The sequence below is a fragment of the Dermacentor andersoni genome, chromosome 1, assembly GCF_023375885.2.
Source record: "Dermacentor andersoni chromosome 1, qqDerAnde1_hic_scaffold, whole genome shotgun sequence".
Lineage (NCBI taxonomy): Eukaryota > Metazoa > Arthropoda > Arachnida > Ixodida > Ixodidae > Dermacentor > Dermacentor andersoni.
This window is the reverse complement of record NC_092814.1, coordinates 305,050,960-305,339,317: the sequence shown is the minus strand read 5'-3', so window position 1 is coordinate 305,339,317 and position 288,358 is coordinate 305,050,960. Positions and strand designations below refer to the sequence as shown.

Genomic DNA, 288,358 nt, shown 5'->3' with positions numbered 1-288,358 from the left:
TGCGGACTTCGAGCATGTCCTGTGGGGCTGCGCCTCTGCCGGTCCCACTTTCACCCAAAAGGAAATGGGAAATGATGAAGCTCATTAGGGCCCAGGACCAGACCTATCAAATCCTGACAGTCCAGAGGGCTCGCGAGAGGGCCGTCAGGTTTCACCTGACGGTCCCTGAGTGGGCCCTAGCCAGGTGACGTTAAGTTTGCTCGCGTCTATTGTGGACCAAATAAAGCTGTTTCACTCAGTCATACTGAAAGACCTAGCACAGAAGCACATGAAAGCGAGCGCAGAATGACAGACTTGATGGCACCCTGATGGCACTACTCTAAGCCATTCATTCTTCAGTGTGATGCCAGCGACAGGGGTATGAGGGTGGTGCTTTGTCAAAAGAGAGATGACGAGAACGAACACCCCGTACTGTACGCCAGTAGAAAGCTTTCAGTTCGTGAGGAAGCATACAGCCCTTCAGAAAAGGAATGCGACTGCGTAGTATGGGCAGTACGTGCAGAAGCTAGCATGCTATATCACTGGTTCAAGGTTCACCATAGAGACTGACCACTGTCCCCTCACATGGCTGCAGTTCTTGTCTACGAAAAAAGGTCGTGTGTTGCGCTGGAGCTTCGCTCTTCAACAGTGCACCTTCGATATTCGCTACAAGAAGGGTAAGCTTAACGACAATGCCGACGGTCTGAGTCGTTGCCCCTAGAGTAACGAAAGCGTCATGCTCACTCGGGTTTCCGTGGCATTTTTACGTTGGTATTTTTTTCCGTACATTTTTTTGTCGCGAAGTTGTAGTTGATTGTTAGCTGATTTTAGTAACCACGTCTTTAAGCTTTCAAGAAATGGCTGTTTTTAGTGTTTAGCGCGAAAGGAATGGGAACGCAGTAGCGGGCTTTCTTTTTTTTTCTTTGTAAAGCCTGGTGTATATTGTGGGAGGGTGGCCTTGTGATCGATGCTTTGTGGTTGTGGGTCCGCCACTAATCTGGATAGATTGCTTGCGCAAACAGGAGACGAAAAGTTGCGAGACCTGTTTGCAAGTCCCGTGTCACCGGACCGAACCAGGAAGCAAAGACACAAGAGCGCCACAAGGACTGATGAACGCCTCCGAGGAATCTACCAGCTACGAACCAAGGGTTCGTTACCCCTGAGGGAAATTCTGCTGCTGAAACGCCGATCCCTCGCCCAGTGGCTGCTGTCCCCTACGTGTCGGGATCTCGCCCCCCCCCCCCCCCCCCCCCCCGCCGGAGATGCTGTTACGGTTGGCATGTAACACCCCGGGGAAAAAGACGCTCGAAGGACTCTGCTCAACCGGAACGAAGGAGGGATGCCCAATTTGCCATGGTTGTCTAGAGTGGATGACCGGTCTGGCAGGTGCCCCACAGTGTTCACAGGCCCCTTTGTGTGTGTGCGTGAAAACCCTTTCCGCAAACTGTGCGACTCTAGAAGGGACCCTTTCCGCGAATCAGCATCGCCTAGAAGAAAGGACCAGCCGCACCTCGCTGACCCGCGGGTTGCCACCAGCGGAGGCAAGCTCGTAAAAGGTCACCAGGGGAAAAGGTATCCGCCGCCCAACCACAATGTCGCCTAGAAGAAAGGTCACCAGGGGGAAAGGTAACCGCCTCCCATCCCCAACCAGACTCGGTGTCTGTCACGTGTCGTTGACGTGAGCAAGAACCCGCCCACGATTTTAGTAAGCCGATCTAAAGGGGCTCCGCAATGTACTTTTATACTTCATTCTCTTCTCATCTTTCACCAACTATTGAATAAACGGTGCAAGTTTCGCACTAGATATCGTCTCGTCCTTGCTTGGTCGCCGTGGTCTACCGGACGCCTGCCGCCTGCCGACAATGCCACGCTACCCAATAGTAACGCCGGTCGAGGTTGAAGAACCAGGCGTCGCAACAACTGATCGGCAGCGGTGGGGTACGCTACCCTGGAGAACCCAAACAACCCACCAATGATTACCACTAATTAGATACGGTTTGTGGCCCGGGTAAATGTTGTCCGCGCACAGTAATTCGCAGGTACGACAGGGATAAATGAGGAGAGACGCGCCCTCCTTCCCAAGCGCGCGTTTGATCACGTGACCTCCAACTAACCCGAATATTACGCGCGTGGGAATGCCCATCAAGCCGCCATCCTTTTCTGCTCCCTGTTAGGTGCTTTTTCTCGCATCCACGATGTATGGGTCGCTCATTCATATGGTTTTTGGACTTTATCTGGAATGTCACGGCGACGAGGAGAAATAAAAAACATACGTCGAGCTGGCTTCTACCGAGGTTGCGGACGTCATCGCCGACTCCCAGATTTATCAAAATAAAGTGTTTTCTCATTAAAATTTGCTTTTTTCGACTCCCCGATAATTCGGAAAATTTTGCGGCCTCTTTCCGAGTAACCACAAAAAATATAACCACCAAAACCCTCCGTAAGATGGTTAACCAGCGAAGCTGACACGTACTCATCACTGGGTTGATCCCGACGGTTCATTAAACTACGGCTTGGTAGGCTGCCGGATCCTCGGTACTGTTACGATTGGCGTGTAACACCCCGGGCAAAAAGGATGCTCAAAGGCCACGCCTAATCGAAACGGAGGATGGATTCCTAATTTGCTATGGTTGTCTCGAGTGGTTGCCGGTCTGGCAGGCGCCCCGCAGTGATTACAGACCCCTTTGTGTGTGTGTGACTCTAGGGGAGAACCCTTTTCACAAACTGTGCGACTCTAGGGGAGCACCCTTTCTGCGAACTGTCCGACTGTAGGGGAGACCCTTTCCGCGAACCAAACAGGACCCGCGAGTTGCCGCCAGGGAAGGCAAGCATGTACAACCAGGAGAAAGGATCAGCCGCCCATGCCCGACCAGACTCAGTGCATGTCCCGTGACGTTGGCGTGAGCAAGATCCCACCTACGATTTTAGCGGGCCTATTTAAGCGGCACCGCAATGCACTTTTTTGTCCATTCATTCTGTTCTATAGCCTTCACCAGCCATTGAATAAACAGTGCAAGTTTCGCACTAGAAATCGTCTCGTCCCTGCCTGGTCGCCATGGTCTACCGGACGCCTGAAGCCTGCCGACAACGCCACGTTACCCAATAGTAACGCCGGTCGAGGTTCGAGAAACAGGCGTCGCAACTCCAAGAGATCGTCTCCTCTTCGTCCTGGTGACAACGTTCGGTAGGAAGGTGTCAGGATTCATGACTGCATATGGTGAGTGCACGGCTTTTCTTCACTAAGATATAACTTGGCTTTACGTATTTTGGGGGAAAGTACAAAGCAGTGATTTTTCTTTAATCATTGACAGAAGTTTTGAGCACGTCGAAGTTGTTATAGAGTGAAGAGTTAGCAGCAGTAAGGGCAGCCATGAACTTGAAAGCGCTAAAGAAGCCGGAGTTGTTTAACTTCGCCAGAAAGTTGGGCCTCCAAATTGCCGAATCGAAGAGAAAGCCGGTGATCATTGAGGCGATCGAAGCGATTGGGGCAGACGACGATGAACTGAGGGAATTCCTAGAGAGCATTGCGGATAAGGAGGAAGAGCGTAAGCGCCTAGAAGAAGAAGAGCGCGACCGTGTTGCACGCGACGCACTCGAAATGAGGCGCCTAGATATTGAGTTTCTGAAGGCTCAAAATACCAGACCTAGCACAGAGGCACGAGAAAGCGAGCGCAGAATGACAGAATTGATGGCACGTACCCTACGCAGTAAGAGGGGACATAGGTCTTTTTCTGGTGCAGTTTGAGCGCGCGTGTGAGAAGGCGAAAACCTCGAGAAACACGTGGCCGCAACGCTTGCTTACGTTGCTGCCACGTGGGGTAGCTGATATCATGGCCCGCGTGGAGAAATAAGAAGCAGAGGACTTCGATACAGTCAAAGCGAATCTGCTTAAAAAGTATAGATTATCAGCAGAAGCATTCAGGCGAAAATTCAGGGAGATCGAGAAGACCAAAAGTGAGTCATACTCAGATTTCGCATACACCTTGGAGGTAAACCTGAAGGAATGGCTCAGAGAAGAGGGTGCACTCGGCAACGCCGAAAAGACAATGCAGTGCGTTGCTTTAGAACAGTTCTACCGCCGGCTGCCAGAAAATATCAAGTATTGGGTTCAGGATAGGCCAGGCGTGGACACTATCACGAGAGCGGCCGATCTCGCTGAGGAGTACGTAACTCGCCGTAAGTTAGAAGGCAAAGAAGCTCCTCAGAAGGAGATGAATAAATACAGACCCGGCAAGCCAGAGCGATGGTCAAAGTCGAGTCAGTATAAATCAAAGGAAAGGTCAGATTCGGAGAAAAATAGTGACGAGGACAGCAAGGGAAAGGAGGAGTCACCCGAACGGAGGGGTGAAAGGCAAAAGAAAAAAGCTTTCTAGGCAAAGAAATCAGTAATTTGCTAAAACTGCCAGCAAACGGAGCATATCTCTGTGGGGTGCAGAAATCCCAAACTAGTGTTGATGTCACTAAGTACTGACGAGGACAATCTGAACTTGCTAGAACCGTATACATTCGAGACCTCATGGTAAACAGCAAACCGTGTCGGGTGCTTCGCGACTCGGCAGCCACAATGGAAGTGGTGCACCCGTCGTACGTGGAGGAAGGCCAGTTCACGGGAGAATGTGCTTGGATAAGGCAAGCCGTAGAGGCCTCCAGTGTTTGTATCCCTGTGGCAAAGATTCGCATCGAAGGCCCTTTTGGAGTACTGGACACTGAAGCCGCCGTCTCGGCAAATCTCCCGCCACAGTATCCATATTTGTTTTCTAACAAATTAGAGGATTTGCTGCGACGCAGGGGAATCGGGTTTAGTGACGGAATAGTACAAGCCCTAACTCGTTCCAAGCGAAGGGAGCTCGCGGCCAAGGCAGTGTACGAATGTCCAGTGGGGGAGGAAACAGGTTTGACGGAGGATTCTTCAACCAGCACCAAACAGGACAGCCCTATAGGGGATATTGCGGAAAGTACACTAGCTAATGAAGACGTCAGGAAAGCACCGGAGCCTGAAATGTCTCGAGAGGCAGAATGCAGAAGAAAGTTATTGAATGTAAGCCTTGCCACATTGATTGCTGAACAGGACAAAGATTCCACCCTGAGCAACCTAAGGCCAGACGCGAAAGAAGGTGAGGCCAAGCAGAACGTAAAGTTCCTGAAGAGGGCAGGCGTCCTCTATAGAAAGTACGCCAGTCGAAAGGGAGTGCAATTCGACCAACTCGTGGTACCGCATCCCTATCGTGAGCAGCTCCGGCACCTGGTCCACGGGGTCTTTTGAACAGGGCATCTGGGCATTCGGAAAACAAAGGACCGCTTACTGCAGGAATTTTACTGGCCCGGCTGCTTTCGGGAAGTGGAAGCATTAATTCGTACGAAGCTGCGACACATGTCAACGCATAGGCAAGCCCGGAGATAAGACTAAAGCGCCAATGAAACTTGTTCCCATTATCACGGAGCCGTTTCGCAGGCTCATAATAGACACAGTGGGACCACTTCCTGCAACGCAGTCTGGCTATGGGAATATTCTCACTGTACTATGCCCCGCAACGAAATTCCCTGAGGCGGTGCCCTTCAAAGAACTAAGCTCGGTGGAGATCGTCAACGCGCTTTTGTCTATCTTGGCGCGAGTGGAGTTTCTCGCAGAAATCCAGTCAGATCAAGGATCCGTCTTTACGAGCGCACTGACGTCGACGTTTCTGGAAACGTGCGGTATTAAAATTATTCATAGCTCAGTGTACCACCTGCAGTCAAACGTGGTAGAGAAAGTCCACTCTGTCATGAAACGGCTTTTGCGAGCCCTTTGTTAGGAGCACAAAGCGGATTGGGAGTTGCTTGCCTGCAGCAATGCTCGCGCTTCGAACTGCACCGCACGAATCAACAGGTTTTTCACCTTCAAAGAGCTCGTTTACGGTCCCTGCCTTCGGTCCCCTTTTCGCATTGTTCGAGAATCCTCGGAAGGCCGGGCGGACGACCCTTCGGTTGTGGCATACGCGCCAGAGCTGTTGGACCGACTGCACACATCTCAAGAATTAGCACGACAGGAAATGCGTAAGGCACAAAGCAATGCTAAGCATTACTATGACAGGACGGCTCGCACGCGACGCTTTGAAGTGGGGGAAAAGGTAATGATCCTGAAACCCTCGTTGAAAAACAAACTAGAGGTTCAATGGGAAGGACCAGTTGACACAATTCAGGAATTATCTGAAACAAACTACGTAATCACGGTACCGTGAAAACGAAGGACACCACAAGTGTGCCACAGCAATCTGCTTAAACCCTATCGGCAGAGGAAGGCCATTGTGAACATGTCGCTTAACCAACCTGAGGAGATGCCTGTCGACTTACCGGAGTTAACATCAATAACGGGGGCAAAAGACATTCACGAGACCATTGACAAGCTAGTAGAGCAGGCGGAGTTGAATTCCAATCAAAGGGCCGAACTGAGGGAACTCGTGTTTGAATTCAAAGACAGATTTTCGGACACACCGGGCAGGACCACTACAATCGTTCACGATACCGAGTTAACCTCATCGGACCCAGTTCGTTCGAAAGCTTATCGCGTTTCACCTCGTCAACGTCAAGTCATGGCCGCTGAAATAAACAAGATGTTAGAGCTATAAGCTATTATAGGTGTAATCGAGCCAGGAGAGAGTGATTAAACCTCTCCTCTTACCTCGGTTGAGGTCCCAGGAAAAGAGCCGCGACCGTGTATCGACTACCGCAGGCTCAACTTAATCACGAAGGACCAGACCTACCCAATACCGCATATCGAGGAAAGGCTTGAGAGAGTTGGTAGTGCTAATTTCATCTCTACGCTCGATTTAGTCAGAGGGTACTGACAGGTTCCGTTGACCGAGAGGGCAAGCAGGCTTGCGGCGTTTATTTCCCCGATGGGAACCTTTCGGTCGAAAGTCCTGAGCTTTGGATTGAAAAATGGACCAGGTGCTACAGGGAATGGAGGACTTTGCACTTCCGTATCTCCATGTATGACAGAGCAATCTTATCTTCATCATGGGCGGGCCATATGTATCACTTGCGAACCGTGTTGTGTCGTCTACGAGAGGCCAACTTAACTGTCGAGGCGCGCGGAGGTAGCTTATCTAGGTCATGTAATAGGGCAATGCCATCGTCGGCCTTCCGAGGTTAAACTGGCCGCAATAGACAACTTCCCGCAACCACGCACCAAGCGGGACATCAGGTCCTTCCTTGATTTGGCAGGTTATTCCCAAAGATATATCCCACGTTATTCCGCGATTGCAAGTTCTTTAACAGATGCTCTCAGAAAAACAGAACCGCAAACGGTAAAGTGGGATGACGCAAAAGCAGAGGCTTTTAGTATATTGAAGAAAGCACTAACGAGTCAGCCAGTGTTGAACGTGCCCGACTACTCTAAGCAATTCATTCTTCAGTGTGATGCCTGCCACCGGGCTATGCGGGTGGTGCTTTGTCAAAAGAGGGATGACGAAAATGAGCACCCTGTACTGTACGCCAGTAGAAAGCTTTCAGTTCGTGAGGAAGCATACAGTGCATCAGAAAATGAATGCGCCTGCGTGGTATGGGCGGCGCAGAAGCTAGCTTGCTATATCGCTGGATCAAGGTTCACCATAGAGACTGACCACCGTCCCCTCACACGACTGCAGTCCAAGTCTACGAAAAACGGCCGTCTTTTGCGCTGGAGCTTGGCTCTTCAACAGTACACCTTCGATATTCGCTACAAGAACGGTAAACTTAGCGGCAATGCCGACGGTCTGAGTCGTTGCCCCTAGAGATAGCGAAACCCTCATGCTCACTCTGGTTTTCGTGGCATTTTTACGTTGGTATTTTTTTTTCATACGTTTTTTTATTGTCGCGAAGTTGTAGTTGATTGTTAGCTGATTTTAGTAATCACGTTTTAATGCTTTCAAGAAATGGCTGTTCTTAGTGTTCAGGGGAGGGGGGGTGGAGGACGCACGAAAGGGATGGGAATGCCATCACTAGGGATCAGCTGTTCCCGATACCCAACATTGAGGAACGAATCGAAAGAGTTAGCGCTGCTAAATACATTTCAACTATAGATCTCGTGCGGGGATACTGGCAAATTCCCCTTTCAGAAAGTGCCCCTTTTAGAAAATTCCAGCCGCTATGCCGCATTTATCTCACCTGTAGGCACTTTTCGCTCTCTCGCCCTGAGCTTCGGGCTGAAGAACGCGCCGTTTAGTTTCTCTAAGTTGATAGATATTGTCCTAAAAGACTTGCAGGAGTTCGCCTTGCCATATCTTGATGATGTGGCAATTTTTTCGGACAGCTGAAAACAGCAGGTATCGCACCTCAAACAGGTGTTCTCACGGTTGAGGGACGCAGGCTTAACGATGAAGGCGGAAAAGTGTAGGTTTGGCTGCTCAAATGCAGGTTACTTATTTGGGCCATGTTGTCGGCCATGGCACGAAACGGCTGGCAGAGCTGAAAATTGCTACGATTGGAGATTTTTCACAGCCGTGCACGAAAACAGACATTCGTTCATTTTTGGGACTCGTTGGGTACTATGAACGGTACATTCCGAATTACTCGCATATAGCAAGTCCTTTAACGGACGCCCTCCAAAAGGGAGCGCCGAGTAGCGTGCACTGGGATAAGGACAAAGAGAACGCTTTCCAAGGTTTGAAAACGCTATTGGTTTCTCGTCCTGTGCTTCGCGTGCCACACTACACAAAATAATTCATAGTTCAGTGTGACGCAAGAGAGGGCGTGGTACTTAGTCAGGTCGGCGACTATAATGACGAACATCCTATTCTCTATGCCAGCCGTAAACTAACTACAAGAGAGGAAGCATACAGCGCTTCAGAGAATGAATGTGCTTGTTTAGTTTGCTTGTTTAGTTGCAGCCCAGAAGTTGTCGTTTATTTGTACGGAGCGAGGTTCATCTTCGAGACCGACCACTGTCCTCTGACGCGGCTCAATCAAATGTCACACAAAAATGGCCGCTTGCTCCAATGGAGCCTTACTCTCCATGAGTACATCTTCTCCGTTAGATATAAGAAGGAAGAGTTGCATAGCAATGCGGATGGTTTGAGCAGACTAATTTGAATTCTGCGTTTAGGGATCCCGCCTAAATTGTGGGGTTGTTATTATCAATTTTGTTAAGCGAAGAAGATCCCCTCTCATTTAGCAGGACTCCATCCATGATTGCTGAATTGGTCAGCATGAAATTCCTTCAAAATTGGCGTAGCGAAATGCAGCATTTGTTGTTTCTGCACTTATGTTTTCTTTGAAGCCTAGCGGGTCTAAAGTGAGATCCAAGATACGGCATCTCGCGCAGAGCCGTGTTGCGGGGTTCGCTTTGCAGTTGCCTGTCTTTGTTAAGATGTTTTGGGGCGGTGTCAACATTTAGCAACTGGTCGCTGCAAGCCAAGGCATCCCCCATCCCCTTGCCACCAGCCATTCTCTTCCTGCCCAGCGGTTATCAGCACTGGCCAGTCGAGATTTGCAGGGCCATGGAGGAGCTGTTACGATCGGCCTGCAGGGGTACTGTTTAGTTTGCAAGAATTTCCCAGCCCGCTGCAGCTGTTTCGATAGACCTGCGGGGGTAGCGACCTTCGAATCCTTCCCGGCCCGCTGCGACGAGTCGCTTTAGAGAGCCAACAATGCGCCTCCTTCGGACAGCCAACGGCGCCAGCAAGTCTAGCCACGTTCGGCGGACCGAGTATTGTTAATTGATTCGCTGTCGCCTTCACGGTCTACTTGGAGCAAGATAACTCCTGGAAAAGGGTATTTTGCGATGCTTTCTCACGGGCACCAGAAATCGTCACAGTCGATTGACAGACGCGGCGTCTAACTACGAAGTCAGCTCTGTAATCAAGAGGCGCCAACTGGGGTCAAGCGTGACAACCCATGTCTACGAGGACCTTCTCCACTCGGTGTGTTCGGTGAAACCAAAGTGCCGAAGTGAGTGTGTGAACTCTCCCCCTCAAAGGCGGGTCAACTACGACCACGACGACTTTGGACGCTCCCATTGGACGAAGGTTGAACTGCAGTTTTCGCTCACGTAGGGATCTAGGGAGGACAGAGGGTTCTTAAGCAGCCGTTTCCGGCTGCTCGGTGTACTTCGTTTTCAGTCATGCTAGACTGATGAAATGTAACGTTCTCCACCATTCATGTAAATATTGTAAATAAATCCCGTATTCCTCGTTCTCGATGAGAACAAGTCCCTGCCTTCAACAACGTCTTTAGCGTGGATGACGGCATGACGGCATGGGCCAGCTACCACTTATTTCATGCCCGACCCCAACTCTTATAACGGTCATCTTCGGATTTCCTTACTTCTAGCGTTATCTTTTTAGGTGCTAACGCACCGTTCTGCATTGCAAAGCGGTGTGATACGAGCAGTGGTAAACCGTTTGAAGCTTTTGTGTGTGTATGTGTGTGTGTCCCCGAGGCTTCTTCCCGGCGATCAGCGCGCCACGCTCTTATGCGTGCATGTTATCTGCATCGTGTTCCACGCAAGTTGTAGACGCTCATTCATACATATTGTGGTACATTTTCGGTTCGTCTTTCTCTGGTTCTGTTCCTTTTCACATATCTCACATATGTATGCGGAGATATCTCCTTTTTCTGCAGTTAGCGAAGCCGTTGCAGCTAGCCCGTGTTCGCTCCGTCTCCGTCGTATGCTTGGGTGGCAGCTCGAAACCAATATGTGTCCCAACTGCAGGCCGTTGATGTAAGAATGCACTGGTTGAGTAAGAGGCACACGTACATTAGACACACGTACATTGGCTTATTGCTCTCGTGATCGCGACCAATGTTGTTTTTCGTGTGAAACTTTTCGCTAGTCACAAGCGGCGTGCATTTTCACGCGCCAGCCGCGTCCCCAGCTCTTTAGGGTCAAAATGAGAAGCACCATCAGCCACTACAAACTTTCTGAAATCGAAGCCCAAGCAGGTCGGCACGAAATTTTATGCGTATAAGACGTACCCGATATCCTGCTTTTTCATGTCTTCTGAAGTGATGACACAACGCCAACTCATCAATGTCGCCGGTGGGCGACGTGATCGCTGCGAGCAGGGATCCTCGAGCTATCGCTTTCGAGGATATAATCACTTACGCATGATTTCGCGTCTTGTCACCGGACGCGTCGGAGGCCATCTGTTGCGGTTACACAAGGTGAGGTTGGCCCAGTGCGCGTCCTGTGCCGAGTCGCGCGAAATCGCGCGAAAGTGATCGTGTACATGAATGCAACTATATATTTTCAGCTGGCAACGCTGTTACGATCGGCCTGCAGGGGTACTGAACTGCAAACCCTTCCCAGCACGCTGCAGTTGTTTCAATCGACCTGCAGGGGTGGCGATATTCGGAGAAGCGACCTTCGAACCCTTCCCGGCCCGCTGCGACGAGTTCCTTTCTAAAGCCAACAATGCGCCTCCTCGGACAGCCCAACGGCGCCAGCAAATGTAGCCACGTTCAGCGGAGCGAGTATTCTTAGTTCGCTGTCGCCTTCACGGTCTACTTAGAGCAAGGGAACTCCTGGAAAAGGGTGTTTTGTGGTACTTTCTTTTTCAGTCATGCTAGACTGAGAAATGTAACGTTTCTACCCTTCATGTAGATATTGTAAATAAATCCCATATTCCTCATTCTCGATGAGAACAAGTCCCTAACTTCAACAACGTCCTCGGCGTGGATGGGTCGGACGACGGCATGGGCCAGCTACCCCTTATTTCAGGCCCGACCCCAACTCTTACAACGCCTAAATGGGCTGACTACGCCGAGCGCGCGCCGCCTCGCTGAGCGCTGCCATGCTGGTAGCATGTTTACATTCGGCCAGCTGTCCCGGCGTTCGATTTTGCAAACTTCGGGCAGGTTCGGGTTGTCTTGGGATCCCAGCCCACGTGACTTCCTATCAGGACCGGAACTAGCGGGCTGCCATCTGGCTGCCAGTGGGCTGCCAGAACTCCGAAAATCGAAGAGCCCCAGTGTCGGTCTCAGTCTTCTCGCGAGCACCATGATTCGCCCTTGTTGCGTTGTGGGCTGCAAACGTATACCGACTGGCAATATGTCAAGCTGCGACATCGTGTCTCTCTGCAAGGCAGCAGACGAGTGGAATGGCTCCAGCGCATAGGACTGTTGCTATCCGATCGGCGCCAGGATTTGTGCGTTTGCGGCCGTCACTTTACAGCGAAGGATTACCACAATAGCGTTTCGCGAGTCCGGTATTCGGGTAAACACAAGAAGCGCAAGGAAACAGGGCCTGGCCATTTGACCGTGCTGTTTCACGGAATGAGCAGAAGCGCAAACGTGAATGGTCTGCACGGTGCAGCCACGTGTACCTGGTGACACAGTGCTCAACCAAACACAGTAGCAGTAGCGAAGTGTACTCTTCTTTGCTGATGGCGTAAATATTTCGCAGGATCGCAATCGATAACACGTTTTTGTAAATGTTTAAAATGTTTTACACTTGGTTAGAGGAATATTAGCTTTGTTTTGCTGGTTAAGCTCTGCGCCACCAGGTGGCTGGACCGTGTAGACCGATCAGGCCGCTCACGTAGGTCTACGCTAAAGTTCCTTCATTAGCTTGAGTTTATGCCTCCACCGGCCCAGCTCGCCTGTGGTTACCAGAATGCCAGACACGTTCGGCGCTGCGCCAGAATTCTCGCAACGCACACTGCTTCGATGGAACTCGCTTGGGGTCGACTGCCAAGCAGCTGGCGAAGAGTTTGGTGAGGCTTTGCGCGCTCGCTCCTAGAGAACCGGAAGTCGACGACATGACGTGCCATCATGACGCAGAGCCAGTGAAGGCGGAGCTTAGCCCCGATCACTCGGCGAACGAGTTGAGGAGAAAGAAAATACATGACTCTGGAGGAGGGTAACTTGCAATCGTCCGTAGCTCTCTTAATTGGGGGCTAGGACTTACGGAGTCGCCATCTGTCGGAAGCACCGCCCTTGCGTAGTATGAGGGATCACGCGGCGCGCTCCTCATAGGTTTCGCTTACGGCGCTCAATAAAAACACCACACGGCGGCCCACCTGCATATTTACGTAAGTATTCTCAAAACGAGGGAAGTTTTTGACTGTCGATATAATAATCTTGGGCAAATTGAAAGCACAGAATCGTTTACAAACGCTATCGCTTTACCGAATACGTACAGTGAACGCCACTGCGCGCGGTCGCCTTCGGAGTCTCCCGAACCGGCTTGTTGCGTGAAGGGTAGGCAAACGCCGAGAACAAACTATGTAAAATTGGTTCTTCTAGTGGGCTGTCTGCATAACCAAGTGGAGCATAACAGAATGAAGCCTCAATGCAGCGACTGACTACGCGTCTGCATGCAGGTCCGCGCACAATGTTTTGCTTTCGCTGTGAGCGCGTTTTCGCACCGTGCCGTAAGCTTTAGGCCGCAGCATATGAGCCTTTGACAGTACACGAGCCACCATTGCAGCGTGGACGCTATCAGAACTGTTCAAAAATAATTTCGTTATAGAGACTTCGACGCCTACGGCGACTGTGATGTGACGTCGCGACGATTCAATCTTTTTTTGTCTTCTAAATTCTTGGGCATTTCAATATTATTTCTCAAGTTGCGTCGCACTCTATGTTTATCGGTCTTCTCAGTGTGCGATTTCCCTTCGCTTCTTTTTCGTAATCCAGTGCATTAATTCATAACACAAACATGACCATATGTCATGCCTTTCTTTAATGTGCGTCTTACCGCTCCCTTTCCGTTCCAGTGAACTTGGAAGTATCTAGCCCCCAATATGAGACGTTCCACACAAATTGTGGTGCGAATGATTAATTTTAGCTGTACCCTACGCGTTTACAAAATTTGTCCGCACCATTTTAGGGGCCCTTTAAGTTAAAGGTTACGGTACAGTACGTTGCTGCTATTTCTGAAAAATAAACGCCATGCAGATATGTCAAGCGAGCAACATGCGCAGGGCGTGCAGAAGCAGAGTCGCATTAATTAAAGCGCACCGCAGGGTCCAGGAGACACTGCAGAAGCGGTCGACTGTCAAATCAACACTTCTGCGCCCGCCGCGTCAGCTTTACGGCAATGGCATTGCTAGAGGTCGCGGATTTGATCCCAATCGCGGCAGCCGCATTTCGACGGGGGCGAAATAGAAAACGCGCGTGCACTTAGATTTTGGGACACGTTAAAGACCATCACGGTGTCAAAATTAATCCGCAGTCCGCCACTACGGCTTGCCTCATGATCAGAGTGTGGTTTTGGCACGCACAGCCCCGTAATCCAATTCCAATTTAACACTTCTGCCACAATGCGATGTGCCATGTGAGGAAATGACAACGCTCAACACTCTCAGAGGTCATAAAATATCGCCTCAACGCCTCACAACGCCTTAGAACAACGCCTCAAGCAAACACCTCTCCCTGTGTGTTCTGTGTACTACGCCGACAAACAGAAGAGGTGCACGCAACGTAACGTTTAACATCAACTCACCCCTCTCGTGCTAGCCTAAACGTTGAAGAAATTAAGCTTTAGCCGTGAACATCACCGCTAATTATCGTCAATCATGCAAAGCATCCAGCACGGTAAGCTTCGCTTACATCGATTCCCACAGTCCGTGGGATCTGCATTTTGTCGACGCGCAGAATCGAGCACCAACTCGAATCGCATTGGCGCGCCAGGCCGCCCGTAAGAAATGTGTCGCGAATTATCACTTTGCATAGCTAGTGAAATCTAATCTACGTCGACCGAGGAAATGGGCGCAAAGTAGTGAGATCTGAAGAGTCTCTCACCAAGGTGGTCGAACGAGCCATCCCGCACCGACGGTCCCCCAGCACAACCCGCTGACATCCGCATGAAACCGGCGGCCCGTCAAGGTAGGCCTACTTGCCTCGGCCTTGTCGGGTTCATTAGGACAACATAAGACCGCGCTATAGCGCACAGCGAACTCTGTCCCACGTGACGCGCCGCACAACGAACGAAAAGCGCGCGCGAGAGAGAGAGGCGTGAGATATGGCTGCGATGCGGCCATTAACTACCGGGGAACTATACAACAGAGGATATTTGCTTAGGGGACGCAAGAGGCTTGCGTTCCGCTTCAGTCCCGTCAAGCAGAACACAAGAAATAATTAGTTATTTGACTTTAAGATGAAGGAAATGAAAGTAAGTTACTGTTTACTACTGACGCCTGAACGGCCGTCAGCAGTGCAGGTGGGGTTACGGAAAGGAGAAAGGGCACATGGAGAGGCGATAAAGTAGGAAGGAGCAAACTAGTTATGTATTGTTCAACGGGATATAGCTTTAAATAAATAAATTAATAATGCCGGCCGGCCGGCTGCAATACTGCCCATTCTTAGTAAAGTTATTGGAAAAGCTATACTGGTGGCGCATGAACTCCGTATCAGTTTGGATTCGAGAGGTGACTCAACAACTACAGCGATTTCCACTTTTGTAGATTACCGTTGCAGAGGTTTGCTTGTAGCAGGATTATTCAATGACATTTCGAAGGCGTTTGATTCAATAAATAATCTAATTCCCCATAGGCTGCGTCTGAAACTTCCGGTTTTATTATCGGAAGGCCTCCATATTATCTCCAAAACTGAGAAATGCGTGCTTAATGCACGCACACAAGAGTACAACGCGACGATCAAGAACTGGACCTTTTCTTCACCCGGCACCAGCTGGAACATCGTATTCCCGGAATTGTGCCCCCCCCCCCCCCCCCCCATCATTGGAGAACTTATTTACAAAGAAAGCTGCCTCTACAGAAGCCAGCAAGCACAAGGCATCGCAAGAAAAGAAACTCAGCAGTCTGGTTCGCCACCAAAAGTCACGGTAAATCCTCCAAACACCTTCGTGACGAACCTATTCCGGCGTCTTTCAAAGATGGAAGTATATTCGTAATGAACAAGCGACATGGGTTCAACGTTTCAATCACCCCACATCTCCCCAACATTATCGCAACAGTCGAGGACGGCATACAACATGTGTAAATTGACGTTCGTCAAGAGACAAGGCTAAAAGTAACAGGAATTCTGTCCAAGACATCAACCCGCCAAAACAAAAACCTAATAGACGACGAGGTGAAGGGCCTACAAGACTTGAAGAGGGACAAAAGCATCGTTGTCCTTCCAGCCGACAAAGGCAACGTACTCTGTTGTCATGGATCGAGCTCACTACAAGAAGAAAGCAGAGGATCCTCTCAACGGAGAAGCATACGACAAGATCAAGAAACATGCAACGTCGCAAACCCAAGCCCAGATGAACAATATTCTCTCTGCAATTTTACAGTAACATCCAGAATTCAAAACCTTTTACTCGAGGTTGATATTCAGAAACGGCTCCGCCCCAAGCTTCTACGGCCTCCCAAAGATTCATAAAACAGGAATTCCTTTAAGGCCCATAGCATATTTTACGTGTTCCCCCCTACGAGCGATGTCAACCTATCTTCATGAGATACTATTCTTCCCATCGGAAAAACGGAAACCTAAATTCGCCACTCAGGACACTTTGTGGAAATGGCGTCCAATGTGAGTCCTGACGACCACGACTGCATGGTGGCCTTTGATGTGGTTTCTCTGCTCACTATAGTGTGTCTGTGCCCCTCGCGCTTTCTGTGACGCGTTCTGCACTCGAACATGAACTGAAAGACCGCACTCCCCATTTTATCAATCCCATCTGTCGGTTATTGCAATTCTGACTTTCAAGCACTTAATTCTCTTTCAAAGCCCAGTTCTACAAACAGACTAATGGAGCTGCTATGGGTGCCGCAATCTCGATCACAGTCGCTGCACTCACCATGGGGGACATCGAAAAGCGCGCGCGCTTTGCACTTTACCCCCCAGGCCAAAAAATGTTTTTGCGCTACGTGGACGATTCTTTTTTGAGATGGTGAAGTCATGTGAGGTGGACAATGTGCTCGCGCATTTGAATTCACAAGTTCTGTAGACTGTCACGCCATCCCGCGGCCAAAGGCAATTTTTTTTTCAAAGAGTATCGGAGTAACAGCAGGCGGCGCGGCGGTAGCACAGAACACCTGCGGTAGCGCATTGCTTTCTTCGTGGCGGCCAGTAGGCTTTATTATCTGTTTTTACGCATCGTTTGTGCGAGATGAAATTCAAAAGCAGTCATATGTGCTGCGTGCCCCAATGCACCAACAGAGCTGTGGCAAGTGAAGTGAGCCTCCACTTGTTCCCCAAAGATGCGGCAAAGAAGGAATAGGTTGTTAAGTTGCAGTTTGCCAAGCCGGTCACACCACCGATGAAAGTGTGCAGTGCGCATTTCATCGGCAGTGACTTTTACTGGAGCAAGATAGTTAAGAAAACGAAAGATCTTTGCTTATGGGCATTCTTTTATTTCTTTTTCTACGGAGAATTGATGCGTTACTTAGAAAAATAGAGCTTGCAACAGTGTAGCAGCGCGAATAACGGTATGGCTTTGATACCGAGTGTATGTAGTACGTGGGCGAGCGTCGGAAGTATTTGCTCAGGTTTTGCCTGCATCAACTCGTACTGTGTTTGCCGCGGTGTCTCGTTTCGCTAGAAACGCATGTTTTCTTAGAACGACAGAAAGCTGAGCTAGTTGGTAAGTATTTATAATGCAAAAAAAATGGGTAAGGCGTGCAGACACGGACACAAGAGAAGAGAAGTGGACAACACGAACTCCGACGAACTCCGAATCGAACCAGGGTCTTCGGAGTGTGAGACGGAGACGCTACCACTCAGCCACGAGTTCGAACGTTCACAGCCGGATAAAATCGCCTCTAGTGAATGCGGTGTTGCCTTAGAAACGTGCCGTAGAAAGTTACTCTGCGGTGTATATCGGTAATTATGACCATGTAAATTACAGAAGTCGCAGTTTCACGAGTAGCGAAGTACGTTTCCGCTACATTTCTTCTGCGCTCGGCGCACACGCAGATCAGTCTTGCGACAAACACAGAAGACCCCCCCCCTCTCCTCCTCGCAATGTACGGCGCTGCCCCGACACGTGGCGCGCCACTCGTCCCATATTCGCGTCCGCCTTCATGGCGCGTCGCGGCCCGGCTGTCCATGTGACGTTTGGCTCGCGTAGATCGTTTGAGTAGGCGGTGCGAACGGGGTGCGATAACGCTATCGCGTTCCACTCTTGAAGGCGAAGCTTAAGCGTCTTCCAATTTTTGTGTCGCATTTACCAATGCCTATTCATTCCTAATAGGGATGACCAACAGTGCGGCGTGCAATTTGTGCGGGTGTGCTGAGACTCTAGAGCACCTTCTGTGTCACTGCCCATCTTTTGACACTCAACGACGTACTCTACAAGCTAAACTCAACTAGATAACATAGCGCTCTCGGAAGAAAAGATCCTTGGACCATGGCCTATGCATTGCGTGCAAAATGTCACAAGAGCGCTTCTGTACTTCGTGAAGGATACTGGATTGTATGAACGCTTGTGACAGTGGATTTCCTCTGCGACTGACTGTGAATGACTGACTATTATTCTTTTCTCTCCTTATCTGTCCTTCCCCTTACCCCCTCCCCAAGTGTAAGGTAGACACCGGGCACGTTCTTGGTTAACCTCCCCACCTTTCCCTCTTCATTTCTCTCTCTCTCTCACTATTCGCTCGTCCAAGAGACCGCGTTCCTGTTGAAAAGGCGCAGGACATTGTGTACAAGATTACCTGCACCGAATTCCCCGTGTGGTATATTGGCGAGATTAACTAATTCCTGGAAACTATTCGCCAACACAAGAATTGCCTTCCCCACCTGAACAGGCACGCAGTGCTGTGACAGAGCACTGCGAGCTTTTATTTCGACATCAATTATATGGACACTCCTAGTGCATTTATTCCGTCGCCGTGATGTTCCGTATAAAGTCAAAACACGATAACATCGTCGCCGTGCGCCGTACGCTGCATGTGCGAGTGAAAGCTTGCGAGGGTCAGCCGACGATCGCGGCTCAATCTCGCGCGCACTCTTCTGTCGCGCGCGAGGCGAGGGACGGGGCGTTCTACTCCGGCGGCTGCTGCTTACGGCACGGCCGCGCGGGTGCCATATCATGAAAGCGATCTGCGACTTTAGAGTGCCTCGATGCGCGAGCGAGCGCACCTAGGCATCCTATGCGACGTGGGCAAAGTGCACGCCCGCGCGGGCCTCATCTTCAACGCGATCTGCGATGTCGGCAAAGTGCGCCTAGTGCCGGTAGCTTCGTACGCGCTTTGCTTTCGACGTTTCGTTCGCGTTAGAACGGGAGACAGCACGAAGGTCAATTCGCTCGCTGCTGCTGCTGCCGCCATTTCTCACTCCAGCGTTTTGACAGCGAGTTTCCGCGGTCATCGAGCGAGATGTGCACATGTTCATGTTTACTTGTGCCCGCGTGATACCGCGCTTGTTAATTTAGTTAGCAAGCGAATGTTTACAAGTTTGTACGGCCGATAAAACTACTATCCTTGGTATACATGTTTACTAATTTGCTATCGCAATCGATTCTTCGCCTTTCGGGCGAAACTGCGATATTTTTTTTATCACCAAATTTTTATTACGGCGCTGTGGTGTTGGAGACGGAAAACAAGCAGCGGTGGTGCCACCTTTCGAAATACTGGCACAGCCAGAAGACGCCGGATAACATAAATCGTTCTTCAGGAACACTTCCCGCCGTTTTCTCTCAAGGTCTACGAAAAGTGATTGCGCGCCTTTCAAAGCGCCAAAAACGTATGTAAGCACTGCTACGCCTCACGCCATCTCACCCTGCAGAAGGAGCCGGTCGCGCTCCCAAACGTCGGATTTTAAAATTCATTTTGGTTGAACTTTTCATGCTCTTTAATTCAGTTATCCTCAACCAAGCAGATATCTGCCGAATGTTTACCCTTGATATCTTGGATGGTATGCCGAAAGACATTACGATAAAAGTGCAGTGACAATAAAACAATGGAATAATTTTTTTCAGCAGAACAGTTAGTGCACCACAGCTAGCATGAAAAAGCCGAAAAAAGCAAAGGCTGGGTTAAAAAAAGTTTTGGCAAGGCATTTTATTTGGCCTCCTGCGCGCGCGGTGGGTGGCGGCACATGATGTTAAACACATTATTAAGACTCAGTATACGCATTTGTCGAAGTGGTTTCTGATCAACACAAATACTTCTTGCAAGATTATATTAGGCGCACAGCAGGCAAAAGCAGCTGAAATTTCAAACGCTTAGCCTTATATTAATATTGTATAAATTATTTTGGTTCTGGGGTCCTGCCTGTATGAAAACAGGATGTTAGATATCTGCAAAAAATAACAAAGGTTAGATTTCTTGATTGGTTGGTTTCCAGTGTTTCCAACTTCTTACTTCAGCTTCGCACATAATGCCTTGAGTCTATGCAGAACGCGCACGCGTACGCTCCAAGACCCTATCTAGGCAGATTAGCTAGTGAACGGGCCCGCGCATGGCCTGGGTAGAGCTTAAACCAGGCAGCGGCTTCAAAACTGACATGGCATGTACTAAAACTGATGGGTATAATTCTAGCGAGTAGAGTTTAAAAAAATCCGAGGACACCTAAGCACTTATGAGTTGTGAATGCGAAAGCACTAATGCATAATTGAACGCGCAAAACTCGAAGCGCAAAACTCCTTCGAGTTTTGCGCTGCGAGTGATGTACCATAGCGGTGCATGCTGCCTGAGCCAGCAAGCAGCAGCCTGCGGTGCAAACGCCGACATCCTGAGCGACGAGACCGAGGAAGCAGTAGCGGCCACCAAGGCCGGCTGGAGCGCGCAGCAGATGAGTACAGTTGTGGTGGGAGAGATACGGACCTCGCGCCGGCTTCCGAGAGCGAGGGTGACGTGGCGTCGCGGCGATGCCCTCTCTCCTCACGCAACACTTGGCGCGTTATCAGGGCAGCAGGTGTTCTCTTCAGCCTGCCCTGCTCCGTCGAGGCGCGCTCGTGATGTGTGCTCGTGACGTGGCACCGCAGCCAATGGAGAATTTAGGTACCGTTTCGCTGCTACAGGCTTTCTCGCTCAGTGGGCCAGTTGATGTTTTCGCATCAATAATGGTTCCGCCCCAGGTGGCCACGGTGTACTTAAACAAGTGTTCAAGGACAAGAAAGGAAAGCGATCGTGCGCCAATAATCGGCCGCCGCTAGACAATGTATCCTACAGCCTTTGTAGCGGTAAACGGCGCCAGAGAACACTATGGACAAGAAAAGCAGGCGGGGACGATCATAAGCCGCCTTGACCCAACCATAGTGATCAAATCATCGTCCATGATCTCTGCGCAACTTCTAAATAAACCTGTGCACTCGTAAGTTGATCTCCCTAAATACAAAGTGCTGCCGGACGGTGACGAAGACAATTCGAGGCATCGTCTGCCTCGAAAACAAACATTAAATTCTACTCTTTGCAACGCTTTCAGTAGAGTTACGTTCCTAACGCCGTCCGTGCGTACTAAAGACCGCACAACAAATAAAAAATTTTAGGCGTACGTATTTAGAAGACAGCCGTGTGGAATGGAGAGAAAACGGGGGTAGCCGATGTCCTAGTTGAGATTAAAGAGGCCCTGAATTACTATTTGAACATGGTAAAAAAAACGTTGCCGATTTGTCGTAGAGGCTGCTATGAACATGTGAGCCAAATATTGCTGCACTTCATGCAGCAGGGAATCTACAATCTCGTGTCAATCACAGCGAAAAATCGATTGCCCTTGCTACCGCAATACCATGGCATCGAAAGCAGCTGGCCATAGAAAAAGAAATTCAACGCCTTGCTCTATGAGCTGGCTGACTAAAGCTTTTGGCTGATTTCGTAATCATGAGAGCAATCTCAGTCCGCCTACAGTAATACATATAATTGGTGATCTATAGTTTAAAAAGTTGCAGTTTCGTAGGCGAAGCATCGATTGAGATAGCAAATTAGTGGACAGCTAGGTATAAGAAGCAAGGATAGTAGCTTTATCGGCCGTATAAACCTGTAAACGTAGCCATACTCCCTAAATTAACAATCATGGTGTCACACGCACACACGCAAACATGAACACATCTCACTCGATGACCGTGGAAACTCGCTGTCCAAACGCTGAAGTGAGGAAGCGCAGCAACAGCAGCGAGCGATTGACCTTTGTGGTGCGCTCGCATCAACGTGAACTAAGCAGCGAAAACACAACGCGCAGCGGACTCTGTCCCCCGTCGCAGATGTCTCAAGACGCAGCGGCCCGGGCATGCGCGCGCGGCCGCCCGGAGTAGAACACTGGGCCAAACAACAGTTGTCAAGCATCGGATTCACACCGGTGACGCCAAACCCATACACCGACGTCCCTATCATGTCTCTTCCACTGAGCGCCAAGTTATACAGAATGAAGACGACAAAATGCTTGCCCATGATATCATCGAACCTTCTTCAAGCCCATGGGCATCTCCAGTCGTGCTTGTTAGAAAGGACAACAGCTGGCGCTTCTGTATCGACTACCGGAATCTTAACCAAGTAACAAAAAATGATCTGTACCCCTTACCTCGGATAGATGACGCCCTTCATGTCTCAGTGGTTCGAAGTATTTTTCTTCGATAGACCTACGTTTCGGGTATTGGCAGTGTAGCTGATATAGATTGTGAAAAGACAGCATTTATTACACCTGATGGGCTTTATCAGTTTAAGGTGATGCCGTTCGGGCTCATGCAATGCTCCCGCCACATCCGAATGAATGACGGATGCCCTCCTTTACAGCTTAATATGGTCATCTGCTTGTGCTACCTCGATGATGTCATTGTATTTTCGACGACTTTTGACACACACCTCGAGCGTCTCTCAACAGTTCTTTCAGTGTTCTGCAAGGCGAGACTCCAGCTCAATTCGACGAAATGTCACTTCAGCCGCCGGCAACTTACTGTGCTAAGACACCTCGTCGACTCTTCCGGTGTTCGTTCCAATTCGAAGAAAGTTCGCGCGGTCAAGAGTTTCCCTGTGCCCACCAGCACAACCGATGTCCGCAGCTCTGCTCCTACTTCCGCAGATTCGTGCGAAATATTGCTGACATCGCACGCCTTCTAATGGAACTTAAGAAAGACACGACTTTTGTCTGGGGTCCCGACCAAGCTAGTGCATTCGCCGAGCTAACAACGCGACTCACGTCGCGACCGATTCTTGGCCACTTTGACGTGTCCGCCCCTACGGAAGTTCACACCGACGCCAGCGGCCACGGTATCAGTGCTGTTTTGGCACAACGACAGCATAGTTGCAACCGTGTCCTTGCGAACGTTATCTGTCTTCTGTCACCAGCCAAACGCAATTACTCACTCACCGAATGTGAATGCCTCACCCTTGTTTGGGCAGTAGGTAAATTTCGCCCCTACCTCTACGGATGGCCTTTCACGGTTATCACCAATAACCACGCCCTATGCTGGCTTTCATCTTTAAAAGATTCAGCTGGACGTCTCGGTCAGTGGGCTCTACGGCTCCAAGAGTACTCTTACACAGTGGTGTATAAGACAAGCCGCCTCCATGAGGACACTGATTTGGTTGTCACGTCATCCAGTAGATCCACCAGACCAGCCCGAGACTGACATGTCAACTTGCGTCCTCGCGCTTACTGCATTTGGCGACATCGCCGATTAGCAACGACGCGACCTTTACCGAAGAGTCATTCTCTGCCTGACGGACCTGCCAACTTCACCCTCTTCGTGTATGTTTGTGCTGCAAGATTGCATATTGTACCGTTACAACATGCGCCCTGATGGCTCTGAACTGCTCCTGGTCATTCCCTAGCATATGTGTGAGACTGCGCTCGCGCAGCCCTACCAGCTGGCCATCTCAGCCCATTGAAATGCCACCTTCGTCTTTCTTTCGAATTGGTCTCGATCTCCTGGCCCTTTTCCTCTATCGCTTAGTGGGAACAAGTGCATAGCAGTTGCCTACTGACTACACCACCCGGTACACAATCATGTGGGCTTTCCCTACCAGTTGTGCAACCGACGCCGCTGACTTCCTCCTCGACGCAGTGATACTTCAACACCAGCGCTCCCTGACAACTCCTTACCAACAGGGGCTGCTACTTTCTCTCACAGGTTGCCCAGGACACCTTGCACACCTGTGCTATAAAGCACAAGTTTACAATGGCGTATCACCCTCAGACCAACGGCCTCATAGAGTGTCACAATAGATCACAGAAATGCTCGCCATGTACGTCTCCACCGACCACGACTGGGATGCCGCTCTGCCGTTCGTCACATTCTCCTACAATACGTCCCGCCATTACTCTGCTGGTTTCTCTCCATTTTTTCTCTTGTATGGACGAGACCCTATACTACCGTTTGACACGATCCTCCCAGCCGTTCTTGATACGTCAGAATATGTCCGAGATGCCATATCTAGAGCGACCGAGGCACGTGAGATTGCACGCCTGCGTCTGACCACTTCCCAAGAAAAGCAACGACGCCTATATGACACTGGTCAACGCGATGCCCACTTTAAGCCTGGTGACATTGTGCTTCTTTGGAAACCAGCAGGGCGAGTTGGTCTTTGTGAGAAGCTGATTTCACCCTACTCAGGCCCATAACGTGTCTTGCGTCAAGTGACAGACGTGACCTACGAGTTACAACCTCTGCATACCTCCACACCACGATCCTCCTCTGATATCGTTCACATCGCTCGACTGAAGCGATATCACTCAAACCTACCAAGCACCAGGACAGCTCCTTCGCCGCCGGGGGCCATGCTACGAGGCACTGCAGGAGCGAACGCTGACGAGAGGACCAAGAGGACTGACGAAGACGACGATCGCCGATAGTCATGTGCACGGGCTCCATCTTGTATGCCCGTCTCCTGCCCGTTGTATATATCTTGTAAATATATTGTGAAGCGTCTCTTTTCCCCGTAACAATATAATTGCTATCGCAATAAAACGAAAAATATGCCTGCGATCTCAAAAAGACAGGAAAATGTCATCTTTGCACTCCGCATAGCTGCCTCAGCTGCACTTGACCTCCGAGGTGGCAGCGGCGTGCTGCGTATAGTTATGGTGGCTAGCTAGCCACCAAAGTATAGTGTAGTCTATCGCAGCTGCTACGCGGTGCCGTGAAGAGTCCGTTCGCCGTAAATATTGTAGAGTGACTGTTTCTTTGCCGACTGCAGTGGTTACTTCGCCGCCCCAACACTGAACGTTTGGCCGGGAGTTTGCTCTCTTGGCTTCCGTAGTGTAGCTTTCAGAGTACTAGCAAAGACGAAAAGAGAGAGAATGCCGGGTATCGGTGCGATAACTCCACTTATACTTGACTCAACTTGAAAGATTCGAAAAATTTTTGCGGCATGAGATTCGCAAGACGACGTCCTCCAATAGTGAAGCCATGCTATGATTAGTTAGAATAGTTTCAGGGCCCTTTTACGAGGAAAAAGACGGTGTTGGACAGGCTATATAATATATAGAACATATATTTGATGGTCTATTAGAGTTGCAGAATGGGTGCATGCCAAGAGAAGTGTAGTTCAGGAAGGCAGAGAACTCTAAAGGTGCTGCAAGGATATATATACAGGGTGTCCCAGCAAACTTGGACCAAAATTTTAAAAAACCTATGCGTTTTTCAGAACAGAAATCCTGTGGATGTTTGTTGTTAGCATTTATCTAAACTTACAGCACCATTTTTGTGCTCGTCTTTTTTTGAGTAATTAGCAGAGATAAATAAATTTTTTAATATAGCTTGAAACGTTCAGGTGTCAATAGGAAAGTTGTGGAGCTTCACAAATATTGCCCAAACCAGATACTTCTAACGAGTTAGACTTAGCGTGGCTGTTTTTATTTGGGAAAAGCGAAAGCCCGCAGAGTTTAAAAAATACCATGTGACAGCGCGCTCTGTGCACCCGAGTGCCCCGCGATTACAGCGCTCTCATGAGTGATTTGTAAAAACAACGCCAGCGCCGCGCCTTCCCTTCACTTATGAGAAAGGGCTTCAACCTTTGCTCGGCTCTGACATTACCGGCAGCGGCTGGCGACGGCGCTCCGAAAAAGCGCTTCGTCAGCAGCTGTTTATTCTGATATGACGAGAAGAGCAATTTTTTTTCCAGCGTTCAAGCCGATGCGGAATTGAAAAAAATACACACAAAACATGCATCATACATCTGGAACCTGTGCGAGAGAGAGCATCACTTGTTACAACGCCGCTTTTCTTCCAAGCTGTGCCAGCGGCTAGATGCATGTGAGCTCGACTGTCTATTACTGTCGTGCCGCGCAACTGTTTCGAAGAATTTGTTTGCAGTGCCTAAAGCATGCCGTACTCAAGCGAGCAGAAGGCGAACATGGTCTTAGCCTTGGGAGCGGCACGGGGCAACAAGAGGAAAGCTGCCAAGGTATACCGAAATTGGCAATCGGGGGGAAGACCTAGCACGAACACAATTATGAGGAGTTAGTTGATGCTGAAAGAAACAGGTAGCTTCAAGAGGACGCGGCACAGAAAGGGGACTATCAGTGAAGAGGATGAAGGAGACATTTTGGCTTTCGTGACTGCAAACCCTCATTCCAGCGTGCGTGATGTGAGTGGCCAGGTCGGCATTTCAAAGTCTTCAGTGCCAAGAGTTCTTAGGAAGGCTGAAATGCATCCGGTATCACCTATAACTGCATGAAAAGCTGCAAGAGACTTTCAATGGTGGCTTGATTTCTCAAATTGGATCCTTGTGAACAGTGACGAAATACCGGATTTTGTTGAGATGAGGCAACCTTCTCCAGAAATTCTCAAGTCAACATCCATAATGCGCATTACTGGAGCGATACGAAGCCGCATTGGGCGGTGCAGACCAGACACCAGTACCAATGGTCATTCATTGTGTGGTGCGGTACCTTTAACGGAAGAATAATTGGCCCCATAGTTTTTGACCACATGCTCACTGCTCAGCAATAGTGAACGACATCTTGGAAGGCCCCAGTCGAAGATTTTCGCTGTGATCTTCCCCTTGCGTTTTTAAAGCGAACTTGGTATCAGCACGATGGTGCACCAGCTCACAGTAGCAGCCTTGCCCGAGCCTGGCTTGACGAAGCCTTCAAACGCCAGTGGGTCGGGCAGCATGGACCAGTGGCATGGCCTGCAAGGTCACTGGACTTGACGCCTCTTGACTTCTTGTGGGGACATGTGAAAGACCGAGTGTACTGCAAACACCTACAACTACACCAGAAGCGCTAAAGGCAGAGATTGCTGAGGCCTGCAGCGAGATACCGTCTTGTGTCATCAAAATAGCTACATCAGACATGCTTAAAAGGTGCCAATACTGCATTATGGCAGAGGGCGACTTGTTTGAACACATTTTTTAGACAGACATCACAGCGAATAAATCTCTACAACCGTTATCCATGAAAAGAGCCCCCCCATCTGTGTGAAACTTTTGTACGACGTGGAAAAGGCACGTAAGTAATATGAAATTACAAATTCTCTGCCTACAAGGAATGGACAGGAAGCTAAAACGCAACCTTCTGTGTCAGTTTACAATTCTTCCTTTTGTGACAACCAGCGTAATTCACACGACGTTATCAAGCTTGTTTTAATGCGCGCTTGCTTGTTGGGATCTTGCTCCCAAATTTGAACTCATGAGCTTGCCATTTTTCCTCCGCATGCATTCTGCTAGTATGAGAGTTCAATTATCGCCGCAGAAACGGGAGCAGCGCTGTATTTCAACTGCGGCCCGAACCCACTGGCGTTTATCTTGGAACCAAGCACAACGCGAAGCTCTGTCAGGGGCAGCACGAAAGGCGCGAAGTGAGCGATGTTTTTTACAAAGCACGGTGGAGAGCGCTGTAATCATGGCGCATTCGGGCGCACAGAGCGCACTGTCAGTGGTATTTTTTAAACTCCGCGGGCTTTCGTTTTCCCCGAATAAAAACGGCCATGCTAAGTCTATCTCATTAAAGGGGCCTGGGTTGGGCAATATTTGTGGAGCTCCACAACTTTCCTATTGACGCCTGAACGTTTCAAGCTATATTCAAAAAGTTAATTAATTTATCTCGGCTAATTACTCAAAAAAATGGACGAGAAAAAAAATGGTACTGTAAATTTAGATAAATGCTAACATCCACGCGATTTCTGTTCTGAAGAACGCATAGGTTTTTTTCAAAATCTTGGTCCAAGTTAGCTGGGACACCCTGTGTGTGTGTGTGTGTGTGTGTGTGTGTGTATATATATACACACACACATATACACACAGACAGAGCGAGAGAGTCAGCTGACACATGACAGAAAGATCACTGGGAGAGGCCTTTGTCCTGCAGTGGACCTAATGGGCTGATCTTGAGATGTGCGTGCTTATTGTTCCCACATACAATGCACGTCTTAGCTGTTCCCGCATGTCAAGCCTTGAACTGTGAGCAGATTCAGAAATTAGTTGACCAAGGGTCGACCCCTCTCAGAAGTCAATAAAGACCGAAGTTCTCACGACTTTCAGGTCTCTTCACTAACAGCCCGTGGACATAATCTGAGAATATGGTGTGACAGCCAAGGGATATCTGAGCTATAGTATTGCAGCCTTGTCAACTATATTATTACTGAACATAGTTGGGAACTTGTTTTAAAGCAGTAAGAGTAACAAGCTGGGCTAGTTGGTTTTTGTTTAAAGCATGTTTAAGCTCAGACCTTGGTAGCACAGCAGGTGCTTCCATTAATGGATCTGCACGCGGCATCACATGCACTTCCACTAATGAGAGGAGAGTTCGGCTAGGTGACCCAAAGCTCAGTTCCTTGCAACATCACCAGATGGTGTTGCCTTCCGCATCACTACTCTATGCATCATGGGTGGCAGAACCCAGATTGCACCTGCAGTATCGTTACTGTAATATTGTGGAAGCACGGTCATGCCATGAACTGTCATCGAGAAAGCAGGACCTCCAGACACTCCCCCCGCAATTCGGCAATGCTTAAATATTCGTGTTACACACTTGTGACCGTCGTGATCTTCTTTTTCTATAAAGCCTGCATTCGACTGCCGCAACTTGATGTCAATTATTTCTGCGCTTTCTTTTATGCATTAGCTGAAGACGGGCGTTTCAAGGCCTAATGGGGCTGTCTGTTACTTTGCCATGTGGGCAGCTGTACCAGTATGTTTAAAGACATTCATATTTTTAAGGAATAACCCTACAGCTTACGTTCACTTTCCACTTTTGCTGACAAACACATGTTCTCCTGGACACATTTACAAGTTTAGTCTTCAAATATTTTTTGAAGCTATCACAACTATGCCCACTGCAACTTGTTGTCGAATAGGGAGCCAAAGATAACAAGTATTAATTCCAGGATGATACGATGAACAAGAATTTGTCACTGCATTCTTAAAATCAAGGACTCTACCTTACTTAATCAGACAAATGATTCTCACAAAGCATGAAGTTGCATACAGAATGAAAGTCACAGAGCATGCAGATGGGCTGTTATCTAGTAGGCTTTGGCAGTATGGTTTCGAAAGCATCACTTCCTGTTCGATTGATTCCAGGTTATTCAAAGCACCTGCTCGTTACAATTCTACAAAACTGTGTCGCCTCCAATAATGATAATCTCAAACTTCAACTTTAATCCGTCAAACAAGATGATCAGGAAAATGTTTCCAGGTGTTCCTCAACATGCCCTACTTACATAGCTGTTATATATTAGTCAGGAGTAAACTTTAATTAGCACAATGGAGAAACATTGAACACTAGGATCGCCAAGCTGTAGGAACAGAAAGCTAGTTATGCTCACGCAGTGCCCTCCATTTCTTTTCCTATCATCGTTTAGCTAAGAAGGCTGGTGATGAGGCATGCTAGAGTATATCCTCAGAAATAGTATTTTGGGTATGCCACAGGTGGTCACGAAAATTGCAGAGACACAAGTCCACTCTCCGTACAGGCTCAACTTTATGTTAAAAAAAGCTCTTGCTCATGAAGAGAATGTAAAGTGCGAATGATTGCTGTTCCACAGTGCTGTGGGCCAGCAAAGGTACAATGGAAGGCACATCCTCTTTAACAAGGTGATTGTCGTTTCAATGACCACAAGTGCAGTGAATGGAGGAAAATAACCATGTGCAGGCATTCTTGAAGAAATGAGTGGTGAAAATAGTATAACATGCTGCGTGCACACCAGGGCTGGGCAAAAGAAAACTGTTCAATGCTATAAAAAGTTTGCTCTGTTGATCTTGTAAAATGATACAGAGCTTGCCGTACGGCACTTGCCATAGCTACTCACTTTTGCATAGTATTAGTGTTCAATACTTTACAGAAGTCGTACCTAGAAGGTTCTATAAACTAAGGTTTCATTCATGTTGATAAACTTTCATTAGATAGCGCGTATCATAGTTTACAGCTTGCACTGGTCCCAAAGTGTGGAGAAAAAAACGGCACTATATTTTTCACAACACATCTGGCATTGTTAAAAACATCGGCACCATGAAACATTTTTTGCACTGACAAACGCAGCAGGGGGAAACACTTTCCTCAAACGAGTCCACCTCTGGACTCGTGAGCCCTGCCCTTCTGATGGCAAATGGCAACGAGTTCTCACAAGAAAATTCCACCAAAATGTCCTGAATAGTGCTATGTACAAATTGCAAAGTGCTCACTCAAAAGATGCAGCTGCGCCCTGCGGTGTACCCAAGTGAAATGTGAAATTTATGATGCATGTCACATTCAGTGTTGCTGTTCAGGGCAAGTTTTGCACCAATTAACTCATGTGATATATTAAACATAGGGCCCTTTGTTTCCAATATATAGGTTTTATAAAATTGAGATATACCGCCAACATTTATATTGAGCTGGCAACCAGAAACATTTTTTCCTCAATGCCACCCTAGAGTTTCGTTTCTGCATATATCCATCAATAAATATACACTTCAGAAATAACCAACCCTTGCCTTTTTCAGAACAATACTATTTTGACAAGCCAATAACAAGAGGTAGCTCTGAGGAAGTGTCTCACAACTCGCATCTTTTCCAGTGTTATTCATTTGTAACAAAACTGCCCACAGCTCAGCCATACACTTGACTTATTCTTTTTTTCACCCAACTTTAACTGGGGAAAATAATGCTCAAATGTAAGAGCGCCAATTTTGATTGCTCAAGAAGGCTACAGCAGAGTTTTCCCAGTGTTGAGTAGTGCACAGTTGAGGGTAGTATGCATGTTCTGGCAGCTATCGTCAGACAGGGAAGTGCTCTTTGAAGTCAACCAAAAGTAAAGCTACTTATATGAAACTAAGAGGAAGAATTATGATCATTCAAAGCCTGCCTTAGATCTGTCTCGAGTAGGTAGAGGAAAGCTCACAATTTCACAAACCAAATTTATATTCTACTTTCTGTTATACCACACCGTCCAATTTGTAGCCCACATTATAGCAAATGTTTTCAAAGCAACCTTTAACAATAATGTTGTGATGCTGCTTGGTATAGCAGCACTTCTCCATTATGGTTGAGATCCCATAGATTGTTCACTGCAGATATGAGCCTTTTGAACGGTTTCCGGCACATGTAAAGAGGCTCAAGCACATATGCGATCAATGTCTCCCGATTTGGGGCTTGCAATGCCTTCTTGTTGAAACTTGGCCATCTGACAACAATGTTTTCCAAAGGCCACTTTTCCGGTAGAAATCAGGTTTGAACCAGCTTATAAAGCCCAATAAGTGTGCAAAAATCTTTTTAACTGAAAATGAAGGGCCTTATTCATATGATGGCTGCTTCACAGAGAAAAAACAAAAACAAAGAATGATACACTGAACACTGAAAGAGCTTTAACATGACAATTTTTACAACTCTACCACCAGCCTGCTCACCTGAAGAAGTTTAAAAAACAGACCAACAATAAGCACAGCGGTGGTTATGGGCGAACACCTCCATCGATATTCCATCATTATGCAATTCCCTGTAGCACTGTGGAAGCTGCAGACAGCTTCAGCCAATAAATAGCATGGACACTTGTTTGGGTGAATTCATCTGTACACAGCCTGTGCAACATCTCATGGCACCCACTAATGCTTCAATGCACAAATGATCATCACTTCCCTGGTATCAATCGTCACTTACAGCGCATACATAGATGAGGGACAAAAAGGACGACTTGTCTATGTATGCGCTGTAAGTGACGATTGATACCATGGAATACCAACTAGCCCGTACCCAAACCTTGCATCACTTCCCCACAGATATCACATCCTTATACAGGCCTATCATAAGAAGCCAACAAACACTGACACCAAGGAGATGACAAAATAGGGGAAATTACTTGTGCTTAATAAATTAAATAAAGAAACGATAAATTGATGGAAATTAAAGTGGATGAAAAAACAACTTGCCGCAAGTGGGAACCGAACCCACAACCTTCGCATCGCGAAATGCCTAATAAAACTCGGGCCCCTCGGTTAACCCCCTTTCTTCTCATCCTTATACAGGGTGTTTCACGTAACTTGAACCAAGGATTTGAAAAAAAAACAGTTGTTAGCCACAGCTGAATGAAACCAACGGCATATGGTTTGCCGTCATGTGGTACTCCTTGAGTATTTTTTATATTTCGCTTAGTTAATTAACTAAGATGAATTAAGCAAAATTTGTAATGTTCACTTTAGGGCCAAGTGTGTTTCGTTGTGTTGTCAAAGGGATTCAGAAACAACCAACCTGCTTGGCGATTTTTTTTTGGCGTTTAAAGAAAGCCCGCGAAGTAAGAAATAAAATCATGTGACTGTGCTCATACGCTATCTTATTACAGCGCTCTCAACCGTGCTTCGTGCACAAGAACCGTATGCGCAGGCTGTGGCGAAGTTGGCGGCCGTGGCTCTAGTCATCGGTTTCACTGGGTGCCAGCATCTTTGGTGGTGCCACATGGAATAGAAGCGTCGTCATTCCTGATAAGTGATAGGCTCGATGCACGGTTGAGAGCACTGCAATACGATAGTGCAGTCACATGGTTAGCCACAGGCACAATCTGAGCAGATGTACAGCTTTTTCATGAAATGCACACCCCGTAAACTTTTGGCGCCAACTGTACATGTCTTTGTGCAGTTGCAGAATCACTTGTGCATCTGTTTGATACCTAACCACTTTGGTAGCGTCGAAGGGAAATGCCTACATGGAACACAGGAACACGAGTCTCTCCGGCACAAAATAGGGCCTGAAGCTGGTGTCCGAAACACTTGTCTTTGTACATCTACACATTTTTGAGCAAGTAAACATTTTTTTCACAGCTTTTGACCGCATCTCCTCAAATGCTTCCACAATGTGAAATGGAGAACAGTTAAACTGTTGACTGAAGAAAAGGTCTGTATTTAAACGTGTTAAGTCGGAGCTTATGCCAGCGGAGAGAAAATGCAGGAGCTTTAGGTGTAACATGTTCTTGTTTACGTATATAGACTACTTCAACCTAACAAAAACTAGATTGATTAGATGTAGCAACCTAACTTGCTGTTGTAACAAAGTGCATCAGTAACCATACCCCTAGTCAATACTGAATTTTGTTGGCAACAAGGTAACAGAGCAGCAGCAAAGTGACTGACGGTCAAAGTCCGGGGAAAAAAAATAAAAGTAGACAAAACTGCAATGCAGCATTTTGTTTCACAAAAAATCATCAGTACTATGTGAAATCATAACCTTTAGCTGTTTGTAATAGCCGGATTAAAATTCAGTTTATGCATGCCATATTCAGTGCATGCCATATTCAGCAAGAAAAGCACACGAACAACATTTCCCCACTGTAATTACGGTAGAAATAAAGAACACCGTAATGAGGATGGCTTCGCAGAGCATGACACATGCAAAGTTGTCATAATGAAATGACAGCGCTTGTATATGGTAGTGCAGTCCCAACAAGAGGGCCAAAGAATGTTGTATACTTGGTAGTTTTATCGTGCTCATTGCAAACAAACTGGAACCCTTTCAAGGCATTTGTTTTGAATATGCTCACAACTAAGCCCAAAGTGCAAATCAGTTGATACAGAATTGCACTGCTTTTCAGAAAGAAAATAAATAAAAGGCAGAACTCAAGATAGTGCTGTAGATACCATTTCGGGAAACATTCAACAGGTGGGCAGAGCCAGCCTCCAAATTCTCTGGGGGTCAATGCCAATGTGCACCCTTTTGTGTTCGCAAGCTTTTGCAGTGGAAGTGGATGGTTCAAACTAGCATAATTCGAAGAGATTATTGAGTACCGTCACAGCATCATGCATGTGAACAGGTAAAAGCCTGGCAATTCAAGCACCAGGAAAATGCATCGCAGCCAATTCGTACAATACTGCTAGTCCACGCCTGCTGTTCATCTTCAGAACCAGTTATTTAAATGCAATGCTATGTCATGCTATTGGATGCTCCAGTGCACCACAGTAGCATGCGTTTTCTCTGTGCCACCAATTCAGCAGAAAACAAAAAACAGTGCAACATTCTCCACAATTGCCAGTAACATGCATTTGGTCGCCTCTGCTTAGAAAGTTTCCAGATATTTTTAAACATTGACTAAAGTTAGCTGGGAACCCTGAATATGAGCGAATTGCAAACGTCATGCAGAGGTTATGGGTTCAGCTCCGAACGGCAGCAAAGCTGCCTTCTCTTTCACTTACATTTTCCCTTATATGAATGTTATGGTAAATTTTAACCTATATATGTATTTAATTACCCAATTTAACGATAAGCTAGATTTCCCAGTGATTTATATGTCATTTGTCTTGTCAGCACATGGTTATCTTAATACGTATATACTATATTGTATTTACTTGCATAGCTCACCCCCCCCCCCCCCCCCCCCCCCCTCCTCCCCATTGGCCATGAAAAACATCTTTTTCCCCCTCGAGTAATCATCGCACCCTTGAAAATTGCTGTAGCAACATTCATCTGCTTGTTCCGGCATCAGTGTTGACGCAGACTCTGAATCGGTCAGGCCAGAGGCATTTTATTTATCCGTTTAGCGACTCTAGGTTCAGCTAGTGTAGAACCTGTGATCTTATGAGTGCGGTTTGGAAGTAATATTTAGTTTGAATTTACAGTGGCAGGCATGAGAAATTTGATTTACAGCCACTTTTCATTTTTCTATTTACCACCTAGAACATTCCATTGGAAAATTTTCTCTGCATAATTATTGCACGCCCCAACTTCGCATCAATTTCCTCCAAAAGAATGTCTGAGCATTAAGCTAGTAAATATGGTACATGGGGAGAGAGATAGAGATGAGCAAAAGAGGAATGGTGATTGTAGTGATAGCGGTGGTGGTGGGGGCGGGATTGTGATGGGTGAATACAACCCCTCCTACACCGAAGTAATTCGGGTATAATGCCACTCAAGTAGATACTCCCCCTTTGTTTCAAATTCTTACATTGGAAAGTAGTTTGTAAGAAAAGTGACAATTCTGGGCTGTTTCAACAAGGCCAAGTGATTACAGTCCGAGCACACTTGTATTACAAACGCTCGGTTATTTTGAATGAAGATAGCATGACAGCTATAATTTTCATGCAGTCTATGGCAGCACACGTGTAAGCTAAAACGAACATGAGCCCTTGCCTGTTTTGAACAATCTGGAAACACCAATCATTGGATCGGCATTGAAGAAGCAATGCAAGCTTAATATTATTCTGGAAAACATTAAATGTTTTTGCTATTTCATTGGCTTACTGCTGCGTTTCCACTTGTTACAAACGCTGAGCTATTACAAATGCATTCTTGTGACAGTTCGTACGCAGAATGAAGTTCTTACAAGGGGCACAGGTTCTTGCACCATTTTTCTGTTACTGTTGAGCTCTCCTTTCTCGTTAACACAGCCCTTCTTGGACTTTGCTAACCCATTTGGCATGAGGCAAAAGACATCCAAGCCATTCTGCATTCACACAGTTGGCTGAGCAACCAATGCTTAATTTAACTATACTATGTTTCAGTAGTGCCATGCAGCGCTGTGGAAGCTACAGGCTTCTTCGACCAATCAGCAGGGCGAACACATCTTAAAGATGTGTTTCCACGCACTGCCTGCTAGCGGCGAGCGCTGCAGCGCAGGTGGAAGCGGCATCTACAAATACAGCGCAACTGCGCAGCGAGATCAGCTGCTGTGATAGCAGTAGAAAATTCCCTCCATATTTGCTCCGACATTGAAAAGGCCCGCGTTTTTAAGATATTTTAGGATACAGAGGAAAAAGGGGGCTGTAGAGACGGCAAGAGGAACATTCAGAAGGAGCACTGTGTAAGTGCGTCGTACAATATGGTGGCACCGTCTCTTTATCCCTCTTCTAACATCCGCTTGCACACAGCGCATTCCCTGACATTTGTAAGTGCAGCCCCTATTCTTAATTAGACTTCCTGCACGTTTACCGCACTCCAACTGCACTGTTCCGAGCATGCTCGACACTAACTTATTCATTCCTTTCGTGTATAAGAGCAGCTTGGAACGTTGCCACACAAGCAAGACTGCGGACGTCATTTTTGCCAAGGGCGAAGCACTACTCAGGAACGAGTCCTCTGCAGTGTTGTGGCAGTGCTGACTACACGTATTAAATTAGCCACTGTCAAAGCAATTGATTGTTTGTACATTTTAAGTGCAAATTAATGCTGTTAGATACGGGACCGTTTCCTGAGACTACTTCGAGTTCACCAGACCAAATCGAATCACGCCACAGCTAATTAAGGAGCGCAGAAGCGCGTATACCACATTCCCTAGGCGCGGCACGTGCAAACGAGTTGGCGTCCCCCACCTCATATGCCGCATCTGGAGCTATTCACTGCCCGACTCTTCCCGAAAGTGTAGCGAGAGCCTGGCACTGTTCCAGGTAAAGTGGGTCCCGAAGCAAGACGGCTGTAATGCATCGTGAAACCCTGGCAGCGTCGCCCCCTTCCGCCAATTTGTGACGGCGCTTGCAAGTCAGCAAGGCAATACTGCAGGGAGAAAGCCCTCGGACAATTGGGGCCCAAGGAGCGATCCTCTCCCCCTTGGTGACGGTAGTTGCAGACTGGGACGGCAAGAACGCAGAGAGAAGTGAGCACTCGGACAATTGGGGATCAAGGAGCAACCAACGTTACTAGACTAGCTTCAGTTTTACAACTCGGCGCCATTGCGCGGAACTGCCACCCGCCCGCGCCTTCGTGGCGCTGCAGTCGCGCCCGGCTTCACTTCCTCACTAGCCGGCTACGCGGGCGGGCCGGACAAAGCACGCGGTGCAGCGTTGGTGTATTCTGTGCTTCGTTGTTGACAGCGAATTTCAGCAAAGAATTTCATCTGTGGAACTGTAGCCTTCGCCGAGTTTCTTAAGAATATCAGCAGACGATGCCGACGTGCTGCGTACCTGGCTGCATAGGCCACTATCGAAACGATGTCAACAGTTCGGCGCACCACTTTTTCTGTGCTCCCAGCGGCGTGAAACAGAGCAATTCCTTGTGCCGACCGGGAACTCTCTGCGAAATCAACGGCACGCGCTCGTGCCACTGCTCCCGCGTTCGTCGTCGTCTTCCACAGCTGGCTGCGTGGCCGTTCATCTTTCCAGCGTAGAATTTCACTTCACTTATGTCGTTGTAATGGGGAGGCCGCGTTTACGGGGGTATGAGCCATTGCTTAAGGGAGTATGAGGCACTCATGGTCTTACGTAACAGAAAGATTTAATTTTAAAGAAATTTAATTTCGAAGAATCACAAGCGGCAAATTGCAGGTGAAGGCTGCTAACCACGCCGCTGAGCAAACTCGAGACATCGAACGCAAGCGACAACTGCGGACTGCGGGCATACCGTCAGACGCCATTCTCTCCGTCGCAGCCGATTGTGTGTGTAACCTCATAACTGAAAAATATTTTAATGAACCCTCGGGATTAACCCAGTGATAAACACGTTTCAGCTTCGCTGATTAAGCATCTTCACGGAACGAAAAATCCGACTTCTTTCTTTCTCTCTCTCTCTCTTTTTTTTTTTGCGGCTTGTGTGTACAAAGACCGACCTCATCATTCTTTTTGTAGCGCTTCTTTGGCGTGGTGAGAAGCTTCGGTGGGGATGAAGATCATCCTACAATCACGCACTTTGGCCAGATATTCAGGCTCGTGAGCCTAAACTGCGCGAAACGTGAAGACGACAGGAAGAAATACATGAAATTTAGAAATGTAGCTTCTGCGCTTCGCTGTATGCGTTTCTTCCTTTCGTGCAGTTTGCCCTTCTTTCAGTATTAACGAACTGGCGCGATAAATCTTATTGCTGTAGGTGGATACCGCTTTTTCGTGGTATCACTAATTCAGACAAGGAAGAACGCCAGCGAGCGTGAAACACGCGCAAACTGCCCGTCTGCACGAGCTCAAGGCTGTGACGAGGCGTCTGCAGTGGAGCCCGATGGAACAGCGTTGCCCTCTGGCGGCTGTCACAGAAGTGGCGACAGCGGTTGTAAGCGCGCGGGCGGGGAGTTTTACAACTGAAGCTAGTCTAGTAACGTTGGGAGCGACCCTCTCTGCCGGGTATGACACAATCGCACGGGCACGTACCATTGGCCGAAAATGGTGTCACCTGAGCGGGCTCGCCGATTGGCCGAACGTGACGTGTCTTCGAGACACCGAAGGGCTTAAAAGCCAGAGACCGGGAGCAGCAAAGAGGATTCCTAAAGAATTCCTTGATTCATCTCTTTCGAGCTTCTTGCCACGGGCCGCAGCGCCCGAGTTGCTGCCGGCCCGTAATGACTTTAAGACTGTTAATTGACTCTCACTGTAAATAACGTAAATAAACCTCCAAGTTTTCATCCCAAAGTCCTCCTCAACTCTTACAATGCCTACATGGCAGCATTGCATTAAAGGGGCCCCCAACCATTTCTAATTTGTATTGAAGTGGAGAAATGCATTTTGAAGTTAAAATCGGCTACTTCAGAAATACTTTGCTGCAAAAAATACTTCAATGCGTTCAGCAGAAGCGGAGTTATTGGCACTCAAAACCCTTCGCGGTGCTTATGCTCCTACGCCTCGCACTGCAAAGGCTACGGCAGCAGAGTGGGGTGCGCCCACAACGCACTGCCTACTGAATGTCACTGTGGTGCGCACTTAAAATTTGATTTTGGATGTTCACGTAGATGCCATTACTTTCGATTTCGGTGCCTACGACGCACCAAGCACCACGCAAGTGCGGCTGTCCTCAGTAAGCCGCTGTGCGCTCAGCTACGAACTTGTCGCAGCACCCCGTCATATCTACGCTATGTAGTAGTCCACAGCTATGTGCCAGTGAAGTGCGTATGCGCAGCATTTGCTTAGTGCATGACAGGGCTTAAGTGCATGCTTGCGCTCATATGCCCCAGTCTGGCCGTGCTACAGACCAGCTTTGTCCTGCACAAACTTGACCGATGGATAGTCATCATCATCAGCCTGGCTACGCCCACTGCAGGGCAAAGGCCTCTCCCATACTTCTCCAACTACCCCGGTCATGTGCCAATTGTGGCCATGTTGTCCCTGCAAACTTCTTAATGTCATCCGCCCACCTAACTTTCTGCCGCCCCCTGCTACGCTTCCCTTCCCTTGGAATCCAGTCCGTAACCCTTAATGAGCATCGGTTATCTTCCCTCCTCATTACATCTCCTGCCCATGCCCATTTCTTTTTCTTGATTTGGATGATGGATAGTAGCCACATCGAACTGGCACATTTTGAAGCATGAAGTCTGCCAAGGCATCTAACCAGGAGCAGCTAGGAGTGAGCGCGTGCTGGGGTGTGTGCAGCCTTAAGTTTCGCGTGGTTCAAGGCTAGTTGAGTGTTCAGAATTAGTTGAAATTAGCAAGACCCGACAACCATGACATCGATAGGCAGGATGGCCAAAGTACAATTCCTACGCGGGCGGCTGCGGCCAAGCGTGAGCAAACGATAGTTGGCTTCTTGCAGAAGTATGTAATAATCGAAATTGGAAAGCAGATTTTCATTTACATCAGCCAGTTATAATTCATCGATAAATATACACAGTAACAGTACGAAAAAGCACATTGATCCAAACACACTTCTTGACTGATGTCAGCCATTGGCCAATAGCAGCAGCGCATGGGAATCTGCTATATTACAAAATAAAGCGTCCAGAAAAGAGTAAGGAGCAGACTTCTGTTGAAAAGAGAGCATCTGAGAAAAAGACGGCGTCACGCACTGCTTTGCGAGCTCCACGCACCACGCACGACTGCAAAATTTGGTTGAGATGCTCACAGCAGCGTATGCTATCCGTGGAGTATGTTTTCTCACCAAGCCTGAGGGGTGGTTCAGGACTCCTTCAATATTTTTGTTTGCATGTCTTTATTTAAAGAAGTGGAGAACTCTATTTTCAATATCCTAGAGCAGCAATAAATGTATTATTAAAAACGAAGCCGCACAATAAACCGCAGCTGTGACCTGCAGAGAAGCTTCCAAGCAAACACCTGCTGATAAGATCACTTGTCAAGGTCATTTAGTCAAGCAACGGGTTCTGAACTATGGCACTACCTCTTGCTGCACAAGAATCTGCGCTCGCAGGTCTCATAGCCTTGGCTCTGCTGCGAGGAACTACTGAAACAGAGTACAGTCTCAATTTGAGCACTGCAGCCTGGATGAACAAATTTACATGGTGTCGATGTCAGGCACACAATGAGTTTGGCAAGAGGTTTTACAGACAGTTCTTTACTTTCAATGTTGCACACACCAAACAGCAGAATTTATATTGTCATAACAATACACATTGTCTACACATATGAATCAAAAGAAAAGAAAAAAAAAATGAGGCCACAAGGCTTTGGGAACACTCACTTGAGATCAACTGGCAGGTTTATAACTGTACAAATATGATGCTCCCTGTACACATTGTTTCGCCCTATTCAATGCAATGGGTAACTTGCTAAGCTCTACATGAGAAATTTCACCAAAAACAGTTAAAACACAAGGGCAGGTGTCTTGCTTAACTACCTGCAAGACCTTGACCCACCCTATTTGGCCAAAGGTTTCATATAAAACACTCAGATGAATTCCCAGTAGCTATAAAAGAGCATAAAGAGGCTATTGTCTTAAAACCGATAAGTTTAAACGATATGTCCACTCGACATTGCAAAAGCTGTTAACTACAACGTGAAAGTGAAATATGGCTCTCAACAACACACACCTAAAAGGATGCTCTGAGCATGTCACACGTGGAAGACCGTTGTTATCTGTGAGATGTGTGGTTAGGTCTACTGACACCAGTTATATAATAGTCTGGCCATATGGTATCCATTCTGGCAACACGCACAGTAATATGATGACATCCATCAATGTGGCACAAATCAGATTTGTACGGTCTTTTTGGGCATCCTAGATGCAACAAAAGCTTCAGAAGAGCAGAAAACGCTACCCCACCCTACTAGCCAATATTATTTTTCACATGTTCTATGGAATACCACTAGCTCCATATGTGTATGAAAAACATGCTCATAGTCTTGATTCCTTGCCTTTGTGCCACTCGATTCAATTTACATTACCAATTCTCCACTTTCAAGTCAAACAGCTTACCATTCTCAAAGGAGTCACTTACAATCTTTAAAAGCAGTTTCCAGAGCAAGAAAAGCTTAAAAGAAACTAAATGAGTTCAAAGGTTGGAGTTCTGGACACATTAAAATGACTGCACTTCAACATTGAGCCCAGGAAACATACCTGTACCTTTTCCCACTTAAATGTGCGTTTGCTGGCAAACAAAATGGTATGAAGCAGCAATCCAGGTCAGTGCCAATATGATAATGGTAAATGTACAGAAGGAAAAATGCCAAAAGCTGTGTGATGAGAAAGTAATAGTGCTAAACATGAAACAAGAATTCTCTAGAAGGCAAAACTTCTCTCTCTGTTGCATCGTTGTAAAGTAAGAGTCTTGCCTGGTGTCGAGGTGTTCTCCACTGCGTGTGGTTGGAAACTGGCGTACTAGAGCTTGTGCACTGGTAACGCCCAGTGCCGAGAACAAGAACAATGTGGCAGCTGCAAAGCAAGCTTGACACTTTTCAGAAGGACCCGTTGCGTATAATGTAGCGTTGCGGTGGCCCACCTTCATGTTAAGAGAGAAAACAGTGGAAAAGAAAGAATAAGGAAAAGAAACATGTGGACAGAACTCCCAATACCTGGCTATTTCTCTGGCACTGCTTTCCACCTTGTGTGAAATCAACACACCGGCTACACAGCAACTAACAAAAAAAAAGAAAAAAAAAAGGAAGAAGTCATTAATAGCTCAAAAGAGGGGTTTAGCTGCACAGGTGATAAAAAGTGCTCATCTTGTGCATTAAATCATGCTGCTTAATGCAGTTTCATCTTCCCTTATTCGTTCAGCAGATATACTGAAGCTGTGTTATAGCAGATAAATTACGTTCAGCTTTGAAGTCTGCAGGTACCGCCAAAGATTTCGAAAAGCACAGGCACCTGGTCAGAGAACACATGTTTAGCTTGCCTAAAAGTTGGTGTTTTTGTACAGAAACCCTACATTTTCTCTTCACCAGAAATGTCATGACTGGGCAGCCCGTGCCCGCTAGTGCAGGTGGTGAGATACCTCTCCTCAAATGTTCCGTCCTCCGTGGCGCAAAAGCACATCTGACCGGAGGGGGGGGGGGGGGGAGGGGGGGGGGGGCTCAGAGGTGAACCTCCACTCGTAACAATTCCACACCAGAAGAAAACCCACATGGCAGTTCATAACTATGAACTGCCCTTCGCACTTCCGCAAATTCACACAGACATTTCCTCACATCGATACGCCAATGGCCCAGTCTGCTCGAGGAGCGCCTCAGAGGTCATCATCTGCGATGGATTTCAGCTCGACAGGGTGCTCCACCGACTCCTGAAGCTCAAGCAGATGAAGCAGATGCTTCTCCATGATTGGCTGGTTCTTGTTTATCACTGTCTGAATTATCTGCTCAGTGTCCAGGTCGAGCTGAAGCTTCTCTCCCGCAAGAATCTGCATGGAAGAAGCCGAAGATCAACAGTTGTTTTAGCTAAAAGCCGCACTCACCGTTTATGGTTGAAATGCAAGAACACGGAAGAAAGCATGCCAGATTAATATTCTAAATTTGGCTTTCACCTGTGAATAGCCTGTATCCATTGCACCTTATGACATCAGAGAAAAGAACTGTGCAAGCAACTGTGCTGAGGAATCTTTAAATGTTGTCACATGGATGGATAGATTACATGGATGCAGCACAGGTTTATATAACGAGAAAACAGCATAAACTGACGAGGAAGAAACAAAAAGATATTTTTTTCTTTCTCGACGTGAAAATTAAAGAGACATTAATGAGAAATATAGGTAGAGCCGTATTAGTAAATTAACCATCTACAATATACCAAAAACGCCACCCTTACCGTGACAGGATGCTTGATAAGTCAGAGGAGGCGCGCAAACAAATGACAGAGTAGGGATCGCACCTTGAAGTTTTCACATTAGCTAGATGTGACATCATGCATCTTGATGACAACTGCTTGAGCCTAGTTCAATTTGTTACTGGCGAAAAAAATAAGGGGGGGTGGGGGGGCACTACACTGAATTTTAAGAAAGCCAAAGCATGAACTTGGCAAGGTCCAGGAACTTTTACCGAGACACAATGACCCAAATATGTGAAAATACTTTGGAATCCGTGATGTTGCACTGAAATACTAGTATTGGGGCTTCAGGGCAAAATTATACCCATGCCACACGAGTGCACAAAATTACATTCATTTGCTAATGCTGTTGCCTAACGGCATTTTTTTTTTCACCGCAGCTGACACATGTACAAATTTAATGACACTTGACATGATAATGATAGCGTACTTTAAAGTGAGCACTTTTAGGGTAGTAATTAAAAATTAACTATGTATTTGCAAGTTTAATAGTGATATATGAAAATAGCTGCACGATAATGCCATTAGCTTGAGTTCGTTGCTGTATGTTACAAGGTTGAAACTGACCGTAGCAACTTCGGCCATTGTACGTCAAATCCAAAATCCAAAATAAAAAATGGCGCCTGCCACTTCGAAGCCGTTGCAACGCCGACCCAAGAAAGTTCACCAAGTACAACTCCTGGCAAACGCAATGTAGTTGAAAATTATGTATAAATGATTTTTTTACATGATAGAGGCTGTTTCAAGTAGTACTTCAACTGTGCTGCAGTGTACAAACTATGGTGACGAAATTACGCATTTCTCAGTTCTGGCGAATGCATTAAAGTTTGCCCGTATGGCATCATGCAAACTGCAGTAAAATTTAAGGCGTTAGCAAGTTAATGTCACTTTCTGTATGCCTGTGACAAAAGTATTATTCGCAGAAAGAAAGTCAGCCTATTACAATGAAATTCAAAAAAAATATTTTTGACATAATACTTTATCAGCCTGAAGGAATTTAGTGTTTGTCTTTAGTGTCCCTTTGACTGGTGGTGACCATAATTAAAATGATGGCGTACTTGAATGCTTCCGAAATGACTGAATGATTGATCTTTTTTTAAATTTGCAATAAACACTGTACAAAATGCATAGTCAAGGCTATGAGAGTTACTGTCAATATCCAAGTTTGCTTTGCACTTATTCTTCGTTAAATAACACAGTGAAACAAACTCCTTTCTGTAACAAGATAACTACTGTTTGCATGATGCTTCGGCCCACCTTTTTGGGTATATAGCGCACTGCTTGTATGATAATGACGATTGGATGCACCTCAAGATCAACACCGCCAGTGTAGTGGTAAAAAATTCAGCTGTTTCCCTGGATAGGAACAAGCCAAACGAATGTCATAACATGACTACAGATCGAGAGTATGACCAGTAAAGCTTGTAAATGTCATGGGAGTGACATTAAATAGATTTAAAAAGCTTACACGTGAAAAAGACATCAACAAACTACAAAGTGCCCCTCTGAACCAAACTAGTACTCGCCGACACTGAATCCTGCATGAAAAAAATCTAACTAGTGAGTCAGTGTGTCATCCTTCATGGATTACATACAGCTTCATAATTGGTCTTCCATGGAACAGACAAGTTGTGTGAGTAACCTTTATGGAATCTAAGAGAATACAAAGGGACGCAAAAGTGGAGCAGTAAATGAGCTTCTTCCTTCTGCCACCAATGTATGCATGCGATACACTTAAAGTCCTGGCCTCAGCAAAATTTAAGATTAAAGGCATCCTGCAATACCACTTGAACACAGCAAACATGCTTAGCTACCAGGCAATGCTGCCATAAACATCTGAGCTAATTATTACACTCTCTGTGTATGGAGTAGGGAGCCTATTATAATTTTGTTCCAAGAGACTGCCTGTTCTTATCAACTTCTTGGAATCCCTGCCATTTTTCATGCATTCCTAAAAAACACAACAGTGATTGATAGGATTTCTTTAGTTGCCATTATTAAAGAATGCTTTTGGTAGATGCAAAAAACAGAAATGCCATCACTGATGAGGCAGTGGCGCCCCATCCAGCGGCAGAGGACTATGCCACTTGGCCAATGAGGCACCAGCCAACCTGGGAGGCCATGCCAGGTGAAAGCTCAGTGCTATGATGGACAGAGCGTAGCATCGCTAAGTGTGACATACTAGAGTGTGAGAGGAACAACGAAAAGGCCATGAGGGTAAGGCAGGGGCAGAACTTCATTGACCACAATTCCACTCATGCAAGATGCATCCAAAATCTTTTTATAGTGAAACACTTGTGAAGAATTGCACTTTAAAGGGGCCCTGAAACACTTTTTTAACTAATCATAGAATGAATTAATTAAGGGAAAATGAGACATGCACCCAATCGTAGCAATTGCATAAAGGAAACCGTTCCTCGAAAGAAAAGCCTCGCAGTTGAAGAAACATTTATCCTGGTCCTATCCTCATTTACCCTTAATTACTTGCTTCTCTCCACCTTGCGGGTTTCCGCAGAACGATTATTTCAATCGCAGAATGACCTGGCTTTTAAAGTATGTTGACCTATAAATCTCATACCGCAAATTTTTTAAAAATCCAACTACAAATGGAGTTACCGCACCAATATTTCGCTTTCTCTCTTTTTTCGCCACCGCTATTATTGCGCTGGAAGCTACACAGCAGAGAAGTCAAGAGGGCAAAGCCCCGGCCAAAAGTCGAGTGTCGCAGGAGCGAAAGGGTTCGCCTCGGCACCCCGTGGTATGCGCTGCTGCCCTCTCGGAGGCCATGTGCAGCAGACGCAGCTACGCGTACAAAGATGAAATTATTTTTGTGTCTTTTTGAGATTGCAGACATATATTTTTCTTTTATTTAACGCAAAATTAGCAATTATGTGTTAGTGAGAATGTTCTTGCGATCATGAAGTCAGCCAATAGCGTTGGTGGACTAAGTGCTTTCGACATGATTGTAAACTCCCTGCTGCAAGCAGTGCAATAATATTTGGCTCACATGTTCACAGGAGCCTCTACCACAGATTGGCAACGTTTCTTTACTATGTTCAAAAAGTTTACAGAGCCCCTTTACAGGGACACTAAAAAGCAAATACTAAGTCAACGTAGATTGTTTAAATACCTTTCCAGAAACCTCACAACGCTTGTTTCGTGTCAAGAAAATACTTAGTTTACGAAAAAATTGTGTCTGAAGGGTCCGAATACCTTTTCCGAAATTCAAATCTCCCGCCACCCAACCCGGGGAGTGGCGACGTAGCATATGCCATCACCACTCTTTGCTGCCGTCAGGGAGTAAAACGGCGGCCGACAGATGGTGGCACCGAGCCAAGACAGAGCGGCAGATACGCCGCTGCAGCTGCTTTTCGGTGAAGTGGCGCAGATCTTTCAGGCATCCCGCGACGTGACATGGAAGTTGAATTCTTTGCTACTTGCAGTTTGTGCAAGTTTTACGAGGCAGCAAAACCACTGCAGCACTACGCGATCAGGAAAGTACCGAAATGCGAAAGTGTGGGCGGCGCAGAGTCGAATGAAAACGAAACCTTTCGACCGCCTGCGTCGTTGTCAACGGTAATTTCAATGAGTTCTTTTTTATAAACATGAAATGGAACTGGACAAGTAGCATTTGATATGGTCTTATAATACAATACGAGGATGTTTTTTGCAATGAGTGGTTGAGTACTAGTGACAGAATTTAACTGACGTGTGCTTTTGTCATCAGCAAGTGCTTTAATATCCTGGGAGAGCCCCTAATCATGTGCTGCATTTACCTTGATTTCTCGATTATTAAGGCTCTGTTCATGATAACATTGACGCCTCAGAGATTCTCGAACACTAATCTATCACTTTACCTTTACTTAGTATTTGCCTTTAGTGTCCCTTTAACATGAATTCTGGGGTTTTATGTGCCAGAACCACAATTTAATTATGAGGAACGCCATAGTGGGAATCCACATTATTTTTGACTGCCAGTGGATTTTCATAATGTACTCCAATGCACGGGACCAGGAACGTTTTTCCATTTCACCCCCACTGGAATGCGGCCGCTGCTACCGGGATTCGATCCCGCAACCTCGTACTAAGCAGTGCAACACCGTAGCCGCTAAGCCACCATGGCAGGTGCCCCCTTTAACATCAAATGACGTACCCTCACAAACGCTGTCAATTTAATTTTCTCGCCGTCACATGACATCACCAGAATCGCAAAGACTCCATACTAGCTTCAAATGCAGTAAGATGAGTGAGTGCTGATACTCACTTTTCACGCTTCCACAGCCATGTTCTGCTGTGCAAGTGACTACCGTGCGAATGTGCAACTGTGGTGGCCCTTTGCTGAGGCCATTTCAAGGCCAATGCTGTGCGACTGTTGTTAGTAAATGTGTGCACTCAGACCACCTTCCATACAACTCACTGTTGCCAGTAAAAGAAACACCTCCTTTCAAGAAATTTCCTTTCAGCATATTCCTCATGCCATGTGGCGCTGCTGTAGAGAAGTGTAGAGCAACAGACAACCTTCAGGGCTATATCAACAGTCGAAGCTTCTCTGAGGAGCTGAGCTAATTTTTCCTACAGAAAGGGTTAAAGTAACAGCTAATCTGTGTCCACCAGCCCAAAGTGTCATTAGCTATGCCTGCTTAAAAGAAACTTGACACACTCTTTTCCACAATATCTTTGCCATTTTAGTCCTTACTCCTGTGGAAGAAACATCGCCAGACCATCTCAATGAAAGAATGTGGGTGTTCATTATTTATTTGATTAATTAATTATGCATTTTACATGCCATAACCACAATATGATTATGAGGCACGACGTAGTGGGGGACTCCGGAATAATTTTGGACCCCTTGGGGTTCTTTAACATGCACCTAAATCTAAGTACACGGGTGTTTTCGCATTTCACCCCCATCGAAATATGGCTGCTGTGGCCGGGATTCGATCACATGACCTTGTGTTTAGCAGCCCAACAGCATAGCCACTAAGCAACCACTGCATGTGTGGGTGTTCATTAAGAGCTGTCCATCTGTGCTTCTTGTTCGACCATAGGTCAACAAGCTTGGAAACTCTTGGTCTAGTTAAGACAATGCACAGCACAGGACAAATTGCAACGAAGTGGAAAGGCCATGCACTACACTTTGCCCTGTTCATTTAAACATTTGCTTTCCTTGTTGTGCTTGAGCTACATTCTAGATCCATGCAGTGGCACAACAAAGGCGAGGATTGCTACATAGAGTTAACTAAAGTGACCTACAACACAAAGAAAAGCACTGTGGAGCCACAGCCTAAGCCATCCTAACGATTTGTAGCAATGTTAAGAGCAGAAAATGTACCATTTCCAGACCAACTGATGCGCCCTTTGAACGGCATGTGATAATTTGTTACACTTACCTTATTTTTTCCTATGTCAGTAAAATAAAGCTCTTAGGCAGCACATAACTAAACCCCGTAAATGACTTCAGCAGAAGGAACAGCGGGTGGCCCGTTTTTGTAAATCCAGGCTAGTCATAACCCATTGTTTATGTTTCATGAATAAGGGGGCCTAGAAGGCACTGAAAGCAGTTAGTTCTATTAGTAACGAAGGTAAAAACACCGCCAACATTTGCTGTACTTAGTTCTAACGTGCACTTTCTTTTTACTGGAAAAATTCACTAAAATATGACATGCGCATTAGAAAAGAGTGCAAAACCAAAACAACAATAGGTGACGTCAGAGCCCTCCCTCTTCCTCTAAGTCAAATCCAACGTTGGAAGCGTCAAAAGGTGACAAGTGAAGCCCTCTCCACCTTCCCTTCAATGTCGCTGACATCACGTCATTCCGAATTTTCAGAAACTGTTCAAACTTGTATTTCATCGTGACACCTGCCTTTTTGTGTATACATGCTAACCACCCCTTATGTAATACCCCGAATGGGGTCTTTAACCCTTTCAGGGTCAATGACGTAAATATACGGCGCCGCGACCAAGTTCAAAATGGTCGATGCCGTATATTTACGGCGCCGTCTGTAGCGTTAAAAAGCACGCCAATTTCCTAACTTTTGCTTTTCTGTCACGTGCTACCACTATGTGGGAATACAGGGAATTGTTTTCGCGTGCCTCCCTCTCTCGGTTTTCGTTGCATGGTTTGTTTTAGCACTAGTTCGCTCCCACGAGTCTATATACTACCGCTTGCGCATTGGCGGGCGGGTGGCAGTTTGGGTTTTGTTCCGCAAGCGGTTTCGGCTTCTTGCGCTTGCAAAACTGATCGCTATCTCATTACTAATCGCTCAAAGGGCGACCGCTTGTTTCTCACTCGTTTAGTGCTCACAGGGATGCGTATAGGAAGGATGCCGCCATGCATGCTTTCCGTTGCTTTTTTTTTGAGACTCACGAAAACTAATTGCCTCTGTTTGGCAATAAGATGATTAGCGGAAGTTTGTCACACGTTTTGCTTTTTTGACGGCCACACAAACAGACAGTTTTCTTGATTGAGTGCACCTACGCAGTTCGATTACGCTATGGATGTACATATTTGTGTAAGAGCAAGAACATTTGAGTCTTGCAAAATATTCTCGTGTGTGCATCTTCAAAGCCTTGAACTATGTGTATAACAATGCATCAAATTTTTTATTCTTATAAGTTTATTTCCTTTTTTATTGTTGTTATTCATGAATGAAAAGTACATATATACCAACGCAAAATATTCTTTTCTCACTTTACGGTCACCCTAGAAAAATTACGGTAATTTTTTTTCAGAATAAGTCCTTAAGAAGAATTGGAATCTGCAATAAAAAAATATTGACCCTGGGCGGTCGCATATAGTGAAAAAAATCGACCCCCAAAAGTTTAAGGTAACAAAATGAAATGAAATGAAATGCAATAAACTTTCTTCTACTTGTGTTCAATGGCTACGGCATTGGGCTACTGAGCACGAAGCCACATTTTTCTATTTCTATCCATGATGACTGCATTCCAATGGAGGTAGAATGCAAAAACATTTGTGTGCTGTGCTGTGGGTGTGCATAAATTAACCCCAGGTGGTCAATATTCATCGAGAACCCTCCACTACAGCATTCCTCATATCCCGTTGAGCAGTTTTGGGACACTAAACCACACAATTTATACAGTAGAATCTCGTTGATACGTTCCCGTTACATACGTTTTCCTGGCACCAACATTCGCAATCGAGAACATCAAAAATGACCCAATAGATTTAAGTCATAAGAAGCCAACAAACACTGACACCAAGGACAACATAGGGGAAATTACTTGTGCTTAATAAATGAAATAAAGAAACGATAAATTAATGGAAATGAAAGTGGATAAAAAAACAACATGCCGCAGGTGGGGAATGATCCCACAACCTTCGCATTTCGCGCTCATTTTTACAGCTTCATACGTTGCCGGAAAACAGGATTTTTCGTCGCCAACGTTCAAGTATGTCGCCAAACTGCGATCATGTAATATGTTTTCCGGCCGCTAGATCCCATGTAAACAAGAAAATGTGTGAAGTGCGCGCTATCGAGAACAGTATATAGCTGCCCCCACCCCCCGTAAGCTTCACCACAATACTCGCTCGCCAATCTCACGTGAATTCACCGGGGTGCACTCGCAGTTTCTCATTTCAGTACCAGCAAATTTTCGAAGCCGCCGCACGTGGCATTCACAGCTACCACCACCAATCCTATTGCGATAAGCACCTTCGCCTATCTGTTTCACAGCGCGTGGTGCCATCGGAAGCATAGAGCACGCTTTCAATAGGTGGTAACCGAAGCACGCCGCTGTTCCCTGCTCCAGACTGCGATTGTATAGTATACGTTTTCCGGCGGCTAGATCTCATGTGAACAAGAAAAGGTGCGAGGCGCGCACAACCAAGAACAGCATATAGCCGCCCGTCTCACGTGAAACTGAAGGCGAGCACACTTTCTTATTCCGGTACCAGCAAATCTCTGACTGGGTCGTCGCACACCGCATTCACAGCTATCGCCACCAAAGCTATTGCGATAAGCACCTTCACCTATCTGTTTTACAGCGCGTGGTGTGTAGTGCCATTGGTAGCGTACTGCATGCTTTTAGTAGGTGATAATCCAAACACAGCGCCGTTCCCTGCTGCAGGCGGCGCAATGTCGGCCCCACATTTCGCTACAGCGGCATCCGGCGTCACCCAGCAGCTCCATTTCATTTCGGTTTCGCATCGCCCTCTTAAAACACTACGCAATAGGAAAGCAACAAAACGAGTCTTTGGCCATTGGAGTACCACCAGCTTGGAGTGCGTCAGTGTCTCGTGCCGCAAAGATCCGCGCGATGCTTCGTATTACGTAGATGTCAACAATAGTTAAGTTGTCAAATGTTTTTAGTTACTTCGGATCGTACGTTTTCCCAGTTGGTACGTTTTTTCTCGCGGCTTTTTCCAAAACGTACGAATGAGGTTCTACTGTATTTAATTTTAAAATTTGTTTTCTAAGTGAGAACAAATCACCATTTCTCTCTCTTACCACAAAAATCTGGTGAGGAAGTCAAGAGTGTTGCATTTTGCATTTCGTGGATTATGAAAATTGGGATGGAGTGCATTACAACTGAGAGCACATTAGAATCGAGTAGATACAGCACTTTAAGTACACGTAGCTGCACAAATCTGTCTATTATAGACAAAATGCCTTGTATTAGCTTGACTAAGTTTTTGAATCTGCAAAGATAGTTTCTAAGTCCTGGCACATTACACGCACGCACATTACACACACACACACACACACTAATGATTTCGTAACAAGCAAAATAATAATTAACCACTAATATGCGGGGAAGGTTGTGCCTGCTAAGCAAGGTTTCACTATTTTCTGCATGCACTGTTGCATGTTCAAATGCTCTTGCCAAGCATAAGCAAGCAGCTCTCAAGCAATATCGACTACAGTAGCTTTAGTGGCTATGGCATTGCGCTACTGAGCTTGAAGCTGCAGGTTCGATCCTGGACACAACAGCGGCATTCCAACGGGGGTCAAATGCAAAAACACTCGTGTATCATGCATTGGGTACACATTAAAGAACCCCAGATGGCAAAAATTAATAAGGTGGTGCCTCATAATAAGATCGCAGTTTTGGCACTTAAAACCATGGAATTTCATTTTTTTCTAACTCTCAAGCAAAATGCGCTGTGTTATCTATAGTGTGTCATTTTGGCACAGGTTTTGGCATAGTCAAATAGCTTATTTGTCACAGAAACAAGCGCCTTTTGCACAATGTCCAATGTGCACCTATAATCCATATCTGTCTCGAATTTCAACAAAACAAATATAGTGGAGCTGGTGTTATGTGCATTAATAAGGCATTTGGGATAAAAAATTAAAAAGATTTCATTAATTTTAATATAATTTCTTTGTCAGTGCACATACTGCATTACAAAGCTGCTTCTATCATTTCCACTCGCAACAGGTGTGTGTTTAATGTGCTGCAAGCTAGCAAGACAAACAAGATCCCGGAAACAGGGCACATCAAGAAGATTGCCCCCTGGTATGTGAGCAACCAAACCCAAGTACTAACAGAGAGGACGTCCACAGGTTTTATTTTACTTCTAATGTGCACAATCTCTCCTGCATCTGCTCAAACATGCGAATTGGCAAAAGCTTATGTGTTACTAGTGGAATGACCAGAGATTTCTCCAGCTATCATGTCAGCCCCCCTGGCACTGTCTCCAAAAAAATATGACAAATTGCTCTCTTTCAAGTCATGTACCTTTTCCAGGCCGGTTCGTGGGATGGTTGTAGAGAGGTCAGCAGCAATCTGGTCAACAAGGCGCTTGACAGTCACCACAAATCCTTCAAGGTCACGTGAGTCACTGTCCAAGCGTTTTTTCTTCATCACCAGGTTCATCACGTACTGGCGAGATTTCTTGCAAGTATCCAGGAGCCACGACATGGACTTACCCTGTGCAAAGCAGCAGTGGTAGCTGTTTCAGTGCCATGTAGTGATTTGATACTTAGCAGACATGATTGTAATCACATTATCTACATTCCTCGCTTATTGGTTTGCAATGCTCAAATCTGATCAGGGGCCCCTTACGAGCTGAGTGTAATTTACATAACTCAACTGCCATAAAGATGCAAAAAGTTATTCATTTCCTGGAGAAAAACTGAGAAGCAAAACTTCCTAAGCAATACAGGATTGCAACGAAGTACAGTGTGGTCCATTATTAAACTGAAATCCTCATTGGTATTCAAGACAACACAACATAAATTTCTTCAGCTTCAGAGGGCAAAAAGTATTCGATGTTATTCAAAAGACGTTCTCAGGGTAAAAAAATTCTCCAGCCCTTCGTGTAAGAACTGAGCTGTAATCGGTGCTGGCATACTAATTTGGTGTATGTGTCGACTACTAAGTACCAATGTTACAGACAGCTAGCAAGATTCTTGTGACGCTATGAGGGCAGACTTCCAGGCATGTGGAGCAGCTTGTTTCTTTTGTACAAAATTAGCAAGCACTAAAAACCTCCCTAAATTTTCCGATTTCAATTCGATATTCAGCTTTTCTTTTTCTTCATTTGATTCAATATTCAATTTCATTTGAAATTTACTATTCCGTATTCACACATCCCTAAAAACAGGTCTGTTACTGAAAACAGCACGCATGTGAGTTTTATTTATGACCAGGTACAAAATATTCAGGCTGCATCCATCTTTTCCAAAACTGTGAACCCAGCTGGTGCTTTCCAGACACACGGCATGTGCTGTCAATAATTCAATGCGTGTTGTGCGAACTGTGTTAATCTTCAACACCTCCATCATTATATGAAGCACTGCGAGCCACGGTGCTCGGCTGCGTGAGCAACTGTGTTCACCGACTACACTACAATAAGAGTCGCTGACCGATAATTCGGACTCTGCAGACTGTGTAAAGGTCCAAATAATCGGGTAATCAAAATAACGAATTCGCCACAAGATAAGTGCCGTAAGTTCACAAGTGACTAAACAAAGCTTGCCAACCACCTTGCTACACACATGTATGCAGATCTGCTACATAATAGGCGTCCTTATTTCGCAGGTGTCTAAAGAAGTTCTTATTCATGGCTGCATGCACATCCACTGCATGCAACCTGTATTTTGACCATTGTCCTGCTGCCCCTACATATGGACGAAAGTATGGTACATGAACCAAATATCCAGCCCCGGTCAACAGACGTTGACCGTGTTTCAACAGCTGAATGATTGCAGATTTGAATGATCCCAGTCATTGTCTGGCACTTCTCGCTTCATCGCTAACCTCGTCGGTAGTGTTGGTGCCATGTGTAGCTACTTGATGACTAAAAAGTTCACAACAGCAACCATAGTTTTTCACAATACTGCCTAGAGGGAAAAGTGGCACCGTAACGCTATTTTATGCACAGGAATGGTTGGATGTGGTGGCTTCAAATCGGCATCGTTCTCGGACAGCCAGGACAACTTGAAGGTGCACCTCACTATTTAATTAATTAATTTATTTAAAATGTCCTTCCAGGCCTTGTACGAGGCATTGGGTAAGGGGGGCATTACAGAAGGATTAAGAGAGTATACAGGGCATATAACAAAACATAATACACACACATTATTAATAGACAGTGGAAAAATGTATACACATCTTATACAAGCATTAAAGTATTGTACAAAGATAACAGGGTCGGTAATATACATATTAGAAAAAAAACAAAGCACCATTCTGTCTGTCACAATGGCTCATTTTCTATTAAAACAGCAAGTAAAAGGCAGTTTTAACCCTTTCGCTGTCACGGACGTACCGGTAAGTCATCGCGCTTCCCCCCCACGGTGTCACTGACGTACCGGTACGTTCTCTATCGTGCGTTCAAAATTTCGCGCCTGAGCGCAAAGCTGGCGCTCCTGAATTGGCCACGCCATCTGCTGACTCTTTCTACAAGTTCGTATATTCTCCCTGACCTGTGTCAACCCATGTATTGAAGAGTACGGTGCGACTGCCACTCCCCACTTTCTCTTTGCTGAGTGGCGCGGTGGCTCCGCGTTCGCTGGATCATGCGTTGCGCGTGTGTGGTTATGGGTTCAAGGTTTGTTCTGCCATCTCCGCTGGTTTGAAGGTTTTTATTTTTCTGCTCTTGGTGTGTCTGCTACGCCGCGCCAAGTTCAGGCGCACGTGCCGTTGCCTTTCCGAAAAGAGTGACTCGATTGCTGCTTTCGCTCTCTCGCCGAACCCTCGCTTCCGACTTGCAGCAGTAAACGTAAAGCCCTTCGAACTTTGTTTAGCCTTTTTCCATCTCCCTCTGTCTTCTTGATCACGCAACGTCCCATTTCTCTCCGTTGTGCGGGCGACTGAAAGCGCAGCCTCCCAGCGCGCGGTTACTTTCGGATGGCTGAGCGCGCGGGACCTTCGTCTGCTCATTGGTGCGGTGGCTCAATTTCGATTTAGAATACGAGCCGAGCTCGGATTCGGACTCGGACAGAGTCGCATGCGAGGAAGAGGGTTCCGCATCGTCAGATTCGGATGTTGAACGGATTTTATAGTCAGCATGATGATGATGATGATGTTTACTAACAGCAGCTGCAGAACACTGAAATGTGCATATAGCATTGACTACGTTATTTGTATACCAATCATAATCAAAAATAAATTGCTATGTTCATTCCCTGTTGTGCTCGTTCCCTGAAACCAAGCCGACACTGGGGGTGCGTCACGGCCAGAAAGGTCCGACAGCGAAAGGGTTAACTTAAATATTACACAAAAATGTGTTTTATTTTAATATGAAAACTTGAGCTTGGATGTAGAATTATATGAAACGTAAAAAGTACCAGCAGGTTGCTAAGGTTGAAGGCCAGACGACAAAGTCCATGGTCGCTTTGCGACAGTTTGTCGTCTGTTCTTGCTTTTGTTCGCTTGATTATGCGCTGCAGGTAGACGTGTACACAACAAATTACATGTAATTAATTACTTGTAATTTATTACATTTTTTGGTAGTTTTGTATTCTAACAATTAAATTTTTTTACTTTTTTTTCAGCAAGCAATTACATGTTATTAGTTACTTTATTGGAGGGACAAGCTGCAACAGATGACGCAATTTTGAGAACCTGAATTTGGCGAGAACTACAGTAGAATGTTAACATGGCTTCCTCATGTTAACAGCACCACCAGATGTTGGCCAACCCATAGAGTTTCCTAAAATATACTAGCGGAAACTCTGGCGCTGCAATTCTTGAGCCACCATGGGAATGATGGGAAGTACATGGATTTGTCTGATCTTCAAGCTTGTGGATTCAGACGTTCTTGTGCATTCATTCATTATGCTTTGCATGCTTTCACTGTTGTAAATTTCAGAGCCATCTATACGTTTATAAGTGCAGAAGATGCTGCAAACATGCATAATCGCTACTAATTGCAACGGTTCAGCTTGTCGAGCTGGCCAAATAGACACGCACCAAGCATCTAAAGGCACCGACTTGTCTGCGATAAATCCATAAGAGCGTTATATGCTGCTTGTCCATGCATGCGTCCACGGGGTAATGGTTTCAGTATCGGGCTTCTGTGTTAGAGGTTCTGTGTTCGAATCCTGCCATTGGATAATGTTCATAATGTTTATTTAATTACTTATGATGCAGTACATTTCATTTCATTACCTTAAAGACCTGCGAAGGGTGTTACATAAGGGGTGGCAACAAACATTAAGATGACTTACAGTGTTCAATACAATGAAAAGTGATTTGTAATAATTTCCATGAAAGTGGATGAGTACGTAACGACAGCAATGTCGTTGGATAGGTCATTCCAGTCTGCTGCAACATGGGAAAAAAATGAGACTGCAAAAGCGACAGTGCAGGCACATGGCCAGGAAACTTGAAATGGATGACGTGCGCGGTAAGATATGCGGGCTGGCGGGACAAAGTAGAGGTGCAGCATAGTGAACTGTGGAAAAACTTGTAAAATAAACAAAGACTGGCAATACGGAGATGGAGTAAAAATTGTAATAAACCCAATTCCGCTTTCAAGGATGATACACTAATGTCGTATGAATATGAAGAGTGAATAAATCTGGCTGCTCCGTTTTGAAGCGATTCCAGCGCAATAATAAGGTAGGCGTGATGCGGGTTCCAAATGGGTGATGCGCATTCTAACTTCGATACGAGAACAGTTTTGTATGCTAGTAATTTTATGTGCTGAGGGGCAAGGCGGAGATAACGCAAGAATCCAAGCGTCTTATTAGCAGACGAAATTAGATTAGTAATATGCGGGGCCCAGGACAAATCGTTACACAGGGTGACACCTAAGTATTTACAGTCGCCAACAGATTTTTCGGACTCCAAAAATTCGGACATGCTCGATTATTCGGTCTGCTTCGCGGCACCGCCATTCTCCCCATAGACCGTAATGTATAACAACTGGCGAAAGTTCGGACACCTTGCTACCTCTCGTCTGATTTTTTGGACACTCCTTGAGCCAACTCAATCGAGAGCACCATGCACCGACTCTGACCGGTGCATGGTTCGACTTGCTGAACGCCATTTTTGTTTTGAACAGAGCCTCCTTTCTGCCCCACGAAGTGCCGCTACTGCAAATCGCCGCTCATCATCATCGTTTCTGCCTGGTTTGTGGCCACAGCAGTTACGGTCTCAGCTTAGTAAGCCATGTCAAGACAATCCAGCAGCTGATTTGTTTCTTCGTGCACGACGCTGCAAGTAGGCCACGTTTTTTGTTTGTGCGACTGGTGTCGGCGTGACGGCGTGGTGGTGTTTGCATTGTGTGCTGTGTCGAGGTTGCGGTGATCCAACGCGGCATACGGAAACATAGCGTCAAGTGTCCAATGGCGCCGACAGTGCCCGCGCAGACTGCGCTGGGGAATGCCGGCAAGCGGGTGCCAGGAGGCCTAGGATTTGTTGCCTTCCGATGTGCTTCCTACTGACGCCGAAATTGTTCTGCCGAGACCTGCGCAGTGCGATTTCGGACACCGTCTCATTTGACAGTTTCACAGGTGCTGACTGACACTGCTGTACTGACATGCGCAGAACTCGACAACGGCGAGATCATTCGTCAGGCTTCTGCTGCACCGCCGGACGATGAGTCCGAGTCGGAAGATGACGCACCATGTGCTACGCTGCCGTCGCATGCGGAGCGTGTACAAGCAGTGACTGTGCTTTCAGCCGCCTATAATGACCGTACGACCCTCTCCAAGATTCAGGCTTATCTGATTGCGCGCAAAGGAACAGCGTGCAACGGCACATTCACATTTCTTCAAGCCAACTGCCGAGCCCGAATAAGCGCGTGAAAATAAAGGATTTCTTTTTTTTTTCCTAATCTGCTTTTTCGGACATTTCCGCAGTCCCCGTGAGGTCCGAATAAACGGTCGGCGACTGTATATGATAGGACAGACTGTACGGGGATATTGGCTATTGCGTATGGGAAATCAAGCGAATGATGGCGGTGGTAGAAAGACAGGCGTTTACATTTATCAGGATTAAGTTCCATGAACCAATCGTCGCACCATTTCTTAATGCTGTTAAAGTCGTCCTGAAGCATTTCTTGGTCAACGGTATTAGTAACAGTGCGATAAATCACGCAGTCGTCGGCAAAGATGTGTATATTAGAAGATACTTTGGTCAGTAAATCATTAATGAAAATTAAAAATAGGAGCGGACATGGTACTGACCCCTGGGGAACGTCGGATGTTACAGGTAGGGTAGGGGAATTGCGATTGTTAATAGCAACAAACTGTGAGCGATAGTCAAGAATTCTTCGATCCATTTTAAGATATCGGGCGAGATGTTCAAATAGGAAAGATTTAGTAGCAAACATTTATGCGGAACCTTGTCGAACACTTTTACAAAATCTAAGAAAGTGGTGTCGGTCTGTTGGTTAGAATCGAGATTAGTATGCAAATCATGAACAAAGATAGGCAGTTGTGTTTGACATGAGAAAGCTTTTCGAAAACAGTGTTGTGAAGAATGGAAAAAGTTGCTCGAGTCGAGGAAGCTCATATATGTGTGTAGATGATGCGTTCCATGAGCTTGCAGGGCACGCTAGTAGGAGAAATGGGACGGTAATTAAGGGCTGAATCTTTGTTACCTGATTTGAACACTCAAATGACCTTTCCAGTAATCCAGTAGTCCGGTAATTTTCCAGATGGAAGCAACTGTGTGAAAAGTAGACATAGAAATTCGGCACAAATATCGCTAGTGTTCTTAAGAACTTTCGAGTTGATATTATCAATGCCAGAAGTGGATGAAAGTTTTAGGTTTTGGATTAGTAATAATATACCCGATAATTAGAATGCGAGTGGTATCATTGCATGCTCGATCCCTGAAGATGGCGTAGGAAGTGACATTTCTGTTTCATTAGTAAAAACGTATGAAAAAGTGGCGTTGAATAAGGCGCCACACTCAGCGTCAGTGATGACTGCACCTGTTTCATCTGTCAGGGTTAACTCTGGTGTGTGATGCGGGTTTACAATTTGCCAGAATTTCTTGGGGTTACTGGTAAGCATATTAGGTAAGTCTGAATAAAAGAAGTACACTTGGCGTCTCGAATTACAATCGGATGTTTCTTCAGCCTCCCGGTATTTCGCCCATGCGTCCCCCGTTACCAGAGTCCTGGCCGAACGGTAAAGATATTTCTTCTTGTTTTCCAAACGTTTCAGTGTGTTATTAAACCAGGGCTTTTATGTAACGCGAAAACTGAACTCGGGAATACATTTATTAATTAGACTGTCAAGTTTATTTTTGAACAATGACCAATTTTTGCAAATGCTTTGAGAATAGAAACTAGGAGCAAAAACGTCATAAAATGCACTAAGTTCATTATTTCAGATAATTTCCTTTGTCATAAAGACGAATAGTTTTGTTATATTTTGGGCGCCGCATCAGTGTGAGCTCAAAGCTAGCATTAATGACTTTGTGGTCGCTAATCTCAGGGAGGTATGTAATGGGCTGAACGCTATCTGGTAGATTAGTTAGGAGGAGGTCTAAAATGTTTGCGCAGTTTTGTGTAATTGTAGAAAATGACAAGTTTACAAAGTCATGAAGCTGTTTGAAGCCAGAAGGACGAAGTTTAGGCAAATCCATGCCCTTCCCATAATTCCCATGCTGGCTCAACCACTCCCATTTCAGCTACCGTAGACACTAGCACCAGAGTTCCCTCTAGTGAATGTATAGGGGGTTCCAGCAAGTACAGACGCATGCACAAGTAAAAGAAACGGACAGGTTGATGCTGGACTTACAATTGAAGTTTACTGCGAATACATTCCACAAATCGCCGCCACGCATGTGCATAAAACTAAGAACAATAACAAGGTTTATAGTCAAAGATCGACATAAAAAAACACAAAAAAAGCCTGACCACACCCGCTCCCAGCAAGGCCTACAACACTTGGATTAACGTGACAAATTTAAAAACTGAAGTTCCTTATCTGTGAGATGAATGGAAGGTTCGCTCACACATATATGCGCGCCCAAATTTCTGGTGTGGAATGCTTCGCTTATTTTTTCCAGTTTACTGCACTCTCTCCCCAGAATTGATACACTATCAAAGACTGGTCGGCATTCGTGTTTTTTGCAATGCAAGGTCAAGTTCCCTCCTGTACCAGTAGGAAGCAAATAGCGATGCTCACCTATGCGATCCCCTCTATTAATTATTGCATGAAACTCTACAGACCAACCAATTGAACCAGTGCTGGCATATCTGCATAGCGAAGGCCACTTAGGACGTTTATGCAAGATATTACCTACGGTTGATTTTTACAACTTTCCCTTGGCCTGTCCGGGAGGGTCTTCAAGTTCCAGCAACAAAGACAAGCTGTGTGTCATACAGGAACCAGATGCTGAGTAACGACAATCTTGTGAGCAAGATGTCTGTACGTTACAACACTGTCCTGCCTCTCAGCCCACACATCCAGCAAGCTTTTGGTGTCACTGCTGCTGTCTTCATGACAAAAACAAAGGAATATGACAGATCTGTCAAAATAAGAAATGTATAAAGGGCTGTAGAGGAACGCACTGAATGTGCCAGGCCAGCTCATTCTGTTTATGGTATCTTTGCAATGTGATTAAAAGTTCGGTGGAAAGTAACGTAGAACTAATCGATTGCTTTTCAGTAATTCCTCAATTACTTTCATGGGGCAGTAATTGGTAACTTATCTATTGCATTTTTGATTGAATTGTAATCGTAATCGGTTACGTTTTTCTGTAATAAGCAAAAGACTGACTATTGCTGTGTAAACGTCATCGAAAGATGTAATACGGGTGAACGAAAACCTTTTACAAAGATTTTATTTTAAGAATGCATTGTCTGTGCAGCCACATTCGTGTTTTAAGCCACAAGCCTCACTCAACACCGGCCAACACAAGCCTCACACACCCATTTACCATCATTTCCATAACAGCACAGAGCTCACTAGGAAACTCCCACAGACGGTGGCACCAGATTTCCCTCCAGGTAATATTGTGAGAAACTATGAAAGCAACCAAAGGAATTGTCCATGAATATCTCCCTAATTGAGCAAATGCTGGACATGCAAGACACAAACAAACACACACACGCAGTCTTGATAGCCTTGACAACTTAGCGGCTTGGCTTGGCCTGTCCTGCGGATTAAGGGGCCCATCTCCAGGCTTCATAGCAAATTTTCATTATACGCTGGAAGTTACGTGCCCTCTAAGGAGCATTCAATCGCAAGAAATTGGTTCATTTATTGCCGAGACAGAAATATTTCAGTGCCGTGAACCCATGATTTCAGGAGGCGAGCGCCACTGCCAAGAAACACTAGAGACATTTAGCCTGTCCGCTATTCCGGCAAACGAGGGTGGTTTGGGTGGATTGCTGGATTTGCGGGGGCGTAAACGTGAGCAGTCGGAGCGGTGCAGCCGCCTGGTGGCATAGAGTTCAACCAGACAAACACAGAGCTAAAATTGCAGTAACCCACTATATCCTGCTTCGCTGCTGGTGCAAATTTTCGGCAGCTGCGTATTTGTGAACACGATTACGCCGCTGTCGGAAATTTCCACCAGCAGCTAAGCAGAATATAGTAATTGGCTTTGTGTTTGTGTGGTTGAGCTTCGCACCCCCAGCTGGCGCCACCAATCTGGCCACTCACGTTTATGCCCCCGCTCAACCGGCAAACCGCCAGCACTTGCCGGAATACCGAACGCACTAAAATTCTCTACTCTCTCCACTTGCCCTGTTTAGCCTTCGCAAGCGAAATTCCTTCCCTGCATTCTCCCATACGGGACCACGAGGATCGCGTGACGCATACGTCACGGGCCCCGCCTTCATTTTCTTTTCTCTTGCTTTTTTGCTGCGTGAGAGTTGTTGTGCTTGTCTCGTTTTGCACAGCGCATGATTGTGCGGGCTGTGCATGAGAACACCTAGCTAGCGGTACAAGTCAGTGCTACATGAACACTGAGGTTTACACAAGCAGATCACACAGCATGATCGCGCGCTGGAACACGGTAGGAAATGGCATAGTTTCAGTGTCAGTGTGTGCGACTGCACGACGTGGGAACAAGCAGACGAAACGGAAGTACATTTCTCTTGCTGCAGTGTGAAGTGAAACAAAGACATGCAGACATATGGTTTGTGTGTTTTATTATTTCTCGAAACTTTGATTTGTCTATCGATGCAACAGATTACACAAATAACAGATGTTGCCTTGAATAATTCACGAAATCACGAGTCGCTAAGAGCGACATCACAGCAGGGACACTACGTCTACTAGTGTGTACGTAGGCACACTAGCACGTATCCCTCTCGCTTGGAGCTCTGGTGAGTGTGAACACCCATGAGGAGTGTTCGGTTTCAAATTTCAGCTCTTCCCGTGGTACGTAGTGATGTAATACTCAGCAGACTAGATCCTTAGTGCACATTGTATGCACGGCGCTTGTCAGCTCAAAATGACCAGAGCTGGTGAGGGGCCCTTTAAGCTTGATGGGTAGCATACTTCCCTACTTTTTTTTCGCTGTAACACATACGAAATACCGGTTGTCCTTGTACAGCTAAACCTCGATAATTCGTTCTCAGCTTATATAGAAAATCGGTTAATTTGTTGAATTTTTGCAGCACTGTAATTTGCAGTGCGAATTATACCAGGTAACTTGAATAGCCTGGGCGCATTCAGCTGGATGATATGCAGTTTCCATGTGGCCTCCGAGACCGGCAAGCTGCAACACACTTCCCACTTCGCAAATCTTGGCAGTAATGCACAAAATATGGTGGCCATGACGTGCCTCTATCTCTTGCTGGCGTATACAGTACATAAAAGGTCTATTCGATATGGCTGCACTTTCTGAACCAGTTCTTGAGAATGCAATGTGAAATGCTGCGAGAGTTCAGGTTGTGCAACTGCAGCACGGCTTTTGCACGCCTCATGACCCTTGCAAACAGAGGAGAAAAGTGCAGCCATCTGTTGCAAGCGGTTAAACCTTTCTGACAAATACATATGTGGCAAAAGGGAGGGTATTTTTCATTATTGCAATAATAGCTATCGTGTTAGTAGTACTAAATGTTGTGGGAAAAGAATGGCGGCGACGGATGCTTTTTGTCACAAAACTCATTACAAGAAAAAAAACATGATAAAAGGTAGGTCAACACATTAGAAGCATGTACAAATGTGCTCTGAGAACCAATCAGGCATTGAACTTGTACATTACAGTCTTATATCAACTACAGTAACCGTTGTAACCAAAGCGGGAGATATTTACATCCGCACACCAACATGTGCACCAAGAACCAACTACTGTATTTACTCGCATAATGATTCCACTTTTTTTGTCAAACAAATTGACTCAAATTCAGGAATGCAATCATTACGCAGGTTAAATTTCCCGCGAAAAGAAACATTTCTTTTTTCATCCCGCGTTTGCTGCGGGATGACAATGGGTCAAACAAGCAGGCGGCTGCCGCTGTCAGTGCGGGACACCAAAACAAAAATGGTGGCCGGCAGAGCAAGCCGAACGTGCCGAACGCAATTATTTTTCTTCTCGTGAGTACATTACACGCATTAAAACAGTTTCTTTCGTATCAGTAATGAATAATATCGTTAATATCGGCAAGTTTGCGACAATAACGGAGCCATGTCCACTTTGAGGGGACAGATACAGCGATGGGTGCGCTTAGCTGCCAATGACGTAGAAAGATATGGCGGGCATGCTGCTGAAACTGTGGCATTTGTCTTCACTGCTATCCTAATACGGCACGTTTCCGCTAAGGGTGGGCGAATATCTTAGCTGTGTTACAAGCGTCGGCGTATGAGTAGGGTACACTTCTAACATATCAGTGTAAACGTGGCCACTATCATTGCCGCTCGCGATTTGTTGCGTGCCCACAAGTGCAGACAAGAAGAGTCGAAAGGCGCCTTTTATGTTGTTGTTGACCAAAACCATTATGAAGCCTACAAATAATAAAGCCGGGGCAAGTTTGGTTGTAGCTTTTTTTTTTTTCATGGAAGTGCGGAAAGTGATGAAAGGAATAAATGGGGCATCTGCTTAAAAATGTTTGGTGCATGCAGACCACTTGGTATGTCTTCAAGAGTCATTCGCGTAGCATTTGACAGGTGGTAAGCGCGATCATCATTAGCTAGACTTGGCACGTGACATATCGCTGCAACAAGTTCACGGTGCGATCATTACACGGGAAAGAAAAAAAATCAAATTTTGACAACAAAATTCAGGGGTGCGATCATTACGCGAGTGCGATCATTATGCGAGTAAATACAGTAGTGCTGTGCCATGTCGTCTACTACTGAAAGCTTGTACGACGCCTGCATTTCCAAAATACACTCGACGACCAATAATTCGGACTCCGCGGGGGAATGTAAATAAGTCCGACCTCTTGAATGTCCGAAAACAGCTAATGTATCCAAAAAGATCGTTTTATTTACGTTTTAAGGCCCCTGTTCAAGGAATAAGTGGTCGATTAGTTGCTGCACACACTTCTGCTAACGTGCAACCAAGTACGCCTGTATTTCTGCCAGTTTTGGGCTGTTGCTGTATGCCAATGCAAGGACTGCAAAGACTGAAGTCTGCATGTGAAGGCTCCAGAGCACACAGCACATCATCATCATCTGAGTTTGAGTCGCTGTTTGATGGTGGGAGAACTTGCGTACAGGAGACTCCGAAACCACGATGTTAGAACCATTGAGAAATACTACGCCATGCCACCTGCCGCGATCATTAAACCTGTATACCGCGGATAATTCAAGCATGTTTTCAGGCATTTGAGATATACTAAATGGACTTAAACTGACTCTACCGACATGCCTCGCACTGACTTTCTAGTTAGAGTACGCCCCCTTTCCTCCCCAAAATTGTGGCGCTAAAGGAAGGGAAAAAGTGATGAGAAGGTTTGCAGTATCACGCAAACAATATAAAAGAAATAACTTAACGACAACAGTTGCAAAGTTCACATAGATTTTCATCAAGTAAAAAAAAAAAAAGTCGTAGTTTGCGTCCAGTTATTTCTTCTACATTAGCACTTATATTCATTTTCACGGGTTTCCGTTTGTACTCCTGTAAATCACGAGCATGTATTCGCAACTGTGAACGGTCGTCGGTACGCCCGTAGGGTTTGCCCAGCCGAGTTCACGGCTGCCTGCGCACGTCAGATTCCGGAACTACAAGGTCTACATCTATTGCGGATAAATCAAGTTTTTAGGCACGTAGGGCCCTCTGGGCTATACTTGTCGGCGATAAGGTGGCCTCACCGCCTGCGGGATTATCCGACTGAGCTATGTCGAATGCTCGATTGCCACAGCCGAAGTTTTTTTTTTTTTTTTATTTGACGATGGTGAGCTTGAAAATTCACATCCTCCAGTGCACTACATCTGCAGGCTTGGAGAGACGCCTGACACCGGCAAAAGATGCAGAGAGTGAGTGGAGCTATACTAATCCAGGTACAACCAAATTAGGAAGGCCCATTAAGCTTCAACTAAGACACTCCCTCACCAGAACAGGAACTGGCCTCCCTGGCGCAGTATTCAGCCACTACCTCCCAAATGATTCCTACAATAAACCCACGGCCCTCAGTCCCCAGCAGCTGCGGAGCACCTGACCAAAGCGGCGGTCAGACCTGTAACGCAGCAGAGGGTGCTAAGAATCTCTGGGTCTGGACAGGCCGCCAATGGAAACTGACCCTGTCAACTTTTAATTGCTGAACTCTGTCGAGTGAAGCTATTAGCAGGACTCTTTGAAGAACTATCAGACATTGTTTGGAATTTACCAAAATAATCTCCATTAGAATAAGGGCAACACTGGACTTTAGTCAACCAAGGGAACAGGCTGGCTTCAGGAAGGGATACTCTACACCACATCCATGTCATTAATCAGGTTATCGAGAAATCCTCAGAGTACAATAAGCCTCTCTATATGGCTTTCATAGATTACAAAAAGGCATTTGATTCAGTAGAGATACCAGCAGTCATAGAGGCATTATGTAATGAAGGAGTACAGAACGCTTACGTAAATACCTTGGAAAATATCTACAGAGGCTCGGCTTAGGAGTAAGGATCGACGGAGAATATCTCAGCAACCTTCGGTTTGCTGATGACATTGTTCTATTCAGCAACAATGCAGACGAGTTACAACAAATGATTGAGGACCTTAACAGAGAGAGTGTAAGAGTGGGGGTCGAAGATCAATATGCAGAAGACAAAGATAATGATGAATAGCCGGGCAAGGGAACAAGAGTTCAAGATTGCCAGTCAGCCTCTAGAGGTTGACTAGCAATCTCCTGGCAATGTCCTGGCCCTTCCTGGCACGTGCTTGGCACTGTGCCAGGAAGGGCGTCGCTAGCATAAAAAAATTAAATTATGGGGTTTAACGTGCCAAAACCACTTTCTGATTACGAGGCACGCAGTAGTGGAGGACTCCGGAAATTTAGACCCCCTGGGGTTCTTTAACGTGCACCTAAATCTAAGTACCTACGGGTGTTGTCACATTTCGCCCCCATCGAAATGCGTCCGCTGCGGCCGGGATTCGATCCCGCGACCTCGTGCTCAGCAGCCCGACACCATAGCCACTGAGCAACCACGGCGGGTATTCGCTCGCATAGATGAGTCTTGTGCTCGTCATGTGAAATTAAAGGTAACCCCGAAAGTGACAATCCGAGAATGCGGCACACCTTTCTTGGCCATTTGTGGACTAAAGTCAATTTTTGGGCAGTCCCTGTTGAGTCCTAATTACTGGTCGACAACGGTAGTGCAGAAAGTGCAGCCAAATCAGAGACTTAAAACCATGGCCTTCAAAATTGAACTCTGAGAAATCCATCACTAGAGCTGCCATTCGGACACCACTGATTGAGCAGACACTAGATTCGATAATGTAGGTACTTATAGACCATGCAGCTGTACGAAGTGCCACTGATGTGTGGTGGTGCATATTATACTTATCCCTTTATTTTTTACCTGGCTAGCAGACTACCTGCCCACTATACGCCTCGTGCACCGCCTATAGAGGCGCCACTGATAGCCACCTGGCGGGCGCTTCCAACACTATACGCGGGAGCAGTAGCAGACGACAACCCTTTGCAGCAAGAATGGCTGAAGTTCGCGGCTGCGATTTCTCCTTTGTTCGGGCGCCAGACTGCTTCTTCTGCGGTAACAGCTCTAGGGAAGACGCTGACCACTGTGGGAGCGGGTATGAACACGATGTTACCGGTGTTTGGGGCAACATGGTCCACATACGTGCCAGGTGCGTCCCGCAGACAAACGCCATGAACACCATTTACATGAAGTGGAGCTCATGTGAACTAGCCGACAAATTTTGTCGACTCATGGGATGTCTCGATCGTATTATTTTTTTAAATTCTACCCTTGCCGTAATGCTGCTTCTGTACCTCAATAATAAGCACCTGTCGTTAGTGCAGACTTATATAAGACAAATCTGCACGGTGCGATGTCTACATATTCCGTTGCGATTTTTCTGCCAATGAATACATGTGGCATCGCCGAATAAGTGTAGTCAAAGTCGCCCGAAGAAGAGTAATTGCGAATTTATTGATGGAAACACGTACACTAGTCAATGAAGTCACCAAACGCACGGGTTATTAAAAGCGTGTGTTAGCGCTGTATACTGCCGATGAACTGCCGTTCGCACTGCAGTTTTTGAAATTTTAAATTCCCCAAGGGAGCTGCTTGGAAACGTACAAAGCTAAAGTCTGACTAACTTTTCAGTACTTTTTTTAATGTTACTAGAGAGAGGTGCCACATGATATACTTAAAGGCAGAGCAGCGCCAGTCAAAGTAGATGAGCGCTGGCGGTAAGGCCGGGTTTAGTCCTCTGCGGCGTAAGCACAATAAGAAATAATTCAGTTGAGTACAAAATTCACATGCAAGAAGCGACTACATTGTGAAACAAACCAATCACTTGGCGTGTTAAGTCTGCTCAGACACCATCGAGGTGTGATGACTTCCCAAACGTGACACGAACTTTTCAGCGAAAATGGAACAAAAATACCATATGCAGCAACTATTAGCAATTCTAGCCCTGAACTACCTATTTTCTAAACACATTTCGCAAAAGAACACAATATCTAAGATGCCCTCAAGCGAAAAGGATAAAGCTGTTAAAGAAGCATTTGCTTGGTGTCATTCCGATAAGACACAGTGTGATTTATACCCTGTACAAACGAGGCAGGGTGAAAACCTCGCAGCTCAAAAGAATCAACAAGAGTTATGCATGAAGCAACTAGCAACAGTTAAACATGTGCGAAGCCACGCATAAAATAGATGTAAAAACATGAAGTGCGCGACAGCTGGTGCGAGGATTTACCGGACCACATAAAACTAACAATTTCAGTTCTTGCAAACGTCTGTAGCTTTAACATACAACACAATGCGCTCGTGCAGTTGTGGTGCCTAGCTATCCCAACGCGGTAAAGAAGCAGAAAACAAGATAAGCGGCAAACGGCATTCCGAACTTTAGCGAAATCCCTTTAAACCGCATGGTGCACTGCAGACGGACTTTGTCGCTTACGCATCTAACTACGATCGAGTGAAAAAAAAAAAACACCGAAGCGACAAAGGAAAGGACGAGAACAAGAAATTTCCCGCTGAAGCGACGATCCATTGCTACCGTTGCTCCCGCTGATAAGGCATTGCGGGGAATGATTAGAACCGTATCGCCAGCATGTTTTTGCCGGTATTTGAGCCCCCCACCCTACAACGATTCTTCGACATTCCTTGAAGCTTTGGCCACCCCACACACGCGAAGGGTGTTGCCTATTTTGCTCTGAAAACGTGAATAAGACAGAGAAGCACTATCAAAGACACAACAAACTATGGCGCGCGGCTGGCTCCTCTCCCGTGTGTTCTGCGCAAGGCCGCCACCTGTGGCGTGTCCATCGGCGCGCACTACGCGTATAAGAAGAAAGTCAGAGCATCAACATCATCATCAATAAGCGTGGCACGCTTGCTTTTCCATTTCAGGTTTTTTCCATGTGACATGTGTATACTTGTTTATCCTTTTTCTGGGGACCACTTTTCGCCTGCTAACAACTGTTAAAATTTTTGCTTGGTGCAAGATGAGTCTTCAGGTATTGCAACTTTCTCAAATGCTGTCGCCAATCTTGTCTGTAATCAAATTGCATGTGCTATGTGGATAGTGGTGGCAATTCTAGAATGTGCGTGAGCACCAGCAATTATACTGGAATGAGCGATGTAAAAATAGCTGATGCACTTGACCCGTGGATCAGATTTTGACGATCATGCTTGCCACTTCGCTGTGCTCAGTGTATTATAGACGACTCTTCCAGTCAAGACGAGGAAAAAGCGATGTGCAGCCGCATCACGAACTTCAGCAAAGAGAGTAACAGGAGTCAGGGGCGAGGCTTTGCGAGCTACTTAAAGGGACACTAAAGGAAAATACTAACTCGACATGGACGTGGGCTACTAACTCGACGTGGACTGTTGGGCGATTTGTTGCGTGCCCACGAGTGCAAACAAGAAGAGTCGAAAGGCGCCTTTTATGTTGTTGTTGTTGACCAAAACCATTATGAAGCCTACAAATAATAAAGCCGAGGCAAGTTTGGTTGTAGCTTTTTTTTTTTCATGGAAGTGCGGAAAGTGATGAAAGGAATGAAATGGGGCATCTGCTTAAGAATGTTGGGTGTGTGCAGACTGCTTGGTATGTTTTGAAGAGTCGTCCGGGTAGCATTCGACAGATGGTAAGCGCGGTCATCATTAGCCAGACTTGGCACGTGCATATCGCTGTGACAAGTTCACGGTGCGATCATTACACGGGAAAGAAAAAAAAATCAAATTTTGACGACAAAATTCAGGGGTGCGGTCATTGCGCGAGTGCGATCATTATGCAGTCCTCCATAAAGAAAGCAACAAAATCCCAATAAAGAAAGGCGTCAGGCAGGGAGATACGATCTCTCCAATGCTATTCACAGCGTGTTTACAGGAGGTATTCAGAGACCTGGATTGGGAAGAATTGGGGATAAAAGTTAATGGAGAATACCTTAGTAATTTGCGATTCGCTGATAATATTGCCTTGCTTAATAATTCAGGGGACCAATTGCAATGCATGCCCACTGACCTGGAGAGGCAAAGCAGAAGAGTGGGTGTAAAAATTAATCTGCAGAAAACTAAAGTAATGTTTAACAGTCTCGGAAGAGAACAGCAATTTACAATAGGTAGCGAGGCACTGGAAGTGGTAAGGGAATACGTCTACTTAGGGCAGGTAGTGACGGCGGATCCGGATCATGAGACGGAAATAATCAGAAGAATAAGAATTGGCTGGGGTGCGTTTGGCAGACATTCTCAGATCATGAACAGCAGGTTGCCATTATCCCTCAAAAGAAAAGTCTATAATAGCTGTGTCTTACCAGTACTCATCTACGGGGCAGAAACCTGGAGGCTTACGAAAAGGGTTCTACTTAAATTGAGGACGACGCAACGAGCTATGGAAAGAAGAATGATGGGTGTAACGTTAGGGATAAGAAAAGAGCAGATTGGGTGAGGGAACAAACGCGAGTTAAGGACATCTTAGTTGAAATCAAGAAAAAGAAATGGGCATGGGCAGGACATGTAGTGAGGAGGGAGGATAACCGATGGTCATTAAGGGTTACGGAATGGATTCCAAGGGAAGGGAAGTGTAGCAGGGGGCGGCAGAAAGTTAGGTGGGCGGATGAGATTAAGAAGTTTGCAGGGACAAAATGGCCACAATTGGCACATGACCGGGGTTGTTGGAGAAGTATGAGAGAGGCCTTTGCCCTGCAGTGGGCGTAACCAGGCTGATGATGATGATGATGAAAGTGGACATGGCTACGTTATTGCCGCAAACTTGCGATATTAACGATATTATTCATTACTGATACGGAAGAAACTGTTTCAATGCACATAATGTACTCACGAGAAGAAAAAAAAAATCGCGTTCGGCGCGTTCGGCTTGCTCCGCCGGCCGCCATTTTTGTTTTGGTGTGCCGCAGCAAATGCGGGACGAAAAAAAATGTTTTTCTCTTTTCGGGCCAAATTTAACCCGCATAATGATTGCACCCCTGATTTTGCGTCAATTTTTCTGACAGAAAAGTGCGATCATTATGCGAGTAAATACGGTATTCATGAATAAACAGTACATATATACCAATGCAAAATATTTTTTTCTCACTTTATGGTCACCCTACAAAAATTACGGTAAATTTTTTCGAAATAGGTCCCTCAGAAGAATTGGAATCTGCAATAAAAAAATCGACCCTGAGAGGGTTAATGAGGTTTTACTGTACACTACATCTATGGGGCTAGTGAAGCTGCTGCGTAGTTGTCTGAATAACCAAATATGCCCCAATTATTGGTCAGCTAGTGTATTATGGTGGCTATCAAAGATGTGCTATGACTACGACTGAGGAAATAAATAAAAAAAACACTTCAAAGGGCTCGTAAAAGTGGGTAGTCTGCATTCGCAAGGCAACCCGCTTTGATGTTGTTCTTTCCCTAGTTTCGCTCGCCAACTGCCTGCCTGACCCATTGAATTCTGAGAACAGCATGTATGGTTAGTGGTAGGTTTTAGTACCTCTGGCAGCTGGAAGTTGCCGTCACTTTCTTTAGTCCCTGCTGCTAACTCTCTTCCCTTACAACTTCTGAGTGGTGCAGCAGGCAAGCAAGCAATGAACCGAGTGCGGCCCCACAGGGCGACTAGAAGACACCACATAATATGCCATGCTTAGGTGCTTTTCCCACAATTCCTTTTTGTTCTTTATAACTAGGCTTCAAGATGGTCACATGGTGCTCCCTCCCAAACTTTCTCTTTGCTTTTCTCAATGGCTGCGGGCCACCTACAACAGCCAGGCCTGAGGCAGGTGTGCAGGCACAATCAATGCCTTCCTACCTTGAGAGAGTAGGTCTGACCAAACTCCTTCCAGGTAGAGTCTGTGGGCTGTGGAAAATATGCATCCAGCTTTTCCAGCACATAGCCAGGTGGCATTGCCTTTTCAGCGTACACAATGATCTCCTGGAAAAGGTAGACAAGTTGGAAGAGATGAGAGCAAGGCCACAGCAAATGCAACGTAAACAAACAGACAGACAGACAAACAATCTCGGTCATGCACTCCTTCAATGCGCAGGTGTGACTCCTGCTATATACATGAAAATAACCAACAGTGGACTCTGTGAATACATTCACAAACAACACACTTTTTGTGCACCTATTATTATTTAAGAGAGCACAGCATTAAAATAAAAGCCAGCTGCAGATGGTTTCAGTGTTTAGTTAAAGGATGACAAAAGGAAGACATATCCCAAATACAGTAGACCCTCTTTAAGATGACCCCTGAGTGTTCTACACATTCTACCTTCCAAATATCTGGAAACATTTCTCTGTTCCATGGTTTAAATGCATTTAGACAGCAACACATAGTGGTCAAAAATGATTCGATTTAGCAAGATCATGCTTTACCTATGACACAAGAATGGAGGCCAAAAATGGCATTCAAACGAATGCACCCTGCGTGAGTCCACAGCGATTTGGAACACATGTAATGTATTTTCATATTATTTTCAAGCATCCACAAGGCGTGGTGGTAACAGGCAGTCAGAGAGGTGTGCAGGAAAAAATGGTGCCCATTTATATGCTGGTTAATGTGAAACAATAGACTGTCCTGCAAAACATACCGATGCGTTTCGCTCTTAAGTTAGTAAACGAATTCTGGGGTTTTCCATGCCAAAATCACGATTTCATTATGAGGCACGCTGCAGCGCGGGGCTCCAGATTAATTTTGACCACCAGGGGATCTTTAACATGCCCCGAATGCATAGGCCAAGGGCATTTTTGCATTTCACCTTCATCGAAATGTGGTCGCCACGGCTGGGGTTTGATACTGCGACCTCACACTTCACAGCACAACACCATAGCCGCCGAGCCACCGTGTCAACTTCTTATCTTGGTCATCAAAGCGACTGAATGAGTACTACAGGGTTGGCCCATAAAGTAATGAGACTGCTTGCCACGTGGCACTGAGATCGCCGGTAGCGTGCTCCCCAAAGGCGGGATTTGTGGTGGAGGTCCCAAGCTAAGTAACGCTCCGGGCAGCAGTCGCGTCAGAGCTCTGACGCAGTGAGGATCTGAAGTGGCACAAAAGCTGTTTTCGAGTTTTTTGTCAAGGCAGGAAACGTCAAAAATGGAGCATTCGCTGGAGCAGTGGTATGCGATTAAATATTGTTTTCACCGGGGATAAATCGTTTCCGAGACACTTGAGCATGGTTAAGGAGGCTTACAAAGACGACGCCCTGTCAAGGGCCCAGGTTTTCCAGTGGTTCAGTGAGTCCAAGAATGGACAGGAGACTTTTGAAAACATGGAGCGATCTGGGCACCTTCAATGAGTGGTTTGGACGAAAACGTCGCCAAAGTAAAAATCTTCTGGACGCTAACCGTTGTTTGAGTATCAGATTAATCCCCGAAGACCACATGTGCAAAACAGTTCACAAAATTACTTCTGAAGATTTTAACATGCGGAAGGTTTGTTCGAACTTGGTGCCAAAAGTGTTGAATGATGAACAAAAACGACAAGTTGACGTTTCCCATGAGATGATGGTGCAGTTAGAAAGTGAACAGAACTTTTGAGACGGCGTAATAACAGGCGACGGAACCATGGGTGTTACAGTATGACCCCGAAATTAAGCGTCAAAGTTTTGGAGTGGCGAACCGCAAGCTCCCCGCGCCCCAAGAAAGCGAGAATATCGAAGTTTAAGGTAAAGGCACCATTCTGTCTTTTTTGACAAGCGTGGGGTGGTCCACAAAGAATCTGTACCTCTAGGACGAACCACCAACGCCGTGTTCTGCAAAGAAGTCCTTGTGCACCTTCACAGAACCGTCAAACGGAAACGACAGGGGATTGCCGATTGCTGAAAGCTCCACCACGACAATGCTGTAGCCCACACTGCCTTCGTCGCGACCGTCTACCTGGCCTGGATAGGGGTTGCAACCTTGCCGCAGCCACCGTACAGCCCTGTTGTGAGCCCAGCAGACTTTTTCCTGTTCCCAAAGCTTAAGAGAAGCCTGAAAGGTCCCCATTTCGACGATGTTCCCACCATCCAAAGGGCTGTCCCAGAGTCTCCGAAAGAGGTTATGGTGGCTGACTTCCAGGAAGCCTTTGCAACGTGGGAATCACATTGGCAGCAGTGTATCAATGCCCAAGGAGACTATTTTGAAAAATCTTAATAATATGTACTGATTGGATCAATCAATTTTTTTACCAGACCCAGTCTCATTATTTACGGACAAACCCTGCATGCATGAAAAAAAAGAAGAGCATGTAACATTATTTGTAACGTTGTTAGACTTAAGAAGTGTTTTTAGTTACTCACCACGCAAGCAGTTAACAATTACAGAGAAAGCATATCGTTAACAGGAATTGGAAGAGTTGAAATGGACGAATTCCCCATTTCAAGGAGTTAAAAGGAAAGGAATCACGAGGATCTCTATTCTCTGGAAGGTAGTGGGAACGGAGTGGAAATGGAGTGGAGGGCTCTACTCTGCAAATCTGCTATCAAGTATGGTGAGCAGGCCATCATTCTCCTTGCACTTAGGACTTCATTCTCGACAGCATAGTGACAGTGACGGCAAAAATGCACCTTGAGTGTCCAAGCAATTGCTCCATTTTCAGCATTATCCTACAGGATGTGCCCCTTCACCACCAAGAGGACAATAATAGATAATCTTCTGTTTACTGCCGCTGCCACAACTCCACTTTCCAATTTGTTCTTTCCATGGTACTCCCTGTTGCCCATACTCTTGGACTTGGGTGCGTTTTTTCTCACTTGTTTTCATTCCTCATCATCGATTAGACCTGCAGTAGCAGGCAAAGCTTGTCACTTGGCTAAACTGTCCAGTTATCATCAAACATTCTCTCTCACGTGCATTGTGATACTGGTTGATGTACCTTATTTACTCGCGTAAGGCCCACCCTCGGAAAAAAGGAAAAGAAAAAAGCTTCACTAAGAGTCCCACCAGTTGGCTTGCTCAAGCCGCTACCAGATTATACCCGTTGTCCTACCGATGATGGGATTATCCTCATCACCGTATCCCGCACTCTGCACCAAAGCGCAACTTTGCTCGCAGAATTCACTGAAGCTGTGCTGATTAGACCTAGCAGGCAGATGTAGCAGCAACAAGCCATTGCTGGGGATCACACGAATGAGCTGGACGACCACATGCTTGAAGCAGAGTTTGGGTCTGCAAATAACCAGCCAGCAACTACTGTGAATGCCTACCCAATTCGTGCATGTGCTTATTGGATGCAACAGCTTGAAGCTTGCACGTGGGTATAGAACCAAGAAAACTCAAAATTGATTTTGCACAGCATGGCCCGAACTGACAGTGTAAGAGAGTCAAGGCGGTATGCGCAGTATTTGCACCTCGCAATAATCTGCGACATACGTCGTGCTGCACGATGGGTGAATGCGAAATGCACCCACAGCCTCAGCCATCCCGAAATTTCAAGTAACTGATTTTAATGGGGCACAAGACTGCGCAAAAGTCTGTGAACGATGTTTCCATTGTGCTGGCCTTCTAAAAGCAACAAGATTGATTTTACCATCAGAATTTGTTTTTTCGGACTGCTGGTTATTCGGACATTTTCGTGGCACTGTCCATGTCCCAAAAATTGGTTGGTAACTTTAAATGAGTTCATCGTCCCACCAGCAATTGCAATATTTTGCATGACAGTCTAAGTGAAGTTTGAGGCTTTAGTGACTAACTACTATAAAGCTGCCTCGTGTAAGGCCCACCCCCATAATAAATCTGAAAAAGAAGCGGGCCTTACGCGAGTAAATATGGTGTACAGTTTCCTCATGGATTCCTGGAAAAACTAGCATTTTTGGAACATGCAATTTGTGTAGACAATGGGCAGGCCATGCGGTGCGAATTATGCAGCGTAAAATGTTCAAAAAGCTACTGTATGAACTTCATGGTATGGGATTACACAGCACAAGCTTTCTGAACAGTTTAGTTTGGAAGACTGAAAATACAGGGCACATCTTTTCATCCACCACTGTAGAAATTGAAACATACTCAGGACCTTGACTGTTTTGCAGGCCCTGATTTGAGCACGTTCATTTGCTATGAGAGATGTGAAATTATATTGTGAAAGCAATTATAAGGACACTTGAGGCATGTTCAAGCCGTTGCCCAGCTGTCATGGTATCCATGACACATGTGCAACCTGCTTGCAGAGGGTTAGGTTTTCCAAGATGCAAAATGATGCAGAGTGCACTTGGCTGCAAAAATGACGAAGCCAAGTGGATGCACTGTCATGCTCTGCTCAATCACCTGAGCAGCAAAGCTAGGGCAGCAAACAAACTGGTCCGAGCAGAACAGGCAGTAGATGTCAAGCTCAAGCTATCAAATCCATTGTCATTGGGCAATGACTAAAGCCGACGCAGTTTCATTGGTCTCATCTCGTGCACCATTAAAGGGACCCTGAAACAATTTTGACGATTTTGGACAAATGAACCGAATAGTTAGGCTAGGTCCTTCTGATCATTAAGTGACACCTTTAAGCACTTTATGCAAAGCGCATAATTTAAAATAAGGCTTTAAAAACATGCATCATTAATGATTGCAGTACCGCCGCTCCCCTAAGTTTTCAGCTGCCCTATTACAATATATGTAGCTGGCGAGCATGACATTAGTTGGGCGAACTGCCCGATTGGCTGAGTTGTGTCACGATAATTTTTCCTACTTTATGGTGAACACTGTTCACAATAGCTGGAATAGTGGTTGTCTCTATATAAAAAAAAGTTTAACAGAAAGAGAATACACAATGACAATTTATCCCTACACTTAAGCACTTCTGGCACAGAGCAAGTGTAGTTTGCTCATGTTACAATGTGCTTCATGTTGACACGAGCTGTGCGGTCAGAGTTGGTCTCGAGGTTTCTTTTCATGAGGACCATGAATTGCCCTTGTTGCTTTATAGACTGCAAACCTAGTGATTGGCGACATGTTAAGCTGTGAAATCGTGTAACTCTGAAAGGCAACAGGTGAACGGAGTGGCTGCAGTGCAACGGGCTGTCTGTATCCAATCAGCACAAGGATCTACGTGTTTGCAGCCGCCACTTCACGCCGGAGGATTCCTACCACAATAAAGTAAAACTCTCATCTCTGGCATTCCGTTACATGCAGGAGGACCAGTCGTTTTGCCAGATGGGTGGAGGTGAAAATGTGAGCGGCCTGCAGAGTGCAGCCTGCTCAACCAGACAAACACAGAGCTAAAAATTATGGGGTTTTAAGTGCCAAAACCACAATATGATTGGGGGGGCACGCCATTTGGGAGACTCCGGATTAATTTTTCTCACCCTGGGTTCACCTAAATCTAAGTACACGGATGTTTTTGCATTTCGCCCCCATCACAACACGGCCACCGTGGCCAGGATCTGATCCCGCGACCTTGTGCTTAGCACCGCAACACCAAAGCCACTAAGCAACCACAGCGGGTAGAGCTACTATAGCAGTAACCAAGTGTATATTACTTTGCTGCTGGTGTATATTTTTGGCAGCAGCATAACTGTGAAAACATTTGTCTTTTTAAATTTTTTAAATATTTCACATTTGGTTACAGTAATATTAGCTTTGAATTTGGTTGGTTAAGCTCTGCGCTATCAGGTGACTGCACCATGTAGGCCATTCAGGCCACTCACGTTTACACTAAAGCCCCTTCATCACAGCAGCAATGGTATGGAGGGACTTCAGTTTATGCCTCCGCTTATCCATCAAAATGCCTAGTTCACCTACGTTTACTGGACACGCTTGGTGCTGTGACAGAATGCTCTCAATGCACACTGCTTGGATAGCTCTCACTGGGGATCAATGGCCATGTGGCTATAAGTATACTCACTACAATATGTATACTTAAAAAGACCAAACAAATGACCATAGTACAAGCTTTCTGTAAAAGAAATGAAGTGTCTGCCATTTGGCCAGCTATAGTTGCCAGTACCTCACAAAGCACTTTCTGGTATTGAAAAATTTTATTGCGAGGCTTGACATCCCAAAACTGTACAGTATGTTATGAGGGACGCTGTAGTGGAGGGCTCTGAATTGATTTAACCACATGGCCTTCTTTAACGTTCACCAAAAGCATGGTACACAGGCATTTTTGCATTCCACCCCCATGAAGATGCAGTCACTGCAGCCTTCTGGTCTAAGTCAGCTACTGGCATCTTGTAATAAAAAGATGTGAAAAGAAAAGCGAGAAAGAGAGAGAGCAAGAAGAATGTGAGGTCCACATACCAACAACCGGGCACGCAAGATGAGAGGGACAAGGACCTTCTCGGAGGTGAACTTTTCTCGTGAGTACATGTCCATGAAAACATCTACCAGCACCTTGAGGACTGCAGGATCCCAAGTGGAGATTGTTTGGTACGATGAGGTCAGGTAGCCACTGAAGATGTGCACCAAGTACATGAGGCAGATGTATGGCGAGCTCAAGTTGTACACAATGGTCTGCTTGTTACCCCGGCCACGTAGAGCTGTGTAGGAGACATCAATAATGAATGATTGGCTTCAGACCCACCAAAAGCACGAAAAAATAGCTTTTATGGTGCCGAAATATCTCTAAAACAAAGCTCCGCTCTAATGGAACATGAACATTTTTCACACTGTGAATGTATACATACACACGTCACCTCTAAAAAATAGAAAGCAAGAGCATGTGGCCTGCACTCCACATTTGCTGCTGATGGTAACACCAACAGCCGACTAGGAAAGGCTTGACGGCTACTAGAGCCAACAATAGGCAGCCGGAAGAACTACAAATGCCAAGTCACAGATACGGTTGAGTAAAGAAAGCTCCAAGTGGCTTCTGTAGTTGCCAAGAGCATCCCTGAAGTTCACGGCAGTGGCCTCGTGACAGCATATCATACACGTGTCCCAAGTCATACACGTGTCTTCAAACTGGCTTTTCGTAAACGGGATTGCATAGATAACCATGACAGGATGCGCATCGTCCTGAAGGGAACAGCATAGCAGCTGGTACTTGCACCGGAGAGTGCCTTGAGCGCTCGTACATACTACTGCCAAACTCGCCGTTATAAGGTGCTAACATGCCTTGTCTCCGATGCTTGTGCAATATTATTAAACACACGGGAAGTCGTGCAATTTGAAGTGAACACAACCATGTAGTGGTTGTTTTATGTGTGCAATGCATAAGTGCTGCTATGTCAGCGCTAGCCAATGCATGTAAAATCCAAACTTTAGGTGAGCAACAGGTCACACTCCAATTTATTATATATACAAGGTGTCCCAGCTAACTTCAGCCAGAGGTTAAAAGTATGCTAATGCCATGTAGCTGGACAGAACCAAGGTAATGTTGTTTGCCGTCGCATGGAGATCATCAAATTTTTTCATTTTACCTAGTTACTTAGTCTGAATTAATCAACTTCTCAATTATAATCATATGAAAAGTGTCAATGAGAAAATTGTACAGCAACATAGAAAGCTCCCGATACAGCTTTCTGTTGCTCAATACGTGCTACATAAAAGTGTTTTTCCGAGCGTGAAAGAAGCCTGCGAACACACGCAAAGTGCCTCGAGTGGTCAGTCGCGTGGCAATTTTGCTTGCATTTGCGGGCTTCTTTTACGCTCGGTAAAACACTTTTATGTGGCACATATTGAGCAACAGAAAGCTTTATCAGGAGTTTTTCATGTCGCTCTACAATCTTCTCATTGACACTTTTCATCTAATTATAATATTTGAGAAGTTGATTAATCAAGAAGAATTATCTAATTAGGCAGAATGAAAAAATAATTTGAGTATCTCCAAGCGACAACAAACAACATTACCTTGGTTTTGCCCAGCTAAGTGGCATTTGTATATTTTTAAACTCTGGCTAAAATTAGCTAGAACACCCAGTGTGTATGTATGTACATGTGTGTATATATTACCAGACCAAAGACGGGACAACAAAGCAAACACAGACATCGCGCATCTTCTGTGTCGTTCTTGTCCCATTATCACATTTTTTATTTGTTTTTCATAATAACCCGTCACCAACTAGCTCAACTTTGTATCCAACCCCATTCTGACTGCAATGCCTGGATGGTAAATGCACGTTGTTTTCATTACACTTTTTTTTCTTTTTTTTTTGGCAAGCACACACCCGTTCCAGTGGGCTCCAGTCTTTCTCCTGTATGCCCATCGCTCATGTATACCCTCTTCGTTCTTCCACTGTATTTACTATGTACAATAAACTATCAAATCAAAGCAACGTGTGCCCAAAATGTTGACAAAGCTTCATGCTTTGATGCCGAGGCCAGTGGAAACAGCATCGGCATGAAGATGATGGCAGTAGCTTGTAAACACCACCATAAAGCTATAGGTCTCGTGCACTGCTGCGTCAAATCAGATACGCAGTGCAACTGCGACAAATGTTGGCAAAAGATCTGTGTTCCCTGCTTGCTGCCCCTCAGAGGTACGGGTGCCCACTACCGATGCAAACCTGTGTACGCAGTGGAAAAAAAAAGAAAAAACATCTGTCTACTGTTTACATGCATAAATGTCACAATGGCTACAATTACACCACCTGGAAGGTGGCGAAAGTGTAATTTTATTCATTTTTCTGAAAATCGCATGAGGCGCAAGGTAAACACGTCTTTCCTTCACTTCTGCTCACTCTCTCAGATATTATTAGAACATAAACGTGCCCATTGTGTACAGTTATTGTTAGTGAATGCGTAACGAATCACAACACAAGCCACTCCATGCAGGTGCACTGAGCAAAAACTGGAGTTCAGTTTGCTGTATATACTTCCGTTTAAGGCCTTATCTAACACCACAAGCTCGCTTTTAAGCTCGGCCAGTATTCACAAAAACTTGTTACGCTAGAATTTTCGTAAGAGCAAATTACAGCCGATAACTACAATGCCTAACAGTTATTAGCGATGGCGACTGGCAGACAGCAAAGAGCACTTATGAACGAAAAGATCTACGAGTTCCAGCCGGACTCGGGCAGCCTGTTCTTGGTTGGCGCTCTTTCTGCTAGCGTCAGACCCAGGCTGGAGCGCGGAACTGTGGCACGTGCAAAGCTGTAGTGCCAGCCGCGGCGTGCACCAGGCTGGCTATAAAATGTCGGTTTCTAAAATGCAAGCACTACAATACAGTGTTACAATTATAAATGAAATGAGTAGCAAGAAAACAGCATGCTCACATCTATGTGCACATCATCCTCCACGGTCTTTTTAAATGTGATTAGCACTTTTTGCCAAGGCATTTCGAGCCTATCAATCTATCTAGCCTCTTACGCCGACCCAGTGACCAAAGTTGACTACCAGCTTGGGCCACTAGTTATGTGCTCCTATTCGGGATCCAACTGTGGTCATTCTATCGTCTTCAAGCTTCGTCATCCGACTCACATCATGCTTTCGTCATGCCTTCTACAACAACCAAGTGGATCAATTCCTCTAATAGCTTGGACCACTAAGTGTGTGCTCTTGGTTGTGACGCCGATGTTCGGGATTCCAACTTTATCATCCGATTCTCGTCATGCTCTTGTCATCATGACATTGTCGTCATACAGTTATGCATTTGTTGTCATACCATTGTCATGATGCCATCATGGTCATTCCAGCTTTGTCATCTGACTCTGATCATGTTGCCATTGTCAGATTTTTCACAGCAACAGAGCGAACCAAGTTCTCTAATAGCTTAAACCACTAGGTGTGTGCTCATCGCTGTGATGCCGTCGTGGTCATTGCATCGTCGAGATTCCAGCTTCATTACGCAACTCTCCTAATTCATTGTCATTGTCATAATATTGTCATTCCGGCTTCGTCATCCGACTCTCGCCATACTGTCATCATCACACTTTTTACACTGACCGAGTGGACCAAGTTCTACAATAGCTTAGGTCATTAGGTGTGTACTCAAGGTTGTGAGGCATTAGTGGTCGTTGCAATGTCGCGATTCCAGCTTCGCCATCCCACTTTCGTAATGCTCTCGTCATCACACCAGCGTCAACAGTTGCCCTGCATTCATTGTCATACCGTCGTTGTGAAGCCATTCTGGTCATCCAATTGTCGTTATTCCAGCTTCGTCATTATATTCTTGTCACACCTTTTATGCCAAGTGGACCAAGATCTCTAATAGCTTGGGCCACTAGGTGTGTGCTTGTGATGCCATTGTGGTAGTTGGTAGTTGCAATGCCAACTTTATCGGCCGACTTTTTCCATTGCACCATCCTTGTAATTGTCACGCATTCGCTGCTGTGATGTTGTCATGACGACATCGTGGTCATTCCATTGTCCTCATTCCAGCTTCGTCATCTGGCTTTCATGATGCCGCCATTGTCCCGCCGGTCCAGTGAAGCAAGGTGTTTAAAGTTTGGGCCTCTAGGTATGTACTTGTTTTGCCATTGTAGTGGTTATATCGTCACCACTCCAGCTTTGTCACCCGATTTTCATCTTGCCGTCGTCGGCGTTGCTTCGTTATACAGCCGCTGTCAAGCCATCGCACAGTCTTCATACCATTGTTGTCATACGCTCCTCATCATTTTACCGTCGCCACGGTGTGGTTGTCATGCCATCATGCTCATGGCTGACATTGGCAAGCGTTATAGCAACATAACTAAATACCGGGGGATATAATATGAGCATATAGCTGAAGCAACAGGAGTCTGACAACGACCTCAAGAGATTAAGTACGTGTCGCCTGCAATACAGTGTGTTGCTACAGTGCTTGAAGACTAATTGCATCACCGTCGACAGTCATTGTGGGGTTCTCTCGTTTTTTTTTCTCTGTTTTTTTTTTTGTCACACGTACTTTCCGAAGTTTTCCGACATAGCGACGGTACTGTTGATTTCTTCCATCAGCGATACATGATTAGTGGAACCAAAATACTCCCTTCTGAAGTAATCAACGTTATTTTCCCTTGCGCTGGCACCGCCATACGAGCGGACGAGGCTAAAGACTAATGCACACCGAGCCCGCTCTACGAGCACTCCACTGATCCACAGTAACAACGCGAAGCTTCCGCCATAGTGAAGTAAAACGTTCAGGCAAATCGCGCTTGGTAAAACGGGGTGCAACGACAACACGACAGCATGCGGCTACAAGTGCTGCCAAGCGGAAAGAAATAAAAACACCAGTTTCATACACCATCCGACTCATAGCTGAATGAAAACTCGTGGTGCGTCACCTTTCACGGCATTGCCCATCTGGTATTTGAGGGCATGCTCGAGCACGAAGATCTCCACCGGTCTCATTGTAGCCGCTGTCAACGGTCTAAAGATTTTAGGCTTCGATCGCGGTGACAGATTGCTGAAAGGAAATCAAAACAAAAGTGTACGTGTAAATAGCTGCGTGCCTTCAGTGACAATTAACAGTAATAGTTACTCTTCAACAATTGCAGTTACTTGAGAGCAAGCAGACCCCTGCCGCACGAGAAAAGTTTGCAACAGGCGGCAACATACAGTCTTTGGATACGACAGCTATCAACATTTGGCCCTTTGGCCGCTTTGGCTTTGGCTTCACGCCATGAGATTGTTGCCGACTTGGAGGCGCCGCTCCTTTGAATTCGTCGTCTGCTACACTTCGGAAAGGGCCGGTAGCATTTTTTCACGTTACTTGAGTTTTTGGAAGACACGAAAAAACAAGAAAGAAAGGAAAAGCTACAATTACACAACAAATAAATCCTAGGCATCGCAGCGAATGCGTTTTTTTATGGTTTGGTCGGTCACGTACGCAATCAAAGGCGACGAGGGCCGCGTTGTCAAGGGCGATGTCGTTGACTTTGGTGGCGAGATGGGACGTCGTCGACCTAAACAGTAGCATGACAAAGCGAGAGAAAAATTGTATCTAAGAATCCTAGGAAGGAGAAGGTGAACAACATCAACAAAAGCAACGACCCGCGAATTTAAGACCCAAGCGAAAATAATCCTAATATTAGTAATATCTGATTCCCAGCTCCGAAAGCAATTAGTTTGATATTTTGTGATGGTTGGAATGGTTGGATGGTGATGGTTGTGATGGTTTGGAATGCCCGTTGCGACAAAGCTTCGCGTCTCTGCAAAACTTATGACCTTTAGAGAGTCAGCTCCGAGTAACATGAAGTGGGACTCGGGGACTGCAATTTCTAAAGCACTAGAAAGCAGTGGAGCTCAGGAATGTCTTGCTTTATTATTGACCATTTGCCTTAAAAGGAAACCTAGAAGACAAATTCTTCAATTATTTCTTAAGCTGAGCACTGCGGTTACCATACGTGTCTGCCCTAATTGCACCATGCGTGACGTGGACACTGCAGAGCGTCTCTAGGATTTGCTACCGAAGCTGGCTCACTGTATAACAGAGGCATCTGTGTATATAACATACACTCTCTGCTGCATCTTGCTGGAGACACTAGAAAATTTAGTTCACTCAATAACTTTCCAGCCTTCATTTTGAAAATTTCTGTATTAAATAGAAAAGCTAATTAAGCCACCTTCTCGAGCCCTTCAGCAAATTGTTAGGTGTCTTAAGGGAACAAGGTCTAAGTGGTAATGTTGCACCTCTCTCACAAAACCACCCAGAGCTTTCTGGGCACCACTGTGATGGACCTGTACAACCAGGTTCTTTTGTGGTGACCAGTTCTCTCCACTTGCAATGAAAGGCACTGTGCAGAAGCTTAATAAACTTGGCAGTTGTGTAAAATTGAAGAATAGGCGTGCTGTGCTAATGCCAAATTTTATGTGCTCGCCAGCAATTTCCGTCTGCGGCCACTTTTGCTCAACATTGAAGAACTTGTATTTGTGCTATCTTCAGAATTGATTATTTTTTCTGTGCAAGGACTATCTCAAGAATTTTCAGTCTGGTGTGTTGAAGCCATTCAGCACAAGTGCGTGTGCCTGCCGAATGGACCGCGAAGTTCTGCACTATTTTCACTTCTACATGCATGCAATGATACATATTGATATATTGCCCGCTGACACTGTTCACGCGTACAGAGCATTGCCAAGCAAAACATTTTTGCAGAGACTGAAGATATAGCCACACTGTATTTTTGTAAGTGTTGACTTCCAAGCATGTTAGTCATAGACTTTTTTTCTTTCTTATTTTATTCAGGTGGAAGAAAATTTGTATTGTATACTTTCGCAACAGTGAGGATGTAACAGTCGTTCCTTCAAGTTTGATTATTGCAAAAGACGAAGTTAGTGGCCACCCAAGAAAAGCTCAAATCAAGTGACTGCGGCAATAAAACAAGGGAAGACTTCAAAAGACTGGAAAAAATACAAGTGCTGAGTACTGCGGACATGTGGTAAGCAGTTATTGCAACACTTTAGTTCTTTATTAGCTCATTAAACATATGCATCAGGTCAAGTTATTTTGACTTTTCTAACATTGTTTTGTTAAGTTACATGCTCAAAAGCTTTGAAAAAATGAGATGGTTTAACTCAACTTTCGATTTCAATTCATAATTGCGCAACATGTGTAAGTTCTAAATATGTTGCAGGACTACATTTACCTGCGTCACCACCACGTTCTCTCCGAGCTGGATAGCCAGGTACATCCATTAGATGTGCATAATATCGTACACCTTGGACATTCAGTACGTCCATTAGACATCCAGATATATCCAGAAAATATTGTATGGATGTACTATGGATCATCGCAAATGCATCCAGAACATGTAAGTGGTAGGTTGTGGGGATGTCAGGGCTGGATATATACAACGTCTAATAGACGTCCACAACATCCTGTAGATATATTGATTACATCTAATAGATATCCACAACATCCAATAGATATTTATGATATCTAGCGGATATCCATATTAACTACACCTACATCCATTGTGCTACATATGGCTGTATCTGCAACATCTAATATACATCTACTGGATGTGCCTTGTACTATTTTTGGCCGTTTATTTTATTTGTCATGCATGCATGCACTGTGCCTCTCAATTTGTTGTCCCAGACTGCTTAACGCTACTACAGCCAGTGATTATTGGCATACGCAGCTTCCCAGACAGTCCTGGATTGTTTGGGACAACAAATCAAAGTGCCACTGTTACTAAGCGAAGAAAAACTCCGTTGTCACCACCAGTATCTTTATTGTGAAACTTCTTATTGGTATCAACCGTTTGACAGGCACGTAATGATGTACACAATATTTGCACTGAAAGACAATGGCAGACTGAGGCTGTCTCATGAAAATAAAGTGAACAGTAAAAATGCAAGATAATGCCATCTCTTGGTTTCTGAAAGGCACAATGAGCACTTAACGCACAAACAAATACAAAAATACCACATATGCATAGCAGCTAAGCATAAACATACTAAAGGATAAATGAGACATTATAAGCAACGCTTGCAAAGGAACACTTCTCAAAGCGCAGTGTTAGTTGCATTCTCTCCAGTAAAATAAAACACAAATTATAAATTACGAGACCTAATTCTCATGAACAAAAACAAAAGCAGAATTCACATATGGAAACATCAAAGCCCTAGTTGACTAGCCTTGTATTCAGCAAAAGAAAGAAAGAATAGAAACAACGCAGTGAAACATAAAGGAGAGCAACAGCTGAAGGCCCAAAAGAGCAATATATCCTATAGGAAAAACAATCTGAAAACCACCAATACGTTAGCACAATGATACAATTCGGTAAGAGAAGCAGGCAACCCCCTGCAGCAAAAGGGTGCCAAATTAGCTTCTGCATAAAGGAGAAAAATTCGGAACACAGCTGCTACATAAAAAAAATAGCCTTATCATATTGTTCTCCCTCTTAGAAATGAAGACTGTTATAATGAGGAAGCCATTTTCCTCGAATAAGTAAGCATGCAGTATGAGTACAAAAATGGTATGCTCGATAAATTATTCGAGTAGAATAGCTATACCATATTTCCATACGAGTGAGACTACAGCCAATTCGTGTGTAGATTCATGAATCATAAGGAATGTCAATGTAGTTGCAGTTAGTGGTTACCTGGTACCACAGCACACTTGGCATGCACTAGTCAACCAAATGCAGTGGTACCAGGCCACATCATGCTGCTGAGAGTGCTGAGCCACTTGTAGCAGTATCAAATCGGCCCTTTCCTTTTAAACCATCTCACTGCTTTCCGTACACTCAGCCTGACATCAGGTAACAGGATTCTATATTTGTCACATTTTTGAAAACATATAGCACTACTTAATATGCGATCAAGTGCCATGAAAGGCCAAAGCATTGATTCAGCCGATGCTGGAGGCGATCTGCTACATCTACATCTCTGTAGCGTTATCTGGATGTTGTTCGTACACTGGGCTCAACATAGCAGCAGTGGTTAATTGCATTGGCCCCCGCAGCAGTACTACCAAGGAAACATGTTGCAGTGAGTGCTCATCTTAAGGTTGCCACTTCAAAGGGAACATTATTTTTGGGCGCTGAAGATAGTGAGGTTTAGCCTTGTAGTCATTACCGTGATTACAAGTTAGACCACTACAAGTTTCAAAAGAGGAAGAAAATTTGTCAGCACTCCTAAAGGTACACGGTACGATGCTATGTGGGGCTGGAGGGCGAATCGTACTTGGAAGATCACTCTCTTGCTGGCTGACTTGAGCATCCTAAACCTGAAAAAGAGGACAGAATCTTTACAACTATGCAACCACATCGCTTATTACTTACCCCGCATTCAGATATTCACCCTTACTTGAAGCCCATGCTTGACTGTCACTATAATGACAGGTGCGAACGTGCCCGAGACACTCACTGTCTCTCCTTGGGCGCGTTCGCGTCGAGCTTTATCTCGACCGAATCAAGCATGGGCTTCAAGTTAAGGCACATTTCTGAATGAGTGGGTAAGACATACAAGGTAGCTTGCCTAAAGTAATCGGTTTTCAGGTTCTATAAATTCAGTGATTAGGTTTAAATCCCAGAGTATAAATCCATACCTATAGCATCTTTATCATGGAGGCAGATCTAAGGCATCTGCTTAAATAGTACCACTGACAATAAAATTTGTGCTTGCAAGCAGTAGAGCACAGCAAAGCTTTATATAATGTGCAAAGAGATGTACTGTTCAAGAACGCGTGAAAGTACATGGTTCGTGCCTACAAATGATACAAGCATGTAATACTGCACGCTATACACAGGAGCTATGTAAGTGTACAGAGGACCAACAAAGCGTGCAAAATATCACGTAGCTCTACAGACATCTCTTATTACAAAAGAACTCCACCGGCAGACAGAACAAAAGCAATGCGTGAACGGTGACTACCTCACAACATCGAGCACCACTATCGAAAACGTGTCCCAGAACCGCTGAAACAATCGTGCCGTCGTGCACAAAACCTGCGGACCACGAGAAGCATGTACAGTATAAGAAAGACCAGGACGAGTATGAGAAGCTGAACTGAAACAGGCGACAAAGGGAGACAAACAAGAACGTCGCTTCTCTATCGCCAGTTTCAGGTTGCAGTTCAGAGCTGTTCAAACTAGTCTTAGCTATGCACCAATGTACGGTTTGCATAGAGTCCAGTGACTCTAGGTTTGCAAAATAGTGAGCGCCATCTGGCGCACAACAAGCAAAGCTGCAGTGCTCTGTGTGCGAGAGTATGTGGATAAAGCGCCTTTCGTTTCTTGGCTTCTGTCTGGCCTCTGCCGCGGCAACCGCGTATGTTCACTGTGGCGAAAGTAATTGAAGACGCCGTCACTCCGTTCCTGTTTTCGTACCTGACATGGACCTCCGACTTGTCGAAGCGTATCATTCAAACTGATCGCATGTGGCACTATATCTGCTTACTGCCACTTTTCGCCAGGTTCATCGAGGCTCGGCACCGTTTCAAGATTACGTTAAAGAAAATATTCGGAGGCTGCTGCGGCCAGCACGTACGGGACTGATGAGAGCGACATGCACTCCTTCAACAAAGAGCGGAATGCAGGTCGTCGAAACACACTGCCGATGTGTCGCCCAGTGTCCACACTTGGTTTCGCAGACTGGCCGCGCACAGCGATCACCGCGGAAGACAGCTCGCGTTATTTGCTTTTTGCTGCCGACATAGCATAGAGAGAACTAACTCTGTGTTCATTTACCCGCGACATAATTGTCTAGACACTAAAATGCTCACGAAAATAAACGCTTTATGACTCATGGCGTTTTCATTACAAGCGCCGTCGGCTGCTGCTTCGACAACCGGGAGCAAGGCCTCCCGGCAGTAGCGTAGCTAGGTCGTCTGGCACCCGGGGCCCATAGGTCTTCTGTCACCCCCCTCCCCACGGGTGTAGTCGAGGAAGGCGAGGATATCGACAATTTCCGGGTGTCTTCAGACGTATATGACACCCCCCCCCCCCCCCACTCCCCACTGGCCACTTGCACCCGAAACTCACGGCCCCCCGCCCCCCCCCCCCCCCTCCCCCGTTGCAACGCCACTGCCTCCCGGCCCGAGCTATCGGCGGCTGCTGAACGTGATGCTCCGCTTATGAGAGTTTACCGTACTAATATGGCCCATCTACAACAAAGCAAAGTGTCACGGAGCTGTTTGCCTTATTGCGACGGCCCATTTTCGCGTATACTGTAAAACGGGAGTCTCAAACGGCGCGCCATTCTCTCGACTGTATATGCACTAACGGCCTTCGATGAAAACGGTAGGCCTTGTTCGCTGGCCGTGGGTTTCGCCGGTTACGAAGACGCTTCTGCTAGCAATTGAACGCATAGTCTTTTGCGAACTCTTTAATGCATGCATGAATATTAAGAGGCTAAATAAAATATACATTTGGATATCTGTACACCGTCGGCAGAAAAGAGCAAACCAGGCGAACTCCGTCGCATGGCGGTCGCTCCGCGCTGCCCGTCGGTGACACCAGCTGCCCTCGGATGGTGTGTTTCGGTCACTTCAGTGGCGTAGTACTGGGCGCTGATTGTCATATGAGGCGCACTTTCGACATAACTTAATAATCTTTATTATAATTACATGTCAGCGACAACTCAGTGACACCACTGCGCTTTCGCAAGCGCTGTCCGTCGTCACCCATCATGAGCTTTCCACATTCCGGCAAAATGCGGCTGCGTTAAAGGCGTCTCGAAGCTTGCAGGCCGAAATAAGCTCGCGGCGCTGGCATATGACAATTCAGTAGCCGCAAGTAGCGCGATGAGAACCGGCTCTACGAGGGGCGAGCAAGTTGTCTGTTGTGATGGCATCTCCGGCCGTCGCTTATCCATGCTGCTTTCCTCTCCGGATAGCTCTTCTAGGACGGAAACCGAAATAAACTCGTGCTCCGTTTGCCAGCGAAGCAATTTGTGCACAATACGCAACACAACTAGCCGGCCTTTTCACGAAAATACCGCGATCAAAACCACCACAAACCGGCGTCTCAAGACGCGCTGGTTGGTTGTTCGTCTTCTTCTCCTATACCTAACCATGTAGAGGAGCAAAACGTGAACAAGGCTCCTGCATTCACCTTGTTCACGTTTTGCTCATCGCCTTGAATTGCCATCTCCCGGATTCCCCGTCTTTTCTCTAACCATGTAGAGGGCGCTCGTGACAGCCGTGTTCGCGCATGCGCAACAGTATTTTTGCAAACCGTCCATTGGCTCAGACTATTCGGAGAAGAAACACCACCGATATGCCTTAAAGGGCCGCTGAAACGGTTCGGTCAAATTTTGTAGACGCGTAGGGTACAGCTAAAGTTAATCATTCGCACCACAATTTGTGTGGAACGTCTCATATTAAGAAAGCTACGGACGATTACAAGTTACCCTCCTCCATAGTCATGCATTTTCTCCTCAACTCGTTCGCCGAGTGATCGTGGCTAAGCTCCGCCTTGTTGTGACTTCGGGGTGGAGGATGAAAGACGGACTCTTTCCGCAGACGAAGAAGAAACGAAAAACTTTATACAATATTTACAGATAGTGGATGATAGTGTACAGGTAGCGATAGGAGCGCATCAGATTGACTGGGCGGCTGCAAGCGACTCTCTGTTCTCACAATGGGCCGGTTGTCCCTTAACCACTTCGGGCACACACCAAGCGTCGTCTGCTTGTGTTAAAACATGCTCCATCTTGATGAGAGCTCCGTGGTCAAAGTCGGTCTCAATCTTCTCGCGAGCACTATGATTCGACTTTGTTGCGTTGTGGACTGCAAATGTAGCGACTGGCAATATGTAAAGCTGCGACATCGTGTCCCTCTGCAAGGCAGCAGACGAGCGGACTGGCTGCAGCGCATCAGACTGCCGCTATCCGATCGGAAGACTACACCGGAAGACTACTAACGAAATAGCGTTTCGCAAATCCGGTATTAGGGTAAACGCAAGCGCAAGGGGTCATGACCTGGCCATTTGACTGTGTCGTTTCACGGGATGAGCAGAAGCGCAAACGTGAATGGTTTGCACGCTGCAGCCACCTGGTCGCACAGAGCTCAACCACACACAGTAGCAGTAACGAAATGTATTCTTCTTTGCTGCGGGTGTAAATTTTTCGCAGGAGTGTAATCGTTAACAGGTTGTTTTGTAAATGTTTGAAATGTTTCACACTTGGTTAGAGCAATATTAGCTCTTTGTTTGACTGGTTAAGCGCTGCGCCAACGGGTGGCTGGACCGTGGAGACCGATCAGGCAGCTCACGCATACGTCTACGCTTAAGCTCCTTCATCCGTTTGAGTTATGCCTCCACCGTTCCGTCGAAACACCCAGCTCGCCTGTGGTTACCGGAATACCAGACACGTTCGGCGCTGCGACAGAATGCTCGCAAGGCACGCTGCTTCGGTAGATCTCGCTTGGGGTCGACTGCCAAGCAGCTGGTGGAGAGGTTGGAGAGGCTTCGCGCGCTCGCTCCTAGAGAACCGGAAGTAGACGACACGACGTCCTATCATGACGCAAGCCAGTGAAGGCTGTTGGGCCATACTACGAGCACCACGTGGCGACCACAAGGCGACGAGAGCTCCCACTTCTCCGCGACGAATCAAGAATTCGACACGGGAGGCGACTTCAAGAAGCGCCCAGCCATCTCCGCGACGAATGAAGAATTCGACGCGGGCGAGGTCATCACCCTGCCCTGCCTGGTTCCTGCCGACGAGGGGTCGCCGAAGGGATTTAAGTGTAGTGAGAAATTGTTCTTGTGCATTCTCTTTCTGTTATTTTCTTTTTATAGAAACAAATTAACTAATATTCCAACTATTACGAACATCATTTGTTCACCATAAAGGTGGAAAAATTATCGATTACACGCCCTGGGCAGCCAATCGGATAGCTCGCCCTACTGACGTCTATTGGGCGATTTGCGTCATATGGGTAGGGGCGACTGAAAATTCCGCCGAGCAGTGTGCTGCGATCGGCAGCGATGTACATTTTTAAAACCTTATACTAAATTGCACGCTTTACGCTGGGCACTTAGATGTGTCAATTAATGATCAGAATGACCTACTCTAACGACTCAGTACGTTTGTACAAAATCGTCAAAATAGTTTCAGGAAGGCACCCTGAAATGTTTTCTGGGTGCTGTTACTGTACACCTGCCTAGCTCTGCAGAGAAGTTCAATCTGAAGTTCACCAGGCCACAGTATATAGTGTAAGCCATATCGTTATGCGTTATGTGTATATCATATTGCTAGAAACAATATTCGTATATGGGTTTGCTTCAGCATACATTGTCATTTATTCTGTGTGTGCGTAAACAATATCAGCTCATTGATTCACTTTATAATTGAATATGATACATCTCCAACGCATCGGTGATAACACAGTTGGCAGGAAAAAACATAATTCCTCTGCTTCGCTCATTGACGATTCTGTGCATTGGTAGCATAGTGAGACTGGTAAGGCACATTGTGTTAAGTGAATGTCCTGGCTAATTGCAATCGTCTAACTGTCAGCTGTGCCGGAACATATAAAATAAACAACAATGTGTTTCAACCTATGACAAAAAGTACCACGCTTGTGCTTGTTGCTAAAAAACTTTATATTTCATAACAGTCATAACAGTCATATAGTCTGATGCCATCACATTCAAGTAATGTTTTTAGGGTTTACTCATTTGCAAGAAATTGAAAATAATGTTGCCCATGTTTGACTCATGTTGTGTTTTACATACGTGCTCCAAAATGTTGATCTGCTACTGCATAGTGGATAATACCTGCTTTAGAGCGGCACTAGTGTGGCAGCTTTGCTATACCGAGAGCTGCTGCAGAGTGCCTCAGGGCTATTTCCACCATTGTTTTTGTCGCTGTGACTTGAAGTATCATGAGTAATTTTAAGTTGCACGTACTGTTTTCTGAAATAAATGTTTTTGACCTATTTGTTGTTTTTCTTCGTAAAGTGAGCCAGGATGATCTCGCCTTCAATGTGTGGCTCTAGCCTAGCTGAATTAAATTAAATTATGGGGTTTTACGTGCCAAAACCACGATCTGATTATGAGACACGCCGGAAATTTGGACCACCTGGGGTTCTTTAACGTGCACCTTAGACTAAGCACACGGATGTTTTCGCATTTCGTCCCCATCGATATGTGGCCGCCGTGGCCGGGATTCGATCCCACGACCTCGTGCTTAGCAGCCCAACAACATAGCCACGATGTAACCACGGCGGGTGCTAGCTGAATTAGTCGTTCTTATACAACTACAGTTATCTGTTGTGCACAGTCATAGCCTGCTGACTCCTAACACTCGTGCATGCATATAAATTATATTGTTCTGGTGCAATAAAAACCTGCATACTAGAAATATACCCCTTCTTTCCAGAAGAAAACCAGTTCGGATTTGCAGGTGGTATTCTAAATAATATCTGCTATGCTAATACTGCAGTCTCAATAATGAATACAGCTCAAAAATTATACTATTGCTAAATGTAAGGGGGAATGTTGTGTAGATGCGGCATGTTTTTATGTAGACTGAAAACATTAAATTTTGGGGTTTTACGTGCCAAAACCACGATTTGATTATGAGGCACAACATAGTGGGGGACTCAGGAATAATTTTGCCCACCTGGGGATCTTTAACAAGCACCAAATGCACGAGACATGGGTGTTTTTGCATTTCGCCCCCACCGAAATGCGGCCGCCGCGGCCGGGATTTGATCCCGCGGCCTATGTAGACTGACAGTTTAGGCGGTTTGAGCAACGATGTAGGAATGTTGATTCATGCATGTTGTGGAAACATTACCAAAATAGGACACTAGCCACATTGAGGCAACCTGAAAAGGTAACGTTGATTATGTTTTGGCAACCATTTGTGCTACTAAATATTCCAGCTGTAAACATGTTTACAGCAGGCATATTGTTTTGGTATTGCTACGAGGTGCTGCAGGAGCGAACGATGATGAGAGGACTGACGAAGACGACGATAGCCGATAGTCGCGCGCGCGGGCTCCATCTTGTATGTGGTTCGGCTCGGCGCCCACAGTCTCTGGCAGCCGAAGCTGCCTTGCGCGAACCTGTTGGCCTCGACAGATCAACTGTTTCGTTGACCTGCAGTGGTGTTTTGGCTGAGTATCGGGTGGTTTCAGGTGTCTCAATAACCTTATTTTAGTTCCTGGTTGACTGGCATTCCTTGCGTCAGCCGTCTTGGGCTGATGTCGACCATTTCTCCTGGTCAGGCGCGATACGCCTGGTCAGCATCCCTGCCACCTACTGAATTGCCTCTAGATTTATTTTTTCGCAGTGGCGTCAGCACCATTCCTGTTGCGCTTATGCCTACCAATGGAGGTTCCATCAGGATCACGAATCCATAAGCTAGTCCAGAAGGCACTTAAGACCACGTCCAACCACTTCCAAACCATCACTGACGTGCGAGCATTCGGACGGGGAGGCATAGTGTGCCGTTCACCCGACCAGACCTGTGTTGAAGACCTCTTGAAATGCACTTCATTCGCTTCCACCCCGGACAGTGCTTTCATTCCGCCTCACCTTGCGTGCACCAAGCGTCTTGTACGGGGCGTAGACTCCCGATTAAGCCCAACTGAAACCCTGGACAAGCTCTCCGCAGCAGGTGTCATTGCTATCTACCGTTGCAATCGACTGATAAATAACGAGAGGGTTCCGACGGGATCTGTAATTGCAACGTTTATGGGCACATCATGTCCTTCTGAAATAAAGGTGTGGCCTCTTGTGTTCCGTGTAGAGCCACTCGCGTCACGTCCAATTCAGTGTCAGAATTGTTGGAGATTCGGGCACAGCGTAGGAGGATGTAAGTCTAAAAAAATGTAAGTGTAACTTGCGTTGCCACACCTGTAGAGATGGTCATTCTTCAAGTGAATGCTCCGCTCAATCTAAAAAATGCTGCCTCTGTGGGGGAGCACACCCAGCAGACTATTCGAACTGCTCAGCTCGCGCTCAAGAAATACAAATTCTTGAAATAATCGACCGCCGTCGCTGCTCCCGAAGAGATGCAGTTGCAGTTATTAAAGACAGGGCCTTCAGATACTCTGGTGTTACAGCGCGCAACACTCCAAGCGTGGATCTTAATCTCTCCGAAGCAATTGACTCTGCTGTGGAAAAAGCAATGGTTAAAGCTATGAATAAATTGATATCCAGTCTCTCTGATTGCTTGGCGCAAATTATTTCCAGTCAGATGTTGCAAATATTGCAGTCCACTAAGACACCAATGCAGTCCCCAGTATCTAACGCCCCACCTCGAATGCTTAGCAACGAGGTAGAGACGCCTTCTACATTTGCAGAACATTCCACAGACACTACTCCGCTAGTCAAACCAGGCGAGGATGAGCCCTCTTATTCAGACACTGTTAGTGTCACAGATATGGAAATTGACACTCGAGCTCCCAAACGTATGAGATCACCAATTTCCGAACCAAAATCAAAAAAGAGTCAACCATCTCCTATGATTACAGAAATTATTGTAAAGGCGGCAGTTGCCGCTGCTGTGCGTTCAACACCATTGGACAGTTGAAAGTACTGCAGTGGAACTGTCGCTCTATATTTTCAGCTTTAACAGATTTATCTTGCCTATCTGTTCTATTCAATCCAGATGTCTTACTTTTTCAAGAAACTTGGCTTTCACCAGATAAAAAATTTCATTTAAAAGGTTTTCGGTCTTTCCGATTAGATCGACACTCGCGAGGTGGAGGATTACTGATACTTGTTTTCAGTAAAATTTGTCACAAAGCAAATATTTCTTTTCAAATCATGGATTCCGACTGCGAAATTTTGGCTATAGATCTATGTCTCCCAGGGTACCATCAATTTTCAATTATAAATGCATATTTCCCCAACGGTGTGCAAAGTACACGTCAACTTGATAGGGCTGTGGCTGCCTGTAGAAAAGAAATTTTGTTTGTAGGGGATTTTAATTCGCATCACGTGTCGTGGGGGCTAAAAACAGATTTGTGTGGTAAGCGACTATGGGAGTGTACTATTGATAGTCACCTTTCATGTCAGAACACAGGACAAGTAACGTTTGCTGGAGGTCTCTTTCGTTCGGTGTTAGATTTAACATTTTGTAGCGCTGGCATCAAGGTTTTGTCGTGGGAAACGGTTGACTCAGCAACCAACAGTGATCATCTTCCTGTGTCATTTGAAATCATTTGTCCAATAACAAATTTAGAATACCAGGCACGCGCATTTGTGAGCCATACGAAATTTAAGACTTCCTTGCGTTCAGCCGTTTCGAAACTTGCCAATACCAATGATAAGGAAATCGCTTCAACCATTTGCTCAATTCTAGAGGATTTCCGGAAGCAAGCCGAATTTGTCATCCCTTCAGCTAAAGGCACCGCTTGCCGTTGGTGGAATAATGAGTGTACGCGGGACTATAGAAAAAGAAAAGTCGCTTGGAAAATGCTTCTGCATAATCAGTGCCCGACAAATTGGAAAAATTATCAGTTTCACGCTGGTGTATTTAAGCGTACTGTTAATCGAGCCAAAGACGAATACGATATTAGGCATTACGATTATCTATCAAATTAAAAAAAGGCGTGCTTTATTTGCATTTCTTCATGCTAGGAAGGTGGTACCAGCACCCTTAACATTAGATTCAATTGTTTTGACCCCGCAAGAATTGAGCGCCTCCCTAGAAGAGATTGCCAAAGGCTTAGAAAATCGATTTACTGCCCGGCTTCCGGCTATTCATTCTACATTATATCCTTCGGATGGCCTTACTCCAATTTCCTTATCTGAACTAAATGAGACTGCACTATGCTTGCCGAATTCAGCCCCTGGCCCTGACGGTGTCACAAATGCAATGTTAAAAATATTGTTACAGGAATCGCCTAACGTTCTTTTAGACCTGGTGAATTATTCAATTAAATATGCTTGGATTTCGTTGCAATGGAAGCTCGCCAAAGTAATATTGATGCGTAAGAAACAAGAAGGAAGGTATATATTGGATAACATTAGGCCCATTGCACTTACATCAAACGTATTAAAATTCATTGAGAGGCTTTTTCACCATCGTATCATGAAATTTATTAATGATAATTCCATTCTTAGTCCCTGTCAGGTTGGTTTCAGGGCCGGCTGCTTCATCTGGCATGCCCACGTCGACTTAGAAAGCAACTCGCTCGACATCATAAGCAATATACGCTGCCTTAGTGACGCTCGATATCGCTAAAGCATACGACACTGTCGAGCACACTGTATTGTTCAATCGGTTAATATCCTGTGGGGTTCCTGGGTATTTAGTAGCGTGGATTCAGTCATTCTTAGGTGAAAGAGAATTCAATTGCTACGAAAGCGGCTTTTCTTCTTCTAAGCACAAACAAACGAGAGGCGTACCGCAAGGCTCAGTCCTTTCCCCGGTGCTTTTTAATATTCTCATGAGCACACTACCTTGTCCTCAAGAAGTAACTACTTATGTTTATGCAGACGATATTGCGTTTTTCGCATCTGCAAACGACATCCACGCGCTATACCAACGACTGCAAACTTACCTTTGTGCTCTGGAGAGGTGGTTAGATGTTAATCACTTTATACTGAATGCCAGCAAATGTGCCGTTCTCGTTTTTCCGATACGTGACATAGTGCACAACTTATTGTCTTACCACCTTCAAGACATACCACAGGTGGAATATGTTAAATATCTCGGAATTATTTATAACGCCTCTCTCAGCTGGCGCCCACACATAGATCACGTGACTGGAAAAGGTAACCGTGCAATTGGCATATTGCGTAGGCTGAGCAATCGTCGAATAGGATTGAGAAGAGATAGACTCCTAATGATATATCGTATGTACGTTCGCCCTGTATTAGAATTTGGTTGTGTGCTCTTCTCTGGAGCTCCAGCCTACATGTCCCGTCCTCTAATCCTCTTAGAAAGAGAATCATTACATCTGTGTTTAGGTCTTCCTAAATTTGTTGCAAATTCTATTCTTTATCTAGAATCCCGTGTTCCTCCTTTTTCGTGCAGGTTTTGACAGTGTAGACATTCTTAAGGATTTATGAATCACCGCTGCGACATCCCCAAACAATCTTTATTTCACAACCTGCGTTGTTTTTCGGTGTCAACTGGCCTCGACTACTTACTCCGCAAATTATATTCGTGCAAAAATTACTTGACTCTTTGGGCGTGCGCATATGCGATGTACTTCCTATTCCCGACAGAGCTGTTGCAACGGATATTCAATTCGATGATATTTTTCCTAATAATGAAAAATTACTTCCACACCGTATTCTAGACGGTATATCACAAGATCATCTGAAGAACCTTCAAACAAACATTGTAATTGCGACAGATGCTTCACAATGTGAAGAAAAGTCAGGTGTAGGAATATTTTCCCCGATTCTTAATTGGACATTTTTTCTTCGGCTGCCAGATTTCATACCGCTCTTTTTAGCCGAATTCACGGCCGCAGTGCTGGAATTACGCAAATTAGGACCATCAATTACGTCAGCCGTGGTAGTCACTGATTCGTTATCATTGTGCTCATCCCTTACTGCTTCTGGTGATTCTCGCGTGATGAGGACATTTCAATCATTGGTACCTGGGTACTTGAGAGGCGTGCATTTGATTTGGGTGCCTGGCCACAAAGGACTAATTATAAATGAAATTGTAGACTCTCTGGCGAAGGCATCAATAAGTGGCCCGATTCTTCTTGACTGCCCATTGACTGCTCATGTTACTGCTGCTAGATTTCGCAGGAGTGTCATTATACAGGCAGTATCAGGCTCCGCAATTACCAACTCTGTGGATTACCGACATCTCCTACACCCTCGGCACAGAGATTTTTGCCGAACACGGAAAATTAAAGTGTCCATCACGAGACTGCGCTTCCGTATACCTGCGTTTTAAACTTCTATCTCCACAGGTCTGGTCTGGTCCTCTCACCATTATGCTCATTCTGTGGCGAAGCGGAGACCATTTCTTGTTGTCTTGCAGGCGTTTTTCTATTATAAGAAAACGACTACTCGAAATCTCGCTTCGCACTATTGGTCTAAATTTATCAGTGCCTGTGATCCTATCTTTTGGAGCCTCCATTATTGGGTTCAGTCACAGAAATGTTTGCATGGAAATCCAAAATTACCTCACTGAAACCAATCGATTTCCATGTTAGACTGATCGTTCTCCCACCATAGCTTTCCTTTAGTTCTTACCTATTATTATTATTATTATTATTATTATTATTATTATTATTATTATTATTATTATTATTATTATTATTATTATACCCGGTTTTCTTGTGACTATTTTTTTTCTCTCCAAACACAAAACGTTTGCTTTTAAACTCCAATGTTCAAATTGTTAACTCCCTTATTATTATTTTCGCACCTGATTTAACCACCCGATTCATGACCAATCTCCCACTGTGGGTATGTGCCACGGCGCACTCAGGACAACAACAACAACAACAACAACAACAACAACAACAACATCTTGTACGCCCGTTGTATATATCTTGTAAATATATTGTGAAGCGTCTTATTTTGTGAACTTTTTTGTGAAGCGTGCGGGTTTTGCAAGTTTCAAGACGGATCTACGCAGCGCACGCTCCTTGGTGGCATCTACAATGCCAGCGCACGGCGGGGACGAGAATGCTTCGAGCAGTTCACCAACCGTGCCTCAACCATCCGCCGCCAACCGCCTGTCTTCTTGACGCAACCGCGTGACCCAAGTACCTTCTCCTGCTCTGACAACACCGAGGTCGAAGGTTGGCTTCAACTGTACGAACGGGTCAGCACTAGCAACAATTGGGACCCGACTCTGATGCAAGCGAACTCCATATTTTACCTGGCGGGCACGGCACAAGTGTGGTTTCTGAACCACGAACAGGAACTTACGAGCTGGGAGGTATGTAAGCAAAAGGCTCATCGATCTGTTCGGCAAGCCCATCCGTGCTGCGTAGAAAATTTGCACGCCGAGCTCAGACTTGCACCGCGTCATGTGACGTACATCCAGGACGTGCTCGCGCTTTGTCGCAAAGTCGATGACACGATGCCAGAAACGGAAAAGGTTGCGCATATCCTCAAAGGTATCGCGGATGAGGCGTTTACACTTCTGGTTTTTAAGAACTCATCTACAGTGCAAGACGTCATCGATGAATGCCGACGCTATGAAGAAGCAAAAATTCGCCGCGTTACTCCGAACTTCACACGTCTTCCGAACACGGCTGCGACGTGTACCCGTGAGCACCTCCGTCCCCCACCCGTCCCACCCGTTCCTGCTGCATCCGACAATATTGTGCGCATCATCCGCCGCGAGATTGCAGCTACCTCCCCATTTCCACTTCATGTGCGCAACGCCGACGAGCCCCATGCAACAATTTCCCTTATCCGAACCGTTGTGCGTCAAGAACTAGCAAACGCAGGATTACAGACGCTTTGCCCAGTCAACGGACCTTACTATACCGCCCGCCCGCCGCACCTGAGATAGAAAGATGCCCAACCGTTCGTCCTCGTTACCAGAATTCCGCAGAATGGCGTACTTCCGATGACAGGCCCATCGCTTCTATTGTGGACGCGTTAGACACACATTTCCCGCCATTTACGCAGTCCTTGGAACTCGCAGCCTTGGCCGAGCTAATGAAACATCCGACGTCCAGGGGATAGTTCCCGAGTGCCGGTACGCAATGACGACGACAGCGCTCCGCCATCATCACCAGCACGATCAAACCGCTCCCCTTCGCTGTCACATTTCTGTGACAGCGCCTTCGCCGCCGGGGGTCATGCTACGAGGCGCTGCAGCAGCGAACGGTGATGAGAGGACTGATGACGACGACGATCGCCGATAGTCGTGCGCACAGACTCCATCTTGTATGCCTGTCTTCTACCCTTTGTATATATCTTGAAAATATATTATCAAGCGTCTTTTCTCCCTGTAACAGTATAATTAAGTACCACGCCTGTAATCACTAGTGAAAGAAAGACAGCCTATCAGGGACAAAGATCACACGAGATCACTATATAAGTTAGTGTTATATATATATATATATAACACACACACACACACACACACACACACACACACACACACACACACACACACACACACACACACACACTGTTAAGAATGGCCAGCTGCCGTGCAGGATTGCCAGCCACTTACGACAATGACGGCCAACATACCGGGAGCTTCGCCGCCTCCTTCTAGCCACAGCGTGATTAAATCGACTTTGTGACGGAATAAGCTCGGCGGGCCAACTATTGTTCCCCAACTCCCCAACGCGCTACCAGGAACGGCTCCGAGTGCTACGGGGCCCCTCTGACGTCGGCTCCAGACCTTCGCACCTGTGTGTTTGCGTGTGTGTGTGTGTGTAAACCGTGCCGCGGAGAGGCGGCTAGTTTGCGATGACTAAACGAACGTTCGCATCTCCTTGTATCGCCGGAGGACCGAGTGTTTAAAAATTGCTGTTGTGCGGATGCTCGACACACTTGAGCAGTCAGGTTGGACTGACACTTCTCTTGAGCAGTCATGTTGGACTGACACTCTCTCTGAAGCAGTCATGTTAGACTGATGTACTTTCTCAAACAGTCATGTTAGACTGATATAAATATTGTAAATAAACCCATATTCCTCGTTCTCGATGAGAAGCAGTTCTTCCCTTCATCAACGTCCTCAGCGTGGATAAGTTGGACGACGGCATGGGCCAGCTACCTTCTAATTCATGCCGGACTCCAATCTTGACAACGGATCACGAGTGACGGGATTGAGCCCCCAATACTGACAACACACACACACACACACACACACACACACACACACACACACACACACACACACACACACACACACACACACACGCACGCACGCACGCACGCACGCACGCACGCACGCACGCACGCACGCACGCACACACACACACACACACACACACACACACACACACACGCGCGCGCGCGCGCGCACACGCGCACGCACACGCACGCACACAGTTTCTTCCCACCGACATGCTTATACACGGCTTAGCGATGGATGTCGCTATGAATCAATATAACGGCTTAAAGGGCAACTCCGGCGATATTTCGATGTCCTCGGATCCTAATACCATTTTTAATATACATAGTATGTACGTGACGTCACATCCGCTGCTGTCGTCTGCTTCCGCTACCTTCCGCCATCTTGGGGTACCGTATCAACAGGCGCGCGCATGGGCGCTATTCTGGGGCCGAATCTTATAACGGTTCGGTTGGGGAACCGTTCCTTTGGCCTCACCTGATTGGCCAAAATTTTGATTACGTCACAGGTCGTCAGAGGCAGCGGGGCGGTATCGCAATTTTTGAATACGTCGCACATCTGTCAATCATCTTCAAAGCGAACCGGTCGTAGGAACCGGCGAAGGGGTAGTCCGCTTTGGGTTCCGTTGCTGTGGCTTGGCTTTGGCTTGTGACCCTGGCCGCGCGCGCCGGTCGCGCGACCCCGGAGACACGCGGGCGTCGCGCGCGCGTGCGTTGGTTGTTTCGGAGGCTATTACTTGCCTTCGTCGTCTGCTTGGCGTTCCTCTTTCGGTGTCGACCACGGCTGGAAGCGCGATACGCGTTCGAAGAAGTGACGGATAAGGAGTTGCACCGCCCTTGCTGGCTTTCTAAGTAAACCTTTTGTAGGCTACGCTATCAAATGGAGGGGACTCAGGTGCAAGCGTACGAGTGGCCATTCCACGCAGAGGAAGGAATATTGCGCGCTGCGGTTCATCGCCACCGGCCTGCAGCTCCCAGAGGTCGGTCGGACGTGAAGCATTCATCGGAATGACCTAGATCTCTGCTGCCGACACTGTCCACAAAGTTGCTCTCGCAATTACTGTGTTGGCTGGTTGAAGGGCTGGGTCAGCTTTCCCGTGACCTCAGCTTCAAAGCCAATGCCAAGGAGATATTTGCATGGTGAGATCGAATTCTCAGTGCTATCGCCAGCGTGAATAGCTCGCAGATCGCCGTTCAGCAGTCAGAAGGGTTCAACCTAGGCTGGTTCAGCACTTCCTTCGTTCGGCTGATAAAACTATACAGTCAAGACGGGAATATATTGTGGAGATCTCTTATTTGGCTGCCTTTTTTTTTCTCTGGTTCGGGAGTGCCGCACTTTGTTACTCAATTTTACGGCACAGCGCGCACCGTCAGCACCACACTCTTCGATTTGACTTCGCGCAGGCAATGCAGGGCCCGTGTATCGTAATGTTCGATTTCAAGTTCCATTGCTTTTATCACGCGACGCGCCGTGGGGCTTATCGCAGGGACAGCGGCAGCGCGGCGGCGAGCAAGTCATGTCCGAGCCGATGACGAAGGGCGAAAAAAAGATGGAAAATTGATATAGTCGGCTAGTAAAGGTGTCCCTAAGAACCAGTTCACGGTTTTGTCGCGCTCGCTACTTGAGAAGTGCCGGCAGTGCGTTCCTGTTGCGTGCATCGTGCGAGCTCCTGGTAGCAGACGACATAGCTTTAACTCATTTACGCTTGCGATACCACCTGTGGGCTGAGAATAAAAAAGAATGACATTATTCAATTACTTCTGCATTGCGTAAACGCCCGGCACCACACGTTTATACTTCAGAACTTGGCATATAATATTTAAATTATATTTTACATTTATTTAGCAAGCAGAAACATTCTGCAATTCCTCGATTAGCTCGTCATATAATGACGTACACTTCAGAGGTGGCACCCTCTCATCTATTGGTCGCGTCCTCCCCTTCTTCCACCGCCGGCTTGGGAGTGGCACATCTAGTGACGTAAGCGGCGAAGCGAACCGTTCGTATTGCGAACCGTTATAAGATTCGGCCCCTGAATAGCGCCCATAGGCATAGCATAGGCCTATAGGTTCCCCAAGATGGCGCTGCCGTAAACCGGAAGTCGCGGAGTATCGTTGAATGACGTACGGGCATACTATGTATACGTTCTCTTTTACACTCTGATTACCTGTGCCAAACAATATGGCTGCAAGTCATTTAGTTTTCCTCAAAATGAATTTTGAATATTGCTTGCGTTCGCAACTCATGACGTTTTACTGGCCCCCCCCTGTGCTTGTAACGTCACCGCCACTGTCGCTGGAATCGTCGCTGAAATCGCCGCTGTTCGGAAAATCTGTAAAAGCTCCCTGTGTCGTCAGGAGACATCATCAGTATCGCTTCTTTGGCGTTAGCGTCACGTGTACTGCTTGTTTAGCACGCGTTCTGCATGTTTACATTATGGTTGTGCAGGATCTGACGTCATAGACTGATCGTGACTTCACACGAAGCAGCTACCTATTTCGGTTTCGGTCTCTCGTTTATTGGTTATTTAAAATTATCGATGAATTTCTAAGCAAATTGAACCACCCGACCAGTGACAGGACTGTCAATGTCATTTGAAAATGACAATATCCTAATATGGTTAAAAAACGGTGGAGTAGACCTTTAAAAGTTAGAACAACAGAAGTGCACAAATCGTCGAATAAATTAAACAGGGCAATAATGCACCCATAGGGGGATGGAGTTGGATTCGTTTTGAGGACTCGCGGAACCATAAAATGCCGTTCGCGGAATCTGTGGGTTGGCGGAACCTAGTTTGGGAACACCTGCCATAGACAATCGGGTGCATAGCCCCATAGAGTTTCTCACTATAACACCTACACTCTTAGGCAAAGTTACACCCTTTGGCTTGCCCCTTCTGCCACACAACAATAATCGTTATCTGCCTTGATGCGTTTCCTTTCTTTAACGCTGCGAGCCCGGAACTTTTCAGTAACGAACGGCATGCGCGTTATCAGAAGGGGCACTCCAAAGGGTGTAAACTGCTCTGTGCTGATAACGCGCGTGCCATTCGTTACTGGAAAGTACCGGGCTCGCAGCGTTAAAGAAAGGAAACGCATCAAGGCCGATAACGATTATCGTTGTGTGGCAGAAGGGGCAAGCCAAAGGGTGCACATGTAACTTTGCCTAAGAGTGTAGAGGGTAATCTGGCGCCACCGTCTATAGGAGTTTCTTAAGGGGGCACCGTGCCGTCATGGGAATGACGGTATATGTGTCTGCGAGGCTCGTGTTGGCTGGTGTTGTAAGAGGCTTCGTCTAAAACGTGGATATGGCTATGCAAATAACGCGTTCTCGAAGTAAAATCTTCATAAAATGTTTCCATTCACGCATATTACATCTTTACTCACCCACGATGCATGACCAAGCGAAGAAAAGCAAGAACAGACGACCAACTGTTTCAAAGCGAGCGCGGACCTTGTCGTCTGTCCTCCAACTATAGCGGCCCGCTGATACTTTTTACGTTACATGTAGTCGTACACACAATTACAAGTTCTCATAGTTAAACAAAACATGTTTTCGCGTAATAATAAAGCTAAAACAGCTTTTCACGTGCTGTTCTAGTAGAAAATGAATCATTGTGACAGACAGAACGGTACTTGCCAAGCGCGTCTTCAAGGTGTACTGTCTCTACGAGAACGATGCCAATCCGAATCCACAATATACCGGCATTCCCATGCATACCACAGCGCAATTCTACATAGATGAAGCAGGAGAAATAAAAAGGTGGTAGGATGTCGAAAGTATACATAGCTTTACTGCTAGGACAGTGACGCCTAAAGCTACTCCGTTATAGTTACTTCCAAGCGGAGTCGCAACAAACGGAAGGCAAGCACGGGCAGAACTATGATACGAAACCGAAGCAAGGCGGCGAAAAGGCGCGAGTGGAAAGCGCATCGCGGTGGGCATCACGGGTTTACTGAACCGCCGCCTGCCGCCACTCTCCCGGCGCCCGCGCCTGTCAACCGGCGTCGTCGTCGTCTGTTGGTGCTTCGTTTACGTGGCATTTGCGTATTAGCCAGCGTCGCGAGCTGTGGGCGAGACATCAGTGACATTCTATTTGTCCATTCACCCTCGGCACCGCTCCAGAACGTCGTACTACCCGCGGGGACGGGCCGCCGACTGAGACGCACGGACTTCTGTTATCTTACCGGCGTCTCGACTGCGCGCCCACACGCCGGCGTGCAACGGACAGCAGCTGTAGGGAACTGCAGCTTTTGTCAGCCCGTGTTATGGCTTCGGCCTGCTGTATCAGAAGATAACGCACCCCCTGATCGCCGTGTCCCTTTCCACCTCTCCTCTGAGAAAGGCTCCGCCGCTTTTGTTCGAAGCCCTTCCGAGCAGTCGCAGTAGCTTACGTGGAGCGACGCCCCGGCGTACATTTCACCGGCATCATGAAACGGTAAGGTGCAATATAGCCGGTGGCTGTTTACTGTAGTGCTTCGGCAGTTTTATTGTAAGCTTATTGTATGGCGATAGCGTTACTGTCAATGCGTGTCGGCTATTATTGAGCATTTGCCACTCCCATGTTAGATTAACCTATACCTGCTCGGAGCTAAACCAGCGCTGGCTAAATTGATCTCACTGTAAGTGCAGACGATCAGTGCAACTCCGTTTGACCCGTGTCGTTGTCTTAATGTCTCCTTTTGTGAAGTTTGTCTCCCCCTGTGAACTAAAGCATTCCCTAGCCACAGCTTTAGCGCACAATAATGTCATGCCTAATTCTACATTTTGTCTGGTTTAAGTATTGTCGCGACGTAAAGCAGCCGGACTTATTTCCCTGCTTTCGCCACGCGCGCTCGATTCTTATTTCGGTTGCACCGAGCTACGCAGCGTCAAGTCCATGCACGCACAGCGCTGATGACACCTGGAAGGTGACCAAGAAAATATAAATAAAAAATGCGCTCCGCATTACTCATGACGTCTGTGCCTCAGCGATTGCATCCAGAGTGTTTAACCCAAACTTTTTTCGTTCTAGTTTCGTTGCCTGCCGCGCTGACACAGTAGTGGATATGGCGTTTTGCTGCTGAGCATGACTTCGCTGGTTTGATTCCCCGCCCGCGATGGCAGCTTTCTCATGGGGGCCGAAATGCGTAAACGCTCGTGTCCTTTGGGTGCCGGATCAATAATTACAATTAGTCAAAAACCCGAGCCCACCACTACGGCACCTCTCGTAGCTCAACAGTGTTGCTTCGGGACGTTTTACTTAGGATGGGTCGTGCCGACTTAATTGTTCTTCACACTTGGGTGACGCACGATGTGACGATTATCTTGTCATCATTCTTCACTAGTTCGGTGATACTTCCCAACTACTAGTGCTTGCTGTACACCACTTCATAGGCGGTATTTGTTGCTGCGTAATTATAGACGCCTGCCGCCCCAATCGCTGATGCGCATGTCTGCACGACACGTGCACTGTCTTGTGGACATTACGTCAGCGGGAGCGATTGTCCGCGCTTGCCATACAACGAAACAACGTGCTCCTTTTACGTTGACATCTTTTATATTTTATTTATTATTATTGTTATTATTATTATTACATAGCGCTCGCGTTTGTCGAATACCAGGCGTAGAGTTATACGACGTTTGCTTTTTGTCAGGTCACGTCTTTTCTTTTTTTTTTTCTGCCCTGTCGTCTGGTGCCGAATCGGCGTGAACATGCTAACTGGTCAGATATGTGGTGTGTTCGAAACCGGTATCTATATGTGCAGCGACTCCCGACTTCTGCAGTCGCTGAATTGACATCAAACGTGGAATCGTCATGCCGAAATCTGGCTAAATCGATTAGATCCTGTGGCGGTCCTGCCGCTGAGCGCGAGGTCGTTGGCTTGATTCCCCACCATGGCGGCACAGCATTTCGGCAGGACGAAAAAAAAAAAAAAAACATTCGTGTATTTAGCTTTCTAGGCACGTATAGTAACCCCAGGTTACGGTATAAAAAAATCATCCGTAGCGCTCCGAAACCCAGTCTTGGTCTTGGCCGTTAAACCTCATGTCATCAATGAGATAATTTGACGACATTTTATGGCACGTGCTCAGCTTAAATCTTACAACTTTCGCCAAATGCGACAGGTGGTGCCTCATGTTCATGCTCAAGCTCAGTGTGAGGGCGCAATCGATAACAGCACACATGGTGTGATTGTTGCTGCAGTATAAAGCGTTATGGTATGCTGTAAACATCTGATTTTAACACCTCATGCACTGTACCTCTCTTTCGCGCGGGGAGCTGAGGGCTGTCAGTATGACATTTTGTCTAAAAAAAAAAAAAGACAGCGTAAAGAAGCGCGTGACAGTGCCGCATCTTGTGGCCCTAATCTTGTCTTCGCCATGATAAGCAACTAACTACTAGCTCACCTACATGTACATATTAACGGCATCGTAAGTTTATACACCGCACGAACTTTTTGTTCTATGAGCTCTGGTAATCTCGCTGGCGCTAGTTGGGTTACCTCAGCAGCGTGTCAAACCGGGTTGTGTGGAGCGAAATTAATGTGTGGGATACACAGCGATGAATGCTGATCTTGGCTATAGCGAACAATTGCATCTGATATAGGTTCGTAAATGTACTTGGTAAATGAGAAAAGCGTGTTTAGAAAGGTTGTGTTGTTGAAAGTGGTTATCTTAGCATCCGGTTAATCCCGTTGATAACGCGGCCGGAGCTGATAACGCGGCCGGAGCTGATAACGCGGCCGGAGCTCCGCTCTGACAGCTCTGACGGAGCGTGACAAGGAATGGTTTAGGATCGTTGCATTATCCCAGTCCAGTCCGAGGTGGGTAGCGGTCTCTGCGATCGATTAAAATGCCTCCGAGATCGTCCGGCGCACGGTGTCTGGCCGCGCGCGCCGCCAGATCTCGGAGGCCATGACGAGTCAGGTGCTGATTCCTCGACTCCTCAATATGTTTAGACTACCACGTGATCTCATGGGACCGCCTCCCACAGTGTGCTCTTCTCTTGGCCACGTGACAGTCTCTAAACGTATTGAGGAGCCGGGGGCTCGGTACTGCTGTTCCTGAGCCCCTGGCACAGAATCATTGAGTCACTATAAAGTCTGACAATTTATTTTTCACCCTTACAAGTTCAGCAAGAAAGGGACAAAGCAGTTGCTAGCCCACGTTCATGTGTCAAAAATGCGTAGCGCGGAAAAAAACTAGCTAAAGAACAAGAGTTCGGATATTTACAGTATATATAACGTTGTGCTGCATCAACGATCGCACCATATGTACTCTTCCATTTGGAAAAAATGTACGCGTCCATTTCGAAAGTGAACTGGTATTAATGTAACTCGTCCACCTCTCGGTAAATGGCTGGAGCGATTTGGCGTTCTTTGATTGCGGATGTATAGCTCGGTCCGCGTCTGTCTGATGAGCAGCGCCCCGATAATCTGCTTCCTAAATGTGCATTGTCGCTTATCGGTTCTCGGCACTCAATTGGTACTGTGGCCGTCAGGGGGGTTTCATACGGTTGGCTGTCTGTCGCGAATCGGGCTTCGCTGTTTGCTCGTCGGTGCTAGACATTCCCGACGTTACACTTCAGCCATAAGTCGCTTGTCTCGCTCACGAGTCGACTGACTCTAGACTCGGGGCCTCCCATGAGTGAGGTTAAAGGGACGCTAAAGCGAAACAATAAATCAGTTTAGACTAATGAAGCATTGTTTGAGAACCCTGCAGGCAGTCATTTAAAAAAAAAATTGTTTGATTATTAGATGAGAAAATGAAGGTCCAAGTATCAGTATTTGAATTTCGCGCCGAAACCCCAGCGCCTGTACGTCAGCGTGACGTCAGGGATTCCAAAGTATGTTTTCGCATTTGGGCCGCGTTGGCTGAATAAAGGTTCCCGAAACTTGCCATGTGTAATATTTGGTTCCTTTAGAACACAATGTAGTCAATCTGTACCGCTGTATATAATTAGTAGGCCCTAGAAGTTGCCATTAAAATCCAAGACGTCACAGCCCCCAGGTGCGGGAACTTAAGTAGGCGTCGCCACCCGTATTTCGTTCTTGCGCTTTTTCTGGCTTACCAAACGTCTTATCGTTGTAAGAACGGTGTTTTTGTTGTTGTAGAACGGTAATTTACTGATGCAGAAAAAATTATTTTTCACTTTAGTGTCCCTTTAAGTAAGCCTGAATCGTATGCGGTTCCAGTAGTTTTAGAGTCCAGTTATGATACCGAGGGCTAGGTAGAGTGCTCACAATCCCAGGTGAATGTGAATCTGTGTATCCTTCAGTACGGTCCCTTGGCACGAGTAAGCCCGAGAGAGGACAATGCGAATGGGGCGGGAGGGGAAATTCACCTCAATTAAATCTGATTGTAAATATTTAATATATCATGGTTACAAACTAAATTGTGCAGGCCCAATCTCTTCGTGAAGCGTGACTTTTAGGAGTCTGGTTTAGATTGAGTGTGCTTCCACGCCTTTAGGGGGTGTCCTGATTTATTTGGAGCGCGCACACTTACTCGCTTTCGCGTACGTAGCGTAATAGAGAACCCCCTGCTGCGCACTATGGTTGGTGCCACGGGCAAGAGACCAGCAGGGTTTTGTTAGTGAGTTGGTGAATCTGTGAATGCGCGAGGTGGGACCAGGGGCGTAGCCAGGGGAGGGGCTTATGGGGCTTCAGCCCTCTCCCCCTCCCCCCGAAATGTTTTCGTGCTGTCCATGCACCGGCGACCAAAACAACCCCAGGCGCCGGAAATCATTCTGGATTTCGTCTAGAATGTATTTTTCACGCTCAAAAAGACATTTCAGCGCGCACATTGCGAACTAGGACTGGATTGCGCGGCCACACCCATGCACCGGGATTCACACAACTCTAAGAGCCCCATCCGAGCACAAAGTTTCAAGAGGATTTTGATGGCGAGCGTGCTCGTCGCAGGATCTCGCTGAGGCCGCGGAATCTACGGAGCGCATGGATTTCAATTCCGAGCATTTATGGGTATAAAGTTCTTAAAAACTTTTGATGTGAAAGATGCACTGACATTTCGAAAGTCGAGCTTTAGATTTTCAATTCCGGAACTTTCTGCGTTTAATGTCATAAACATTTGACGCCAAAGGTGCATTGACTTTTCTAAAGTCGTACATCGGAACACACAACGAGACAAGCCAAATCAACACACTATCAGACAAGTTGACAAAGCACGCAGCGAGGTCGGATGAGACGAAGCGTTGTGGTGGCTCATTTGTGCCGTCATGTCACAGAAAAGAATATCAACATTTTCTTTCACCTCCGCCAAAGTGTCCATGTCAAGACACTAAAGCCAGCAAAGGTAACGACGTTCTTATTTATTTTTTCAACTTTGACTTTTATTCGCGAGGACACATTGAGCCTCTTCAATTTTCTTGTTCTCGCTACCCGTGGGCTGCCGGAGCCAGCCAAAGTGCATGCGTTTTTCTCGTGTTGCCCCGACCATCGCGCGGCACGTTCGATGCGCGTTCGTTTTTTTCTGGCCGAGTGGATTTTGGCCTGGGAGAGTTTTGGACGCTTTCTGGCTAACAGATGAGAAAAAGAAACAATAGTCGCTCGCCGCCATCACTGTGGGGACTTGACGGATTGCAACGTGTTCGCTTGAGCGCAACCTCTCCGGAAAGTCTTGTCTTGCCGGTGTAGGATACCGAGCAGTATGCGTATGCTTCTCTGTGGACCAAGTGTCTCACGTTTTCTTCGATATTCCTTTGGTAGCCACATTAGGTGCCCAAATTAGGCATTCGTCTGTGGCCAACACACTTTTGCGTTTCTTCATTTAGATGCCCCCACCCCACAAAAGAAAAAAAATAAGACGTTGCCGGCTCAGAGCATTGTCGCATGGTGAAAGTTCGAGTTTGTTGCTTCTTCTTTTGCGGAATGTAATGGGCCCCGGGACGCTTCATTTGCCGGATACTCGTATTATATTATTTCGTTAGCCATTATATGGACACTGCAGGCGCATTCCTGCCGTCGCTGTAGCCCTCATGTTCCGTATAAAATCTAAGGGCCATAACCTTGTGACCGCGCGCCGCATGCTGTATGTGCGAATGAAAGCGTGGGGGCGGGGCGAGGGGGGGGTGGCATGGGTGAGACGACGATGGTGGTTGTCGTGTGTGCAAGGGAGAAAATCGGGAAGGAAGCGCGCCGCCTTCCATCGCGTGCGATCTCTGAATCTGTGATTGCGCAACATGTTTATTTGCCTTGTTTGACGCATTATACACAGTGACTTTTTCTTAGACACGTAAATTTATTGGAGACTTATACGAATATTTAAATATCTTATTACGAGGTTTTGTCTATACGTGCAGTGAACTTTGTTAACTTTGCTCCAGTGACACTTTTTTGCCCTTTATCAAGCTGCATCTTCGCATTTGTATACTCCATTGTATCTTCGCATTTCTGATGTACGAGGACGAGTCAAATGAAAGTGAGCCAACTCACCCCGCGCGATAATGGTTCTGTTCATTATCTGCGAAGCATGCGCGTAGCATACAGACATCTCTCATTTACAAAAGTGTGACACGCAGGTGTGAGTATAAGGGTTCTTGAATGCTCTCATTCACTGGGTTGAACATGGTTGCGTGACATAATGGACACTCCAAAAGTTGAACAGCGTGGTGTCGTGAGGTTTTTGACAGCTGAAGGTGTTTCCTAAAATGAAATTAGTCGCCGTATGGCTGCTGTGTACGCTGAACAATGCATTTCATTGGCCACTGTGAAGCGTTGGAGCAAACGGTTCAAAGAATGACGTCATAGTGGCAGAGACGATAAAATACCGGGCCAAAGCCACCGTGCAATCACCCCCAACACAATTGAAAAGTTTGATGAGCTGATTAGACAATAACGGAGAATAAGCATCGATCAACTGGCAGGGCACGTGAACATCAGTCATGATTCGGTTCACACCATAATTCATTAACATCTCGGTTATCGGCTCTTGTGTGCGCAATGGATGCCCAAGATATTGAACCACCGCCAGAAGACTGAGAAGTTCGGAGGTGCCTTGAATCATCTGATCAGGTATCACAATGAGGGTGACGACTTCTTGTCTGCAATTGTTACCGGGAACGAATCATGGTGCCACTACTACGAGCCTGAAACACGACGGCAAAGCTTACAGTGGAAACATTCGAATGCACCACCCTCAAAGAAAGTAAAAGTCGTCATTTCCGCCGAAAAGGTGTTGACGTTTCTTTTTTCGGTCGTCAGGTTCCATTACTGATCGGATTTGCTAAACCTGGAGAGGCCATCAATCTTTTCCGATATTGTGAAACGCCGGTTCGGCTGCGTCAAATCAAAAACAAACGACGTGGAAAATTGACGAATGGGGTCACCTTGCTCCACGACAACACCCGTCCCGATGTCGCTGGTGTGGTTAGTACAAAAGTGACAAAGTTCAAGTGGGAAACGCTGCAACATTCACCATACAGCCCAGACCTGTAGCCTTGCTACTTATTTATTTTGGGGCAGTTGAAAAAAACACCCAAAGGGAACCAGATTTGTGTCCGACGACGACATGAAAGAGTCAGTTGCGGACTTTTTCAAGCAGCAATCCAAGGAGGTTTACGAGACGAGAATCACGCGACTCGTTAATCAGTGGGACAAATCTCTAAATGCTCATGTAGACTACTTTTAAATAAAGTATCCCGTTTGTCATATATTCGCATTGGCTCACTTTCATTTGTTTCGCGCTCGTATGTTTTGCAGAACTCTTGCTTTCTATATGCGCTCCCTGTTGCGACTATAATTTCGGTGCAATTACAATGCACGACCGGTGACAGCTGCTCCTGCGCAATACATTAGAAGAAATGACAGCGTCATTGAGATTTATCCCTGGCCTTTGCGTATGTACAAAAATGTAAACAAGGTTCTTGACTGACAAGGTGTCATGACCATATTTGTCCTCAACTTGTTCATTCCATGGCCTTTACATTTTTTTCATATCAGCAGCATGCACATGCTTTGCTGGTTTCGAACTGATATAGCTAAAGTTGGTGTAATATTTTCTTTACTTATTAAATAGACAAAAAACATCGAAGCATTGATGTCCGTTACTTCGGGCACAATAATTTTCGGGACATACGAGTATATTCTTTTATGAAAAAAATACATGCTTTACTTGCCTCGATAGTGCGTAGCGTTCAAGAATTCGTTTGCCCGCCGTGGTTGTTCAGTGGCTATGGTATTGGGCTGCTGAGCACGAAGTCGCGTGATCGAATCCCGGCCACGGCGGCCGCATTTCGATGGGGGCGAAATGCGAAAACAGCCGTGTACTTAGATTTAGGGCACGTTAAAGAACCTCAGGTGGTCGAAATTTCCGGAGTCCTCCACTACGGCGTGCCTTATAATCAGAAAGTTGTTTTGGCACGTAAAACCCCATAATTACATATATTTTTTTTTTTGCTGCAATATACTGAATGCTTCGCCGTATCGCACAGAAACCGTGCGTTGAAGCCATCAGAAATTACCGTTTACATTTTATAACTGAAGAATCGTAGCAAGCTCGGTGTTTTAATAGTTTCCCGCTTGGTATATGCTTTATTCCAATGAGAGACAAGACAATTACGTGTTGGCCAAGCGTTTTTCCTTCACGCATAGCGATTATAAGAAAATCTTATCCCATGAAGAAATGGGGGGTAGGAGTAAAGCCGCACGCGCGGCAGCAGGAAAGTGCTTATGGTTTGAAGCATGCTTTGAATGAAAGCTTATGGACCCACATCTGCAAATGTATGCGTGCTTTTCATTCCGCGTGGCATGCACTGAGTCACTCTGTGTGCCGCCGAAATATTTTGGACGAGTGCGCGCTCCGCGTAACGTATGTGGCGTTAAGTCTTATCTGATCGTACCAGCATTCTCGGAAATATGCGCTCTGAACTGCAACAAAAACTTACCGTGTCGTCGTTATTGCTGTGGCCTCAACACATGATGATGATGAAGCCTCAATGCCACAAACCCACTACGGGGGATATGCCACGAATCGGGTGCTAATATGATAGAAAAATAAAATAAATTAATAAGTAACACAGAAAAGGAAAATAAATGAATAATCTAGAATGAGAAATAAACTATTAATAACTGAGATAAAGTAGTGTTTAATACGATAGTCAGCCTTGCCTTGATAGGAGTAGTAACAATAACTTATTACTGAACTACATAAAGTAAATGATATACTTAAACATGAGCAATTTTGAATAATATTTTACCTGTGAATTTGTTTTTACTTTTTGAATTTTCTAAAATGGAAGTAGAAGTAAATCAAATACGGGAACTACAAAATATTAAGGCAGTTTTTTTGTGTCGCATACGAAATTAAAAATGGCTAGGCAAACTTTCCTGTGGCTGTATCCTAGTACCGTTGCTCTAAGGGAGAGTATAACAGTACTGGTTAAAGGCAGACGTAGATTTCGAACCAGAATTTCTAGACATCGTTTTCGATGATAGAAAACCGCCGACATGATAATAAAAGAATATCGATGGATTCCGACTCACTGCAGAGATAGCATTAAAGGGATATGCCAGACCGCATCTGTGCAAGTAAAAATTAAATGTTGGAATATGGCAACCCAAGCCTTGTAAATGATACTTAGAATTGCCGGTTAGGACACCATTGTCGGTTCCAAGCATAATTTAGATGCATGAAAATTTTGCAAATGACAGGGCTTTTTTGTCTTCGGTCAAAGAAAACTGCCTATATCTGGCTGCAGTGATGTGCGCAGTTGCCGGCAGCACAGATATCACCGGACCTGTTACAAAAGCTCGCGCTAAGGAATCTGCTATTTCATGGCTCCATGATCATGTCGCCGCAGTCTTCTTCCTTGTCGATGTTGCGCGTGTCCACGTTCCCAGCATGAATGCTTTTTCAGCGTCGTTGAAAACGGAGCAACGCGGCTTTCGGCAGCGAAGCGTGGCATTGTCAAAGGCCTGCACGCAACCCTCGCACAACGTAGCACAGGCGTTTCTTGAAGCATTTAAAGTTGTTTCACGTGCCTCGAATACACCATAATGCAAGTGATGCGTGCTCCTACACCAAACGGGCGTCAGTGCCCACTGTTGCATCGTGTTCACCGCGGCGGCAGCCCAGCGTCGCAGCCTAAAGAAACTTAAATCTCGGAGGCAACGTCGGAGGCCGGGGCCCTGGGTGCCGCCATGGTAGCGGAAGTGGCCTGTGTCGAGAGCCAATAGGCGCGCAGCGCCGACCTCCCCCCCCTCTTCCTCCGGCAACTAGGGGATATGTGTACGTCATCCTCCGGCTTGGAGCGCGGCTGCCGCGAGGAGAACGGATAACGTCGTTCGGTTCTTTCCTCGGCGCGTAGCAATGTAAAACTTTGCAAGCGCGATCGTTATCGCTGATTGTATGCTCTGCGCTTGTCAACTCAAGATGACCAGGCCTGGTGAGGGGCACTTTAAGGGTCGTTCACTCTAGGCCGACATGGCACCGATTGTAGACTGGCTACTGTTGGCGACAGCGTTTTCCCTGGTGTCGGCACCCCTTCACACTGCACCGACTCCTACAGTCTGAACGGACCTTTGACGGCCGTCTCACCGGAGCGTCGGTGGGATAGGGCTCGTCGGCAGAGAGTCGAGCGATTTTCTTTCCAAACTGCAACGGCACTACCATACACGACAGAACATGGCGGCGCCTTCGAGGCGGAAGCCGGCCGCTTTGGATATATGAAGTCGTCGTCTTGCACTGTTTCGAACTATCGCTCCCTACAGGAATCTCTATTCGCTTTCAATTTGAGCAATGATGCTTCGACAACAAAGTGTTGGCGACAGTTTGGCGTCTAACAAGGGCAGCTATATTCGCAGCGATCCCGTGGGTGCTGCCATGTTTGATCACTTGGTGACACGTCCATTGCTTGCCTCAACTGCCCCCGTTGCCACCGCGTTTACAATGGGTGTGTATGGCGCCGGTGCGCCTTAGCAAACCTCTGTTTTGGGAGATATCGTCGACGGCGAATGGGTAGACGACACGAAGCTCTGGCCACAGCTGCAGAGAACAGGCAAAGGCGCTTTGGAAGCTCATTAAGATATGCCTAAACGGCTTGAGCAGCGTATATGGTGCTTGTTCTAAAAGGGAGGCTATAACTATGTATTCCAAGCTACCCAATGTTTCCGCTCATTCATTGAATCAGGATTAGTGTGTTTTGCTCTTCATTCTTTAGTTGCCAAATATTTTGAAGCAGCGGCTTGTCCGATTTCTGACTCAGTAAGTTTGCTCGTTGCGGTCGCTATCTGATTGTTTTCTGCCTAATCGCTCGCGGGTGGCCTCAATTCCGATAGATTTGTTCTTGCTGCGCGCAAGGCTTGCAACGTAGCTGTTTTGTGTGTTGTAATACCTTGTAGCAAAGATATCGCTAGTACTCACTTACTCTTACGGACAGTCACGGAAGATTCAGCTTCGACCATTCGTGCGCTATCGCTGTAGTCCGTCATTTATCGTGCGTATATGGTGCGCATATATAGAAGTATGCGCCCGTTGACTCATTGACACGTTGGCGATGAGTGGGCCTAAGATTACGTGCAGGTTGGGGTAGATAGGCGTAGATACTGTGCGCGATACGTACTATTACAGGAAGCGGCGCTACGACCTTTGTCATTGTTTAGCGAGTAGTACTCACTCTCGCCGACGTTCCGAGGCCGAAGCACTTTTTTTGAAGGTTAGTGACACAACGCCGGCGGATAAGCAAATTTCTGTATTCTCGAAGCAAGCCGTGCATATCGAAGTGCCGGTAACACGTACGGACAGTTGCAGCAACGGTCCGCGAACTTGGCTGCATGGATTAACTCTATTCCTTAATATGCCAGACACTATTTTTGCAGCCAACTACTGCACACGTCTTCAATCCAGACGATTCAATCCGGCATGATCGGAAAAGAGCGTTAACGAAAATTGAGTTGCATTTCCGACAGCTTATCGCACAGAAGCAAGGTGGAAGCGGTAATGGTTTCGCATTCGCGCGCCGTCGCTAAGGCGACGTGCAGCGGCGCGCCGCCGACAGCGCCATCTCGTTTCTCTAGAATTAATTGCTCCGCGAAAAGGGTCAATAAGCTGGGGCCGAACCTTATAACGGTTCGGAATACGAACCGTTCGCTTCGCGCTTACGTCACTAGATGTGCCACTCCCAAGCCGGCGGTGGTAGGAGCGCGCGTCACGGCGCAGGTGTTTGGATGAGGAGGCACGCAGTGGGGTATTGGCTGCGCCTAGCGATGACCTATGCTCTGACATGCACGTGCACTCCTAGTTGAGTGATGCGGCGTGCGCTGGCGGGATCGGTGTCCGATCCACCGATAAGAGGGGCAGACCTAGGAAGGCGTTCTCTCCCGAAGAAGAGAAGCGACGGCTAAGGAAGAGGAGGCGACCAATGAGAGGCCGCGCCGGGCGCGAGGAGAGGCGATGGGCAGGTGTTTGTGCGGCGCGCCGTTTCGAAAGATGGAATCCGCTCGCCCTGAGCGCCAGCGGGAGCTTGCACGAGATTGCGGTCAAGGAATCGGCGGCGGCGCCGACGGCCGCCGCCGCTGCATACGCAACATGGCGGCGGTTGCTGCTGCCTCAGCGACACAGCTACTTGCAGACGTCGCAACCTACTGCTGCCACCAGCTTAAACGTTCACGTCCGTCACCCCGTATGACCTCCAAATGTAGTTCACAGTGGGTGCTCTTCGATTTGTTGTCCCGGACAGGCTCAGGACTGGCCAAGTAGTTCCGTACGCCAAAGCTCATTGGCTATTTCTACTGTTTTCTTGACCGTCTCTATCACGCCACAATAGTGCACAACCGGGCCGACCTGCGGCAGAAGTGAAAAGTGCAATACTGGGCCGACCCGCGGCGGAGGTGAAGCAGGCTTTAAGCACTCACCATACGTGGAACATGTGTATGTGTTTAATGGCGAACTGCGATTCCGCCGCGGATCGGCCCGGTATTGCACTATATTCGGGATTGGCGTGGTCATCCTTCACAAAGTGGAAGGGCACTGAATTTTTTCAAAATTATCCTCGGCAACACATCATTGGTTGGCGCTCTTTGGCCAGACCTGGCCCTTGCGCAATTAAAACACATGCATCATCAAAACATTATTGGCAGCATTCACTGGTTAACATTTTATCTGAAAGAGTGTGTTGGACCGGGCTGGATGGTACGTCGTTGGGATGAGAACAAAGAGCGCTTGGACGAGACGAAGCGAGGACGACAGACTAGGCCTAAACCACAGGTTTACTGCGGTGAATACAATATATACAAAACACAGGCTCAGCGCACAAGACCTACAAAAACGCGGTATCTGCGCAGGAATACGATTGCAATAATCGCATCAAGTGCGTCGTCAAAGCACGGCGTCACGTTTTTAACAAATGGCTAATCTCGCAGGTATGCGGGGAAACAGGGGGTACACTGTAAAATAATTTACCCCCTTAAAAGTGGAAAAGGGTGTAAATGTGCCTAACTCACACCCTTAGGGTGTGATTTATAGAACTGACACCCTAAGGGTGCGAGTTAGACACATTTACACCCTTTCTCACTTTTAGGGGGTAAATTATTTTACAGTGTACACTGACGTAGGAGTTTCCGTGGGATTGGATAAAAAACGCTTCGGAAATCTCACGCGCTCTTTGCTCTTTATATCTATCTAATATTGTGCATTTATCCAAGACAGGCCATGACAGCCGCATTCTTAGCAGTGCTGGGCTTAAATGACTTGTTACTGACCCTTTTAGTGAGTACGGGCATGCTCTCATGCTTTCCCGTCAAGCGCATGCTCTCTCATGCGCTTTGACCGGACGAAGGACGGTAGTCTTCAGCGCCTAGTCTGTCGTCCGCGCTTCGTCTCGTCCAAGCGCTGTTTGTTCCCAACATTTTGCTTGTTCATTTTGGGGCACATGTTGGAAATTACGAAATCATTCACTTTTCTCGAATATACTAAGAGTGACACGATTTTCGACATATATCGCTTTAGAATCCACTACAAAATGCAGCGGCGTTCCAGTTAAGTTTCGTGAACGTATGCATCAAGCAATTTGGGACGGTTTTAGCTGCAACGCCAGTACACTTTTTAGCAGATTTTAGGGACGAATACCTCGAAAGCGGCTCTAGCCTTAGGATTTCTGCAAATCATGCATGCATGGCTTCGCTACTGATGGGCTTCAATTTTGCTATTGCAACATGCGCCATAAGTTGAGTAAGGTAGTAAGTGGATATTTTTAATTAATCAACCGTACATTGCGATTCGTTGTGCAACGCATGCACAACCTTCGGGCAATCCACCTGAACAGGCCGATTCGTGCCATGTATGCTCCATGGGATCTTAATTATTTTCCGCCGCGACTGAGCTCGCTAGCCGCAGCTGGCACGAGCAAAATGTAACAATCGAGTTAGCGGCAACTACATGAAGCGTATTTCCGACGTCTACGGCGGGGCATCGCTCAACGTTATGGGCGTCCATCTTACGCTGACGAAAAAATCACCGCCCAAGCACTCCGTACAGATGGTTACCCAGCGAAGCTGAAACGTGTGGCCCGGTGTTTATCACTGGGTTAATCCAGATGGTTCATTAAACGACGTCTTGGTAAGCTGCCGGATCCTCGGCACGCATTTGCTGCTTGCGCTCTCTGAAGACGGCTCCACTGTCAACTATTGTACGTGCTGTGGTGTTTCTGTCCGAAACAGCGGTCGCCAAATGGGGCATCAGTGCCCGCTGCTTCACCTATCTCACCGCACCGGCAGCCAGCGCCTAGGGACAAACGCATACAACACGCGCTAAGAAACGTGTCCTCCGTAGTGCCTAGGCAGGTCCCCACATTAATGCGATCTCTCAGTAACAAAACAAACCGGCGTTATTAAGTAGTGGACGCAAATATGTTAAACAGAAAAAGTGTGAAAGTGACAATTCCAAAGAACAGCTGTAACAATGTTGAACAATTACGAGGTGCAGTCGCAACGGGAACAATGAACATCAGTTCAAGCTACCTTTCTAAACAATGATGGGGAAAGCAAATATTTGGAGTCCACAGTCCACAGAATCAAAAGTGACATGCAGCCAACCGGGCGCGCCGACAGTCCGTCCCAACCGATACGGCCCGTAAGTGACCCTCGAAGTCGGCGCCTCGACGTCGGCGGCTGGTTTCCACGGTGGCTGGCGGTGTTCGGTGTCGGGGCGCGATGTCGGCAGCTTATTTGCCCGGGAGTTTCTCGGCGTGCGTTTATCGTCCCCGGAGCCGATGGGTGAAGTGTCGGATCGGCCCGCTTTTATAAACCTCTCGAGGCGTCGGCGTTCACCTCTTGCCGTCTAGACATGGATCACACACGCGCACACTGGGTTTTCGCCGTAGTTCAGACTTCACTGGCGGTCACCTTCACCGGCAGTCAATTTAGTCACACACAAAACAATAGCTGCGGACGAAGACGGCTTCACGTATGCCGGGCGTGCTTCCACCGTGGTTCAGACTCTGCTAGCGGTCACCTTCACTGGCAAGCAATTTAATAGCACACAAAACAACAGCGGCGGACGCACCGAGCTTCACGTAGCCCGGGTGTGTAGCCACCATGGTTTCAACCACCAGCGGTCACCTTCTCCGACGAACAAACTAATCACACACAATACAGCAGTCACGAATACACATAGCTCAACGTGCTCTGGATGTACTCAAGATCACATTCCCTACCGTGTGCGAAACGGTGTGGCACGTAAGCTTGTGGCCCACTCTTAAGGAAGGGATGCTTAATAGGCGTGTATACATAGGATACGGGGGTGGAGAATTGACGAAATAACGCGACTTTTGTGACACTGCCCCCCACTTCTAGAATATTATTTTGTAATATTCATCATACCACAAAAGTAGCTTGGTAGGAACACAGAACTCGCATCTTTTGATGGTTACACATGCAAGTCTATGGTTGCCGAATATCGGTTTTACAATCTGCTCAGATAATCCGCTCTCACATTTTCTTTTCCCTTTGTGTGTTTTATGGTGAACTGGTACTCTTGGAGCAACAAACTCCATCGAAGGATTCTACTGTTCAGTTGCCGTGCCTGTCTCTAGTAGCTTAGAGGTTGATGGTTCGTCTGGACGACAAATGGGGTCCCATAGAGATACACCGAGAATTTCTGTATCCCCCCTACGAGCGCTAGACATTCTCTTTCAATCGTGCTGTAGGCTTTCTCTCTAGGCAGCAGTGTTCTGCTGGCATAGGCTATGGGGTGAAGCATTCCATCGTGGTCTTGTATTAAGACTGCTCCGAGACTCGTGTTGGAGGCGTCTGTGCGTAGCACGAACGGCTTACTGAAATCTCGAAGCCGCAAAATGGGAGCGCTGGAGATCTTGTTCTTCAGTTCTTGGAATGCCTTCATGTGTATCTGTGTCCAATTTACTGTTTCTCTCGCCATTTTTGGTTAGCTCCGTAAGGGGTGCGCTGATCTCGGCGTAACCAGGAATAAGATCTCTGTAGTAGCCAGTCTGTCCAAAGAAAGCGCGCACTTGTCTATTCGTCTTTGGCCGTGAAGCTGCTTCTATCTTGTTTAAAGTTTTTCCCAATGTTTCTAGCTTTCTTCCTCCGACTCGATGACCAACGAAATCAATTTTCTCCAAGCCCAATTCGCATTTACTTGGGCGGACGGTCAGACCGGCTGCCTGGATCCGCTCGAAAAGTTGACTGAACGAGGCCAAATGGCCTTCCCACGTTGCGCTGGCGACCAGCACGTCGTCGTAGTAATGTTCCACGTCTGGTATCCATTCCACGACTCGACGCATCAATTTGGCGAAAACGGCGGGTGCGGTCTTTATGCCGAAGGGCATGAAATTAAATTGATAAAGTCCCGCAGTTGTGGAAAATGTTGTCTTGGGCTTCGAGTCCTCCGACAGAGGAATTTACCAGTATCCTTTCGTAAAATCCACCTTCGAGAAAAATTTATTGTCTCCGACTGTGGCGAAAACAGCGTCAGCCCTAGACATGAGCTCTACATCTGCCAGTAATACGTCATTCAAGCGGCGGAAGTCTATGCATAACCGGTTTGTCTGGTCTGGCTTCCTCACCAGCAACACTGGCGAATTGTAAGGCAATTCTGATTTTTCGATTATTCCGAGCATTTCCATTTCCTTTACCTCTTTTTCTATATCTTCTCGAGTAGCAAACGGCAGCGGATATTGCTTGACATTTACTGGGGCCTCGGTCGGGGTTTCTAAGTAGCATGCGGCCCAGTCTGTCTTCCCTGGGAGTCTGGGACATTGGAGAAAATGGGTGCTCTCCTTTTCATTTCGTCTAGAAGTTCTTGTCACTGTGTCGCAGTCAGGCGAGGCGCGAGCTTCACGTCTTTGAAGGTCTTATTTTCCACAAATTCTGGCACTGGGACGCTTTTACCTTCTTCTGTGACGCTAAATATTGCGTTACTCTGTTTTGACGCTTGTGTGCCGTTTCTGTCCTCGTATTTTTTAACAGGTTGGCATGAAAAACTTTGGTCCGTCCCGCCGTCTCGATGGTATAGTCGACGTCGCCTTTTTTACTTCGAACGGTCCCTTCCACTGCAGAAGCAGCTTGTTTTGTTCTTTCGGTAGCAGGACTAGGACTTTGTCTCCCGGCTGAAACGATCTCTGCTTTGCTTGGCGGTTGTACAGCTTCGCGTAACGAGCGCCGGCGCTCTCGAACTCTTCGTGTGCCAATCGACACGTTTCCTCCAAACGATTGCGAAGGTCGATCACGTGTTGGTATGTGGTCTTTGCTTCTTCATCAAGGGCATGATTCGTCCAAACCTCCTTTAGAATGGTTAGGGGCCCCCTGATGTGGCGACAAAACAAGAGCTCGAAGGGAGAAAACCCAAGGCTTGCTTGAGGTACCTCCCTGTAGGCGAATAGCAAAGGGGCCAGGTAGCGGCCCCATTCTCTCGGCTTCTCTGCACACATTCGTTCTAACAACAGCTTTAGGGTCCCGGTAAATTTCTCCACGAAGCCGTTGGCCATGCCATGGTACAGGATTGTGTGCAACTGTCGGACGGATAAAAGGCGGGCGACCTCTTTCATCAGTTCTGATGTCAAGTTAGATCCACGATCGCTAAGTATTTCATTAGGCACTCCCACACGGGAGAACATTTCCACCAAGGCCTCAGCCACCCGCTCTGTCTCGATTCTCGGTAGTGCGACTGCTTCCGGATATCTGGTCGCGTAGTCCATAAGGGTCAATATATAGCGATTCCCGCTTCTGGATGGCGGCTGTATAGGCCCCGGAATGTCATTTGCTAACCGCTTAAATGGGGTGTCTATGATTGGTACCTTTCCCAGCGGCACATGCGGTACTCTTCCTTTAGGCGTCGTGCGCTGACAGATATCGCAAGAGGTCACAAATCTCTTAACGTCGGCGGTAAGGCCTGGCCAAAAAAAATTATTCCATGATGCGGTCTTTTGTTTTCTGTGCTCCCAGATGCCCGGACATGAGCCCATCATGGGCCATTTTTAGTACTGCTTCTCGATGTTCCTTCGGAACGACTAGCTGCTGAACGTACCTTCCATTTCGCTCTGTGTATTGCGATACAGAAGCCCGTTTTCTTGTTTAAACTCAATCGTGCTCGGCTTATCTCTGCAGGTTAGCCTTTTGCCGATCTGCAAAAAGCAGTGTTGCAACGACTCGTCCCTTTCTTGTGCCTCGGCGTAAGCGCCCGCTGTTCCGGGGTCAGTTTCTGCGTCGGGCGTTATCAGCCTCTCAAATTTCTTTCCGGCGCTCTTCGCCTGGGCTCTTGTTACGGCGGCAGCGGTCGCCTCCTCCCTTGCCCGTAAATCATCCGTCTATTTTGCTGCCTCGCTAGACGGCTCGTCCGGGGCTTTAACACCCATATGTTCCCTAGTATTACATCATACAAAGGTTCCTGCATACAAAAGGCCGTGATGTTGCCACAGAAATAGGGGGTCTCGACGTGGATTCGAGCTTTCAGGTAGCATCTTCACGGTACCATCTACTAAATAGACTGGACTGCTTTACCCTGTGAATTGGTCGTCCTTGACTAGGCTTCTTCTGACTATTACCGTGTTGCTTCCCGTATGCGTAGTACAGTGACATATTTCCCGCCCATATTGCCGGCAGCAACAGGCATTCTCTCGACTAAGAATTGCGGCCGTGTCATCATGACAGCGTTTACCACGGGAATTTTGTTGCCATTCTTTAGCTCAATGTATCCGTCGCGGATACATTCTGGGTTGTCGGCCTTTCCAGGTGCATAAACACATGAAGCCTGAGGCTTTTCCTTCCATCTCTGTTGGCAAGTGTCTGCCCTGTGCCCTTTCCCTACCGCACTTAAAGCAAACGGGACCATACCCACCCACAAAGTTGCTCTTGCACTATGCTGCATGGTGCCCCGTCCAACCGCAAAGATAACATTTTCGTGGCACTCTTTGACTGACTCTCCTGTCGTCAGTTTCAATTCTCGCTGCGTCTTCTCGTCCGTCTTCCTTCACTTTTCCCAGGTTAGCGCCTCCTTGTGCTTCGAGAAATCGAAGCACAAGCATTTCATAATCTGACTCAGCTTTCCTCTCCTTAAGGTAAAGCGACAGGTGTGGGTGGCAGCTGCTAAGAAATTGTTCCTTAATTAAAATCTTGCGAAGGGAAGTGTAGTCCTTTATCTCGGCCATCTCTATCCATCGGTCAAAATAATGACTCAGCCTTGCCGAAAATTGCGCAGCGGTCCCGCCGTCTGCTGATCTTGCATTCCTAATTTTTTCTCTGAAGCCCTCAATGGTGAATCGAAAACGCCTCGAGAGAGCGGCCTCCACCTTGAGGTAGCTTGACGCGTCTTCCGGTGACACTCTCCCAAAAACGCTTAGCGCTTCTCCGCTCAGACATGTGCTCAAAACCGTAGACCACTCCTCCTCCGGCCAACTCTGGCTCCTAGCGAGACCCTCAAAACGGCGTATATATGCATCAAGGTCATCTTATCATTCGTCGAATGCGATGATAAGCTGGCTCACGTTAAGTCTCAACTCAAACTGTTGTCGGCATCCCTCTCATGAGTGCTGCTAACATTACTCGGATTCTCCCTCTTCAGCTTTCGAAGCTCCAGTTGAAGACGCAATGCTTCCACCTCACGCTCGCTTGCCTTAAGTGCTGCGGCGTGTTCTCTCTCCGCTACTTCTCGTTCTCTTTCTGCTGCCTCTCTAGCCAAAGCCCTTTCCTGCCGTTGTCTCGCCTGCTCGTCCTCTATCCACTTCTTCAGTTGCGCTCCTGAGAGACCGAAGTGAGTGCCGATAGATACCAACTTTTCTAATTCCATGGTAAAACAGAAACTTTGGGTATGCAAAGAAGCGTTAAAAAATTCCTGTTGAAAAATCTTTCTTCTTTTGTCTACTAGAAATTTCTCTCCTAATAAAGGGAATCATTCACCAAGGTTCTCCACCCTTTCAAGGCGGCTACTTTGCACCAGACGTCCTGTCGCGGACGCCAGATAATGTCGCGACTGAAGAGTCTATGCGTTAGCTCCTCCTGAGTAGTGGCATAAGGGGCTGGAGTCTGGTGCCTGGCTTTCGCCCATTGCCGTCGTGAACGAGACAAAGACCTGATGAAATCAAGCAAAGGGCAGTAATTTAATGCGATTTCCCAGTAACAGAAGAAACCGGCGTTATTAAGTAGTGGATGCGAATTTGTTAGACAGAAAAAGTATGAGAGTGACAATTCCAAAGAACAGGTGTAACAATGTTAAACAATTACTATGTGCAATTGCAACGTGAACAATGAACCTCAGTTCAAATTACATTCCTAAACAGTAATCGGGAAAGCAAATATTTAGTCCACAGTCCACAGAATCAAGTGTCATACAGTCAACCGGGCGCGCCGACAGTCCGTCCCAACCGACGCGCGGCCCGTAAGTGACCCTCGAAGTAGGCGCCTCGACGTCGGCGGCTGGTTTCCACGGCGGCTGGCGGTGTTCGGTGTCGGGGCGTGATGTCGGCAGCTTATTTGCCCGGGAGTTGCTCGGCGTTCGTTTACCGTCCCCGGAGCAGACTGGTGAAGTGTCGGACCGGCCCGCTTTTCTAAACCTCTCGAGGCGTCGGCATTCACCTCTTGCCGTCTAGACATGGATCACACACGCGCAAGCTGATTCTCGCCGTAGTTCAGACTCCACTGGCGGTCACCTTCACCGGCAGTCAATTTAATCACACACAAAACAATAGCTGCGGACGAAGACTGCTTCACGTAGGCCGGGCGTGCTTCCACCGTGGTTTCGACCCTACCAGCGGTCAGCTTCTCCGGCGATCAAATTAATGACACACAATACAGCAGTCACGAATACGTGCATACGTCCATACACGTACATAGCATGTACATATGTCGTAATTATAGAATTTAAGATTATACATCGTCAGTGTCCATTTAGCACGGAATTCGAATAGGCTGTACATAGTGGCACCCATTTCGAGACGTGCGCTCCCTAGAAATGTGTCGCGAATGTATCTGGGTTCCGTGCATAATTTCCATGTGCTGCACGTTGTAAATCTGCATACGTGGAACGCCACTGGGTTTATTGTATAATATTTCGAGACAGTACATTTTGGCGACGCCTACATCTCGAACGTGGCGCATGTGCATGGATGGTCTCGTGAACCACCCATCGGCTTCAATCCTGAGTATATATTGGCGCTAAAGAATGGCTTGTTTCTGTCCATATTCGTAAGTATACCGCCCACATTTTTATACACTGCGCTGTTGAAGAAATGGCGTACGGCATTTCATGAAATGTCTGGTATAGGCCTTGATGCGCCCGAAGCGTTGCCGACCACTGAAGGGAGGCGCGTGATTGATGTTTATTCAGCGTTCGAGAAGGGCCGCCGAACTGCGTATAGTTTATTTCCGACAACTGGAGAAAGGGCGACGTTCCGAGCAATGTTTTTTGATGTCGACGGCTGGCGTATTGTCGCTGGTTTTGGTTGGTGAGCGCACGCGATTTTGACTTACAAGAAACGAGCGCCACTGTCTGACATTTCACCTCCCGCCCTCAAAGAAAGAAAAAAAAAATAGGAAAAAAAAGTTGACAAGAGGATGGGCGTCATTGGGCCTCTCGTTTCATTGTTGATTTGTACGGTTGTGAAAAAAAAAAGAGCTCCTGTAATCCCCTTCTCGCTGCATTCTAAATACAGTTGGCACCCTTTGGGGCGTATCTATGTCCCGCATCAATAATAATCTGACTTGCTTACGTCTCCTTTCTTGAAAACTCTGCGCTCACTAATTTCCCATCAATAATGTTATGTCACGCTGCTCACGCACGTGCTGTTGCGACATGGAAGGACCGGGCGTGCAGCGTTAAAGAACGGTAGGGCACGCTCGATAGATTACGATTATTGTTTCGAGAGAAATATGTGCCTGAAAGGCCGTGTGTAAACTGTTTTTTAGGCGTAGTGGTTTGAAGGCTTGGTTTTGTTACAAGAACGTAGCGTGTACGAGCTGTGTTGTTGGCTAGCGTAACCATGCAGAATCCTCCCACTCATGACCACGTTGGTATGTTTAAAAAATATACTTGCATCGTTCGAATATTTAAGTGAGAGATTTCTTTGCTTGTACCTGTACAATTTTTTACTGTACAAGTGCACAAATGCAAGCTACTCAAAATTACTACTACACAAGAATGCACCCGCCGCGGTGGCTTAGCGGCTATCGTGTTGGGCACGAGGTCGCGGTATCAAATCCCTGCCGCGGCGGCCGCATTTCGATGGGGGCGAAATGCAAAAAATCCCGTTGTCCCGTGCATTGGGGGGCATGTTAAAATATCCCTTGGTGGTCAAAATTAATCCGAAGCGCCTCCCTACGCCGTGCCTCATAATCGAATCGCAGTTTTGGCACGTAAAACCCCAGAATTCATTGATACACAAAAATTTACTTCTTTTCAGCAGGACAAGAGGAGCGCTAATGAGAATGGGGTGGCTGATGTTTTGATTTAGCTGTTTCACTGGAATGTTGCAAGCTTGAAGAGCTCGTCTCTTTTTATCCGGGACATTATTTCTTAAAGAATATTGCATCTAGGACTCCGTCATTCTTGCGGATAGACTACTTGCTAGGCGGACATCACCAACAAGAACAATTTCTACGGTAATTTCTCTAATGAACATTAAAGGGACAGACAACTGGCCAGAATGTGTTGTGAGAAGTTGATGGAAATGAAATTACCATGATTTGTAGTGATAGAATTCAGCACGCTGTTCGCGATTTAAGTAGGAATTATAATTCTAAATTGGCAAAGAAAGTCTCAAAAAACCGGTAAATGGCGTGACCTGGTGAACTCTTGGCACTTCGGATGTAGTATATGAGGCTACTGTACGTAAGTCGGCTGTTATTAAATACCGCACACTTATTGTTTAAAATAACAGTTCGTATATTATTAAGCTTTTGTGCTTTATTCTGTGCATATTACGAAGTAAAGGAAGTGCACGCCAACGAGTGGCACTGCCTTCGTGGTAACGAGTGGAGCGGCCAAGCGGCCAGAGATGTTCAATGTGTCGCGGCGCACATGAGGGCTGTTGTACGCGGTCTCCATGAGATACAAAATGCCATCGACGAATTGTGTCATGAATGGGTGTCAGTACTGTAATAATCGCACTACTGGTATATCCTACCACTTAGCTTGGCTTGACTAAAACTAAAAAGAAAAAGCATGCAGCCAGCAAAAGCATTGCCTTGGAGGTCGGTTCGGGTGACTTGGAGGGCGGCCGTCGCAGGGGCGTAGATTCGGACACCACCTGTTATTGTAGAACTAATTCAACCCTTCATAAAACATGAACTGCAGGAACACCGGCTTGATAAATATAATACTTTCTTACAATTAGAGCAGCAGTTTTCTGCTTCGCACCAATACCGGCATTGCAGATTTAGCTCGAATTTTGCTTTGCTTTGAACTGCACGTTTTGGCACTCACCGACAGTTTTTTTTGCAAATTCTTGTGCAGCCAAAAGACAGAGACGCACTCAGGTACCTTTAGTTCGAAAAAACACGAAGTGACCCTCACGCACTTCCGAAGAATGGCGAATGAGAAGAGCATCCTTGGGGCACATCTGCCAGCCCATAAGTACTCAATGCGATACTTTACCACCTGGGGAAGCAAGAGAATGAGCGCAATCATTTGCTGACACCTTGAGTCTTTCTTTGTGGACGATTTAATTACCGGAGCATCGTCAGTGAGTGAGGCTGCAGAAATATATAGAGTTGCAAAGGCAGTCATGGCAGATGCAGGCATGAAGTTGCATAAATGGGCCACAAATCTTGTGGAATTACGAGGCTTATTGGAGGAAGATGACGTTATAGAGCGTCCTGACGGGATACATAAGGTTCTGGGTCTGCGCTGGAGACCAGAAAATTGCCTCCTTTCCATTCATACAGAAAGCGTTTTGAGCGCCGTCAGATGCAATACAAGCACCAAGCGCACGGTACTGCAAGCATCTGGCAGGATTTTTGACCCTCTTGGAAACGTCAGTCCGTTCGTCATTCGAGCTGAAAATAGTTGCAGCGTTTGCGGGAAAGATCGGTTGATTCGGATTCACCATGGCCGGATGACCCGGAAAAAACTAGGAATATGCGGCGCGATGAACTGCTTGACCTTCAGCGACTCACTTTCAAACGATGCATCACAAAGCAGGATGCGATCGGTCGCTTTGAAAGGCACGTGTTCTATGACGAGAGTCCAGAAACGTATGGTGCATGCGCCTACTTGCAAACGGAAGACGGCAATAACAGCTTTAACGTCGAGTTAATTTGGGCCAAATCAAGAATAGCGCCGTCAGAGCGTCTTTCGTTGCCTAGGCTGGAGCTAATTGCCGCTGTCACAGGAGCGCGTCTAGCAAGCTACATCTGTAAGCAAGTGGGCTTGTCCGCGACAGTGTTTTTCTGGACAGACTCCACTATTGCATCGCACTGGATTCAGAGCCACGTTGCCAAATGGAAGGCATCTGTGCAAAATAGTTAGCGACGTTCAGAGCTTGAGTGCCCATCAGCAGTGGCAACATTGCCCTGGAAAGGCAAATCCTGCAGCCTCACGCGAGGCATGTCAGTTCAGAAGCTGTCTGCAAGCACACTCTGGTGGCATGGTCCTTCTTGGCTTTTCAATGACCGCCAAGAATGGCCATTTGTGATAAACAAAGACTGCGCCAACGACTGAAGTAGAATAAGAGAAAAGGAAACAGAAAATGGTGGTGCAGGTGTCTTCGGTTTCCGAGAGGGAACCTATCATAGACATAATGAAATATAGCCAGTTGTTGAGGCTTCTTCGTGTCACTCCTTGCGTCTTTCAATTCCTTAGAAAGATGAAAGGTGAAATTCTTGATGGTGGTCTCAGTGCCGAAGAGCACAATCGATCAAAGGCTTATTGGATTAAGACTGTCCAAGAGGACACTTACGGAGTTGCAAGGCAAAAGCTGATTGAAAACAGGGCCGTATCTCAACAGTCGGAGATCTACACTTTGAGTCCCTTCATTGACAGAGACGGACTTCTGCGTGTTAGAAGATTACAGCATGCTAAAGAGGAATAGAGTCAAGCATCCTGTTCTATTACGCCCTGCGCACGAATTCACTAAACTCGTTGTGAGAGAATGTCACCTGACTGTAAGGCACGGTGGCGTTCAGGACAGTATGACAAATAAGAGAGAACTTAATTCCAAGATCATGTCAATTCGTGAAACAAGTAATTCGAACCCGCAATGGCTGTATACGTGTGAGGCTACGAGCAGTTGGTGCACCGACAGCGCCGCTTGCTACTGACAGAACCTCGCCAGGTAAGTTGTTTTGAAGTTGTTGGGATTGACTTCGCAGGTCCTCTTTTCATGAAGGAAAAGTGTACATAGCGTTATTCACCTGTGCCGTCACTCGTGCTATGCATTTGAAGCTCGTATCGCCCCTCTCCGCAGAGAAATTCCAGCTGGCCTTCCGACGTCTTACTGTGCATCGTGGATTACCATTAGTTACCTACACGGACAATGCTTTAACATTAAAAAAAAAACAATAACGTCGACAGACCGCTTGCAGTTATTCAACTCAATGAAGAGAGGAGAATTTACTAGTTACTGTTACATCAGATACAATGGAAGTACACTGTTGAGAAAGCAGCGTGGTAGGGAGGCTTTTGCGAGCGTTTAGGAAAAAGCGTCAAAGTATGTCTTCGGCGTGTGCTAGGAAACGCACATGTGAGCTTTGAAGAGTTGTTGACAATACTAAGCGAAGTTGAGGCCGTCGTTAATTCACGCCCCCTGACCGTCCTACACGATCGTCACTAGACGAAGGAACTGCCTTGGCACCGTCGCACTTTCGCACCGGCAAAACATTGCTAACGCTTCCGAACGGTCAGCGAACCATTGCATCTACGACTTCAACCAAGGAAATAGTGCGAAGGTGGAAACCCCATTACCGAAGAATATTAGATAATTTCCGCATGACGTCGGTGGAGAAACGAACATTTACCGCAGCTTCGATCGACGCACAACTCCACCAGCCGCCAGCAAAGGGAGCAACTCGCTCAAGAAAGGCGATCTTTTCTTAGTTCATGACGCAAAACTACTTCGGTTCCTCTGCAAAAAAAAACGCTATTTACAAGGTGCTCCCCAGTCGAGGCAGGCAAGTTCGAGCCTGCACAGTGCGTCTGCCAGACGGTAAAGTTCTTCGCCGGCCTGTGCAACTCTTATATCCAGTTGAACTCCGCGACTGAGGGGAAAAAATGAGCGCGCTCATTTATGGGGGGCAGTGTGTTCTGTTTCGTATTCTTGTTTGTTTTAACCGCCCGTGCACACTAGAGGCGCATTCCCGAGCGAAAGCGAAATGGACGCCTCGTCTGGCCGGAATAAAGAGCGGATACGGCACCACCTCGACGGAGGCAACTTTTGTCCTCGGCGATTGACGGAGAGCATGCAGGGCGTCGCTCTTGTGCATTCATCTTTGAGGTGGGGTGTTTTGACAAGAGGTGGACGGACCGCGCGCGCGTGCGTGAGAGAGAGAGAGAGAGAGAGAGAGAGAGAGAGGGGGAGGGAGGGAGGGAGGGAGGGAGGGAGGGGGAGGGAGAGAGAGAGACGCTGTTTAGAGACCAGACAAAGCGGACGTTGCGTCCTACGCTGCGATGTTTTCCTTTGTTCAAATGTACTGCATGACCAGAATATGCGTTGTTTTAAAGTTTTTCCCTTTAAACTGAGTTCCGTGTTATCAATCGCGCACAGCCGGCGTATAATCGCTGTCGCGCTCATCTATCACTGTTTCCAGCATGCTTCTTGAGCACAACTGCATCCTCAGTGCAGATCGGAAAAATTCTGTTAAAAAGCGTTCCACGGGGTTTTCCGCGCTACCACTGTATGATTGTACACTCAGACCAATAAGCTTTAATAAGCACACACGCACACACACACACAAAAACTCGGGTATTATAAAACTTAGTTGTCAGTCCCTTTATGTAGCCATACGGGGTTAGTGCTGCATGAAATTTCAACTAAATGTCTTTCGTGCGCCTACAACAAAAATAGTTAACAGACTACGTCACTTCATGGGCTTCAATAATAACAATAAATGTGGAGCTACCACCCTACGGGAAGAAAGTAATAATGGGATCGAGTAAAAACACGTCAGAGGCTAGCACTGTGCCACACTTTGAAAACTGAACTTTCCATTTGAGAACTACGTATAGTCGGTCTGTACTTCATCCGCGCCGAGGAAATGAGGCGGTCGCTGGTGCACACCGATAGACATTTTCTTCGCTGTATTGATTCACGGTTACTTATACGAGGGTGTATTTGATTGACGGTTACTTATACGAGGGTTCTTCAATAAAGACTGCGACATATGCTCTTAAATCTTTATTTCTGAAGGTTATTCATCGGCACTCTTATCCATTTGTATCTATGCTTCCCAGTAAGTGAAATGTACGCGTCCGGCCGTTTCTACCCAGCCTATAGATAACACTAGTGAAGCAATCTTTTGGCACCTTCTTAAAAATCGCTTCCAATGTCCTAACTACGCCTTGTTCCATGTCAAAGTAATTTCCTTTGTTTTTACCGTTCCCCGAAGCATCGCAGCGACTCTTTACCCGTTTTATAGTCGAGATGCGGCACTCTCCGACTTCTTTATGTACCTCGCGGTAAAAACATACATAGCTTGGACATGTAACTAGGCAGAGCGTATATAGTTACGATATTGGAGGTGATTTTTAAGGAGGTGGCAAAAGATGCCTTCACTCGTGTTATCTATAGGCTTGCTGGAAACGGTGGCACGCGTGCTTCTCACTTACTGGGGAGCGTATATAGAAACATATAAATGTACCGATGCACAATGTTCAGAAATAGGTTTCAGAGCATTGAACAACCCAATAATATAGATAGGTACCCGCAGGTACAGTGGCGTTAAAAAGTTTAGCGCTTTTGCGTCTGCGAAAAAGTTGCAACTTCCGAATAGTATGCGCCTGTACTAAGGGAAACCGTATACGTTGCATATCTTATATAGTACTGACTAGAAATCAGTATACTAGGCACCGAAAATATTCAGCCTTCTTCTAAAATACCGCATGGGCGTCATGCGATCGGTAGTCGATCTTCAATCATATCATGGCAATCTTCCGCATTTGAACCCATTTCGAGCACGAGCACTTGCTTTTACCGCTTCAGCATCCTTAGGAATCGTGGATCGTTCATTTTGTTTTCTTCTACCGGTTAAATACAGAAATCCAACCTGCGAAGTTCATCACACAAAAACGACTACTCCACAAATCTCGACGAGGGCTAAATACAACGGATCCAGCCGGTCTCCCGTCTTTGACACTATCTCGAGTGCCGTGTTAACCGATGGATTTTCCCTATATAGTGTAGCCACGCATATACTAACTGCCCTAGCTCCGTACCTTGGTTTCTGCCGACTTGCGTGCTCAGAACGTTCCGCGCACATCGCCGTCTGGCAAAGAGTACCAGAACTGTGGCCACGACAGCAGCTCACGTGCCTCGAAAACGCTGAGCCTCGACCGCGTCAGCGGCCGCACGAGCGACTGTCGTTGCGGCGGGGCGCAACCGCACGACGCGTCGCTGCGTGCAGGATTCACGACCGCGCCACTCACGCACTCGTGCCACGGTCGGTCGCTTCGGGTCTCCCGACATCGCACTAGCTCGAGCGTAGAACACAGTTGTACATAGGAAACGTTTCTGAGGTTAAAAACAAAGCTGCCCCCAAGGCTCTCGGCCCCTCTATATACATGGGATGTGTGCAGCTGAGCAAAGTGGCCCAACATGCAGAAGCGCTCTGGATTGCGCGCTGACGCTACCCAGCACTCTGCAATGCATCGAAACAGCCCTGCTTCGCACCTGCTCTTCTTGATCATTGTGTCCTTGCTGTCGGAAAGACTACAAGCGCGCAACCTGGGGCCCAGTTCGTATGAAAACGGACGGAACGCTTTAGTCTAGGCCGAACGCAGTGATGGGCCCGTCTCTCGTCCGCCTTTCTTGTATCAGCTGGCAGGCATAAAAGACGATTGTTGCGAGCAGTACTCGGATATATGCTTTTGCAGTGCGCTTTTGCAGTGCGCTTTTGCAGTGCGCTTTTGCAGTGCGCTTTTGCAGTGCGCTTTTGCAGTGCGCTTTTGCAGTGCGCTTTTGCAAGCTGCGTTGGCTGTGCCCGCGCATTCTTCCTCATTCTTCGCGTGTACTACGCAACAGCGCGCTGTAATAGTACGCGAATATTCACGAGGAACGCCCGATGTTTGCCCTTTCATTCCTTCAGGCAATGAAGCCAAGTAAATCGTAGGGGAAATTGCATGTGGTCTTTGTTGAAGCGTAGAAATGGTAAGCTAAAAGACAGCGAAAAAGGAAGAAAAAAGGAAGGCTGTTCTCCCGCTCACGCCCTTGGGTATTTCCGCAGCAACGCGCGCGTAATGCGGAAGATGTGGGCTCGACTCCAATCTGCTAGTATATATATATATTTTTGGTCCACTGTCATCTCGTTTTACTTTGCCGTTTCTACATCTCAATGAAAAAAAAAAGACCACATACTTTTCCCAATGATTTCCTTGGCTTCAGTGTTTGACGGCTTCTTGTGGTTGTCTAACAACAACAAAAAAAAAATCCTCTCGGTACTTCCTCTACTCGTTTATTCCTCTGGTGCGCACCATGCCCCGATCCGTGATCCCTGCCGGCATGGTGCCACCTGCGCAGGGGCTCTGTTGCGTGAGCACGTGGCTTCTCGGGGCTGCGCGAATCGTGCTGTGCTTCAAACTTCTCCACGTTGCGTGCGCTCTTTGTGAAAAAGTATAACGGCTACTTTGCGTGCGACCGCCCTGCGGTATGTCGTCACCCGCAAGTTCCAGCGCCCTGGAAAGTGTAAATAATCATCGTGCTGATCACAGGTTCCGAAAAAGGAGCTCCACGGGAAGCGTGACCATCGAATACGCTACTTGGCCTTTGTGATTGGGCGACGCGCGATGACAACGCATGTTGCGCAGTCTCGGAGGCCGTGCCCCGTTGTCGTCGTCTGGAAGACGTAGCGGTTGCGAGTTTCGAATGTACGGCGCGGCGCGCGGCTTCGAACGTAGCAATCTCGCAAATGCACCTGGGGGTACACATTTTGTTATAAACAAAGCTTTCCGTGCTGCCTGTGACGCTAGTTTGGCGCTTTTAGTTCGGTAATTACTCACTCTTTCGAACTCCCCTGCTGATAGTTTCTGATTAAGAATTGGCTAGTGCATCACCATGGGCTTACGTAGGGCGCACTTTATCGCGCATCCGGATACTGAGGGTGCGTTTAAACTGCATTATATGCGTGAATGTCTGTCTAGAGAGTTCTGCTGACGCTTTTCCAGACATACAGCTCGAGTGGTGCACGACAGTTTGCCCACGACAGTTTGCCCATAGGCATCGGGCGCGGGATCAGTTTGGACCGGTGGCGCCTTCATACGGCGGCGCCGCGAATGTAATGGCATGTAATGGCAGCCGGGCCGGGCGCAGCAGCCGCTGCCGCCAGCTACGTTGACGTTCGGTCGTCTTTTTTTTTTTTTTTCTGTTTTGCGTTGCCGAAATACCGCGTGAAACCAAATCTGATCAAACATTTTAGTACTGTCGTTTGCTGGGCCAGTTGGCGCATGGTGAACGTATGGGGATTTCCAGCAAGTACGGACGCGAGCACAAGTAAAATGAACAGACAGGACAACGCTGTACTTACAACGCGAGAATTTTAACGTGTTTCGAGAAGTATGCACGGGGTCTTAGGTTCACGTTTGAACTCTGCAAAGAAAACTTGATCAGATTTCTTGATTTGGAAATTAAATTCCAAAGTGAGTCATGTGTGTTGGCGCTATTGCCCTAGATCGAAAGAATCGCTCCTCCCGTACGAATCGTCACACTCCAAATTAATAAAACGAGGCATAGCTTCCTTATGTTTCACTAATGCTCTTAACAAGAGCTGTACCCACACTTTGCAGGAGAGTTTTGAAGCCCAGAAGGCGAGGTTAATGTCGGCAGGGTTCCCGGCCTCACTTTTGATGGCTGTGGCTGAAACCTTGTTTAGAAAGATGACGAAAAAGTCGTAGTGAAAAAAGTCCTAGTATCTGCATGGCCTCTCACAATCTTCAGAGGGTGGCCACTAGGAATGGCATTACACTAGTGTTTTCGGCGCCGAGCAAGCTGGTTAGGTTGTGCAAAAGCATCACAGGAGAGAAGAAAGATACAAGTATAGGCTGTGGAAAGAATCACAACACTTTTTTTCACAAAGAGTGTGCATTTTCAGTCGTGTATCACACACCTCTATCATGCGGACTATCCTATGGTGGCCAGACAGGCCGTTGCATCAACTTTTACGTTTTTAGCGCACGAAAAGGGACGAGAGACAGAAGTACGACGCGGACACAGCGCTAACTTCCAACAATTGTTTCTTTTTTAATACATCTTTATTTCTGCGTTTGATAGGCGAAGCCTTGCAGCAGAAAAGGGGTCCCCCATAGAGCACTCCTTTTCCAACAATTGTTTTTTATTTTACGAAGCGGTACACATATGTATGCACATATATAGCACATATACACATAAACAGCAGTTACAAAATTCTTTTGGCATGCATGGCCGCCTTTTCCATCTTCGATATCATGTTAACTTTCCATTACACATGTCTCGTTGCTGTCTTATTTGTTCAAAACCAGTACATATGCGCATGCGTGCGCTGCTGTCTGTTACCTATATATATGGGTACCGCTTCGTAGAATAAAAAACAATTGTTGGAAGTTAGCGCTGTGTCAGCGTCGTCCTTCTGTCTCTTGTCCCTTTTCGTGCGCTAAAAACGTAAAAGTTATGGAATACCAACATGCCCAAACCTACGCTCTTTCACGTTGGATCAATGATCGCATGCATGAGCATCGCTATTTGCTACCTACAGGTACAGGAGAGAACTTGCCGTTGTATTGCAAAAAGCACGAATCCCGACGAGTTTTTGATAGTGTACCGATTGTGGGGAGGGAGCGCTGTAAACTGGAAAGCGTTCCACGTCAAAAAGTTGGGTGCGCAAAACAAAGCCGCCAACAGCGAGCTCCTAGTATCGCGTTTCAATCGCTGATCGCTGCACATTTCCGACGCGGCTCTGCTATGGTCTAGTTCTAACATTAATAAAGGAGCCGTTCATACGCAAGAACTTCGTGTCCCGTGTGAATTGCGTGTCTTCGCCTTTACATATGCAACGGCTCCGGAGATTTTTAGTCGTTATTTTGCCGCTTTGTCACTCTCCCTTTTAGGGTATATTTTCTTTCCTCGCGCTTCCTAACTCTGGTTGCGTCCGGCACATAACTGTTTGCTGTGCATTGATCCGAACACGGACGCAGCGGCGGGTTCACACTCGGCTTCCGTCGCGCTAAGCTGTGTGAAATAGACCATGACTAAAGTTTGGACTATTTTCTAAGACATTAAGAACGACGAAGTGTTGCAGAGATAAAAATTACAAAGGACAGGGAACGGAAAGTGACCGGCACATGTGCGATTGGCGAAGCAGCTCAAGGAGACGTACGTTTCGTGTTTTTTTTTTTGTGTGTGTGTGTGTGCGTGTGTGTGTGCGTGCGCGTGCGCGCGCCTTTTCCCCCATTTGCATGATAAGTACACGACAACATTGACGTGCGCAGCAAAATAACAACTGGAATATAACTGCTGAAGTTCCACGCCTAGCTTGCCTCGGCGAGCTCTGTTCGCGGGGTGCCACTTGTATCGCAATTTGCACTAGTTTTCTACTTTACGTATTGCCCGATGCCATGAATGTGGCCTGCCTCGCACAAGCGGCGACCCTTCTCAAAAGCAGACGCATGAAAGTGAGTTTTCTGGTACGTTTAAAACTCGCAGTGCGAAGTCACTGGAAGCACTGTGAGCGCCTACGCCCCGTCGTCTGCTTCACATGCCAGTGCTCTTGGCTTTTGCCGTTCGCGGCGCTGTTCGCCAGCACGTCGCTTATTACTCATGAATTAATCACGGGAAGCTCATTACTTTTCGAAGCGAGATCGGGATGCCTTAGAACACGCACTTATAAAGCGAGATATAAGAAGGAAGAAGAAGCATGTGCTTGCTGCGGTAAAGCTAGGGAAACGACGGAGCATGTTTTATTAGAATGTGAAGACGTCTACCCAGCGGTCGATTTAGGCACCACTGGCCTCCTTGAAGCCCTTGGGTTCAGCGGGAGCAGTGGTAAAGCAAACATGTCCGTAATAGGCATTACTAAGAGGCGATTGGAGGATTGGTGGAAGAAAAGTGGGGAAACGACAAGACGGAGACGTGTAGGGGCACAGTTCGCAATAGGGGATCAGAAAATATGGGCGTGGTAGCTCATAGTGTTTTTTCTTTTTTCATTGTTTAACCTAGGTAGGACGTTAGGCAGTATAATAGCAAGAGCTTGGTGGCGCAACCCACCGCCCTGTTCCAAAGGGGACGCTCATAACATCCAACCATCCAACCATCCATCGCTGGCACCATGCGACGGCCACCCGGTGCCTCCGCCGAACTATTACGCTCAGCACAGCCGCGTCGTGTTTTTTAGTTTGGCGGAGCTGTCGTCTATGAGATGTGGAGAAACGGGTCAAATGAATTCTGAAGCATGCGGTGTGATACTTAACTATATTTTTGCCAGTCCAATTTCTTCAGCGATTTCTTTGCTAATAGACTCAGCATATATCCATTCCAGTCACGCTAATTACTTTTGAATATTTCGACTATTGACAAGAAAAATATCTTGGACATGGCTCTGTATGTAAGCATAACCCTCTGATAACTCAAGTTCAGTGAGTCATTTCAGTGCGGTGAGTAATGAAAAACAGTGGTAGTTTTAGAGGTTTACTACCAAGTTTTAGGAGAAGTTCGACGTGTTGCTCTGTATCACAACCGCTAATGTTCCTTCTACCATCGGATGGCGTTCAATTCAATATTAACCGTTGCGTCTACTTGTAACAAATATGTATGGTTTTGGTGCTATAATGTATCATGTATAACAGTATAAGAGGTCAATATCAGTGATGAATGAATTTTTTGTGATTATAACGAGTGAACTCATGTGGCTTAAAATTCATGCTAGAAGTGTTTCTTTTTTTTTTTTTTCTGCAATGTTTTTCCAGGAAATATATATATACACTTGGAGGACGTAAGAACACTCCGTCATAATTCGTGACTAAAGAGGATGGTCTAAGCTACCGTTTAGTTAAACACAGCTCCCTTACGTAACGGCACTGCCGTTTTCTGTTTCCATCACACATTACCCCCCCCCCCCCCCCTTTCTTTTTTTTTTCTTTTAAATCAGCGCCAGTGACAAGGTGGCGTCCAACTCCAACGACCTACCGGGCGACGGCGGCGACGACGACGACACTCTGAAGAAGCGGGACTTGCCGCCGCCTGGCTGGAAGCGCAGTCGGCTGCTGCTGGTCATGCGGGGCGTTGACGAGGTGATCTCTTCGCACCTGTTTCTGGCGGCCACAGAGTCTTCGCCGCTGGCCAAGTACCGTCGCATGCTCTCCATGTTCGAAAAATCCGCCCACTTCGCCATCTGGTTCGGTGGCCTCGTCTTCCTCATGTGGTTCTTCTCCATTGACGTGGCAATCAGGACGTTCCTCTTCAATGTCTTCCTCGGTACGTGCATTTTACCGCTATTCCCGCGCAGCACCCCGTGTGGTAACCGCATGCGCATCAACTTAAAAAAAAAAGGAAACTATACAGATGGCCATTTTGCAGTACCATTTCTATAGCTCGCTTCCGGGCATCGTGATCCCCGATTCGTGGGCTTCGGAAGTGCGGCGCACCCTTTTGCTCTCAACTAGAGATGCGCGAATATTCGCCAATATTCGGTTCGTTGCTCGAAAGTTTCGAATGCGATTGAGTCTTCGAATTGAATATTCGCTGTTCGTACATACGAATGTTTCTCGAATATTTTCGAATAGTTTAAAACGTCAACTGTGCGTGAGAGCAAAAGTGTGACGAATGACGAGCCTGAAGTTTCCGGCTAAAGCGCATTCACTCGCACTCTCCGAAGAGTCCTTCGTACGCGAACAAGCTGCTGATTTGTTTTTAATGTCTCCATTTGTGCTTTCGTTGAAAAACGCTTCATAGTGGGCACTATAATGGCAGAAGCTTGCTAACGTTGTGGATATACTAGTATGTGAACGCCGTTTTATATGAATGGTGCAAACGGCTGCTCATTATTCGAAAATATTCTCTATTCGATTCGCTTTTGGCGCTATTCGGTTTGTATTCGATACGGTCTTAAGATTGCTTACTCGCACCCCTCTACTCACAGCCACTTGCTCTTTGCTACCCTCATCTGACCACATTTCCTTTCATCTCCTTCAATTTTTTTCTTACTTTGTGAAAATTTCCAGACTGCTGGCCATCGCCACGTATTCGGGACAACACGAAATTCCGACCGTATATTCCACCCAAAGCTTATTTCGCATGCTGATGACACATTGCAGCCTCCCCGACGGTGACCCGTCGCCACTGCACGATCTCACATGGCACAGTCGTATCACAGTACGACTGTGCACAAAGTCTTACGCCTCGCCTTCGTTATGGACACGATCATGTGACATAACGGAGGTGCCGGTGTACACCGTGCATTTTTCTGTTCCACTTGAAAGTGCCTCGCAGTTCTTCTTGATACCGAAACAGTCTATGAAATAATCTACCTGTACCGTCTAACTGCGAGCACAAAACCCATTTCTGCTGCAAGTGGCGCATGAACAAGTAAAACGCCTTTTTTACCACCTTTCTATAGTACTGTGAGCCTAGCATATTATGGCAGTGGGTTGCGCTAACCAGGCATCTGCGAGCCCATTTGGAATGTACCAGGAGCGGCGGACGAAAAAGAACTTGTGAACAGCAAGTGATCTTCTACACGTTCCCCACAGCTGCGGTATGCTTGAGAACGTATAAATGAAACGGGATAGCAGCTCGTTTCTGCCCATCTAAGGTAAACTTCGGATTGCCAGAAAAAAAAAAAAAAATGGTCCGAGCTACGTCCCCAAACCAGCCATCTGCGACATTGGCGCCGTGGTTTGTTGCACATTTTAATACCGCCTTGGCTCAACCTGCGCCTGTGGACGCAGCCGGTTGACGTTGGAGGCGTAGAAACACCGCAGTACGTCATTATTGTTCAGCCCATACACAGCTGTCGAACAGGTCTGCAGCCCCTGTAGTCGGTCGCTTGTACGCTTCGAGCGCATGCAACGCTTTAATTTGCTGCTTCCAAGAGATTTCCTCACCGTTATACAGACGAACCGTGACTAGCACGAGCGTGCTCGCCCGCGCAGCGATCGTCATCGACGCTCTCCTGGCTGCCGCGCTGAAGACCGTCGCGCGGCGTTTCCGGCCCCGGCCATGCCGCAAGCTGTACGAGCCGTATACATCTCGGTTCACCTTCCCCACGGCCTTCACCGTCCCCATGGTTCTGGTCACACTGATCGTGGTCAAGCGCAGTCAGCTCGGTTTCATCTTCAAGGCGCTCACCGTCGCCTGGTGCTTCGCCGCGTCCGTCTCAAGGCTCTTCTTGGGAAGGCAGTCGCTCGGTGGCATCCTGATCGGCGCTGCCGTGGCCTCCATCGAGTACGAGGCCGTCGTGGCGAACGTCTGGTGCTCGCAGCGGACGGCCTCCTTTTTCTTCAGCGTCTTAAGCGCTCTCGAAGAGCCGGCGCAGGACCCGTTGTTTTGGTGAAGACACCGATTCATGGAACGAAGGTGTGACGCGGTGCCGCATGCAGCGGGCGGCCTGCTGGGCTCTTCTTGACGCGGGCGAAAAGAGTGCTGGTCTTCTGCCTTTTTTTTCTTTTTCCTTTTTGAGTTCAATAAAAGGTTGTCTTTTTGGGCGGGCGAAAGCTGTGGTCTAAGTCCAGCCTTGTTTAAACGCCAGTCACTCTTGCGTCGTGTTACCGCGGTAGCAATCTAATAGCAAGAAGCACGCGCTGTCTGCGGCATTTTAGCGCCACGGGTCAGAAACTAGCTTAGGACGTACGTGTAACGCCACAAGTTAAAGCGCGATTGAGATTCTTCGATTAGTCTGTTGCTCGTGCCTACGGTCGCCTTCTATGTCCGTCTTCGTGACATTAAAAACGCTCGGTCTTTCTCGCCATTGTCAAAAAACTCTACAAATGCGCTAGCATTGACTGCTCCGCCTTCATGAATGCCCATCTATGGAGATACCCCCGTCTTGCGCCTGCAAATTTTTCTAATTTCATCACCCCACCTAATCTTCTGCCGTCCTCGACTGCGCTTCCCTGTTGGGTTAGGAGCAAACACTTATCAACCGAATACGTGCGCAGGTCTACAGGAACGCGCCCATCTCTGTAACGGCTCTTGTCTCAAATATTCTGCATTCATGCACAATAGCATCGTGCGTAAAGCGTCCATGAAAGCAAAGTGGTAAGCATGTCGACCCCTGGTTGAGGTCGTTGACGTCCGTACGTTCATATACACTTTGTGGTTGCGTAGCCGAACGTTCAGGTAGACGGTGGTGCAGTCACAGCGCCCTCAGACCAAAGCGACAAATAAGGAAATCGAAGCGCGAAAGTTCATGGCGGTATACTGCATGTTTTTTTATGCGAAGCATATTACTAGAGCTCAACCCAGCTCCTCAGGCGCGGCGGTGTCGCCTTCAATACCACGTGACACCGTGACGTCACGACAGAGGAGAAACGGGGCTCCAACTCGCGGCGTCGCGGCGGTATATAAGCAGCTGCGCTTTTTCTAGGTGGCTTTGGCTCAACTCTTGCAAGATGGGCTGGGTGGGAATCGAACCAGGGTCTCCGGAGTGTGAGACGGAGACGCTACCACTGAGCCACGAGTACGATGCTTCGAAGCGGTACAAAAGCGCCTCTAGTGAATGCGGTGTTGCCTTAGAAACGAGCTGTTTCGAAGGCTCAGGCGTGCGTCGCTTGCTCAGGCGCACATTTCGTTGCCGCGCCGAACGCTGCGTTGCTCGACGCTCACCGCGTCCAATGCGGGGCGCGTAGTCGCTGCGCCGTAGCCCATTGTCTTACACCCCTTGGCGGGTCGACGGGAACGCTGTCGTGTTCCACCCTTGAAGGCGAAGCAGAGTAACGCATGAGTTGTTTCTTCTACTAGCCGAACCAAATATAGCCAAGCAACAGCAGTTCACCAGGCTAAACAGTGGTTCAACAACTAAAATAAAGGCTAGTATGCTTCGCATCCTGGGCTTAACCTTAGCTAAGCCACAGCCATTTTTTTCCCGTGTGCACTCGCCGTACCTTTATACTTTTGCACGACTTCGGCACCAAGCTCGCGCTCATAATTGGTCATCAACTTAATTGCACGGATGCTTTGTCGCCAAGTTGACCGTGTGTGTGTGTTTTTTTTTCTCCGATGCTTTAAAGTGGCAAGCCATATTTTACAGCGAGGCTGTTAGCCTCTCGTTGGTCGGCATTTTTCGTGTCCATGTCCGTGGGCAACAATGTAGGCCGATCCTGAAGGTTGTGCAATACCGGGCCGCCCCGCGGCGGAAGGGAAGCAGGCTTTAAGCATTCAGCAAAATGAAGCGAAAAGTGCATACATTCTTACCGCGGCGACTTGTCAGCTTGCGACGTGGGAGTGACGTCACTAGCATTTCGTATATAAATGAACCAGCCTAGCTAGCAACCGATTTCGTTGCTGCAGCACCGCCATCACGTAGGCAACACGTAGATAGGACTCCCGAGGAGCAGTGTGAATACGAGAAGCTGCAAAGGCTAAAAGAAACGGCAATACGACCAGCGGCGGCGTGCTGTCAAAATTACCATTACACTAACCTGGAAGTTTTGGCGTGTTGGTAAGACATGACAAAAAACTTAATGCACACAATCAGAGGAGGACGGTGATGAAAGAAGACTGAGACAAACGAGCGCTGTAACTTGCAAAAAAATTGTTGAGACCCGCGAAGCGTGGAACATACAGGCATTTTGTGGCCGAACATCGCGCAAGCGCAGCTAGCAAAACAATCAGTGTGACAGCGCAAGTATAGTAATTCCTTCAAAGTCAAAGCAATCGGCAGCTTGGACACACAGTATATATTCCCTAAACTGCCAGTTATTTCTGCCTCGATAATTTCACGCGTCAGTTGGCGGCTGCTTCTCGTGACGATGGTGCAGTCTTGATATATTGGCACGCAGCTCGACTTTATACCGGAGTTTGCACTTTAGCCGGAGCTGGAAACAACAGTACCATCATCACTAGGTTCACACTTCCTGCAGTGCAGATCAAGAAACCCTCCGCACTTGACTCTCGTATTTCTGCGGTGCTCACGGAGGCGATCATTTACACACCTCTCACTTTAAGCTATATGTCTTACCACAAGAAATCGATATACACAGTCTATTCCGAACATCTTGCGAACTCGTCCTTGTGCTTCTTATTGCACCCAGTCTTGTGCGACGCGCCAGTGATACAGTGCGCTAGTGCTGCTTCCATTTTTTTTTTTTTACAATGCCTTTGCTGCTTCATCTGGGGCAATCAGCTATAAGCACTTGCGGTCTGTTGTGGAATGTCACATTGCACAGTTCCAGTGGAAAACCGTTCAAAAGGTGATGGGCGAGGCGCATTGATGGACGCCGACGCCTCAACTCATTGCGGTATGATGATTGACATACGGTGGCGCAGTCAGCTACGATGGCAGGTAAAATCCTTCGTTCTAACTGCTTTGTTACAGCTGCGCCGCTGTTTGTGCGCAGCGCTTGCTCCTTGGACATGCACGCAGTGTCCCTGTCGTCTGTGGGCATGTGCACAGTGTCGGCGAGCAGTGTGTGTGCGTGCGTCGTGCTTCCGTCTGCTTTGCCCCCCCCCCCCCCCCCCCCCCCCCCCCGCTATTCTTGCCTCGTATGCATTCGGTATGCTGAAGAGGGCTATACGTCGCATGCAGTAACGCACTTTTCCGCCTGCCGAGTTAAACAGAACACGAGTTCCGATTGCGACCAAACTTGCGAGACACCCTTTGCCTCCCTCGCAGCTCTCTTCTTCGACGTCGTGCTGGTGGCCGTGCTGAAGGCCGTGGCGCGCCGCCGCCGTCCCGGTGTGAGCCGCGAGCAGTACGAACGCGAGCCGCTCTCGTCCAACCTGAGCTTCCCGTCTGGCTTCACCTCGCGCGCCTTCCTCATCACCCTGATTGTGGTCGAGCACAGCCACCTGTTCCCGCTCTTCAAGCTGCCCTTCCTGGTGTGGTGCATCGCCGTCGCCATCTGCAAGCTCCTCATGGGCAGGCAGTTCCTCGGGGACTCCCTGGCGGGTGCCGTCTTGGGCTACATCGAGTACCACTGTATCGTCAACCCCTTGTGGCTGTCTGAGGGCGCTGCCTCCTTTTTCTTCAACAGCTTCAATGCCCTCGAAGAGCCCACTTATGACTCGATGCTGTGATTGTGTGGTGCACGCTGGAAGGGAGTACTTCTGTTTTTTTATTCAAGGAACTGATCTTTTTCTTTATTTTTCTTGCCTGTGTGTGCGTGCAAGTGTGTTGTGTGCGTGTGTTCTTTTCTAATAAATTAAGCACGTGTGTGACTAAAGGGATTTCCATTAATTTGTGTTTCTTTAGTTTTTCGAACGTCTTCGCGCTGCGTAAATTAGACGCGCACCAGCAGAAGGGCACCAGTCGTACTGACCTTCGTGTACGTTTGTCGTGGCTTCAGGCGGCTCCACACAACAGACCTGATCGCTAATGTGCCCCATGTTCTCACAAACTGCTCGCGAATTCGCGCTCTTCCTCGTCAGAATCGGTCACTGCTGTGATTCCGTAATGGTCCTCCGGTGGTGGGTGGTTGACAGTTGGTACGTATTGCAGTAATGACGAGCGCAAATTTCGACGACTACAAAAAAGCTAAACCTAGGCCGATACCGTATGACCGTTCTGCTCTAGCTGCAGTTTGTCCCCATTTCAAATTATTTATTTCGATAAGGAGAAGCTTAGGAAATACCTCTGTAATCCATATAGCATTCTAGTACGCTTATATAGTGCTAAAAAGTGAGCGGTAACAAAGTTACAGCTCGGGGATCGCCTCATATCGTTGGTCAAGCGCGGAGTTATCTCCCCAGACGGAGATGCTAGTGAGAAACAGGGTGTAAATTGAATGCAAAAGGACACTAAGCTCTCGCGCGGAATCACGTGTGTACCAAAGAGCTAGCTGACGCAAGTTGAGCTAGCCCGGTGTGCCAAACCACGGTTACGCCACTGCCGGCGTCTAATGGTAAGTAATCGTCAATAATCTAGGTGCTACGTATCCAATAATCTGGGTGCTGAAGCCAAACTTTTTTTTTAAATGCTTGCTATCCAGGCATTAGTTGTTTTGCGCAAACTCCCACCTTGCGGCTCATCATCATTTACGCCCTCATTTGTGCCGTCGACGATGTCTTCACGACCATGACTACGAATTGCGCGCCGACGCGCCGCCATCTTCTAAAGAACAAATTCAATGGGATGCACACAACGTCATTCTTGTCCGGGCGGCCGCATTTCGATGGGGGCGAAATGCGAATACACCCGTTGTTACGAACGGCCTGCAAGCGTACCGACCTACAAAATTTTCCCAGCCAGCCACAGCTGTAGGGGGGGGGGGGGGGGGGCGATAATCGGAGAACCAGACCTTGGAACGCGCCCGGCCCGCTGCGATGACTCGCTCTGGGAAAACAATACGCCGCGTCCCCAAGCGAGCGCCGCCGGGATGGATAGACTCAGTCGGCGGACCAAGTATTGTTACTAGATTCACCGTCACCGTCACCGTCACGGCTTGTTTGAAGCGGTGGAACACCTGGAAAGAGATATTTTGCAGCGGCCGTCTCACGGGGCTTAAATGTCGTGGACAGACGCGGCGGCCATTGTCTGCAGGGTCAATACTGGGATGAAGAGGCACCGTGTCTGCGAGAACCCACTCACCTCGGCGTGGTCATTGCAACCTGTGCGGAAGTCGGGTCGGCTACGATGACTTTGGATGCGTCGTTTGGTCGAACGGCCATTTTCCGTCACCTAGGGATCTAGGGAGGACAGAGTGTACTTAAGGAGCCGTTGGTAGCTTCTCAGTGTGCATTCCTCTCTCAGTCATGTTAGACTGATGGAATGTAACGTTCTCATGTAAATAGTGTAAATAAATCCCATATTCCTCGTTCTCGATGAGAACAAGTCTCTCCCTTCAACAACGTCCTCAGCGTGGATAAGTTGGACGACGGCATGGGCCAGCTACCATCTATTTCATGCCCGACCCCAACCATCACACTGTGTACTTAGATTTAGGTGAACTATAAAGAACCCCAGGTGGTATAAATTAATGGAGTCCCCCACTACGGTGTTCCTCATAATCAGAAAGTGGTTTTGGCACGTAAAACCCCATAATTTGTTTTTATTCTTGTCGGCTACAGTTTCATTTGTTATGCCCTCTAAAATATACGTGCTGACGTCACGGCTCTTAGTCTGTGTTCAGCGCAAAGCCTTGCAGTAATTACCAGGCGCTATTTTTTTCATCGTAGCACAGTGGTTAATATGTCCACCTCCGAAGTGCTCATTACTGCAGTGACACGAGGTGGAGTCTCTGTGGAGTTGGTAAACAGTTTTATTTGAAGCGCTTATTTGGTTACCCTCCCTGCGTTATGGCAACATTCGTATGTTAGGTGTTCCACCTGTGTTGTAAAAGCTTTGAGTATCACACGCAGTTGTATTAAGGTTTGTCTGCTTTACAGTCCTACGGGGCGTCTATATAGGATGACTTTTATTAGCACAATTCCACTCTGTAAGATGGATTACTCTGAGAGGCGTACATTACTTACAATAAAAATCGAAATGCATCATCGACTAATTACTAAAATTCAGGTTTTAAACTAATTACCATAACTGCGGCACATATTGCAATCTACGAATTGTCGCCCGTGAGTTTGAAAGGCGTATCCACTTGTGACGCATGCGGGTGGTGACACCAGTTTCGAGAAATGCGTTTCCAAAATGTACGATGAAATGCATTGATCTTGCAGTTATTTTTGTGCTACAATGCACAACAAGTAGGGGTGTGCAAACACATTAAATTTTGAATGCGAATTGAATACTCGTTGCTATTCTATTCATATTCGATTCAGAGAATTGATGCTAGTCGAAATTGTCGAACAGGCGTTCCTTTTCGAATATGAGGGATGGCAGCACTTACTGGAGTTTCGAGAGAGATCTTGAGGCCTGATCCTATATTGACTGCTTCAGGAGCACAGAGGTTGCTGCGTAGAGGCGGATAACATCTGCTCGCCAGTGAAGCCGCACGTATGGTGCGTGCGGTCGGTCTCGCGAGTGAAAAATCGGTGTGTCGTGATCAAGTGGTTTCCGGCGCACATGGGATGTGTCGGATCGCGGCAGCGCAAACCACAACGAGACGGCGAACGCGGCGGCGCGTGCCGCTGCTACTGCGGTAGACCCGTCGTTGTGGTGGGAAACCAAGGACAGAATGACCTCCTACAACGAAATTGTGAAGTGGTACAGAATAGAGAGAAGGTCTGTGCCGCCACCTCATCCGGGCTTGACCCGTAAGGAAGCGGTGTTATATCGACAACTTCAGACGGGGTCGTTACTCACCCCGGTGCTGATGAGGCATGTGTGTCCGAGTGTTTGTGAGTGACTTGTGTTGTGTGTGCCGAAAGGAGAGAGCCACTGCAGCTCGCATCCTTTGGGACTGTGCCAAGAATCCACACGATGCTTCAACGATGACAATGATCCAGCCGCGGCTTGGGGCCGCAACGAGGTGCCACGATCAAGAGGTCCAAGCCCTGGCCGTCCAGCAGATCTCGGCGGCCCTCGAAAGGCAACGACCGAGCGAAACCGGGGGGAGGCTGCCACCCCAAAAAGAGGGGCAGGCGCGGTCGACCAATGGGAGTAGTGCGGCCATGGCCGGAGTAGAGGCGTCACACGCCGGGAAGACGTCATGGCCGCGTCACGGTGGCGCCTCCCTTACAGGGGAAGGCTAATCGTTCTGCAGGCATTCCTAATAAAGTTGCTTCGCTCGCTCGCTCGCCAGTGATTCAGTGCCTCGCTTATAAGTAACCAGTATACGAATTAGTTGTCTTGATTTAATTAGGCAAAGCCATTTATAATTTAACCGGTCTCACTTTTTTTGCATCCCTTTAAAACAGTGTATTGTGCTTGCAGTATCACGCTTTTCTCCTACAACAAACTCAACCCTGCGCGTGTATCTGGCGATGTGCTGTTGTCTTTGTTTCATCGAATCACCATAAAGTTGCAAGAGATAACCGAACGCTCGTTTGCAAACTCCTCAGTCGAGCGAACGTGTATACGCTTGCGAAAGGCACTTCATCTTTTTGGAAATAATGCACATAATCCTCTTTTTTTTTTATCAAATGGACTGCAAACAAACTTCATTTCAAAAGGACAGACTGAAGGGCTTAGTACCAGGCAGCGCAGGTGGCGACAGCAAATGCAGCGGAACGACGCCGCCCCCGTCTTTTCTGTCGCCCTCGGTGTGCCTTTCGCGCTAGGCAGTGTGCGTGAAACTTTTAGTTTTGTTTAGAAATTAGAAAACATTTGATTCAATATTCGAAGTTAATTTTTTTCTTTTAATATTTGATTTGATTAGGGAATTTCACTATTCGAACATTCCTAATAAAACGGCGTTTTCTGGGACTGCAGTTCATTTTTACCGCAAGATTATAGTGGAGCTTAACAGGTGGTCTTTTCTGACCTATGTTAACACGATAAAAAAAACCGGCATTATGGAGCCATCATGTTGTGGTTTATTGTCTGACTACGCAAAACTGACATGCGCTCGCTGGCACCACTGTGTGGGTCAAAATTCTGTTAAGACGGCTTTGCTGGAGCTTGGATTGTCCGCGACGCGAGCTGTGCAGGCGGTGGTGGACAAACGTTCTTTGATCGCTCAATTACAACGTACGATATAACGCTGAGGATGACAAGGCGGCCTGACGAAGACACGGTGACATCGCTGACTACAACGATTGTTATCAGCCTAACGGAATGGACGGACGGGCAGGTGGACAAGGTAGAAACCCTGTTTCAAGAACTCTGCAGCTTTTAGAGTAAAGCACCGATGTAGTATAGACGGAAGGAACAGAGAACACAAGTAGCTGCATAGTTTCGCAATACGGATTGTGGTTCTCCCTTCTGTAAAGGTAACTCTGTCGTCGCTGTTGGCAGCGTCGCAGCAATGTGCTCCGCGGAATGTAGGTAGGGAGGGCCTTTAGGGTTCTGGCCAAACTCGATTTCGCCCGATTTTGAACTTTGTGGGTTTAATTAGACTACCGTAAACACGTCCGTACCCGCCGCGGTTGCTCAGTGGCTATGGTGTTAGGCTGCTGAGCACAAGGGCGCGGGATCGAATCCCGGTCACGGCGGCCGTATTTCGATGGGGGCGAAATGCGAAAACTCCCGTGTACTTAGATTTAGGTGCACGTTAAAGAACCCCAGGTGGTCAGAATTTCCGGAGTCCTCCACTACGGCGTGCCTCATAATCAGAAAGTGGTTTTGGCACATAGAACCCCATAATATAATTTAATTTTTAACACACGTCCGCCGCTGTGGCTAAGTATATATCTTTCTGCTGATGAGCAGTAGATCGCGGGTTCGATTCCCGAACGCGGCAGCTGAAGTCTGTTGCAAGCTCAACGTGAACATAGAGAGCTTTAGCAGAGCGTTTACGGTCCGCTCCGCTCAGACCGACGTATCATACCAATTTGCGCACATCCACTCAGCAGAACGCTACCGGGAACACGGATGCGCGTGCGCACAACGCACATAGCGGCAGCGGAACGTAGAACGCTGAGCACGTTCCGCTAGCAACCCGATTTAGCGGAGCTTCAGGGCGCGTCTAGTTGCTTTCGTAATCGTTTTACAGCTGAGCCGAGAGCACGTCACTGGCGTCTTTGGGAGACGCGCTTGTTAGATAAGCGAAATTAATGCACTCAAAGCAGCCAGCGGTGCGCGTGAAATGTGCGTTCTGCGGAGCGTATAGGCAACGCTCTGCTAAAACTGTCTAATGGCTCATTACTCGTATACCGAGCTGTGAGCGCACGTTCAAGAACCCCGCGGGTGGACACAATTGATCCGGAGGCATCCGCTAAGCCATCTCTCATAGCCACTCCGTTGCTTTGGGACAGCCTGGAGTACGGACACAAAAATCATGGCAAATCAGTTTAATGGCAAAAACGTGGCAAAAACTGTATTAGTTTCTTGCTTAGCTCCGTGTTACTCTATAAGGTGGATGGCAATTTTCCGCTTACACAAAATTATTATTATTATTATTAGTGTTATTGGTTAGGTAGTGCTTGACTCCATAGTTAGAACTTGTAAGTCTCAATTTCTCGAGGGTGGAAAAAAAAATCTCATACGATACTCACTAATGCAAATTCGAGTGCAGCTGTATACGTGTTTTCATTTCGTGATATAGTGGCTGGCGTGGACAACATATCTCGCGCGGCACGTCGCAAAAAAGCCAAGTGTGGCGCGACTGCCTCGCTAATCGGGTGAACGGGAGAGGCAGCAAACGGGTGACGCGTGGGCGCGATTCAGAGCAGCCGCTGCGGACAGACCTCCGCTCATGCAGCGCTTTTTGACGCGCTCGCTGCAAGCTTTATCGATGGCGTCATCGGTGAAGAGACGACGCGCGCTCTAGCGCAATCTCGGATTGATCGTCGCCGCAGAGTGCTCGCATACAAACTAGCGGTAAAACGCGCGCGGCGCGCCGCCGGTGTTAAGGTACGGACACACTAGCGTCAAAACGCGCGCGGCACGCCGCCGGCGGCGCGCCGCGTGCCGCGAAACCTGCCGCGGAACCGGTTTGGTCTGCCGCGCAGAGGATAGGTCAAGGAGCCATTTTCGGCGGCTTGCCGCGTGCCGCGAACCAATGAGAGACGTCCGGGCTTTCTCCTAAGCGCCACCTCGTGGCTACTGCCCAAGTTAACTTCCAGCGGCGGCGGCGGAACCACGATCGACGACCGAGCGCTCCGAGCCAGCCGCGACAAACAGCGCTAGTGCTTCGTCTGCGTGCCTTTTGCGCGCGCCGCCGTCGCAACAGCAGAGAACACACTATGACAAAAACGCTCATCGTCGTCAGAACATCGTCGTCTGCATCTGCCATTGCAGGAATCAACGCGATCAGCGCGGTATTTGCTAACCGAGCAAGGAAAAAGCGCGCGACAACCGCGATATCGCGCCTATGCTCCCGCAGTTCGAGACAAGGCGAGATCAGCGCTGTCACGTGACTCCGCGGCGGCCGCCGCGCGCACAACCGATGTGGCCTCTCTGCCGCGCGGCGTTCTTGCCACCGGCGGCGTGCCGCGCGCGTCTTGCCGCCAGTGTGTCCGTACCGTGTAATTGTTTTCGTGCGACTGCGCTGGCCGACGGGCTTGGCATCCGACGATAGAATCAGTACTCTATATACCTAAAGCTTTCGTTGGCCTCCAAAGAAAGTATGTTCTTGATTATATTGCGCTTAGCGTTACACTGACGATTTAAGTGAAGGACAGGACGTGGACGTACGTAGCGCAACGTACGTCTACGTCCTGTCCTTCACTTAAATCATCAGTGTAACACTAAGTGCAATATAATCATGAACGTCCACCAACTAGCCCCTTCACTGCTTTACTAAAAAGTATGTTCTGTGCAGGGGTGCGATTTCGACAACCGTACGGCTGGCCTTTTCCTGCATCGCTTTTCACGCTGAAAGCTCGAAACGCCCATCAAGTCGAATGGCGGGGCATTTGAATATATAGCTCCAAAGGCATGCCAACAAAACAAATTTCGCGCCTTCGAAAACAAAATGACGTCACTTCTGTTTTTAACATATATGGCGCAACATTATTTTTTCTTCCACCTGAAGTGTTCCCTCCACATACAGATGGCGCTAAGCCCCATGAACAGCCCATGAACCGCCATGTTTTGAACGTATGGGCTCTTATGGAAGCTTCGCTACCAGGTATATTTCAGTCGGTGTGGCCTAGTGATCTACTCGTAGAAAACTTAAAGGTACGGACACACTGGCGGCAAGACGCGCGCGGCACGCCGCCGGTGGCAAGAACGCCGCGCGGCAGAGAGGCCTGCGGCAGAGCGGCCACAGTTTTCTACGAGTAGATCACTAGGCCACACCGACTGAAATATACCTGGTAGCGAAGCTTCCATAAGAGCCCATACGTTCAAAACATGGCGGTTCATGGGCTGTTCATGGGGCTTAGCGCCATCTGTATGTGGAGGGAACACTTCAGGTGGAAGAAAAAATAATGTTGGGCCATATATGTTAAAAACAGAAGTGACGTCATTTTGTTTTCGAAGGCGCGAAATTTGTTTTGTTGGCATGCCTTTGGAGCTATATATTCAAATGCCCCGCCATTCGACTTGATGGGCGTTTCGAGCTTTCAGCGTGAAAAGCGATGCAGGAAAAGGCCAGCCGTACGGTTGTCGAAATCGCACCCCTGCACAGAACATACTTTTTAGTAAAGCAGTGAAGGGGCTAGTTGGTGGACGTTCATGATTATATTGCTCTTAGTGTTACACTGATGATTTAAGTGAAGGACAGGACGTAGACGTACGTTGCGCTACGTACGTCCACGTCCTGTCCTTCACTTAAATCGTCAGTGTAACGCTAAGCGCAATATAATCAAGAACATACTTTCTTTGGAGGCCAACGAAAGCTTTAGGTATATAGAGTACTGATTCTATCGTCGGATGCCAAGCCCGTCGGCCAGCGCAGTCGCACGAAAACAATTACACAATTATCTGGCAGTCGTAACTCACTACTTTTGACTGAACAGATTAAGAAGCGATCAAGCTACCCGCGCCACCAAATTCAGACAAACTTCGACAAGCAAAAAAGCACTACGTGTGAGGGGGGCGTATTTCAACAGGTGAACTTCACGAGCTCGCCTTTCTGCACATTTCAAGAGGTGCATGCATTGCATTGCGAGTGATAGCGGCGTCAACGCCCCCTGTAACGATGGGCGCTGAAAAGAAATGTATTTATTAATACTAATAAAAGTAAATGAACTTCTATTTTCTTAACTCATCACGAATATATAACATTGACCAGGAATTTTATTTTCGTTGAATGAATCTGACTGTCACGCTTGAATCAAAAAACGCTTTTTTTCTTTCCCAATGTTTGTTCCCTCCAAACATAGTCGCGCTTCAATCGCTGCTCCCATAACCCCCCTTGCTGATGTCCGTGACAATTTGTACTGAACCGCTTTTTGCCCGAAGCTTCGCGACCTATTGGCCTCGTGCTCCACCACTGGAAAAGCTGGCGCCACCGTCGGCGGGACGTGCTATTAGGGATCACGTGGACATAGCGTCCGCGTCGGCTGCTTCGGGAGCGCCGAAGCGAGCTGAAAACGAGAGTTTTAAATTCCCTCGTACGCTGCGGTCCTCATTTAGTGGCGAGATTCTCCCGTTTCGAGTGTCTCCTTTACAAGCTTGAAAGCACCACAATAGGTAGTGGCTGCCTTTGAAGGCGCGTAACATGGTAGGCTACTGCTCGGTGCCGCAGTGCCGGCCGTACGCAACGGAGCCCGGTGTCAGCCTTATTCACACGTAGCCGCAGGACAAGAAGCTGCGTGAAGCTTGGATCGCGAAACATAAAACCGGCAAACAGCCATCGGCTACAACTCGAGTATGCAGCAAGCACAGACGCGAGGAAGATTTCTGCTACGGCGCTGGGTCTGTGATGTTCGGAAAACGCGCACTGAGACGCTCGCCCGAGTCCGCTGCCCAACTAATGTCATGATGGTTTGGTCTATGAACTTGTCGATGCTATAGATACTGGCAAGTTCACTGGAGTGGAAAGGGATCGGTAAGAAACACATTAAAAAAAGCATGGCATATGTTTGTGTTATGAATTAATGCACTGGATTAGAAAAAGAAGCAGCAGGAAATCGCATGCTGAGAACACCGATAAACATACAGTGCGACGCAACTCGAGAAATAATATTGAAACGTCCAAGAATTTAGACGAAAAAGAAAAGATTGAATCGTCGCGACGGCACATCACAGTCCCCGTCGAAGTCTCTACAATGAAATTATTTTTGAACAACTCTGATAGCGCCCACGCAGCAATGGTTGCTTGTATACTGTCAAATGCTCATATTCTGCGGCCTAAAGCTCATGGCACGGTGCGAAAACGCGCGCGCGGTGAAAGCGAAACAGTGCGCGGACAAGCATGCAGACGCGCAGTCGGTCGCTGCGAATCTGTGCGATCGCTGCATTGAGGCTTCATTCTATTACGCTCAATTCAGTTATAGAAACACTATAAGAACATATTTCACATAGTTTGCTTTCAGCGTTTACATACCTTTCACGCAAGAAGCCGGTTCGGGAGACTCCATCGCGGCAACCGCGCGCAGTGGTGTTCACTGTACGTATTCGCTAAAGAGATAGCGTCTGTAAACGATTCTGTGCTTTCAGTTTGCCCATGATTATTATTAAGACAGCAACAAACTTTTCTCGTTTCGAAAGTACTTACAGAAATGTCCGGGACAGCTCGTGCGTGGTGTTTTCAGTGAGTGCTGACAGCAAAACCTATGAGGAGCGCGCCACGTGATCCCTCATACTACGCCAGCCAGGCGCTTCCGATAGAAGACGACTTCGTAACTCCTCGCCACCAATAGGGCGCTATTCTCGACACGCATGGCGGCTGCATGGCCTCCATTATCCGCTATGTTTACTCTCTGATTGGCTGTCGAGAGGTCACATGCTTTGAGATTTGTGCCGGGAAGCAGAAGTTTTACAATATGCAATTTTGCGTTTTCATCAAGATGACGAAACGTGACGTGGAGCTGCAAATTTTATGGACTAATACATTTTTTTAGCCATTGGCAGCTATATTGCGACGTTAGCGCTTCAAAAAGAATGTGAGCGGTAGCGTACAGAAGCCAGTGCAATGCATCTGCGATTTCGCGAATATGTGGTGGCGATCCAAGATATGCGCCATGCCAGCTTGCTGATTGGCTGAAGGAATATCCCGTGGGGAGCGTCACAGGAAGGGCTATTTCGTAAACGTCATTTTGACGATGCGTGACGTTGCACTGGGCCGCAATTGCTGAGATTTTCCGCCATAATTTTTGGTGCGACGAGCCACGAGAATTATGCTAATGAGCAGCCATATGCAATGGCAGCCGAGAGGAATGTGTATCGCCAAATTTTCCCCGTCGTTTGGCGCCATGAAAATATTTTGTTCATAACGCGTGCTCATAGTATTTGCATCGCTCTCGGGTGGTGTTGGCATTTGTGTTCCTGGCCATCATTTTTTAAAAGAACTTGTTTATACGAAATAATATTGGTTGAACATAGCAAACTTTCGGCAGTGTTGTCCACTTTTCACTGCTGTATTTGTATTGTAATCAAGATCAATGCCTTTTCGCACAATCAAAAGTTATGACAACGGCGTCTTTCTAATTTATAAAAAGAAATGTACGCAAGGCGGCACCTTGAAATTTCCTCCCGTGGTCAACTAAAAACGTTGCCCGCGGTGCGAGTAACCAGCGAAGTGAACAAGAGGTGGCAGCGCCAGCGCTTGCGTCGCGCTAGTGGATATCTCTGGCGCAGCGAGGCCCGATGAGACGAAGCGTTGTGGTGGTTCATTCGTGCCGTCACGTCACATAAAAAAATATCAACATTTTTTTTCACCTGCGCCAAAGCATCCAGTGAAGACACTAAAGCCAGCCAAGGTAACTACGTTCTTATTTATTTTTTAGACTCACTTTTAATCGCGAGAATACTTTGAGACTCTTCAATTTTTTTTTTTGTTCTCGCTCCCCTACCCGCAGCCTGCCACAGCCAGCCAGAGCGCATGCGTTTTTCTCGTGTTGCCCCGACCACCGCGCGGCGCACTCCGTTGCGCGTTCGGTTTTCTCTGGCCGAGTGCATTTTCGCCTGGCCGAGGTTTGCACGCTTTCTAGCTAGCAGACGAGAAAAATAAACAATGGTCGCTCGCCGCCATCACCGTGGGGACTCGACGGATTGCACCGCGTTCGCTTGAGCGCAACCTCTCCAGAAAGTCTTGTCTCGCCGGTGTAGGATACCGAGCAGTATGCGCACGGTTCTTGGTGGACCAAGCGTCTCGTGTTTTCTTCGATATTCCTTTAATAGCCACATTAGTTGCCCAAAGTAGGCACTAGATTGTGACCAACATACTTTCCTTGGTATCAGTCGTCACTTACAGCGCATACATAGACGAGGGACAAAAAGGACGACGAAGACAAGCGCTGACTTCCAACTGATTTTTATTTTGAGAAACAGACGTATATATACTGAGACACCAAGACAAACGCGCCACCTACAAAGCGTCAACCCGACATGAGTATGCATTCAAAATTCATGACCTAAGATCAACGAGAGCGCAGGTGCGACTTCAGAAAAACCAGTTCTTTGTCTGTTAATGCTATTAATGGCTTATTAACTGAGTCACAATCGGCAATCGCTGCTGCTTTGATGTAAGTCTGGTACATTCATTAGAATGCCTAGCTAAGATAGTGGTTTGTTCAAAAATCGGGACGCAGCCGCATTGTGCGCAGTGAACACCTAGAAACCCTTCCCTCCCTATGCGCACTTTATTGTTCTGTTCTTGTAACCTAACGTTAAGACTATATCACATTTTCGCATTTCTAATGTACGAGGGCGAGTCAAAGGAAAGTGAGCCTATCCACCCTGCGCAATTATGGTTTTGTTGATTATCTGCAAGGCCTGCGCGTAGCACACAGGCATCTCTCATTTACAAAAGTGACACGCAGGTGGGAGGATAAATGTTATTTATTGCGCTCATACACTGGGTTGAACATGGTTGCGTGACGTAATGGACGCTGCAGAAGTTGAGCAGCATGGTGCCATAAGGTTTTTGACAGCTGAAGGCGTTTCCCAAAAAGAAATTAGTCACCGTATGGCTGCTGTGTACATTGAACATTGCATTTCATTGGTCACTGTGAAGCGTTAGAACAAACGGTTCAAAGAAGGACGTGAAAGTTGCAAGGACGATCCCAGACCGGACCAAAGCCATGGTGCAATCACCCCTAACACTGTCTGTCCTATATAAGACCTACCGCATTTCAGAGGTATCTTATACACAACACCTTTCGAACGAACTGTATACTTCTTTCTAAAAATTCTAAATATGAACCAACCAGGCCCATTGAACTCACTGCTAATATACGTTTGTTTCTCAAAATAAAAATCAATTGGAAGTCAGCGCTTGTCTTCATCGTCCTTTTTGTCCCTCGTCTATGTATGCGCTGTAAGTGACGACTGATACCAAGGAATACCAACTAGCCCGTACGCAAACCTTGCTTCAGTATACTTTCCTTTGCGTTCTTTTTTCATTATGGTGCCTCAGCCCCACAATATGAAAAAAAAAAAAAAAAACGTTGCGCCGCAGCAAATTGTCGCATGGTGAAAGTTCTATTTTGTTACTTCTTTTGCGGAAAGTAATGGGCCACGGGACGCTTCAGCCGCCGGATACTCTCATATCATTGCGATAGCAATTATATGGACACTTTAGGCGCATTCCTGCCGTCGCTCTCATGTTCCGCATAAAGTCCAAGGGCGATAACATTGTGACCACGCGCCGCATGCTGTATGTGCGAGTGAAAGCGTGTTGGGGGGAGGGGTTGAATGGGTGAGTCGACGATGGTGGTTCAGTCTTGTGTGCGCAAAGGAGAAAAGTGAGGACGAAGCCCGCCGCTTTCCGTCGTGCGCGATACATCGGGGGGAGTGGATGGAATGGGGGAGGGATCTAGGATTCTGTGAATCTGTGATAGCGCAACATGTTTATTTGCCTTGTTTGACCCATTATATACCGTGACTTTTTCTTAGATACGTAGATTAAGTGGAGACTTATACGTATGTTTAGATATCTTGTTGCGAGGTTTTGTGCATACGTGCAGTGAACTTTGTTTCCAGTGGCACTTTTTTGCCCTTTATCAAGCTGTATTTCCGCATTTCTAATGTACGAGGGCGAGTCAAATGAAAGTGAGCCTATCCACCCTGCGCAATTATGGTTTTGTTCATTATCTGCAAGGCCTGCGCGTAGCACACAGGCATCTCTCAATTACAAAAGTGACACGCAGGAGGAAGGATAAATGTTATTTATTGCGCTCATGCACTGGGTTGAACATGGTTGCGTGACGTAATGGACTCTGCAGAAGTTGAGCAGCATGGTGCCATGAGGTTTTTGACAGCTGAAGGCGTTTCCCAAAAAGAAATTAGTCACCGTGTGGCTGCTGTGTACATTGAACATTGCTTTTCATTGGTCACTGTGAAGCGTTAGAACAAACGGTTCAAAGAAGGACGTGAAAGTTGCAAGGACGGTCGCAGACCGGACCAAAGCCATCGTGCAATCACCCCTAACAAAATTGCAAAGGTTGATGAGCTGATGACACAAGAACGGAGGGTAAGCATCGATGAACTGGCAGATCGTGTGAACATCAGTCACGGTTCAGTTCACCGTCACCGTTCACACCATAATTCGTGAACATCTCGGTTATCGGCACTTGTGTGCGCAATGCATGCTCAAGATTTTGAATGACCGCCAGAATACGGAGAAGTTCGGCGCTGCCTTTACTCATCTGATCCGGTATCACAATAAGGGTGATGATTTCTTGTCTGCAATTGTGATCGGAGACGAACCATCATGCCACTACTACGAGCCTGAAACACGACGGCAAAGCTTACAATGAAAACATTCGAATTCACCAACCCTAATGAAAGCGAAGGCCGTCATTTCCGCCGGAAAGGTGTTGTTGACTTTTATTTTTTGATCGTCAGGGGCCATTACTGATAGAATGTGCTAAATCTTGAGAGACTATCAATTGTTTCCGATATTGTGAAACGCCGGATCGGCTGCGTGTCGCAATCAAGAACAAACTACGTGAAAAATTGACGAATGGGGTCATCGTGTTCCACGACAATGCCCGTCCCCACGTCGCTGATGTGGTTAATACAAAACTGGCAAATTTAAACCGGGAAACGCTGCAACATCCACCATACAGCTCAGACCTGTCGCCTTGCGACTTCCACATTTTGGGGCAACCGAAAAAACAGCTTAAGGGAACCAGATTTGTCTCGGACGGTGACGTGAAAGCCAGTTGCAGTGTTTTTGAAGCAACAACCCAAGGAGCTTGATGGGACGGGAATTACGCGGCTCGTTAGTCAATGGGACAAATGTCTAAATGCTCATGGAGGCTACTTTTAAACAAAGTGCCCCGTTTGTCATATATTCGCACTAGCTCACTTTCATTTGACTCGCCCTCGTATATTCTGCAGAACTCCTGCTTTTTGTACGTGCTGTCTGTTGCGACTATAATTTCGGTGCAATTACTCACGATACACGACGGGTGACAGGTGCTCCTGCGTAATACATTGGAACAAATGACAGCGTCATTGAGATTTTTCACTGGCCGTTGCATATGTACAAGAATGTAAACAAGTATCTTGAATGACAAAGTTTCGTTAACATATTTGTCCTGAACTTGTTCATTTGATGGCCTTTACATTTTTCATATCAGCGGCATGCACTGCTTTGCTGGTTTCGAACTGATGTAGTTCTAAAGTTCGTGAGATATTTTCTTTACTTACTAAATAGACAAAAAACATGGAAGCATTGACATCAGTTATGTTGGGCACAATTTTTGGCACATACGAGTATAATATTTCATGAAAAATACATATTTTACTTGTATTGACAGTGCGCAGCGTTCAAGAATTCGTTTGCAGCATCTTTGGCAATGGCAATGCAGTTATTATTCATGTATTTGATCTCTAGGCAAATTGTTTAAGAGGAAGCTTTAGCTCGGGCCCAACTCCGACGCGGCCTATGCAGATACATGTAAAACGCAGAAACGCTTTTCTGAGATAACTCCTGAATCGCTTTTAATGAAATTTGTTGCATTTGAGAGAGTAAGTTAAATTCTAGTCTCTGTTGGAAGCGTAATTTCGATTTAGGGCCCGAACTTTGTTTAAACTATTCTGAAAAATTCGAAACTTCGAAAAAAATAGAAGCACGAAGTTTACAAATTAATAGCTCTGCATCAAGAACAGATATCGCGGTTCTGTAAACGGCATCGATTCAAAGCGGACAAATCCGATATGTCTATTTGTATCTTATGTGAATTGGTTATGTTATGTACAAGGGTTCTGCAAAAGCCGTATTTCCATAATACTTAATTTTTTGAGACTCATGTGTGAAATCAATTTTGTCCGCTGTAGGTGCACTATTATGTGCAATTCACAGAATTGTGATATCAATTTTCATTGCTGATTTACAGAGTTGTAAACTTCATTGTCTCGTTTTCTGAAAATTTTAGATTTTTTGCCACTTTTCAATAAAATATTGACCAGATAAATCGGAATTCAAAACAAACAATCACTAGAATTTGTGTTTTTCTTTTAAATGCAACAAACCTCATCAAATTTGGTGAAGTGGTTGCCAAGAAAAACGAATTCTCCTTCTACATGTATTTAGATAGAAGCCTCCGACCTAATGTTTCCTCTTAGGAGGAGGCCGAGCTGCATTGTCAGGCCCCCCCAAACGAAATTTCTGGCTACGCCACTGGCCATCAGCGCCATTTTATTCGCGTCGCGTCTGCATCACGCATCGAAGAAAATGGCGGAATGTCCAGAATAGCGCCCCTATTTGGATCGACCTTGGAGCCACTGCGGCAGTCACGTGTGAGCATGAAAATCTCGCCTCCTCTCTGTAGGTGCGAGATGTCGCGTGCTTTTTCCTTCGTCTGCACGTCGGTTCTGTGTTTACGTTCTTCGTACTTCGTTCTGAACGCGAGTCATATCTTACGAAGATGACAACGTCGTTGCCACTGATCATGTTGCTATGCACTGCTGCGGCGTGGCCGCGTTCGAAAGTCGAGAATGAGTTACTGGGTGTCGCCTCCGCGTCCTTTGATTCAGGGTCCCGCTTGTCGTACAAGATCGGATATAGCGCAATGTCTCCAAAAACCTTTCCATCGGTACGTCGCGGTTTAGACTCATCATTGTAATAAATCTCAAACCATGACAATCGAAACAAACGCGAACGAGACCAAACCAAACAAACCAAACAAGCGCAAGCGAGAGCTGACGTGAGCTGAGGATATTACAAAACGAGCGGTCCTGCTTAGGCGGGTCCGCATGCCACCAGTTTCCCTTGCGCACGTCGCTTTCATCGGTCACCGCCGCTCGCGACGCGCGTCTTTCATCTCACGCTCCGCGTTCGCTCTTTCATACTTCGCTGTTGTGCTCGTTCGCTCTGTTACGCCGACGCTCGCCGCAGGAACAGGCGCCTAAAGGCTCAACCACTGGCACGCGTCTGCAAGCTTCGGCACGCGTCGACAAGCGAACGCTTCGCGTCGCGTTGGTCGGAGGAAGAGGGCACGCCACCACTGGACACAAGCTCTGACGCGCGCCGAAGCTCGCTCCTCGGCTGCGGCGCACGATTGCTGGACTATTTTGTCTTCATCCGTCAAAGTCCGGCCTAAAACAGCCTGCTGTAAACTAAGCTTGAAAGAATAAGTTACTGATCTGTATGCCCTTTTAGATGTAAAAAACACGATTGATTAATGAATGTATGCCTGCCGCAACAGTTTCGTTTTATCTTTGAAATAACTATAGTACACAAAATATCGACATCAGCGCTCGCGCTCGCGCGTCGTCTGTCTACAAGATCACTTTGCAAACAGTTGCACGACGATGCCATATCATATCAAGAGCTGTTGTACCATTTCATTTTTTGGTAGCTCATTGCATGCAGAGCCAACTATGTAAGAATCAGACGTGCAAAGTATAATTGAAAAAATCTGTGTGAGAAATATTGTCACGCAGTAGTGACGGTGAAAAATGATGCAGACTCAATCGCAACGATAGCGGCGAGCAATGTCGTAGATCGTCGAAAACCTCACCTGCGGGTCAAGCGCGTCGGTTTTCATATATCAGTCGCTAAAAGTTCCAGCGTATTCGCTGGTACCCGCGCGCCTTCTAGAAACTACTACACAATTCGTGTCCCGTATGAAATCAGATTATACAAGTTTCGGCAACCAGACAACCGACAGAAACATCGATAACATTCGCGAAACTTCCGATACGTGCAGGCGCATCCTGCGCCGAGCGATAACGTTTAATCATCAATAATCACCGGATACTCATAATAATAAATAATCATAATAATCACCGGATACAAATAAAGTATCCGTGTTACTGTAATTATGCTTGTTGCTGGTGCATGAAAGAAACGTGAAAAAGTGCGTTAAGAGAAAATCAGCAAAAGAGAATTCAAACACCTGTACCACTCACACACGCAAAGAAAAAACATCTAGAATATTTAAAATTGACGTAATTCGTAGCTTGTCTCCTCCTGATTCTTGATTCTGTCAAATCTTGCCCATGGAGCACCTCATTTATTATTCTAGCTTGTTGATCGGGATGCCTTCACATCGAGTGTATTGCTAGAAAAAAAAATTTAACAGCCAATGTTCTATTGTGACTGGTTTCAACATGTCAAGTTTGTCTTTCTCGACATTTATGAAATAACGTACCGTCAGGTAATACAAGCTTGACAATTGGAGGGTTTTAATAGGTGTATTTTTTTGCCCTTTGCCAAGTCGTACTATTGAAGAGCTTATTCGAATGTATGGGGGCAGCTCATTTGCATAATACACACACACACACACACACACACACACACACACACACACACACACACACACACACACACACACACACACACACACACACACACACACACACACACACACACACACACACACACACACACACACACACACACACACACACATATATATATATATATGTGTGTGTGTGTGTGTGTGTGTGTATTATGCAAATGAGCAGCCCCCATACATCCGCATAAGCGATTCAATAGTACGACTTGGCAAAGGGCAACGGCATACACCTAGAAGCGCTTATTCGAATGTATGGGGGCAGCTCATTTGCATAATACACACACACACACACACACACACACACACACACACACACACACATATATATATATATATATATATATATATATATATATATATATATATATATATATATATATATATATATATATAAGCAAGTTATTTTCACAATTTATACACTTCGTCACCACACACAAAAAATACGTTTAGTGGCATATCATTTTATTGTACAACACTGGATACAGTAGCCAACCATTTTTAAAGCTCGGAAGAAATTAATAGCACAATGCATATGATCAGGCACATAGCATTTTATTGCACTTTCTTAATTCATGCCTTTTTTGTTTGCGCAAAAGCTGCTGCACTGAAATAATATACTAATACATAATTAAAAAACACAATTCTATACTACAATAATAATCAGTCAATCAATCAAATGTTTATTATAGTGCCCAGGAACAGCTAAAGAGCCTTCGTACTGCATGGTGCACTTAAAGTGCAATACGTGAGACAAAATGTACAGAAAACATGAATGTGGTACACACACACAAAAAAAAAAAAAAAAAAAAAAACGTGAGATAGAGAAACAAATAGGCAAAAAAGCAATCGAGCAAGAATAAAAGTGAGTTAATCATACCTGATTATCTACAGATACACAAAACACAGGAAATTAACTCTGAAGAAAATACAGGCACAGTTCTTATTATGTGTTTTGGAGTCGAGTCATATATAGCACAGTCTTGCAACAAGGCCAGACAAAGAATGTGGAATGCTGCCTGGTATACTGTTGCGGCACGAACAAATGCATATGATCAAGAAGATTTGGGGAATGTATAATGTCATGGACCTCCTTATACGGGAACAAAAGGTCTGGTTAAGTATTGAATCTAGAGGTGCAAGTTGAAGTATACTTGAGAAGGCTCAACTGTGGCCGCCAGAATGGAAAAAGTGATGCTTGAACATAGATATCTATTTATTCTGGACGCGTTCAGTGAGGTCAGAATCAGATTTACACGTTGCACCCCCTCCTACAGAGGCATACTCTAGTAGTGGAAAGCACACAGCGGAATACAATTTCACAAACACAACAGGTGAGTGGAAATCATGCAATATACAGCATGGAATTCCAATAGCGTGAAATGCATATTGTGTAATTATCCGGGTGTAGCGAAGCTTAGCATTTTGTCGAAGTGCACACCAAGACCTTTCATTTCATCGACCCTGGGCAGTGGAGCATCTCGAAGGTTGTATGAAAATTGCATGTGGTGTGTTTTCCGCATATAACTTAATGCCATAGTATTGGAAGCATTCAAGAGTACTTTATTGTTTCTGCACCAGTTTGAGAGTGAAAATATATCTTTTTGGAGGTCGATGCAATGGTGGACACTGTTGACAGTCTCAAATAGTTTTAAGTCGTCGGCACACAAAGCCATGCTGCTCATTTTTTAAAATGCTCTTAGCACTAACAGAAAGCAAGGAATGCAATACCAATTCAAACACTTTCGCCGCACTGCAGATAATAGATATGGGTGGCAGTTACGAACTGCACATCTAGCGCCCGATTTGTGCATGGGAAATGTCCATGCTACCTTTCGAGTGCTAGAAAACGCACTAGACTTCAGGGAACTATTGAAGGTGCTTGTAAGAACAGGGAACAAGTATGCTTCCATACGTTTGAAGCACTGCAGAAGAAATACCATCAGCACCACAAGAAAGGGAAGGTTCGAGGTGCTTCATACACTTGAAAACAAGGTTTTCATTGACTGATAGCGTACACGCCGTGCCAGACTGGGAAGGAGGGTTACTTGAGACATATTTCACACCATATAGCGAACAGAAATGTTCTGCAGTGACATCAGCAGTGTTAGAGACATCATCACCATTTTTATCAAGAAGACATACATCTGTGGCGCTCTTTCTAGGAGAGTGAGAGTGCACGAAGCTCCAGAAATATTTTGAATTATGTGTCACAATGGCTTCAACACAATTAATGTGGTCGTAGTGATGAGGATGATGATAATAATAATAATAATAATAATAATAATAATAATAATAATAATAATAATAATAATAATAATAATAATAATAATAATAATAATAATAATAATAATAACAATAATAATAATAATCAGCCTGTTTTATGTCTACTGCAGCACGAAGGCCTCTCCCTGTGATCTCCACTTACCTCTGCCATGCGCCAACCGATTCATACTAGCGCCTGCGAATTTCCTAATTTCATCGCTACACCTAGTCCTCTGCCGCCCTCGACTGCGTTGCCCTTCTCTTGGTACCCATTCTGTAACCCTAATGGTCCAACGGATATCTAACTGGTGCATTACATGACCTGCCCAGCTCCATTTTTTCTCTTTATGTCAATTAGAATATCGCCTATACCCGTTTGCTTTCTGATCCAAACCGCTCTCTTTCTGTCTCTTGACGCTATGCCTAGCAATCTTCGTTCCATCGCTCTTTGCGCGGTTCTTAACTGGTTCTCAAGCTTCTTTGTCAGTCTCCAAGTCTCTATACCCCATATGTGAGCACTGGTAAAATGCACTGATTGTACACCTTCCTCTTCAATGATAATGGTAAGCTTCCAGTCAGGAGCTGACAATGTCTGCTGTATGCGATTGTCACAAAAGGCGCGTTATTTCTTGAATTCTCCACCCCCACGCCAATTAAGCATCGCTTCTTGAAGAATGGGCCGCAAGCCTACGTGCTGCACCGTTTCGCAAACGGTAGGGAACGTGACCTTGGGTACATCCAGAGCACGTGAGCTGTGCGCCTTCGTGACTGCTGTTCTGTGTGTGATTAAATTGTTCGACTCAGAAGGTGACCGCTGGTAGGGTAGAAACCATGGTGGCTACACACCCGGGCTACGTGAAGCTGGCTGCGTCCGCCGCTGTTGTTTTGCGTGTTATTAAATTGCTTGCCAGTGAAAGTGACCGCAAGCAGAGTCTGAACCACGGTCGAAGCACGCCCGGCCTACGTGAAACCGTCTTCGTCCGCAGCTGTTGTTTTGTGTGAGATCAAATTGACTGCCCGTGAAGGTGACCGCCAGTGGAGTGTGAACTACGGCGAGATCCAGTGTGCGCGTGTGTGAACCATGTCTGGCCGCCAAGAGGGGGAGGCCGACGCTTCGAGAGTCTTACAAAAAACGCACCGATCCGACACTTCAGCAGTCTGCTCCGGGGACGATAAACGAACGCCGAGCAACTCCCGGGCACATAAGCTACCGACATCACGCCCCGCCACCGAACACCGCCAGCCGCCGTGGAAACCAGCCCCCGACGTCGAGGCGCCTACTTCGAGGGTCACTTACGGGCCGCATCGGTTGGGACGGACTGTCGGCGCGCCCGGTTGACTGTATGACACTTTTGATTCTGTGGACTGTGGACTCGAAATATTTGCTTTCCCAATTATTGTTTCGAAATGTAGTTTAACTGATGTTCATTGTTCACGTTGCGATTGCACCTCGTAATTGTTCAACTTTGTTACACCTGTTCTTTGGAATTGTCACTTTTATACTTTTTCTGTCTAAGATATTCACGCCCACTACTTAATAACACCAGTTTGTTTTGCTGATGAGAAATCGCATTAAATTACTGCCCTTGGCTTGATTTCGTCAGGCCTTTGTCTCGTTCACGTCGGCAATTGGCGAAGCCAGGCACCAGACTCCACCCCCTTATGCCACTGCTCAGGAGAAGCTAACGCATCGACTCTGAGTCGTGACATTATCTGGTGTCCGCGACAGGACCTCTGGTGCAAAGTAGCCGCCTTGAACGGGTGGAGAAGCTTGGTGAATGATCCCCTTTATTAGGAGGGAAATTTTTAGTTGACAGAAAAAAAAAAATATTTTTCAACTGAAGTTTTTTTGACGCTTCATTGCATGCCCAAAGTTCCACTCGCTTTCTGCATTTTTTTTCTTTTAAATAAACGTTTTGATATATATTCTGTTTCACCATGGAGTTAGAAAAGTTGGTATCTATCGGCACTCACTTCGGTCTCTCAGGAGCGCAACTGCAGAAGTGGATAGAGGACGATCAGGCGAGACAACGGCAGGAAAGGGATTTGGCTCGAGAGGCAGCAGAAAGAGAACGAGAAGTAGCGGAGAGAGAACACGCCGCAACACTTAAGGCAAGCGAGCGTGAGGTGGAAGCGTTGCGCCTTGAACTGGAGCTTTGAAAGCTGGAGAGGGAGAATCCGAGTAATGTTAGCAGCACTCATGAGAGGGATGCCGACAACAGTTTGAGACTTAACGCGAGCCAGCTTCTCATCGCATTCGACGAAAGAAAAGATGACCTTGATGCATATATACGCCGTTTTGAGGGTCTCGCTAGGAGCCAGAGTTGGCCGGAGGAGGAGTGGTCTGCGGTTTTGAGCACATGTCTGAGCGGAGAAGCGCTAAGCGTTTTTGGGAGATTGTCACCGGAAGACGCGTCAAGCTACCCCAAGCTGGAGGCCGCTCTCTTGAGGCGTTTTCGATTCACCATTGAGGGCTTCAGAAAAATATTTAGGAATGCAAGACCAGCAGACGGCGAGACCGCTGCGCAATTTTCGGCAAGTCTGAGTCATTATTTTGACCGATGGATAGAGATGGCCGAGATAAAGAAGGACTACACTTCCCTTCGCGAGATTTTAATTAAGGAACAATTTCTTAGCAGCTGCCACCCAAACCTGTCGCTTTACCTAAAGGAGAGGAAAGCTGAGTCATTTTATGAAATGCTTGGACTGGCCGATCGATTTCTCGAAGCACAAGGAGGCACTAACCTGGGAAAGGTGAAGAAAGACGGACGAGAAGACGCAGCGAGAATTGAAACTGACGACAGGAGAGTCAGTCAAAGAGTGCCATGAAAATGTTATGTTTGCGGTTGGACGGGGCACCATGCCGCACAGTGCAAGAGCAACTTTGTGGGCGGGTATGGTCCCGTTTGCTTTAAGTGCGATAGGAAAGGGCACAGGGCAGACATTTGCCAACAGAGATGGAAGGAAAAGCCTCAGGCTTCATGTGTTTATGCACCTGGAAAGACCGACAACCCAGAATGTATCCGCGACGGATACATTGAGCTAAAGAATGGCAACACAATTCCCGTGGTAAACGCTGTCATGATGACACGGCCGCAATTCTTAGTCGAGAGAATGCCTGTTGTTGCCGGCAATATGGGCGGGAAATATGTCACTGTACTACGCATACGGGAAGCAACACGGTAATAGTCAGAAGAAGCCTAGTCAAGGACGACCAATTCACAGGGTAAAGCAGTCCAGTCTGTTTAGTAGATGGTACCGTGAAGATGCTACTTGAAGCTCGAATCCACGTCGAGACCCCCTATTTCTGTGGCAACATCACGGCCTTTTGTATGCAGGAACCTTTGTATGATGTAATACTATGGAACATAGTGGGTGTTAAAGCCCCGGACGAGCCGTCTAGCGAGGCAGCAAAAGAGACGGATGATTTACGGGCAAGGGAGGAGGCGACCGCTGCCGCCGTAACAAGCCCAGGCGGAGAGCGCCGGAAAGAAATTTGAGAGGCTGATAACGCCCGACGCAGAAACTGACCCCGGAACAGCGGGCGCTTACGCCGAGGCACAAGAAAGGGACGAGTCGTTGCAACACTGCTTTTTGCAGATCGGCAAAAAGCTAACCTGCAGAGATAAGCCGAGCACGATTGAGTTTAATCAAGAAAACGGGCTTCTGTATCGCACTTACACAGAGCGAAATGGAAGGTACGTTCAGCAGCTAGTCGTTCCGAAGGAACATCGAGAAGCAGTACTAAAAATGGCCCATGATGGGATCATGTCCGGGCATCTGGGAGCACAGAAAACAAAAGACCGCATCATGGAATAATTTTTTTGGCCAGGCCTTACCGCCGACGTTAAGAGATTTGTGACCTCTTGCGATATCTGTCAGCGCACGACGCCTAAAGGAAGAGTACCGCATGTGCCGCTGGGGAAGGTACCAGTCATAGACACCCCATAGCCTATGGTAGTAGAAAACTTCTGCCTAGAGAGAAAGCCTATACAGCACGATTGAAAGAGGATGTCTAGCGCTCGTGTGGGAGATACAGAAATTCTCGATGTATCTCCATGGGACCCCATTTCTCGTCCAGACGGACCATCAACCTCTCAACTACTTAAGGCAGGGACAGCAACTGAACAGTAGAGTCCTTTGATGGAGTTTGTTGCTCCAAGAATTCCAGTTACCCATAAAACACATAAAAGGCAAAAAAAAAAAAAATGTGGGAGCGGATTATCTGAGCAGATTGTAAAACAGATATTCGGCACCCATAGACTTGAATGTGTTACCAACAATCGATGTGAATTCTGTGTTGCTACCAAGCGACACTTGTGGTATGATGAATATTATAAAATAATATTCTAGAAGTGGGGGGGGGGGGGGCAGTGTCAGAAAAGTCGCGTTATTTGTTGAATTCTCCACCCCCACGCCAATTAAGCATCGCTTCTTGAAGAATGGGCCGCAAGCCTACGTGCTGCACCGTTTCGCAAACGGTAGGGAACGTGACCTTGGGTACATCCAGAGCACGTGAGCTGTGTGCCTTCGTGACTGCTGTTTTGTGTGTGATTAAATTGTTCGACTGAGAAAGTGACCGCTGGTAGGGTAGAAACCATGGTGGCTACACACCCGGGCTACGTGAAGCTGGCTGCGTCCGCCGCTGTTGTTTTGTGTGCTATTAAATTGCTTGCCAGTGAAGGTGGCCGCTAGCAGAGCCTGAACCACGGTCGAAGCACGCCCGGCCTACGTGAAACCGTCTTCGTCCGCAGCTATTGTTTTGTGCGTGATTAAATTGACTGCCGGTGAAGGTGACCGCCAGTGGAGTGTGAACTACGGGGAGATCCAGTGTGCACGTGTGTGAAGCATGTCTGGCCGCCAAGAGGGGGGGCCGACGCTTCGAAAGTCTTACAAAAACGCACCGATCCGACACTTCGGCAGTCTGCTCCGGGGACGATAAACGAACGCCGAGCAACTCTCAGGCACATAAGCTACCGACATCACGCCCCGACACCGAACACCGCCAGCCGCCGTGGAAGCCAGCCGCCGACGTCGAGGCGCCGACTTCGAGGGTCGCTTACGGGCCGCATCGGTTGGGACGGACTGTTGGCGCGCCCGGTTGGATGTCACTTTTGATTCTGTGGACTGTGGACTCCAAATATTTGCTGTCCCAATTATTGTTTAGAAATGTAGTTTGAACTGATGTTCATTGTTCACGTTGCGATTGCACATCGTAATTGTTCAACATTGTTACACCTGTTCTTTGGAATTGTCACTTTTATACCTTTTCTGTCTAACATGTTCACGTCCACTACTTAATAACGCCAGTTTGTTTTGTTGATGAGAAATCGCATTAAATTACGTCCCTTTCCTTGATTTCATCAGGCCTTTGTGTCGTTCATGACGGCAATTGGCGAAGCCAGGCACCAGACTCCACCCCCTTATGCCACTGCTCAGGAAGAGCTAACGCATCGACTCTGAGTCGTGACAGTGATCCAACCTATATTTATTCTTCTGTGAATTTCCTTTTCATGATCAGGGTTCCCTGTCGTCAGGTAAATGTACTCCTTCACAGACTCTAAGGCTGACTGGCGATCCTGAACTCTTCTTCCTTTGCCCGGCTATTCATCATCTTTGTCTTCTGCATATTAATCTTCAACCCAACTCTTACACTCTCTCTGTTAAAGCCCTCAATAATTTGTTGTAACTCGTCTTCATTGTTGCTGAATAGAACAGTGTCATTGGCAAACCGAAGGTTGCTGAGATATTCGTCGTCGGTCCTTACTCCTAAGCCTTCCCACTTTAATAGCTTGAATACTTCTCCCAAGCACGCAATGAATAGCATTGGAGAGATTGTGTCTCCCTGTCGGACCCCTGTCAGAGTTGTCGGACGATCCCACCGCTGTTACCAATTGTAGGAGTTGTCGGACAATCTCGCCGCTGCCACCATTTGTAAGGGTTGAAGGTCGTAGAGAGGAACTTGGGAGGAACTAGGCGTACAGGATTTATTTACAGTATTTGCATTTTAAACAAGAGGCATTCGACAGTCTAGCGTGGCTCCCAAATGGAGCACGCAAGACGAAACGTACAGCAAACGAGCACACAGCTCCAAACACACCAAGCACACAGATGGTCGAGCACGCAGCTCACGAGCACGATGACGAGCACTCCGACGACCACGCAGACGAGCACACAGTTCACGAGCACGATGACGAGCACACCTAGTAGGCGACTAACAGCCACTTATAAACACTCCGTGCTCCCTAGATCCCTAGGTGAGGGAAAAACGGCAGTTCACCGCCGATTCGCAGCGTCAAACGTCAACGCAGTCGACCCCCCGGTTGTCCATTATCTTGAGTCTTGAAAGGCGCATGGGGAGGTTCCGCCAATTGCCTCCCCTCGAGAACTCCCCTGAGCTGACTCCCGCAGCGTGCCCGCCGGTTGCCCATTGTCCTGCGTCCTGTAGTCGCCACTAGTGTCAGCAGACTGTGTCGAATCCTGGGGCCCACGCACCGCAAAGCACCCTTTTGGGAGGAAGCTCTTCTTGCTGCAGAGATACCATGAACACCCGGCAAATCAACTAACAAGGCACGGGGCGCCAAACGTGGCCAGCCCTGCTGCCAACGCCGATTCCCCGAACGAGGCGCATGGTGGATTAACGCTGCCGTCCTCAAGTTCTCCAAAGGAAGTTCATGGTTGTTTGGCGCTGTCGTCCTCGCTGGTTCTCTGAAGGGCACCACCACCGGGGATTGATCGAAGCATCTGCAGCGGGCTGAGATAGTTTTGCAGAGCAGTACCCCTGGAGGCCGATCATAACACCCCTTTCTTTATAGGTATCTTCCTGCTTTTCTTGTGCAGAATTAAGGTAGCTGTAGAACCTCTGTAGATATTTTCCAAGGTATTTAAGGACTGCAAGGGGGTGGGCAGGAAGGCCTGTTCCCAAGTATAAAAATAATAACAATAACAATAATAATAGTAATAGTAATAATAATAATAAGAATAGTAATAATAATAATCTTAGTGGTAACATGGCACTCAAAACTAATAAAAAGGCTGATGCCTGTACGCTAGAGCGTCTGATAGCCAGCCATCTTGAGCAGGAATTTGCAGGGTGCAGAAGACACCCCCATCCCTTCCGTGTGCGCGCACACACACGCACACACACACTTGCTGACGTAATAGTTCTGCGGAAACCCGCAAGGTGGAGGGAAGTAATTAGTAAAGGGAAAATGAGACATCCATCCAATCGTAGCAATTGCTACAAAGGAAACCCATACGGGTTCCGTATGGGTTTCCTTTGTGTTGTTTGTACTGCTACAAAAGAACCTGTATGGGTTTCCTTTGTATGAATTGCTACGATTGGGGTGGATGCCTCATTTTCGCTTTATTACACACATTTGCTCAATCACACAACAGGGCACACATGCACACAGTCGATGGGTGCACAACACACAGGAGTGTCAATTCAGTACGGTCGCAAGGAAGCGGAATCCAAATGGCCAAGGGGATGGAGAGAAAGCTCTGAATTCCATATATAATCATGGAGTTGTGGTGTCGGGCCATACAGGCGTGATGGGGCTTAGGCTGTGCTGACCACTTGTTCAGACGAACTGAAGAAGAAAGACGAGTGCTGTCTAGATAGCCGTGAAGCACCTTGCAGAATAGACAGACTATAGTAGTGCAATGTTGCGCTGGTATTGCAGGGTGTGCCACTTGAGGGCTTTGAGGCAATCCTCGTAGGCTGGCATGAGCTTGCCACAACCAAAAATACAGTAGAGGGTGCGTGTTGTCCGGCGCTGAACAAGCTTAAGTTTGTTAGGTAAGCGAGATTGGTACGGGGACTATGCTGATGAGCAGTAATGAAGTCGTGGCAGAATGATAGAAGCGTACAATGCTCGGAAAACCTCAGGTCATCAGGGAAGGGAGACACGGGACACAAACCCAAGAATGGGCCGACACTTAGATACAGTGCTGGAGACATATGCGGAAAAGTTGAGTGAAGAGCTGAATGTTACACCCAGAATGGGAAGGGCCCGAGCTGTCTTTATAGAGGTTCCTTCGAGAAAGTAGGTTGGACACGCAGCAGTTTTGTCGTGGCTGATACGCATGGCAGCACTTTTTGCAGTGCTACTACAAAGTTTGTTATTGTAGGTCCAGTCGTTCACTTTACAGAATGTATTTATTTCAAGCACATATGCTGTACATCGGCATAATGTTGCAGTGGAAGGGTTAACTTGTTGATCAAATACATTCTGCAAAGATGTATTAGGAACTTGGTTTTTGAGTTGATATTTTTCCTGACTACAGTTTATAGTAGCGCAGCAAGAACCATTTTAGGGGAAGCTGAAGAGATTTGGGCAGTTTATGCATACCGGATTAGTAAAGGCAACGCGCAGAAGACCGGGACTCAAGAAGAGGAACACAAACGACAGGACCGGCACCGGTCCTGTCGTTTGTGTTCTTCTTCTTGAGTCCCGGTCTTCTGCGTCTTGCCTTTACTAATTCAAGCATGAACCAACTAGCCCAAGCAAGAGTTTTACTTAAGCATACCGACCGCACAAAGCACTGATGACACCTTTTCACCTTCCCCACAATGCACTCACACACCATCTGCACTTTCCATAAACAAAAAGTGAGATAAAATATCAATTACAGTTTCATTGATTCAGTACTTGCTGCTTCTGAAGCAGGCATCGAAGCAATCCTAGTATACGCTGCTACATGCATAGGTCTTGCATGATGCAAGTCCTGCTATGCACTGCACACTGTGCAGACGTTGCAAACAGATCATTTCTTTTTGCAGTGCTCAAGGACACACTGATTCAAACATGACTGCGCTGTGTCACGTATACCCTTCAGTGCGTCAGTGTTCTTGAGTGCTGCACGAGCGATTTATCCCCAACTAGCCCAAAAGATGCATGAACTTGAAAGTGAATGAAGTACAGTGAACTTGTACTGACCCGGATTCACATGCCGAATAGAAGACCGCACTGTCAGCTGAAATGGGCGGCATGGCTGATGATGTATACGTACTTCTCATTGCAGTTCGGCTACTAGCGTCATTCGCTTTCGAAAGTTATCTTTGCCATTGGAAACAGCGCAGAGCTCGCCCGTTAAACTTGAGTCAACGGAGACCACCCAAAACACGCCGCGGTTGACCACCCGAAGTTCCACACGCTTCATTCAACACATCACACACCACACGAAGTCAGGAGTGCCATATTTTAAATCGCTGCAGCAGTGGCGTAGCTAGGTCGGCTGGCACCCGGGGCCCATAGGTCTGAAGACGGCCAAACTCTTCGGCCGCACCGAGTCTGAAGACAGTCCAGAGAATCCCATTCGCGACTCTTGACGGCCGCACTTGTGCAACGTCGCTCTCAATCAACGCTTCGCCGTAAACGCAAGCGCCGGGCGCGCTGGTTGAACGCCCTCTTGCCGATGTCTTTGTTCGTGTTCACTGCGCGTTCTGACTCCTGCGACTCCTGCTCCCAGCATGAACGCATGGCACGAGCGCACCCCATATGAAACGTTCCGCTAAGGCGAGTAGTTTAGCGACCATCTTGCGAATTAAAATTTTTAGCCCGAACACTCGTGCAATTATTTCGTGGGGTGTTGACAGAGCTGCAGCCGACAATTCTGCGGCGCAGCGCATCGGGTACATGAGCTCGGGCTACTGGATTCCGGAGCATTCTTTGCCATTTGCGCCCAGTCAAGCCGGCGGAAAGAGGGATGTTTTCAGGCGTATATGACCCCCCCCCCCCCCCCCCTTGGTCCCTTGCACCCGGGGCGCACGGCACCCCAGCCCCCCCTGTTGCTACGCCACTGCGCTGCAGTGCCAAATGGAACTGAAAATTCATTTCCTTCGACAGTGTTTCTCAGCTGGGCTCGTTCACTCGCCAGTTACGAACTCGATGGACGCGCTAGGCCTACGCATAACGTAAACAACATCCACGGTAAGCGAGTGCTGATTATCCATACTTCGGAGTTCGAGAACATGTTTCCATTCGTTTTGAGCACAAGAAAATACACATACACCAACCACACACGTTGCAGCAACCGTGATTCGGTTGGATGTTTTAGCAGACGATCGCACTGAGACCGGTGGAACCCAGTGAGCAGGTTGGATTTATCGGCGTTTTTCGAAGTCGGTTCGTATCCAGGTCGCACTGCCACAACCTACGGTCGTCGGTCGTGTCGTTGTGAGCCTACTATTACAACACTGTCTTTCAGGAGCACTGTCGCGCGCGTCGGGCGTCCAAAGAACTCGGACGATTGTTGGTGTCGGCGCGTTGGCACGGGCGGCCATTATATAGATGAAGCTTATGTCAAGCGCCATGTATGCACGAATTTTGAAGAAATCGTGAAGAGTACTAAACGGGAAAATAAAAGTGCCGGATGTGCTCAGCAGTGTAGGTGCATACCTGAGCAGTGAACTAGATAATAGATAACCCACCAGATAACCCAGTAGCAGTACTGTATTCAGCAGCTTGGAGATGCTTAAAGGGAAACTGCGGCGATTGTTTTACTATGTCGAGGTAGTGGCATTTTTAGGTTCCCGAGATCCCCCTGTTACACGTCTGATAACAGACCATCATCATCATCATCATCATCATCATCATCATCATACTTGTGCATGACCACTGCAGGACGAAGGCCTCGCCCTTCGAACTCCAATTACCCTTCTTGTGCTAGTTGATTCCAACTTTCGCCTGCAAATTTCCTAATTTCATCACCCACCCTAGTTTTCTGCCGTCCTCGACTGCGCTTCCCTTCCCTTGACACCCATTCTGTAGCGATAATGGTCCAGCGGTTATGTAACCTACGCATTATATGGCCTGCCTAGCTCTATTTTTTTTCTCCTAATGTCAGCTAGAATATCAGCTATCCCCGTTTGCTTTCTAATCCGCACCGCTCTCTTCCTCTCTCTTAACGTTAAGCCTAAGATTTCTCGTTCCATCGCTCTTCATGCGGTCATTAGCTTGTTCTCATGCTTCTTTGTTAACTTCCAAGTTTCTGCCCCGTATGTTAGCACCGGTAGAATGCAATGATTGTAAACTTTTCTTTTCAACGACAGTGCTAAGCTCCCAGTCAGGATTTGGTAATGCCTGCCGTATGCACTAAAACCCCACTTTTATTCCGTAAATTTCCTTCTAATGATCAGGGTTCCCTGTGAGTAATTCACCTAGATAAACGTACTCCTCTGTACAGACTCTAGAGGTTGACTGGCGATCCTGAATTCTTGTTCCCTTGCCAGGCTATTGAACATTATCTTTGTCTTCTGTATATTAGACAGTTTTAGCAGAGCGTTTGCTTGCGCTCCGCTCCGCACAGGTTTCACGCGCACCGGTGGCTGCACAGAATGCATTGATTTCGCTTATCTAACAAGAGCGCCCTCCAGAGATGCCACTGACATGCTCTCAGCTTGGCAGTAAAACGATTACGAAAGCAACTACACGCTCCCTGACGCACCGCTAAATCAGGTTCCTAGCGGAACGTGGTCAGCGTCCCACGTTCCGCTGCCGCTATGTGTGCTGTGCGCACGCGCGTCAGTATTCCCAGTAGCCTTTTGCTGAGCGGCTGCGTGCCAGTTGTTGTGATAGGCCGGTCTGAGCGGAGCGGACCGTAAACGCTCTGCTAAAGCTCTCTATTAATCTTCAACCCAACTCTTACACTTTTTCGGTTAAGGTCCTCGATCAGTTGCTGTAATTCGTCCCCACTGTTGCGGATAGTAGAATTGTTCCGCAAATTCGGAAATAACTTTAAATAAGCAAAAATCGCAATAATGAAATTGTAACCTGACCGAGCAGCCGAGTGGATATCTTCGTGTCACGTCACGAAAGGCACACCAGCGGGGAAAGCGCACAAGGCATGTTCGAAAGCGGCAAAGAGCGGACGCTCAGTTGATTAGTGACCGAGCCTGTTCAGTGGCCAATGTCTTCGGCTGACAATGTCAGCTGCACCAGTTCTTTGGAGCTGTCAAACAGTGACAGCTACAATTCCGACGAATTCAATAGCCATGAATTGCCGTCCGAATTCCACCCTCCACCACGAGAGCCAGCGCCCAGCGCCCAGCGCAACACATCGCGCTGCAACACATCGCGCTGCAACACGAAGAACAGGGGTAGCCCTAACCACTGATTTGATACGTGCTGCTTTCTATTTTAGGTGTTTTACCCCTTCTCGGGGAAGCGTTTCGCATACACTCTGTAAGATGTTGTGGAGCGCTGCTTCCCGTATTTGTATCGGCGCATAATTTCCCGGAAGAACGCCACTGAGTGTCCAAAGCCCTCACTGGTGCATTTGTTTACATCGGCGTGGTACAATGACCGCTCGTTATTTGCTTGAAGTATACACAAGCCAACGCATCAGTGACATCAAATAATGTCAGGACATAGAAAAACAAGCAGATTTTGTGCAGGTTAGCTCTGTCGCATCACTCTGAGTCGCACTGGCATCAGCGACCGGGCGCGTATTTAAAATTGCTAGTAGGTACAACGGGGCGTGGCACTATAGGCCAAAACAGGTCATGTGACTTCAGCTGCTTTGAAAAAAGTCAGCTAAAAGCTAAGTGTACTGTGGCGTATGTAACGTTAAACAAGATTTCATAAAGACCAAAAATACTGCAAGCGACGCCCATTGCTGAAATTAACACTTGTTGGAAAGCTACGACACTTACGCCACCGCAACCTCGCCCTGGCAAATGGCGACGCCCTAGGATGAGCACTGCTGATCGAGCTACGCAGCGTTGGTGGAGCGCCCCAGCCTGCAGAAAGCGAAATGTGACTAAGCCTTTACATAATTAGCTGCGCTGTCTCAACCGGTGCGCTTGACTGTGCTACTAGAAAGCGTGACGAGTGGTCTTGTTGGTATGTTGCTTATGTCGCGTTCGTAGCATTTGCTGTGTTGACGCCAGGTACGCTTCAGCAAACATGCTCCGCTGAGTACTCCACCTGCGGTAATGGCGAGTTGGAATTGTTGGTCGCTGCGAGCACGTGGGGTCCAGGAAATTAAGATGCAGTGTTTATAATAATAATAACAGCTAGAGAGAGTCAATGTGTGCAGCTGCTTATTTAAATAGTCGCTTTCTCTTAACCGTGAAAAAGTGCAAGTAGGATGGTGGGCAAGTTTTGCGCTTTTCTGTTCGCGCTTTTCGAGTGGGCAAAGAGGACAAAACGCGGATACTGGGACACATGCATGCAACATTACGTACTAATTGAATCAACCTTAAACAAAACTTTGATGGTGACGCTTTCGGTTACCTCCTTTCTGTGTTATCCGCATTATGCTTATTGCAGCTTTGGTGGATACTTCAAAAAGAAAACGAGAAGCCGAGAAACTTTCGGTTGCAGAGGCAAGAATCTTTATTTGCCGCATGAAGATACTCTGAATTAACTTCGATCATGCCATTCACAATAACACTGACAAATTTAATTACTTCAGGTCACTTGTTACTCAATCAGCCGCATTGGCTATTTAAGAGTTCCAAGAAATATGAAAGGATGTTAAATACACAATTAAGCTTCTACGGAAAAGATTTGCTGACAGCCAGCTAAATGTACAAGATCAGCTGTAAAGCCTGCTTGAACAGCAGCCAGTGTGCCCTTTGCCTTATATGTATCGCCTGTGTGGGCACAGAAGGTTAAATCAGAAGGTTAAAAGCCATTGTTACAAGCCTCGCCACATACTGATTGATGTTGTGCCGTGTTGAAATTCTGCAAACGAATGTAGTCCTTCGGTTTCATGAAACACATTATTCATCATGAGTAGGCAGCAAGGATTCTCAAAGGAATCAATGAGTCTGCCTCGACGAAATCTGCAGTCTCTTCTGATGTTCTTCAGCGCACAACTTTTGGTGGAGGTAGGCTGTCGGTGAGACCAGGGTGCATGTAGCTCAGAAGAACAGTCATAAGCCATTGACATTAAAAAAAAAGAAACAATAAGTGATCTTGTGGCTATGGTGTTAGGCTGCTGAGCACGAGGTCGCGGGATCGAATCCCGGCCACGGTGGCCGCATTGCGATGGGGGCGAAATGCGAAAACACCCGTGTGTTTATTTAGGTGCACGTTAAAGAACCCCAGGAGGTCGAAATTTCCGGAGTCCTCCACTACGGCGTGCCTCATAATCACAAAGTGGTTTTGGCACGTAAAACCCTATAATTTTTAAAAAGTGCTCCATTTCACAAAAAAACAGCTACCTTTAAAAGCTCACATGCTTCTTTTCTTGGGCAATGGAGGACTTACCCAAGAAATGTATTTTCCAAATGTTTTATTACAGTTATTGTATTGAGTGAATGTGTAACACAAGAATGAAGCTTGCACCAAGTGGTCTTATGGATGGATTGACTGCATTAAAGCTGCTGGCTTTACTCCAATATTCTGAAGAAGACCTTTGAAGTCAATGTGCGGTCCTGAGCAGCATCTGTAACGAGTGCAGAATTAGTCCAGCTTAAGACCAGAGAGAACAAGGCACTCATGTAATGGAACATTTATCACATTTCGCTAAATGGAGGGGTAGGAAATAACTTTCACCACTGATTAGTCAATTCTAGTCAAAATAGAATATGAACAGGATATATTGTCTTGGGAACTGAAGACAGCGCATGGCCTTTAAGATGGTCATTACTACTACCGCCTGATAGGCTTTGTGTATCTGCCAACTGTTACGATTTTATGGCAAGATGCCCGATTCATAGACCTTGCAAAATTCTTGCCGTCCATACGACGATCGTAAACAACTTTTCATTTTCTTCCTATTTACGGCTGAACTTATTTCAGCAGAATGCAAATATATATATATATATATAGTCATCAAGATATTTTTTCAGAGCGTTACTATTTGTACCCAATACACCGTTCTGATCTACCAGCGGCAGCGCCACCACTAAAACGGCAGGTGAAATTTTGGCTATCATTATATGAATATTTCACGAATAAGCTTTATGAACATTGCTCTTTTTCAGTGATGCAAATAATGTTTTGATGCGAATTTCCGATGCTAATTTTTGGTGCATTTTTAACTGTCCGTACTGACAATTTTTTAAAATAAACTCTGTATGTCTTCACTGATGAAAGAACTAGTAATTTTCGCAAAATTTTAGTGTTTCTTGGCTTCGGCGGTAGTATTTTTTACGTTTTAAAGTTGGGTGATCGGGCTTTTCATTGGAGACCCAAGATAACGAACTCAGTTGCACTGAATGAAACTCCACGGACCTAGCGCAATGCGTTTTCTTCTACTTTACTAAACAATGCAGTCAGGCATGGTCTGTCTTCCTGGCCTTCAAGTTGTTCACTAATTCAGCATCAAGCAGCAGAAAGTCACCACCTTTGTGGCACGTCTCTCTTTACATATGGGGTTTTGAACAAATTAGACAAATTGTCAGTTATGCAGGTTCATTATACTCGACTGACCAACACCTTTTGCATAATACTGCTATAGCAAATAGACAATTGTTTCTGCAAAATCGCTGGAAGTTGCAAGTGGTGCATCTTGTCAAACAGTTACAAGAATGTGAATATTTGAGACAATGTTGGGGTCTTTCTAAAGATAATATGTATATATATATATATATATATATATATATATATATATATATATATATATATATATATATATATATATATTTCATATAACACCTTGCGGCTGATCACAGAAATCATTGCCTGAATGAATACAATTTGCCTTATGGCAGCTTTGAAAGAAAACCATGTACAGCGATAATGCTTCGTGCAGCGATGCAGCTCGCGTGGTCATGAATAGAGCAAAGGACAATTATTCCTGGCACTAGTACAGGGGCAGGTCGAATGTAAAGATACGCTGTTTTGGTGCTCCTTTGTACCATAGAAGTATCCAGCGAAAATTATCTTTCACAAGCTCCTTTGCACCAGCTTGCACCAGGCGAGCTGCTGCGCAGTGTGAGGCGCACGCGAAAGCGTTAAACTTCGCGGGAAGCGCGTAGTTATTTCGTGGTGCGAAGAGCCCCGCGCTCAGGAGGAGTTGGGCGTATCGTTGCAGAGCCAAGCATAAGTGCCACGTTGCCAACACGCTTGCCAAGACAGCGCACCTATAATGCAAAATTGTGCTTAAATTTCGCCATGGGTAGTCAGACGCACGGTAATGTGACCAACGGGCGTGCGAGGCTGTTCAGTCAGTTCGCATGAGCGCCGCCATTTCCACTCGGCAAGGTCGCAGCGTCTCCACCATTGCCATGACAACAGGCGTACCTTCAAGAGCAGCGAGCGGGAGACCGTAGTATATGTGTTATGCGGCCTACTCTTTTCACGCACACAATTCATGTGTTCCAGCAAGGAAACGTAGCTTAAGACTTTGTGCCTACGATCGTTGATTTAGAGGACGCGTAGTTTTCTTGCGGAAGTGCCGGTGCCAGTACTCACACCGTTAGCAGCTGAATGAGGCAGTTGTTTACGGTGCTGTATCGAAGAGTGTCTCTTGAGAAGGCCTATGTCGTCTGCCATTCGTTCCCAGCATGCTCTGCGTGTGCCACTCTTAATTCACCTCATAACACCATGTGGCCAGTAGCTGAAGAGCAGGCAAGCGAGGTGGTTTGAAGGAATTAACAAAATTTATTTGTATAAAATCTGCACAACTCTCAAACCTGCTTTCTTTTTCAAGACATGACAGAAGTGTGCAGAGAATATACCCAGCGAATTTTATTGACATCCGTTGGCATCAAAAGATCGCCGGAGTTACCCTTTAAGACGCGCAGGGCCAACGTGGTAAACTATTCAGGAGCCTAGAGGGAAACAGGAACAAAGGTCGAAAAGTTTGCAGCTCTCTCCAGAAAACTTGACGCTGCAAAGCGACAGGGCGACTACAGGTTTCGAAATTAAAGTTTAAGTCCTTTCCCCTTTAACAAAATGATGGATGATCTGATAGAGTACTCTGTCACTGCACCTCTTGAAACTCTGCGCATCTTGAAACGCTGCTCACGCAGATGGCATTACTGTCTGTGAAACGTCGGAAGTTTTGAAATGGAGTTGAGACGATTGACGATTAACTGAAGCCAGAGCCGAGTGCCTGACAGGCAAACATGAAGTAACGTGCGGCGAAATCGGTTTTGGCGACATGACAAAGAAGAGTACGTAAACAAGTTTATTTAAAAGAAGGGAACTTGAAGAGAGGTGCAACCGTCAGAGTTCAGGTAGCATGGAAATAAAAAAAAAATCTGATTGCGTGCACTGTCGGAATGGATGTTATGCGGACCCTTTTGCAAGTAGCTGGTGTAAAAGTTCTCGACCGCAGACTCAGCTACCTAACTGCGCACTTGGTTAGAAAACTACCTCTGGTCGACAGCGGTCCGCGAATGTGCCACTTTGGACCAAAAACACACGACGCAAAGTAAGGCACACGTGTACACTTGCCCCAAGCGGCTCCCACGCAAAAAGGGCGCCTCGCGAACTCGGGGGAGCAAACAGACACACAACCTCTCTCTTTGAAACTCAATTTTACACTCTCAACGACACAGTCTACTGTACACCGCCGGGGTCGGAAGACGCGGGGCTCGAGGCGGAAGAAGATGCCTGCGGTCAGCGAAGGGAGTCGAACCGGGGGTGGCGGCGAGGCCGCAGGCATGCAGCCCGCCGCTTTAGGGACTGTCTCCTCAATGTCTTCGAGGCACCTTGGTTTCTCAGAAAAACGGGGCCTGGTGGTGACGGTGCCGTGCTGGTTGCTTACACTGGCTATCTTGCCCTTTTCGGGGTTCCACAAAGTGTTACCAAACGTCACAACGTATTTGTGCAACGCGAGCAGTCGTGCGTATGACGCGATCGATGTATGTAACGGCATCGATGGTGGAATGCTCGATGACAGCGAGGAAGACTGAATGACCACGACAACCTGGTGCTTCGGTGCACGACAATCGGTTCATTTTTCTCTGTTCTCTGTTTCGGGAGATATCGTCGACAGTGACTGGGTAGACGACACGAAGCTCTGGCCACAGCTGCAGAGAACAGGCAAAGGCGCTTTGGAAGCTCATTAAGATATGTCCAAACGGCTTCAGCAGCGTATATGGTGCTTGTTCTAAAAGCCAGGCTATGACTGTATTCCAAGCTACCCAAAGTTTCCGCTCATGAATTGAATCAGGATTAGTGTGTTTTGCTCTTCGTTCTTTAGTTGTCAAGTATTTTGAAGCAGCAGCTTTTCACATTTCTTACAGTAAGATTCCTCGGTGCGGTCGCTATCTGATTGTTTTCTGCCTAATCGCTCGCAGGTGTCCTCAATTCCGATAGATTTGTTCTTGCTGCGCGCAAGGCTTGTAACGTAGCTGTTTTGTGTGTTGTAATACCTTGTAGCAAAGATATATTATCGCTAGTAACTCACTTACTTTTATGGACAGTCACGAAAGATTCAGCTTCGACCATTCGTGCACTATCGCTGTAGGCCGTCATTTATCGTGCGTATATGGTGCGCATATATTCAAGTATGCGCTCATTGATTCATTGACACGTTGGCGATAGGGTGGGCGTAAGATTCCGTGCCAGTTGGGGTACATGCGTGTAGATACTGTGCGCGATACGTACTATGACAGGAAGCCGCGCTACGACCTTTGTCATTGTTTAGCGAGTAGTACTCACTCTCGCCGACGTTCCGAGGCCGAAGCACTTTTTTGAAGATTAGTGACGCAACGTCGGCAGATAAGCAAATTTCTGTATTCTCGAAGCAAGCCGTACATTTCGAAATGCCAGTAACACGTACGGACAGTTGCAGCAACGGTCCGCGAACTTGGCTACACGGATTAACTCTATTCCTTAATATGCCAGACACTATTTTTGCAGCCAACTACTGCACACATCTTCAGTCCACACGATTCAAACTGACATGATTAGAAAAGAGCATTAACGAAAACTCAGTTGCATTTCCTACAGCTGGTCACACAGAAGCAAGGTGGAAGCGGTAATGGTTTCGAAATCGTGCGTTGTCGCTGAGGCGACGTGCAGCGGCGCGCCGCCGACAGCGCCATCTTGTTTCTCTGGAACAAACTGCTCCGCATAAAGGGTCGATAAGCTGGACATAGCATCTGAAATTATAAGCGTTGATGGTTCTCAGAGGCAAGGAATTATGAATGTTTGTTTTTTTTTGCTCGATCAATGGCGCCAGAAGGTGCATTTGTTTATATTTGCCGTCGTTTGTGGTTTGCTTTTCAATACAGTGGAAACCAACGTTCTTGTGGGAAGCCAACCAAGAGTAACGGCACTTCAGAATGCAGTTTTATGACTTTGGCCCCTGCACATTTCTTGAGCCTGGGTGTTATTGGATCTTGCCGTTGAGTGCGGGAGTTGGCCGACGTTGAGGAGCATGTTGAGATGCAACTGAAGGTTTATTCACATTATTTACAGTAAAAAACATGAAGTAATTAACAGTCATAATGTCATTGATGGCCGGCAGCAAATCGGACGCTGCGGCCCGTGGCAATGAGAACGAAAAAATGAAGGAATGCTTCTCTCTTCTCCCTGTCTCTCGCTTTTAACCCCTTCGGTGTCTCGGGGTCACATCATTTTCGACCAGTCGTCGAGCCCGCTCAGGTGTCGTCATTTTCCTCCAATGGTAGGCGCCCGCGCAAGTGCCGTCACATTCGGCTCAGGGGGTCGCTCCAAGGGCTCCACTGTCCGAAGGGTGACTTGCCACCGGTATTGCCTCATGGTCTGCAACTGACGTCACAATCAGCAGATGGTGTGGCTGCGAGAGCTTCACGGTGACTTACTCACGGGTGACTTATAGCCGGCGTTGCCTTGGTGTTGCATCCCCGTCTGAAAGCGCTCAGCTGGAGGAGACGGGTTGTTTTTGAACGAGCTTTCAGAGCTGCAAAGCAGCTTTGCTCGAGACCAGGATCAACTACCTGAAACCGTGCAAGGCTCCCGTTGCACTTTCGGGAGTAGTCAAGCGGTGGGACAATAGCTCCACATGCGGCGCACGAGGTAGGGGTCGCCAACTTGTCTGGACGTGCGACGCCTCGGGTTGGGGTCGCCAACTTGTCTGACAGGTCCGGGAACGTGTTAGACGCGCTTCTGCGCACCTTAATTATGTGCGACGGCGATTCGATGTCGTCTGGTGAACTCGAAGGATGCCAGGAAAAGGGTCCGTATCTAACAGCGTCCAGCCTTGATTTTGGGTGTGCCACGTGCAATATAGAGTACGCGTGACCAGCATAGCGTTGTACTTTTTTAATGGATAAACCATTGGAAACCATGCAGCACCGACCTGAAATACTGTCAAAATGCTGCAAAACATACAGATTTGCGTTGACGATCAGCGTCACACCACCCAGAAACGAGGATATGAGCGGCCGGAACGGCTCTCACTGCTCATTTTTGTAGCAGCTTTCTCGCTTTCCGTGCCGTGTCGGCCGCTTTCCGCTTCTTGTGAGCGGATTTTACGAAGTCAAGAGCGGTCCATTTCATGCTGCTATAGGCAGAAGTGAACTACATTGAACTCGAGAGACCAATATCAATGTCGTATCGGCCTGGAGGGAACGGGCCGTTAGTTGAGGCCCGCAGTTATGGGTATTGTTGTACCCGGACAACCAGCCCGGATTCCGGATCTACTAGATGCAGAATTTATCCTGCGAATGCCCTTTGGACAAACCCGGGGCTGCGCCGAAAGGCACAGCGCCCTAACGCTCCCTTGACAAGTCAAGACGCTGCGCCGCCAGGCAGCGGCGTCCTGTGGAGGAGCATCGGCGAGCGACATGTCCAAACGTGCAACAAAGTGCTAGACAGCCTGGCGCCGTATTTCCTTTCCCCTGGAGGTCACCGCGCGCGGCAAATTGAAGCGGGGGGCCAGCGCGGTCGCTGGTTGGACCTCTCGGACGACCGTCGAGTACTGGCTTTGTATAGGGCCGTTTGAGTGACAATCGTTTCTCGGGGCTTTATAAGCCCCAACGCTGGCGCCTGGAGAACCGGATCCACCGAACCACCGTGAGCCGAGTGCCGCTTTCCAGTGGAGTGAGATGTGTTACGCGTTGGAATCTCGCCGGACGTCGCCGTGGGGGAACAGTCGCGTTTGCTGATTAGCTCTCGGCCCCCGTGCCGAACCGATCTTGTCCTGTATAATGACCTGTATATAGTGTATAAAGTCCCTTTTGTTATTCTCACCGACGCCTGGTTCGGAGTCTTCGCTACCGACTAGAGAGCTGGCAACGCTCTGTCACGAAACAGGTGACGAGCGCTACGGCACCACCTCAATGTCGCAACAGTGGATGGCAGCTGCGGAATTGACCGGCATCGGCTACCTCGGCACAGTGAGTGCCTGAATAAGTTTACCTCAAACACCAGACTTTCTCTGACACAGGTTATAGTAGCTTAGGGAAGGATTTGGCGTTGCATTGTGTTAACCTTGTGTGTTGTGTGTTAACCTTGTGGGTAAACAGCAGGCGGACAGTATGAACGATGGAGAAGTACAAGGTCAAAGAACTTCTCCAAATTTGTGAGGAGTTGGGCATTGAATTGGGCTCAACAAAAGGAAAGAATGCGATCCTTGAGGTCATGAGGACTGGGGACGTAACGGTTGAGGAAGCCGAAGAGGCCTGGGCGGATATCAATGAACGTCGCGAGGAGGAAAAGAGGGAGAGGGAACGTTGCGAGGAGGAAAGGAAAGAGAAGGAATGTCGCGAGCACGAGCTTAAAATGAAAGAGTTGGAGACCCAAAATAGCTTGTCGGCGCCTAGTCTCACTTCTAACAGTCCCAGAATACGCGATCAACTTCCACCCTTTGTCGTCGGAGAGGATATGGCCAAATACCTCGTGAAATTTGAGCACGTGTGTGAATGGAATGGCATTGAGCGATCCCTCTGGGCAAAGAATCTATTAGCCTTGCTTCCTAGGCAGGCATCGGACGTAATAACTTGCTTATCGAAAGAGGCGTTTGAAAGCCACAGTGATGTGAAGGAAGCGCTACTGCGGAAGTACAGATTGTCGCCCGAAGCTTTCCGGCAGAGGTTCCGGTATGCAAAAAAGGGCAAGGAGTCGAATGTTGACTTCGCGTTTCGTCTAAAAGCCGACCTGGTGGAATGGCTGAAGGGCGAAAAGGTTTACGACGACCGTGATAAAATCGTCGAATGCATCGCGTTGGAGCAGTTCTACCGTTGCATTGATGAGGATGTAAGGCTCTGGCTGCTAGATAGGCTAAGGGAGGTTAAGCTAAACAAGGCAGCAGAGTTAGCGGAAGAGTATTACACCCGCTGCAGCTTGCACAGAAAGGTAGTGCGCGTAGAAAAAGCAGATAGGAGAGATGGGTTTTCCGGGAAGCCCGACGAACGGAAGCAAATCACGCGTCACGAGTTTCGGGAAGACGAGTCCCTTCCCAAAGAAACTGTAAGGGAAAGACAGAATGCATCTCAGCATGCTAACGATGGTCCCAAGCAGCGAAACGATACGATGCGTTCTTTTGAAAAACGGAAGCCGTTAACCTGCCACAATTGCAAAAAGCAAGGGCACATCGCTGTGAACTGCCAAGAGAAAATTGCTTTTGCAACAATACAGGAAACTCACAATAACATACGGCTATTGGAGCCATATCTGCAGGAAATTAAGGTAAACGGCAAGAAGTGCGGAGCACTTCGGGACTCTGCAGCAACTATGGACGTTGTCCACCCGTCTTTCGTCTCCTCGAGTGATTTTACGGGAGTGTGCACTTGGATAGGGCAAGTGGCCGAAGAGGAGAGTGTCTGTTTACCGATCACAATGGTTATCATTGAAGGAGAGTTTGGGAAACTTAACACAGAAGCCACTGTGTCTGCCGCCCTCCCGGAGCACTTTCCCTACCTCTTCTCAAATAGCTCGGAGCAGCTGCTGAAGGATCAGGGCAAATCATTCTTTGCCGACGTGGCGTACATGGCCCTCACGCGATCCAAAGCGCGCCAGCTGTCGAAGGAACTTGACTTTGCGACGGCGAGCGAACAGCGGTGCGGCACACGGACCGGTCAAGGTAACTTGAGTGGCGAGCAGGCACGGGAGAGGCAGAGCTCGGAGGCTGGCCTGGGCGAGCGTGTCCTGGAAGTGACTGGGAGTGACACGTGCAGTTCTAGCCACGATATGGACACAACGCCGCAGTTAGGCGACGCGGGCTCCACACTCGCTCCGGTTTCCGCCAGCTGGCAGGAGCTGGCTGCAGTGGAAAGGGAAACTCTGATTCGCTAGCAACAGGAAGACTGTTCAATAGCCGATCTGATGAAGAGCGTCAAACTGGGAGTGAAAAAAAAAGAGGGTTTCATTTTACGAGGAATCTGGCTTATTGTACCGCCGCTACACGGATAAGCAGGGTCGCAAATATGAGCAGCTTCTGATTCCTCGAAAATATCGCCGACAGTTACTGGAACTCGCGCACGAAAATGCGTGGATAGGGCATCTTGGCTTAAAAAAGACCAAGGCTAGAATGGCTCAGGAGTTTTATTGGCCGTATTGTTGGAAGGATGTCGAACAATTCGTGCGCTCTTGCGACACCTGCCAGAGAGTCGGCAAATCCACTGACAAGTGGAAGGCACCGATGAAGTTGGCGCCCGTCATATCCGAACCTTTTCGGCGACTAGTAATCGATATTGTAGACCCTCCAGCAGCACAGCCTCGTTGTCTGTTATAAGAAGGGAATGTTGAATGCGAATGCAGATGCTTTAAGTCGTGCATTCTAGGCCTCGCTTCTTTCAGTGACCTACTCGTTACTTACCTTCTCTTGCTTCGCGACAACCTGTCATGTTCGCAGGGAGACCGGGGGAAAAATGAATGACCTCATTTGCTTCCTCAGTAGTATGTTTTCGGTCCAAGTGATTTAAGGGGACCATTCTAATATTCATTATTATTGCTGATTATTAATTGTTCCTGATATTTCGGTGTTTTGTTAATTTGAAAAACGGTTGTTTGAACCTTGTGTACCAGATCGTACATCTGCCTCTTGTTGCAGCGGGAGCAAAAAGAGGGATAGCAATTTAGTTAGGTTGATTTGGATTATGGCCTTGTCTGGTGTTTGACGGGAGGAAGAGGGCTGGGTGTTGCCTTTTGCTGGTCGGTTTTGCAAGCTGCAGAACGACCAACCGTGACCAGTGGCGAGAAGCAAGGGCATCGGAACGACCCGAGCGGAGCTGGTCGAGGTGCCTTGGCGACAACGCTGTGAGCAGAGCTCCTGTCCCGGCGAGTGGGACCTGGGCACGTGAAGTTACCTGGCGTCCGGACACTGGACGTGAACTTGGACGAGCCTGACGAACGTGCGCGCCTGGCATCCGAGCCACGTGGAAGCAGCTGTCTTCCCGGCGCCTTATCTGATGGTGGGTATGCTGTTGTGCCCGTACAACCAGCCCGGATTCCGAATCTACAAGAGGCCGAATGTATCCTGCGAACGTCCTTTGGACAAACCCGGGGCTGCGCCAAAAGGCACAGCGCCCTAACGCTCCCTTGACAAGTCAAGATGCTGCGCCGCCACGCAGTGGCGTCATGTGGAGGAGCATCGGCGAGCGACATGTCCAAACGTGCAACAAAGTGCTAGACAGCCTATCACCGTATTTCCTTTCCCCTGGAGGTCACCGCGCGCGGCAAACTTGAAGCGGGTGGCCAGCGCGGTCGCTGGTTAGACCTCTCGGACGACCGTCGAGTACTGGCTTTGTATTGGGCCGTTTGAGTGACAATCGTTTTTCGGGGCTTTATAAACCCCAATGCTGCCGCCTGGAGAACCGGATCCACCGAACCACCGTGAGCCGAGTGCCGCTCACGAGTGGAGTGAGATGTGTTACGTGTTGTAGTCTCGCCGGACGTCGCCGTGCGGGAACAATCGCTTTTGCTGATTAGCTCTCGGCCCCCGTGCCGATCCGATCTTGTCCTGTATAATGACTTGTATATAGTGTATAAAGTCCCTTTTGTTATTCTCACCGACGCCTGACTCGGAGTCTTCGCTACCGACTAGACAGCTGGCAACGCTCTGTCACGAAACGTGTGACAAGCGCTACGGGACCACCTCAAAGTCGCAACAGTATACGTGCACGAACCCCTCGGCTGCATTTAGGTTCTCCGCTGAACAAAATGGGCACTGACTGAAGGGCTCAGGATCGTGCATTTTAACTTGGGAGGAGGAGGAGGAAGAAAAACGTTTATTGAGCTCTAGAAAAATTTGATGAATTTCGCGGAGTCAGATGGTGTCTTCCATCTTCTTATCAATGGCCGTCTGCCCCTAGTCCAGGGCTCCGCTGGATGCCGCTGCTAGCTGGGCCCGTCGGATCAGCCCTAGTTGGACGTCATGACGGTCGCTGGAGAGCATTCCTTCCCATTGCTCCGCACTCGGGTTTGGTATTATTGGTGCCGCATTTGTTTTCTGGCAGGCCGACGTTATATGGTAGAGCGTGGGTGTTTCCTTGCACCGTGGGCATTTGTGAGTGTACTGTGTGGGTTGTATTTTACTGAGTGTGTTTAAGTTCGGATATGCACCCGTCTGTAGCAGCCTCCAAGCTACGGAGTCCTCTCTAGTGAGAGAGCTATGCGGCGGGGGGTACCGCTTCCTGCTGCCCTTATAGTGGTTTAGGATAGCCGAGTATTCTCTGGGGACTGGCTCGGTTTCCTCGAAGTCATTGGCGGAGGGTGCTCGGTACGTAGTGTATCCTTGAGCTACCCTGTCGACCTCACGGTTGCCTTCCACGTCCGTGCCACACCGATCCGGCCCAACCGACCACCCAGTGGCGTACGTGCATCGATTTGACATTATCAAAGACTGTGATTGCAGTTGTGAGTGAAATACTCACTTTGCGTGAATTAGCTGCGATGACACTACCCCTGTTGTCGTTGTCAGTGATTTCAACGAGCGTGTGTGGGTACCGAAAAGGGAGCGGTTTACGCGTCCCGTGTTGCAGACATATCCCTTGCGATGCCGCACCGATCCGGCCCAACCGACCACCCAGTGGCGTACGTGCATCGATTTGACATTATCAAAGACTGTGATTGCAGTTGTGAGTGAAATACTCACTTTGCGTGAATTAGCTGCGATGACACTACCCCTGTTGTCGTTGTCAGTGATTTCAATGAGCATGTGTGGGTACCGAAAAGGGAGCGGTTTACGCGTCCCGTGTTGCAGACATATCCCTTGCGATGTCACACCGATCCGGCCCAACCGGCCACCCAGTGGCGTACGTGCATCGATTTGACATTATCAAAGACCGTGATTGCAGTTGTGAGTGAAATACTCACTTTGCGTGAATTGGCTGCGATGACACTACCCCTGTTGTCGTTGTCAGTGATTTCAATGAGCATGTGTGGGTACCGAAAAGGGAGCGGTTTACGCGTCCCGTGTTGCAGACATATCCCTTGCGATGGCGCACCGATCCGGCCCAACCGACCACCCAGTGGCGTACGTGCATCGATTTGACATTATCAAAGACTGTGATTGCAGTTGTGAGTGAAATACTCACTTTGCGTGAATTAGCTGCGATGACACTACCCCTGTTGTCGTTGTCAGTGATTTCAATGAGCATGTGTGGGTACCGAAAAGGGAGCGGTTTACGCGTCCCGTGTTGCAGACATATCCCTTGCGATGCCACACCGATCCGGCCCAACCGACCACTCAGTGGCGTACGTGCATCGATTTCACATTATCAAAGACTGTGATTGCAGTTGTGAGTGAAATACTCACTTTGAGTGAATTAGCTGCGATGACACTACCCCTGTTGTCGTTGTCAGTGATTTCAATGAGCATGTGTGGGTACCGAAAAGGGAACGGTTTACGCGTCCCGTGTTGCAGACATATCTCTTGCGATGATACACCGATCCGGCCCAACCGACCACCCAGTGGCGTACCTGCATCGATTTGACATTATCACATGCTGTGATTGCAGTTGCGAGTGAAATAATGACGACCTATCAAGACAAGAAATGAGTTCGTACCTTTGTTCAAAATTATGTGTCACCTCCGTGTCGCGTGCTAAAACGTGAGTTCAAATCCTGCTTTCAGGCAATTTCTTTTTTCAGCTCAGTAATCTTTTTTTTATCAGAGTGTAAATGCCTAAATTCATTAATTCGACCTTTTTGGAGCATCGGAAAAGATAAACAGCTTAGCTGGTGAGCTACCTTGACAGAGTTGAATGGCTCATGTTTTTTTACTTTCTTCCTTCCTTTCTTTCTTTGGTCCTTTCTTTCTTTGTTCTCTCTTTCGTTTTTCTATTCTTTCTTTCTTTCTTTCTTTCTTTCTTTCGTTCTCTTTTTCTCTTATTTCTCCATTCATATTCAGCCATTGCATCTTTGCTTGCTCACGGGGGGGGGGGGGGGGGGGGGGGGGTATGAGCCATTCCTGATTATGTCAGCGTTTTCGGGAGTGAGCCATTGCTGCTGGTATTTTTTGTACCATTCATCTACTTTTTTGTATCACTCTTCTACTTTGTATCACTGGACTGGACGCCTCCCCCCCTTTCTTTTTTCGGGTATGAGCCATTTCTACGAGCCACTTCAGGCCTTCGCCTTAATAAACCAATATTTCGTGTGCCAATGTAGCTGTGTGGTTTGGGGCGGCTTCCAATACCCTAAAGGCCCGGGCAGGCATTACATAGGGGGGGGGGGGGGGGGGCAACAGTAAGCATAAAACAACGCAGCACTACGATGTGTACAGATGTCGTTGGCCGTTAACAGCATGTTAAACAGAAAACTCGAAATATAAAGACAGATAGCAACAAGCATCAACAAACATTTACAGAGAGTAGCGTTATATATACACACATATGTAAAATGGGGGGAGGGGAAGGATGAAGGTTACAGCTCAAGATGACGTTGCAGGCTGGTTACAAACGCTTCGTAATCAATGACAGATGCAATGGTGCCAGGCAGAAGATTCCATTGAAGGATGGCTAGGACGACATGCGAATGAAAGAAGAGATTAGTGCCTGCAAAGATGGGTACGACTTTGAGTTGGTGGTCAATGCGTGGGAATATGCGATGCGCTGGCTTGAAGCGGGACATAGCAAAGGAAGAGTGGCTATGATATAATTTGTGGAAAAAGGACAGAATGGAAAGCGTTCGACGTTTTTCAAAAAGAGGTAACTTGAGAGATTTCGTTATTTCAGTCACACTTGCCGTACGCGAGTAGTTCTTCGATATGAATTGAGCGGCTTTGTTTTGAAGAGACTCCAATTTTGTTATTAAATATGCTTGGTACGGACTCCAAATCAAGGAGGCGTAATCCAACTGCGAGCGCACTAATGGGGTGTATGCTAAAATCTTAGTGTCTGCATTAGCTAAACGCAGATTGCGTCTGAGAAATCCGAGTGTTTTAGAAGCCTTGTTAATGACCGTATCTATGCGAATGTTCCACGGAAGGTCGGATGCTAAATGGATTCCCAAATATTTTATGACAGGTACCGATTCTACGGTCATGCTGTTTAGAGTGTAATGGCAAGGTTCTGGGTCAGATTTTGTGGTAAATGTCACGACTTTTGCTTTTGAGGTATTTTTTTCCGTTTGCCATTGCGTGCACGTGGTGTTTTTTTCTTTATGTGTTAACAATAGACACTTAAAATATATTCCGCAAAGCACTCCATTGAAATACTTCAGTACTTTCTGTTCCAACACACACATGCGCGCTACTCCATTTTATACATTGTACTAAAAAATTCTCCGTTGCTTTCAGCCAGGCAGCTGTTTTTATTCTTGATGATGCCAGGAAACGGAGCCACCAACGCTCATATATGTAATCGGGAGCGCGAACAATGTTTTCGCATACCTTGTGTGATATTTCATAGCTCTGAAGTGCTTCTTGTAGGACGTAGTAGAGTCCGTCGTAAAGGTAGAAGTGTGTTGTTGGGCACATGTGCTTAAGTTGAACCTGAATTGCGCCAAGAAAACCCGTCCAAGCATTCGCACCTGCTTTATCAGAAGCGTACTGCACCATGAATATCCAGGCAGTTATCTTTTAACGGCGCCAAACTTTAATAGAGCAATGTAAATCTTGCTGACATTATTGTTATCATTCGAGTGTTGAAATTGGTAACCTCTAGATACGGAGTAAGTTGAGCAGTTGTTTGCGTAGTAAACGAAGCTACGATAATTAAATGTTCAATAATTGATCTTAGGCGGTTAACGGAAATGGGTAGTGTGGAGCCAGTCCTCGAGATTATCTAGCTGAGCTAATAACTATTAAACATGCTTCTGTTTTGCACAAATGTTTTACAGGTAAACTCTTTGAAAGCAAACTGACGCTGAAAAAGAAAGTATTTAACGGCGACCTGACCGAGCCCAGCCTTTTGTGATATTAGACGGCTTTAGTTTAGCATTGCGTACGCTATGAAATAGTGGGTCGTCACTGCGCATGCGCAGAACGCTAAACGACTCATAGCGTATAGCGTACGCGCGCTTTTTCTCAGATTTAGCGTTAGCGTCTTTGCGTGGTTTGCGGAGTTCGCGTGAAACGTGGCGGCGGTCCCGGCTGTCCGCTTCGAATTGAATTTGGCGTTGCTTTTGTAAAATGCACTTCGTTCGTAGCAAATGACTGTGTAAACGGCTTTCGCTTAGTATCAGGCCACTTCGACAACAGAGTGTTATGGATAACCTTGTGGTGTTTTCGAGATCACTACTCGTTTCGAACGAGTCGAAGCCTAACGAAAGAAATGGGTGGATGGACGTTATGAGCGTCCCCTTTGCAACGGGGTGGTGGGTTGCGCCACCAAGCTCTTGTCATTATACCGCCTAATATCCTACACAAGTTGGAAAAGAAAAAAAACAATATGAACTCCCACAACCACATTTTCTGACCCCCTATTGCGAACTTTGCTTTTGTACGTCTCCGTTTTTTGTCGTTTCCCTACTTTTCTTCCACCATTCTTCCAATCGCTTCTTACTAATCTCTATTGCGGACATGTTTACTTTTTCCCTGCTCTCGCTGAACCCAAGGGCTTCAGGAGGCCAGTGGTGCCTAAATCGACCGCTGGGCAGCTGTCTTCACATTCTAATAAAACATGCTCCATCGTTTCCCTAACTTTACCGCAGCAAGCACCATGCTACTTTTTCGTTCTTACATCTCGCTCTCTAGGGGCGTGTTCTAAGGCATCCTGATCTCGCTTCGAAAAGTAATGAGCTTCCCTTTGAGTTATCATAAATTGTTTCTTTCCTGATTTCGTTTTTTCCTCTTAAGTAGTTACTCATGGCAGGTTTCTTTTCCATTGCCGCCACCCACAAGATTATTTCAGCCTCTCTGACTTTCCGCTTGACGTTCTTTGTTGCTGTGTTGCCCACCCTACAGGCCGCATACTTGCTGGTAAGCTTCCTAGTTCTTTCCCTCCACTGTGAATCAATGTTTTTCCTGTACAGATACTTCAACACTCTCCCAGCCCGTTTACTTTCTTCCATATTCCTCTGTCGTTCTTCATAATCAATTTTACTGCGAGCTTCCCTCACTTCAAAACTGGTCCAGCCCATGCACAGCTTCATTCCCGTGACCGCCCATTGCGAGGCGACCCACTCACCTTTGGTTCCCATCGAGTCCTGATTGTACCCCTGACTTCAAGCAAACAACCGCATTTCCAAAAGTAAGTCCTGGAACCATTACACCTTTCCACATACCCCGGAGCACCTCCTACCTATTGTATCCCCATAGCATTGTGACTGGAGCGCGCTTCAGAGTGCATCGCAACAATTTACCTGTAAAGGTGAGAGCTGCTGCGTGCACGCTAATTTCACCCATGGCACAGAGGCGAGTACTCAGTGCTGCCGCGGAGGCGCAGAAGAAACCGCGCGCCGAGGAGGTGTCGTGCCATCGTCGTTGTGTCGTCGTCTAGCCGTCGTCGTACCCGCCATCGTCATACCAACGTAGTGGTTGCGCTGTCTGGTCGGTGTACACGCACGCTTGCGTCATATATAAGATGGCCCGCTTTTCACGGATATGTTGTAACCAGAACACTAACTGGTAGCAATGTGCGCAATCCCAAACCAGACTATCCTTCCACAAAACTGGATTCCCGCAGTTCGTGTAATCAGAATTATTCTGTCCTCCTTTAGGCATCGCTAAAACTAAAAAAAACTTTATGGTAAATTGAGCACGTGTACGCATAAATTTTGGCGTTTTGCCAGTTTTCTCTCGTGCAATTTTTTTTTTACGAGTGAAACGAAATCGCCAGATACTTGTTGGCTCCACATTGTTCATTTGGCTCACCAATTTCCTGCTCTTTTATGTACCCTGAAGAGCAAGAATTATTCGCATCGCCATCAGTTCTCTACTGCGTTGTTTCGGCTTTTCAATCTATAGCATCTATAGCTTCATAGTGATGCCGACTGAAGAACGATGCCATAAGGAAGTCGAAATCGACAGCTGTGACATACACAGCTGTTCAAAATATGGGCGCTGTGACGTAAAGTTATTCCAAACTACTTCTATTACTTTTTTTTTTTGCCATTAGCTCTCCACGATTGGTAACAATTTTTCGGAGCACGCATACTTCGTCTGTTACTAAACAGGCAAAGCTCCACGGCTTACTAAAGCTTCGCCATTAATACCTCAGCTGTCAGCATCTTTGCACACCGGCTAATGGCAACGCACTGAGCTGCCAGTTTCCCAGGCATCGGAACAAAAGCACGCAGCAGAAAAAAAAAACAAAAAAACCTGGTAATGCACATCATGAATATATATATATATATATATATATATATATATATATATATATATATATATATATAGGTTCTGTACAGCTATTAGAGGTTGTGCTTCTGTAAAAAAAAATAATTTTGTGTCTTTACGTGTAGACACCACAATCTGATTATGAGGCACGCCGTTGTGGGGGACTCCGGATTAATTTTGACGACCTGGGGATCTTTAACGTGACCTAAATCTAAGGACACGGGGGTTTCTGCATTCGCCCCTATCGGAATGTGCTTCCATAAGCACGATAAGATATAATAAAGGCTGACCCGCCGTGGTTGCTCAGTGGCTATGGTGTTAGGCTGCTGAGCACGAGGTCGCGGGATCGAATCCCGGCCACGGGGGCCGCATTTCGATAGAGGCGAAATGCGAAAACACCCGTGTACTTAGACTTAGGTGCACGTTAAAGAACCCCAGGTGGTCGAAATTTCCGGAGTCCTCCACTACAGCGTGCCTCATAATCAGAAAGTGGTTTTGGCATGTAAAACCCCGTGATTATTTTAACCGCCTAATTTTGAGAAGCAGTTAAAAAAGCAAATGGTGCTGGTAGAATCTAAAATGCAGAGTTAAGTCCTCGTGCTACTGCCGAGCGTTTCTGTGAAGAAATGCAAAAATTTGATATTATACCATTATCTACTCCTCGTGAGCAAACCTGTTTTAGCGGATTAAAATCAAGGTAACTGTTGTAGAAGTGATATATAGCCAGCGTTTGTGACATACATGTTGCACCGCGGCAGGTATGGTATCATAAATGGATTCTTATATGGTATATTTTTGCGGTTGTCTATCCGTGCATGAAAAATGCCCAGTGGGGTAGCCTCGGCTCCTTCGGCTGGCACCGTATACGTATCTATAGCGTTGCCTTTGAGAAATGTATTGTCATATCATAGCTTAAAGGCAAAAAAAAAAAAAAAAAAAGGAACGCTGAAAATCGAATCAAGGATAGAGAGGGATGGAGCACAATAGCAGGCTTCTTCGTTGTACGTCTTCTTTTTATTTCATTTGTGCAAGTGGACAACATTTTGCGAATGCCGCCCAGTTACGGCCATATATATATTATATATATATATATATATATATATATATATATATATATATATATATATATATATGTCAATGGCTTTCTTATATCGAGTGCCTCGAAGCGTTGCAAGCATTGTCAATATTCTGCATCTGAATATATTTCGCTTGGCAGCGTGGTGTTCAAAACGCACTTCCTTCCGCGTCCCATGCACTGCTGGCATATACGCCGTTTCGATGTTATAACATGCAATAACAAACAACGTTTACTCGTTCCTTTCATCACTAAGGAACATAACCACTGCTTATGTTCCGTGAGCGGCCAACGGTGCCAAGTAGGAGTCGCTGTCGACTGCGGCTTTCTCTCCGGCTTAGGCGAACTAGCCGACCTTTGGCAAACAAGAATTCGCGATCAAAAAACACTCGAAACGGAGGAGTAAGTTGAGCGCACGACTGGAAGCGTGCAATGCGTTGAAGTCGCTATAGCCGTGCCGAATATTGGTCTTGGCGGGCCTCCAGCGATAACAATTATACGTTGCTCTCATTCGAGTTAAAGGACTCATCTCGTCTAAATTCATGGCGCAGGATGTCCTTTTCGTCTTCGTCTTCCTCAACTTGGGCTGGAATCTCGGCCTGGAAAAAGATGCACGACAGCGTATAGAAGGGTGAGTTTTACTCTAGTTCATACAGAAATATGCTATTACGGCGAAACCGTCCGTGTTCAAGATCGCGTGCTGCAATTATCCATAAAAAAAGTTATAAAGCTAGTGCTGCAGAAGTGATACTAGTTGTATCGTACCCGCCGTGATGGCTTAGCGGCTGTGGTGTTGCGCCGCTAAGCACCAGGTCGCGGGATCAAATTCCGGCCGCGAGCGGCAGCATTTCGATGCAGGCGAAATGCAAAAACGCCCGTGTCCCGTACATTAGGGGCAGGTTAAAGACCCCCTGGTGGTCAAACTTAATCCGCAGTACCCAACTACGGCGTGCCTCATAATCGGATCGTGGTTTTGCCACGTAAATCACCGGAATTCAAGTTCTATCGTAAAGCATCGTTTCATTTAGCAAGGGGTTTAGGCTACTGAGTGCCTGTTGCTGAGCGTTTTGTGAGCGTGTAACTGCAAGCAGCTCGGTGCCCCGAAAAAGTTGCGACGTGCCAAGGATCGCCTATCAAAATGATTTTGTTAGTTTTGTTGGCGGTTGCTGATTTTGATAAGCAATCAGCTTCTGATTTATCGAAGTTCGCTATTCTAAGGATTCGTGTGCGCGCATTTGAAAAGTGAAAAGACTAATTTACAACGGACGGGCTTCTGGTATTCCATATGAAACTTCCAACCATTTCATGACAGCCGGTTGCGTTATTGGCGAGGTTTGCTTGCGGCTGCTACAAGACAAAGCCGCAGTAATTGAAGATTATGCGTTAGGAGGTGGTGTTTCTGCATAAAACGCCGCAAAATTGAAGTAACGGCGTTAAAATATTGCTTCATGAAGGAAGCATAAATATTGCTATGGTATACATTAGTATAAGATTGGTACATTATAATTTAAACATTAGTACAATGCTGCGTGTGACTTAGGGATCATATTGCAAAAAACTGCAGTGTGCGAGCAAGCAGTATATGTGTTACGAGTCTTAGGGAAGTCTATTTTTTTGTTTCTGCAGTAAGGTTGACCTAGTTATTGCAACGAAGCTCACCATTAATAGCTGCGCATTACTAAGAACCTAATGACGTATATTGCAGTGCAGGACAAGCGCTATGTTAGTAAGTGCTTCGTTTTTTTAAGGAATGTAGCGCAATTAATGATGAACATGATTTTCCATAGCGCAGGTCCCTTTAAACAAGGGAGTTGCTTTTTAGACAAAGAACAAAGTGAGGTACTTGTTTTCTGTTTCCAGTAAAAAAAAAGAAAAAGAAAACTTCTACACATGGCGACATGCTGCATAAATAGTGACGGCGGCGCTGAAATATGAAACTTACCTCTGCCTTTGGTAGTAGCTTCAATTTCCTCCATAACCTCAATGCAACTTTGCTTGTGAGAGGGAAATTTTCGGCGCACGTCTTTTTCTCCCCTGCACGCAGTACAAGCTTCATTATTACTGATGCTTCATTACAGGATAATCAGCAGTAAGAATTAATATGCTTCTAAAATATTCGAACCATTGCCATTTCAATATCGATAATGGAAGCTACAAGAAACCTTTACTCTCGTGAATTCATGTTGTCTGGCTTTAGACCTGCAAAATTTGTAGACTATTCTTGCATAGCTTGTTCAGTGTTTCCGAACCTTCGATTCTCAAGTATAGGAAGCGCGCAACCGTCCTTTTTCTGTAGCCGTTGGCGTCTAGGTCACCCACAACTGTTTTAGCCGACCCCCTAACCTCCTCACCACCCATTTCCTCACCTTTTTCTCACCATCTCCATGTCATAGTGAACTCTGAGGGAGAAGCTTCTCAGATGTATCCTACACCATGACCGCCAGAAAAGGCGATTCATATCAATAGACGATATGCATTTGATGTACCGCAGCTGGTTTCAGCGTATCACCTTGAGTGACAATGTTTGCCAAAGGGAGTAATGCTGTGGCTTCTGATTGTGAACAGTTAAAATATTGAATTACGCAATATTTCCCACGTTTCAAATTTTAAGAATAAGAAATAACTTAAGTCTAATTTCAGTGCCACTATAGCTCTAGTCGGAAAATGGTTCAAACAGACAGTTATATCAAGGCGCCTAGATTCAATAAATCAGAATTGTTCGAAATGCAGTCTAGTAAATGAGAGCACAGAATCGACTGCATTGTTCGCAAGGGGCAGACACGAAATGAATACGCCGGCAGTTATTGTAAGTTATCTTTCGGGTGGAAATAGACTCAGTTTTCTCGCTAAGAACAAACTTCCTTCAATCCATACTTTTTAACGTCATTTCACGACATTTGAAGTGATCAGGATGGCTCTGGAGCCAATTATTGGAGTGAGTTATTGTATAAACGCTAAGGAAAGCACACGAAGACAAGTACCCTTGTCGAAACGTTGGTGTCAGGGACATTTCTTTTCCACTGTTGGTCATTTGCAGTCACCACTTATATATAGTCCCGTGGACCTCCGTCTTTGGATTTCACGGAATTTGATTTCGTCATAGCGGGGAAGCTGACGCAATGGTCTTTCCAAGCTTGCATGACGCGCACAGCTGTTCTTATTGTTAGGTGATAGCAGTAGCTATCGAAGGGCTTGTTTCGTGCCAGAGTGTAGTGAATTGAACACACCAGAACTCAAGAAGGAACAACCTTCAAGCGCCTTTTTACTGAGGCGAATGGAAGGTCCACTTTTTTACCATACTCACCTGTTAATAAGCTGACTGTAACGCCGACAGAAATGGTGAGAATAGTGGTAAATATTAAGCTCCAATAGGCTGAAAATTGATAGAAGCCAAGCAAACTGTTTTCTTGATGACCTGAAAGACTGAAACAAAAAAAAATCCACTTTATGAAGCAATTCTATCACTGTAGTAAATTATCCCTATTATAACATAGTAACAATGTTAAATTGTCTCTTTATAGTGGTTTTGGTCATACGCTTGGTTATGAATGTACCGTTCGTCTTGAATGGACCTATAAGAATACTAAAAAACGGGATAGTACATCAGCGGCTATGAAATTTTCCTATTGGAGACAGAAAGATGAACTAGCTGCTCGGTAGTTAGTTGCACTGGTTATTATACTTCTGTCTGTTTTATCTGACAGAATGTCTGACAAACAACTTGTCAACTCAGAAATTGATGTCGCGCGTTAGTGAATCATGGTGAGTATCCTGCTGAGAAGTTACACTGCCTTCCACTCGTAGGAGTCGAGTATTGTGCGTTTAGTCGAGGTGCCTCTCCTAATCCGGTGGTAGGGAATTAAAGAGAGCACTGAGTGGCCAACGAGCCAATCAGTTCTTCTCACCTGTCAACGGACGAGGCTTCGTCGACGATGAAGGTAGAATTGCTTGTTATAGGGAAAGTGGCATTCACCGGACAATAGTCTACAGTGACGCCCATCCTGGGAGAATGAATGCCGAGGCTGATCTTCCCAAACATCAGCCACAGCTGCAGAGCTCCAGCAACTAACGTACCGACAGCAGCGCCCTGCAAATCACCAATTGGTGCACGCACGTGTGTGAGCATCGTGGTCCGTGACTGCGCGCGGCTATAACTGTGCAAGTCCGGGGGTAACTCGTAGACACGACAAACTCGAAACGCTCAACTCAAGTCATCAGCATCCGAATGGTCTACATGAAAGACGATATAATGATTACTGGACGTATAATGAGATCGTACTGAGATAGCCCATGCCAGTTTTCTCATCTAAAATATTTATGAAAAAGCAAAATTGCCTCGCGTGATTTGTATTTATACTACCCCATGATGCATTCCTAATTTTGAAGCCTTCCGAGAAAGCTACGTGGAGATGCCCTAAGACAATACGTATATACGCATTATCATAACACTTCGAATCAGACCGAGAGGGGTAAATGTAATTTTGTCAAATTCTTAGGGTCACAGAAACTGAAAAAGCGGACTTCTATCTTTCTTAGTTTTTTTTTTTTGCTTTTTCCTTTTAGATTGCTACATTTCTGTTCCCTTCATAGAGCGCAATGCAATCGGGCTCCGGTCTTCCGCTCTCCTGACATCTTTTCAATAATAATAATAATAATAATAATAATAATAATAATAATAATAATAATAATAATAATAATAATAATAATAATAATAAAGACAATGTGTTACCTTCGCATTGGCCCACGGAAAAACAAGCCCCAAGATGAAAAGTCCAACGAACGGTGCAGTCCCACCACTGTGCAGCACCAGAATGAGCTTGAATGAAAAAAGGAAAAGTAGTTTATTTTGTAACTAGAGGCTATGGATATCTTTTTGTTATTGATACATTACCACAAGGTCCTAGGTTAGCTTTGAAACTTCATTTAAAAATCCGAGGACACCTAGGCACGTCTTATGAGTTGTGAATGCGAAAGCATTAATGTGCAACTGAACACTGCTGAGCGGTCCTTCGAGTTATGCACCCCTTGCGGGAAAGCGAGCGCGTTGAGACGCTTGACCAATGCCTCCTAGATGGCACAAGGCCGGTGCACTTCGATCCGTGACGTCATGCTACCTTGCCCGACTGCCATAGAATCTAATGGGGTTGTTCCCAAATAAACCGCGGTGATTTTGACGTCACCGTTTTCGTCACACTAGGCTTGGCAACGGGAATCTCGGTCCTAGTAGCATGATGTCGTAAAACACAGTTGACAGGCCTGCTATCCAGGAAGCGCTGGTTTAGCCCCAGCGGGCACTACGCTCTGCTTCTAAGCGTGGGGTCGTATTTTCGAAACCCACTACCGCCAACATTTTTCCTTTCGAATATTTGCAGTTTTTGATATATTAATTTATTTATAGAGATTACCGAGGCGAAGTTAGAACACAGGCGGCAACTTGCGCGCACAAGGTACGCGCGGATAACACAGACTTCCGAGAGCGAGGGAGTCGCGGTGATGCCCTCTCCCCTCACGCCACACCTGGCGCACCAGGGCGGCAGCAGATGTGCCCTTTCGCCCGCTCTGCTCCTTCGAGGGGCGCACGTGACCTGGCGTCGCAGCCAATCGTAATTTAGGTGCCGGTTCATTGCTACAGACGCCGGTCTTTTTTTTTTTTTTTACTCAATGAGCCGTTTGCTGCTTTCGAATAAAAAAAAGTACGAAAAGCTTGAAACAATCGCATTCAAAGAATGTTGTCAATGTGAACAATAGTTAAAGGTTCAATGAAAGCTTATTTTACACTGCAGCTCTTCATTTCAGCGCGTTCTACGTACATCAAATGATCGCAAATTAAAATTGTAGGTTAATTGAACGATTTAGAGATAAAGTATTTGTTTTTATGTTTTTGCTAAACGTATTGGTATTTTGGTGCCTCTATAGCGCATTCGCACCTAATGAGGTCATAAACTGTCAACCTTTCCCCGCTTTCCCTGATGTACTGGCTGCTGACATTCGTTTATTTATAGCTGCATTATAAGGGGCACTTCTTGTTCTTCGCTTCACATGGAATAAAAGCTAGGCTGCGCTGAAAATAAATAACGTGCAAATTTAGATATAACTAAATCTAGATCTTACTAGATACAACTGAAATGTTTTGATTGATCTCACTCAGAGAAGCGCCGTTGAGTGCAACCGTAGGAATTACGCAACTCTGACAGCCACTTTTTGACGCCCACCGCATACCGCGGGGATTCCCACCTTTTGTGTGTGCTCCCTATGGCGTAGAAATATTTCTTTGAAACCAGCAGGACCAACGATAAAAATCAAGAGGTACTAATACTAGCTGTACTTGCTCGATATGTGCCCAGAAGCGACTCTTCCGCGAACTCAAACTTAGTGGGCGCAGTAGGCTTCACCTTCATGCTACAAGGACATCAGCAAACATCTCTATTATGCAGCTGACAAGATCCGGTTTCTGGTACCTTTGAGCTACCGAAGCTGGATTTGATTTATTTTAAGCGTGGATAAAGTCGATACAATTGCTCGTATTCAGGCAGAGTTGTCGGTCTTTGCGAAGCTTACGCTCAGCTATGTCGGTCTCCCGGAGACCGTTTAAGCGACAATCGGCAGCCTTGCGGGATTTCCGTGTGGACGTAGTTTGTAGATTCGTGAGAGCTGTGCTTACATTCTTTATTTTTTATTTTGCTGTCATGGCTATACTTAAACAATATGACAATCGTGTGTGTGCGTAAATAAAATTCTTATTGCACAGTGGGCATGAACTTCTATTACTTAACGCAGGTGCGCATGAGACGCTTGTTTTGGTGAGCCGTATCTTTTTGTAGCCTTAGCACGTTTGGGTATTTGTGATATGTGTGCGCGCGTTATGTGGGGAAATGGAGAGGGGGGGGGGGCTCTATTTTTTAACGGCGTCTCAGGACAGAGTGTTCTAATGCAGCCTACTGGGCCGTTTGTCTGCATTCATTAAACAACAAGAACAACCACTCGGCTGATTGTTTTTTGTCAGCGTTGTCGGCCCTAGAGATGAATAAACTGCGACAATTTCACTTGTCGGGTCATGTCGGTATTGTTGCCGGCATAGTATTGCACTTAGCTATTTCAGCGCCACCGCATGCATGCCGACGACGTAGCTAAATGTCGATGTCGGCGTCTTGTTGCCACCGGTGTGGTCTTCGCTTAGAACGAAGGTCGCACAAGGCGAGCACAAGTCGTACCTTGCAGCTGCGGGGAAGGCCCCGCGTAATACTGTACCCTAATAATTGCTTACTTAACGTGTCATAGGCTCAGTATGTGCAATACCGAGCCACTCGGATATGCTATGTGTTGCACCTAATGCGCATGCACCCATGCTACGCGGTTCTTCACGTCGCATATGTTCCATATAACATAACGGTCGCTACATGAAAGGAGAAACTTCTAGCTGATAAACCGAATCGCCAGTTTCTGATGAACTGTGGTCCACACTGCAAAAAAAAAAAAATGCAGGATTAAGGAACGGGTTTAAATGCATTCTATTGCAATTTAAAACGCCACTATGTTCACACCATGCCATTTCCCTATATCAAAAGAAATCAACAAGTCAACAATAAGTACTTATAAACGGCGTGCTTAAAGGGCCCCTCACCAGGCCCCATAGCAAATTTTGGTCACACACTGGAATTTGTTACGTGTCTTCTAGGGAGAGTTCTGCATCAAAACCTTTTCAAATCGGCTCATTAATAGTCGAGATAGAAATATTTCAGTGCCGCGAACCCATGATTTCAGCAGGGGGGCTCCACTGCATAGGATCCCTCTACACTCGCCCCGTCTAGCCTTCGCAAGCGAAATTCCTACCCTGCGTTCTCCCATACCAGACCTCGATGATCGCGTGACACATACGTCACGGGCCCCACCTTCACTTTTTTTTCTCCTTGCTTTCTTTTTTTCGGCGATGCACACTTCCGCTGGTTTACCCGCTGGCGGCGTTGCGCGCGAGCTGTTATCGTTTCGCGCAGCGCACGATTTTGTGCGCTATGCACAAGGACACATGACTAGTGGTATAACTCAGTGCTACAGTAATACTATAGCAGAACAAGCGGATGCAGAGCATGATTACGCGCTGGAACGCGGTAAAAAATGGCATAGTTTCGATACCTGCGCACGAGACTGCACGACCGTGGGAACAAGCAGACGAAACGGTAGTACATCATTCTTGCTTCGGTGCGAAGTAAAACAAAAAAAACAAAAAAACACGCAGACATTCCGTTTGTGTTTTATTATTTCCCTAACCTCAATTCGTCAATTCAAGCAACACATCACAAAAATAACAGACGTTGCCTTGAATAATTCTCAACGTCACGTGTCACCACGAGCTACGTCACGCTGCGGACACGATTACGTAGGCGTAGGAGCCCGACTACGTCACCGTCCCTCTCCGGGCGGATTCGCCGCGAGTGAAGAGGAAAACGGCGTTCAGATTGAAATTTCAGGCCTTTCCGCGGCGCGTAGCGATGTAATTCTTTGCAAACACGATCGTTGGCGCGCATTGTATGCTCTGCGCTTGTCAGCTCAAAATGGCCAGACCTGGTGAGGGGCCCTTCAAGTTAAGCAGTCAGTTGAACAAGTAGAATTACCTCCACTTTCTCCTGGCCTTCTCACAACCAACTTCACAGGAAAAAGTCATCGTTATGTTACGGTGATGTGCGCAATCATTCTCTTTTATTAAGAGGAAGCTTTAGCTCGGGTGCTCCCATCTAAATACATGTAAAAGGAGAATTCGTTTTTCTCGGCAACCACTGCACCGAATTTGACAAGATTTATTGCATTTAAAAGAAAAACTCAAAGTCTAGTGATTGCTTGTTCCGAATTTTTAATTTAGATCCTCAATGTTTTATTAAAAATTGGCAAAAAATTAAAAATTTCCAGAAGACGAAACTATCAGGTTTACAGCTGCGTAACTCAACAAGGAAAATTGATGTCACAATTCTGTGAAGTGCACCTGATAGTACATCTAAAGCAGCCAAAATTGATACGTTACACATGAATCTCAAAAAAATTGGTTATACGAAAATACAGCTTTTGCAGACCGCTTGTATGCAACGTAACGAATTCACGTAAGCTACAAATTGACATACAGAATTTGTCCACTTTAAATGATCTAATGGATGCCGTTATGAAACCGCAATATGTGTTTTGATGTAGAGCTATTAATTTGTAAACTTCCTACTTCTATTTTTTTCAAACTTCCGAATTTTAGAATTTTTTAAAAAAGAAACTGAGGCCCTAAATTGAAATTACGCTTCCAACAGACACCAGAATTTAACTTTCTCTTTCGAATGCAACAAACATCATCCAAATTGGTCCAGGGGTTATCTCAGAAAAGCGTTTTTGCGTTTTACATGTATTTGAATAGGCCGCGTCGGAGTTGGGCCCGAGCTAAAGCTTCCTCTTATGTACAGCCACTAACATAGCATTGAATGCTTAATCCTGGTATACAGGCAGCACCAAAGGCGACGAACTGTATTCGGACATTTCACACGGCCTAATTCATGCGCACCGTTCAGGGAAATGAATTAAAGAGAAGGAAAACTCCAATCAAAATTTATTTTTAAAACTCGACGAAAAGTCCGACCGGCTCCTTCTTCACGGGTGAGATGGCTCGAGGGGTAGCAGTGCTTATATGCTTTTTTGGCGCTTTGACAGGCGCGCAGACACTTTTCGTAGACCTTGGACGTAAACGGCAAGAATTGTTTCTGGCGAACGATTTATGTTACCCGGCGTCTTCTGATTGCGCCAGGATTCCAAAAGGAGCCGCCGCCGGTGGTTGTTTTCTCTCTCCAAAACGACAGCGCCGTCGGGACAAGTCCGGTGATCAAAAAGCTCGCAGTGTTCTGCCACAGCACTGCGTTCTCTGTTCATGTGGAGAAGGTGATTCTTGTGTTTACAAATCCTTCGAGGGAAGTTTTAGTATCGCCAATATACGACGCGGGTCGTCCGGTGCAGGAAATATTGTTACACAATGCCCTGAAGGCAGAAAAGAACACGGTAATTCACGACCTTGGGATGAACGGTTACACAAAGGCATTTATTCACCGCGCCTTCTGCCGACGGAACAAGAATGAAAGGAAGACGGCAGCTGCCGCACCAGCCAGGTAACTGCACCGTGTCTCGAGATCACATGTTCGAGGTGTCAGCGAGACATTAGCCCGTGTGCATGCGAGGGACAGGGGTTGACGTCGCTCGCGAGCCTCTCTCTACGGTCGGCAGCCTCCTGCCGCGTCCAAAAGACCGCGTTCCTGTCGAAAAGGCGCAAGGCATTGTGTAACAAGATTACCTACACCGAATGACGCGCGTCGTATATTGGCGATACTAAAAACTTCCCTGGAAGAATTCGTAAACACAAGAATCACCTTCTCCACATGAACAGAGAACGCAGTGCTGTGGCAGAACACCGCGAGCTTTTTGATCACCGGACTTGTCCCGACGGCGCTGTCGTTTTGGAGAGAGAAAACAACCACCGGCGGCGGCTCCTTTTGGAATCCTGGCGCAAGCAGAAGACGCCGGGTAACATCAATCGTTCGCCAGAAACAATTCTTGCCGTTTACGTCCAAGGTCTACGAAAAGTGTCTGCGCGCCTGTCAAAGCGCCAAAAAGGCATATAAGCACTGCTACCGCTCGAGCCATCTCATCCGTGAAGAAGGAGCCGGTCGGACTCCGAAACGTCGGGTTTTAAATATAAAATTTGATTGGAGTTTTCCTTCTATTTTTTTTTTTCAGTTGTCCCTAACCAGGCAGGTATCTCCCGAATGTTTACCAGGTTTCAGTCTAGCAGGTTATCAGTCTGCGATAATGTTGCAACGGTGCGCAAATGGAATCAATTTGTTCGTTATTAACCTCGCGATACTGAAAATGTTGTTTGGTTATATAGAGGGCCCCGTTTGTGTCTTGCAAAGCAATACTTTTGATCGAGACGAACAGAAATGGAGCGCAAACAGCCTAGACTTGATCCTTATTATTTTGCTACAGCATCTCCTTCTTCAAACGTAATAACATGCTTTCTTTGCAAAACCTAGCCCGTGAGTTAAAAAGTACCAGGTACTTTTTCGAGTGGTGTATCGAAGCAATAACAGCCTACCATACGCTAAGAAAATGTCACCGCTCGCCATCCACTGCTATTCTCAGGTATTCCCGGATGTAAAGAGCTGCACTGGGCATATTTCTGAAATATCCAAGCTACGCAACACACCGCTTGAACTAAATAAAAAATGCACTCGCTTAAGACTTGCTTACCCGGACTGCTGAACCCAGATGAGGCACTGCGACAGCACAAGCAGTAAGAACACATCCAAAGAATAGGGCTGGAGACAAAGAGACGGACACACCGAACTCAAATCAAGACCATAACATAACCCGGTCTGCACTTGCACACTTGAGTTCTCACAAAAACTTTATGATTATAGCGTGGCAGAATAACTGCTAACAAATCGTGTCGTGTTACATGGCTCGCTGCACCCTTGTGGCGCTGTTGTCCGAGTGTGCCGTCAGAGTAGGCTTTCAAGCAGCATGGGTTTGAGGAGCAGTAGAAAGCCCCTCGTGGATGTCTTTAGAGTGCGAGAGCGTTGATCTCCTGCGTGCGCTGGGGGTCTTTAACGATAATGGCCAGAGCATGCATTACCGACACTCAACAATAAGAGACCACAGGATGTGGCTACCTGTTTTCAATGAGGGCTCTCTTGACGTATTGTGTAGGGCACATATAGTTTGTTGGTACTTCAAGTAATGATAAATGTGGCGTACGAGCAGCGCCGTCTTGCCTTTTCCATGGCGCAGGCTCAGAAACAGAAGACTGAGCCATGTAGACAGCGCAAAACAAGCTCGCACGCACGCGCACACACACGCACACACACCGCAGCACAGTGCTCCAGCACTCTAGAAGCTTCGTTTTCACGACAACTTCTTTGTATCGCAATAATTAGTCTTATTTAGCCTCTAATTTCTACCATATGGTGCTTTTAAGCACCATATGAAAGAAATTTAAGAACAAAAATTGTTTCGGGCAATAAAAACATAATTACGTATGGTGAGTGTTACCAAACATCACCTACATTTAGCAACACGCATGCACGTATAGGTATCGATATCGGTGCGCGGGACGCCTGTTTTATTGTTATAGCAATTATATGGACATTCCAGACAGCGCATTTCCGCCGTCGTCGGCTCCGTGATGTTCAGTGTGAAGTTAAAAGTGCGATAAGATTGCGGCCGCGCGCCGTTTGCTGTAGGTGCGAGTGAAAGCGTGCGAGGGTGAGCTGAGAAGGATGGTGGCTTGATCTCGCGTACACAAGGGAGGGAGGCGCGCATAACGCGCGCCGTCTTCCATTGTGCGCGAAAGGGACAGAAGGGGGGGGGGGGGGCGTTCTACTTCGGCAGCGGTTCCACACGGCGCGACTGAGCGCGGACGCGCGGGCCCTATTTTGAAAGTAATCTGCGGTGAGTAGAAAGTTTAGCACGCCGAGGGCTGATGGCTTCGTGTGCGCTGTGTTCTCACAACTTAGTTTACGTTGAAGTGAGATGAAGTACGAAGGGCGATTCGCTCGCTGCTGCTGCCGCTGTTCCTCACTCCAGCGTATTGACAGCGAATGTCAGCTGTCATCGATTTAATTTAGTTTGTAAGCAAATGTTTATACGTTTATACGGCTGATATAGCGACTATCGTTACTTCGTATAGCTATCTAATAATTTGGTACCACAATCGATGTTTTGTCTTTCAGGCGAAACTGCGATATTTGTAGCTTTATTTTAGCTCACCTTAGTAATTTATGGCAAGTGGTGCTCTGTGCCACTGCTTGCGTCATAGCTGAACATTGAATATTAAAGCTAATGGGGCGCCGCGTGGTAGTGGAGAGGACAAGCTCCACTCTTTGTTGTAATGTTCCTAATTCCTGGTTATGTTCGTTGTTGCTTGCAATACTATTACATGTATGTGCCTCTGCCCCCCCCCCCCCCCCCCAAATAAAAAAGAAACATGTGTCACTGAAATTCTAAGGATTGTCTACTAACGTGCAAGCATTATTTCGATTAGCTGTTACTTTGCTTTTGCTTACTTGCTTTTCCTAGCATATGTATGTCTACCCATCGTTTTTTTTAGGTGCCATAGAAATAAAACCTGTGCACTGCACTTTGTGGAGATGAGTTTCCAGGAAGCTGCATGGCCCCTTCAAAGCGGTCGTATCAACTGAGCCGGAACCCCGTCACAACCGGTTTCAGCACAGCTGCTTTTCCGTTTTTTATTTTTTATCTTTTTCCTTTTTTGTTACGACCTTCACGCGGCGACGGCGACGTCAGCAATTTTTAACACCACCAATAATTTATTATTATTATTATTATTATTATTATTATTATTATTAAACTATTATCACCATGTACCAATCCGTTATTCTTATTTTTCCACTCAGCAGTACCACAGTAGGCTTCTCTGCACTCTTACCCGTAATGCGGAAAAATAAGCTTTCAAGGCGGCTGACCAGAACTGTTTTCTCTCTGATCAATTTTTCTTTTTGGTTTCAGTTGTTCTTTATCGCTTATAAAACTACCAATCATCTACATTTCCACTATTAAAACGATTAAATGCGTTAACTTGTCAAACTACGAATCTTTATGCAGGTACAAGGCATCACACTTTTCGCGTGACAGACAAATTTTGCTGGGGTACTCGCCAAAAAATTCTTACGCATTAAAACTCGAATGAAGAAAAACAGAGAGGTGTTTTTGAAAGTTGTTCACGGTACTGTTCTGAATGACAACAATTTTTATGTCATCACAGCCTTTAGGAAAAAGAAGATGTGCAAATACTATGCCCGTATCTCTTTTATCAGGTTCATGAAGACTGCGACAACTTATCGAAGTGGTCTCCATTGAACTAAGTGATAACAGCGGCGTATGATGCCGTGTAAAAAGGGCCAATGAAAAAGAAGTCTTACCGCTCTTCTTCGTAAATGCGGTTGCTTGCGCTGACGTGAATTTCGTGTACTGCGAAACCACGTCCACATAAAACACGGCAGCTTGGGAATTGATGATAGAGGAGACAGTGCTGTAAAAAATAAACGACAGGACGTAATATTTAACGTTACTTGTCACTCAAACCCTACGGATTTTACAGGTTTACGTAGCTAATGCTGCAGCCCTTTGGCAAATGATATTTGAAAGGCTGGCTCTGTATGAAAACGGCCATCCTGAACAATGGAGCAGACGTATATTCTGTAAGGAAGAACCTAATTGTTTATTGTTCCCTATGATGTGATCTGTGTACCGCGTTTGTTCAGTAGCTGCTTCAGTCTTCAAAATAATTGATTCGCCGATGTTCAGTGATCTCTAAACAAAATGTCGGCCTAGGCATGAAAGGTCTAAATGACTCTTAAGTCTTTAACTGAACTCGAAGTGCCTCAACGGAAAACATACAGCATGCGCTGGGCTTCTGTCCTCATCTCAGACATGCAGATGACGACTGGGACTTCGAGTGCACATATATTCAAGGTCAGCCGAGTGCGGTCCCTCGAGGGAAGATGCGGAACATCTTCTAACAAACTTTGTGTGCTCACATGCACGACACTAAATGTTTGACAAACTTCATCTTGTTGCAGTGGAAAATGTGGACATTATGCTACTTAAGAGGAAGCTTTAGCTCGGGGTCAGTTAGAATTTTGCAATTCAAACGCACGTAAGATAGATAAATGCTTTTATGAGACAACCACTTATATTTAATTTTATTTTGACGTTATGCTGCGTGGCCAGCCAAGCGAAAAAAAGAATGACAACCGCTAGACCGATTTGAATAAAATTTGTTAAGAGAAGGTAACTTATAGCAACTCTAGGAAGCAGAATGTTTATTTAGAACCTGACTTTTTTTTACAAGAATTGCTAAAATTGTCATGTTTGAAAAAAAAGAATATTAATAGAAGCATAAAGTTTAGAAATGTGTAACTCTGCACCAGAAAGATATAGCTGTTCTGTAAACTGCTGCTGTTAGAGCATCTAAAGCGGACAAGCGTGATTGTTAACTTACAGGTTACATAAAATTGTTATAATGCTTACTAGAACTTTGAAAATGTACTACACAAATATTAGTGTTATCCTGCAGGGTATAATAGACTAATGTTGTTCGTTATAGAGTTGCTATTAGATGTAGTCTACATAATCGTGATATCATGTTTTATTGCTGAGTAATCTCTGTAAACTCTGTTGTAATCAGCTTTTGTTTTCAAATTTCTCTATTTTCCAGTAAAAAAATATGCGCAGCATAAATTGGAAATATGCTTTCATCAATTTAAATTAGATTTCAAGTTCGCTGTTTAAATGCAGCCAACCACATCAAACTCGGCGCAAAAAACAAAACAAAACAATTTCTCCGTTCCCACATGTATTTACATAGAAGCTTCCGAACTAAAGCTCCCTCTTAAATTTCTCGTCCGTTCCGCCTTTTCGAAATATTCTCTGCTAAACCGAGATTCAACTCATCATCTATTGCGTCGTAGTAAAGCGAAGTCCTTTCGCACCGACTTTAATGGCACCTAGCTTGGTCACGATTTAATTCATCTGCTTGGTGATGCGATGCCATGAGTTGACATTAATAAACTGAGCACACAAACACGCGCCTCGTCCGACTATTGGGCGACTATGTGGTTTTAAAAATAAAGTATGGTACGCATGTATCTATATATTACGTAGTGCAACGTCCTTTGATACAGAGGTCTTCAACATCAAAAGTGTGCGCTTTACATTCAATAATAAAAAGACAATGGCTCATTTGTGTTTAATTAGGTAAAGAATCATTGCGATTTGTCATACAAGTTGTGTGTGTCCGCCTGATGTGAGGGTGAATAGCGCTATATCTTAGTGATTAGAAAACAAGGAGTTAAATATCGACAACAATGCCCTGCGGCTGTATTCACGCATTTGTGAACACCATCTAATTGGTTCGCCAATGAAATACTATCACACACTAATTAGCGAAACGGTGTTATTTCGGCAACAAATCCACCCACAGTTGTTGCACTGACCGCTTAACGAAGCGCAATCTCCCTGACAAAATTACAGCAATGGCATCGGCACGACGTTACTTCACTGCATGTTATAGAGACTACGTAAGCGTCTTTTTATGAGTATTGGAAACATAAAGCGCGACAGAAAGTGGGTTTGCGAGTACCCAAATATAACACTGCTCGTCGTTTTTTTATACTTTAATCATTAATGATATCTGTTGCTAATTTAGACTTTCTAACCACTTTATCAACAAGGAAAGGTGTCAGTGATATGTGGGAAACTTCTTTAGATAGAACTTATGGAAGTTGGTTTCTGATTTCAAGTGCTTTACGTGTAATCTACATTAGGGAGTTTTAGCTTGTACGGAAACGTATTATTGACCTTTGCGGAATACGTTGTTACCGGCGACGTAAACGTGAGCGACCGGGTCGCTGGTAGCTGAGAGTTCAACCGGAGACAACACATAACTATTACAGCAGTAATCAACTACATTCTATTAGGTTGTTTTTATAGAGTGTCCGTAAGTGCGTAATGCTTAAGAGGCAGCCTTTCCTTTTTTTCATTTTTCTTCGACATGAGCAATCACGTAACACGAAAACGTGTCTAACGCGTTGTTGTTGGGCAGGCGTCACAAGGCATCGCTACCAGCGCCGCTGCTGGCAGCGACATCTTTCATCATTGCTGCCGAATGCAGCAATAACGAAACATAGAGCACTTTGGGGCCACAGTAAATATGAGGTGGAGTGTGGAACCTGGAAAGGAGTAATGATGCCAGCACTAACGGTCGATAATGCCATTCTGTGTTTAAAATTGGATAGCTTATCGGGGCTGGAAGTTAACCAAAGATCGGTAGGCCGGTTGGCTTTGGGAGCCCTACTAAAATCACGAAGGAAACAGTGCAGGGTGACATGGATGGGGCCTCTTTTGAAGTGAGAGAATCGCAGAGCAGTTTTGAAGAATGACTCAGGAACATAGACAAAAATAAATGGCCGGCTAAAGTGCACATGTATCTGTACCTGAAAAGCGTGGACTCAGAATGAAGGAAGAGGTCAAGAAAGTTGGCAGCCAAGTGCAGGGTAATTGAAACTGTAAATAGACAGCCAGGAATCACCAGAGAGAAAGTGAGAGAAACAGAGGCAACGAATTGGGTACAAATAATGGAGACTAAGAAGACCATAAAAATTTACAACAATGGAAAGAAATAAATTAGCTGGGAAAATCTTTACTATAACGCAAAGGGCAGTGCCTTGCTACTTGAGGATTGAGCCGGTTGCCTAAGGACGAAAACATACCGGAGCAGATATTCGCAACAAGATGAGACATGTGTATGCTGCAGCAAAAATCCGGAGACCACTCAGCACTTCCTAATGGAAAGCGAATGGATTTACCCAGTGAGACCCGGAGGTAAAGTACACCTTCCAGAAACGCTTTGATTTAAAGTGGACAGGAACATCAACCGATCAGCAGTCGAGATAAGGAAGAGTTGTTTAGACTATTGGTGGAAAAAACCAGGGAAGCGACTCATACGACTGGATCCGTTACAGGCATAAGTAGCGGTACAATGTTCATAGAACAGTTTTGAGGAAGAGAAAAAAAAAAGATTAAGGAGATGTATACTCGAATGCTCGAATGAACAACATGTATAGCACACCTGATTAACTCGAGCAGACCAGATGAGTATTTGTCACTGCCCCATTGCAAAGGCGATACCATTAAATCATCATCATCATCATTTGCCGTCCATGTCATCGGTAACATAGTATTCCTCGAAGGTTAATGCGTTTACGGACAAGCTCAAGCTCTCTATTATTGTCAGAGCCTAGCTTGAACAGTCTCATCGATAAGCTTGGAGGTCAAGTTGGCGACATCCTCCGTACCTTGTGGCTGCGCTGACAACTCCTGTGAGGAAGAGTCCAGAGAAGCCTGGGAAGTCACCCAGGTTTTCCTTCACGTAGAAAGGTAGCATCTGATGAAAAGAGGAAACAGTGGCATCGTAACATATTCTACAAGTGGCATTCTATTGTCTCTCATGCGGACCACAACAATAAAATTTGAATCTACGGTTGCGGCAGGTGCGTGCGTTGAATACGTTAAAGGGTCATGAAATACGCAGTAGCAGTAAATTAGGAGGTGAAATACCTTATTCGTTGTCTTTGCTATTAGAAAATACATTCTAGCTAGAGGAGTAACCTGCTATTTATGGCAATGAAATCTAGTTAAAGCAAATAAATTTGTTATTTACGAAGTTAGTAAGCAAATCTTGTTAACGAATAAATTAATTAGTAACTAAAATAGGCTATCAAAACAGCCGCCGTTATGAACGCGTTGCCAAAAAAAAAAAAAGGTTTAGACTCTGCTGCGTTATGACAATAAGCTAGAGCATTCACACCCCGAATGCGTGATAATTGGGCTGGTACCTACTTTTTTATATGGAAGATGTCTTTGGACTGAAAAATGCTCTTTATGAGTGTTAAGCTACTCCTATTACGATTCCTGAGTGTCATTCACGAAATGAAGCATCTGCTGATAATATTCAATGGGGAAACTCGTTTTTTGCAATTCTGGGCCCACCCCAATAAGAACAGCTAAGTATTTATGAAGATTGCACAATGATCGACGCTGACTATCCTGTAAACGCTGAATAATTTGGGAAGTGAGAAACTCAGTAATAAGCAAGGTAATGTGGTAGCATTTGTATTCAGGCAAAATCACACACATCAGTATATCAGATTAAGGAGGACATTGATTTTTTTTTTAGAGAGAACATAAATGCAATGGAAGGTACGATTAGCAATGTCTGTACCATTCAAGAAACATAACTTAACCATGATTGCCACCAGAAAAAGAGGAAAAGAAACATAATTATATGTGAGCCACTCTTGGAGGCAAACAAAGAAGCAAACATAATGTTCTCATGGTTTGACCACAAGTCACCTGATCAAGCTTGGTGATGGCACCAGACAGAAGTGGGTCGCAGTCTCGGTACCAGTAGACTAAGGCTACAGCCATGCCGGCCATGATGAAATTGTACAAGGCATTTAACGTGACACCGATGTAGGTGATGCTGTATTATCGACCCAAAAAAGAAAGAAGGAAGGAAAAGAAAGCAGTTAGAACACACAATTTTGGCATACAATATTGCTTAGAATACAAAAAAAAATACTTACCAATGGTAAATGTTACTATCCAAATATGATTACAATGAACACTTCGGAGCATGCAAGACATGTTTTAAAATGTCCAAGTTTATGCGCTGAGCTTCCGTTTAAAAATTAATAATTGTCAATGGTCAGATCGACATGACTGCAAAGCGCAAAAGACGAAGACAGAAGAAAGAACACAACACAGCGCCTGCGTTGTGTCTCGCCCAAGCTTCCACTTCATCAACGGGCAGATATTTTAATGCGGCAGCGAAATGGTGCAATGTTACCACTCAGCAGAATTCGACCTGCAAAGAATACTAATAGAAGTCCCCAGTGTGGTTTCTGAATAACTGACCAGGTGAAATTGTAGGAGTGATGCGATATATCCATGGTTCACACAGTAGCTGTATGAGTGCGACGCCAAGGCCGGTATAGTGTAACGATTCCGTTTGTTCGAGTCTATTCTCTTATCATTCGCAGCTCACGACCGACGGACATTGGTGAAAACGTAGGCTGAGCGCCGTCTGGACCACTGGTAAAGTGCGAAAAGGCATAGCATTGAACAGAATGGACCTTCAAGAATATTTCAATGAAAAATTAGAAAGAAATACTCATAACCCCATTGCTTCCAAGGCTCACATAAAAATGTCATCCTAATTTGTGTCTTATATTGTTTAGCAAAACAGAAGTCTCTTCTTCGCAGTCTTCACAAATGATTTCAATATTTTTTTTTCCTTTGTCCGTCGTTGTGAGTAGCACAACACCCTTTGTGTCCGAGTGCATCTCGGCAACATCAGAACACTGCAACTAAATAGTTACTAACATAAATCTGAAAATATGCATGCTCAATATTCTTCTGGCTGCCTCGCGGCTCAGCCTACATGATGACCTCGATGAGGACCTTTCCAATATCACATGGAAGCATGGGTATGCAAGTTTCCGTTTCTTCGCTCAACATTTTGCCTTCATCCTGGTTGAAGCATGTCATAGCTCTACCACATCGAACAATGCCGCACTGCTTCTTCCTAACTTCAGAAGCGCACTATTTAAAGCAAATTCATAATGTGCGTTTTAGAGTCATCAGTTAGCTACTCAATTCTGTTGGCGCTTAACTGACACAACTTTTACGCTTACTAGCCATCCTAATACCGACTCGCAGTTTGCTGCAATTGAACCACATACTTGTCAAGCAGCTCGAATGCGTGTTTCTAATGACGTTCCCAATTTGGCTGGTTATTTTTTTCTTTTGGGCACCCACACAGAGGCGTTTGCAGAGGCATGGAACAAGGAAATTGAGTATCGCTTGATCCTTACACACGACGCTTCCTTATTTCAGCTTTTCAGCAGACATATGACAGCGTTTTATCCTTATGAGCTTGATATTTTAATAATTTCACGAAAAGAAGAAAAATAGAGACAGACCGTGAAGAAAAAATAGGGAGCTCAACAATGGTTGCGCCCGGTTGCCTATCCTACACGTAGAAATAGGGCAAGGGGGAACGAAATATACGAAAAAAAAAAGGTAGACAGAGTTCACTCACGTATAGTCACAAGCGCTCGTTTAGGTCAGTTGTGTTCTAGAAGCACAGCAGTGCTTTATTAGCATTTAGCAGACTAGCGTTATTCTGCGACATTTACCAGCGTCTTTGCTTTCGAGAATGGTCTGTCATATAAGTGGCTGGTGACAGTGCGCAGAGCTTTTCGTTGACCGTCACGCCCGCAAGAATGGCATGCGGTGCTGTTGCAATTCCAATGAGCAATGAATGAACGTCCATAAACGCGACGCCCAATAACATGCGACGTACTAAATTTCTTTCATGGCGGGAAAGCTTGAGTGATGATATTCGAATAGGGCCTGCGCTAAAATTACAGGTATATAAATCAGGGTTCGCGGTGATTGCTGGATAGGGACACTCATTACATTTGCAAATGGCAAGCGCTTTCTCCTGCCGACACCAATTTGCGGCAGCTACGTGGGTTGCAACGAATGCGTTCTGGCACAGTGCCTATTTTTATCAATAGCTTCAGAATACACATGCCTACAGATTAAATAAATCCAACAGACAGTTAGGCAAGGAAAAGCAGAGGGGAAATTAAGTGTGTTATTTATTTGACAAGTAGAAACAATAAAGAGAGGGAAATTGAAACTGGAGGAATGTGCAACTTGATTTCATGGATGCTTGATTAACACACGAATGCGTGACGGGGGCATTTCACGTCCTTAAACATTGTGTGAACAAAAGTTACCAATTGTCTCACCAGAGGTCATCTACGACTACCGAACTCTTTCATTTATTTTGAGCAGTGAGGTTCATACTGGAAAGCGCTTGCACTAGTAGATTGCTAGCCTACTCTTATACGAGGACGGCTCCGGAAGCGTTTAACTATACATCGGAGTGCTAAGAAGGTTGTTGTTTATTACCTTATGACATATCAAAAACACTACAGATTGCATCTTTGGCTTACCATCGAGTCTATTTTCAGTGAATTCCGGGCCACGTCGGTATTGAAGGAAATGAGGCGACGGATACATTGGACACTTTGACCCGTATTGAATATTCAATATCAAATACCACCCGCCGTGGTTGCTCAGTAGCTATGGTGTTGGGCTGCTGAGCACGAGGTTGCGGGATCGAATCCCGGCCACGGCGGCCGCATTTCGAAGGGGGCGAAATGCGAAAACACGCGTGTACTTAGATTTAGGTGCACGTTAAAGAACCACAGGTGATCGAAATTTCCGGAGTCCTCCACTACGGCGTGCCTCATAATCAGAAAGTGGTTTTGGCACGTAAAACCCCATAATTTTTTTTTTTTTAAATACCAAGAACTTACCAAAGCATTGATCGTGCTTTTGATACGTTCAAACGTTCACTGCGCTCGGTGGTGGCCTACACGAGTTACTTCCTACACAGATTCGAGAAGCGGTCATACGCTGCTGTGACATCCTCGATGAGTCTGGAACATCCGATCATCGAGTGCCCGCAATACCAGTGACAGCGACAGGTCTCGCGAACCCGCTTGGTCCAGCTGGATAGGTATCCTGATAAAGGCATGCTGTCACAGCACTTCGCGACGTCCTAATAGATAGTGACCTTGTGCCTTCTTTTTGAAAGACGATGTATCGTGATTGTGTTGATATACCGCTCAAAAGTGGCTCAGGCTTGCGCTGATCAATAGATGTGCCATGAGAGCAATTACAGCCATGCTTCGCTTAGCACCTGTACAACATTTAGCATGTCTTAACAACATTTCTTAGGCTTTTGATCCGCGACAGCAAGCAAGAAAGCTTAACTGACGCCACATTCCGGTGGTCGCGGCGCTCCATTCCTACTGACATGAAGATATTGTCATAAGTATGAATTTGGATGATCTTACACGGCAAGTACCACAATTAAGACAACGCAGCTCCGCCGATAGGTTCAGCCGATTGCAACAATTGAGACGACCATACCAAATGGACGCTATCTTATCTACACGAACGCGGCGATTGACCCAAAAGGAGGACAAATAACTTTAAGTCCAATAAATCCTGATATCTAAGCTACGCCTATGCACGAGGCGATCGAAGCCCTCGTCAACTTGCCTAACGTCAACGAAGCCCACATTTATACTGACAATGTCAGCGCCGTTTGGCAGCTCAAACAGCCAGCAGACGTGCTATACATGTGTGAGCAGATTCATAGACCTAAGTCTTCAAGTGTTAACATCACTGTCCACTGAATTCAGGCAGGTGATCATGAACACAGCAGTTACCTTGTGGGCCACAATGTCCATTCTTTCTCGCCACCTGTAATTGCTTCTCTTTACGCTATCTCTGACCTCAGCTCTGTCATCATTGCCTGAAAATCTATCTTCCTGCAGGTCGCTCGCGCGTTCATCCCCCTGTGTGTCTGCTAAGTTCCTTTACAATTTTTCACAGGTGTAGAGAGTCTGTCTCGGGAGACCGCCTTGGGGTGGCCTTATACACCTGTCATCAGTTGTACCTGGGCTCAACCATATTAATACAATGTCCAATGTCCTAAGTTATGCACTCCGGCGTCTGCAACGGACGCCGGCCATCCACCATATACTTTGCTCATTCCCCGGAACAAATATAGCCTGCGAAAATATACTTAGCTGTGAAGTTAAGGACTGACCAACCTGACGACTATGAGCGATGGCTCATGGACAAGGAATTTCATAGGTCGCTATTGCAGTATCTGCATGAAACGGGCTTCCATGCAAAAGTAAGTTACACGAAATTCCATTCCCACATTATGACCTGTAGCCAACCAGGCTAATAAAAATCATATCTGACTTTGTGGAACGCTCATGGGAACTTGTGCCAATCTTTACTGCATTGCTTGGTGAAATGTATTGTAATCTCTTGCATGTTGTACTTGTAGTGACGTGCTTTATTATTCGGTGTGAGCAAGGTTCTTTTGTTGTTTCGGTTTTCATGAAGTGACTGCACAGGTGGGGACTATTCTGATAAGGAGCGGTGTGACTGGACGTTAGAGTATTGCCGGTGCATCATATTCTGGCTGTTCATGTAGAAGAGCATATCCTATGGGAATGTACGGCTGTAATACAGAGTAACGGTGATGCAGCCTCAAACAGCGACAGCCTCCGCGCGCGCTGGGAGTCTGCGTTGCTCAGCTCGGACCTGCAGCACCAACTCTGGGCCGTCGAGCGAGCCGAGGAAGCTGCGAAGGGCCAACAACCCTTGGCTGAAACCTAGGCGGGGTCCAGGCCCACCACACCAAATCGCAGGGTACTGAATAAAGTTATTTGAATGAATGAATGAATGAATGAATGAATGAATGAATGAATGAATGAATGAATGAATGAATGAATGAATGTAGAAGAGCTGGTTATGTCTGAGTTATTTCAGGCTTTATTCATCCTATACATTTTCATTGTTTCATTTTTTACATTACTTTGTCGCTGTTTACTTTGGACGATTGGTATAATCGGCCTTTAGGTGGCTGATTATTTAATAGACAAGCAAGACAACTTGCCGCCTATAGGTACCGAACTCACAGCTTTATCACTTGTACGATGCTCTGTCAACTCAGCTACGGGGCTATTTTCCGCCGTCCGCTTTTTTGGGCATTTGTGTATGTGTGGTAGTCCTAGCTCTGGGGAGTGTTCGCCAGTCCTATTCACGGTAGCGACGGCGATTATGAAACATCCTGTAAACACCAGACGTCACGTGGTACGCGAGCGCAGGAGCAGGAAACTTGCCAATACACCTTATGTGCTACATAGCGTAAGGCTGTACTGCAGATGTCCGCCGTTGTATTCCCTGGGGCCGCTATCGTTTGCGCGTTCGAAAAGCCGACGCTCGGTTTCGCCTCACGCGATTGGCCTAGATTGGACAAGGCCGCAATATCGGCGCGGCCCAGGACAATTTATTTATTTATTTATTTATTTATTTATTTATTTATTTATTTATTTATTTATACATACTGCAACCCTAAGATGGTTTTCGCAGGAGTGGGGTACAAGACTAAGGGTGCCACACGCACAGCAAAAAGAGGTACACAAGTTCTAAAGGTATAAGGCGCACAACAAAGCACTAGTGAACAAAATATCAAAAAGAAAAAAATCGTCTCAATACATACATATATGCATATAAACATGGTATATAATACATGGTCCTAGGCATCATTGGCATGAACCAGTGATTGCATTAACAATATTATCAGGTGTAAGTTTTCGTATGTTAGGGGAAAGCTGGCTCCACAATTCAATGGATCGGGGAAAAAACTATATTTGAATTTGTCAGTGCGGTGTGCAGGAGTGTTATATTTAGAGGGTGAAAATTCCGTGTGTTAGACGCTTTAGCAAACTTGATGTATTCCAAGGATGAGTAACGCTCATAGTTAAGTGGTGTAAAACAGTTTAAGACTTTCTACATTACGCTGCTCTACTAGCGAAGAGAGGTTCACGCAAGGAAGGTTAGAAGAGGGGGAGAAGACCTTGTCGTAACGCCGGTATACAAATCGAATAGATTTTTTTTTTTTTTTTTTTTACGGATTCAAGTTTTTTTATGTCGTATTTCAGGCATCGATTCCAAATGGCACACCCGTAATCCAATATGGGCCGCGCTAAGTAAGCAATTTTGTTTCTTTGGGGACTGAGCGCGGAGAACGCTTTAGGTAACGTAGATGTGCTAGACTTTTAGAAGAGGTTGCTTCAGTATGTTTGGACCTGGATGAAGCGAGTGTGAATAGAATGCCAAGGTACTTATATTCACAAACGCTTTCTAGAGGAATACCATTGAAACAATAAGGAAGACGCAGTTGTGTAGTACGTGTCGAGAAGGTCATAGAGACAGTTTTGCGAAAATGTATGTTCATCCGCCACTCGTTACGCCAAGTACAAAAGTTGGAAAATGCTCTATTCAGAATGGCGTGATATTCATGACTGGTAATTGTGTGATAGATAACGCAGTCATCGGCGTAATGACGGATTTTAGTTGGTAGCACGTTCTTAGGTAGGTCATTTATATAAAGGAGGAAGAGAAGCTGGCCTAAAACAGAACCCTGCGGAACATCAGAGGTAACGGCCACCGTAGGTGATTTTGCAGAATCGAAACATACGTATTGCGACCTATCTGAGAGAAAACTAGACATCCAGGTAACTAGGCTAGGATTATTTATAATGCTATTTAGTTTATGCAGAAGCTTGGAATGTACAACTATTCAAAGGCTTTGGAAAAGTCTACGAATATGGCAACAATTTGAAAGCCTAGGTCAAGTGCTGGCAGATGTCATGAGCAAATTCAGATGTTTGTATAATGGTGCTGAGGCCACTGCGAAATCCATGCTGGAAGATTGTTAAAATATTGTTGGCCTCAAGAACCTCAATAATATGTTTGTAGACATGTTCTAAAAGTTTACTGCAGCTAGAGGCTAAGGAAATCGGTCTGTAGTTGGATAGGTCTTTTTTACTCCCAGACTTGTGCAAAGGAATAACTTTCGCAACTTTCCATGTTGATTGAATGGTACTTGTTTGCAAGGATTTATTAAATATCACTGTAAGAAACCTCCTATACCAGAAAGCATACCGTATGAGAAAGGAATTGTGGATGTTAGAACAGCAACCCTTTTTAGAATCTAAGTTTAAAACTAAGTTTAAGACACCTGACAAAGATACACTTAAGTTTTTGATAGCACGCCGTCATTCTAAACCGAAAGGAGGGATTTCTAAGTTGTCTGCAGATAAGACTGACTGAAAATACGAGTTGAAAGCAGCTGCAATAACATGAGGATCATTAGTGGAAACATCGCTTATTATGAAGGATTGAGATGTTGTTTTACTAGGCGAAATCCCACCCCAAATTTTTTTAGGATTTGATTTTAGCTGACTAGGTAAACTGATCGCGTGGAAGAACTCTCTGGCTGCTTTAGTTTTTATTCGAAGCTCATCCTTAATAGTCTGAAACAGTTTGGTTACTAGAGTACCACCGGTGCGTCTTTGTCGTCTAAGTCTAGCAAGGCGGTGAGAAAGGTGAATGATCTCCCTGGTCATCCATGGCAGGTCAACGTTTCTTTTCTTGCTTTTGAGTGGAACAAAGGGGCTGACGCATGAACGTACGGTAGAACTGAAAAACTCAACCAAACTATTTACATCGTCGTAGATACTGCGGCGCTCGAAATCCGCAAAAGAATCAGCAAGAAAATTACTGATAGACTGGTCATCAGCTTGTGTAAAGTCATAGAAAGTGCGAAGAACAAATTTAGCTTCAGGTACAGGAACATTAACAAGAACTAGGACCGCTTTGTGGTCAGCAATTCCATCGGCAACGTCACACGTATATCTATTTTCAACAAGATTTCCGGTAAGAAATACAAGATCTAGAATAGAGTGGCCTCTGGTATTCTCAGTGACCATTTGTTTTAGGTTACATGGGAGGGTAATATTTATTCGTGCTTTACCGATTGAAGAATCGTAGCCAGTGATAGAACACGATTGCCATGAAATACATGGGCGCATTACAATCGCCCAGCAGAACTAAGTTGGAACATGACATGCATAGTTGATGAAGAAATGCTTCTAAAAAGTACAGTTGCTCAACAGTGGACGCCGGAGGACGATAAATTACACCGATAACGACCGAGCAGTTGCCAAGAGACACTTTACACCACGCAGATTCTACTTCATTAGGACCACAGAGAATAGAAAAGGTAAGATCGGACCGCAAGAATAGAGCTACACCACCACCTCGTTTGTGTGTTCGGTCGCAGCGCACAACGGTAAAGCCAGGTGGGGTAACTTTAGCATCGAGAATGTCACGGTGTAACCACGTCTCGGTAACACTGATAATATGAGGAGCACTAAAAGCGGTTAAGGAGACAAAGTCAGTGAACTTATTAACAAGGCATCTGGCATTCACATTCAGAACTTTAAGTTCATCATGCCGTATTTTCAGTCGTCACTGTGTACCATCCGAAGCGGATTTGGGGGAAGTATAAGAAGAACGAGTTGAAACCGTGGTAAGGGCGTTAGTTTTGTGATCCCAGTCATAGCGGATGTTCTCCCATGATCAAACCTAATATGCACAGTGCAGCCATTTTTTTCTGTGGGAGACGAATCGCGTGAGACGAAACCGAACGTCGGGTTTTCTAACACGTACAAGATAGCGGCACTGGTCTATGAACAGAATTCTGCCGAATTATGAGAGACATTCTGTGGATACCCGGTGACGTGAATTCCAAAGGCGTTATGCTGAATGGTGTATTCTTTCTTCGAAACCGCTCACAATGGCCAAATAATTTTAGGTTTAAATGCAAACTAAGCGACAACGTAAGCTTTCGCTTATCTTGCAAAGGCCTCACTTTTGTTTTGACAGGAGTGAATATTGTCTAATCGTTAAGTCATTAATCCAGCAGTCCGGTTCTCAATGGTTACCATGCCTAAAGACTGCGCCTTCACTATATGCCTGTTGGCTCGACGCGTTGTCTATACTGAGAAGCTCGTGCTTTCTTTTTTCTATTTTAAAGTGTATTCAAGGAGCGTCTCGTGCCCGCATGTGGCGCCGGATACTCTTTTCTGACATGTTAGCTGTGCTTACAATGTTCATAACAACAACAATTCTTAAAAAAACACAGGGACATTCGCGCACACAAAGCTCTCGTACAAATATATACATGCTCAGGCAATTTAAAGGTTCGCACAGTATAAGTGTCCCTACAGCGTCAATGTTCACAAAGAATGAACGTTCTTGGGCAGTTTCATATTTGGTCTCTCTTGAGTGCCACATTTCCGGCACAACACTCGCATACGCGGACACAAGTGCCACAGAAACAAAAGAAAACGAGTAAACAATAACATCTGCCATATCAAATGAACGAGAACAACAATACGAGCAGGCAAAGATTACGAATAAGAATGAATAGACAAAAGGAACCGTTGCCTGATTTAGTAAGGTTCTTTTTATATCTGTATCCTCGAAGAATTGTACTATCGCGAGTGCAGCGATGTGTTATTTTTCTGAAAGCCATGGATCGAAAATGTTTACTGATGATCCTTACGAGACAATCTCGTTCGCGAACGCCACTAAGAAGGGTGTAAGCATTTTTCCCCTTTGATAATGAACGGAGCGACGAGTAGTTCTGCACAGCGACCAGACAGAGCTCCCGGAAGTGAAAAGTACGGCAGTTGCGAGCACCGGCTCATAATTGGGTTCTCTCAAAAAAAAAAAAAAATCTCCTTGCTCATTTATCTATATCCCTGATTACTCTTCTTCTGCGCAGTTTTAAGCGTAAGATCAATTAATGCTTCTTTTAAATACGCTTTCGAAGCTTCTTTTATCTTCTCCAGCATGGACCAGTGCGTCGGGCCAAAGAAAACTGAATTAACACGGCAAGGTGGGGCGAGTAGTTGACTGAACATATTCCTAGGGGTGGGCAGCGCAACCCGGACGAACTCGTATCGTCCACCTCCTTTTGGGCTTCGTCCGGGTTGCGCTGGCCACCCCTAGGAATAAGTCTAAAGAAAACGTCGGAAACGAAGGTTCAGAAAACAGAGGTTGCGAAGCGGTTGCTTATTTTTTGGCCTTTCATTTGTATGGTGTTTCTTGATTTTTTTATCTTTTCTTTCTTTTTTAGAAGGAAGACATCTCTGTCCGCCGACGCATACCATTGTGCCAGGTGTACGTTGTCATTTCAGATTTCTTATCTCGTAGTCCAACGCATATGAACGCCGTCCTCCCAACGCTTCCAGTGTCTTCATGCATGGTACCGGCAGCACCGGCACGTAATTATGGAGTAATAGAAAGTTGACTTGGCGCGTATTATTTTCGCTTACAGCTGCTTCCTTCAGGTATCTATAAGCATGGCACTTGTCAAGTGCGTATTATTCGAGCCGAAACTGACGTGCCAGCCTCGTGCTTAGGCACGTCGGCGCTCTCCTGTCTAAATGGTTCACCTGTGAAAGACGGCTCCCTGCCCACTATAGTCGAGGCATTGAATATGATGGTACGGTGTGTTCAAGTCGGCACGGCTCTCAAGGAGCCGTCAAACAACTTTGCCTTGCGGTTGCATACAGCCCCGTGGAGTTCACTTATGTGAATGTTTGCAATAAATGTTTTCAAGATAATTACGAACTTAATATCGATGACAGCGCCATTTTAGCAATTAATGGCGTAAAAGTTTATCGTTTAGCCTATTTTTCATCATCAAAAAAATGCTAATGGCACACTCGTCAGGAAACAAGCAGACAGAAACCTAGGCCGGTATAATGTAGCGATTACTTTAGTTTGATTCCATTCCTTTCTTATCACACACCGCTCATAACCGGTAAATCGTGATAATGTAGGCGGGGATCCGCTCAGGCTGTTGACAAGCGCGGTAAGGAATAGGAATGGAATAGAATCTTTTGACGATACAGGTCCTATATATCGAATTTATAATGGCCAGCAGATCAACAACTACCAGCTGATGCTGAAATGGGAAGTGTTAATCACGTAATATTTATTTGAACTCCAGGACTGACTGCAGCATGTCATAAGGTTATAGTTTTTTTTTCAGTACGGAATATTTTTTTTTCTTCTTCGCGAACATAAAATCCGTTATGTAGAAACATATGTTCCCAGAAAAATCTATGCAGCAAATGGAAACTATGGCCTCAATTCGAATTCATAAAACTACAATTAATTTATCGGTGATTCATCGACATGTTTAGCTGTCCGCGATGTTGCAACGGAAAAATAAAACAGTTGCATGGCACTCAATTCTGGTCCTTCGACTTTCGCTTCCGCTTTGTGCGCACGACAATTGCTGGTAAGGTCAATCATCATTTGAGTTCGTCAATTGTAAATCATACGCCCAGGACGGTTTACTTTGCGGATTTAGTGATGACTCGGGTACCGTTTGCGACTAGCCTGTCCGTTATCTGAGTGATACGCCTGGAAGTGAACTATTCGGCCTGAGATGCAGCCGTGCTGCCTTGTTCCACGCACCCTGCAGAAGTAGTGCATTACTGGTGGTGCATCTGGGGGGGGGGGGGGGGGGCTCAAGGGGCGCGTGACGTCACTGGACGATGAGCATTGTGTAGAAAGCCGCGCTTTCGCTAACTGAACAGGTAATAATACTGGTAACGAGACTTAGTTTGTTCTCAACTCATGCAGTATCTTGAGACTAAATTAATGACAGTTCACGAAAACATTTGTCTTAGCATACTCGCACAAAAAGCCACACTTTCGTAAGAACAACAATACGAGTAGAGTAGAGTAGAGTGTTGCAGTTGCCATTGGTGACAATGAGGTCTTCTTTTCTTTCCTGCGGTAACGCGGATACCGTCGAAAATGTTCTCGTATAGTATTCATAGCGTCGCACGTTATGTTGCATGTACTTTCCGTGATACTGTTTACTATCGCGCTATTTGTAAATTTGTGATTTATGCAACGTACACATAGGCTAAGGTGTTACGCAATAAAAACAATATAGTGACATGTTAGACGTACCATGACAGAAGGCGGCCAGCTAATTGAAAACCAAACTTACGAAAGAAATCCGTTGTAAATTCGGCTTACGTTTTTCACTAAACGGCAGCAATTCATTAAATATGCGCTCACTATCACCGTATAGGCTGTCACCTGATCTTAAGCACCACTCCGTCTTGGGAGACGCTTTGTAATTACGGGGCCCAGAGCAGTTATCCCACAAAAGAATCTGAGACGAACTCCGCCAATCATTGTTGTCGCTTTGCGTCGGCCTATCGACACCAAATGGCAACAATCTTGTCATATGACGACGTTAATATATTTTTTTTTGCTACACGGTGCACCCTGATGGTACCGTAAGCCAAAGAAACACGAGTGTTTGATGGTAGCAGCTTGCCAGCTGCGAACCAGCTACGAGCCCAACCAATTCATTGTCGCCGGAAGACACACTATCCTGACAAACCATGGCTTCCTTAAGTTCATGTATGAAGAATCAGTTATTATTGTGTTTCGTAGTTCAGCATCGATATTTGCACGAAACAAGATGCATGGAGCAGGAATGTTGTGAATTAGCGATGACTGCTGAATAACTCGACGCATGGTACAAATTACTCCTTGAATGCGTTTCCCCGAGCAGATTTCAATTACACCGGCTCGGTGCATTTTCTTTCTCAGTGTCTGCACCTCTCATCCTTTTCAGCAGCTGTATGGATGTATTCAGCTGAGGACGATGCTCTTCTTAATCTCTAACTCCAGTGAATCTGGAAACGTAGCTGTTTTTTTTCTTCTAAGGACTGCTTGACTCAGCTTCAAGGGTGACCACTCCCTGCAGCTAAAAGCATTAGGCTCGTCTCGTTGTCGCAATTTGGGACCAGCCCTTCGGGCGGGACTTTTGGCACTCGCCCATGTGCTAAAAGTTGCCTGTCGCTATAAAGGCGTGTCTGTTCAGGCGATGCAATTACAGATCCAGGAAGTCTCGCGTGGATTGGACAGCTTCCGCCCAAATTTTATTGCTGTAATTGTGTCCAGACTGCACTGCCGTCTAAAAAAAGAGCGTTTGGCATCTTTACAGCCAATGAATGCATAGGCATCCGAGACTTGCTATTTTATCGAGAGAACAGAGTAGTGAGTTGAAGCGAGCTAGCGCAGAGCTTTCTTTTTTTTTAAATAGCTATATTTAAAGAGATGTTGGCGCCTATAGGTCACGCTACCTGCTCCACGTCTCTGACATAATAATTGTGTTCAGCGCGATTGTCATGCAGAAGCTACGATTAGAAAAAAACAGTGACTTCGATTCCAAATTTTACGTACAAAGCAAATGTTCCTGGGAGTTCACAAATGTAAATGTTCTTGAACAGATGTAGATGAGATTCCTCATGAGTGCCACGTTCCAAGCACAACATTTGCGAGCACGGACACAAGAGTCACAGAAACACGAATACTTAAGAGAAATCTGAAATAACTATTTGTGTGAAACCAGAATAACGAAGAACAATAAGCGCAAAAGGACGAGAATAAGACGAAGAATAGCGCCAAAGCAGCATTGAGCACCAAATAACCGAATGCTGCCACTCGTGGAAATCTTTCGGGCCAGCCTCGTTTGCATTACTAATGCGACATGAGCCGTAGCGTGCAACACTAATTAACAAAAATAAGCATTCGACGTCCGTAGTGCTTAAAGCAAATTACCTTTAAGGGAAGCAGCATTAGGGATAAAAAGTAACAATGCCCCGATTCTTAAGGTGTCTTGGTCTATATTCGCAGTCATGGCATGTACGTAGGTATAGTGAAACCCAACACCAAGTCGGGCTGAAACAGCAGGCTGCTCTGCCCGAATTTTCTCGTCATTTGTTTGGCAGAAAACGATTGCAAATTCGATGAGAAATGTATAATCTAAAGACAAACTTCCCTGTTTCAACCTCTTACCAGTGAAGTAATTCTCCGCTGTTATCAGTTTCGGTGCGCATTCTGCGTTTATTTTTTAGGAAAGAAATGCGCCCAAGCTTTCCAAGCTATGAATTATATCAATTTAGAATCCCGTGCCATTTCTTTTTAGCAATGAACAGTTCATTAGCCTTAGCCAATGCACGCTATAATGCTTGGCGTCATAATAAGGTGCTTCTACAATTAGGTGACACATCTCAACGAGTCTCATTTTTGCGCCGTTTTCTAGCAGGTCAAACATGTGAGCTCACAGAGGGGCTGCACCAGAGATGTACTGTATTAGACTAGCTAAGAGGAAGCTTTAGCTCGGGCCCAACTCCGACGCGGCTTATTCATATACATGTAAAACGCAAAAACCTTTTTCTGAGATAACTCCTGGACCGATTTTAATGAAATTTGTTGCATTTGAGAGAAAAGGTTAAATTTTAGTGACTGCTGGAAGCGGAATTTCGATTTAGGGCCTGAATTTTGTGAAAGGGACTTTAAAAAATTTGAAAGTTTGAAAAAAATAGAAGCACGAAGTTCACAGATTCATAGCTCTGCATAAAAAACAGATATCACGGTCCTGTAAACGGAAACCATTAGATCATTGAAAGCGGACAAATTCTATATGTCATTTTATATGTTAAGTGAATTTGTTACGTTGTTTACAAGGGTTCTGCAAGAGCTGTATTACCATATTATTAAATTTTTTGATATACATGTGTAAGACATCAATTTTGTCTGCTTTAGATGTACTATTAGATACAATTCACGGTATTGTATTATCTATTTCCGTTGTTTAGTTACAGAGTTGTAAACTTGATAGTATCGTTATTTGAAAATTTTCGGTTTTTGCCAATTTTTAATAAAAAATTGACGACCTAAATCAAAAATCCGAAACCAACAGTCACTAGATTTTAAGTTTTTCTTTTAAATTCAACAGACCTTGTCAAATTTGGTGCAGTGGTTGCCGAAGAAAACAAATTGTCTTTTTACATGTATTTAGATAGGAGCACCCGAGCTAAAGCTTCCTCTTAAAATTTCTGCTTAGGGGCGTTTCAACGCTGTAAATGATCCCTTAGGAATTATAACGCAACAAGTCACAATGGGGGGAGCTTACTGCTCACATATCGCACCTTTGAGCTTCCTTGAGTTTTCTGGCGGCGAGGTACCTCTGGACGACTACTTGATCCATGCCCGAGCGAAACAAGCTGTGGATGAAAAGCCCAATCATGCAGGCCCAGACGTTCTCGTCTTTTGTAAAGTCCAGGCTGGCACTGGTCAAATAAACGGAGAAAACGAAAGAGTTAACTTCGGTCTTATTTTACTCACAACTGTGAAATATGATGACATTGCAAAACGCTTACTCAAATATGTACTCCTTTATGTTGAAGTCACTTGCTGGTCGCAGTCGCTCGCCTTGATACTGTGAGTCGTAGATTACTTTGGTAACGACGGTGATAGGAGCCATTAATATCAGCAGTGATTGAACGCAGTCGGTCCACACGACTCCTCGCATTCCTCCCTGTGATGATGTTGTCACGATTGTTAACTACGCCGTGCAGCAAATATGAGGCAGCAGTGAAGACACAATGATAACACTTTTTCAAAAGGTTCTGTTAACCGCGACGTTCGTGATTGCAGTTGCGACTGATGTTCTAGATATTAGGCGCGAAGCAAACACATTTACCGCATTCAAAAAGGAGGTCAACGCCCGGAACTACAGCGCCATCGGAACAAGCCACTTGGACGAAAAAGGTTGGAGAATGGAGGATGATGGAGCGCATTTGCCTTCGAACTGCAATGTACATAAGTGCGAACCATGACTAGACAAGGCAAGGATTCTGGGTACAAGTGTGGACGGCTGCGGCTCGGGTGCTCCTATCTAAATACATGTAAAAAGGAGAATTCGTTTTTCTCGGCAACCACTGCACCAAATTTGAGAAGGTTTGTTGAATAAAAAAAACAAACTTAAAATCTAGTGACTGTTGGTTTCGGATTTTTTATTTATGTCGTCAATCTTTTATTAAAAAATGGCGAAAACCGGAAATTTTCGAAAAACGAAACTATCAAGTTTACAACTATGTGACTAAGCAACAAAAATAGATAATACAACGCCGTGAATTGTATCTAATAGTACATCTTAAGCGGACAAAATTGATGTCTTACACATGTATCTCAAAAAATTTAATAATATGGAAATACAGCTCTTGCAGAACCCTTGTAAACAACGTAACATATTCACGTAAGATATAAAATGACATATCGAATTCGTCCGCTTTCAATGATCTAATGGTTTCCGTTCACAGAACCGTGATATCTGTTTTTTATGCAGGGCTATGAATCTGTAAACTTCATGCTTCTATTTTTTTCAAGCTTTCAAATTTTTTAAAATCCTTTTCATAAGATTGAGGCCCTAAATCCAAATTCCGCTTTCAACAGTCACTATAATTTAACCTTTTCTCTCAAATGCAACAAATTTCATTAAAATTCGTCCAGGAGTTATGTCAGAAAAAGGTTTTTGCGTTTTACATTTATTTGAATAGGCCGCATCGGAGTTGGGCCCGAGTTAAAGCTTGGTGCGTCGTGTATAAGGGACACGTCAGTTGCCCTTTTTTTTTCCTTCGGAGAGACGTTTTATCGACAGCCTGACGCGCATGCAGTGATGCGCGTGTGGAGTTTTTTTAATATGCTGTGCAGTGCATGCTTCTATGCGGGGTGACCATTTTTAAGTTTTACAAAACTAAAAAAAATCGTTTGTGCCAGATAGCATAATTCTCGTCGTTGAGCTGGATTATTCAAAGAGGGGGATGTTACCAGCACGAGAAACCAAAACACATATTCGAATAATAAAAAAAATTACTAATTAACTTGTTAATTCATTACTTTGCGGCACATATGTCAGTTTACGAATTGTACCCGGTGAGCTTGCAAGACGTAAAAGAATGACTTGAAAAGAATTTATAGCATGTCGCAAGTTTTGATATACTATTTCCCACAGTTTGGGACGAAATACATGGGCGTTCCTCCATAAATTCCTCCATAAACAACAAAATCCCAATAAAGAAGGGCGTCAGGCAGGGAGATACAATGTCTCCAATGCTATTCACAGAGTGTTTACAGGAGGTATTCAGAGACCTGGATTGGGAATAATTGGGGCTAAGAGTTGATGGAGAATACCTTAGTAACTTGCGATTCGCTGATGATATTGCTTTGCTTAGCAACTCAGGGGACCAATTGCAATGCATGCTCACTGACCTGGACAGGCAAAGCCAGAAGGGTGGGTCTAAAAATTAATCTGCAAAAAACTAAAGTAATGTTTAACAGTCTCGGAAGAGAACAGCAGTTTACGATAGGTAACGAGGCACTGGAAGTTGTAAGGGAATACATCTACTTAAGGCAGGTAGTGACCGCTGATCCGGATCATGAGACTCGAATAATCAGAAGAATAAGAATGGGCTGGGGTGAGTTTGGCAGGCATTCTCAGATCATGAACAGCAGGTTGCCATTATCCATCAGGAGAAAAGTGTATAACAGCTGTGTCTTGCCAGTACTCACATACGGGGCAGAAACCTGGAGGCTTACGAAAAGGGTTCTACTAAAATTGAGGACGACGCAACGAGCTATGGAAAGAAGAATGATGGGTGTAACGTTAAGGGGGGATAAGACGAGAGCAGATTTGGTGAGAGAACAAACGCGAGTTAATGACATCTTAGATGAAATCAAGAAAAAGAAATGGACATGGGCAGGACATGTAATGAGGAGGGAATATAATCGATGGTCATTAAGGGTTACGGACTGGATTCCAAGGGAAGGGAAGGGAAGCGTAGCAGGGGGCGGCAGAAAGTTAGGTGGGCGGATGAGATTAAGAAGTTTGCAGGGATGACATGGGCACAATTAGTACATGACCGGGGTAGTTGGAGAAGTATGGGAGAGGCCTTTGACCTGCAGTGGGCGTAACCCGGCTGATGATGATAATGACATGGCGTTCCACCTACTTTTTTGCTTCGATACATAAAAGAGCGTTTCGTTAAAAAGTTAGGTGGCACAACATTGCATTGTTACGGAGAGTTTGATGGCGCTTATCTCCAAAACAGAGTAATTCTGGGATTTCATTCTAAGTGAATACGCCTCGCAAGCTCACCGCCTACAATTCCTAAATTGGAGTAAATGCTGTAAAGTAATTAATCATGAAGTAATTAGTAAGTTTTCGTTAATTAGTTGCATGTTTCCGATTTCTCGTGTAAGTAATGTCCGCCTCTCTGAATAAGTCACCTCAGTGACTAGAATTATGCTGTCTGCAATAGGCGATTTGTAAAAATTCCACAAAACTTGAAAATGCTCACATCGTATATTAGTAGTTATTGTAAGCAAAATAAACAGTCGAAAGTTCGCGCTCACCTTGTCCCCACACCTCTTGATTTCCATTTTGTGCTAAGTGGTCATTTGTCTTATGGTCTGAAATTGTTCACTATGAAAAGACTAGCCTTCCAACGAGTACTATAGGAATCCACTTGGAGCATGAGAAAATGAGCGGCAACCTTATCTATTTTTGTAATTGTGGGCAAAAGCATTGGCAACTGCACTAGCTCTTTGCAGCATTGCTTCTGGGAACACCTACTCATGCATTCGGAACAATTGGGGGGGAGGGGGGGTTAAGTGGCTTGAAAGAAGAGCCCGAGAAATTATTTGTAAAGGTTGCCAATGGTGTTCTCTGTTCGGAGCTTAGCTAAGGGCAGCTCGGTAGATGTGACGTCGCATAAGGTGCAGTACAACTCAAGCCTTCGAAATAATAACACAGGTCTATCGCTTGAAACCGATAGATTACGAAAGAACGTCCGTGAAAGTGGTTGTTGATCTTTTAGAAAACTATGTCGTCTTCTCTCCGAGCCATTGCTCTATTAAATAATTCAAGTACATATATAAAGTAAAAAGACAACCACAACGTGGATTTAGCTGCACCTTAGTAGAAGGATTTGCTGATCAGGCTCTTTTTAAGGTCAGCGTGCACATTGAATAGCTGATGACATCTAGCTGAATTTATTGTCATTACCTCAGTTTCTTGGGCAGTAGCTTGAGGTCGACAATAAGACTGCAAGCGAACAAGTTTTTGTGAATGTCTCTTAAAGCTAAAGCTTGGATTTATCCTGCAAAGTCGCAACCGCTTAATCTACCCAAGTAGGTTGCAATAAAAATGCGTTTAACGTGAATATTCCTGTGCATGCCTGCTATAAACCTGTTCCATCAACTGCATTCGCCTACGCATTCAGGGGTACGATGCCCTCATGAATCATGGGTCCGCTCTCGACCTGATTTACGATCCTTTTTGTTTCCTTTGAACGTTTGTTATGATAGTTTTCTAAATAGTATAGCTATAAAAAATCCGACGACACCTAAGCAGTTATTATCAGTTGTGAATGCGAACGAATTATTGTCCAATTAAACGCTGCTGAGCCGTTGTTCCGAGTTTTGCGCTGGGAGTAACGTACCATAGCGGTACGTGCTGCCCGAGCCAGCAAGCGGCTGCAGCCTGCGGTGCCAATGCCGCATGCCACCGACGTGCTGCGCGACGAGAGACCGAGGAAGCAGCAGCGGCCACCAAGGCCGGCAGGCGCGCGCAGCAGCTAAGCCAAATTGGGGGTGGGGGGCGCTGCGAGCGCTCGGCGGCGTCGGACGTTCTTTGCTCTGGCTCCGCGGATTTTCCCGTATTTTTGCGCACTGTCACCGTCATCCCCCTCACAATCGATTTTATCGTGACCGCCAAGTTCTGTGCTTTACCCGGATACCACTCTCGTCCAGGTGGGCCAATTTTCGGCACTTTTAGAGACTGTTTTCACTCCCGGCTACCACGCCGCCTCGCTAGGCTTTGTCTCATTACGCCTAGCGCCCCTGCGCTAGGCGTAGGGGCGCTATGCGCAAGGCACACATGTGCGGAAGGCAAAGGCACACATGCGCGGCGTCCCACAGACGCCGCGCGCACCTATATTTCTTCGCCGTTGGCGAAGCAACGCAAGTGGTGTCCGCGTCAAACTCCTCGCCTCTTCCGAGACGACTACATCGTGGTCCTAAAGCCTCGCATTCCCTGCGAGCTCCGAACCTTCTCCTCGGCTGATCGTCTGGGCGACGCAATCCGAGCTTATCTGGGTGACCCGACCACCACACAAGTGCAAGTGTGGCCGATCTGGGACCAAAACATCATCATCTGCAGCACTACCGTGCTGCCCAAGGCTGAACAACTCCTCGGAGATTTCCAGCTGCCGGTGGGGGACCAGCTGCTACCCGTCCGAGGTCACGCCAAGCCTACCGGGAAACTTGCAAGAGGGTTATCACCATCAACCCTGCCGAGACCCCTCAAAAGATAAAGCTAAAACTTCACTGGCCCCAAGGTACCATCCTTGCGGTCCGTAAACTCGGCGACTCCACCGCGGCCGTGGTTACCTTCGAGGGTACGAAGCTCCCCCGCTTCCTCTTTTATCACTGCGTGGCGACGTACGTTCGACCGTATAAAAAGACAATCCCGGCCTGTCCTCAGTGCGGCGCCATAGGCCACCGGCCGTCTGTGTGCCCCCATCCCAACCCAGACCGCTATACCTAATGTGGGTCCCTCGCTGCCGAAGGCCTCACCGACCACGATTGCCAACCCAAGTGCCTCCTCTGCCACGGTGCTCACGAAACCGGGGCCAGAGGTTGCACGGGCAAATACCGGAAGCCCACGTCGCCCTCGACATATCCTCGAGCGCTCACGTCACCACCACTCCACGACAAGAAGGGTGCCCACCCGAAACAGCCTGGCTCCCAGCGCCCTGCCGAAACCCAAGAATTTCCGCCGCTCGATGTCTCGACGGCGCCACCACAGGTGAGTAGTTGGGCAGGAATTGCTGCTCCCAAGCTGCTCCCAAACCTTTGCCGACACGATGTTTGACTTTCGCCCGCATCTGTCGGCACAGGACGTCTTGCTACAGCTTCACCACGATGTCACAGAGCCGACTACTATGCGCCAAAATGACAAAGCCGTTCTTGCTCTCGATCTTCGGGGCGCGTTCGACAATGTCAAACACAGTAGCATTCTCGCTAATGTTTCCACCACAGACTGCGGACAGAAGACTTTCGACTACATCCGCGCTTTTCTTTCTAATCGCGCCGTCTTCATCCGCCTCGATTCCACCAAGCACGGCCCTTACCCACTAGGCACACGTGGTACACCTCAAGGAGCGGTCTTGTCACCTCTACTCTTCAACTTGGCCATGCTGAACCTCCCCTCCCTCCTGCAGAAGGTCGAGGGGATACACCATGCGCTCTATGCTAACGATATTACAGTTTGGACCAACACCGGCTCTCCGGCTCAAATCGAGGATCGCCTACAACAGGCGGCCCTTCTAGTGGACACTTACGTCGCTTCTTGCGGCCTAGAGTGTTCTCCATCCAAATCGGCACTCCTATCAGTCTCCCGCCTACCGCCACCCCAGATTACTCTCCAGTCCGGCCCTGTCCCATCGGTCCAGGACCTTAGGATTCGCGGGGTTCACCTCTCGTCCTCCCTGGACCCTAAGGGTACCATAGCTGCTCTCCGACGCACCAGCGAACAAGTGAGTCGTATGATTCGGCGGGTCTCTACCAAGCGTAGCGGCCTCCGAGGGACCCAGTCCCTCCAGTTGGCCCAAGCGTTTGTGACAAGTCGGGTCCTCTACGCCTCACCATACCTTCGTCTGCGTCGTCACCATGAACACCAGCTGGATATTCTTCTCCGTTCCGTGTACAAACGCGCGCTGGACCTGCCCATCGCTACTTCCAATCGCCGCTTTGCGGCCCTGGGGGTGCACAACTCCTTCGCGGAGCTGCGGGAAGCCCATCGCGTCAATCAACTCACTCGTCTGTCGCAGACGCCTTGCGGGCGCCGCCTGCTACACAGACTTGGCCTCAGCTCAATCTCTAACCCGGTCCCTCCCTCCCCGATACCGGAACTCTGGCGCCAGAAGCTATGGGTGAAGCCACTCCCCCGCAACATGAATACCGAACAACACCCCGGTCGCAGGCAAGCGCGTGCCGCTGCCCTCCATGCGCGCCACTCCGAACGCCCCGGCGTATTCTACGTAGACGTCTCGGGCCCTTCCCCCTCACGTCACTTCACGGCCGCTGTGATCACCGAGGGTCACCACGTCGATGGCCTCTCGTTCAGAGCCGACACTGTAACTCATGCAGAGGAGGTTGCCATCGCTTTGGCCGCCTCCCACCCCACCACTCGCACTATCTTGACAGATTCGCGCTCAGCCTGTTCTCGGTACATCCAGGGTTCCATCGCCCCGCTGGCGGCTAGTCTCCTTCGGGCCGCCTCCTGGCGCTTCAACCCTCACTCCACCAGAATAGTCTGGACCCCAGGCCACACACGTCTTCCCGGCAACGAGGCGGCGAATGCCGCTGCCCGCGCTTCTTTCCTCCGGGCCGCTGCCCCTTCATGCCCTGTGTCGGATCCTGGCAACTCGAGCCTCACACGCTACAGCGATATTCTGGATTATTATCGCACTTCGCGCCGACTCTACCCTAACCCTGCACGCGGTTTCGCGAAAGCGAACGAACGACTACAACGCCGCCTTCAGACCAATACTTCCCTTAGTCCGGCGGTCGCCCGGCACTTCCTGCCGGAAATCTCAGGCACGTGCCCGACTTGTCAGGTCCTCGCCGATACCTTTCCTGTTGTGGCTTCGTGCCCCGCCACTCCACTTTCCTTTCCATCCCCTTTCCCCATCCCTACTAGAGAGTCTTGGGAGGAGTACCTGCTCGGCTGCTCTACCTTGGAAGCTCAATGTTCCTTGGTGGCGCGCGCCCGGGCAGCGGCCATCTCCAATGGCGTCCCGGAATAGGGGCTGCCACTCAGGCGCACAGCAAGCAACTCTCTTATTAACTTCTTGAATAAAATGTGTCTACCACCACCACCAATTGGGGGTGACGGATACGAACGGTGCGCCAACTTCATAGAGCGAGACGGCGGCACCCGCACGCCCGCTCGTCACGCGACTGTCTCGCCCAGGACAACCCGTCTCACCCCACGGCGTCGCGTCGCCGTATCTTATCGGTCGAGGCGCACTGGTGACGTAGCATTGCGGCGTTGCCCTCTCCCCTCACGCAACACCGTTTCGCCTGCTCTGCTCCGTCGAGGTGTGCTCGTGACGTGGAATCGCAGCGAATGGGAATTTAGGTGCCGTTTGGCTGTTACAGAGGCCGGATTTCTCGCTCAATGGGCAATTTGACGTTTAATTTCGCATAAAAAGAAAAAAATTGCTTCAGCTTTGAAATAGGGGTAGATGCTCTACGCCATACCGTGCTGTCTTTTCTTTCTTTACTCCAAACTGTTATTTTATATCTCATGGAACACTAAACCCATATAGAAATTCAGCCTTTTCAAGCGGATAACCTAAGCAGTGGAAACTATCCGCACGTCAAATGGCAACTCCCAGCAGTTAGTCAATGAGGCTCAATAATACCTCTTTTATTCTTTCCATTAGGACGTATTTTCTTAAACCGCGAAATAAAATTTGGGCAGGAGCGAAGTCGCGCTTCACTCTAAGAACAGTTTACACACTTTGGCGTGCCCCTTCTGCCACACAACGATAATCGTCATCTGCCTTCATGCGTTTCCTTTATTTAACGCTGCGAGCCTGGAACTTTCCAGTAACGAACGGCACGCGCGCTATCAGCATAGAACAGTTTACACCCTTTGGAGTGCCCCTTCACTCAACCGATCTTTCGACATATCTCTGTTGAAAAGGAAGCTTTAGCTCGGGCCCAACTCCGACGCGGCCTATTCAAATACATGTAAAACGCAAAAACGTTTTTCTGAGATAACGCCTGGGCGGATTTTAATCAACTTTGTTGCATTTCAGAGATAAAGCTAAATTCTAGTGACTGTTGAAAGCGAAATTTTGATCTAGGGTCTGAATTTTGTTACAAAGATTTCCAAAAATTCGAGAGTTTTAAAAAATATAGAAGCATGAAGTTTACACATAATAGCTCTGCATCAAGAACAGATATCGCGGTTCTGTAAACGGCAGCCATTACATCATTGAAAGCTCACAAATTCAAAACGTCATTTTATATCTTACGTGATTCTTTTACGCTGTGTTCAAGTGTTCTGCAAAAACTGTTACTATTTTTTTAGGTTCTTTTGTAACATATCAATTTTGTCCGCTTTAGATGTACTATTAGATGCAATTGACAGAATCGTGATATCATTTTTCATTGCTGAGTTACAGAGTTGTAAATTAGACAGTTTCGTCTAGTGAAAATGTGCGATTATTGCCAATTTTTAATAGAAGATTGACGACCTAAATCGAAAATTCGAAACCAGCAGTCACCAGATTTTAAGTTTTTTCTTTCTAAATGCAACAATCCTGGTCAACTTTGGCGCAGTGCGTTGCGAAGAAAAACGAATTTTCCTTTTACATGTAGTTATGTAGGCGCACCCGAGCTAAACCATCCTCTTAAAACATGCCACGCCGATCCGCTGGCGTTTTAGTTTTTTTTTTAGACGGACGGACGGACGGACGGACGGACGGACGGACAGATGGATGGACGGATGGATGGATGGATGGACGGACGGACGGATGGATGGACAGACCAACCGACCGACTGACCGACCGACCGACCAAGCAACCGCGGCAGCTGAAAAGCTAGTCGGTGAAATATCTTTATTAATATGATCACTAGGTTCTTTTATCTCAGCGTCAAAAACAGAGTAAAGACAAAACTTGTTTTGCTGTCTTAAAATTAACAAAGATCAATGTGAGCTTAGTGTCAAAATTTCGGGTAGCCATGCTTGTGAACAAAGTGCAGCCGATTTGAAATACTTGCGCTTGCTTACCAGCGAAGTGTAGATGGTGCTTGCGATGCCGATGCCGACAGTGCTCCAAGACAGGGACGCATTGAAAACTGTGGATGCAAGTTTCAAGCCATTTCACTGAGAGCTGCCAAGCGCGTGCACAGTCTCCTTCAATTGAGCGAAGAAAAAGGTTTCATACTCACTTGTTGAGACCGCAACAGAGGCTGTAAATAAGGCGACCGCCCCGATTGTTACCTGAAGTCAACATCGAGGCAAAACAATGGCTGTCGGCTCTTGCGCTGTTTCAACAACGCCGGCGTCTCTCTCTCTCTCGCTTTATTGTACTCACGCTTATGAAGAAGTAGATGCCACAGGCTGTAAGTCCTATTTTGTTTCCATATCGCATTCTTAGATACTGAAAAAAAAAAGAAAAAAAAAGAAGCGCTAATTATACTACACAAGGGAACAAATGCTCATGGAATGGACTATTTTATGGCCATATACAGTCAGGAATGAGGATGCACAACTTACTTGTCACTTACCCCTTCGGCTTGCGCGAACTGCAGAAAATTGCTAAACATGATATGGGGCGGAAATGGGAACTCGTAGTACGACTGTCTCATGCCATAGTGCGAGCCCCTCGAACTCCCTCCTACTCCGGATGTAAATAATTCCTCGAAATAGCATCGTTTATCGATAAAGCATATTTTGTTGTCTGACATACATGCGTTGACTGGGGATGTGCAGGCGACCAATTCTTTAACAGTACCGCGCGAGCGTCGACTGGCCGGTGGGTCAGCGCCTTACAACAGCGCGAAGTGACGAGATCAGCGAGAATAGCGCATGCGCAGCAAGTTCACTGGAAGCGCAAGTTTCGTATGCTGGGCCCTTTCCACCGGCACGACACAGTCTCTGGCACGATAAACTCGGTGCAAGCTCCCCGGCTTACCGGAGATAACGGCTCCCAGTGAACCTGGTGCGCATTCGCTACACTCTAAAAAAAGTTTGCACCCTTTGGGGTGTTTATCTGCCACACAACGATAATCGTCATCTGCCTTGATGCGTTTCCTTTCTTGAAAACGCCGCGCCCGCTACTTTCCTGTAGGGAATGCTATGTCATGCTGATAACGCGCATGCCGTTCGTTACTGGAAAGTACCGGGCTCGCAGCGTTAAAGAAAGGAAACGCATCAAGGCAGATAACTATTATTGTTGTGTGGCAGAAGGGGCAAGCCAAAGGGTGTAACTTTGCTTAAGAGTGTGTTTCATTTACATTTAATTGAATGACAATAAATTATGGTACTTAACGCGAAGCAATACAGGATCCGTAGTGAGTGACTATGGATTAATTTAGGCCACCCATAGGTTTTTTTTTTTTTACCGCGCTCCAAAATCCAATTAAACGAACATTCTCCCGTTCCAGCCACATCGGAACGCGGCCGCCATGGCAGGCATTCAAACCCGCGTCCTCGTGCTCAGCAGTAGGACGCCCGTACGTATCAATAAGTTGCGTATACAGACTTTTTTATGATCCTAGGGTTCCTAATTTGTACCGATTTTCCTTTAAGATTGTAAAAGCTTGTACCTTGTTCGGTTGTTTACTTTGCATAAGACTGTGTTGTGTATGTGACGGTAGTGTATTATGTTCTTTCTGTTGCTACATGCTCTGAGTGTGTGTATTCGGGTGCTTGGGTCCCGTCAGACAGAACACATCTGCCTTTTGATCTTGTATCCGAGACCTTGTTGTCTGAAATAAAGATTATTATTATTATTATTATTATTATTATTATTATTATTATTATTATTATTATTATTATTATTATTATACAGCGTAAGAGATGCTCAGGTGTAAGAACTGCCCGCCACGAGTGGCAAGCTAGCCTAGCCTCCTACAAAACCACCACCACTACCGAAGAATGCAATATTCACTGAGCCACCACGGTGATTCGCTAATAAAGTGAAGCTTTCTTTGCCGACTTTCGCGAGTTTGGCGCGGCTGCCAGACTGCCTGGTTGCTGGCTACGGTTTGGCCGGTTTCTAGCTCGGCGGGTATCTTTGCGGTTATACCGGCTGTTTTAGTTTAGCGCTAGCGTAATTTTCTTTTCGAAATCGGCTGCGGCATACAGCGCATGTCTGCTCAGTGAGCTGTATTACTCGAAGGCGCACCCATTGCTTACACTGGAAATCAAAATGCGTGAATGGCTAACTAACAAGATTTGACCAAGTAAATATTGTGACCAATTAGTTTAGCGAACATATTGCAACACATGAATTGAAGCGAGTAATTTCACAGGGCACACCCACTTGGAATGAATTCTGAAACTAGAACCTGTTTTGAGATGAGCGCAGGCAAACTTGAGGTGAAAGTGCACTGGTGTTCGACTGAACTTTTTTAACAAAACGTCTTTTTATGCATTGAAGCTCTAACGTTACTGGAGCACCAATCGGTATCGTCGGAAACTTTGGGAACGCATATTTCTAAACTGGTTTTATCCACAGAACTCATTCCAAGTAGATTAGACTTTCGAAGTCACCGGTTACAATTCGTAAATTGCGGTATGTGCAGCTAAGTTATTAGTTTAAAATGTAATTAGTGAAACTTTGTTAATTTGTGAAATATTCGTTTTCGTTCCTCGTGCTAATAATGTTCACCTGACAGTAATCCAGCTGAAGTAGTAGAATTGTTCTACATGCCACGAGTCAAACCTGTATGAAAGTACCAAGGAAGTGGCTTATATAACCATTTCATGCTGATAAAGTGTGCGCAGCTCTGTTCTGCGTAATAAAAAAATCACCGCCCAGGCACTCCAAGTAGCTGGAGCTGACCAGCGAAGCTGAAACGTGCGGTACCGGTATTTATCACTGGGTAAGCCCAACGGTTCATTAAACGACGGCTTTGTAGGCTGCCGGATCTTCGGTACGCAGCTGCTGCTTGCGCTCGTCTGCACGAGCCTGTTCTTGTGTCTGGGCTGCAGCATTAGCACAACGTTGGTGAGCTCGTTCCCAGTTGCGACATTACAATTGCTAGTAAGTACAGCTGGGCGTGGTACTTGCGGAGGCGCCGGACGTTTGTGCGCATGCACGAGTAAGAGCGAGTGCGAGAGAGAAAATGTGTGGGGCTTTTGCTCCCTGAATATATAACTCTGCATAGGCACTACGGAGGAGTTTCTTAGAGTGTGTTCTATGCGTTTGTCCCTAGGCGTGCCGGCGTTGCGGAGCGGGGTCGAGTTTGTTTACGCTCAGATGCTGGCTGCCGGCGTAGTGAAACAAGTGATAACATCGCAGATGTTTCCGTGGGAACAACAGAGTCCGTGGAAGAGGCCGCTCCGCATACATTGAAAATCTAGAAGGCAGAGCGCCTTAGCAGCCGCGATTGAACGCGAGTGGCTGAAAGGGCGCCGGTGATGCTCGACGCCCCTACAACCGCTATGAGAATACGCTGCGACCTCCTAACGCGTTTTACGCTAACCTAGCCTAACGAGGCCGATACAAAAAGACAATAATACTCACGACGTAACTGTTGCGAGAATACGCCGCGCCACCCTGACGGCATTTACGCTAACCTAGCCTGACGTAAAGTTAACCTAACCTAACACAACCTAAGCTCACGTTAACCTAACCTAAACCTAAGCTAACCTAACCCAACGTGGACGAGACGCAAAGTCAATAATGATCACGGCGTTGACATCAGGCAATCGCGTTCAACCCTTGTTGCTAAGGCGCTGTGCGTTTATTTCACTCAAAGGGGACCACTCAAAAATGCTCATGAAAAGTCCAGGAAGGCAGGCCCGGCCTCAGCTACGGCCCCTATTGCTCCCCTGGGAAAATCAGTGATGCTTTTTTTTTTTAAGGTAGAGAGCCGTAAGGCGCGACAAAGGTATAATCCAGCATAACTGACTTAGCACCAGCACCGCACGCGTGAGAAAGTCTATCCGACGCATCGTCACACACAACGATTACCAAATGGGGTGTCAGTGCGCACTGGTACACCTGTTTCACCGCGCCGGCAGCCAGCGTCCGAGCGTAAACAAGCAACGCACAGCTGTACCTACTAGCAATTGTAAATATACTTCCCGGTTCTGCTTGCGGCGTTGCTGATCGAAAGCTACCCGCTCCTCAGGAGTAATATGACACGTGGCCTACCCATTTCGCAGCCGGAAAGAAACAGCTGTGCGCGCGTTCGTCTTCGACGGGTAGCAACTAGGTCACTACTGGCGCAGCCAGTCGCGCGCATCTCGTTCTCTTTCTTTTTTCACGCATCGCATGTGGTCGCGCCGGAGGAGTTTTCGGCGTACAGGCGACAGACGGATGGACGAATCGGCTACCCACATACAGCTTCGCTAACTATCTACATAAATCCTAAACATATAATGTCGGCTCGCAGATGTCGGCTCGCGGATATAATGTCGGTTCGCAGGCATCCCCATGGCCCACCGATCTGTTAATGAAACTGTGAATTAGATGTCACGGTTGTTTGACTTACTTTATTATTGCGATAGCAATTACATACACACTTCAGACGCACTTCTACCGTCGGCATCGGCGTCGCCGTGAGGTTCCGTATGAAGTCCAACGGTGATAAAATGGTCGCCGCGCGCCGTATGCTGTATGTGCGAGTGAAAGCGTGCGAGGGTGAGCCGGCGAACGCGGCTCATTCTCGCGTTCGCGAGCGAGTACGGCGGGCCGGAAGCGCGCCCTCTCCTGTCGCGCGTGAGGCGCGGGGGTGAGGCGAGGGAGGGGGTGCGTTCTCCGGCGGCTGCTGCTAACATGCGCGGCCGTGCGGGCGCCGTATCTAGTGGTCTGTGACGCGGCCAAAGTGCGCGCCCGCGCGGCCCTCATCTTCGAAGCGACCTGTGATGCGTCCAGAGTGCTCGTAGTGCCGGTAAGTTCGTATGCGCTTGGCTTTCGACGTTTCGTTCGCGTTGAAGCGAGATATGCACGAACGTCAGTTCGATTGCTGCTGCTGCCGCGATTCCTCACTCCAGCATTTTGACAACGAGTTTCCGCGCTCATCGAGTGAGAGGAGTTCATGTTTACCTGTGCGCGCGTGTCACCGTGCTTGTTAATTTAGTTAAAACATGTTGGCGGCCTAGTTGGTTTGAATCCATGATAGAATGTGTAAGCGTGACTGAAGAGGACGCAAAAAGCAACAGACACACAGAGACAGCGCTGTCTCTGTGTGTCTTTCTACGTGCTCGTTCAGTCGCGCTTACATCTAATATCATTGTTAATTTAGTTACTAAGCGAATGTTTACAAGTTTCTGCGGCTGATGAATCTACTATTCTTACTTCGTGCAGCTGTCTACTAATTTGTTATTGCAATCGGTGCTTTACCTTTCAGGTGAAACTACGACTGTTTTTCTTTGATTTAGCCATTCAGTATGTGCCGCCGGAGGTGCTACCGTTTTGGCAAGCGGCTATCTGCAAAGCCCCGAAATTTCTCTTGAATAAAGATGTTTCTGCCTCCTCCTCCAGATTGAGCATGTCCCATTGTGACACAAGAGGTACAGAATCCCCTAAATCTAGCTATATGCGTGTTGTACTTTTCTGTATGTACGGCTTTCATCACCATTCTTCCCTCGACAAGCATCATGCAGCGCGTTCATCCTCGTAACGTCATTGAGTGGACGTCTCACACTGTGCACCCGCCTGATCCATCTGATTTGGAGTTTTCGTTGAGGCATAGCTTGTGAACGATGCAGTGGATCAATAAAAAAAAAGTCCGACAATCAAGTTGTGACCTTTGCGGTGGATAAACATAAATATTCCACGAGATCACACATTGCATCTGATGAAAATAAACAAAATTGTACGATTCACTGTTAGTCGTAAAGCATACAATTAACCGCTTTACTAAAGCTTCGCTTCATACCCGCCGTGGTTGCTCAGTGGCTATGGTGTTCGGCTGCTGAGCACGAGGTCGCGGGATGGAATCCCGGCCCCGGTGGCCGCATTTCGATGGGGTCGAAATGCGAAAACACCCGTGTACTTAGACTAAGGTGCATGTTAAAGAACCCCAGGTGGTCGAAATTTCCGGAACCCCCCATTACGGCGTGCCTTATAATCAGAAAGTGGTTTTGGCACGTATACAAAGCCCCATTATATATATACAGAAGCTTCGCTCAACATAGATTAGAACGTGTGCGTTGAATCTTCATTTTTTTTATTGTCATGTTTCAAAGCGTTGTTTGCTCAGCGACCACTCCCGGACTTTGCTGACCTTGTCTACTGCTCCTGCTAGTGTTGTCTTATCGAAAAGCTCAGACACAGAAAAAAAAATTACGTGCCCGGTGGTGGGGCAGCTCGATGCTCACACAATTAGGCCATATTTTCGCACATGCTTCTCTCGTACTAACGGCAAGTAGCTTTTTCAGATGATGAGCGCGGGCGTCGCATCGCGCAGCACCTGCGCACGAAAGCATATGCGCGCGCGCCAGTTTTTTCATTTGGCCACAAAGGCTGCAATAAAACGGGCGCACAACAGAGAACCTTAGCACCATGGTTCGTGCCTTACTCTTCTCTGCCGTTCACACCTCTTTTTCTCACCATTCTTCCCTCAACGAACACAAAACATTGCCTTCGACCTTGTGACATCACTGCGTCGACGTCTCACAGTGTGCTGATGTTTGCATTTCGATAACTTGTGAACTCGCTTTTCTCGCAGTTGATTCCTCTCATAGCCGGGGAGCTTCAATGTGATTGTGTGTTGAAGGGGGTGGGCAAATATTCGGATTGCTGGAACGGCAAACTCAATGCGGTAGCATTGAGCTCGTTAAGACAGTGAGCTTATTATTCGCACACACTTTGTTTTGGCTATGCTCCATCCTGAATGCTATGTCGAAATGTTGAAGAACAATCTTGTCATGTAGTCATTTTGCCGAAGCGCTTCTCCGTGATGTGCAATAGCGCTAAACTGCTTATTAGACGCCCGCGGGAGTGGGAGCGTCTAATAAAATTCGTGCTCGTATGTGCTTTTGCGCGCACGTGTATGACAGAGGAGTCACGCGCGCCAATCGTCTTAAAGAGATACTTGGAGTTGGCACGAGGAACGTATGCGCGCAGTCATGGCCTAATAGAGCATTGGGCTGTCGTACTGGGAGACCAAGGTTCGATCCCTTCATCGGACATGTAATTCGTTTATTTTCTATGTGTCATTCATTCGGAAAGGCAGCAGCATGCAGCATGCAATCAGCTAAGTGCTACAGGGTTCGATATATGAGAAACATTTCGCTATGTATAGCGTAACAGGTACTCAAGCGGAGTAACTGCCGGTTAATCACACCAGGTGAGCTTCGCCTGCAACAAACCGACCTCCATCACAAAAGGTACATTCGGCGTTACCGTTTTAAATGGTGATGTTTTTCAAGCAATTAGGCCGACCCCTTTGCATTTCGTATCATTTACCTTTTTCTCTCTCTCTATCCAAGTCAGGGCATGATACAGGGCTTCGGGCTCGAAATGTTTCTTAAGCGAGCACGAAGTCACGCGGCCGGTCGCCGCTAAACATATTCGCAGTTGCACCGGAAAGGCGAAGCGTCGATTGCAATAGCGAATTAGTATACAGCTATACGAAATAAGGATAGTACCTTTATCGGCCATATAAACTCGTAGACATTACCTTACTAACTAAATTAGCAAGCATGGTGTCACGCGCGCACAGGCAAACATAAACACATCTCACTTGATTAGCACGGACACTCGCTGTCAAAACGCTGGCGTGGGAAGAGCGGCAGCAGCAGCGAGTGAATTCAGCTTCGTTCTTCCTGTCGCTTCAACGCGAACTAAGCCGCAAAAACACTGCGCGTGGCGGGCTCTGTTCACGTCGCGATGGCTTTCAAGATAGAGCGGCCCGGAATAGAACGCGACCCCCCCCCACTTTACCCTCCCCCCAGGTCCTTGCATGCAACGGAAGACGGCGCGCTTCTTCCCCGCTTTCCTTGAGCACCGCCCTCGCACGTTTTCACTCGCACATGCAGCTTAAGGCGCATGGTGACGATGTCATCGCCTTTGGACTTTATACGGAACGTCATGCCAACGCAACGCCAGCGGCAGAAATGCGCGCGCCTGACGCGTCCATATTATTACGATATGATTCCGCGAGAGACGAGCAGCCGCGAGAACGACGAAGAAGTTGGTCGGTGCCCTCGGCACGAGCGAGTGTCAGCCTGGCTGCCTGGCTTCAGTGTAAATAGCGTGTAAGTAGCATCTCTCGTCTGTGTCTTTCCACACGTAACATTTCTGGTGGAGGTCAGCGATCCCCGTCCTCACCACGGAACGACGAAGAAGTTGGTCGGCACACCGAGCTTGTCACTATGCCTCCCGGTAACGAACCCGCCTCCGCAACGGCTTCGGCTTGTCCGACTGCTCCAGTCGTCACGGTTGCCCCACATCGTGACCCAGGTGTATTTTCTGGCCTGGAGGGACAGGATGTCGACGACTGGATCAAGCTCTATGAACATGCCAGCGCTAATAACAGGTGGGACCCAACGATTATGCTCGCCAATGTCATCTTTTATCTCGGCGGCACCCCACGCGTGTGGCACCAAACACATGATGACGAAATAACCAGTTGGGACAGTTTCAAAGAAAAACTGCGGGAACTGTTCGGCGACCCCATTGCGCGCAAGGCTGCCGCGAGAAAGGCTCTTGCATCTCGTGTTCAGTCACCTACAGAGCCATGCGTTTCCTACATCCTCGACGTCTTGGCTCTATGCCGTAAAGCTGACGATCATATGTCCGAAGGAGATAAAGTGGCACATGTGCTAAAAGGCATCGCCGACGACGCTTTCAATTTGCTTGTTTTCGGCAACGTGTCGACTATCGATGCCATTATAAAAGAATGCCGTCGCCTTGAACAGGCTAAGAGCCGCTGTATCTCAAACCACATTGCTGCTACGTCGACATGTGAGGGTCGACCACGTCAGACCACCACCTGTGACGACGTCACCCGCATTGTTCGCCGCGAACTCGAGGCCGCCTCCTTGCCAGCCTTCTCCACGCCGCATCCCGATCCGCCAGCAACCACCATTGCGATGATTCAGGCTGTCGTCAGACAGGAATTTGAAAACATGGGTCTGAACACCGTGTGTTCCACGTCTCGACCCAGCGTTCCCCAGTTATCTAGCGGCCCTCCTCGTCCCCGGCAGTCCTTTTCTGCCACATCTCGCCGCAACCCGTCCGAATGGCGTACACCTGATGACAGGCCGATCTGCTTCCACTGCTGTCGCATCGGCCACGTCGCCCGTCACTGCCGCAACCGATGGCCACCACCTCCTCGGACTTATTCCCGCACCTTTGGACCTTCTGTACCCTATGCCACCCGCCATGAACCTACTACTGCTGATGTCCCTGCTCCGAACCTTCGCTACAGCCGCTCGCCCTCACCTCGACGCCACCAGTCTCGTTCGCCCCAACCCCGCCGCTTTTCTTCGCCGCCTGTCGCCTCCCGCACCCAGCCGGAAAACTAGGCACTGCAGCTTCTGGAGGTGAAGCTGCGTTGTCGACCCTGCCCTCAAATCCTCTGCTCACGTTACCTACTAACCGCAACCTTCTTGACGTTGACGTTGACGGCTATCCTGTCACGGCACTCATCGATACAGGAGCACATCTTTCTATTATGAGTGCTGCCTTCCGACGACGACTGAACAAGCTCCTCACCCCAGCGTCGGCACGCGTCGTCCGCGTTGCGGATGGCGGTACTGTGCCTATCATCGGCATGTGTACGGCACGTGTCAGCATCGCCGGCCGCCACACTCCTGTACTCTTCACTGTAATTGCTCATTGCCCCCACGACCGTATTCTCGGCCTCGATTTTCTCTCCGCCCATTCTGCCCTAATTGACTGCGCTTCCAGTACCCTTCGCCTCGAGTTGCCGATGCTCGCAGAACCTTCTGACGCACCCCACTGCCGCTTACGCTCCACCGGCTTTCTTCGCCTGCCGCCAAAGTCCATAGCCTACATTGAACTGTTGTCTTTCCCACCAGTTCCTGATGGCGAGTACCTCGTCACTCCTCTGCCCGACATCCCAATACAGTATGACGTCACCGTGCCTCACAGTATAGTTACTATTACTGCGAACCACACTCGCATGCCTGTCAGTAACTTTGGTTTGGCCAAGCAAATTCTACCGCAAGGTATTTGCCTTGCCACCATTGATTGTCTCGGCGACCAATACGTGGCAGCGTTATCGACCGATGGTTCTCGCGACCTTAGCATGCCCATCGCGCCAGCCTCGGGCGTCGATTCCAACACAAAGAAAATGGTTGCGACGGACCTGTCCTCTACGCAGGCTGAAGACCTTTGCGAAGTATTATCGTCCTACCGCGATATTTTCGACTTTGACGATCACCCTTTAGGCCAGACGCTCGCGGTCAAGCATCGCATTCTTACTGGCGATGCTGTGCCTATTCACCGACGACCGTATCGAGTTTCTGTGTCGGAACGCCGAGTAATATAAGATGAAGTGAACAAAATGCTCGATAAAAACATCATTGAGCCTTCATCGAGTCCCTGGGCATCACCAGTGGTGTTGGTTAAGAAGAAGGACGGCACGTGGCGCTTCTGTGTTCATTACCGTCACCTGAACCGCATTACAAAAAAGGACGTCTACCCGCTCCCACGTATAGACGACGCCCTTGATTGCCTGCACGGTTCCAGATATTTCTCGTCTATTGATCTTCGTTCGGGATATTGGCAGATTGCTGTTGACGATATGGACAAAGAAAAAACCGCGTTCATCACACCTGATGGCCTATGCCAATTTAAAGTAATGCCGTTTGGATTATGCAACGCCCCTGCCACCTTTGAGCGTATGATGGACTCCTTGCTCCAAGGTTTCAAATGGTCCACATGCCTCTGCTACCTCGATGACGTCATCGTCTTCTCGCCAACGTTCGACACTCACCTTGAGCGTCTCACAACTATACTTGATGTATTTCGAAAGGCGAAGCTGCAACTTAACTCATCGAAATGTCGTTTTGGCCACCGACAAATTACTCTTCTGGGCCATCTAGTTGACGCTTCCGGAGTACAGCCTGACCCCGACAAAACTCGCCCTGTCCGAGAGTTTCCGGTTCCGAAGACAGCCGCAGACGTTCGAAGTTTTGTAGGGCTGTGCTCGTACTTTCGTCGTTTTGTTCCAGATTTTGCGACAATTGCTAGGCCCCTAACTACTCTTTTGAAGAAAGGCGTACAATTCTCGTGGGGTACTGCAGAAGCCGCCGCCTTCTCTCGTCTCGTCACTCTTCTAACCTCACCACCCATTCTCGCCCACTTCGACCCTGATGCCCCTACAGAATTACGTACAGATGCCAGCGGTCATGGCGTAGGTGCCGTCTTAGCCCAGCGTCAGCGTGGCAAGGATCGCGTTATTGCTTATGCGAGCCGCCTCCTAGCACCATCGGAGCGCAACTATTCCATTACGGAACGCGAATGCCTTGCTGTTGTCTGGGCGGTTGCAAAGTTTCGTCCTTACCTTTACGGTCGCCCTTTTTCCGTAGTCACTGACCATCATGCTCTTTGCTGGCTCTCATCGCTAAAGGATCCTACAGGCCGGCTTGGTCGATGGGCTTTGAGGCTACAGGAATTTTCATATTCCGTGGTGTACAAGTCTGGCCGCCTGCACCAAGACGCTGACAGTTTGTCGCGTTACCCTGTTGACGACTCTGACTCCTCCAATCTTGCCAGTGCTTCTTGCGTATTCTCGGTATCCTAGCTGCTTCATTTCGCCGACGAGCAACGCCGTGACGCCTACATCAGAGCACTCATCGACCGTTTTGAACACTCTCCGGCCGATGCTACTCTACGCCTCTTCGTCCTCCGCGACGGTACTCTGTACCGTCGTAACCTTCATCCAGACGACTCTGAGTTCCTGCTTGTAGTACCTAAACACCTCCGCTCCACCGTTCTAGAAGAGCTTCACGACGCACCAACGGCAGGACACCTCGGCGTATCTCGAACCTATGACCGTGTACGTCGCCGTTTTTTCTGGCCGGGCCTTGCCCGTTCCGTACGACGTTACGTCGCCGCTTGCGAACTTTGCCAACGACGCAAGAAGCCTTCCCAGCTCCCCGCTGGTTACCTGCAGCCGCTCGACATCCCTGCCGAACCCTTCCATCGTGTCGGCTTGGACCTTCTAGGCCCATTTCCGGAATCTACATCAGGAAACAAGTGGGTTGCAGTCGCGGTGGACTACGCGACCCGCTACGCCGTAACCTGTGCTCTTCCGACCAGTTGTGCAACTGATGTTGCGGACTTCCTGCTACATGATATTATATTGATGCATGGTGCTCCGCGTCAATTGCTTACAGACCGCGGCCGCACCTTTTTGGCCAAAGTCATTGACGACATCATGCGTGCCTGCTCAATACAGCATAAATTTACCACCTCCTACCACCCCCAAACGAACGGCCTCACTGAGCGTTTGAACCGCACCCTTACTGACATGCTATCCAAATACGTTTCAGACGACCACCGTGACTGGGACCTGGCTCTACCTTACATTACCTTTGCATATAACTCTTCCCGTCTCGAAACTGCTGGCTTTTCCCCGTTTTACCTCCTGTATGGCCGCGAACCGACGCTACCACTGGACACTGTGCTTCCGTCCGCCACAGCTTCAACTAGCGATTATGCCCGTGATGCAATCGCCCATGCTGACCATGCTCGCCAACTTGCGCGCGCTCGTCTACAAGTGTCTCAAGACAAGCAGAAACAACGCTACGACCTCCGTCACCGTGATGTCCATATTGTGCCCGGAGCCCTCGTGTTGCTTTGGTCACCATCGCGTAAAGTCGGCCTTTGTGAAAAACTGCTTTTCTGTTACACAGGCCCATATCGCGTGATACGCCAAGTGACCGATGTCACCTATGAAATCGTTCTAGCCACGCCCCCGACGTCCTCCGCTGTGACAACCAGTGACATTGTCCACGTTGCCCGACTCAAGCCCTACAACTCTCCATGCCCCTTGGATATTTAACAGCACCGTGACGGTGCTTTTGCCGCCGGGGGGTAATATTACGACATGATTCCAAAATTACGAATTGATCGCAAAATAAAAAAAGTCGGAACGTGATTCCAAAGCCGACTCGCGTGACCTGTATTTCGCTAACTTGTCGATCACAAATTACAATAATCCTTGTGTTGTATCTAGTGTTATTGTATGCGACGTCAGTAATCACGTTGGCTTGTATATAGTTGATTAGGCTTTAAAAAAAACCGGAACCGTATAGGCCGAGAAGAAAAGAGAAGGCGTGAAACGGTCTTTTCTGCTCGTTACCCAAGTACAGAGTAGCCAACCGGACAGTTACGCGGGTTAACCGCCTTGCCTTTCATCTCTTATTTCCTCTCTCTCACTTCTCTCTAGTATGCTGTTTCAGTTATTTCTGACAAAGCCTGAAAACACTTCCGCAGACGTAAGAGAGAGAGAGAGAGAGAGAGAACATTTATTGTTAATGAGGTGGGGCAACTTCCTCGTAGGGTGGATCCCTTAGTTCAGATCCCCCTTGGCTCGCGCCACTCCACGTGCCCGCTGGATCAGCCGTCGCTGCTCTAGCGTGTCTAAGCTGGTCAGCGCAGACTCTCAGGAGAACAGTGAAGGTGAAGGAATAGTGGAATAGCCCGGAGGGTGTGGGCATTCCGAGGTGCAGTGTTATACTTTGGGTCTCGCTCCATAGTAGGGACCGTATGAGGGATATTGTGTGGGGTGGAAAAGGTGCAGGTAAAACAAACACGGGAATGAGTTTGTAGCTGTCGCTTCGCGACGGCATCTTCTTAGTTAAGGGAATGATGTGATGGGGGAAGAGTCTCCTTCTGTCTCTGTAAAGTTGTAGAGTTTCATTGTAGTCCAGTGGTACTGTTGGCGTGTCGTCTGGATCGGACAGCCCTTCTAATGACGCCCGGTTAGCGAGCTCTCGGGTGTTAACGCAATAGCGCGTTCATCACCTTGGAGAAAGGCGTGTCCAGGTGTCGAGAGGATACGCACCCTGTGTACCGCTGTGGGGTGTAAAGATGTAAGGACGTGGTTTGTGTAGGGTGTCACGATCCCTTGTGCCAAAGTCATGGAGGCGGTTTGGGAATCAGTGACCACTGTGATGGGTCCATCCGGTGCCGGTATGGTTGAAGTGTGTACGATGGCTTGACCGATAGCAGCTTTTTCCACCGTGCCACAGTCCACCATATTGAGCGTGGCCCAAGCCCTCAATGTGTCTGTGCTATCTAGTACGACTAGAGACAGGGCACGTCTCTGAGGGTACCGGGCCACTTCAGTGTATAGGACTAGTGTGTCCAATGTGTCATCGCCAAAGAGTGCAGCCAGGGCTTGCGCTCTTGCCTGTCTACGGCCTTTATGACGGACAGGGTGCATACTCCGGGCAACTGGGGGCCACATGAATTTTATTTTGAATGCTAAGCGCAAGAAATGGGCGGTTTCTCTGTTGGTTTCTTGTTGTTTGGCATCCTAGCCGGGATAGAATGAGGCATGCCTGCCTTGTTCGTTGGAGGCGTTGTAACTGGCTGTTAAGGTGGACTTCCACTAGTTCTCGAATGTTGTTGTGCCCCCCGGGTCGTAGTAGGAGCTGCGTGGACGCATGTTGGGGTAGTCCGAGCGCTGCCTTTAGTGCCGTGCAGGGGAGGGTGTCCATCCGGTTCGCCTCGGGCTGAGTCAAGGTTATGGTAGCGGAGCTGGTAGGTTAACCTGATAATTATGAGGGCTTGCGCGATTCGAAATACATCTTTTTCTAGGAGTCCTTGTCGGCAGTTCGTAATGCACTTTATCATGCGCGTTACTTGGATGATTTGGTGACGCAGTATGTGCAGGGTATGTGTGGCCTTCCGGTTGTATTGTAGGTGAAGGCCTAGCAATGTGACGTTTGGTGGTATATCAGCCTTATTGCGCTTTTTGAATACAAGCACGAGCTCCAATTTCTCAGCTGTGCAGGTGAGTCCACCGGCTGTTGCATATTCTTGCACAATATTTACTGCTTCCTGTAGTGCATCCTGAACGGTGCCGTCCGATCCTGTAATCATCCACATTGCGACATCATTGGCGCGCAGGGCGTAGTGCCGCGTTCGAAAATTTCTCGAGTAGTAGTGGTAGCTTTGCCATGGCTACTTTGAAAAGTGTGGGTGAGAGAACCGAACCCTGTGGAGTGCCCCTGTCGGAAAGTTTTTTGATCCCTGTCGTAATTTCACCTAGGCCGATGGTGGCCGGGCGGTCAGATAAAAAGGCTCGTACGCAATGGTACCTGCGTTTTCCGCATCGGGAGGATGCAAGATTGTTTAGATTGAAGTCATGCGAGACGACGTCGAAGGCCACCTTGAGGTCCAACGCCAGAATTGCTCTGGTTTTAGCTGTACTCCGGCCATCCACAGCATGCTCCTTAAGCTGTAGCAGTATGTCCTGCGCAGACAGACCTGAGCGATAGCGAAATAAGGTATTGGGGAAGAATTGGTTCGCCTCGAGGTAAGGCTGGAAGCGCATAAGAACGTCGTGTTCGAAGAGTTTGCAATGCAGGAAGTCAGGGAAATGGGTCTGTGATTTTCGAGGGACAAGGGCTTCCCGGGTTTCGGAATTAACGCAATATCGGCGCATCGACATTATTGTGGAATCGTTACGTTTTTCATATTGACGTTATAGTTTGCAGTTAGTTGCCGGATGGCCTGATCGTCGAGGTTGCGTAGGAGTGCATAATGAATGCTGTCTGCTACGGGGGCCGTGTTACGTCTTATGCCGTGTAAGGCTGCCCTCACTTTTGTCTGTAATATCGGCGTCCATTTGGGTTTCTTCCTCGTGGACATAGCCTTTGTACTCCGGTCGGAGACCGGCAGCTATGTATCTGTGTTGCAGGCTTTGGAGGACACTGTCATCATCCATTTGTTCTTTGTGGATAATATTACGGACGGTTTTGGTTGTGTGCGTTTTTTTGTCCGTTGGGTTGAGTAATGCTCTGAGGAGGGACCAGGTTTTGGATCTACTCAATGTGCGGTTAAGGCGGTCGCAGAGGTTGTGCCGATTGTTATTAGTGAAATCGATGGCATATTCTTCCGCTTCTAAAGTGATCCGTGCGATTTTTTGTTTCAGCCTACAGTTGTGCCACTGTCTCTTGTGCCGCGCATCCCAGAGATAGAACAGCTGTCTGTCCAAATCCGGTGCCTCCGTTGTTGCAGCGAGTTACTTAGTGGTAGCTCCAAAATCTTCTTTTAGCTGTTGTGTCCACTCGCGTAGGCAGGGCGTGTCGTGTTGTTCAGTCGTGGTTCTGTTGCTCCGGAAAGCGCCCCAGTTCGTTATTTTGATTGCACGTTCTAGAGTGCGTGTGGCCACCAGTTGGACTTCTGTGGCTAGAATCTTGTGGTAGCTGCCCATATTCTCCATTAGGTTGCTCCAGGAGTATTGAGTCAACCACTTGAGAAATGTTAGGTAGGGGTATGCATCCCTGCTTACGCTGTTACCCGTTCTGGTTGGTGTGTCAGGTTCTGTCAGCAGAGTGAAGCGATGAAGGGTTATGGCAAGGGCTAGGCGGCGGCCTTTTGGGGTTTCTTTTTAGTACCCCCAGGCTGGGTGGGACGCATTTGAAATCTTCCAGATAAATGCATTTTTTCGCTTGAATGCTGGCGGCGGAAGAAAGACGTCCGCAGTCATCCCGTCGCGATTTAGGTGCACTGTAGATATTAAGTAAAAACAGGCTGGTTTGATATCGGTTCCTGGGTAAAATTTCTAAAAGCACATGCGGAATATGGGAGTTGTCAAGCGTGTGCTCGACCACTGTGATTTCTTTGGATACCAGTGAAGCAGCTAGTGGTGGTTTAGTGGTCTCGTGCTTGTCTGTGTACGCATTGCATCCAGTGAGGGTGAGAATGCAGTCTACTTCTTGAAGTGCTATTACACCTGGTGGATTAAGCTGTGTGGCTATAGGAATGTGTGAGGGCTCGCTTTTTCTTTCGGTTCCCTCTACAATTCTATTGCCACTCTCGGAATGGTGTGGTAGCGCGTTTCTTAGGTTTCCTGACCCTGATTAGTCGATACCGCCTCGCCGGTGAGGGCAGGTGTTGTACGAGCCGCCGGGTATAAGGGAAATGACAACTGTCCTGACAGCGGAGATGCAAAAAAATGAAGGAAGAGATTATGGCCAATGTCAAGCACATGCTGCAACAGGTCATACAACAAGCCATGACTGACATGAAGCAATTAGTCAGCGCAGCCTTCAGCGCAACCTTCAGCCAGCAAAATGACTCTCTCCCAGATGACACTAACGCCACTCGAGACCCACGAAGGTCACACCCTTATACCCTTAGACGTGACATTGGTTGGCACCACTGGTTATGTGCTTATAGTACTGAAGAATGAAATGAAGTCTATGAGTGTTTTTTATGTTATCAATTTATATAACAAAGATTTTCCGTCTGTGACCAATCGACTCTCAGGAATGGTTAGAAACCATTGAAAAATTGTGATCGAGTGCGCCGCATGAAAATGAGGAAACAAAAGGTTACAGATTCACCCGAAATGCGAAGCATTGATTGCGATAGCAAATTAGTAGACAGCTGTACGAAGTAAGGATAGTAGTTTTATCGGCCGTATAAACTTGGAAACATTCGCTTACATTCGCTGCTGCTGCTGGTGCGCAAGCGCAGCAGCAGCAGCGAGCGAAGTGGCCTTCGTGCACTCTATTGCTCCAACTCAAGAGCGGCGAGAACACAGCGCGCACAAAGGTACCAGCCCTCTGCAGATATGTTTCAAGGTACGGCGCACGCGACCACGCGCTTGCTTGCAAAGTACGCACTTGTTGGCCGAGTCGAAGCCGCCCTCCCTCCCGCGCTGCCTACCCGCTTTCCTCCATATGCGGCGCGCGACGTTGAGCCGCAATCGTCAGTTCCCCTTGCGCGCAGTCGCGAAATGCGCAGTTGCTGCCAGAGCACAACGACGCCCCCCCCCCCCCCCCTTCCCTACCTCCCATCCCCCCACGGCCTTTCGCGCGACAGAAGACGGCGCATTTACTTTCCGCTTTCTTCCTTCGCGCGCGTCAAATTGAGCTGCGATCGTCGATTGCCCTCGCGTGCTTTCACTCGCACACGCAGCATACGATGCGTGGCGATAGTGCTATCGCCCTCGGACTTTATACGGAACATCACGGAGACGGCGACGGCAAAAATAAAGCTGGACTGTCCGTATATTTGCTATCGCAATAAAACGTTCGCCGCACTTATCAAATGCGGCGATCCACTGAGACTAGCCGATGTTCAAAGTCTACCGAAAAAAGCTTAACAAAGACAATATGTATGCAAGAGAGCAGTATGTGGGCCACTATTCGACAAACTGTTATAATAGGTGTTTTCACAGTAGGTTGCGTTGGCCCGCTGCCTTCGCTTATACTATTTAAACAGACGATTCAGCCGTGACTAACGACGTCGAGGTCTGAAAAGGCTAATAGGGCAGCGCTACGTCAGTGATTTGCTTCGAGCTTGCTCTCTCTGCGGCTGAAACGCGAGGTGTTGTCACGTGATCCTTTCGAGAACCTCAAGGCTATCACAGCGGCGGCCGTGTAGGAATCTGCGGAGCAGCTCGAGACCAATAATCTTTTTTGAGAAAACGAGTAGCATTGAATAATGACTAGCTTGAAGTCGCATTACCTGAGCACTGTAAGCGAAATGTTGTTTAGTGGAATTTCCTTAGGGAGTTTCGTGATAGCTGCAATGTGCTGCAAACGTTCCTATTTTATTTATATCGAACAGCTGAATATGTACAATCAGGGCGTCCGTAAAAGGTGTTGAATATGTGTTCCAGTTAAAACGTGAATTGACTTCATACATATAGGATAAAAGCTAAATAGGGATAAAAATTGGGGACTTTTGCAACAAATTAGCGCGATCATATTGCGCAGATAAACGTAAATGTTTAATCTGTTATACCATCGCCACGAGCTTTAAAATCCAGGTTTTCAATACTAATTAAAAAGAAGCGTTCTTTTTTTTTTCTGCATCTGTCATGAATAGTAATAAAACGGTTTTGAACCGGATGATAACGTTCTGTTTTCCTGTCCGGAGGGGAACCTGAACCCCAACAGAAAAGCGTTTTGGTTAGACGCCCTACAGTACAGTGCGCATACATACGCACGTATCCGATTATTACTAGCGTGCAGCCAGGCTTCATATATTTTAAACAAAAACAGCCATAGTGCAGGTAACGTTGACGCTCCCTTTCCTCTTGGCTGCTCATTAATCCTTACCAAGTAATTATTTGAACCTTCGCTACATGTTTTGATATGTCTTCGCCGCGTCTCGCCCTGCAACCTGCGTACGCACGTCCTCGCGTGCCGCTCTTTCAGATGGCGGAGCAGCTTTGCGTAAGCGGCACTCCCATGTGCTACAATCGCTGTCGTGACAAGTGCCGCCACGATCCGAAAGCGTTTGGATGCAGCGTGCGTGGCCTTCCCGGACGCTGTACTATGCTGACCGCCGCCGGCACCTATGCTAATAAAAACCGCCCAGGTCCAACGCAATGTTGCAATCTAGAAGACGCGAAGCTTGTTTGAGTTAGCGAGATAGCATCAACAAGGAATGCATGACACGCACACAATCTTGTCACCTGCAACTGTTGACTCTCTGTCACGAGGACGACAGCGATGCGTGAGGCCAGGAGAGGGAAGAAGGATGAGGGGTGCATGGGGGGCACAGAGAAGTACGACACATGTAAGGTCGCATTTAAGGCATCTGTACACAGTGGTACATACCCATACAGCGGTCTTGTAACACAGCGGCACATATCCAGTATGAATTAATGGCGAATAACTGGCACTTACTGCGCGGCCCAAGGATGGGGTAGGCCAAATATAATAAATATAAGGGAATCAAAGAAGCCAATCATTATCGTGCGCTATTCCATTAACACGTCTGTGCGCTTTAAAGATACCTATGAGCCGACATTATTTGTGCAGGTATTATGGTTTTATGTCGTGATGTGTTGTCTTATTACGTAGAGCAAACGCGCGCTCATTGATACTTTGCCGGTCAACGTCGCCTATTTGTCTATAAGTCGTCTATTTGACGAGAAACATTACTTATTGACGTACCTACATCGTTTAACAGAACGCTGGGGGTTAAGCAGGAAACGCTCAATTTTTGAGTACGTCCTCTACTTCTATCACATTTGACCGGAATGAGGAGGACGCCCAGCCCGGGCTAACACTTTGCTTGCTCAGAACGAAAAAAAATGATTCAATTTCGTGCCCTAGCAGCTCCCACCATTGCACATCGCGGGCATCTTGAGTTGGAAGAGTGGCGTATTGTTTTACGCCAGAGCGGTAAGACGTTAAACGATATGGCGAAGCGACATTAGTAAAGGCAGTTGGCCAGGGAAGTTTGTTGCGGAAGTAAAGCTTGTGCAGTAAGCTCGAGTCTTGCGGGAAAATCAGGCATCTCGTGAAATAAAATCTTTTAACTACATGTACACTGAATAAAGAGTAGCGATATGGGGCTGGCAAAATAGTGGAATGTTGCCTAAAAGCTCTCCGTGAGCTGAAGCGCGGTATTTCACAAGTCCAAGAGCAGTGCGCTCATTTTACTTAACGACGGTGGATGCGTTGCATGCAATAATAACTTAACTCAAACTGCACAAGAAGCAAGTACATGTGCACGTTTTTTTTTTCAATTCTTTCTTTTTAGCGTATGAATTTTCCACACCCATACATATTTCATTTATAACCTGAAAATTTGCTCTTTAGATTCCTCATTTGAATTTCCACTAGGTGATGCCTGTAACGACCGAGAACTAGTCACTGCAGACAGCCACAGGAAAGAGCCCTGTGAAAAAAGTGAGCTATTTTTCGCTGCATAAATCCCAGCACAGAGGTGGTGCCCCTTGCGTGCGAATATTCCTGGGTGGTGGTTTTCATGCAAGTCTACAACGTAGATGCTATGATAACTGGTTGTAGCAATCGACTTCAAGCGCTTTGTGAATACCTATAGGTGGATTGCTGGTTAGCACAGACAAAAGAACATATTTTTTATCTTTGCCTTTGTTACGTGTTTTGTAAATATTAGTGTATTGAGTTTCTATCATGTATCTTCCTTCCTAATGGCGGCCATGTTTATCCGTAAAACTAGAGGAGGTCACCAAATAGTCTCTTGCTGCCCTCTTGTGGATACTTTTAAAGGGTCCGAAAAGGCTACTTACTGCCGTGATGGCAGATCTGGAGCGCTATAACGTAAAGTTATTCCGAACTGTTTCTATTCCATTTTTGCAGTCAGCCCTCGACGATTGGTCAAAAAGCTTTCGGGCTACCCCGCCTTAGCCTGTCTGTCACACAAAGTCACAAAAACAGCGAAAACTAGACATTTGCTATGACGTGTGCGCAGTGATTAGGCCGAACAGAAAAAGATATTATTTCTGATTCCACTTTTTTTTTTTTGCTTTACATTAGCACTCCTATATTGGTCATAATTTTTCGGTCTGCGCCCATTTCGCCTGTCCGCCACGCGACGTCGCAAAACCACGAAAACTCAGCACGTAAAAGTGACTTGTACGAATTAAAGATACATTAATATGGCGAACAAAACTGAACTGTTTTCGGAATCACCCGTTCCGAAAGAAATAAGAGCCGTCTGCATACCAACCGCTCTGGCGCTTGCGACTCGGAGCTGCCGGGGAAAACTGATTTATTTCAGTATAACAAACATCTTTCTACGTGGCAGCGTAACGTTGTAGAGCCCTTTCGGCATCGTATACGACATCGCTATGCCACCTCTTCTTTTCTGAGGATCCGTTTTAGCGACATTTTTAACCTTTCGTTGCACGCCGCCTAAATTTTCGACCAGCCACCGCAAGCTAAGCAAGGGGAAGCGAGCCAATCCCAGACTGCTGCACCATCCTCCTGATCCGGTTATCTACTTTCACTGCGCTAACACCCCCCGACCCGGAACCCTCCTCTCCTCTTCTGCAGACTTTTCGCCTCTTGTCAGTCAGTTAGATAGGAAATCCTTGTGAAAGTAGGCGATGCTATTCACTTTGAAATCCAACAAAAGTGACCTCATCCAAACTAGGAGAGCATCTGATTGTACTGTTCGAACAATGTGGTGGGGAACGGCCCGATGCTTACGTAAGTAAAACTCCTGCTTGGGCTAGTTGGTTCATGCTTGAATTAGTAAAGGCAAGGCGCAGAAGACCAGGACTCAAAAAGAACACAAACTACAGCATCGGTGCCGGTCCTTTCGTTTGTGTTCTTCTTGAGTCCTGGTCTTCTGCGCCTTGCCTTTACTAATCCGATGCTTACGTCGGTGGTTACGTAAATATGAAGTCTGCATATTGGAATAAAAACATATTAAAAATTAAATGATTGGATTTTACGTGCCAAAACCAGGATCTGATTATGGGGCACGTCGTAGTAAGGTACTCCACATTAATTTTGGCGATCTGGGGTTCTTTAACATGCACCTAAATCAACGTACATGGGTGTTTTTGCATTTCGCCCCCATCGAAATGCGGGCGCCGTGGCCAGGACTTGATCCCGCAACCTCGTGCTTAGCAGCGCAACGCCAAATCCCCTCAGCAACCACAGGGGGTTAAAACAGATTGGAACAGTTTTACTCTTAGGGCCCCTGAACCAATGCTTTTTGTAAGATACAGGAGGCATCAGACCAAAAATAGATCTCTCGGTTTATTTAATGGATAGGCAGAATATGTCCGTCATGGATATCGATGTTATATTTTCGTCCCTGTTAGTTTCTTCCGGAAAGAGTGCTTGGACTCGCTATACTGTGTGCCCAGCTAACGTTAGCGAAGCTATTCAAATAAACAAATAAAAAAAGACTTAAAGAACACCTTGCAAGATACAAGTATAAGACCTACGGTGCTTAGTCGTTAGAGGTCTGGCGACCGAGCACGGTAGGTCATAAAAACGTACTTCTCACCACGTCTTTTTTTTTTTTCTTGGAATAGCTCGGTTTACGTTAGGTGGGATACACGGTATATACGCATATCTAGAAACTTGTACAGAAATAAGAACGCGCGAACCGCAGCCAGCCTTTACTTCGAAGCGTTTGTCTTCGATCATGAATAGCTTTCTTTCTTAAAGTGAATAACCCATTTCTAAAGAATTTCATTCTGGTTTTCGCTCCGAAATTAATAATGTGGACGGTTATCCTGTAGGCTGACGTTACGCTCACGGTGAACACTGCCTACGGAAATGGTCCGCCACGAGCACAACTTTACGAAGCGCTGGCGCGAGAGCAGGCACCACCACCCCGCTCGCGCTTTTCTTGACGCCGGTGGACGGCACGGCATTCGAACTGCTTGCAGCCTTGTGCGTTCAAGGACGAAACGACTTGCTGCGCAGAGGCGGCACGCTATAGTTTGCTGTCTACGAAACTGACGTGCCTTGACGGTTCCCCTTATCGCAGCCCGAATTGCTCCACGCGTTGCAGCGGCTGGCAGAACGAATGGTTTGCTTCTGCCTTCTGCATCCTCGTAAAAAAAGAAAAAGAAAAGCGGAAGCAGAGTTAGTGTCTCTTTTTTCTTTTTTTGCGTCGGTGGGATTAGTTTTTTTTTGTTGTTGTTAATAAGCCTTGCCTGCTGCCGATTTGGACGTCGTGGCACCACTCGTGAGTTGTCAGCCCTCACGCGAGAGTTTTACAATCTTTGGTTTGTGCAATTTGCTTTTCTTTTTTTAATCTCTCTCTTTTTTTTCTGCGTATGCGTCTCCCCTGTCATGTTCGTCCCGATCGACGGACACTTCACCGCAGTAGTAGAAAAAAGAAAGAGAAAGTTGGACGAGAAGTTAGATCTTTCTTCTGGATATCGATGTTCGGCGATTTGAAACACATTGTAAATTATTCCCTCAAGGTCGCCCACGGCGCGTTCGTTACCTACGCTTGATTTAAAAGATATGCAAGTGTATTCTATATGTGAAGGACGTCGTGGAGAGGGCGTTCAAGGGATTCAAAAGTTAGGTACGCCAGTAAGCACGCTTGATGCCAGATAAGGAACATATATATATGAGTGGTCGAGTGGTCGCACCTTGAAAAAAGTTAAAGGCCATAGCAGTAATAATGCTTATAAAAGTTATAACGCTTTTGAAGTCAACCGATTACAGTACACCTCTACTTCAAGCGCTTGGAGTATTGACACTCACGAACATATACAAAGTGACTTAAAACAGTGAAAAAGAATTGTTACTTAACATTTGTATATCTTTTCTGAGAATATTTACATTGCCTACGCTGGATACGAGTGCCTACACTAATAATCACTTCAACCTGCCTGCTTATGACAGGTTTATGGAAAGTTTATGGAAGTTTATGGAAATGTTTATGGAAAGAGAACAATAGAATTTTATGAGGATCTAATCTGGACTTCTATTCTGTGTTATCTTAATGCTACTACCTTATTAGCGGCGCTTTAGAAGTTTTTATTAAATGTGAGAATACCTATTATTGTGAGTAATGTAATTCCTGTGTATTTCTAAAATATTACTTTGAGGAACTTCTGTACGCCGTGTGTTTTGTTGCTGCAAAAGAAAAGAAAAAGAATAGTTTCCTTCCGTGGACCTGGCACTAGCCACAATATCATAGGGTCCAACAATGTGTCGAGTTTGTGTATGCATATTCTACGCGATAATTATACGTCCCAATTACACTTCGAAGAAATTATTTAATATTGACAACAAACATGAGAGTAAAATAATAATGACAGAAAGGCCAATGACTTTACAAGTCGCCCTCTGACCTGTTCCTAAGAGCCAGTTTACACTCCCTTTGGAGTGAGTACTTTGCTATAATTGGTAATTAGCACAGTTGATCGCTTCTATCTTGTGTCGGTACATTGTTAACTGTAAGGATGCTGGAGATTATTATATCAGTGTTCGAAAATGCCCACTCGTGCTTTACTACTGCGGCTAATGGTTTGGAGTTGATTTTGTGTTTTTCACATATAATGTCTGAGACTGCTAAAGTCCATCCATCTATTGCGAATTCCACAAAATTCATTACTATACCATACAGGAAAGAACTTGTACACATTACAAAGAAGCTAAATTCACAGCTTTGTGATCAAATCTGAGAGCTTTAGTAACCTTCTTCGCTTAAAGTGACATTGTTTCTCCGTATGAGCACTCAGTATGTCCTTGTGTTTTTATTTATTTTATATTATTCAATTAGGTTGATTGATCGACTTGTGTTTAATTTCGGAAAGTACAGAATGTGCCGTTTTGTTGGTCTTTGTTTTAATATCGACTATTTGAGCGCGTTTATGAAATGTGCTTCATTGCCGGAACGTTTTTTTTTTTTGTGTGTGTATGTGTGTCCACTCATGTTGTCGTCCTTTGGTCATTGTACAATTGATTGTTTGCGGAGAACCCGGCAACACAATTGTTGCCAACGTTTTCGATTTCATCCAAATCACTCACACTCACGACCATACCAAATGCAGCGCTTTGCCAGCAAAGGCCATTTTTGACTTTTTACGTGGTACTTGTCTGGGTCTTGCGCGTTTCAAAGTGCCGTAGGGTTGTGCTCCTGCGTGTGCCGCACCTTGACATCCTCCTTCGGAAGCATCATTACTTTCATTCGTTCGCCATCACTTCTTGTGCAGAATAGAAGGCTAGGGCGTGCTAGCTCAGGCCTATACCTCTCGGATGCAGCCTCTGCATGTGAACTTGTAAAATAATTGCTGTAACTATGTACGTAGCATAATAAAATATTGCTCGTACAATTCTAACCCTAGGAATTGATGCCAGACGCCGCGACTCCAGGCGTCAAGTGTTTCTAGTACTTAAAAAGAATTTTCAGACTACTCCCACAAGCCCGGTTTTGGAGGTATGAATACAGGTGGAGGTGTTAGTTAAAACTTGGAGGACGCTTAAAAGGAAGCTTTAGCTCGGGCCCAACTCCGACGTGGCCTATTCAACATGTAAAACATGTATAAATACATGTAAAACGCAAAACCGCTTTCCTGAGGTAACCCCTGGACCGATTTTAATGAAATTTGTTGAATTTTAGAGAGAAAGTTAAATTCTAGTGACAGTTTGAAACGGAATTTCAATTTAGTGCCTGCATTTTGTACAAAGAATTTTCAAAAATTCGAAAGTTAAAAAAGAAATAGACACAAAGTTTACAAATTAATAGCTGTGCATCAAAAACAGATATCGCTGCTCTGTAAACGGCATCCATTAGATCATTCAAAGCGAACAAATTCTTTATGTCAATTTGTATCTTACGTGAATTTGTTACGTTCTGTAGGAGGGTTCTGCAAAAGCTGTATTTCCATATTACTAAACTTTCTGAGATTCATGTGTAACATATGAATTTTGTCCGCTTTAGATGTACTATCAGCTGCGATACACATAATTGTGATATCATTTTTCATTGCTGAGTTACAAAGTTGTAAATTTCATAACATCCTTTTCCTAATCTTTTCGATTTTTGCCAATTTTTAATAAAAATTGACGACCTAAATCACAAATCCGAAACCGACAGTAACTAGATTTTAAGTTTTCTTTTAAATACAACAAACCTCGCCAAATTTGGTGCAGTGGTTGCCGAGAAAAGCGAATTCTCCTTTTGCACGTATTTAGATAGGAGCACCCGAGCTAAAGCTTCCTCGTCAGCTTTGCCTTTTAGAGGGGAACGCCATAGCATTATCGGGCCCGTTCACGCCGACACCAGATATTCTGCGACGTGGAGCCCGATAGAAAACAATGGTGGGCCGATCCCGGCGGCAGTGCAGGACAGAACAATGGCTCACACCCCCGCAAGGCAAGTGCTACAAGCAGCGACTCGTCAATGGCTCATACCTCTGTAAGCAAGGATAAAGGTGCTTGTGTTTCCGCGTAACAGAGTTATGTTTTCTCGTATATAAAATTTTCTCGTATATTCAAATTACAATTCGACGCTATCTGTTTGTAGGCCGTGTGTAGATTAGATTATGGGGTTTTACGTGCCAAAACCACTTTCTGATTATGAGGCACGCCGTAGTGGATTGGCACGCCGTAGTAATTTTTGACCACCTGGGGTTCTTTAACGTGCACTTAAATCTAAGTACACGGGTGTTTTCGCATTTAGCCTCCATCGAAATGTGGCCGCCGTGGCCGGGATTCGATCCCGCGACCTCGTGCTCAGCAGCCCAACACCATAGCCACTGAGCAACCACGGCGGGTAGGCCGTGTGTAAGTAGGACTTTACGAATTTTCTGACGCGTTTTACTTTGAAAAATTCAATTATTTCAGTAACGCTTATGCGCCGCGCGGAGGGCCTGCGTGGTTGGGGTTCGGCATGATTTTTTTCTGACTGACAACGCCGCTGACGGCCGACGCCGACAACGGATTTTCTGCGACACGGGGCCCTTAACGTTATCGCGTTAAAATGAAGTTCAGTTATAAACACACATAATTAAAGCAACCCAAACAAAGCATAGGCAGTTAGACAGGACGAGTAGAAAGAAAAATACATGGCAACACTATCGGACACAGGATGTGGTTATTTGCAGGCCAATAAACAGCGAAGCTTTCTGTGCTGTTTGCTTTGGTTGGCGATGATTAGCGGTAATGTTGACACTGAATGTATAATTTGTTCAGCGTTTAATGCAATGCGAAAGTAGTGAGCTGACGTTTAACGTTACCTTGCGTGCACCAATGCTCTGCTTGTCTGCGTAGCACACAGGACACACAGCGAGACGTGTTTGCTTGAGGCGTTGTTGTGCGCCATTGTTCATAACCTCTGAGCAGGTCAGCATTGCCATTGGCTCACAAGGCACATCGCATCGTGGCAGAAATCTTAAACAATACTTGAATTGTGGGGCTGCATATGACAAAACCAGATCGTCATAACGAGGCACGCCGTAATGGTGGGCTCCGGATTACTTTTGAACTCCTGGGATTCTTTAACCTGCACCTAAATCTAAGCGCACGAGCGTTTTCTTTTTTTTTTTTTTATTTCGGCCCCGTCTCAATGCAGGTGCCGCCTTCATGATCCGACCCCTCGACCTCGGGTTGAGAAGTGTTGATATGAGGTGCAGCCGTACGTATAGTGTCGCTTAGGCTCAACGGTTCGTTAATGGGGCTTTGAGTCTGTACGTTTTGCTTCAGTTGTCCACTTGACAGATCTGCAGGGCGTTTGTTTTTCAGATATAGCAGATGCGTACCGTGCAGTACCTTGATGTTAAATTTATCCAGTTTGTGCGCAACCGCTGTCGTGTCTAGTAGTAGCGTTTCCTTGCCTTCTTACGTTCCCTTTTTCCTCCACTGCCCCCCCCCCCCCCCCCCCCCCGCTGCTCGCTGCAATCGAAGAGTGGCAAGGCTGCTATTCAATTGTTTCGTGCGGCGTCGTTTATACGTATTCCCTGCCCCTCTCCCTAGCCTCTCGTTGCCATTTTATCTACCTCCCTCTCTGGACTGTTGCGCGTTAGTACGAAGGTAAGCGCTGCAGTTTCTGCAATGCTCTTGCTGGGGGTCGCGGATAATTACAGCCATCGAGAGGGCATTGTGACGACGTGATGGAAAGATACAAACGAGTTTCTCGTGTCGCCCTTTCTCTTTGCCATGCTACTTTCATTTATATGCACGCTCTGAACCACTCCCCCGACGCGGTGTGCAAGACAACGATAGCAGCAGCAGTAGAAAATGGAAGGACGAGGCAATGAAAGCTTCACTTTAAAAAAAATTCACCGACGAGTACCATACTCCCTAATACGAAATTTGAGCCCAGCTGTGTACGTGTTTTCATTTCGCGATATATTGGCTGGCGCGCACAATCTGTTTCGTACGGCACTTTGCAAACGTAGCGAATGTGGCGCGACTGCCTCACTTATCTGGAGATCGCCAGAGGCAGCTCGTGGGTGACACATGGGCGTGATTCACAGCCGCCGCCGCAGACAGACCTCCGCTCATGCAGCGCTTTGTTTCCATATAGGGTGCCGTTGGCGTCATCGGTGAACAGGCGACGTGCGTTACTCTGGCGCTATCTCGTAGCCATGGTCGCCGCAGAGCCCGTCTTGCGCGGCACTATGCTTTTCTTCTCACGCTTTCGCCATACCCTCATCCTCGGCTTTCCTCCTAGCGCTCTCTTCACTATTGCCGTCTTTCATCCCCCGCTGCGCTCCGCGTTCGCTCTTTCATTCTTCGTTGTGCTCCTTTGCTTGGTAACGAGGGACGCCGACGCCAACGCTCGGCGCAGGAACTGGCGCATAAGAGCTGCGCTCTATAAACAACTATAAATGATGGTTTACCGCAAAAGGGTATGAGATGAATCGGGATAATTCAATGACTATATCTGATGGCCTGTGACTAATGTTGTTGCTTCATATGATTTGGTACGTAGAGCGCAACAGCCTTTACAGCGAACTCGTATAGCTCTACCTCCCAATGGGTCTGTAGCCTCTGTGGGCAAACACTCGGGAGGTGCGCCGCTGCGCCGCCGGGTTCCTTGCAGCACCAGCAGATGGCGCTCACCTCAGCGCATCTGCGGTAGCGGCGGCGCTGGCCGTGCGGGGGAAAGAAAGAAAGCACCGGAAAGCTCGCCTTTGCGCACGTAGCGTTCGCCACAAGCGTTTCCCGGTAAAGGTTACGGTTGCATAGGCTGCAGTTGTGGCAACTTGAGCATATGAAGCAGGGAGTGACGTAACTACACTTTCGTACGTAAATGAAGTACCCGCCTAGCATCTGATTTGTGTTGTGACAGTGCCATGGGAAAGCGACGCGTAGTGAGGACTCCTGAAAAGCAGTGTGCCTCCGAGGGGCGGCGAAAGTATGATTAAGTGCATTTCTATTCTCTCTGATCCACTCTGTGTCAGTGCATGAAGTAGCGGCGCAATCCAAGTCGCAGGCAGTCGAAATGTCTTAGGCCAATAATTAGGTCAAGTGCATGTGAATGTCGCCATGTGAATAATGTCAAGCTACGTCGCAATGGGTAAAAGCCTTAGTTATCGCTTACAGCTTCGCTGTCCAACTCCCTTCAGAGCGCGGATTGGAGACATTCTTTCCTTTTGTTTGCTTTTTTCCTAGGAGGCATTGGAGAAGAAGGCGTCAGTGCAGCGGGCGACAACCTTCAAGGTAGGTGATTTTTTTTAACGAAACGAAGACAAAAAAGCGCGCGTTCCAGCATTCGGGTTTGTGTGCCGCAGCCTTGACTGCCGTTTATGGCAAAACACTACCCATAAGATTTACACTTTCTGCGCACCTCATATGTTGGCAACATTTTCTGGCAACGGTGCACTAGGCCATGAACCATTTGCCGAATATTTCCAGTGACAGAGCCGCTAGCCTAGACCATTAACCCCCTTGCTTCCCCTAAGTTTGCCTTCATTATCTTTATATGTGCATCAGTATTTGGTAAACAGGCGATATTCATTGAGGAGTTTGACTTAGCTTTAGGGTGGTGTGATAACTGCTGACAATTCAATAAATAGCGTCATTCATTTATTTAGTGTTTGTTGTAATTTGGTATTGCAATTTAGGTGACTGCATTATAAGGATTGAGAAATTAACACAAACACGAGGTCCGCCAAATTAAGGTAAGGTCCATCTCCATCTCATCTCTGATCCTTCTTAGAAACATTAGAGTACAGTTTTACCACTCCATCTCCCAGATGACAGACTGTGAACTTCGGCTTCAAAAAAAGAAAAAAAAAAGAAAAAATAAAAGAAGGAAGGCTCAATTAAACGAGGACAAAAATAGGCATAGAAACGACACAAACGTTTAATGTCCACATTTCATTGTGCAGTTTTCACTTGAAGCTTACATGCAACAACTGACCCGATACTATGATTTATTGTGTTACCTGTAGTGTTCGGATTTCCTATTTCCTATTTCAATTCAAACGCACAACGCCACCGTTGTGCCCATCATACAAAGTGCGGGAACATATAGCCTACCTAATCTGCGTTTGCAAACTATATAGACTACAAAGAACAGCCTTAATGTCCGCACTCAGGATACGCGTACATCAACTGTAATTCTTTCAGTCAAGAAACGTCCTTGGCTCATGGACTAGCACTACCTTTGTATCTGGAGCAACAAAGTCATTTGTCTGTTTCCTTAGAGACACTTTAGTGTTAAGTGCTGCGTTTGGTGTGTGTTGCGTATCTTTGTTGTGAACTGTGCATATAATTTCATTCTTTATCCTATCCATCTGGGGTAGCATGGAAGGCGTACCGCTAAGCAAAGTTTGCCAGGATCCGTTAAATCTTTCTCTTTCTACATATTATAAACAGGATGTCCCAAGTAACTTCAGCCAAACGTTAAAAATATGCAAATGCTCCGTAGGTGGACAGAACCAAGGTAATCTTGTTTGCCGTCGCTTGGAGACACTCAGATTTTTTTTTTTTTGCATTCGACCTAATTAGCCTAAATGAATTAATCAACTTCTCAAATATTATAATTAGATTAAAAGTGTCAATGAGAAAATCGTGGAGCAACACGAAGAACTCCCGATACAGCTTTTTATTGCTCCACACGTGCTCCATAAAATTGTTTTTCCAAGCATGAGAGAAGCCCGCGAATACACGCAAACTTCCTCGAGCGGCCAGTAGCGCCACAATTTTCTCATTGATACTTTTAATCTAATTCGAACGTTTGAGAAGTTGAATAATTAATTAAGGCTAATTGTACAATTACATGGAATGCAAAAAATAATGTCAGTATCTCAAAGCGACGGCAAACAACATTACCTTGGTTCTGTTCAGCTATGTGGCATTTGTATATTTTTAGAGTTTGGCTCATGTTACGTGACACACCCTGTATATAGCAACATGTCCGGCCAATAACTAAACAGAGCTGCGTAATGGCAACAAAAAAGAAAACAAGAAAGACACCGCGCGCCGCGATCAGCTTAATGAACTGAGATCTAGTTTTGCGAGGACCTGTACTACTGGAAGTCCCTCAGACTGGCTCCAGCGACGCGCAGCGACGACAGCCACCTATAGCGCGTTTGAAGTCAAGCCCTGTCATGATCGGTTCCTATAATAGGCTGGTATTCATAAAGCAGGTAGTACGCTAAAACTGGTTCGTAAGAACAGGCATCGACCAAATTATGATATCGAAACATATCCTCAGTGAACGCGGCTGCTGACAGATGCGCAGTTCTTACGGACGAAAATATTTTAATTCAGCCTACTCTCTTTTCACTATTCATATTTTATAGGCGCTAGGCGGCCGATGATTACCCAAGGCAGCTGACCTACTCGCGGGGAAAGGGACAGCTCATCTCCTTCCCCGCGAGTAACAACAAACAACACTGCAATTCTTTTCATATAGATCTTGCGCACGTTGACTTAAAATGATAAAATTCCGTCTTGCAGCACGCACTGACATGCGCTTGGACGCTGGCTCGCGCTCTTGCTAAGTGTCAGAGCGCGCACTCGTCCAATCCTAACGAAATACGTCAGCACGCAACGTCCCACGGTGCTGACCAAAAGTCCGTTAGAAAGTCGAGCTATACTCGCCTCAAACACGGATGTGACTCTCAGTTGGTAGAGAACAGGAATGACCATTTTGGAGACGATGACCGCGATGAGCGGCGCCGACAGGAAGTTCCACAGGTAGTGGAAGCCGTAGGCGTAGTAGTGCGCACTGAAGCCGATCACGCCGATGGCCGAAAGCATGGACGCGAGCACGGAGCCCGCGAGCGGAAGCGTGCGCAGGCTCCGGCTGCCGAGGAACATCTCCTCGGTGGTGGCCTCCTTGCGCGCCCGCCGCGCGCAGGAGAAGTAGAGCCCGAACCCCAGGTTGGCGCACATGAGCGCGCCGAACACCGCGTACTCGACATCGCTGCGCATGGTGCCCAGCGCTCTCGACGGGCGTGGGACCGAAATTTCGGCAAGAACGGGGAGAGCGGCCCGGCAGCGACGTCGCAGCCGGCGCTAGGTTGCCTCGCGCGTACGGCGGGCCTCACGGACGAGTGGAAGAGGCTGTCACCGTCCTGTCTCCGGGAAGTCCGAGCAGGATGCTCGCCGACGGCGGGGCGATTTCAGCACACGAACCGCGCGGAACAGTCGAAGCCAAATACAGCGCCATCGGGCTATACTAGTGCATTGGGCGGGAGCGCGCGCGTTTTCTCCCCTTCTTCTTGCGGTCGTCTACGGGCGATCATTCAGTGAACCGGTTGGCGCGCAGCAGCTGGCACGGCAGAAATTCACAATGCGCGATTATCCGTCGCCGTTTAATGACTCACTTCTCTTTCCGCCATTCCCCTCCCTTCTCCTTCTTCATCGCGGGCTAGCGGTGCACATTGCCAAGCAACTGCGACGCCAGAAGCACTCGCGTCCGTCGGCAAGAATCGAGCGGGGACATCACACACAGCGCGCGGTCTCGTGTCCGGCGAACTTGAGTAATGACATTCCGAAGGTCACGCGACTGCGCAACAGCACGTGAGATCCCTGTCTCTCGCATTCAGAGAAAAAGAAACGGTGCTGGCAAAAGACATGTGGCTACGCCCTTGCTGCCTTCTTCTCCTTTTTTTTTTTTTTTACAAAATGCGGGCCTGAGAACGCGTCGAATGGATACAAGCAAAACGGGCCTTGACTGTGTCAAAAACAAAGCTCACAGAGCTTTTATAGTTTCAACACGTTCTGGTCAGACTATTAGCGTTCATAATGAGCGGTAATGTTTGCGCTCAAATGAATTTATATTGAACGTGATTGAGCCTATCAAGATCATCTGCTACGTTTACAGGTCTTCTCTTGCATCTCATAATGGAGATTGCAGTGGAGATAATATGGCATTTTCTGAACCATACGTGCACATGCACATGTGTAGGCGTCCGTACAAAATCTTCATACTTAGTTTAGTTCCACCGCTCCGCTAACACTCAGTGCGACGCAGTCTCCAACACTGCTCAGCTAAAACCACGGTGGTATAATCGTATCTAAAACTTAAACGGGTTGATACAAGAGGAAGCTTGCTCCGATGCGACCTATTCAAATACATGTAAAACGCAGAAATACTTTTGTGACATAACCCCTCGATCATAATGCACCCCGATCATAATGCACCCCGATCAGTCTCCAACACTGCTCAGCTAAAACCACGGTGGTATAATCGTATCTAAAACTTAAACGGGTTGATACAAGAGGAAGCTTGCTCCGATGCGACCTATTCAAATACATGTAAAACGCAGAAATACTTTTGTGACATAACCCCTCGATCATAATGCACCCCGATCATAATCGCGGTAGAAGGAGGGCAAGGGCGGCCAACCTCCTTAAGCAAATATACAGTGATCAGCGACAGGTCAGCTTTGTGGATGCCGCTTCTTGTAAAAAACGTCGGGCGTTCACCATCGTCGCTGTTGATGGTCGGCAAGGAATCACCAATGCTGCGTCGGTTCGGGCGAAGGACTCCGATATAGCTGAACAAATGGCTATTGCACTAGCCCTGCGGGATAGCTCACGGGATGTCATCTATAGTGATTCAAGATCTGCAGTCAGAGCATTTGAAAAAGGCACCATTTCCAAACAGGCCCTCAGACTTATTGGGGGCAAGGCATTCACGCACCACTTCATTTATTGGTTTCCCGCACACCAGGGTCAGATAAAGGGTGCTCCTCCCAACCTCAACGAGTCGGCTCACGGGGCTGCGCGTGAACTTGCCCACCGCGCTACCCTCGACCCATCGGAAGCCGACTTCCCAGAGAACAGGGACACGCCCTCCACCTACAACGAAATTACTAAACACTACTATCTCAGCCGTAGAACCTACTTTGTTCCTCATCCGCGCCTCAATAGAGCTCAAGCATTAACGCTCCGTCTACTACAAACGAATACCTATCCCAATCCGTCGCTTTTACATAAAATATATCCGGATATTTACACCAATGCTTCCTGCCACGATTGTGGAGAAATAGCCACGTTAGACCACATGCTCTGGCGGTGTGCCCGGTCACACTCTATCATCGCTAACAGCTCGGCCAGATGGGAGGCGGTTCTCCGCAGCCCTCTTCTGGCTGACCAACTCTGGGCTGTCCAGCAGGCCCACGATGCGGCCGAGAGGCTCGGCCTTCCGGTTCCCACGTGGGAGCGGCCCGCTTCGTGAAGGCTCACGACCTGCAGGACTTCATTAAAGTTTTACCGTACCATACCATACCATAACCCCTCGACCGATTTTAATTAAGCTTATTGCATTTGCGAGAGAAGTTCACTTCTGCTGACTGTAGTAAGTAGATTTTTGGTTTAGGTTCTAAATGTTTTTACAAAACTTGCCTAAAATTTGTTAGTCAGAAAAAAAAAATAGAAGTACGAAGTTTACAATTTCTTAGCTCTGCACCTAATACCGATTTCGCAGTTCTGTAAACTGCACCTGTTGGAACATCTAAAGTGCAGAAATTTGGGATATTAACGTAGAGTCTAAATGAATTCAATACAATATTTACGAGAAGTTTTCAAAAATTCTATCCCCAAATTAGTAAGATATTTAACATAGGTGTAAAATGCATCAATTTCGTCTGCTTTAAACGCATTGTGAAATGTGGTTTACAGAATTTTTATATCATATTTCATTACCAAGTTACAGAGTTGTAAACTTGATAGTTTCGTTTATACAAGTTTTGAGATTTCCAACAATTCTTCTAATACAATATTGACGGCCTAAACAAAAAGTCTGCTTGCTACAGTCACTAGAGTTCAACTCTTTATTTTAAATAGAACAAGTCTCATCAATTTCGGTGCAGTTGTTGAGAAAAACGATTTATCCGCTCACATGTATTTAGATTGGAGCATCCGTGCTAAAGCTTTCGTGTAATGTCATTTTATTCTAAAGATAGTCGCATTTAATTTGGTCAGCTCGCTGATACTCTGGTATATGATTTTATGGGAGCTGCCGACAAAAGCAATCTTTAACAAATGTTCCCCAATTTCGTTTTTCTCGTTTTAAAGAATTTCGCTGCTCGATGCGATATCTGTGCAATCTCGAGACGATATTTTCTGCCAGTATATTCGTCAGATAACAGCTTATTCGAAGCAGTCACTGCGACAAGGCACTTGACTTCGTTTATAACAATTATAGCATCTTTAATTTCTATGTGTATCACAGAATGGTTACTAGAGAAATATTAACCACTTCCAAAAGATCAAAGCCTTTTTTTTTAATCAAAGACGGCACCTTTTATGCGGAACTGCCGAGTCAAGAGGATAAGAACTCTGTACATTTTATAGTCAATTTCATATAGTCCAGTTCAGAAATAAATTCTGGCTGCATTGCCAGGGTCGTCCGTTCACTGTATATTTGCTGATAATGGTATAGGTTTCCTTTTCTGCAAAAACATCTTGACAGCACTCCTTACTTCTTTAATGTATAACGGCTTAACCTGTTATACATGCAGTGCGCGCTGAGGCACATTATATTATACAGGGTGGCCATTTTTAAGTTTTACGGTATTTTTAAAAATTGCCTGTTGCAGATAACATAATTCTAATCCTCGAGCTGGACTATTCAGAGAGACGGGCATTACTTGCTCGACGAAACAAATGCTCAACTAATTAAGAAAAATTCACTAACTATATTTTGAATTATTGATGTACGGCACTATTGCAATTTACGAGTTGTAGCCGGTGAACTTGCAAGACTTATCCACTTGGAGTGAATTTCTAGAATTACGCCAGTTTTGAGTGATGCGCCATCAAACTTGCCGTAAAAACGCAGTCATGATCAAATTACTTCTTTTTAAGAAACCGCTCTTTTTCTGCATGGAAGCACAAAAGTAACTTGAACGCCCATGTAATTCGTGTCACACTTTGTGAAATAATATCTGGAAAATGGTGTCATCCTGGATATTCATTTCAAGTGGATACGTCTTGCAAGCTCACGGGCTACACTTCGTAGAAGGCAATAGTTGCTGTAAAGTAATTAATTAAGAAGTTAATTAGTGAGCTTATGTGACCTACTTGAAATGTGTTTCTATTTCTTGTGCTAGTAATGTCCGGCTCTTCGAGCAATGCAGCTCAAGCACAAGAATTATGTTATCTGCAACTGGCGTTTTTTTTTATTCTGTAAAACTTAAAAATTACCACGATGTATATAAAGATAGCACGAATAGCTGCAAATAATTTATGCCTTTTATGGAAACTATGGCCTTCTACTTTCGCTCCAGTGTGTACCTGTATACCCTCTATACACCTGTATACTCCGCAGTACACATAGAAAGACAGCGTCGAATAACTTTTATTTTCGAAGCTGTTGGCGTATGCCTCAAAATGAGTAGCATTCAAAGATCCCTGAGTGCTTCTCACGATTCCCGGCAACTGTAGTTTATGTAACCGTAACGTTCACCGGGAAGGCGAGCCTTGTGGTACAAACGCGACCTCTGGCGTGGGCCGACCTCAGAGGGGGTGCCCCCACAGCCGCGCCCCAAAAAATTACATCATCTCCAGGTTTACGTTATTGTTTCGCACATTTGATATTTAAGTCTGAGAAGATTTAACATAAAAGTCATGCGCTGTCGGTGTTTCGTTTCATGACATTTGTTTGTGGGTTGGACGTCATTTTCGAAATTAAGAGGAATAACTTTGTCAAAAATGTAAGACCAGGTATGAGCAACGTTACTGATAGAATGGTGCGGCAACATAGCCAGCGTATACCGCATGTCATATAACAAAGTGTGGCGTATACATATACCCAAATATATATATATATATATACACACACACACGGAAATTTTCGCTCACGGACAACACTGGCGACGCCGACACCGGATTTTCTGCGACACGGGGCACGCTATCGCGTTAAAAGAGCATGCGAATCCGTTCGCGAGTGGATCCACGCCATTCGTGCCGTGGCGAAAGCTTTCGGTGTGCGATGAGGTGCCTGGCGGAGGCGTACGCGAAGGCTTGATTAGTGCAGATTCCAAACGCTATATATATATATATATATATATATATATATATATATATATATATATATATATATATATATATATATATATACATATATATACATAGCCCCGTAATTTTCTTTCTTACCATACTGTTTCATGGCAAAATTTCGTAATTTGGATTGGTCTGTAACCTTCACTTAGGCACGTATATTTCCTTAAAAACTAACATGCCCGCGAAACAGCGATCTGTGATTACAGCACAACGGGATTTCCTTGTGGCCAGCAACCTAATTAACTCAATTTGATTTATAGATTCTTGTGAGCTTCACTTAGATTGACTGTTTGCTTTTGGCACTATTGGGACAGTATGATATTCCCCTGTGCGCCGACGTAATGGTTGTTAATGAAGGTGTCGCCTGCTAGAGGCCAAAGGACACCTTGGTTTGCCACACCCCAGTGCACATCACATTCTGACTTTCTCTTGTTGTTTTGGGAATTTTCCTGCACTTTCTCTTTCTCCCAGTTCATATTAGCCAACCAGAATCAGTTAACTTCCCTCCCTTCCATTTATCCTTCTATTCTGTCTCCTGGATGACGAGGCCGCCCGCTCCCCCCATTTGGGAGCCCGACGAGTTCCGATCCCTTTATCCAGATCCCCAGCGCTGCAAAAAAACTTCATTTCGTGGCTAAAGCGATGACACACAAATATTGGTGTTCTCTCAACCTCCCGAAGTCTCACCTTCATACACTTGATCCATCCCTAAAGCTACAAGTGCCATCAAAAGATTCCCGCTCTGTGGCGACATTGTCGTGCCGCCTCTGGCACGGGGTGGCATTTACAAAGGCTTATTCGTTCCGCATCGGAATGGGGTGTTACGTTTCGCCTACAACGCGCGGTAATGCCGGCGCGGATGCAACGGACGCCGGGGCTTTGTTCAAAACGGCGGACATTTTGGCCTGTTCGACGCCGCCGCAACGCCTACCCGCCAAGCGTGTCCAGGCGTGTTTCAGTGCCACGTGTCTTCGTGTGTGCGTGTGTGTGTGTGTGCCCTCGCTTGTCAAAGCGCGGCAGCCGGGGAGCGGAGTTCCCCGAATGAGGAGCCTGGACGTCTCTCGGCTCAACTGTTCGCGCCGTCGTGTGGGTGAGGGTTGGCAATGCGTCACTACACTCGGTTCAGCAGGTCTCTCGGCCCGACAGTTCGCGCCGTCGTGGGCTCCTGCTGCGCCGTCCCGTGACCTTCATCCCGTGACCTTCCCTCCTTCCCTTTTGGACCGCGACGCCGGGAGTATAAGAGCAGCTGCCCCCGGACGCCAGAGAGAGGCTCCGATTTGTACTGTTGAGTTACGTGCTCTCCCGTCTCTCCACTTCGGTCGACCTGACCGGCCGCTCTTTTGCTATGTTAGAATAAACAAGTTGTTCTGTTACCAGTCTTCTCTTGCTTTGCCGGGACCTTCGGATGCTTCCAGTGCCCCAGGCCGCCAGGCCAACGCTACCCTTGGGGCTTGCGACCCATTGGCAATAACGGGCGTCAGCACCGAGACCCCAACAACTCGTGCCAGCGGTGCGATTCCAACATCTGGTTGGCAGCGGTGAGATCGCGACAACGGAGGCCAGCAGCGAAGAGATGCGGTTGACTGTATGCTGAGCAGCACAACGACCATCCGGGAGCAGCGCAACGAGCCCTGTGTGATGACTGGTTGCCTGCAGCGGAACGACTGCGCTGAAGTCTTGGCTGCGAGGTTTGGTGAGTGCGGGACTTTCTTCTTCTGAGTTTTGCCAGGCTTTTGTTAGAGTTAGAAACAGAGCTGGTAATTGTGGTTGTCGTTGCTACCGGGTTAGTTTGCGGCAAGACAATAGTAGGCAGTAGAGAAAGCAGCATTCAGAGCAGCCATGGATTTGAAGTCGTTGCGCAAACCGAAATTGTTGGAGCTTGCGAGAGAGTTGGGTCTGGATGTCTCAGACAAACTCAGAAAACCAGAACTGCTAAGGGCTATTCTTGAGTTAGAAGCTGAGGATGACGAGCTGTCGGAATGCCTTGAGACCATTGAGGAGAGGGAGCGTGAACTTAAAGAACAGAAAGAGAAAGATGAGCATGAGCTTAAAGAACAGAAAGAAAAAGAAGAGCGCGAACACGCTTTGGAAATGAAGCGTCTCGAGGTAGAGATGGAACGCGCTCGTAATGGAAGTCAGGCACACGGTGCAGGAGAACGAGTATTGTTCAAAATGACTGACCTGATGCGGCCGTTTAAGCTTGGAGAGGACATTGGTTTGTTCCTGGTTAACTTTGAGCGAACGTGCGAGAAGCAGGGGTTCTCTCGGGAAACGTGGCCACAGCGCTTGCTCACTTTGCTACCCGGCGAGGCGGCCGACGTAGTCGCTCGCTTGGAGAGAGAGGAGGCAGAGGATTTCGACAAAGTGAAATCGAGTCTGCTAAAGAAGTACAGGCTGTCAGCGGAGGCGTTCCGTCGGAAGTTTCGGGAAAATGAGAAAGGCAAAAGTGAGTCATATACAGAGTTTGCGTACAGGCTTATGTCAAACATGCAGGAGTGGCTCAAAGAAGAGAAAGCGTTTGGTGACCACGAGAAAGTTCTGCAGTGTTTCGGGCTAGAACAGTTTTATAGTCGGTTACCTGAGAACGTGCGGTACTGGGTCTTGGATAGGCCAGACGTTAGTACGGTGGCTAGAGCCGCTGAGTTAGCCGAGGAGTTTGTGACGCGTCGGGCTCGCGGAGCTAAGGACGGTCAAATGGGTGAATTTGGCTCCAAGTTTGAGAGGCCGAAGTTCACACCCATGAGAGCAAAGGGGGACACACGTAGTTCGGATGCAAGTGAAAGCAGTCCGACCGAACGTACGGAGACGGCGGCAACCGAAGCCGAATGCAGAAAGCGGTTCGAGACGAGGCAAGCGCGCGTTTGTTATACGTGCCAGAAGCCGGGTCACTTTTCGGCGCAGTGTCCAGAAACAAAAACAAAAGTCGTGTTTTTGTCTTTATGCAGCACTGACGAGAACATGAAGCTTCTCGAGCCTTACATGCGAGACCTCCTCGTGAACGGGAAAGAGTGCCGAGTGCTTCGCGATTCCGCAGCTACAATGGATGTAGTTCACCCCTCTTACGTAGAACCCGATATGTTCACGGGCGAGTGCGCATGGATCAAGCAAGCAGTGGAAGCTCATAGCGTGTGTCTGCCGGTAGCAAAAGTGCTTATTGAAGGACCTTTCGGAGCACTTGAGACGGAGGCCGCAGTGTCATCTATGCTGCCCCCCCAGTACCCGTACCTATTTTCGAACAGGTCCGATCACCTCCTGCGCGAGAAGGGGCTTTTGTTTGGTGAGGCTAGCGTTCAGGCCTTAACCAGATCGAAGGTTCGGGAGCTCGCTGCAAAGGCGGTAGTTGCGGGGCCGACGTTGTTGAACGATGAAAAAGGGTCAGAGGCGCAGCAAGCTAGTATTCAGAGCACGCCCGAACGGGATAAAATTGAGCCTGTAGCGTTAAAGGCACCAGATACTGGAGAGGAAATTCCCGATGCGGGAAAGTTAGAAGAGCTTCCGGTCGAGCTTCCGGGACTAGGCTCAGTGACGAACAGGAAAGACACCGATCAAGTCATTAGTGACTTAATAAGTAAAGCATCGCTGTCGCCTGAGCAGAAAACCGAACTACACCAGCTCTTACAAGAGTTTCAAGGTCTGTTCTCTGAGAGGCCTGGTAGGACTTCTGTCCTTACTCATGACATAGAACTTACCTCCCCAGAGCCAGTACGATCCAAGGCGTACCGGGTGTCACCCCGCCAGAGCGATATTATGGAGGCTGAGGTAAAGAAAATGCTACAGCTCGGTGTTATTGAAGCGGGTGAGAGTGATTATACCTCCCCTTTGATTTTAGTTGAGGTACCGGGCAAGGAACCTCGTCCTTGCGTCGACTACCGCAGGCTTAATTCCATCACTAAGGATCAAATTTATCCGATCCCTAACATCGAGGAGCGCCTTGAGAGAGTGAGTAGCGCTCAGTTTATTTCCACCCTAGATCTTGTCAGGGGTTATTGGCAGGTTCCACTTACAGAAGAGGCTAGTAGGTATGCGGCGTTCATTTCACCAATGGGGACATTCCGTCCTAAAGTTTTGAGTTTTGGTTTGAAGAACGCGCCATACTGCTTTTCAAGCCTCATGGATAAAGTGTTGCGGGGACAGCAAGAATTCGCTTTACCGTATCTAGACGACGTAGCGATATTCTCCGCATCCTGGCCGGAACATATGGCGCACTTGCGGGCAGTGCTAACCCGCCTGCGCGATGCGGGCTTGACAGTCAAGGCTCCCAAGTGCCAGTTAGCACAGGCCGAGGTTGTCTACCTCGGACACGTGATTGGTCGGGGTCGTCGCCGCCCCTCTGAAATAAAGGTGGCCGCTGTGCGAGACTTCCCGCAACCGCGCACGAAGACCGATATTCGGTCGTTCTTAGGTGTCGCCGGCTACTATCAGAGGTACATCCCCAGGTACTCTGATATCGCGGCTCCCCTAACGGATGCTCTAAGAAAGACAGAGCCGCAAACAGTCGTCTGGGATGAGACGAAGGAAAGAGCTTTTAGCGCCCTAAAGAGCGCCCTAACAAGCCAGCCTGTGCTACGATCGCCCGACTACACAAAAGGGTTCGTTGTTCAGTGTGATGCTAGTGAGCGAGGCATGGGCGTTGTACTGTGCCAACGGGAAAATGGAGAAGTAGAACACCCCGTCCTGTATGCTAGTCGTAAGCTGACCAGTCGTGAGCAGGCGTATAGCGCCACCGAGAAAGAGTGTGCGTGTATCGTGTGGGCCGTTCAGAAATTGTCATGTTACCTAGCCGGCTCGAGGTTTATCATTGAAACGGATCACTGCCCTCTCCAATGGCTGCAGACCATCTCTCCCAAAAATGGCCGCCTCCTGCGCTGGAGCCTCGCTTTGCAACAATATTCCTTTGAGGTGCGTTACAAAAAGGGGAGTCTCAACGGTAACGCCGATGGCTTAAGTCGAAGCCCCTAACGTGGGAATCAGCCTCAAAATTGCTTGTTACTGATGTTTTTCTTCCTGAGGCAGGATTTTTTTTAACTTATTGCTTTTGTGTAGTGTTTCAAAGTGATGATGTGCTTTTTAGTGCAATTTTTCCGATTTGTGGACGCGTTCTGAGTGCTGCTAAACTACTGTAAGGAACTAGGCAGCAGTATAAAAGGGGAAAGAGCCTGGCAGGGCTTAGTGAGGGTTGTGCCGTGCTTGCTAACTGAGCGGTTGACTTTTGGCGGGGTTCTAACGCTTGCCGGAAACGAGAACAAAAATGTCAACTCTCCCGAAGTCACTTTGCAGTGTCCTGTGTGCACCTGAACGTGAGAACGAGGCCTTCTCTGTGCGCTGCGCTCAAGAAACGCCCAAGGACGCCCAACTTCGGTTATGAGCATCATCGAGCGACATCCCTCCGGACAGCGGATGCAGTCCCCTGACCATCGGGATCTCCTTCCCCCGGCGGGGCGGTCTGTTACGTTTCGCCTACAACGCGTGGTAATGCCGGCGCGGATGCAACGGACGCCGGGGCTTTGTTCAAAACGGCGGACATTTTGGCCTGTTCGACGCCGCCGCAACGCCTACCCGCCAAGCGTGTCCAGGCGTGTTTCAGTGCCACGTGTCTTCGTGTGTGCGTGTGTGTGTGTGTGCCCTCGCTTGTCAAAGCGCGGCAGCCGGGGAGCGGAGTTCCCCGAATGAGGAGCCTGGACGTCTCTCGGCTCAACTGTTCGCGCCGTCGTGTGGGTGAGGGTTGGCAATGCGTCACTACACTCGGTTCAGCAGGTCTCTCGGCCCGACAGTTCGCGCCGTCGTGGGCTCCTGCTGCGCCGTCCCGTGACCTTCATCCCGTGACCTTCCCTCCTTCCCTTTTGGACCGCGACGCCGGGAGTATAAGAGCAGCTGCCCCCGGACGCCAGAGAGAGGCTCCGATTTGTACTGTTGAGTTACGTGCTCTCCCGTCTCTCCACTTCGGTCGACCTGACCGGCCGCTCTTTTGCTATGTTAGAATAAACAAGTTGTTCTGTTACCAGTCTTCTCTTGCTTTGCCGGGACCTTCGGATGCTTCCAGTGCCCCAGGCCGCCAGGCCAACGCTACCCTTGGGGCTTGCGACCCATTGGCAATAACGGGCGTCAGCACCGAGACCCCAACAACTCGTGCCAGCGGTGCGATTCCAACAGGGGATACGCCCATGTGCGATTCTTGTGGAACAACAAAAACAATATAACGCATGTTGTGCATTTTTCCAT

General features: G+C 46.8%; 3 protein-coding genes and 1 long non-coding RNA gene across 12 annotated transcripts; 1 reads left to right on the top strand and 3 right to left on the bottom strand.

The window, feature by feature from the left end:
- Window positions 1–40,346: 40,346 nt before the first annotated feature.
- On the bottom strand, window positions 40,347–83,944 carry LOC126547718 (uncharacterized). 6 transcript variants are annotated; one of them, XR_011890894.1, is made up of 8 exons: window positions 83,841–83,944; window positions 83,644–83,765; window positions 78,743–78,981; window positions 72,344–72,466; window positions 52,778–52,969; window positions 42,441–42,649; window positions 41,826–41,888; window positions 40,347–41,752 (listed from the first exon to the last, which is right to left on the bottom strand). XR_011890894.1 is itself a non-coding variant. In XM_055063355.2 (7 exons), the coding sequence occupies exons 2-6, from the start codon at window positions 83,708–83,710 to the stop codon at window positions 42,479–42,481; spliced, it is 792 nt and encodes a 263-aa protein (XP_054919330.1). In that variant the 5' UTR covers window positions 83,711–83,765; window positions 83,841–83,944; the 3' UTR covers window positions 40,347–41,888; window positions 42,441–42,478. The 6 variants fall into 6 exon arrangements, 4 of the variants coding, with proteins under 4 accessions (XP_054919330.1, XP_072141284.1, XP_054919329.1 ...); XR_011890893.1 differs by having other exon boundaries at window positions 41,826–42,649; XM_055063355.2 differs by having other exon boundaries at window positions 40,347–41,888.
- A 2,571-nt stretch (window positions 83,945–86,515) lies between these two features.
- On the bottom strand, window positions 86,516–88,928 carry LOC140215334 (uncharacterized). The gene is made up of 2 exons (XR_011892290.1): window positions 88,682–88,928; window positions 86,516–88,034 (listed from the first exon to the last, which is right to left on the bottom strand). It is a non-coding gene; the product is annotated as an uncharacterized lncRNA (long non-coding RNA).
- A 17,533-nt stretch (window positions 88,929–106,461) lies between these two features.
- LOC126547719 (polyisoprenoid diphosphate/phosphate phosphohydrolase PLPP6-like) lies at window positions 106,462–229,930 on the top strand. Of its 3 annotated transcripts, XM_055063353.2 has the most exons (5): window positions 106,462–106,949; window positions 141,217–141,542; window positions 201,030–201,109; window positions 224,225–224,388; window positions 229,733–229,930. In XM_055063353.2, exons 1-5 carry the CDS (start codon window positions 106,942–106,944, stop codon window positions 229,821–229,823), a joined length of 669 nt encoding a protein of 222 aa, XP_054919328.2. In that variant the 5' UTR covers window positions 106,462–106,941; the 3' UTR covers window positions 229,824–229,930. The 3 variants fall into 3 exon arrangements, with proteins under 3 accessions (XP_054919328.2, XP_054919327.2, XP_050051637.1); XM_055063352.2 differs by lacking the exons at window positions 201,030–201,109; window positions 224,225–224,388; window positions 229,733–229,930 and adding an exon at window positions 143,219–143,779 and having other exon boundaries at window positions 106,463–106,949; XM_050195680.3 differs by lacking the exons at window positions 201,030–201,109; window positions 224,225–224,388; window positions 229,733–229,930 and adding an exon at window positions 146,899–147,452 and having other exon boundaries at window positions 106,479–106,949.
- On the bottom strand, window positions 200,695–278,115 carry LOC126548627 (sodium-coupled monocarboxylate transporter 2-like). 2 transcript variants are annotated; one of them, XM_050196876.3, is made up of 15 exons: window positions 276,725–278,115; window positions 244,656–244,721; window positions 244,510–244,561; window positions 244,349–244,416; window positions 234,861–235,018; window positions 234,630–234,770; window positions 219,427–219,556; window positions 218,370–218,458; window positions 214,434–214,543; window positions 211,744–211,811; window positions 205,208–205,294; window positions 204,384–204,565; window positions 203,783–203,901; window positions 202,421–202,512; window positions 200,695–201,077 (listed from the first exon to the last, which is right to left on the bottom strand). In XM_050196876.3, exons 1-15 carry the CDS (start codon window positions 277,055–277,057, stop codon window positions 200,973–200,975), a joined length of 1,800 nt encoding a protein of 599 aa, XP_050052833.2. In that variant the 5' UTR covers window positions 277,058–278,115; the 3' UTR covers window positions 200,695–200,972. The 2 variants fall into 2 exon arrangements, with proteins under 2 accessions (XP_050052833.2, XP_054919326.2); XM_055063351.2 differs by lacking the exon at window positions 276,725–278,115 and adding an exon at window positions 244,838–245,289.
- Between the last annotated feature and the right edge of the window lie 10,243 nt (window positions 278,116–288,358).

Excerpts from the sequence above, each read along its gene's own strand:
- LOC126547718 (XM_055063354.2), bottom strand. The coding sequence starts at position 83,710 with ATGAGACCGGTGGAGATCTTCGTGCTCGAGCATGCCCTCAAATACCAG. Across the intron at positions 78,982-83,643 it reads GATGGGCAATGCCGTGAAAG|CTCTACGTGGCCGGGGTAAC; the intron begins GTGACGCACCAC and ends TCTCCTACACAG. Across the intron at positions 52,970-72,343 it reads GTCAGACCTACTCTCTCAAG|GGTAAGTCCATGTCGTGGCT; the intron begins GTAGGAAGGCAT and ends TGCTTTGCACAG.
- LOC126548627 (XM_050196876.3), bottom strand. The coding sequence starts at position 277,057 with ATGCGCAGCGATGTCGAGTACGCGGTGTTCGGCGCGCTCATGTGCGCC. Across the intron at positions 244,562-244,655 it reads GCATCTACTTCTTCATAAGC|GTAACAATCGGGGCGGTCGC; the intron begins GTGAGTACAATA and ends TGTTGACTTCAG. Across the intron at positions 219,557-234,629 it reads AAACTCAAGGAAGCTCAAAG|CATCACCTACATCGGTGTCA; the intron begins GTGCGATATGTG and ends TCGATAATACAG.
- LOC126547719 (XM_050195680.3), top strand. Across the intron at positions 141,543-146,898 it reads CCTCTTCAATGTCTTCCTCG|CTCTCTTCTTCGACGTCGTG; the intron begins GTACGTGCATTT and ends CCTCCCTCGCAG.